This window comes from Eptesicus fuscus, chromosome 22, assembly GCF_027574615.1.
Source record: "Eptesicus fuscus isolate TK198812 chromosome 22, DD_ASM_mEF_20220401, whole genome shotgun sequence".
NCBI classification, from domain to species: domain Eukaryota; kingdom Metazoa; phylum Chordata; class Mammalia; order Chiroptera; family Vespertilionidae; genus Eptesicus; species Eptesicus fuscus.
In genome coordinates this window covers 43,650,419-43,928,501 of record NC_072494.1, presented here as the reverse complement: position 1 = coordinate 43,928,501, position 278,083 = coordinate 43,650,419, and the positions used below count along the sequence as shown (strand labels likewise).

General features: G+C 57.7%; 7 protein-coding genes across 19 annotated transcripts in view; 5 read left to right on the top strand and 2 right to left on the bottom strand.

The window, feature by feature from the left end:
- Positions 1-19,625, bottom strand: part of OLFML2B (olfactomedin like 2B) — a 20,754-nt gene extending 1,129 nt beyond the window's left edge. Inside the window, exons 1-7 of one of the 4 annotated variants that reach the window (XM_054712164.1) lie at positions 19,105-19,625; positions 16,331-16,594; positions 14,922-15,029; positions 9,541-9,723; positions 5,211-5,442; positions 3,549-4,046; positions 369-545 (exon numbers count right to left, since the gene is read on the bottom strand). In XM_054712164.1, the coding sequence (XP_054568139.1) occupies positions 369-545; positions 3,549-4,046; positions 5,211-5,442; positions 9,541-9,723; positions 14,922-15,029; positions 16,331-16,594; positions 19,105-19,275 (1,633 nt within the window). In that variant the 5' untranslated portion in view covers positions 19,276-19,625. The remainder of the gene's footprint in view (positions 1-368; positions 546-3,548; positions 4,047-5,210; positions 5,443-9,540; positions 9,724-14,921; positions 15,030-16,330; positions 16,595-19,104) is intronic. The other 3 variants (XM_054712165.1, XM_054712166.1, XM_054712167.1) reach the window with 3 other exon arrangements.
- A 16,996-nt stretch (positions 19,626-36,621) lies between these two features.
- NOS1AP (nitric oxide synthase 1 adaptor protein) lies at positions 36,622-149,396 on the top strand. Of its 2 annotated transcripts, none has more exons than XM_008153086.3 (10): positions 36,622-36,946; positions 74,146-74,217; positions 115,904-115,993; positions 118,738-118,796; positions 125,828-125,936; positions 135,193-135,334; positions 142,333-142,499; positions 143,381-143,548; positions 147,937-148,102; positions 149,025-149,396. In XM_008153086.3, the coding sequence occupies exons 1-10, from the start codon at positions 36,842-36,844 to the stop codon at positions 149,384-149,386; spliced, it is 1,440 nt and encodes a 479-aa protein (XP_008151308.2). In that variant the 5' UTR covers positions 36,622-36,841; the 3' UTR covers positions 149,387-149,396. The 2 variants fall into 2 exon arrangements, with proteins under 2 accessions (XP_008151308.2, XP_008151307.2); XM_008153085.3 differs by having other exon boundaries at positions 118,723-118,796.
- Positions 149,397-152,509: 3,113 nt separating this feature from the next.
- On the bottom strand, positions 152,510-154,375 carry SPATA46 (spermatogenesis associated 46). 3 transcript variants are annotated; one of them, XM_028127787.2, is made up of 3 exons: positions 154,229-154,375; positions 153,649-153,777; positions 152,510-153,082 (listed from the first exon to the last, which is right to left on the bottom strand). In XM_028127787.2, exons 1-3 carry the CDS (start codon positions 154,329-154,331, stop codon positions 152,583-152,585), a joined length of 732 nt encoding a protein of 243 aa, XP_027983588.2. In that variant the 5' UTR covers positions 154,332-154,375; the 3' UTR covers positions 152,510-152,582. The 3 variants fall into 3 exon arrangements, with proteins under 3 accessions (XP_027983588.2, XP_008151382.2, XP_027983589.1); XM_008153160.3 differs by having other exon boundaries at positions 153,673-153,777; XM_028127788.2 differs by lacking the exon at positions 153,649-153,777.
- Positions 154,376-158,135: 3,760 nt separating this feature from the next.
- On the top strand, positions 158,136-159,106 carry C22H1orf226 (chromosome 22 C1orf226 homolog). The gene is made up of 2 exons (XM_008153161.3): positions 158,136-158,419; positions 158,650-159,106. The coding sequence occupies exons 1-2, from the start codon at positions 158,136-158,138 to the stop codon at positions 159,104-159,106; spliced, it is 741 nt and encodes a 246-aa protein (XP_008151383.2).
- A 49,145-nt stretch (positions 159,107-208,251) lies between these two features.
- UHMK1 (U2AF homology motif kinase 1) lies at positions 208,252-227,714 on the top strand. The gene is made up of 8 exons (XM_054711385.1): positions 208,252-208,683; positions 209,664-209,956; positions 210,518-210,709; positions 213,154-213,248; positions 220,110-220,186; positions 220,318-220,416; positions 222,667-222,755; positions 226,267-227,714. The coding sequence occupies exons 1-8, from the start codon at positions 208,416-208,418 to the stop codon at positions 226,411-226,413; spliced, it is 1,260 nt and encodes a 419-aa protein (XP_054567360.1). The 5' UTR covers positions 208,252-208,415; the 3' UTR covers positions 226,414-227,714.
- A 12,414-nt stretch (positions 227,715-240,128) lies between these two features.
- On the top strand, positions 240,129-243,599 carry LOC129147893 (zinc finger BED domain-containing protein 5-like). Its single transcript, XM_054711636.1, has 2 exons — positions 240,129-240,141; positions 241,690-243,599. The coding sequence occupies exon 2, from the start codon at positions 241,837-241,839 to the stop codon at positions 242,932-242,934; it is 1,098 nt and encodes a 365-aa protein (XP_054567611.1). The 5' UTR covers positions 240,129-240,141; positions 241,690-241,836; the 3' UTR covers positions 242,935-243,599.
- Positions 243,600-254,454: 10,855 nt separating this feature from the next.
- Positions 254,455-278,083, top strand: part of UAP1 (UDP-N-acetylglucosamine pyrophosphorylase 1) — a 29,586-nt gene continuing 5,957 nt past the window's right edge. Inside the window, exons 1-8 of one of the 7 annotated variants that reach the window (XM_054711661.1) lie at positions 254,455-254,607; positions 260,265-260,601; positions 267,126-267,330; positions 269,246-269,421; positions 270,462-270,634; positions 276,275-276,468; positions 277,184-277,324; positions 277,870-278,058. In XM_054711661.1, coding sequence (XP_054567636.1) covers positions 260,322-260,601; positions 267,126-267,330; positions 269,246-269,421; positions 270,462-270,634; positions 276,275-276,468; positions 277,184-277,324; positions 277,870-278,058 — 1,358 coding nt within the window. In that variant the 5' untranslated portion in view covers positions 254,455-254,607; positions 260,265-260,321. Of the gene's footprint in view, positions 254,608-255,680; positions 255,710-256,749; positions 257,151-260,264; positions 260,602-267,125; positions 267,331-269,245; positions 269,422-270,461; positions 270,635-276,274; positions 276,469-277,183; positions 277,325-277,869; positions 278,059-278,083 lie in introns of those variants that run through there. The other 6 variants (XM_054711663.1, XM_054711665.1, XM_054711659.1 and 3 more) reach the window with 6 other exon arrangements.

Here is a 278,083-nt window from a genome sequence, read left to right as displayed (position 1 = left end):
GATGCGACGCCCAGGGTGCAGGGACGAGCGAGGGGTCTGCACCCCGGTTTGTCGTGGCTCCCCCCCCCCCCTACAGGTCACGGCCCAGCAGCCTCATCTGTCCCGTAGAAATGGCTGCGGCCACTCGCCTCACCGTGCTGCTCCCGGAACCCAGGTGCCCTCCCGGGGGAGCGTGGTGGCGAGCTCTCAGGGCCGCGGGAAAGGAGGTCCTGACTCCAGGCTGCCCGTCCGGGGCGTGAGGGAGGGCCGAGTGAGATCTGAGGCCGTGGGGGAGGTGCGGGGAGAAGGCCCCTTCTCGTCCACGGCCACACCCAGGCCGGCCGTGACTGCCGCGGGGACAGAGGGAGAGCGCGGGGCCCAGCACGCACCCTGCCGGAAGTTCTCCAGGTTCCTGAACTCCACCAGGGTGCTGCCGTAGGAGGAGTCGGTCACGTAGATCCGCTCGTCGCTGGCCAGCGGGTCCTTCATCCAGGCCCCTTCGTTCCGCCCGTACGTGTTCTGGGTGGTGGGCCCCGTGATGGTGGACAGCGTGTCCTTGCACCTTCCTGAGGGAGAGGGGTCGGGTGAGGGCAGAAAGCCCCCAAGCCTTTGGCTAGTTCCTCCTGGAGTCTGGACTCCGGGCCGGCTCAGACCCGAGTCCCCAGCCCCGACGCTCTCTGCCTCGCTCCGCCCAGGCTCTGCTGCGCCCGTGCCTCCTGGGCCGCCGTCCCCAGCGCTCGCGGCCCCTGCCTCCGCCTTCTCCCCTCAGCCGTGTCCTTTCCCGATGCCACAGCCTCTCCCACGGCGCTGGGTGCTCCTCTTACAGGCACACCCTGCATCTCGGCAGCCCCCTCTCCCCCCCCCCCCCCCCCGCCCGCAGCACAGGCCTGGGGCTCGGTGAGGACAGGACAGCAGGACGGGGCCCCGAGCGAGGACGCTGTGGTGGCCGGAGCACTGTCCACAGCCCCTGAGCTGCCCCAGAGGCTCGGCCCGGCTGTTTGGGGCCCAGAGACCAGCCCTCCGGGCCCTCATGCCTGTGCCCTCTGCACGGGGCGTGGCAGCGGCCTGCTCAGGGCTGGGCTCCTGCCGAGGTCCGTCTGCCTCAATGGCCAGCAGCTCAGCCACGCCCCGCGCGGGCCCAGTGGAGGCCCCACAGCACGGGGCCATGCTGGCTCTGGGCCGAGTGAAAGCCTGAAAAGCTTGAATGTCCAAGACCACGCGTGATGACAGAGGGCACACGTGACGAGGGCACACGCTCGTCGTGCTGCACCCGTGGTTCTGAGCCGACGGGAAGGCAGCGGGGAGCCAGTGTCCGACGCTGCCAGCCCCGCAGCCAGACCACAGCCACCGCGCTGCCGTCAGGCCGGGCCAGGTGGGCACGTGGGCGGGACAGCTGCTCCCTGACATCCAGCCCCAGGTCCTCACAGTTCCAGGCCCCCCGTTTCCAAGCTGGCCCAGTCTGTTCTGTGGCTCTGCTCCCCGTCAGTGGTCCAGGAAGGAGCCCCGCCGTCAGGAGGGGCAGCCAGGCGCTGCAAGCGGACGGTGGTTGTTCCTGGCGGACCCGCAGTGGGGGGCCGTCGGCAGGGTGCAGGCCGCTGGAGGGGCTCAGGCCCTGGCCGGACAGTGGGGCGGGACCCGGTTCCCGTGAGACCATCAGCAGAACCATCCGCCGAAGCCTCACCCCAACCAGCTCATCTGCTCGACAACAAAATGGACATTCGGTGGGAAACCCCTCCCTCCCGACGCCGGGCCCAGCGGTCGGCGGGGAAGCCGGGTGTCCTGGGCCCTGGGGTGAGCCCCCCCCAGGGAGGGCAAAGCCTGGCTCGAGGGGCCGTGCAGGTGTCCAGGGGAGCCCGGGGCAGGGGAGCTGCTGGGCAGAGGACTTGGGCATCAACTAGGGCCTTTCTAGTCTGGGTGCCCAGCAGGGTCCCTCCCCAGGTTGGTGCTTGGTGGGGAGGCCTTCTCCCCCGGATCATGATCATGGTGTTTCCCGGCCTCGTCGAGACCCAGGCCACCTGCTGTTGTCATGCCGACTGCCCTGCTCCTCCCACCGGGCCCGCCGACCCCGGAGCTGCCAACCCCCGGGCCGCGTGCACAGCCGCTTCCCCCGGCATCGCTCACGCAGCCCCGGCCTGCGGCGGGGAGTGCCTTCCGAGGCGCCGCCCGTCCCAGGGCCTCTGCCCGCCCGGAGCCGGGCTCCCACTGACGCTGTTAAACCACCGGCGTCGGTTCTGACGCGCTTGTTCTGGAATTTCTCGAGTTTCAGTTTCCCTGAGGATGAGGGTCGGCCTTTGAGGGGTCACGGCATCGGATCTGGACACCGTGGGATGGGAGGTTCCTTTCAAAGTCGCCACACGTCTGAGCCCCAGATCACAGCCGCCACCCTCGTCACCCAGCAAGCCACCGTCACGCAGCAGCCAGGGGCCGAGCCACTTCCGCCAGATGGCGGCCACGTGAGAGGCACTGGGCCCGCAGCCCGGGTGGTCGATACAGCCAGGCACAAGCTCGGGGCTGCAGAGAAGGTTCTGGAAAGCGCATGTCACCCACACCAGGTGACAGCGACGGGCAGCGAGCGGTGACTCCGGAAACCAGACCTGCAGGAACGCTGCGCCCGCACAGCGCCCGCCCCTCGGGTTAAAGGAACACGAGATGCACGAAGCGGTCAGGAGCGGCCCTTCACGCCGTCCCTCTGCTCGAACAGGGTGCTGACAACAGGGAGAAGGTCCCCCTCCCTCCGCTCACCGCGGCCCTGGCGCCGGGACACCAGGGGCCTCCGGTCGGGCCTCAGCTCTCAGCCCACCTGCTGGCGGAGCGGAGCCCCAGGACCCGCAGGCGTGTTGGGGTCACACCAGAAAACCCACTAGTGGCAACACCCAGGGAGGGCGGGCAGAGGCCCGGGGGGGCAGGCCGGCGGGTGGCGGAGACAGCGGCGAGGGGAGGGGCCCCACCCTCAGCGGAGGCCCAGGGGCCGGTTCCTGTTTCCTGGCAAACTGTCCCACCCCCTCAGGGTGACCCGGTGGAGAAGGGCCCGGCACGCTCACTGCCATGGCCGAAGGGACTGCGGGCGCTGGGCTCAGGGACTGCCCGGGGCACGGCGAGCTGCCCGGCCGGGTGGCCATGGGCCCCCTCAGATCCGGCACCCTGCAGAAGTCGAGCAGGACACAGCGCCCACCGTCCATGCGGGGACAGCCCAGCTACAGGCACCCCCCCCCCCCCCCCCCCACGGCAGGAAGACGAAAAGGAAGCCAACCCCTGGCGCACCGTGCCCGCCCGTCACCTGGAGGCCTCACCTGTGGGCCTCAGCGAACTCCTCCGGCCCCGAGACCCACTGCCCCACACGCCAGGGCAGGCAGCGCGGGCGCATGTCTGCAGACCTGCGGAGCCAGGCCGTGGCCCCACTGGCTCCGTGCACTTGACCAAGGGCGGCCCTGTGGTCCGTGGCCCGGGGGTGAAGCTGGGCGCAGCCACGGGCTCGGCACAGGCCCGCTCTCTGTGGCTCAGCCCCACCCCCGCCCCCACGCTGCGAGGTCAGCCTGAGCGGACGACCAGGCAGGCGGAAGCGCACTCACCTATGACGTTCCGGATGTCGTCCTCCTCGGGGTGCGGGCTGGGGCTGGCGGCGGTGCCCTCGGCAGGGGCGGCCTTCCCCAGGGCGTCTGTCCCGACCGTGGTGGGGGGCACTGCGGACGAGTGTGTGTTCCCAGGAGCCAGTGGCAGGGAAGCTGGGGCCGGAGGGGGGGGGGTGGCCGTGGGGGCCACGGTGGTGGCTGGGGCCCGAGTGGGAGGTGGGAGGAGCGCCTCCCCCCGGGGGGCTGGAGGGACAGTGGCTGGCCGTGGGGTGGGGACTGGCTCGGAGGAGGCAGCAGGGACATGGGGGGCCGTGGGGGAGGCCTGAGGCCATGGGGAGGACAGGGCGGTGGCCGCGGGGCCCACGTCAGCGGTTGCAGCAGTGCCGTGACGGGCGGCTGCCGGCCTGCGGGGCTCGGTGGGCAGCAGGCTGTTGTGCCTCAGCAGCTGATCCTCAATCAGCAAGTCCACTCCGCTGTCCCCGCTGGAAAACGGGTCCTCTGGGGAGCAAACAGGCTCACGTGACTCGGGAGAATGGGCAGGGCGGGCAGGACCAAGAGCAGATGGCCTGGCGGGTTGGTAAGAGGGTTTCTTCCCCCGAATGGCGCACCGAGTCAGGGATGGGCTCTTAGAGGAGGCGGGGGGCACGGGGCGAAGGCCCTGCCGGACCCATCCGTCCACGCGTCCCGTGTTTATGGCACAGACAACAGTGAGCAGAGGAAGGTCCTTGCCCCCCACAGCCACCTAGTGGGGGACACACTGACAGTAGCCATGGGTGGTGCACATGGCAGTGTACGGAGAGAAGCTGGTGGGCGCGGAGGGTCCGGGGGCGGGGGCAGGGACCTGGGTGATGGGTACAGTGGTCAGCACCTCTCGCTGGAAGGGAGATGAGCAGAGGCCTGAGGACACGAGGGAGCCGAGCAGCCGCAGGGAAGAGTGCTCTGGGGGAAACAGCAGCCGTGCAAAGGCCCTGGGGCCAGAACATGCCTGGGAGGCTGATGCGGACAGAGGAGGGTTCGAGGTGGGGCAGCAGGAGGAGGGCAGAGGGACGTGGGAGCCGGTGGGGGGCTTGGGTGCTGCGTGTGGACTTCAGCCGTGATCCTGAGTGAAGGGCGAGTGCGCAGGGTGTGAGTGGAGAAGGAACGTGGGAGGCAGATTTCCTAGGGACTAGAGGTGTGGCCCACAGGACTAGTGGGTGAGCTGGTGAACCTCTGCTCATCAGGGCACCCAAGGTGCGGGCCGCAGGCGGCAAGACGGCCTCGCAGCGCACGTGACTGACAAGGCTCTTGTTCCCAAAGACGCCACGCCTCCCCCATCAACGATAAAAAGACAGCAGTTAAAAACGGCCAAAGGGTTATGACGGCAACAGGGTGAGCAGGGCTGGGGACGAGCCGGACTGGGCCCTTCGGGGTATGGGGAGGGGGGGGGAGGAGGCGCCCAGAGCTCAGGAAGCAGGAGACCAGGGCAGCCAGGGCTTCTGGGAGTCAGGGGCGTGAGTGCCGCGTGTCCGGCAGGAGGCCAGGCCCGGGAAGGGGCAGGCAGGAGAGCGACTCCTCATGCCACGTGGTCTCTGAACGCCCAGGAGGACACGGCTTCTCGGGACAGGCGGCTCAGACGGCGCAGCCCAGACTGCCGGCCCGGCCCGGCCCGCTGGCCCCACTCACGCTGCTCTTCTATGTCGTTCTCGTCCTCGGGGTCCTGGGCTTTGTAGTAGGTGATGCCCCGGATGACGGCAGGCGTGGAGGCCGGCCGGCCCCGCAGGGACACCTGCCTCTGGACCGGCTGCTGTGGCCGCGCCCGCTCGGGTGGAGCCAGTGGCTGCGTCTGCAGGAGCTCGATGGAGTTGACGTGCTGGGACACGGTCTCCTCCCGCAGGAACTTCTCCTCATACTGCTCCTCAGAGAGACAGAGGGCGGCCAGGCCACCGGTCAGGCTCAGGGCACCGCGGCCAGGCCTCCCGTCAGGCTCAGGGCACCACGGCCAGGCCACCCGTCAGGCTCAGGGCACCGCGGCCAGGCCACCCGTCAGGCTCAGGGCACCACGGCCAGGCCACCCGTCAGGCTCAGGGCACCGCGGCCAGGCCACCCGTCAGGCTCAGGGCACCGCGGCCAGGCCACCCGTCAGGCTCAGGGCACCGCGGCCAGGCCACCCGTCAGGCTCAGGGCACCACGGCCAGGCCACCCGTCAGGCTCAGGGGGCACCGCGGCCAGGCCACCCGTCAGGCTCAGGGGGCACAGCGGCCAGGCCACCCGTCAGGCTCAGGGGCACCACGGCCAGGCCACCCGTCAGGCTCAGGGCACCACGGCCAGGCCACCCGTCAGGCTCAGGGGCACCACGGCCAGGCCACCCGTCAGGCTCAGGGCACCACGGCCAGGCCACCCGTCAGGCTCAGGGCACCACGGCCAGGCCACCCGTCAGGCTCAGGCTCAGGGCACCGCGGCCAGGCCACCCGTCAGGCTCAGGCTCAGGGCACCGCGGCCAGGCCACCCGTCAGGCTCAGGGGCACCGCGGCCAGGCCACCGGTCAGGCTCAGGGCACCGCGGCCAGGCCACCGGTCAGGCTCAGGGCACCGCGGCCAGGCCACCCGTCAGGATCAGGGCACCGCGGCCAGGCCACCCGTCAGGCTCAGGGCACCGCGGCCAGGCCACCCGTCAGGCTCAGGCTCAGGGCACCGCGGCCAGGCCACCCGTCAGGCTCAGGGCACCGCGGCCAGGCCACCCGTCAGGCTCAGGGCACCGCGGCCAGGCCACCCGTCAGGCTCAGGGCACCGCGGCCAGGCCACCCGTCAGGCTCAGGGCACCGCGGCAGGTCAGGTGGGGCAGCACTGGAGCCCAGGCAACAGCAAGGACAGACTCCGCCTTCGTCTCAGAGCCAGGGCTCCTGTCTCCACACCCGTGGCTCCTCCGAGGACGGGACGGGCATCGCCCTCTGCGGGTGAGGAGAAGGCACACAGGCTTCTGAGCAGGGCCTGGGGCCAGTGCGTCAAAATCAGGGCCCCCCAGGGCTCCAGCTCCTGAGGGCAGTGGCCCATCCGGGAGGTGGTGGGCACCTCGGGGGTGCGTCCCAGCCCTGCTCTCATCCACCGAAGCCCCAAAAGGCCCCTCCCGGGAGGAGGCGGCGGGCACGTGCCCCGGGGCCCGTCAGGCTGGGCGGCGGTGAAATCACCAAGAGCAGAGCCACCTGGAAACAGAGCTGGCCTCTCTGCTGACCCTCCCAGCCACAGACACGCACCCTGGCTGCTGGCATGAAGCGGAGACCCAGCGCTGGGAGGCAGGGGTCCCTGGCGGGGGCCTGAGAGGACCCGCACCGCTCCTGCCACCCCCACTTCCTGTTTCTGGCTGTTGAGGTGACCTGGCAGTCAGGACCAGAGGTGCAAGGGCTATCGCTGTATCACTGGGCCCGGTGCCCCCTGTATCGCTGGGCCCTGTACCCCTGTATCGCTGGGCCCGGTGCCCCCTGTATCGCTGGGCCCTGTACCCCCTGTATCGCTGGGCCCTGTACCCCCAGAATCGCTGGGCCCGGTACCCCCTGAATCGCTGGGCCCTGTACCCCCAGAATCGCTGGGCCCGGTACCCCCTGAATCGCTGGGCCCGGTACCCCCTGAATCGCTGGGCCCTGTACCCCCAGAATCGCTGGGCCCGGTACCCCTGAATCGCTGGGCCCTGTACCCCCTGTATCGCTGGGCCCTGTACCCCCAGAATCGCTGGGCCCGGTACCCCCTGAATCGCTGGGCCCTGTACCCCCTGAATCGCTGGGCCCGGTACCCCCTGAATCGCTGGGCCCGGTGCCCCCTGTATCGCTGGGCCCGGTGCCCCCTGTATCGCTGGGCCCGGTGCCCCCTGTATCGATGGGCCCGGTGCCCCCTGTATCATTGGGTCCTGTACCCCTGTATCGCTGGGCCCGGTACCCCCTGTATCATTGGGCCCGGTGCCCCCTTATCGCTGGGCCCGGTGCCCCCTGTATCGATGGGCCCGGTGCCCCCTGTATCGATGGGCCCGGTACCCCCTGTATCATTGGGCCCGGTGCCCCCTGTATTGCTGGGCCCTGTACCCCCTGTATCACTGGGCCCTGTACCCCCTGTATCACTGGGCCTGGTGCCCCCTGTATCGATGGGCCCTGTGCCCCCTGTATCGATGGGCCCTGTGCCCCCTGTATCACTGGGCCCTGCACCCCCTGTATCAATGGGCCCGGTGCCCCCTGTATCGCTGGCCCCGGTGCTCTCTGCATGTCAAAAGCCGCCGTCGCCCCGGGGCAAACCTCAGGGGCTGGCTTTAGTTCCAGGCTCTGAGGGACGGGCAGGGCTGGGCGCCTTCTGGGAGCCACGGGGAAGAGCAGGGCCTCGCACTGGCCCAGCCAGAAAGTGTGTCATTTCCCCGCATTCCTGGCACAGGCTCTCGGGCCGCAGTGGCTCCCTCGTTCCGTTAATCCAAGACTCTGCATGTGATTTCAATTCCTGGCGTCTGGCTGTCCCCTCTCCCGCCCGCGCCCAGAGCCCTCACCACCTCCAGGCCACGACCTTCCTGGCGAGAGGTCTCCCGACTGCCGCCCACGCCCACCGTTCTGAGAAGCCGAGAATCGTCTACAAGAACCTGAGAGTGCCTCGGTCCCTCCGCTGGGCTCGTGGAAGGGGCGGGTGAGAGAGGACGAGCCCAGTGGGCCCCTCGCTGGCCCTGGCTCTGTCCCTGCAGCCGGGCCGGGTGGACTGTGCTGACTGCAGTGTGACGACGGGGCCTCGGAGGGCACAGGCCTCTGCTGAGCCAGGAAGGAGTCTGCCCTCAGGAAACCTGAGCTGGTTCACACCACACCACACCACACCACACCACAGCACACCACACCACACCACAGCACACCACACGGTGCGTCATCGAGACCGCGGCGAGCTCAGCCCGGCCGCCGGGGCAGGGCCAGGGGCAGCAGCAGCCCGCACTGGGCAGCGGGCAGGGAGCCCAGGGCCTCGGAGGTGCCCCCAGGTTCTCTTCCAGCCCAAACGTCTGCCCGGGAGCTTCGAGCTCAGACCTGCTGCAGCGGCCCAGCAGGCAGCCTGGGCACTGCCCGGCAGCACGTGGGACGCCCCGACGTGGGGTGTGTGTGTGTGTGTGTGTGTTTGAAGGGGTGTGATTTCCCCAAAGCCTCAGAGCAGTCATCGTGGGCGCAGCCAGGAGTAGAGGCCCTCCTCACCCCGTTCTCTGGTCTGGAACTGGTTTGGTTCTGGTCACGTGCTGGGCCGGGTGCAGGCGCCATGCTGTCCGCAGGGCTAAGCTGCCTGCTGTCCTGCCCTCGGAGCCCAGTTCCCCAAACCGCGGCACTGCCCGCCCGGCACCCCTCCACGAGCTGCGCTGCCTGCACGTCCCAGGCCCGGGGTGAACGCCCAGGCAGCGGTGCCCCGTGGACAAGGCCGCAGCCCTCCCAGGTGACAGCAGCCGCAGGCCCGCCCCCACGCCCCGCCTGGCTGCTGGGGGCCCCAGAAATGCATGTGAGGCGGCTGTCACGCTGCCTCCCGCCGCGGCCTGGCCCCTGGTGGCGTCTGCACTCGTCACCCGCTGCCCTCTGCTCTCAGGTGAGCTCCGGATTAACGCTGCTTCCCGGTCACCCTCAGGGGACAGCCGGCACGCTGAACGGCACCACGTGTCGCCCAGCACATACACGTGGCACAGCCACGGGAGCCGGAGCAAATGGGAGGAACTTTGTAGCAAGAGGGTCGTTAGGCATCGATCAAATCGATCAAATTGCATCAGCCAGTGTCCATTTCCCGCGGTGACGGCGCGCTGGGACACTTCCCGCCGAGCCAGGGCGCCTGGGAGCTCTCCTGGCTCCGTCTCCTCACCTGCCCGGCCCGTGTGCATCCAACACGGCCCCGCGCCCCCCCCCCCCCCCCCGGGCCTCAGTGCTGAGTCAATGGCTCAGCCCACCCCGAGCCTCAGAGGTGCCGAGGGACGGACAGGAGGGATCAGCTCGGTGCACCTGCCAGGCGCTCTTGCTGGGGGAGGATGGTACCTCGGGGTGGGCGTAGGCGGCTGCCGCGTCCCTCTGCAGGGCCGAGCCCCCCTCCGCCTCCGGGAGCCTGGCTGCCGCGGCCCGGGAGTTCTCCCTGCCTCCTCGCTTGTTCGTCTCCGCGCGGATTCCTTCCGCGTCCTCTTTGATTTGCTCGTTTTCCTTGGTGAGGTTTTTAGAAACTTCCTGAGAGAAAACATTTAAAAAGAGGGTTCATTACTGAGCTGAAGACAAGCAGGAGGCGGCTGCCACCTGCTCAGAGCACAGACCTGGCAGGCAGGCTGCACACTGGCCGAGAAGCCGCTGGGCCCTGAGTGTGTCCAGCCCTGTGCTGAGGAACTGCCAGGTCCCAGGTCTGGGGTCTCAGGTCCCAGATCCCACATCCCAGGTCCCAATCCCAGGCCCCACATCCCAGGCCCTAGGTCCCTCATCCCAGGTCCCAGGAGGGGCATGGACCAGGCAGCAGGGCACTCCCCAGGGGTGGTGCCGCGGGTCTGAGTCACGGGCAGCTGTGGGCAGGCTCCCAGGTGCCCTTTCTCCTCTCAGTTGAGAGCTGTGAGCGGCACTGAGGCCCACTTTGTCCCACTCTGGCCCCTTCTAAGGTTCCCACGAGCCTCTGAACTGCCCAGTGCTCTGTTCTCCTAGGCCGTGTGCGGGAGGCAGCCAGCAGGGGAGGTGGAGCCAGATTTGCTTCCTGTCCTTCTCTGACACACAGGCGCGGCGGCCTGGCCATGCGTCCATGTCCTCGAGGGAAGCCAGGCGCTCAGGGCGAGGCCACAGACACCTGGCGGGCTCCTGCAGGGCCGGCCGCACGGCATGGCAGGGCCCGGGGTCCCCGGGGCGGCCTCTCTGACTGCACGGAACTCACCGTGCGGACAAGAGCCCGTGAGAAAGAGGTTTTGCTTCAGGCCCCGGTGAGCCATCTCACTGGGGGGGTCACTCCTGACAGGGTCGGGGCGGCCAAGGGCCACCACGAGGAGAGCGGGTCCCAGAGGAAATGTGTGGCCAGGCCAGCATCCGCGTGTGAGTGAGAAAGTCCTGGCAGTTTCCCTGTGGCTGGCACGGGGAGTCAGCGAGTTCATGGAGTGGGCACACTGAGTGGCTGTGAGCTTTCATAGAGGTCAGAGCTGGCCTGGACCCCACAGCTCAAGCCTAACCTTTCGTTGCAAGATGAGGACAAGGAGGCCCCAAGCGAGGAGGTGATTTGCCTGAGGATCTTTTAAAACAAGTGTCAGAGGAAGAACCAAGATGGTGGCGTAGGTAAATGCCTGTACTTGCCGCCTCCACAACCACGTCAAAATTACAACTAAAATACAGAACAACCAGCATTCAGAACTGCCTGAAATCTGGCTGAATGGAAGTCCTACAACTGGAAGACTAAAGAAAGCACTGAGACTGGCAGGAGGCACGGAACTGGCTGGACCAGCACCCACGTGGCATTCTTTTAATCAGGAGGGAGACTGTCTCTGCGGAGGCCCAGCCCCACACCAGACCCCAGCCCAGGCTCCCAGAGCTGGGAAGAGAAGTCCCCACCACTTTGGGCTGTACAAGCCAGAGGGGGTTGGGGATCAGTAACAAGGAGGCTGCTGGGGTTCCAGGTGTTCCTCTTAAAGGGCCCATGCATGAACTTACAAGGTCCCACTTGCTCTGAGCTCTGGCACAGAGCAGTGGCTTTGGGGGGCTGGACTGTCTGGCATCAGGGTAGGAACTTGGGGTAGCTTTCTCCCAGATGGAGGGGCTCACAGAGGTCATTGTTGCTGTGCTGGGACCTCTCTGGCTGCAGGGCTGACTGGCAGGGGCAGTATCTGTTTGCTCCATCCTGGTGATTCCCAGAGACCCTGCCCCATCCAATTTGCAGCCCCCGAACCTGTTTGCAGTGGCTTTTGCATATGAATGGCCTGTCCTGGCTCAGGCTTCAGACTTGGCGAAAACCTCTTAAGCAGCAGCTGGTGTCAGTGTGCCCATGCCTCTCAACAAGAGGCCCAAGACCCTGCACGAGTAGGAGCCTGTCTTGCTTCACAGCTGGGCTTCACCTGGGCACCTCCACGCCCAACACCAGTAGTTCCTGCAGGGTGGCCCCCAGGCAGTGGCTGACTTTGCACCTCCCTGGAGGCCTACAGCCAGTGCATCTGGTGGACAGCTTCAACCATAGCCAATTACAACTCCACACATCTGTAAGTGACCACTCAAGGGGCAGACTCAGTGAGCACCAAAGCCCCACTGAAGCAAGTCCTGCTCCATAGAGGTGTCTCCTGCACAGCAGCATTTTCCCACTGTAGTCGCAGCTGGTCCTCACAGCCAATTGGCCTGGAGGTCAATTCCTCCCAGTGATGCCAATAGCATTCAAGGCTCAATTACAACAAGACTGTGCACACAGCCCACACAGGGGTGCACACAGCCCATACAGGGATGCACCTAGAGTGTCCAGCTCAGGTGACTGGGAGGCTGAGCCACTGGGCCCTACAGGACACCTGACTACACAAGGCCACTCTGCCAATTCCAGGAGACATAGCAGCTCTACCTAATACACGGAAACAAACACAAGGAAGCAGCCAAAATGGGGAGACAACAAAACATGCCACAAATGAAAGAAATGGAAGAGAGCAAACTTTTGGATAGAGTTCAAAACCACGGTTAAAAGGTTACTCATGGATCTTTATGAGACTTTCAAGGCTCTTAGTGAAAAAGTCAAAGACATGAAAAAGGACCAGTCAGCAATGAAGCCTACACCAACTGAAATAAATAATAATTTACAGGGATTCAACAGTAGAGTAGAGGATTCTGAGAATCAAATCAACGATGTGGAATATGAGGAAGCAAAAAACACCCAAACAGAAGAGCAAAAAGAAAAAAGAATAAAAAAATATGAAGGTAGTGTAAGGAGCCTCTGGGACAACTTCAAGCATACCAACATGTCCATTATGGGGGTGTCAGAAGGAGAGAGAGAGCAAGATATTGAAAACCTATTTGAAGGAAAAAATGACAGAAAAATTCCCCCACCTGGTGAAAGAAATAGACTTACAAGTCCAGGAAGCACAGAGAGTCCCAAACAAGAGGAACCCAAAAAAGGCCCACACCAAGACACATCATAATTAAAATGCCAAGGGCAAAAGACAAAGAGAGAATATTAAAAGCAGCAAGAGAAATACAGTTAGTTACCTACAAGGGAGTACCCATCTGATTGTCAGCTGATTTCTCAACAGAAACTATGCAGGCCAGACAGGAGTGGCAAGAAATAGTCAAAGTGATGAATAGCAAGAACCTACAACCAAGATTACTCTACCCAGCAAAGCTGACATTCAGAATTGAAGGTCAGATAAAGAGCTTCACAGATAAGAAAAAGCTAAAGGAGTTCATCACCACCAAACCAGTATTATATGAAATGCTGAAGGGTATTCTTTAAGAAGAGGAAGAAGATAAAATATATGAACAATAAAATGGCAATAAATACATATTTACCAACAACTGAATCTAAAAATCAAAATAAATGAGCAAGAAATCTAACGAACAAAATAAACTGGTGAATAAAATAGAATCAGCGATATGGAGACGATTCTCAGGTGACGTGGCCAAGGCCGGTGCTGACCCTCCCACAGTGCATCCTGGGGGCACCGAGGTGTGTCCCTTTCCTGCCCACAGGACCCAGGGCTCCACTGGGCACCCAGTGGCATGGCCTCAGTCGCCTCGTTACCACACAAGGCCCACAATCCTGGCAGCCTGAGGCAGTGTTGCCGTGTGCTGGCGGGCCCCCATCTTGGGTCGCTGGGCCCCTGGAGGCCCCGGCACTGATTTGTAGTCCTCGGTGTCCCTTGGTCCGGCGAGGAGCCGTCTCTGGGTTCACACAGAGCAGGCTGGAGGCAGCCCGGCCCCCAGAGCCCAGAGGGCGGCGGAGGTCACCCCTCACGGGAACGGCAGAGCCCGTCCACCACCTAAATAAATGCCAGGCTGGAGTGGCATCACCCACCAGCCGCCCCCAGGCACCCTTGCCCTGGCCTCCTCCCTGGCTCAGTCCCCTCCTCCCCAGGCCTATGTGGGGCACTTCTCAGGGGCGCTGGGAAGGCCCCCACACCAGGCCCTCTCGGTGCCACCTGGCAGAAGGGAGGACCCCATGACCTCCTCCTCGGGCTCTTCCCTGGCACAGCTGCGACCGTGACGAGTACGGTGTGTGCGGCTGGGCTCACGGGCCCCGCGGCGCTGTGGTGGGAGGGGGCCTATCTGGCGGGACGACCGTTCCCCCGGTCCCTGCGAGGGTCCCTGGGCAGAGCAGTGTGCAAGGGAAGGAGGGCCGACGGGCTGGCAAGGCCATGGGCCTGGAGGCCTGGGAAGTCTGTCCCGAGCCTCGGGGGAGGCCCAGCAGGGGGCAGGGCGGGGTGCCCAGAACAGGGGCCAGGTGCTGGGCAGCACGGGGCACTGCCAGACGGACACGGGGCCTGTGCACAGACCCCCTCGGAGGGGGGAGTGTGAGAATGAGGCAGGGTTGCCGGGCAAGGGGGACTGGGGGACTGGATGTGGTGGCCTTGGGGTCCAGGGCTGGTGGAGCCTGTCTGACCTCGTCCAGCGCGGGACGGGCGTGTGTGCCTGGCTAAGACTAAGCCAAAGGCGCTGGGACCTGGGGAAGGTGCGTGGGCACAGCAGGGACAGGCGGGTGTGCAGGAGGGCTCTTTAGAGACCGGGGTGGTGCCGTTGGGAAAGCAGGGGTGGTGACACCCGCCTTCTCCCAGGCCTGGGCAGGACAACGATGAGGCTGCAGCTTGGCAGCTGTGGGCGAGGCGGAGGGAGGGGCCCTCGGGGCAGGGAGAGGGTGGGGACCCGAGCCCCCTCCGGGAGCGGGTAGGGCCTGAGTGAAGGGAGCAGGCTTCCTTGTGGGAGTGACGGGAGCCAGTGTGGGGCCCCTGGACCCCGGGGGAGGGCTCAGCCTGCTCTCCCCACTCCAAGCCCCCCAGGACCCAGGACCCATCGAGGACCAGGTGGGCAGGGACAGGACAGCCACCCCACTGGCAGCTGTCTCCATCCCCGGAGCGGCGGGTGTTCAGACTGTCGCACAGGCAGGACGAGGCCCCGTCCCTCTGACCACAGCTGAGAGATGGCAGCCGGCCTGGGCGGAGCCGCCAGCTGCCGAGGCCAGCTGCTCCCCAAGCAGACGGCTGACGGGCCAGGTGCTGGTGAGACCGGGACCCTGGTGCGCTGGAGCGCAGGCCCCTGCGATGACTGTCCACGTTAGGGGGACCTACCACATGGGCACATGGTTCTGCATGAAGAAGTGATTGTATGAGCTCGCTGGCTCTCTGGCCACCAGCGATGTGCCCGCTGTCGAAACACTGGGAAGTTGGATACACTTCGGGCTTGCTCAGGAGAAAGACGTGGAGACCCAGGATGCTCCTTACCTCCTCCAGTTTGTCCACTCGCCCCACCAGCTTGGTGGTGACCGAATGCAGCTTCAGGAGGTCCAGGCCGTAGAACGCGCCCTCCAGCATGTCTATGATGGTGGCGAGCTGCGGAACAGGGCGGTTAGTCTCGGGCCAAGGCTCTAGGCCAACAGGGTGAGCCCAGCAGGGAAGCCCCAGGGACTGAGAGGTGGCCTCAGAGGTGGCATTTGTCTTGGCAGCCATGCAGGCAGACGCCATGGGTGAGTGTACCCGCCTGCTGGGACCCTGTTGAATCTCTATCGTCTGTCTTTCTTCCTAGGCTGTCAGTCCTGTCTGTCAGCACAGCATCTGCCTGGGGGGGGGGGGTGGTCTGTGGACACCCAGCGGGGTGGCTTGAGCCTCAGGCCCTGTGCATGCGCCCCTGGCACACTGCCCTGGGGCACCCCCTGGCCTGCTGAGGGCCCTGGAGGCAGCGTGTTTTCTTCTCACTGAGAGCACTGACCCTGGCGTGAAAGAGCCTCATGACCCAACTCTGAGGTGGAAGCTGGCACGGGCGCCGGATTCTCAGGTCCTCCAGGGCTGCCCTTCCTGCCAGCCCAGAGGCCCTGGGGAAGGAGGCCCAGGGCCTGGCACATCCCAGGCTTGGGGGGCAGGCGCGGGAAGAAGGCAGGTGCTGCGCCGCAGCCTCCTGACGAGGCCCCGGCAGCGACCCCTGGGCAAGGCCACGGAGGGGTCGGTTCTGTGCTGTGAGGGTGTTTCGATTCCTGGTAGGAAGTTCTGCCGCCCGTTCCAGGGGCCCCAGCACCCCATCCTATAGCCGGGCGGTGCCTTTGGTTCAGAAACGAGCTTCAGGGCAGAGCTTCAGCCCCGAGGGGTGTGACTGAGTCGGGGTCACTCACTGCCTCTTAAACACCTCTCTGCCTAACGGGCACCGATGAGCACCCACGGCACGTTCCGGGCAGTCACCGGCGCAGACGTGCCCACGCTGTGCCCACTCACTCCATGGCCGTCACCAGCCTCGGACCAACCCACAGGGAAGGCGTGCCCACTGCGCGTTCCGGGGACTCGGCCAGGCAAGTGGGCGGCCTGAGTCGATGATGCAAGTGGTGCCGAGCGATGACGGACCGTCGTCTGACTCCTCCCGCCGCGCACGCGGCCGGGAGCCGGACGGGGCCGCCCAGGTGGGCCTGCGGGCCACGTTCTTTAGGCTGCGGGGCCTGGCAGCTGCCCCCACGGCGGCCGCCCGGCTCCATTGGCAAGATGGCGGACGTGGCTCTCACCAGCTCCCTGGGACGTCGGGGCTGAAAGGCACCCGCTGTGTGAAGGCTGGAGCAGGTCCCTGACTCAAAGGCCTGCGGTCCCCAGGCTGGTGAGGCTCGGAGGTCCCGCAGGCACCCTCACCCATGGCATCGCCCACCGGGCCCCACCTTCAAGTCGCGGCTGTCGGCCTCCCGGAGCTTCTGGAGCCGGAAGTCCCCCTCGCAGGGGTTGAGGGCGGAGGGTGGCGCGACGCAGGCGCACTTGCAGGACGAGCCGGAGGTGATGGTCTCCACGGTGTAGACGTCCTCCTTCCTGGAGGCCCCGGCGTTGACCCTCCTGCAGGCCTCGTGGCCCAGGGGTCTCACGACGCATTTGCACTGGCAGTCGGAGCCCTCGGACACAGCCTTGACCTTGTCATAGTCGCCCAGCAACTGGACAGACAGAGAGAGGATGGCAGCGCGCGTGGACACAGGCCCCCGAGCCAGAGACCTCAGACACCTGACCGCCCCACCGTCGTCGCAAGACCACCTGCTGACCGTGCCGTTTCTTGAGGCTCTTGTCCGAGGAAGCTGTGTGTTCTCGGGGGCCTCGGCCTTTCATCATTTTAAGGAAAGACCAACGAGCCCCAGCACCCTCCCAGCAGGCCTGCCCAGCGGGAGCCCAGGTTTAGAGGGAAGAAGGAAAGGAGGCGGCCTGCTGGACTGGCTGCCCACACTCGGACCTGAAGATGCTCCTTCCCGTCGCCACTTACCCCCTCCGCTCCCGGGACCGCGCCGGGCGGAGTGCAGAGGGAGAGGGCGCACCCAGTGCCCCGTGCCCCGTGCCCAGCGCCCAGCAGGGGGTGAGCTCGCCCTGGGCCACAGCCCACAGCGCAGCAGGAAGACTCCGAGGGGGTGTTTGAGCTGGGCCTCGGCGCATGGGTGAGGTTTGGAGAAAGGGAACTGGGTGGAGAAGCCGGTAAGGATTACTCAGTTTGAGGATTGAGTTGGCTCCTAGAGCGGCTTCTAGACCCAGAGTCCAGGCAAAGCTCAGCGGTCTGGCAGCCTCTCTGCTCCTAGGAGGCGGGCCATCTCCTCAGCCTGCCGGCTCTCGCAGGGCAGCTTCTGGGGCCCCCCTGCTGGGGGACAGGCTTCTCCCAGCTGCTCTCCAGCAGGCCCTGCACCCCCGCACCAGCCTCCCTTTCTGGGCACCGAGAGGGGCTCCTTTTGTCCGGTCCGTGACCGGCTGGCAGGCCAGGAGCTTGTGGGGGAGCCTGGCTGGCTGCTGGCTGGGGAACAGGCTGGTCATGTTTTCCTTGCGAGTCTGGGTTTCTTCTCACACTCATTTTTTTCAGGCTGTTATCAAACGCAGCGGACGACGGCGTCGTAGTTCAAGGTGACGGGTGCGGCTGGGCTGACCGCCAACTGCCTCCTGCCCTCTGAAGCTCGGCTCCGCGCCCTCCCTGACCCGCACGGAGACCCCGCAGCCCTTCCATACAGCTCCTCATGGTGTGGTGACCCCAACTTCCTAACGCCGCGGCCCTCCATACAGCTCCTCGTGGTGTGGTGACCCCACTTCCTAACACCGCGGCCCTTCCATACAGCTCCTCATGGTGTGGTGACCCCAACCTTCCTAACGCCGCGGCCCTTCCATACAGCTCCTCATGGTGTGGTGACCCCAACCATAAAAATACTTTCCTTGCTACTTCACAGGTTGAGAACCGCTAGCAGGGTAGCCTAAGACCATCGGAAACACAGGTATTTACATTACGATTCATAACAGTAGCAAAATTACAGTTATGAAGTAGCAACAAAAACAATTTTATGGCTGGGGGTCACCACACCATGAGGAGCTGTATGGAAGGGCCGCGGCGTTAGGAAGTGGGGTCACCACACCACGAGGAGCTGTATGGAAGGGCCGCGGCGTTAGGAAGTTGGGGTCACCACACCATGAGGAGCTGTATGGAAGGGCCGCGGCGTTAGGAAGGTCGGGGTCACCACACCATGAGGAGTTGTATGGAAGGGCCGCGGCGTTAGGAAGTGGGGTCACCACACCATGAGGAGTTGTATGGAAGGGCCGCGGTGTTAGGAAGTGGGGTCACCACACCACGAGGAGCTGTATGGAAGGGCCGCGGCCTTAGGAAGTTGGGGTCACCACACCATGAGGAGCTGTATGGAAGGGCCGCGGCCTTAGGAAGTTGGGGTCACCACACCATGAGGAGCTGTATGGAAGGGCCGCGGCGTTAGGAAGGTGGAGAACCACTGCTCCAGAGGCTCGGCTCTCAGGAAGCTTTGCCCATGGCCCCACAGGACCCCGATGTCAGGCGCTTCCATCTTTTCAATGTCGGGTCCGAGCGAGGCGTGGTGGGTACGGGCATGCGTTAGCGTAATTGTTGAGGGAAGGCCAGGGGCCCTGAGAGCCCAGTGCGGGCTGTGGAGTGCGGGCAGCGAGCGGCTCGGCCGCCACTGCCACAGGCCATGGAATACACAGCCTGAGAGCCCCGAGAGGGGAGGGTCTGGCTGAGACTCGGCACCCGGCCCTGTCCCCCTCCTCTCCCCCCACTTCTAACCATAGAGCCTGATGGTCTTTAGCTGAAAACTGGGAACAGGGTGTGAGGATTGAGCCCTAAAACAAGGACAGTCCTTTACTGCCCACATTCACCCCGTCTCCTCCGGGCCTCTCGCTCCTGTGGGAGACATCTCCCAGGGGTCCCGCCATCCGCCTCTGCCCAACACGCGCCGTGTCACATTCCGGTTCCCACAAACAGCCTGCAGACCAGGGGTCTCCTCCCGACCCTGAGCCCCGGGTCTCCATTCTTCCCCTCCTCTCCTCCTGGTCCCATCGCCTGGAAGACCCCGACTTCGAGCGGAGGACCCCTGTCCTCCCCTAAGGAAACATTCCGCCATGCGAGACAGGTGCCCTCCTGGCCTTGGCCCACCGGGCGGGGCAGGCAGGCGCCTACCTGAGACAGGACGTTCTCCTGGTTGTCTGCCTCGCTCTGCAGGGTCTCGGCCTCCGTGGGGGCCGCCGGCGGCGCGGTAGGGGGCTCGCTGGTTCCTGCGGGGGCCACACCGACCACGCTGGCGGCCACTCCCAGAGCCAGCCAGAGCGCCAGCAGCAGAGGCCGGGCCATGAGGGCGAGGCGAGGGGGGCTCGGCCCGATCGGCTGGGGATGGGGTCCGGCAGCGACTGCGCGAGAGGGTGACGGGGCTGGAGTCTGAGGCGGGGCTCAGAGCGCCTTCCCCGGCCGGGTGCAGGCGAGCGCGCGTGGCCGAGGCGCCCCCGGGACCCCGGTCATCTCCGTCCGGATGGGTGCGAGCAGCCCTGGGCGCAGGGAAGGGGGAGGTGACCCGGCGTCCTCAGGCGGGAGGAGGGGGTCCGGCAGCCACGGGCGGAGCACCGGGCAGCAGCGGGGAGCCCGAGGTCGCCCAGCGCGGGCTGCCGGGAACCTGGGGCGCAGGGACCGGCCCGACTGCGGGGAGCGGACCGGGCGAGGAGCGCGCCGAGGGAGGGCGGAGCCTCTATTGTGCAGGCCGCGGAGGTGCAGCCAGTGACAGCGGAGGAGGAGGGGGAACGGAGGGGAAGGAGGGGGCCGAGGAGCCGGCGCCCTGACCCGCCCCTGGGCTCCGGCCTTCGCCCCGGGTGGGGTGGCGTCGCGAGGGGGCCCCTGCCCTTCATCTGACCGCAGATGAAGAAGCAGAGAAATGCCCGCGAGCCGCTCTCCAGCTGGGAGCCCCCTGCACCCACCGAGGCGGGAGGGGGGCCTCGCTCCCACCGCTGCCGGGAGGCCGGTGCGCTCCGCCCAGGACGCTGCCCGGGGAACAGCGCTGAACTCCCGCTGCAGGCGGGGGGCCCGGACACTGGCCCCCGGGGGAGCTCCTGCCCGGACGGTTGTGGGAAGGGAGCAGCCTGGTCCTCCCGGACGTCTCGGGGCTTCCGGCACCAGGCGGCCCTGTCAGCACCGCGATCCTCAGCAGCCTCCGGGGACCCCGCACCGGCGCACGGAATAGACACTTTCAGAGGTGACAGGTGTGACTACGCGTCCTGGAGAAATTACAACACCTGCCGCTTTTGTGTTAACCTACGCGAAGGAGACTTCATTTCAAATAAGTGATCACAGTTGACAGAATGAATAACCCAAGAGCTGGGTGTCTGGGCTTATGGAGATGTCATTACCCCCCTCCCACACTCACCCCATGTAAGCTATCAAATCTTTTGTGAAACTGGAGGGGGGTAAACATCTGTAAAATACAGTTTTCGATTCAATTAAGTGGTGAGTGCTGTTGAAGTACAAGTCGACATGCTAGGTTGCCATCTGAGCTAGCTCTTATAAAGGAGTTCCTGGGATTGGACTTTAACCAATAGGGTTGAGTCTTTCCCCGTCTAATTGGAGCTGCACAGTTATAGTGCCATCAGCATCTTCACCAGCCAATCAGAATGGCTCCATTTTGACCAATTAGGATGGCCCCTTTGGACCAATCAAACTGTGAATATTTAGAGTCCTCGTTTGCATGAGGGCAAACCAATCAGGGACCGGGGCGGAGAGTTCTGGCTACATAAGCCGGCTCTCCTCGGCTCCCTTTGGTGATGACTGTTTTCCCTTGGCTGGAGCTGAGACACTGAAGGTCGCTCACCAGAGCAGGGCAACCCAGGGCAGATCACACTAGACCAGACCAGGGCTGTCCAGGGCCGACCAGACCAGACTAGACCAGACCAGGGCCGACCAGACTAGACCAGACCAGGGCTGACCAGACTAGACCAGACCAGGGCAGATCACACTAGACCAGACCAGGGCTGTCCAGGGCCGACCAGACCAGACTAGACCAGACCAGGGCCGACCAGGGCCGACCAGGGCCGACCAGGGCTGACCAGACCAGGGCAGAGCAGAGAGGAGCAGATTGGGCTGCAGAACAGAGCTGTCTGGCCAGAGGCCACCTTGCCGGGGCTGCCTCTCAGCCCTGCTGCTTCCTCCCTGAGCTCTGCACTGAGCTCTGCACAGCCGAGTCACAACTGAGCTGTGTGCACTGAACAACATTTCCTTCTCCGCCGCTCTCCAAGCTGGGTTCCTGTTGGCATTGAATCAGCGCCAAGCACCATTAGTTGACAATGTCAATTAATTTGAGCCTCGTCAGGCGGCCTGGAGCCTGGGGGAGCCGTGGCTTTGGGGTCAGACAGATTGGCTATGGGATCTGGGTTCACCATACTTACTGTTGAACGTGGGTGAGTCACTCAGCTTCTGGGAATCTTGGTCTCTTTGTTCCAACACGGGGACCACACAAATATCCCTGCTGCTGGCTATGTGCTGGCCACGCGTCCTTCCCTTACCCTCACAGCCATGACCCCGACCCCAATCCCAAGGCTAAGAATGGTGAGCACAGGAAGATCACAGAGGCTTAATGAAGCTCACAGGAGAGTTGCAAACTGTCTGGCTGCAGGTGTTCAGTGTGGCAGCACAGCGGTTGTTGGTGATTTCTGAATGTGTGCACACACCTGGCCTCTCCACATATGCCATCCTGGGTCATGCCCAGCCTCAGAAGGCACAAAGGCCGGAGACCCTGGTTTCAGGTCTTACCTTCCCAAGATGAAAGCCCTCCAAGGCCCAGGGCACGGGTCTTGGTGGTGGAACTCAGAGCCCAGAGCTCCCGGGTCGTCAGCCCAGCCGATGTCTTCACACCGGCCTGTTGCGTGTGGGTTTCTGAGCCAGCCCCGCCGTGTGGGGTCAGGACAGGAGGCAGCAAGGAGGCAGCGGCGCTCAGCTTTCCTGGGGCTGGTGCCTCCCCGGCTGCTTGGTGATGTTCAGACAGGGAGGACAGTGACACCTGGTGTCCGGTGTCATCCCTCCAAGCCCGCCAGCCCCAGACTGAGCTCCCCTCTCCATCCACCAGCCTTCCTCTCGGAACGCCCCTGTCCGGGCACAGGCAGCCTGGACCCAGCGTCACCAGGACCCTCTCCCTCCCGCGGCCCCTCTGACTCGTGGTGGTTTTGTGTGTCCTGCCTCCTTTTGGCTCCTAGATCCATCTCTCCTGTGTTCTCGCCCCGAAACGGCCTGGTTAATGTTCCTACCACACGGCTCCACCCGAGCCTCTGCCCGAGGTCGCAGTCCCTCCCCGAGGCCCGTGGCCTCAGCCTGCCCGTGACGGGCCCCAGGCTGCCCTCCTGGCAGGCTTCCTGCGCCTCCTCGCGTGGAGCAGAGAGGAGCAGATTGGTCTGCCTTCCGAGAGAAGGAGAGAAAACGGCTGCCACCATTCTGATGGACAGAGAGGAAGACTGTCCAGCGCGGGGCTAGGGCGGGCAGGGCAGCTGCCAGGGCGGAGGCTTGGCCCTGCTTCACAAGGAGTAACCCCTTTCCGCAGCCACAGTGGGCACCGCTGCTGACCCGCCACAGACAGGGACACTGAGGCCAGAGAGGGCGGAGGAGGGGAGGAAGAGGAGGCCTGAGGCTCAGGGGAGGAAGGAAGGGGGCGTGCTCTGGCTAACAGACCAGGGACAGCACAGGGAGTGTGTCTGTCGGCCATCAAGCTCCTTTTCAGTCTGTCCTACCCCTTCGCAGTTTGTGCCCCGGTCTCGGCTCCATGGTGGGGGTGGCGCCAAGCACAGCTGTCTCGGGTGCTGGGTGGCCCGAGACCCGGGGAACGCCCAGACCTGCACACACTCCCCAGGAGCCAGTCATCTCCTAGACTTTGCAGAATTAAGAATTTGTAAGTCGGACCACAGTTCCTTTTATTTTGTTATCTCTCATAGTAGAAATTCAATGCCTAGACAGAATGGCTGCCATCAACAAATCAGCAAACGACAAGTGCTGGTGAGGATGTGGAGAAAAGGGAGCCTTAATACACTGCTGGTGGGAATGCAGACTGGTGCAGCCACCATGGAAAACAGTATGGAGTTTCCTCAAAAATTTAAATATGGAACTGCCATTTGACCCAGTGATCCCACTTCTAGGAACATATCCCAAGAAACCCGAAACACCCATCAGAGAGAATGTATGCACCCCTATGTTCACAGCAGCACAATGTACAATAGCTGAGATCTGGAAACAGCCCAAGTGCCCATCAGCAGACGAGTGGGTAAAAAGCTGTGGTACATTTACACCAGGGAATACTGTGCAGCAGTAAAAAGACGGAACTCTTACCCTCTGAGACAGCATGGAGGGACCTGGAGAGTACTGTGCTAAGGGAAATAAGCCAGTCAGAGAAAGACAAGTATCACATGATCTCACTCACATGTGGAATCTCATGAACAAAACAAACTGATGAACAAAGTGGATCCAAAGACATGGAAGCGTGGAACAGAGTGCGGAATCTCAGAGGGAGGGAGTGTGGGTGGGAAGACATCAACCAAAGACCTGTGCGCACATAGCATGGCCCATGGCACAGACAATGGGTGGCGAGGGCCTGGGGCAGGGGCGGGTGGCTGGGGGGGTCAGTGGGGAAGAAGGGACACATACAGCACTGTCAGCAATGAGCATGAAGACTGTCCGTGCCTCAGTAGCCTCACGTGCTGTCGGGCAGCGTGGCCGGCCCCGCGCTCGTGCTCCCCTCCGAGGTCAGGCCTCGGCTCCGGAGCGCATGGGCGGGGCCTGGGCCAGGCCTTCCGGAGGCCACGGCAGCGGGGAGGCTGCGCTCGCACGGGCTCTGACCGTCTCCTGGCTGCACACAGCGCCCAGTCGGGGGACAGGAGGAGCCTTCCGAAGACAGCTGCCGGGGTCCGCCTGAGGGGAGCGCCCGCTCCACGTGTGCGTGCGGGGCGGCCTTTATGGTGCTGCTGAGGTTGGGGGTTGTTACAGCGGCTACTCACCTGCGCCGACTCATGCCACCTCCTCCTCAGAGTGAAGTGGGGACGAAAAGGGGCACACGAGGGCAGCCTAGGTCACCTGTGAGAACAACACCCCTAACCAGCAAGCCTCGTGCCCAGAAGTCCAGACCTGATACGGAGGCAGCATCCCTAACGGCCCTGCCCAGCGGCCCTGCTGACCAGGAGCCCTGTGCCGCCGCGGGGAGCTGGAGACGCCGTCTCTCCCAGCGCCTGGCCCTGGAGGCACTGGTCCGTCCAGTCCAAGGGGGAATCGGAGTCTGATCCGCAACAAGCTGCCACATAAGCTAAGTGTGCAGACGCTGGGAACAGATAGCACACAACTCGCCTACGCTGGCGGTCAGCCGAGAAAGGCCACAGTTTTTGGCTGTCACTCACAAGCACAGCCAGGCCCGCAGGTGGAAGGACAGCCCGCAGCCACTGCCGCTCCCGGGACCCCCAGGTCTCCCGAGTCCTCCTCCAGCGGCCCGGGCCGCCCGCCTGCCAGCCACGCACCCTCCTGGCCCCTCTGCCCTCTGTGCCCTGACATGGTCCCCTCCTGTCCTTGACAAGAGGGTGGCACTGGGGTCTCAGGACCAGAGGGAGGACGCCCACATCCCGTCTCCCACAGTCACCTCGCCACGGCCTCCTCTGCTCACATATTTGAAGTTCAGGTTCTGGAGAGGCCCCAGGCGAGCAATAGGGCGGTTTGTGTTCAAACACATCTCGGTATCTGTCAGCATGTTCCTCAGCATTTAAAACGAAGAGGGGAAGTCTGCAGAAGGTGCCGGAGGAGGATGGACGGGGGCTCCTGTCTGTGGGTGGAGCAGTCCGCCACTCCTCAGCTCTGCCAGTGGAGGGCAGCAGAGATCGCTTTTCTGCAGCTGCGCAGGCCAGGCTGGAAACAAACAGGTTTTGGGGGCCGGTGGCGGTGGGCTGTGTGACCCTGAGCAGCCCATGGCTCAGCCCTGGTGAGCTCTGCACAGCGGGTGGAGGGCAGCGTGTCCCTGGCATCGGGACAGGACCTGGAGCCTGAGTTCAAGCTCTAGCTGGGCTCTCAGCTGCTCTGTGGCTTTTCGAAAGTCACTCAACTTCTCTGGGTTTTAGTTTCCTTTTCTGGAAAAGGATGGGGTGGAAGGAGCTGGTCCAGTATGTGTCTTCCTTCAGTGATTCTTAAAACTATATACTTTTATTGACTTTAGAGAGAGGAAGGGAGAGGGACAGAGAGATAGAAACATCCATGAGAGAGGAACATCAATTGACTGCCTCCTGCATACTCCCCATTGGGGATCGAGCCCGCAACCGGGCACGTGCCCTGACCAGGAATCGAACTGTGACCTCCTGGTTCATGAGCCAACGCTCACCACTGAGCCACGCCGGCCGGGCCCTTCAGGGCTTTGAACTGCTCCAAATGCTGAGGGAAACGGAGACACGATAGACTAGAGATCCTTATGTGCTGGAACCTTTGAAAGGGCGCCCGCCTGGCCACAGGCCCCCACAGGACCAGGAGCAAGAATGGCAGGGACGGAGGCAATGTCAGGGCCGTGAACAACCAGGCGGTAAGTGAGGGCCGGGAGGGAAATGGGGAGGGGGTCTCACGGGTCTCCCTAACCCAGGAACCCAGCCACCACGGGGAGCAGGCGCTGGAGGCACCGACAGCCTCTCTGTAGCCGGGAGCAGGCTCTCAGGCCGCCCGCTGTGGATGAAGCCGTGGCTCGGAGCCACAGTGTGACCCAGACGTACCCCGCAGGTGGGCACGGCTCAGCGGCGCGGGGGCGTGGTCTTCTGAGGCACAGGCGCACTTCCTTCACGATCCCCACACCCACATCGGGCGCGATGTTTTGTTTCACACCACTCATTGGCGTGGGACGTGACGTGCATGCAGGAAGCATTGTCCCTGGATGGAGGGATGGACGAATGAAGGACTAGGAGCGAGTTCTGAGTCAGGGCGTCGGGCTGCGAGGACAGGGAAGGCAGCTCTGACTCGCACATGGCTCATCTGGGACTGGTCTCCTCCTGGGCAGGGAGAACGTGGTGGCTGGTCACTGGGGTCCAGTCCACGGGCCCAGGTGCTGCTGGCGGGCCGGCGACACCCAGGGATTGCCGCAAAGATCTCTAAGGAGACCCGTGGGCAGGGGGAGGGTGGTCCCGAGCTGTAAGCCCGGAGGCAGACGGCGGCACAGGAGTGGGATGCTGGAACCCTTGTCCTACTGGGGGCAATGTGGGCACACTCACTCCTGGTCTCGCAGGGCACCCTGCGGGGCCTGGGTGAGTCCGGGCCAGGACGGGGGAGGAGCCTGCTCCCTGAGGACCATCAGGAAGCGAGGCCCTTCCCCAGGCAGTCAGGCCCGGGCTTCCCCTTGCGGAGGGGCGGGGGGGTGGGGGAAGGGGGGACGTGCAGGCTGACTCCTGGGCCTGGCACCATGGTGGAGCCCAGCAGGTCCCAGCCGAGGACGGGCCCCGTGACAGTGCGGTCAGCAGTCTGGCCTGGGGGCTGCCTGGCTGTCCTCTTACGGCCCTGCCCACGGAAGGAAGGGATGCCTACGGCACCACGTCTAAGGGCCTCCTCGGGGAAGCTGCCCTGGCCTCTCCCACCTCCCACCTCCCACCAGGACCCCCTCTTGCGAACAAAGGGGTCCCTCACTCAGAGCCCTCGTCGTGTCAGGCACCTTATCGCTTTTTCTTTTCACGTCTGAATGCCCGTCTTAACCCCCGATAGACCGGCGAGCCCGCACAGGGGCTCTGGTTTCTGCTGCTTAGAGCGGTCGCGGGACCGCAGGCAGCAGCCGGCACCGTGCGCGCAGGCGGGACCTGCGCAGGAGGGCTCCCAGGAGATGCACACCGCGGCGCACACCTGTCCCTGCAGCTGGCACAGGTCAGACACCCACCCCTACCCCATGTTCCGATGGAAATCGATGACCCTCCAGTTCTAGGTGTGGGCCACCCATGGGAACAACTGCAGAATCGGCCCGGGGTCGCTATGAGATGGTCTCAGGGGTCATTTCAAGTATTCTACTGGCCACAGCACGCGTGTCCCCGAGACCCTGACGTCTCCCTAAGCCGAGCACATGTGCCACGTGGGATCGTCCTGCTCCAACATGGGATTAGCCAGACCTTTTCTGACCACCAGCAGAACAATTACTGATAATGTACCAGTGACCCTTTAGTCCCACCAGAAGCAAACACCTTATGTAGCGTGTTGCGATAGCTAGAGAAATATGTTTTCTAAAAACCATGTTATTTTATTTTTCCAATTTTAAATCTTTATTGTTGAGAGTATGACAAATGTCTTCCCCTCCCCTCCCCCCCATTCCTCCCTCCACCTGGCTCCCGCCCCTGACAGGAATCGAACTGTGACCTCCTGGTTCATGAGCCAACGCTCACCACTGAGCCACCCCAGGCCTTCACCATCCTACTGTCTGTATCCATAGGTAATGCATACATGCATGTAAGATCTTTGGTTAATCTCTTCTTATCCACCCCCCTCCTTCCCTCTGAAATTCCTCAGTCTCTGCCATGTTTCTATGTCTCTGGTTCTATTTTATTCATCAGTTTATTTTGTTCAGTAGATTTCTTGTTAGTTTTTTTTTAATCCAATTGTTGATAGATGTGTATTTATTGCCACTTTATTGTTCATGTTTTTTATCTCCTCTTCCTCCTCCTCCTCCTCCTCCTCCTTCTGAAGACTCTTCAGCATTTTATGTAATACTGGTTTGGTGGTGATGAACTCCTTTAGCTTTTTCTTATCTGTGAAGCTCTTTATCTGCCCTTCAATTCTGAATGATAGCTTTGCTGGGTAGAGTAGTCTTGGTTGTAGGTTCTTGTTATTCATCACTTCGAATGTTTCTTGCCATTCCCGTCTGGCCTGCAAGGTTTCTGTTGAGAAATCAGCTGACAGTCGTATGGGTGCTCCCTTGTAGGTAACTAACTGTTTTTCTCTTGCTGCTTGTAAGATTCTCTCTTTGTCTTTTGCCCTTGGCATTTTAATTATGATGTGTCTTGGTGTGGTCCTCTTTGGATTCCTTTTGTTTGGGGTTCTGTGCGCTTCCTGGACTTGTAAGTCTATTTCTTTCACCAGGTGGGGGAAGTTTTCTGTCATTATTTCTTCAAATAGGTTTTCAGCGTCTTGCTCTCTCTCTTCTTCTGGCACCCCCATAATTCAGATGTTGGTACGCTTGAAGTTGTCCCAGAGTCTCCTGACACTATTTTTATATTTTTGGATTCTTTTTTCTTTTTGCTCTTCTGATTAAGTGTGTTTTGCTTCCTCGTATTCCCAATCGCTGATGTGCTTTGTGGTGTCCTCTGCTCTACTGTTGATTCCCCGTAAGTTATTCTTCATTCCAGTCAGTGTACCCTTCACTGCTGACTGGCCTTTTCCTGTCTTTGACTTTCTCACCAAGGTCCTTGAAATGTCACCGAGCCCCTGGAAGCTCTTGTTAAGTTCTCGATTATCTTATAACCATTGTTTTGAATTCTGTTTCTAGTAGTTTGCTTGCTTCCATTTCACTTAGATATTTTTCTGGAGATTTCTTGGGTTCTTTCATTTGTGACAGGCTTCCTTATCACCACATTTTGGCTGCTTCTCGGTGTTTGTTTCTGTGTATTGGGTAGAGCCTCTATGTCTCCTGGAGTTGGGAGAGTGGCCTGTGTAGTAGGTCCTTAGGGCCCAGTGGCCTTGCCTCTCCAGTCACTGAGCTGGGCACTCTAGGTGTGCCCTGTGTGGGCTGTGAGCACAGTCTCTTAGTTGAGCCTTGATTGCTGATGGTGTCACTGGGAGAAATGGACCTCTAGGCCAGTTGGCTGTGAGGACCAGTTGTGGCTACAGTGGAAGAGCTGCTGTGCAAGAGACCCTATGGAGCAGGACTTGCTCCAATAGGGCTTTGGTGCTCACTGGGTCTGCCCCTCAAGTGTGTCACTGGTGGAAGACTTGTAATCTGGTGTGGTCTGACCACCTGGTGCCCTGGCTCTGGGGCCTCCTGGCAGGTGCAAAGTCAGCCACTGCCTGTGCCCTGCCTGCGGCCACCCAGCACAACCTACAGAGTGATCTGCAGATGGCTGCTACTTGTGTTGGGCTTGGAGGTGCCCAGGAGAGGCCAAACTGTGAAGCAAGACAGGCTGCTGCTAGTGCCAGGTCTTAATGCCAGCTGCTACCTATTTGAGAGATTTTAGGAAAGTCTAAAGCCTGAGCCAGGACAGGCCATTCATACGGAAAGACCACTGGAAACAGTTTGGGTGGAACTGCAAATGGAATGGGGCGGGTCTCAGTGAATCACTAGAGCAGGAGGAACAGTGTGAGCCAGGTTGATGGTGACTCAGATTTGGCCCCTGCCATTCAGCTCTGCGATGGGGGAGGTCTCCACAGAGGAATAATGACCTCTGCGAGCACGTTTGTTTGGGAGAAAGCTGCCCCTGAGTTCTTGCCCTGATGCCAGACAATCCAGTTCTTTCCTGTGTGTCCCTGGATCCTTTCAAGCTGCTGCCCCAGCGCTGGAGCTCAGAGGAAGCAGGACCATGGAAGTTTGTGTGCTGGCCCTTTAAGAGGAACTATTTGGGGCTCCAGCAGCCTCCATGTTACTCAGCCACAATCCCTGCTGGTTTTTAGAGCCCGAAGTGATGGGGACTTCTCTTCCCAGCTCTGGAACCCTGGGCTGGGCCTGGTATGTGGCTGGGACCTTTGGCTCCTCACAGGAGGCCTCCGCAGCCAAGATATTCCTCCTGATTAAAAAAAAACAAAACACGCCACTTCTGGCACCTCTGCCCCTCCTACCATTCTCAATATGGCTTCTTCTTTACTTCTCTAGTTGTAGGACTTCCATTCAGCCAGGTTCTGAATGATAGTTGTTCTGTAGTTTAGTTGCAATTTTGATGTGGTCCATTTAAACCATCTAACAATGTACAGTTCATGGCACAAAACATATTCACATTGTTGGTAACAACCGTTACCACCATCCTCTCCAGAACGCTGTCATCCTCCTCACTAAACCCTGAGTCCCCACCTTCCTCCGGCCCGGGGGTCCTAGACAAAGGACCCACAGCATTTGTCCTTTTGTGACTCAGCATGCCGTCCTCGAGGGTCCTCTGCGGTGCGGCCGAGTCAGGATTCCCTGTTTAAGGCTGGGTGATAGCCACCACACGGACGGCCCCGTTTTGTGTATCCGTCACCTGCTGCCGCGAACACGGTGTACACGGACCTGTTCAGCAATAGACTCCATCAGACTCCGCGTTCTCGTTGGCAAACCCTCCATCCACGGTCGCTTCCCGCCGAGCAGGACATCCGGCCGGCGGGACAACTAGCTGGTGTTGAAGGACATTCCTGGAGTGTGTGGTGGGTGCACACTGGTCAGTGCTGGGGACGATGCCCCGGCCCCCAGAGGGACAGGCCAGGGGGCAGCCCAGGACTGGACCCCGGAGCACGGCAGTGACAGGCCAGCACGTTGGGACGGACAGCAGGTTTGGTGAGGAACCCCTCCACCCCCCTCCGTCTGGCTGTGAGACGGCGGCATCCCCACAGGCCCCGGCGGGAAGCTGGTTCTGGGTCTAACGGGGCTGCAGGGACGGTGCTCCTGTGTGGGGCGGGCCTCGGAGCCCGCCGCGGCCTGCAGGAGAGAGGTGCGCTCCTGAGCCCGGCACGTTCCGGAAAAGCGCTCCGAGTGGCACGGAGGGGGCCAGCTGATGCCGAGGGAGTTAGAAGAGCGGCGGCCACACCTTTTCAGGGGGAGACGCAGCTGCTCATGATGGAAACCTCGGGGCGCTGGTGTGGGGAGGCCGGCTTACTCTGCTTGTCATCCTGAAATGCTTGTCACTCTTAAGTGACATTTGTGCCCCTCCCGTGGGTTCAGAGGTCAAGGTCAGAGCCTCGAGAGGATCTGTTCGCTGATTGGAGTCTGGGTAACTGGAGCTCCGCTCCCGGAACTCATAAAGCCCGAGTGGGCGGCCCAGGACCTGGGCGGGAGCCTCGGACCCAAACACACCGGCGCGCGCACGTCTGTGGGTTTCTGTCTTGTTTCTTTCTAAGCCCTCACTCTAGAGGAGGCTGTGTAGAGAGCGTTCCTTTAGAGCAGCCACGAAGCGTTCTGTCTCCAAGGAGAGGTCTGAGAGTGAAACAGGTGCTTAGAGTGCGTTCCCCGCGTCCGCAGTCTTCCCACAGCCTCCGCCTCAGAGCCCTCCGAGCGGAGAGATCTAGCTGAGCAGAGGAGCTCGGCTCCGACCCCGGCTCACTTTGGGCTTTAAATAGACAGGAAATGGGAGCAGTCCCAGGTTTCCGAACAGACATCTAATGTGGAGGCGTAAAGCGAGGGGCCTGACATCAGCTCGGCAAGGAGGTTCCTCACAAGCTCTCCGAGCCCCGAAGGGCCCTGCCCGTGTGCCTCACCCAGGAGAGGGCCCAGGCCGGGGTGGGGGTGGGGGGGAGCAGGGAAGAGCGCGGCGGCGGGCCCTGGGACCATGGACGGCCACTGAGGCTGCCGGTCCCCGTCACCAGTGCTTGTGGGACAGACACAGCGCAGTCAGGGCTGAGCTGTCCTCTCCTCCTGCCGGAGCTCGTCCGCTTCAGAGCGACATTTTTCATTGTCACTTAAATAATCGGGCGTATGTTGTTCTCCTTTTCTGTTTATTCAGGATGGGGGTGGGTGGGTAATCTTCCTGAATCAGCACCGAGTCATCCTCCAAACGCCTCCCACGCAGGGCAGACACGCCTCCCACGCTGGGCAGACACGCCTCCCACACAGGACAGACACGCCTCCCACACAGGACAGACACGCCTCCCACACAGGGCAGACACGCCTCCCACACAGGGCAGACACGCCTCCCACGCAGGGCAGACACGCCTCCCACGCAGGACAGACACGCCTCCCACGCAGGGCAGACACGCCTCCCACGCAGGGCAGACATCTCCCACACAGGACAGACACGCCTCCCACGCAGGGCAGACACGCCTCCCACGCAGGGCAGACATCTCCCACGCAGGACAGACATCTTCCACGCAGGACAGACACGCCTCCCACGCAGGACAGACATCTTCCACGCAGGACAGACATCTCCCACGCAGGACAGACACGCCTCCCACACAGGACAGACACGCCTCCCACGCAGGACAGACACGCCTCCCACGCAGGACAGACATCTTCCACGCAGGACAGACACGCCTCCCACGCAGGGCAGACACGCCTCCCACACAGGACAGACACGCCTCCCACGCAGGACAGACATCTCCCACGCAGGACAGACATCTCCCACGCAGGACAGACATCTCCCACGCAGGACAGACACGCCTCCCACGCAGGACAGACACGCCTCCCACGCAGGGCAGACATCTCCCACGCAGGACAGACATCTTCCACGCAGGACAGACATCTCCCACACAGGACAGACACGCCTCCCACGCAGGGCAGACACGCCTCCCACGCAGGACAGACATCTCCCACGCAGGACAGACATCTTCCACGCAGGACAGACATCTCCCACGCAGGGCAGACACGCCTCCCACGCAGGACAGACACGCCTCCCACGCAGGACAGACACGCCTCCCACGCAGGGCAGACGTCTCGCCGTGTACTTGTCCACTGTCCCCGGCTGCTGGCCCGGCACCACCTGTGCCCAGGACCCTCCATCCTGCCCCCAACCCTGTGTAGCTTCGTGTCTCTACAGACCCTATCTCCACATCTTCTGCCCTCCTGCTACTGTGTTCTTTATTGAAATTAAATTTTAATAAAATTCTGCCTATCAATCATCTATCTATCAGCTATCTACCTATACATCTACCCACCCACCTATTTATCTGTCTGTCTGTCCATATATCTATCATCTATCATTCTATCTATCATCTGTCTATTTACCTATCTACTTATCCATCTACCCGGTCTCTCGATCCATCTAACATCTTTCTATCATTCTATCATCTATCTATCTATCTATCTATCTATCTATCTATCTATTTACCCATCCACCCACCCACCCATCCACCCATCCCCTTGTTTGTCTGTCCATTGTCTGTCTATCATCTACCTACCTATCATTCTTCCTATCTATCTATCTATCTATCTATCTTTCAATCGATATGTGAAAAAGCATGTAGGTCAGCATGAGCGTCAGAATCTGTAATACCTTTTACAGCAATCTTTCTTATGGGGAGGACATCCCAAATTCTTGCGCATGTAATAAAACTCCATGATCAAACAAACGCTGACTAGAGGCCTTTAGTGACAGGGGGTACTCTCTCTACCTGTCTGTCTATCCACCTACCTGCCTATGATTATCTGTTAGTCTGTTGTTCATCTATCTATCTGTCTGTCTATCTATGTATCTATCTATCTATGTATCTATCTATCTATCATCTATCTATCTATCTATCTATCTATCTATCGTCTACCTGCCTATTTTTGCAGAGAAATCACTTAATAGTTTTATTGCCACCTTTTAAAATGGGCTCATGACTCTCACTCTCTGTAACTCAGGTATAAATGCTGCCATGAGATAAAAATTTGAATTTTTGGGGGCTATGTTTTATCTAAGGGGAGGAAATCATTACAGCTTGTTAAAAATTAAAACTACTGTTTATACAAAGATTTTGTGAGTTCTTTCGTGCGTGTGTCTGAGGGGGACCAACAAGCTGACGTACTCTTCGTGCTCTGTTGGCCCTGCTCCTAGCGGGTCCCGCTGGCTGGCTGCTCTGGAACCTCCCCCGTCTCAGGTCCGCGTCTGTGAAGTGGGGGCCTGGTCGTAGCTGCCTCCTGTGGTCCAGAGAGCCTGCACAGGAAGAGCTGGGCCAGCAAAGCAGGGTTCTATGGTAAAAGGCGAAGTCACTCTCTCAGCTCCAAACACGGCTCAGAGTACAGGGAGCTGTTGGAGAATCCAGAGCTCGTCGCTGTGTGACGCCGAGATTCCGAGTGAGGCTCTAGCCCGGAACGACCAGGAAATGACTGAGCGGCTCTGGGTCCTGTCTCTGTCTCTATAATGAAGGCGCTGGGTTAGAGGGCGGCTGAGGAACATCCAGTTGCCATGGTCTGTAATTTAGGATTTTTTAAAATTTTAACAAAATTTAACATAGGAAGTGTTGTGTGCTTTGGCAATTTATATTTTAACCAAATGTCAACTTCAAATAAAATTCGTATTATATGAAGTTTAAAATACAAGAGGAGATGGAAAATGATATACATACTTGTCATTTGCTTTAAGAAATAAAACTTGCCTGGCCAGTGTAGCTCAGTTGGTTGAGCATCGTCCCAAGAACCAGGAGGTCCCGGTTGGGTTCCTGGCCCGGCACATGCCTGAGTTGTGGGCTCGATCCCCAGTGAGGGCGTGCAGGGGGCGCTGACCAATGTTCTCTCCCTTCTCACTCTGAAATCAATAAAAACATATTTAAAAAAGAAATAAAACTTGATTTGTTTTTTATAGATTTGAAAATGCTTTGGGTGAAATTATCAATTACATTTAAAGGTGCAAAAACAAGATTGGAATCACTGCTGGGAAAGGAAATGCCTCCGCATGCACATTGTTCCCAGCAGGGGGCGCTCTGCGCCTGCGCCGTTCCGACTAGTTCCCAGATGTCACCTTCGGCGATTTAGGATATTTTTGAATTTAACACAAAGTTTTAATAAAATTTAGCATAGGAAGTATGGTATGCTTTGGCAGATTAACCCATTTTGATCAAATTAAAATCGTGTTACACCAAGTTTACAACACAGAGGCTATCGCGGCGGACGGAGGCCCAGCAGAGAGCAGCGTCTCCTCGGGAAGGTTCCGTCCAGCTGACGCGGCATGACCGTACTCAGTGCAGCACGCGCCTGGATCACACCGTCCGGAGTCGGGGTGCACCGCGGCTGCAGCAAGAAGCCTCGTGGCACCCTGGGCCTCGGGCAGCCCCTCTAGGCTGAGCTGGGTTCGAATTCCAGTTCATTTCGCTCCCCAAGTGTGTGACCCTGGGCAAGTTATGGAATGCCCCTGGGCCTCAGTTTCTTAAAACAACGGCTCAGCTGCCCTGGCCAATGGCTCAGTGGTTTGATTGCAGTCAGGGCACTTACCTAGATTGTGGGTTTGCTCCCCAGTCAGGGTGCACATGGAGGAAGCTGATTGATGTTTCTCTCTCACATCGATGTTTCTAAACTCTCTCTTCCTCTCTCTCTAAAAATCAGTAAAAACATAGCCTTGGGTAAGGATTAAAAACAATGTAAAAAAGAATGGAGCTAACCTTAGGGTTATTGTGAGTATTAATTGAGATGATACTTGTAAGATGCTAAGAACACAGAGAACCACAGTGACTATCAGCTATTATCATCATTCGGTTCCATTGCCAGTTACTGGGCGTCTACTACGTCGTAGTCTCTGTATGAGACCCTGAAATGCGTTGGGGGCTCAGCTGTTTGTGTCTGGTCTGCAGACTGTGTAACACAGCTTTAGATCAGAAGTCGTGGCAATCCAGTCCAGGGGGACCCACGTTGGTCCAGAAAAAGGCTGTTTGGAGTCAGAGGACACTTTGGGTTCCCGGGGGCGGGTGAGCGGTAAAGGAAGCAGCTCTCAGGGTGTTGCCTCAGCTGCTGGGTTCCCTGGGCCCCGGTGTGGAGAGCGCCTTGTGATGCACATGAAACCCCGTTGACATTCAGAGCCAGCCGTGCCTGACTGGCTCCGGTGCTGCGTCTGTGAAAAGGCTCGGGTGCATTTCCTCCGTGCACATCATTTTTGGCTCCTGTAATACTCAGGAATATAATAAAACCGTACAGCACGACGCGTGGGACCCATCCGCCCCAGCCCCCGCTTGCTTTTATTGAAGGGGTCACCCCAGAAGACGCTGCACCTTGGCCGGTGATTTCCGTAAAGAGGGAGTCGGCAATTTACAGGAAAGGACGGGATGAGAAATGTGATATGGCAGGAGTGCGTTTTCATGCACAGTTATCACGGACACGCGTGGGAAGACGTGCCTTCTGGAAGCAGTTTCTCTGGGAGCTCCCCGGACCGCTCCACAAGCGGCCGGGTTGCGGGTTGCGGCTGCCCGGCCGGCGGGTGCCCAGGCCTCAGAGGCAGGTTTCAGGCGCTGAGCGCCCTGGGGAGCTGACCAGTGACCTCAGTGGACTGGGGCGACGGGTCTCGGTGACTTCGGGGAGCACTCCTCAGCCGTGGAGAGGACAGCGACCTGCCCTGTGCAGGGGCTTTTGACAGATACCGAAGGTCTGGCCCCTAATCCCCCCTCGGGCCCTTCGTTGGCACGTCTTCCGTGGGAGCAAGTCCGTGCACCGGAGGGAAGCGAACAGGCCTCGCCCACAGGCGGACGCGCTCCAGCCCCTGCAGGCGGCGTGAAGGGACGGCCCGAGGGTGTCCACCGGGAAGGGAAAGGCTGTGGGGCCGCTGCTCACAGCAGTCTGGCTCCAGAGCGGGGCCTCGGAATTAATTAACGTTTGGGTGGCATCGGGCCTTCCCGGTAAAACGGGAACAAAACGGAAAACACCGCCCTCCATCCCTGCCAAACCCGACAGCGACCCCACACCGACCCCAAGGCGGGCTGCCGCCGGGCAGTCTCCCCGCCTGGACTCCGAAACAAAGGCCGGCCGGCCGGGGTCCCTGCGCCCTGCGCCCGGCGCCGGCGGGGGAGGCCCGGGTCCGGCCGCAGGGGGCGCTCCTGCTCCGCTGACGCGCGGGGCGTGGCTTCGCGGAGGTGGGCGGGGCCTCGGCGCGGGGCGGGGCCGCGGCGGCCGGAGGAGGAGCGGCCCGCGCTGAGCCGGCGTCTCCGTGACAGGCGCTCTCGCCGCTGCCGCCGCCGCCGCCTTTTGCCTTTTCTTCCCGGTCCCGGCCGCCCGCCCGCCCGCCGCCCGCCCGCTCCCGCCCGGCCTCCTCGCGGCAGGAACTGCGGCCCAGCCCGCCCGGGGCCCGCGGGGCCCGCGCCCAGCCGCCCCTGCGCGGTCCGCAGCGCCGCGGGCACCATGCCCAGCAAGACCAAGTACAACCTTGTGGACGACGGGCACGACCTGCGGATCCCCCTGCACAACGAGGACGCCTTCCAGCACGGCATCTGCTTCGAGGCCAAGGTGAGGGCGGGGCCGCCGGGGCGGGGCCGACCGCCGGACCCTGGGCCAGCCTGGACCTGGGGGCTGCCGGGCCTCTCTGCTGGAGGGGGCCCCTCTCTCTGTGGAATCCGCGGCTCCTGCCCAGGATTGTGGAGCACCCGCAAAGTTTGAGCAGTATTGCTCCCCGCTCCCTGCAGACCCCCGCCCTCCCCCTCCCCTCTGCAGGCCCCGCCCTCCCCTCCCCCTTCCCCTCCCTCCCTCCTCCTCCCCCCTGCAGACCCCCGCCCTCCCCCTCCCCCCTGCAGACCCCTGTCCTCACTGGCCCATAACTGATGAAGTTACTTCCCCGACCCTCATCCTGAGGAGGGCACCCTGGTGGCTGAGCACAGCTGGGCCCTGGTCCTGCCTGGGTTGGGGACGATCTGGGGTTATTTACCTGCCGGATCCGGGGAGAGGGGCTTTCAGGAAGGTCTTCAGAGGACGATCTTGCCTGCGAATGGCAGGTTAGGCGCCCAGGCCCAGCTCTCAGCCACTTCCCAGACGCCTGCTTTGCCGCCGCTTTGAAGGGCCAGCGTTGAAGGGGCAGGGGAACGCGGTTTGCTAGTTTTGTGGCACAATGTGAAGTTTCAGCAGCTGGCGGGGACCCGCGCGGGTGAAGTCAGGGGCAGACTAGAAATCCCAGGCTGGGCCAGAGCCCCAACCTGCCCTTGGGGAGGGGCGGCTGGGAGCCACAGTTCTGGCCCCTGAGCTGTGAATGCCCCACCCCGGCCCGCCCCAGCCTGGCCCGCCATGATGTGCTTCTCAATGAGGAGTCCGGTTTCTGAATCACAGCTGGGGTTCCTTTGCCCTCACCTGGGGAGCACCTCCCTGGACAGCTGGTGTTGTCCATGTGCACCCCTGTGCCCCTCAGGATGTGCAGATGCAGGTGGAGGGTCAGACCGTCAGGTGGCTGCCTCCTTCCACTGGAGAGACTCGCAGAGCGGCTCTGGCCTGTGCAGGCAGCTATGCTGAGTCTCTTGGAGGCCTGTGGATTGGGAATCTGCCTCGTTTTGCCCCTGAGTAACCTTCCCCAAGGTCGTGGCTGTTGCAGGGACCCCGGCCCGACCTCAAGCCCTGCGTGGAAGGCAGAACCGAATCCCTGTGGGGCTGGGCCAGGGCCTTGCTTCTCTCAGAGAAGGTCTGTTTGGTCGGAGGGATGTTTGGGGTAATTTTTGTTGGGCCTGTTGCTTTGGTGAGCAGGTTTTTACATTTTAAAGTCCGAGTTTCCAGCACTGTCTTAGTGACTTAATCTCCTTGGACATGCGTACGCCGGGAACTTGGCTTCGTCTTGTTTGGTTCACTAGCGCTCCATTTTGCAAGAAGGAGGGTAAGAAGAGAGATAAAATTTAAAATGTTTTTAAGCCTTTTTGTTCTTTTCTCGCAGTCTGCATTTGATCTCAAAACCTAACATGTGTAAGAATCACCAGATGAAGGTCTGTTTCTTGGCACCCCCAATTCTAATTTGATGAATCTTGGGGGAGCCCAGGATTGTGGGCGTTAATGAGCACACCACGCGATGTGATGCAGGTGGCTGAGACCAGACTGGGAAGCACTGGGCTTGAGGCTTGCCTCCAACTTGTTGGGCCTTGCCCTCCCTCCCCTGGCGTCTTTTCTGGGGGTGTCTGGGGGTGTGATGTAGTTCCTGTGGCGACTTCCTGGGCTCCCTCCCAGTGGAGCTCCATCAGGGGGGTCAGGGCTGGGCTCCCACACAGACCAGGCAGGGGACATAGCTGCCTCCACAGGATGGGGTGGAGGGGGAAGGACAGGCTGACTTTGAGGGCTGGGTCCTAATTCCCAGCTTCAATCCTTGGTCCTGGCCACCTGCGTATTCAAACCGTGTCAGCCCAGACCCCAGCAGAAGCTGCTGTGTGCCACGTGCCCCTGGCTGTTCCCACCCCTCCCCAGGGCGTCTGCGGAACCACAGTCACCCCGACTCCAGGGTTAAAAGCCTCGCTTGCTTTGGAAAAGCACAAGCTGTAAAATGGAAATGCGTTGCTGCTGCCAGGCCAGGTACCCTTGGTGAGCGCGCCAGGCCCTTCCCCCAGGGCTGGCAGGCTGGCAGGAGCAAGCGGAGGCGTGACTGGCGGGTGCCGCTGACTTCCGGGTGCCGCTGGCTTCCAGGCTCCGCGGGGATGGAGGCCGTGGCCGGGTGAAGGGCATGGGGTCAGGTTCTGCGCAGGTCACTGAACCCCGTGCTTAATGAAGCAGAATCCCAGGTGCTTTGCCTGCAGAACTTCGCGCAGCCCTCGCTGCTTCCCTGGCGCGGGGTCCTCTTGTCCTGTAAACCAGGCTGCGGGCTCGGCGTGCTTCCCCCACGTGCACGGCCACACCAGGATCAAAACCTGGAGCTTTGACTTTGGACTCCCCGCCCATGGCTCGCTGAGATGGGCTGGGCCGGCTGAACACGGCTCTCCAGAGCGGGGCGTCGGGTACTGAGTGCCGGGCTGGGAGCTGCCCCTGAGGGACGCTGCCTGGGCTCGCTGACGGGGGTGGGGTGGGGTGGTGGTGGGGGTGGGGGGGAGGGTGGCCCTCGGTGCCTGCCTCTGCCTCTCCCAGGCCCCTTCCTGGTGGCCATGCCATCAGCCCCCGCTCACCTCGGCGGGACACCCAACGGCCACCACCAGGCTCAGCAGAGTGTCAGCAGCAGCCGTGCCTCCGTCCGGCGTGGGCTGGGTCTGCACGGACTTTCACACGGAAGAGTGTCCGTCAGTGGAAACAGGACTATTCCTGTTATCTGCCTTTTTTAGATGAAAACAACGGGGGTGGGAAAGAGGGACGTGGCTGGAGCCACAGACCTGCTGCGGAGGTGATGGTCACAGCTGGTGCTTGGCGAGCTCTAGCGAGCCCTGTGCTCCTCACGCGTGGCCGGGGGTGCTCCTCACACGGCAGCACTCTGCCCCGGCCTGGTCCTCTGGCCGACCTCGGCACTCAGCGCTCACGGCCAGCCCGCGCTGGCACCCCGCACGCAGGGGACAGGCCGCAGGGTGCAGGTTGTCGGCCTGGAAAGCGCCTTAGCTCACCTCGCACAACCTCCTCGTTGTGCAGGGAGGAAGGTGAGGTCCGAGGGTCGGTCCTGGGCACAAGGTCACATCGCCGCATCGGAACAGGGCAGGGCTCCTCCTGGCTCCCTCACTCAGGCGGGCTGCTCCCTGCTGCTGCTCAGCAAGCGGCCTCCAGACCCAGTGGCCCCCACGGCATCTGTTCCATTTGCCGGTGACTCGTGGTCGGGAATTCCGGCGGGGCGGGTACCGCTGGCGGGGTCATCGGCGGGCCGCGTTCAGCTGCGGCAGGGCTGGGCTGGAGGGCCCGGCCGCCCCAGCTGGTCCACGTGCCGCCCTTGCCCCTGGGCCCTTGGGTTCCTCACAGCACGGTGCCCCTCACCGGCAGCTGCTTTCGGAGGGGTGTTTGGAGCAGTGATGACCTCCAGGCGACCCAGGGTCCTGTGGGCCACAGCAGGCCGTCGGCCAGCTCGGGTTCCAGGGCCGGAGAAGGGGACCACTTCTTGCTTCTTGACGGGAGAGTCAGGCTCCCTCTGCGAGAGCGCACGTGGGTGAGCGGTAGCGCGAAGCTGGCTTTAGTCACACTGCGCCACCGAGTTCATGCTCTGCCCTCTGGTTCCTGCGTCCCGGGAGGACCTGCCTCAGCTCTGAGGGTGACCTCCCATCGGGTCCAGGTGGCCGGAGCCTGAGAGCAGTAGGTGTCGGCGGCGGGAGGCCTCGCCCACAGTGGGTCTGAAAGCACCCACAGCCACTGAGGGGCCGTCACACTGCTGGGGACCTGCTGAAGGCCTCCACTTGATCGTGTACACTTTTCCTGTTAATTTTCCTGAAATAGACTTGTTATTCTCCTACTCAAAACACTGGAAGATCCAAATTCTGAGTGTGGGATTCAGGTCTCTGTTTGAACACCCCCCTCACCACCTGCGCTTCAGGCCAAAGGAGTGCTCAGCGTCCCCCCCCCCCCCCCCCGCCATCTCCCGCTGCCGTCTCAGGCCGTCCACATGTCACGAGGAGGTGATGTCTCTAGTCCCTTCTCTGTGTCGAAGGGACTGACAGACCTGCTATGGCTTAGAGCTGCTTGCCCGTCTGATTTCACCCCCATTGTCATGTCAGGGTCCCTGTCACTTTGCCCCCTCTCTTCTGTGGTGCTGAGTGCTGTTCTTGCATATAGGAAATGTGAATGAATGAATGAATGAATGAGTGAATGAGTGTAACTTCCAAGAGTCTCCCTACAAGGACTGCCAGGGCCCTCCCGTGTTGCCCGGAGTGGGAGGTGCCTCAGCCCCAGGCTCCTCCCCGCGCTTCCCTGGCTTTAGGCCTGCGCTGTTCCGGACCCAGGGGCCTGAGGGACTCCCCTGGGATCCAGGAGGCACCCGCTCCACCTGAATGCCACCTACTTCCCCCAGGCAGAGTTCCAGGAAGACATTCTTCCTGAATATAGATGGAATATCACAGCATGTTGAGCCGTGCAATGCAGTGGCTAGGACCATTTGTGAATGAATGAATGAATGAATGAGTGAATGGCCAATTTCAGGAGTAGATCAATCCTGCCATGTTACCAGTGAAAAACAACGAATGCCACCTTTCACCCCTAATTTATAGCTTCATGTCTTTTATTTGCTGTGTTATAGTTGTTATGGCATGAATATGGTTGACAGCACAGCATAGCATGGATCCGGGAGCTAAACTGTGTCTGGGTTCAAACCCACTGTCCTCATTTGCTGCGTGGCCTTGGCGAGTGACTTACACCCTCCTTAGCATCCCACGTGTGCTGAGAGGACACGCCTGTCACCGCCGCAGCGGCGAGCGAGTCACGCGTGTGCGTACCCAGCACAGGGCCTGGCCAGAGCCGGCTGCGCACATCGTTGTTGTTAGTCCCGCGAATCGCGGTCTACGTTTCCATCCTGGAGCCATGACGCTCTGCTCCTTAGGAGTCAGAGGCCCACGTTACACGCCTGGCTAAAGATCTGGCCGTAGAATTACTCCGATTCCTAAAGTTGCAAATCAGACAGCGTGACTACTTTGTGGGCCTAAAATAGCTGTCAGCCTCCTTGGGAAGGAACAGGGGGTGCCCCAGCCCTCCAGTCCCGTCAGGGTTAACCGCCAGCATCGTAAGCACGTGCGTTGTCGCTCTGCACCCTCTTCCTCGGACTTCGCGGCAGACGTTTCTTTAGGCAGAAGGAGTCTTGCGTCGTGGGATTAATGAAGACTGTGACGCCTGCGTTTCCCTTTCAGTTTTTATATCAGCATCGTGTCTCCTCCTAGGCAGGGCAGCAGCTGGCTCTCAGCACCACGTGCCAGGGCCCTGCCAGCCAGCCCTGCGCCCAGGGAACGCCCCCCCCCCCCGGGAGGGACCAGTGCTTCCTGCTGCGTTCCCCTCGCAGCCCGTCCCGCCGGGAGAACCCGGGACCGTGCGGCTGAGTGAGGGCTCCGCCCTGAGCCTCCCGGATGGGAAGCTGCTGCCTGGGACGGCGGGGTGACTGGCACATTCACGGCCGGACAGGCCCCAGTAGACCTGGCCGTGTGCCGGGCACTCACAGGAACAGCTGGGCAGTGCCTTCTGAGAGCCGGCACTCTCCGCGTGTTAGCGATTTAACCTTGCAGTGGCCATGAGGAGGCGTCGCCCATGTTGCAGAGGAGGAGACTGAGGCCCATCTTTCTAGGTTGTGTGGGATGGGCAAGCGCTCTATCCAAGGCGGTGGACCCAGGCTCTGCCTCCTGTTCTAAGGGGAGCAGCAGCCGGCTGCATCGCGCCGGGCCACCTCGCCGGGCCACCGCGCCGGGCCACTGCGCCGGGCCACCTCGCCGGGCCACCGCGCCGGGCCACCTCGCCGGGCCACCGCGCCGGGCCACCTCGCCGGGCCACCTCGCCGGGCCACCGCGCCGGGCCACCTCGCCGGGCCACCTCGCCGGGCCACCTCGTGGGGATGAGGCATTGGATTCGGCAGCAGGGACTGGGCGGGAGAGACGCTGCTTCCTAACGGGGCTGTTCCTGGCTGGCTCCCTCCCACCCCTCCTGCCCACGCACCCCCGGCCCCTGGCTCAGAGTCCCCCTCCGGAGGGAGGCCATGGTCCACCTTCGTTCCCAGCGCAGCCCTTCCCTGGCAGGCGGGGTCTCTGGGTGGGAAGCGCGCACAGGAGAGCATTTTCTTTTCTGACCGAAGGAGGGTGACTGTCTCCACGGGCTGAGGGACAGTGTGTTCACTCGCCGCCTGCCTTCCCCGCACACACACGGGACCCATGCGCTCCATTCCCGCCGCCCCGGGCCTGCGCCTGGCCTGCCCTTACGCTCGGCAGCCGTCGCACCCCATGCCCTTGGCACCCAGGTCTAAATATGGTCGAAACTTTCATTTTTAACTACGATGGGAACTACCTTTTGCTTCAAGGTCACTTAACGCAGCCTTTTCCTCCTGCAGCCAAGAACCTTGCAGCGCCCTCAGATGAGGGGTCCCCACAACTTCTGTGATCGGCGGAGCCGCTGCTCTTGCACCGGGTCCGTCAGAGCCCTGGGCACTGAAGGGGGCCACCCCCCAGCCGGCCACGGGACGCGGGCCCTGGCCCGGGTTTGAGAGCCGTGGCGGGCGGGCGCGGGGCTCGGGTTGGGCTGCGTCCGGTGCTGTGTTTGGTGAAGGCGGCTTCAGAGGCCTGGCGGCGCTCACGCTGTCGCTCACGGCGTGTGGGTGTCCTTTCTCGTTCAGGGGGCGTTCTCCTGTTCCTGGAAGGGCGGGTGCCTTCACCGTTTGGGTGCTGTGTTGGGAGACTGGATCTTAATTAAGTCTCTGTCCTAGGTAGAGCCTCCCAGTGAGCTGGGCGGGGCCGGGGAGCTGCCCTGCCAGGGGCCGCGGGGGTCTGGATGGTTTGTGGCCTCGGCTGACCCCTCTCGGGGGGCAGGCGTGTGTCCTGTGGCTCATGTGGGCTCTGCCTCGCTGCTGGACCGCCTCTGACACCGCCAGGAGGCGGGCGCCTGTGCCAGGGAGGGAGGCTGCCCCTGCCCCCTCAGCCTGCTGAGACTCCCCAGGAAGGAGGGGGGACCCCCACCGCCTGGCGAGGGCAGCGTCCGGTGGAGCTGGCTGCCCGGGGACGGGCGGGACACGTTGCTTTCTCTGGCTTTGGCTGAAGTGAGAGCTGCCATTTGTGAGTTTTCTGCCCGGCGAGACCGCCCTTCCCCGGCCTTCGGCGGGAAGAAGCAGGCTTTTCTGGAGACGTGTGTGTGTGTGTGTGTATGTGTGTGTGTGTGTGTGTGTGTGTGTGTGTGTCTGCTGGTGTCTCTGGGTCGCGGCTTCTCCAGCAACCAGCCTGGGGTCTGGAGGAAACCCGGGGAACTCAAGGATCATGCTGTCCTTTGGGTGCTGGGGTCCCTGGTGTCTGCCGCCTCCTCTCCGTCTGTCCGTCTTACGCGTGTTCCGTACACAGGGCCTGGAGGTTCTGGTAGCTGCCGCCAGGAGGAATGGGGAGAAGCGTGTCTGCTCCATCTTTCTGCAAACGGTGTTCACGCGTTGCTTATTGTGACCCAGTGATTCCATTTCTGAGAATTTATCTGAAGAAATCCAAACGCTAATTCAAAAGAATGCATGCACCCATGTACATAGCAGCGCAATGTACCACAGTCAAGATCTGGAAGCAGCCCAGTCGACGAGTGGATGAAAATGCTGGGGTCCGTTTACAGCAGGGAATACTGTGCAGCTGTGAAAAAGAAGAAAATGTACCACTTGAGGCAACGGGAGGGACCTGGAGAGCATTCTGCTAAGTGAATAAGTCCGTGAGAGAAGGACAAGTGTCACATGACCTCACTCGTGTGGAATCTAATGGACAAGCTGAACCACCAGCCGACTCAGAGAGCAGGCGGACGGCTCTGGTGGGGGAGGGCGTGGGAGTATGTTGGGCGGGGAGGGAGGTGTTGGGGGTGTGTGAAGGGACTGAGCAAAACAGGAAAGAAAAGAGAGAACTCCTGGGCCTGAACAACAGTGTGGTGATGGGGGGAGGGGGTGGGTGGAAGAGGGCATAGAGGGCATAAATAAACGGTGATGGGAAAAATAAAATAAAAGTGAAAAACATTAGCTGTGTTTTTCCAACTGTGAAAAAACAAACAAAAAATCTCAACTCAAGGAGCAGCGTGAGGGCTCGGGTGGGAACAGGGCCAGGCCAGCCGGTGTCGCTGGGCAGAGCGGGCGGCCTCAGGACCGCACCCCGGGCTCCCTCAGCCGCCACGGCGCTGCCCGCGTCCCTGCCGCGTGCCCCGGAGTCTCCTCTCACCGCTGCCCCGATGCGGCTCCTGTGCGGGCGGAGACGGGCAGAGGGGCTGGAGGAAGGCGGCGAGCTGGGAGACGTGGCTACATTACGTGCTGAGCATCAACTACGTGCGGGCGTTTTTAGACTTCCGTCTCCCGCCACCTCACTGAGGGTGGCACAGCCCAGGAGAAAGGAGGGTCCAAGGCCACTGCGAGCCCACTCCCGGGAGGGGCTGGGACCGGCGGGGCCAGAGCCGGTGTCTCTCTGCGGCGGCCGTGCTCCCCTCTCAGCTGCCTGCGGGCACGGGCTTCTGGGGGCGCGGGCTTCTCGGGGTGCACGCCAGGGGCCGAGCCGGGAGGGGGAGGGGCGTGCGGGCGGAGAGGCTGCTGCTGGCTGTGGTGGGAGGGGGTGTATGGGGCTGTGGTTACTCAGCGTCGGGGGGATCAGAGCCGCAGGAGAAGTGACGCGGGAGGAAGGGACCAGGCTGGAGAGCGGGACGGCTTCCGGGGACAGTGGGAGACACGCGTGTCCAAGGCAGGACATACACGTCTGTAGGAGGTGCACTTACTGTGTGTGCGCACAGGCGTGTTTCAGATAGCCATTAAATGACACGTATGCACAGGGCTCCCGTCCCGGTGCGGGCCCTGAGCCGGACGGCGACGCTGCGTGGAGAGGGCCTGGAGGGGGCGAGGCGGCCCACGCGTGCTCCGGGCGCTGTGGGAGCACAGAGCAGAAAGCCCGGGGACTAGTCTTCTCTTCCAGGAACGCGTGAGGGAGCTGCTGCGGCCACAGACGCAGCGTTAGGCGCCATCCCGCGCCTCAGCGTCTGGGGCGGGGCCGGGGGCGGGGCGGGGGGGGGGCCTGCGCCCCGTGTCTGTCCGGGCTGTGCATCCTTGTGCCCTTTCCGCCCGAGTCCTGATGCCCCGCGGGGAGCAGTCTGAGAGCTCACTCTGCCTCCGCGTGTGGGACGCACATTATCAGGCTGAGGAAACGGGGCAAGTTAAGGTCTGTGTGGCTAAAGGGGTGAGAATGAGGCGCTCGGTGAGGTGAGAACAGGGCCGAGTGGGCGCCATGGGGCGTCCCTGCCTCGGCCCAGCCTCTGCTGGGGAGTCGCCTGGCATGGGCACGCCAGCGGGGTCCTGGCACTGCCACCGCGTGCCGGTCCGCGGCCGGTCGGTCACGTGGGCGATTGGGCAGCACTTCCTCTGCGTCCCTGGGCTCTCCGTCCGTGCTCCCGGCCTCCTGGCAGTGACTGTCCTCACCCCCTGCTGGGCTCTGCCGGGGAGAGCCTCCGGGGCTCGGAATGTGGTGTTGGATGCCTCCGGCTCCCGGCAGCTCCCCCCCAAGATGCCGACGGTTGCCAGGGTGTGGGCTAATTTCCTTCCCTGACAGCGAGCGGCCTGAGGCCCCGCACGCCGAGCCCACCCTGTCTCCGGAGGCTCAGCCCATCCAGACGAGTTTCTCCCCCATCTCCCCACTCTGGCTCTTCTCCCTCGAGCCGCTGGTGTATCTCTCAGCGTCTGTGCGCCTGGCTCGGAGCCGGCCTCGGGGCGGCTGAGCTGTACTTCTGCCGCTCGGCCGCGGCCCGCACAGTGGCTGCTCGTGGGCGCCTGTGGCGCCGGGAGCCCAGGCAGGCGGTCCGCGAGGCCGTCCTCGGGGCCCGGGCGTCAGGTGCCATGCCGATGCCTTTGTGGCTCTTCGTTTCCTCCTTCGTGGCGTTGTCATTACCGACCCTCGAGGCACACGCTGAGGCGCTGAGTCGCCTCTGGAGGGAGAAGGCGGGCAGCATTGCCTGCGCCGGTGGGCAGCGGTCACCCTCACCTCCGGACGGCCTGCGGCTCGGTGCTCCCCGGGAGGCCACCCCAGAGCCTGGAGCGCGGCCGGACGTGCCGTGGTCTCCGCGGGGGGAGGGCGGAGCTGCCAGAGCCCGAACCTCAGGGAACATTCTCCACGGCTCCTGCAGACCAGCCCGCCCCGGGAGCCTCCTCCCGGCTGCTGACGCCCACACTGCTGGCCCGGGCGGGCGAACAGAGGCGCCTGCCTCACGCGTGGGCATGTGGAGGAGGGACTGCTCTTCCTCCCTCAGCCGCTCCTAACGCACAAAAGCAGAACTTAACTCATTACTGTCTTCTGCTCTCAAATATGGACACCTTTTCCTGCTCCGTGGGAATAAAAAGAAAGTTCTGAAAAGTCTGTCATCAATTTGCCCTATTTCAGTGAAAATAAAAAGATGATACCCAAACTCTAGAAAAATGGCAGCAGTATAATTATTGGATCTGTGGCAATTCCTATAAAAAATTAAAAACGCATGGACAACACCTGACAGGATTTGGTGACCAGACACCCGCACAAGCCCCACGCAGCTGGGACCCCAGCACCAGCAGCTGCCGTTTCCATGGAGACACATCGGGCTCAGGGCGGACCTGCAGGAGGAGAGCCAGAGACTACAGGTCCCAGGGAGCGCGGGGAGCAGGGGCCACGAGAGACGGGGTGCGCGGCCTCGGGCTGTCCCGGCCCTGAGAGCTCTCCCCGATGTGCTAGGACTGGAGCCCAAATGCAGCCGGAGAGCCAGCAGGAAGAGCCGGTTCAGGTTCAAGGGGCAGAGGGCACGGCCCATGTTCCTAATTTAGATGAAAACAACGGGGAATGGGGAAGGTGGCAATGCGTCCTTTTACAAACTCAGGGAAACAAGTCCACATAAGAATTGAGAACAAACATCAAGGTCGACTCCACTGGCGTTTCCATGAGAACGAGGACAGAAGCAGAATCCCCTCCCCGGGCGGCGGGTGGCCAGAAACATGTCACAGACAGACCGGCCGCAGATACAATGTAACAGTTCGTAAATGAGCCAAAATATTTAAAATGATGTAAGACATGAAAGAGGAAATTAGGATTATGGAAATTCTGAAACAAAGTAACAGAATTCAGGAAAGACTCTAAAGAAATTATTTTAGAAGTAAAAACTAAACTAGAAGAAATATAGGAAAAATAAACCTAATAGATGCCTGAAAAGTAGGGAACGTTTTAAAATGAAGAAGAAATATAGCCGAGACAAACATCGGGGACTATCCGTCCTCCAGGCGGGAGAGCGCCCACGGGACTGAGGGCTCCGGGCAAACAAACCGCCGGCAGGGCGCCACCACGCACGTGTGGTGGGGCGCTTTGGCTTCCCGGGGCAGCGGTCCCCATGCGGGTGGACGCCCCGCACCTCTGGCCTGTGGCCGTTACACATCCCAACACCCCCCATGGAGCGCCCTCCCTCGCCCTCCCTCTCGGGGGTTTGCATTGAGAGGCCAGGAAAGGGTTCTGAAACCAGGCGTGTCCACCCGGACCTGCTCACGACTGCCCCTGTGCGGGCTCGGCAGCTCTGCTGGCTGCACCCGAGTCACCACCCGGCCCGGGGCTGAACACACTAAATGCTGTGCATTGTGGGCCCTAAATGTAGGCAAGGCCTCCTGAGGAGAAGGCACAGTGCAGGAGGCTCCCCACTGCCCCCCGCCCCCCGTGGGGCCTGGGCCGTGGGTCACAGGGAGACCACGGGAGCGTGCTGCCTCGGGAAAGTGGCTCCTTGAGGCCAGAGGCCACTGTCAGGGCGGCTTTCTTGTCTCGCCTCCCTCACACCCACTGTTTGCTTTTGCAGCTTCTCAGCCGCGTTTAATGACGGTGTGACCTCAGGCCCTTTATTTGAGAGTTATTTTTGTCTCCACGCACAGACAGGGCCGCCGGACCAGACTCAGGGTCACGCCCTCCCTTGGCTGGGGGAAGGTGGTGTCCCTGGACTCCAGAGCCCCACTGGTGCCGGGCCCCTCGGCAGGCGCTCCTGGGTATGTGCTGAGGTGGGGAGGGGGCTGGGAGCCGGTTACCAGGGTGAGCACTCCCTGAGCTCGAGGGCAAGCCCGGCGCCAGGCTGAGCTTCAGGGCTGTGACCTTGGGCAAGACAGCGGCCTGCAAGGTCCTGGGTGCAGGTGTGGGCGGCGCCAGGCGGGGTTCCCTGGGCCCCAGGTGCTGGCCGGCGTGCTGGTGGTGAGGGCGCAGGTCTGCGTGGGCCTGGTCTCCCTTGCGCCGCACGCCGCCGCGTGGAGGAGACACTGGAACCTCCTGATGCGAAGCCGCCGCCTGCACTGGGCAGTGGAGCTGGCCGCCTGGGGTCTCTCGGGACTTGGTTCTGCGGAGGCTGGGAGGCTCCCTCTGCAGCCCAGCTGCTAACGTGCCTGCTGTCCGTCTGCAGCCTCCAGCCTCCTCCCAACCTCCTCCCAGCCGGTGCGTGGTCCTCTGCTGAGAGCAGAAGCTGCGAAAGTGGGCGTGGCTGGGAGTGGCCCTAGTGGCATCCCGGACGCGATGGTCCCCTGAGCCTCCACCTGCTCACAGCTCCTTTGACTCTAACCTCCGCTGGGCTGTTGGTTTCGCAGACTCTGCTGCAGCGAAAGGCTGGCTGTGCGTGCAGGGTCAGACACGGCCTCCTGCTCATCCGTTCTTCCCTGCAGCCCGAGCCGGTGAGAGCCTCGGCGCACCGGCCCAGCCACGCCTGCGGGCTCCCCAGCCAGTCTCGCTGACGGACGGCGGCCTCACGAAGGCCCCTGAGCGTCTGAGCGGAGCTGCGGCCGTCCCTGGCCTGCCTGCGCCAGGAGCCCTGGCAGATCCTTGGACACTTCGAGGCCATCTCTGTCAAATTTCTTTTGGCGTTACACGAGGCTCAGATGTTTGGTAGTTGAATATGATAGATTCAGAGGGGGCACCTGGACCGTGGGCAGGGAGGACAGGCCGTCTGAGGGACACAGTATCGGGGGCCGGTCAGAGGCCCCCGCCCCCAGACCCTTCCTTCCCACAGCTTGCCGTGAGCGGGTCGTCCTGCGGGCTTGGAGGGGAGCGGGTGTGCCGCTTTGGGACAAGGGCAGCCTTTGTCCCAGTGTCTGGGTCCAAGGGACACCGGCTCGTTTTTCAGGTCCGGGCCCGCGTGTGAAGATGGGGCCACGGCCCAGGGAGCGGCGGGGCGGGCGCCCGTGGACAGCACTTGCAGTTCGAGGGCGGAATCCAGGATCAGGAAGCGCTGGCCTGCGCCTCCCGGGCCGGGAGCTGCGTTTTGCTGTCTGCATCGCCGGCCCCGGATCCCGCAGGTCCCACGCGCCCTTGTGATCTGGTGGGTGTGGGCGCGGACTAGATGCGCGTGGGCTGCCGCCGCCGCCTGTGTCTGATGTGGTGCCCGCTCCTGGGTAGCGACTCGTTTTAACGGATGAGTTCTCGCCGGGAAACGCACCGTGACTGCTCTTCCTCTGGCAGGGGGTAGGACTCCGGCCTCGTGCCATCCTTTCCGCTGGAGGGGATGTCGGGGGCCCCTGCTGCCCTCGCCAGGGTGCTGGCCCCTCCTCCTGGCCGCTCAGGCCTGTGGGCCCCTGGAGCGCCTGGACTAGAAGGGGCTGGTGCCTGAACTCACCTTGGAGGCTGCAGTGCGAGGGCCTGTCCTCCTGAGGGGCCTGGGAGCATCCTTCCAGCCCTTCCGGAAGGTTCTGTGCAGGGAAGGCTGCCTGTGGGGCACACGTGTGTGTGTGCATGTGTGTGTGTGAACACGGGCCTTAGCAACCAGGGCCTCTCGCCACCCGAGGACTGACGGCCCACGTGCCTCTGCTTTCTTTCCCCACACCAGCGGGGCACCTTTCTCGTGCCTTCTGGGCCCCGCCCATCCCGCGGTCCTTCTCAGTGTTTGTCCGGAGGACGGATAGCCGTCGCTCAGTGCCTTTGACTTTCAGTTACGACAGCGTGCGCTCCGCCTGCGTGGTTAGCCCGTGCAGGCAGAGCCCTACCTACGAGTGACCGCGCGTCTTGCGTAGATGTGTTAGCCGATGGATGTTTTCCCGTTTGCTCCGTGGATGCTGAGCGTTGCTGCGTGTGGGGAGCGGGGTTAAGCTGGGGGGGGGGGGCGGTGTTCATTGGGACCAGCCAGAGCTCTTGCTGAGCGATGCTACGTTCTTTTGAGTCGTGGACCCAGGAAACCCAGCGCTCTCTCCTCCGCAAGCTGCGCGTGAACAGGCCCTCACAGGTCGCCTCAGGGCCCGTGGGCCTGGGCGGAGGTTCCCGGGGTCCTAGGACCCCAGCTGAGAGCCACTTGTCTGATGTGACAAGTCCCTGAGGAGCTGGCTGGTAACTCGCCGTCAGCGGCATTTGGGGAGGTGGAGATGCTGTAGCTGGACCCGCACGCGGTTCCTTTTTAAGAAAACCTCGGAGCAGGTCATCTCCCCGTGGGAGCAGCCAGAGGAGGCAGCCGGGCCCCAGGGGAGCTAGCGCTTCAGGTCGCTCGGAGGGAGAGCAGTGATGGGTGGGTCCGCCGGGGGGCCCTCGCTCCCCGCCGGCTGCAGCGGGCTTCACCCACACTTTATTTCCGCGGCATCTGGTGTTCTGGGCTCTTATTATTGTTCATGGTCTTTTGGGACATACTCAGTTGACTTGTTAGTCCAGTCCACTCAACTATCTGTTCTTTGATTTCCTTCTAACCATGCAATAGTCATTCCTTGTACATACTTACAAGAAGGTCGCCATACCAGAAAAGAATATTCAGTGTTATCTTAAATATTGACCATCTTCTTCATTACCCAATATCCCTGAATGAAAACTCCTCAGAAAGTGTTTACGTTCCAAACTGAAGTTATTTGTAATCTCCTATCTTTAAAGGGGGTAGATTTTCCCGTTTCCCATTATCTTTTTATTCTTTCTCTTTTCTCTTTAGTTACAGCGTAGAGACTGACTCCTGCTGTTTGTCAGGTGACTTAACAGACGAGCGCAGCCTGCGAGCTGTGCGGGGACAGTTGTGCTCTGCCTTCAGCTCCCACCTCCTGTGTTCTCGGAAGGAACCAGTCACACGGGAGAGCGGCGCTCCGGAGCCAGGGCGGCCGGGCTTCCTGTCAGCTGGTCCGTGCGCTGGCTGCTTAGTCACGGACGGGTGGGTTCTGACGATTTCCCAGTCTCAGGGACTCCTGTTTGGCCTGGTGGCCCGGCTTGCTTTTTCCCTTCCCTCTGCGCAGGGCTCGCCAGAGTGGAAGGAGCCGAAAGTGCCGGCTTTTGTGAATGTTCTCGTCATCTGCGGTGGCGGGTCCCCCGCCGGGCCTTTGTCTGTGCTGTCCCCGTTCCGCAGCGCGCTGGCTGCGTGAAGCGCCGCAGGAGCGGTCACCTGACCATCGCCCTCCGCGTCCCGCCTTTCTCCGCGCCCTGCCGCGGCCGTGACGGCGCGATAGCTGTTTCCCGGGCCGCCTCCCCGCCCCGAGGCCGCGGGCTCCAGCCATGGGCCCTCGTTTTCAGGCGTCCTTGCTGCTCACGGCCCGCAGCACAGACCCCGCCTGCTCAGGCCCCGTCCCTGCCGCAGGCACACGCGTGCCCTCCCGCGCCCGCCTCCTGCCTGCGCGGCCTCTCTTCCCACGTCTGCTTCTGTTTGTCCGGTCGGCGCAGCTCAGACACGCCCTCTGGGCTGTCCCCAGCTCTGCTCCCGGGCAAAGTGCACGGTCCTTCCCGCCGGACGCACACCCCTGCTGGCCCTCACGCGGCCCGGGACGCGGGGTGGGGCGGCGCTGTCATCCACCTGCTCGGTCATTGGCCCGGAGCAGACACTCACTGCCCTGAAAGCAATGCACCCAGCCGCTCCTAGCGGCCAGGGCACCGCCCGGCCCTGCTCCGGCCCCTGCAGCTCCGTCTCCCCCTCATGACCCGCGGGCCCAGGGGCCGCGTGATGCAGCTGGACGGAGGGCCACGCAGGCCCTGCCTGTGGTTTGACGTGTGCTTCCCACAGACATTCCAAATCACCCCAGTAACGAGCGTGCTCCACACGTTCCCTGGGCTTAACAGAGCCGCTCCTTGCCGGCTGCGCTGCGCCAGGGGAGGTGTTCCAGGAAGACGCTGGCTAGACCTGTCTGCCTTCTCGCCGTCGTGGCCTGCAGCACAGAGCAGCCCCTGCTGCGCCCAGGAGGCCTGGCCCGGGCTGCACGTGGCTGCTGGCGGCGGCGCTGAGGGCAGCAGCCTGGAGGCGGCAGGTCTCTTGCTGCAGGTCTGGTCCAGGGTCTCGGCAGGATTCGAACCCAGGTCTTCCTTCCTTCCAGGCCACGCTGCTTTTATCAGATGGGTGTTGAGTGAGTTTTTATTTCTCCAGCGGAATCGTGGGCACTCACTGCTCAGCAGCCGCGCTCCGCCGGTCAGAGGTCCCCCTCCCGCTCTGCTTCTCAGGCGGCGCCCCCTCCCGAGAGCCGGAGGGCGGCCGGCTGGTGTGCCGCTCTCTGGGCTGCGCCGGTGCGGGCGGTGGCCATCAGCGCTCCCCTCTCACCGAGCAGGCGGAGGGCCTTCGCGAGGTGGTCCAGTCCACGTCTGGCCCGGACTCCACGGTCAGCTCCGAGGCCGTGCCACGTGGGCTCCGTGCGTGCGCCCCGCCCCTGCACACGCCCGGCTCGCCAAGGCTCTGCTCAGGGACCAGGGGTTTAAAAGTGACGCTGCTTCTCAGGACGCACGCGGGCCTCGCAGACGAAGCTTTCTTTGATGGGCAGGTTCGCATCTGCACATTGAGCCCCGTCCGTCTTTCTGCAGAGAAAGGGAGTGAGACCCAGGAGGACCCGTGAGCCGTGAGTGAAGCGGAAGTGCCTCCCTAATTTCCGGGTGTTCTGCAGCCGAGGGTTTCTCCTCAGACCGCTGCGGGGTCAGTGGCGATAGGTGTGCGTGCCTTTGTATTTGATTGACTGTCTGATGCTTGCTCTGTGCTCAGTGTGCAGGTGCAAAAGGCCTTGGTCGGAGGGGCGGGCTCTCAGTGCAGGTACCTCCATCACAGGCGCTGATTCTGACAGGGCAGGCCCAGTGGGACGGCGGGTGCCCGGGGAGACCTTAGGGTCTTCATGATGGCACTGCGACTTCTCGTGGCGACAGACTGTAAGCGGGCGGGCCCCGAGGACCGTGTCCCTGGGGGACGCCTCCCTGGGGGTGGATTGAGGTGACTTAGCTGCCGTCCAGCCTCGGGGGCACAGCCCTTTCAGGGGCGCCCGGGCTCCGCGCCAGCCCCGGGGCCGGCCTCAGCTCCTCGCGCTGCCCTGTGCACCTGCGGGCGGCTGGGCGGTGCCCTCGGCCTCACCGGGGAAACGGGCCGCAGTGCTGACGGCTCGTGTTGTGGGATCATTACCGGCACCGGGTGAGGAACGTGGGAAAATACTTTGGAAACGGGCAGCTGCCCCGTGTCGTCCTTCGTGACCACGGAGAAATCGAATTCGGTGGCAGTGGCACGTGTGTGTCCTCACGCTGGCCCCAGGGTGTGCGTGCAGGGCTGGCGGAGTGAAGGAACGTCCCTGCGAGGGCAGGCCGTGCGCCCTGATGGCCGGGTCCCGGGCGCAGCGCCCCGAGGGCTGCTCCTTCAGTGGAAAGTGACGCCTGGGACTCGGGGAAGGTGGAGCGCCCTGGCGAGCGGGGGGACACCCGTGGCTCCAGGCAGGGGTCCTGGGGACAGCCTGAGGGGAGACTGACTTCGGGGAGATCAGGGTGGACGGCGCAGGCAGTCCTCTCCCCGCCTCCATCGGAGCCGAGCCACGTGGCCTTGGTGGAGGGAAGCAGGAGCTCCAGGGTCGGGGACACAGAGACTCGCCTTTGGACAGAACCGTCCGGTGAGGGGCGAGCAGGGCCGTGGTTCTCATTCCAATAGTTGTTCAGCGTCTCAGCTCGTGGGAGCCACGGCGGGGTCTGGTGAGTGAGGTGCTCTGAAGCGGACGCGGGAAGATGCTCTGGAGGACGGGCCTGGACCGGAGCGTCGCGTCCACACCGACGCCCCCGGGCCGGACGCAGGTCCCGGACGCCGTCCCGTGCGGCCTGCTTCCTGGCCAGCTCTCCTCTCGCCGTCCCCGCTCTCCTGCCCGGCGGCTCCTGTTTGCTTTGGCTGTTCTCTCCGCCGGGCCTTTCCTGCGTTTCCTCTGTGGCCGCCTTAGACTCGGCTCCAGGTTGAAACGTTGATGTCAACAAGACCCAGCGATAGGAGTGGCCGGGATGTCATGACGTCACACGCTGGCCGAGACCCGGGTCCCCGGCCTCCGCTCTGAGTTCAGCGCTGGCGCCGTTTGCCTCGACCTTCCCCAGCGTGCTCACTGCTGCCCCTGGCGCTGTGTTCTCGCCGCCTGAGCTCAGACGCTGACGGAACTGGTTGCGAAGGCAGCCTTGCTCCCTGGCGCCCTGCGTTTGTTAATCCTCACGTGCCACATAGACCTCTCGCTCCCGGACCTTGTCAGCCGCAGCCACGCTTCCTCGGAAAGAACCGGTTCTGGCGGGCTCCACCGCCCGCTCCCACTGGGCCAGCGCGGGGGCGGCTGTAGTTTTCCCTGAAAGTCTGACATGGCGTCCTAGCATTCCCTGGGTCATTGTTCTGAAAGTGCGACATTTTGTATGGACTCGATTTTGGAATAATCTCTCCCTTTTTGTAACCTGGCAGCAGTGTAAGTTATTGATGCTTCTTCTATGTCTTTTTGTGAGAGATTAGCCTGTTCAGGCTTAGCTTCTGGTGACGCGTGTTACTAGCATCCTGCTGTGGCTGGTCCTGAGCGTTTGGTTGACACCACGAGGAGTCTGTGGCCTCTGTGCACGGAGGAGGCGCTCCCTCCACGTCCCAGCGTTTCCTCACTGCCCCGTGCTCCTCAGCCACAGGAAGCCCAGGCTGGTGGCTCCTCTCGTCTTACTTCGTGGCTGGGAGTAGATGGCGTCCAGCGAGTGAAGCGGAACAGAGTCAATCTGGTTCCTGCCCCGTGAGCTGAGGTCAGATGAGCGGGACAGAGAGGAGGGAAGGACGGAAAGACATTGTCAGAAAATTGGACTTATTCCAACGGGGAGAGAAAATGAATTCAGTTAGGACGCCTTAGGAATTCAATTAAATGGGATAAAGCACAGGTGACAGCCGTCGAGACTTGCATTTGTGCTAATTAAACAACCCAGGAGTGAGCCATAGCGGCTCAGTGGCCGTGCGAGGGGGGAGGAGTGGGAGGGATGTACGGTCAGAGGAAGTCTCCCTCTGATTGGCTGCATCTGATGACTGCCTCTCAGGTTTTGTGGCTCTGGTTCTGGTCCTTCTCACCTCTCACTGGGCTGGCATCTTGCCCCTCCCCCCCCACCATCCACCAAGCTGCCCTGGAAACCTGGTCACAGTTTGCTCCGCAAACCCTTAGGTCGCAGGCGAGGACGCGCATGTCTGAGCAGCCAGAAGGCCGAGCCTCGCTCTGGCCGCGCTCAGGTGCCAGCCCGGCAGCTGCCCGCCCCATCCGGTCTCCCCGGAGCTGCCACGGAGCTCAGAGTGCCCTGTGCCTCCGCGCCCCTCCCGGGCGTGACCCAGCCCGCCGTGAGCCCAGCACGGATCTCGTTGGAGCGCGGTCTGTCCACGTGTGCGTTAGCTCTCAGACAGCGGGTGGCTCTAGTTTTACGTCCTCGGTGGCAGTGGCCGCGGCCGCCGGCTGAGTGACAGCTGGCGGGGCGGTCAGGCCGCAGGCCCCGGGGACAGTGCGCAGGCCGAGCGTCTGCCAAGGTGTTTGACCTTCCTCTGCGCGGGGAAGGACACGCTCCCAGGGCCGGGAGAGGACGTCCTCGCTCTCTCCCTCGTCCTGGGGGGCTTCCGGGCTGGGGGACGGGAAGAGTGGTCCGCAGCCCGGCCCGTGGCTGTGACCGCGAGGGGGCCCCTGCTCTCTGGGGAGCTGGCGTTTGCCTTCTACCTCCCCCAGGCCCGGCAGGTCTGTGCGGAGGGGCAGGCAGGTTTCTTTGTGCCCGGCAATCACTGTCTCCATCTGCGGCCTGCGCGCAGCACGTGGGTGGCGGGACACACCGACCTCTGTGGGGCTCGGGGAGGGCAGCTGCCTTCCGAGACCAGCGATGACGCAGAGGCAGCCCTGCTTTCTAGATCGGCCAAGGCCTCTTCCCACCCGGACTTGGTGCGTGTCGTGGGCCACGTGCCGTTTGATCTGTCCATGCTGCTTAAATTTTCCCACAAAATGGAATATTATACATTGGTTTCTTTTGAGGTGGGAACGCCCACATTAATAAAATTATTCCCAGACTGTTTCCTCTCGAGCTCCGTGTGTGTGACTGTCGCAGGGCGGGGGCTGTGGAGTGTGACCCGGCGCACAGCACAGTGGGGTCCTGAGGTCGGAGTCCGGGGAAAGCTGCCCTGTGAGCGAGCGGGAGCCCTGCGGCCAGTCGGGCTGTGAGGTGACATCACTGGAGCTGCAGCCTTCGGGGAGTGTCGTGCTGCGGCTGGAGCGAGTGGTCGGGTGCGGCCCAGGCAGGGGGAACGGTCCGAGAGGTGACTCGGGCAGGACACAGCATGCACCATGCCCACCGCGTGGGGCCCTTCATGTGATAGACTTACAGTTTATGGTGCTGATTCTACCAAGTCTTAAATTATGACCCTCCCCCGCGGCACAGCCCTGGGCTGGACACGGAAGAAAGGCGGCCTCGTCCTTACGGAGAGCCTGGCCTGTAACCAGAGGGGCCTGGGTGGGGCCGCCCGCGTGCCGGGGGGCACTGTCGCCCCTGCTCTCGGCCTGGCCCATCCTGTTCTGTGGGCCGAGGCCTGGGGAACGTGATGCCCGGCCATTTGCCAGAGTTGGAGGAGACACGTTGGTGAAAGAACCATAAGAGGACTGTTTTGTGCCTTTTTCTTTAATTACCTCTCAGCTGCCTTTTTAAAATATATATAATTGATTTTTTTATAGAGAGGAAGGGAGAGAGATAGAGAGTTAGAAACATCGATGAGAGAGAAACATCGATCAGCAGCCTCCTGCACACCCCCTACTGGGTATGTGCCTGCAACGAAGGTACATGCCCTTGACTGGAATCAAACCTGAGACCCTTCAGTCCGCAGGCCGACGCTCTGTCCACTGAGCCAAACCGGTTAGGGCTTTTTTTTACTTTAAAAAAATATTTTTTTATTGATTTCAGAGAGGAAGGGAGAGGGAGAGAGAGATAGAAACATCAGTGATGAGAGAGAACCATTGATCGGCTGCCTCCTGCACACCCCCTACTGGGGATCGAGCCCGCAACCTGGGCATGTGCCCCGACTGGAATCGAACCCGGACCCTTCAGTCCGCAGGCTGACTCTCCATCCACTGAGCCAAACCGGCCAGGGCTCAGCTGCCTTTGAGCAGAAGTGCCCTGGGGTCTGGGAAGAGTGAGGACGCCTGCCCGCACCGAGGAGGCTGGCGGGTCGGTGTCCGTGCGGGGCGAGGGTGCTTTCCTGTGGCTCGGTTTGTAAATGTGGGAAGAGCGGCCCAGGAGGATAAGGCTGTGGCGATGGGCACTTGGACTTTAACAGAAACCAGCTGCTGATGTTTCCGTGACGCCGAGCAGACGCCATTCTCCAGCCCGATCTGTCCTGGGCAGTCGGCGGGGAGGAGGTGGTGGCTGAGTGCCCGTGTCCAGTGTGTCCCTGGAACTCTGTCGGGAGGGGCCTGGCTGGGCTTCTGCCTGGGACGTCCCGAGGGGCTAGTCTTGCTCTCCCTCCCTTTGCTGTCACCACAGGGAGCGTGTGCTGCTGGCAGGGCCGCCCACCCCTGCCGCCGGGAAGTCAGGAGTCGCCTGTCGCAGGCGAGGCCACCAGGTGGAGGGAGGGGCATGCACCCAGGGCCACCAGCCGAGGGGCTGGCCCAGGACTGGTTCCCGCGATGTGGAACTTCCTTCCGGGGCTGAGATGGGGATGCTCCAGGCACCGGATAGCTGGTCCTCGAGACCGCATCCACGTGCTTCCTGGCGGTCAGCGGCCCCCCCTGCCCGCTCCCTGCGAGAGCCTGGCGGTCAGGAGCCAGGAGCGTCCCCGTGCGGGCGGCGTGCTTCGCAGCGGCCGCGGCGCAGATGAGTGCCAGCAACCACCCCGCTGCCTCTTGGCCATCCTGGCTGCAGGCGTGACGGGCGGACAGAGGTCCCCGCTGGGACGTGTGCCCTGTGTGGTCGCTGGCTGGGAGCGGACGTGGCCTGGTTGTCTGTTTCCTCCTTGGCTCTGGGGGAGGGGCAGTGCCCCGCCAGCCGTGTGAGGGCCGGAGCAGACAGCCCGTCAGGCTGTGCACGTGGGAGGCACGCGAGGCCTCCTGCTCCAGGGACGGTGCCTGGGGCTCGCTGTGGATTGTGCTTTGGAACGGGGACACAGGGACTGTGGAGAGGGGGCACCACGCAGGGAGCTCCCCGGGACGGCTCCCCGGGACGGCGCTGGGTCTGGGCTGCCGGCTGAACCGTCTGACTCCGTCATCTCGTACCTCAGAGCATTGGCTTGGAAGCACAGCACCCGTGTCGTGGCCTCACCTTCCCCCAGCCGCCGAGCGGCCCTGAGCAGAGGGCGTGCCTTTGCACGGCCGTGTCCTGTCACACTGCAGCCGAGCCGGCCGTGGCCCGAGAGACCGAGGAGGAACCTCCCGGCTCACGCCTGTCCCGTCTCCCCCAGGAACTGGCTCCCTGCTCTCTGCCTCCCTCCCTGGCCACTGCAGGCTCTTCCTGCCGACGGGCCTTTGTCCTTGTGGCTCGTCTGACCCCTTTCCTCCCACCTTTTGGTGACAGAAATTGTTGCTGTGACTTAATTGTCAGACTTCCTGTTCCTTAGCTTCCCCGGTTACTGTGTCTGAAAATCATCGCGATGTCTGCAGTGGAGAGAACGTTAGGGCTGGCCGGGGCCCCTGGTGGGGGTCAGGCAGCTGGTAATGGTGGGGGCGGGAGGCCGGGCTGCCTGGGTGGTAACAGCTGGATAACATCTCCCGGTTCTGGCTGAACCACCGCGGCTCCCCCCACTCTCCCCACGGGCTCCTCCCCCCGCCCGCCCCCCGCTCTCCACGACTCCCCCCGCTCTCCAGGACTCCCCCCGCTCTCCAGGACTCCCCCCGCTCTCCAGGACTCCCCCCGCTCTCCACGACTCCCCCCGCTCTCCACGACTCCCCCCGCTCCCCGTGGCTCCCCCCATTCTCCACGACTCCCCCCGCTCTCCACGACTCCCCCCGCTCCCCGTGGCTCCCCCCATTCTCCACGACTCCCCCCGCTCTCCACGACTCCCCCCGCTCCCCGTGGCTCCCCCCACACCGCACACATGGAAGAGCTGCCACCAGTTAAACATCTGACAGCCCAGGCCTTGCGCTGGGTGCTTGGGTCCAGGCTGCGCCCGGTTAGGGGACACGGAGCCCAGGAATCAGACACACAGCCCACAGCTCTGCGGCGGCGGGAGCCCCAGCGTGTGAGGACCAGAGCGGGAGGAGAAGTCGGTGCCTCCGGTGCAGGCTCTGTGCCACTCCCCCTCACGGTGCCGCTGTGGGCAGAACCAGAACCCAGACCCGGAGCCCAGCCCAGAGGTGACCCAAGCCCAGGTCCTTCCCCTCCACCCGCTCCCTCCCCAAGAGTCTATGGTCCAGGCTCTGACATTCCCACCGCAGGCCCTGGACACAGCGGATGGAGGCGTCCATGCGTGATTGGCAGGCTCTTAAAAGAACCCCTGTCCCCGGGCATCCTGCTACTGATCCGACTCCCAGTGAGGACAACTGGTGGCCAGGGAGCCTCTGAGGACTTTGGGTTTCATGCGACGCCCTGAAGGCTCGTGTGCCATCTGGCCAGCCAGGGAGCGAGGGCTTCTGCTGGCACTCAAGTCCCCTTAGTCAGGCGTGTGGGGAAGGGGGTGAATCCTGTGGGGAGTTCAGGGAACTGTGGGGAGTTCGGGGAGCCGCGGGAGGCTGGGGGGAGCCTCGGGAGGGTGGAGGGAGCCGCGGGAGGCTGGGGGGAGCCGCGGGAGGGTGGAGGGAGCCGCGGGAGGCTGGGGGGAGCCGCGGGGAGGGTGGGGGGAGCCGCGGGAGGCTGGGGGGAGCCGCGGGGAGGGTGGGGGGAGCCGCGGGAAGGGTGGGGGGAGCTGCGGGAGGGTGGGGGGAGCCGCGGGAGCTGCGGGAGGGTGGGGGGAGCCGCGGGGAGTGGGGGGAGCCGCGGGGAGTGACAAGGGGAGGGCTGGGCGCAGTGTGCTGGGAGGCGGGAGGGGACCACTGTGAGTGGGAGGGGCCCCAGAGACCAGCTTGGCCGCCAGGTCTGTTCACAGCCAGTCCGCTTTGTTGCCCTCAGAGAGACAGTGCGCGTTGTGAGAGAGCGCATTGTAAGAGCGCACATTGTGAGAGCGCGCATTGTGAGAGAGCGCATTGTGAGAGCGCGCATTGTGTCAGCGCGCATTGTGAGAGCGCGCATTGTGAGAGCGCGCATTGTGACAGCGCGCATTGTGACAGAGCACATTGTGAGAGCGCGCATTGTGAGAGAGCGCATTGTAAGAGCGCACATTGTGAGAGCGCGCATTGTGAGAGCGCGCATTGTGAGAGCGCGCATTGTGAGAGCGCGCATTGTGAGAGAGCGCATTGTGAGAGCGCGCATTGTGAGAGCGCGCATTGTGAGAGCGCGCATTGTGAGAGAGCGCATTGTGACAGCGCGCATTGTGACAGCGCGCATTGTGAGAGAGCGCATTGTAAGAGCGCGCATTGTGAGAGCGCGCATTGTGAGAGCGCGCATTGTGAGAGCGCGCATTGTGAGAGCGCGCATTGTGACAGAGCGCATTGTGACAGAGCGCATTGTGAGAGCGCGCATTGTGAGAGAGCGCATTGTGAGAGCGCGCATTGTGAGAGCGCGCATTGTGAGAGCGCGCATTGTGAGAGCGCGCATTGTGACAGAGCGCATTGTGAGAGCGCGCATTGTGAGAGCGCGCATTGTGAGAGCGCGCATTGTGACAGAGCGCATTGTGAGAGCGCGCATTGTGAGAGCGCGCATTGTGAGAGCGCGCATTGTGAGAGCGCGCATTGTGACAGAGCGCATTGTGACAGAGCGCATTGTGAGAGCGCGCATTGTGAGAGCGCGCATTGTGACAGAGCGCATTGTGACAGAGCGCATTGTGAGAGCGCGCATTGTGAGAGCGCGCATTGTGAGAGCGCGCATTGTGACAGAGCGCATTGTGAGAGCGCGCATTGTGAGAGCGCGCATTGTGACAGAGCGCATTGTGACAGAGCGCATTGTGAGAGCGCGCATTGTGAGAGCGCGCATTGTGAGAGCGCGCATTGTGACAGAGCGCATTGTGACAGAGCGCATTGTGAGAGCGCGCATTGTGAGAGCGCGCATTGTGACAGCGCGCATTGTGTCAGCGCGCATTGTGAGAGCGCGCATTGTGAGAGCGCGTATTGTGTCAGCGCGCATTGTGAGAGCGCGCATTGTGTCAGCGCGCATTGTGAGAGCGCGCATTGTGAGAGCGCGCATTGTGTCAGCGCGCATTGTGAGAGCGCGCATTGTGAGAGCGCGCATTGTGTCAGTGCGCATGTGACAGCGCGCATTGAGAGCACGCATTGTGAGAGTGCGCATTGTGAGAGCGCGCATTGTGACAGCGCGCATTGTGTCAGCGCGCATTGTGAGAGCGCGCATTGTGAGAGCGCGTATTGTGTCAGCGCGCATTGTGAGAGCGCGCATTGTGTCAGCGCGCATTGTGAGAGCGCGCATTGTGAGAGCGTGCATTGTGTCAGCGCGCATTGTGAGAGCGCGCATTGTGACCGCGCGTTGTGACAGCGCGCGTCGTGTGCGCGCATTGTGAGAGCGCGCATTGTGAGAGCGCGCATTGTGAGAGTGCGCATTGTGTCAGCGCGCATTGTGAGAGCGCATTGTGTCAGCGCGCATTGTGAGAGCGCGTATTGTGTCAGCGCGCAGTGAGAGCGCGCATTGTGACAGCGCGCATTGTGTCAGCGCGCATTGTGAGAGTGCGCATTGTGAGAGCGCGCATTGTGTCAGTGCGCATGTGACAGCGCGCATTGAGAGCACGCATTGTGAGAGTGCGCATTGTGAGCGCGCATTGTGAGAGCGTGCATTGTGTCAGCGCGCATTGTGAGAGCGCGCATTGTGAGAGCGCGCATTGTGAGAGTGCGCATTGTGTCAGCGCGCATTGTGAGAGCGCATTGTGTCAGCGCGCATTGTGAGAGCGCGTATTGTGTCAGCGCGCATTGTGAGAGCGCGCATTGTGACAGCGCGCATTGTGTCAGCGCGCATTGTGAGAGCGCGCATTGTGAGAGCGTGCATTGTGTCAGCGCGCATTGTGAGAGCGCGCATTGTGACCGCGCGTTGTGACAGCGCGCGTCGTGTCAGCGCGCATTGTGTCAGCGCGCATTGTGAAAGCGCGCATTGTGAGAGCGCGCATTGTGACCGCGCGTTGTGACAGCGCGCGTCGTGTCAGCGCGCGTCGTGTCAGCGCGCATTGTGAGAGCGCGCATTGTGTCAGCGCGCATTGTTAGAGCGCGCGTTGTGTCAGCGCGCATTGTGAGAGCGCGCGTTGTGATAGCGCGCGTTGTGACAGCGCACGTTGTGAGAGCGCGCGTTGTGTCAGCGCGCGTTGTGTGAGCGCGCGTTGTGACAGCGCGCATTGTGAGAGCGCGCATTGTGAGAGCGCACATTGTGAGAGCGCGCATTGTGTCAGCGCGCATTGTGAGAGCGCGCATTGTGAGAGCGCGCGTTGTGAGAGCGCGCATTGTGTCATCGCGCGTTGTGTCAGCGCGCATTGTGAGAGCGCGCATACAGCGCGCATTGTGAGAGCGCGCATTGTGAGAGCGCACATTGTGAGAGCGCGCATTGTGTCAGCGCGCATTGTGAGAGCGCGCATTGTGAGAGCGCGCGTTGTGAGAGCGCGCATTGTGTCATCGCGCGTTGTGTCAGCGCGCATTGTGAGAGCGCGCATTGTGAGAGCGCGCATTGTGAGAGCGCGCAGTGTCAGCGCGCATTGTGACAGCGCGCATTGTGTGAGCGCGCATTGTGACAGCGCGCATTGTGTCAGCGCGCATTGTGAGAGCGCGCATTGTGACAGCGCACATTGTGTGAGCGCGCATTGTGAGAGCGCGCATTGTGTCAGCGCGCATTGTGTGAGCGCGCATTGTGAGAGCGCGCATTGTGACAGCGCGCATTGTGTGAGCGCGCATTGTGAGAGCGCGCATTGTGTCAGCGCGCATTGTGTCAGCGCGCATCGTGAGAGCGCGCATGGTGAGAGCGCGCATTGTGAGAGCGCGCATTGTGAGAGCGCGCATTGTGAGAGCGCGCATGGTGAGAGCGCGCATTGTGAGAGCGCGCATTGTGTCAGCGCGCATTGTGAGAGCGCGCATTGTGAGAGCGCGCATTGTGAGAGCGCGCATTGTTTCAGCGCGCATTGTTTCAGCGCGCATTGTGTCAGCGCGCATTGTTTCAGCGCGCATTGTGTCAGCGCGCATTGTGACAGCGCGCATTGTGACAGCGCGCATTGTGACAGAGCGCATTGTGGCAGTGCGCATTGTGACAGCGCGCATGGTGACAAAAGTGCGCATTGTGACAGCGTGCATTGTGAGAGCGCGCATGGTGACAGCGCGCATTGTGACAGCGCGCATTGTGACAGCGCGCATTGTGATAGCGCGCATGGTGACAAAAGTGTGCACCTGCGGTGTCTGCTCCACACAGATTTGCACAGCCCAGCAGCCTGGTGGCCGGCCGAGAGTAATGGCCTCGTGGCTCTGCTTGCTGCTCGGGCCGGCTGGCATCCAGGCGCCGGGCCTGCCTCTCGGGCCCCGGTGCTCAGGGCGCCACTCTTCCTCTCCCCTTGTTTCTCTTTGAGTTGCCCCTTCTGGTGCCAGGGCACTTGGGCAACACTTGGCATAGCTGGTGGCCCTCGAGATGCCTCCGAGGAGAATGGTGAGGCTTTGTCTCGCGTGCCCTTTGACTCTAAAGACGGAAGGGCTGTGTGTGCAGAGAGGCCCACGGGGCCGGGCGGGCCGGGATGGGCGGGCAGTGCCGGGTCTGTGTGTTTGCGGAGAGAGTGGAGTCTGACTCGGGACACAGTGCTCTTGCGAGGGCCTTCCCAACAGCTGTGTCCGAGCGGCCAGCTCGCCGGGGCGGAGGGAAGCCCAGGCGGCGTTGGTCTCAGCGCGCCGGACACCATCCCCGTTCAGTCATCGTCTTTGAATGGGGGAAGTTTTAGTTGGAAATGTGTGTTGTATTATTTTATCCTCCGTGTGTGTGTGTGTGTGTGTGTGTGTGTGTGTGTGTCTGTGTCTGTGTGTGTCTGTGTGTGTGTGTCTGTGTGTGTCTGTGTATGTCTGTGTGTGTGTGTCTGTGTGTGTGTCTGTGTGTGTATGTCTGTGTGTCTGTGTGTGTGTGTGCCTGTGTGTGTGTCTGTGTGTGTCTCTCTGTGTGTCTCTGTGTGTGTCTGTGTGTCTGTGTCTCTATGTGTCTGTCTCCGTGTGTCTGTGTGTGTGTCTGTGTGTGTCTGCGTCTATGTGTCTGTGTGTGTGCGCGCCTGTGTGTGTCTGTGTGTGTGTGTCTGTGTGTGTCTGTGTCTCTATGTGTCTGTCTGTGTGTGTGTGTCCGTGTGTCTCTGTGTGTGTGTCTGCGTCTATGTGTCTGTGTGTGTGTGTGTCTCCGTGTGTCTCTCTGTGTGTCTCCCCATGTCTCTGTGTGTTTGTCTGTGTGTTTGTCTCCCTGTGTGTTTCTGTGTGTGTGTCTCCCTGTGTATCTCCCTGAGTGTCTGTGTGTGTGTCTGTGTGTGTGTCTGTGTGTGTGTGTCTCCATGTGTCTCTCTGTGTGTCTCCCCGTGTCTGTGTGTGTGTCTCTCTGTGGGTCTCCCTGTGTGTCTCCGTGTGTGTCTGTGTGTGTGTCTGTGTGTGTGTGTCTGTGTCTCCATGTGTGTCTGTGTGTGTGTCTCCCCATGTCTCTGTGTGTGTGTCTCCCTGTATCTCCCTGTCTGTGTGTGTGTTTCTGTGTGTGTCTCCGTGTGTGTGTGTGTGTCTGTGTGTGTCTCCGTGTGTGTGTGTGTGTGTCTGTCAGTGTGTGTGTCTCCCTGTGTGTCTCCCTGAGTATCTGTGTGTGTGTCTCCGTGTGTGTGTCTGTGTGTGTGTCTCCCTGAGTGTCTGTGTGTGTGTCTCCGTGTGTGTGTCTGTGTGTGTGTCTCCCTGAGTGTCTGTGTCTCCCTGTGTGTCTCCCTGAGTGTCTGTGTGTGTGTCTCCCTGTGTATCTCCCTGAGTGTCTGTGTGTGTGTCTCCCTGAGTGTCTGTGTGTGTGTCTCCCTGAGTGTCTGTGTGTGTGTCTCCCTGTGTATCTCCCTGAGTGTCTGTGTGTGTGTCTCCCTGAGTGTCTGTGTGTGTGTCTCCCTGTGTATCTCCCTGAGTGTCTGTGTGTGTGTCTTTCTGTGCATGTGTGTACACATCTTTAGAAACTCCGGCCTGGGAGATTGGTGCTGTCTCTGTTTGGGTCACATGTGAGCTTGGCTCCTGGGCCGTCCCAGAGGGAGGGGTGTTTGGACTCTGCTCGGGGCCCACACTCAGGCTGCTGCCTCGGAGAGGGACTCTGAGGGGTGGCCGTGCGGCTACAGCGCGGGGACACGCATGTCTGAGGAGGGACGTGTACCGCTGGAGCCAGCGTGAAGAGTCAGAGCCACAGACCAGCCCCTCCCCCCAGGTTGATCCTCTGGCGAATTCGTGCACCAGTGCAGCCGGCAGCGCAGGAGGCCGTGGCGAGCTGAGCGGCCCGGAGCCGAGACAGCCTCGCCTGGAGGAGGGCGCGGCAGAACCCAGTCTGGTTGCCGTTCTACTGTCTTGTCCGTGGCAAACCACAGGGTATTTAAACGCACAACGACAGGCTACTGAGAGGCAGTGCGCACACCGGAGATCACTGCTCAGCGTGTGCCGTTCGGTGCCTCTCGGCACATGCGCCAGTGGTGCGGCCGTGACCCCGACCGGGGCCAGAGCGTTGCCGTCACCCGTGAGGAGAGCCTGTGCCATTGGCAGTCCCTGCTCTGACCCCGGGACGCCGCCCGTCGCCGCTGTGTCGACGGGTCTGCCTGTGCTGGCTATTGCTGGGCAGTGGGTCCCTCACTCGCAGCCCCTTCCCTCCGCACCGGCCCAGGTCCAGCTCCTTTGCTGCCTGATGTGTGACACCGTGTGACACGCCACCTTTCCTGTCACCATCGCCCTCCGTGGGAGCGGCGGTGTTTCCCTGTGGGGCGGCTACGTGTGCTGCTGCACAAACCTCCGCGCGTCCGTTTGTGTGGCCACGTCTCCACTTCTCGGGGGCGCTTCCGAGCAGCCCCGGCCGACAGAGACACAGCGAACCGGTGCTTGCAAATGGCCCTCCTCCGGGAGGGCTGCGGGGGGTGAGGGCTCCTTCCTCTCCGATCCCAGTAAGTCGAGGCAGCGCGTCAGCTGCGTGTCGAGCCTTTCGGAAGCTTTCGGGGGGGCGGGGGCCTGCCCTGCAGCTGTGGTCGTGCTGCAGTTGGGGGTCAGTCAGGACACTCCTGAGTGTCCACTCAGCCCTTGTAAGTCCCACTGCCCTCCCGCACACGCCCACCGGGGCCCTGCAGCGGGGCCTTCCTGTCACAGCGCGGGCGCGGGCACTAACCGAGGCTGCCCTCCCCGTTCCTCAGCTCTGCCCAGCCCGCTCTCAGGGCGCGGCCGCGGGGCCACAGGCCAGGTGCAGGCTCCAGGCGCCCCAGCTGCCGGCCAGCCTCCCGGTGCTGGGAGGGAACCGGTTGAGAGCCTGGGGTGGGTCCGGACAGGACGGCGAGTACTGGGAGCCCTGGCCAGACAGACGCCCAACTGTCAAGCACGTGCCACATTCTTATGAGTGTTCTGTGACGTCACCTCGGACGTGACTCCTGCCGTTCCCTTCCGCTTGGAGAGCTCTGCTCCGTGACCCAGGGTTTCAGCACCTCTCAAGGCAGCAGGTCGTCAGGGAGTAACAGACGGCCAATCCCGGCTGGTGATTTCGGGTACGCTCAGGGCGCTGGTGTGAGCAGGGTGCTAGCAGGGCGCTAGGTGTGAGCAGGGTGCTAGGTGTGAGCAGGGTGCTAGGTGTGAGCAGGGCGCTAGGTGTGAGCAAGGCGCTAGGTATGAGCAGGGCGCTAGGTGTGAGCAGGGTGGTAGCAGGGTGTTAGGTGCTAGCAGGGCGCTAGGTGTGAGCAGGGTGCTAGGCGTGAGCAGGGTGCTAGGCGTGAGCAGGGCGCTAGGTGTGAGCAGGGCGCTAGGTGTCAGCAGGGTGCTAGCAGGGCGCTAGGTGTGAACAGGGTGCTAGGTGTGAGCAGGGCGCTAGGTGTGAGCAGGGTGCTAGGCGTGAGCAGGGCGCTAGGTGTGAGCAGGGTGCTAGCAGGGCGCTAGGTGTGAGCAGGGCGCTAGGTGTGAGCAGGGTGTTAGGTGTGAGCAGGGTGGTAGCAGGGCGCTAGGTGTGAGCAGGGTACTAGGTGTGAGCAGGGTACTAGGTGTGAGCAGGGTACTAGGTGTGAGCAGGGCGCTAGGTGTGAGCAGGGTGCTAGGCGTGAGCAGGGTGTTAGGTGTGAGCAGGGTGGTAGCAGGGCGCTAGGTGTGAGCAGGGCGCTAGGTGTGAGCAGGGTGTTAGGTGTGAGCAGGGTGGTAGCAGGGTGTTAGGTGCTAGCAGGGCGCTAGGTGTGAGCAGGGTGCTAGGCGTGAGCAGGGTGCTAGGCGTGAGCAGGGCGCTAGGTGTGAGCAGGGCGCTAGGTGTCAGCAGGGTGCTAGCAGGGCGCTAGGTGTGAACAGGGTGCTAGGTGTGAGCAGGGCGCTAGGTGTGAGCAGGGTGCTAGGCGTGAGCAGGGCGCTAGGTGTGAGCAGGGTGCTAGCAGGGCGCTAGGTGTGAGCAGGGTGCTAGGCGTGAGCAGGGCGCTAGGTGTGAGCAGGGTGTTAGGTGTGAGCAGGGTGGTAGCAGGGCGCTAGGTGTGAGCAGGGCGCTAGGTGTGAGCAGGGTGTTAGGTGTGAGCAGGGTGGTAGCAGGGCGCTAGGTGTGAGCAGGGCGCTAGGTGTGAGCAGGGTGGTAGCAGGGCGCTAGGTGTGAGCAGGGCGCTAGGTGTGAGCAGGGTGTTAGGTGTGAGCAGGGTGGTAGCAGGGCGCTAGGTGTGAGCAGGGTGCTAGGTGCGAGCAGGGCGCTAGGTGTGAGCAGGGTGTTAGGTGTGAGCAGGGTGTTAGGTGTGAGCAGGGTGGTAGCAGGGCGCTAGGTGTGAGCAGGGCGCTAGGTGTGAGCAGGGTGTTAGGTGTGAGCAGGGTGGTAGCAGGGCGCTAGGTGTGAGCAGGGTGCTAGGCGTGAGCAGGGCGCTAGGTGTGAGCAGGGTGTTAGGTGTGAGCAGGGTGGTAGCAGGGCGCTAGGTGTGAGCAGGGCGCTAGGTGTGAGCAGGGTGTTAGGTGTGAGCAGGGTGGTAGCAGGGCGCTAGGTGTGAGCAGGGCGCTAGGTGTGAGCAGGGTGTTAGGTGTGAGCAGGGTGGTAGCAGGGCGCTAGGTGTGAGCAGGGTGCTAGGTGTGAGCAGGGTGTTAGGTGTGAGCAGGGTGGTAGCAGGGTGCTGGGTGTGAGCAGGGCGCTAGGTGTGAGCAGGGCACTAGGTGTGAGCAGGGCGCTAGGTGTGAGCAGGGTGCTGGCTTTCTGCCTGCTTGTGTGTGTTTTGGAGGGAGGACCCAGCGTGGAGGAGACCGAGGAATGTGCCGGTCGGCAGGGTGCAGGGCAGAATCCGGCCTGTGAGGCCCTGAAGGGAGAGGCGGTGAGAACGTGGGCGGGCGGGGAGGGCTGGACTGGGAGCCAGGAGCTGGCCTGCCGTCTGCTGAGTGCGGGGCCCTCCTGCATCTGTGCTGTCCGTGGGGCCTCCTGTCTGTGTGCGCGTCCGGCCATCCAAGGGGCTGGGTGGTGTGTACTTCCGGTGGGGCTCCCTCTGTGACACCTCCTGTTGGGACTGCGGCCTCACTTTCACCTCCTCTGGCCATCCCGGCTCTGGGGTCCCCCTCCAGGATCCGGGCGAGCTCTTGGCTGGAGCCCCAGCTGCGGGGGGCGGGGTGGGGGGAGGGGGCGGCGAGGCGGGGACTGCACGTGCGCTGGGCGCCGCCTGTGCCTCGGGGTGTTTTCAGTGAATGGCCTTGTTTTTTAGAGCGACTTTGGGTTATGGAAGGTTGGGTGGCGAGGACAGAGTTCCCACAGACACTCCTCCCGGTCGCCCTGTCACGGCTCTGCTTAGGGTGCTGCGTTCTGACGGCTGAGCCAACACTGACCGTCCCGTGAGCGGGGCCCCTTGGAGTTGTCCGTTCTTTGCAGCTGTTGTGCATGGCCAGACCCGTTTGCTTTGGAGGGAGCCTCGTCTGCCGCTGCAGCTGCGCCCACGTGAGTGGGAAGCCGAGCCACCGGAGCACTGAGCTTCATTCACACTGAGCTCTCTCCTGACCTCTCCCCGCGGCGGGCGCGGGGGCCTGACCCGTCCCGGTGGGGACGATTTTGGTGATGTCACGTGGTGACGCCTGGCTGCTTCCTGCAGTGATTTATGTACCAGGAGACACTACGATTCAGTGTCGTTGTCTCCAGAAGTTACGTCTCCAGAAAACAAGGTGGGAGCAAGAACATGAAGCAGCCCCGCGGGGTCTGGCTCTGGCTGGAGGCCGAGGCCGCCAGGGGCCGACAGTCGTGTGCAGTTAGTGCGGCTCCCCTGGGGAGGGAGCCACAGGTAGACTGACCGGATGGCCTCCCGTGGTCACCAGCACTGCTGCAGCCTCCTCCCAGCCATTCCTTCTAGACGCTGGAGGAAAAGGGCAGCCCCGATGTCCTGCAGCCCTCCCTCCCCCAGAAGCTCTGAGTAGATGTCAATAGAGGCCCTGCAGTACCACCCAGCAGGGCCTCCTGGCGGCAGCGCAGAACCCCACCGCGTCTCACAGGTTCAAAGTCACCAGCAGGAAGCTTTGCTCTGGGTAAGCCAGGAATTGCAGGTACTCCTGCTAGGTCCAGTCCGGCACCTTGATACCAGTCAGATGAGTTTAGGGACTCCATTCGGACTGTGCAGGTGGTAGCCGACTACGCAGGTGGGGGCTGACTGTGCAGGTGGGGGCTGACTGTATAGGTGGGGGATGGCTGTATAGGTGGGATATGGTTGTATTGGTGCGGGATGGCTGTACAGGTGGGGCTGACTGTGCAGGTGGGGGCTGGCTGTATAGGTGGGGGATGGCTGTACAGGTGGGGGATGACTGTATAGGTGGGGGCTGACTATATAGGTGGGGGATGGCTGTATAGGTGGGGGATGGCTGTATAGGTGGGGGATGGCTGTATAGGTGGGGGATGGCTGTATAGGTGGGATATGGTTGTATTGGTGCGGGATGGCTGTACAGGTGGGGGATGACTGTATAGGTGGGGGCTGGCTGTATAGGTGGGGGATGGCTGTATAGGTGGGGGATGGCTGTATAGGTGGGGGATGGCTGTACAGGTGGGGGATGGCTGTATAGGTGGGGGATGGCTGTATAGGTGGGGGATGGCTGTATAGGTGGGGGATGGCTGTATAGGTGGGGGCTGACTGTGCAGGTGGGGGCTGACTGTATAGGTGGGGGATGGCTGTATAGGTGGGATATGGTTGTATTGGTGCGGGATGGCTGTACAGGTGGGGGATGACTGTATAGGTGGGGGCTGGCTGTATAGGTGGGGGATGGCTGTACAGGTGGGGGATGACTGTATAGGTGGGGGCTGACTATATAGGTGGGGGATGGCTGTATAGGTGGGGGATGGTTGTACAGGTGGGGGATGGCTGTACAGGTGGGGGATGGCTGTACAGGTGGGGGATGGCTGTATAGGTGGGGGATGGCTGTACAGGTGGGGGATGGCTGTACAGGTGGGGGATGACTGTATAGGTGGGGGCTGACTGTGCAGGTGGGGGCTGACTGTGCAGGTGGGAGCTTACTGTATAGGTGGGGGATGGCTGTATAGGTGGGGGATGGCTGTATAGGTGGGGGATGACTGTGCAGGTGGGGGCTGACTGTATAGGTGGGGGCTGACTATATAGGTGGGGGATGGTTGTATAGGTGGGGGATGGTTGTATAGGTGGGGGATGGCTGTATAGGTGGGGGATGGCTGTACAGGTGGGGGATGGCTGTATAGGTGGGGGATGGCTGTACAGGTGGGGGATGACTGTATAGGTGGGGGCTGGCTGTATAGGTGGGGGATGGCTGTACAGGTGGGGGATGACTGTATAGGTGGGGGCTGACTATATAGGTGGGGGATGGTTGTATAGGTGGGGGATGGTTGTATAGGTGGGGGATGGCTGTATAGGTGGGGGATGGCTGTACAGGTGGGGGATGGCTGTACAGGTGGGGGATGACTGTATAGGTGGGGGCTGACTGTACAGGTGGGAGCTTACTGTATAGGTGGGGGCTGACTAGGTAGGGGATGGCTGTATAGGTGGGGGCTGACTGTGCAGGTGGGAGCTTACTGTATAGGTGGGGGATGGCTGTATAGGCGGGAGATGGCTGTATAGGTGGGGGATGGCTGTATAGGTGGGGGCTGACTAGGTAGGGGATGGCTGTATAGGTAGGGGATGGCTGTATAGGTGGGGGATTGCTGTACAGGTGGGGGATGGCTGTACAGGTGGGGGATAGCTGTATAGGTGGGGGATGGCTGTATAGGTGGGGGATGGCTGTATAGGCGGGGGATGGCTGTACAGGTGGGGGATGGCTGTACAGGTGGGGGCTGACTGTGCAGGTGGGTGATGGCTGTACAGGTGGGGGCTGACTAGGTAGGGGATGGCTGTATAGGTGGGTGATGGCTGTACAGGTGGGGGCTGACTGTGCAGGTGGCGATGACTGTGGTGCTGGACCCCTGGCAGCACCCGGGCTGCCTCCTGTCCTCCGCAGGCGGGTTCTCCTAGCCACGGTGGGTGGACATGCGCTCATTCTGGGAGGAATCCAGTCAGGTGTGTGCTTGGACCTGTGCAGCATGGCCAGCCAGGGATGATCACACATGTGTTTGGCCATGTTCCTGCCGGGAGGGAGCACCTTCCCTGGGCGCCGCGTGTAACGTGACCTTGCTGGGTCCTGAGGTCCTGGCACACGCGTGACGGGTGAGGGAACAGGAGTGGAAGGCCCGGTTGCCCAGCTAGTCCTGACTGCTCCGGTTCAGGAAGGACCAGCCGGCGAGCGTCCAGGAGCAGTATGCAGGTGCCTGGCGGGAAGGCCTTTGAGGTCGCGCAGTCATGAGCCCAGACTCGTCCTTCCTGGCTGTGCTGACACTGCGGGGCCCCGGCAGAGCTCAGCGGGGCAGTGCCCCCACAGTTCGCTCTGACCGCACTCTGAGACCTGGGGCTTCGTGTACCGGAGCGGTCGCCAGCTGCTCACTCCCCGCAGACCCAGTGTGCTCACTGCTCCCCGGGCCGCTTGGCCCTGCACCCCGTGTTAGCACAGCTGTGGGCAGTGCCCGGGAGATCTTGTGCAGAGTTTAGGATTTGAAACCCTGCTCGCTAGGGCCAGCCGGAGCTCCAAATTCCAGGGAGAGCCGCTGCTCCCGTGACCACAGCACGGGGCCTCTTGGCCGCAGGGGCTGGAGTTACTCAGGCCGAGTTCAGAGGACCGTGTGGGAGGCACAGCCCAGGGCCGCTGGGCGCCCCCCTGTGCCCTGCGTGCAGCCCGGCTGTGTGGGCCTTCCCTGCAGCGAACCTCGCCCTGCGTGTGTCTGTCCGCCAGCTCAGAGCTGTGCGTCAGGCTGGGACTGGGACTGTTCTCCTGCTCCACATAGTGCACAGTGAGGACTTGTTCTGATAGTGAACACCAGCCTGGATAATCAGGTAAAAATCTTAATAAAATATTAGTCCATTCCTTCCCTCCAGTTTCTTCCCCCGGGGCGCACTCAGGGATCTGCCATTCACTGAGAAAACAGGCCCTGCCTTCCTTTTCGTTGTGAGGCTTTAATGTGTGCGGGCAGGTCTGTGAGGGAGACACCGCCTCGCTTGACGCGGTCCCGGCTCCCTGGTGAGGCGGTCGACGCGCAGAAAGGCCACCTGGCCGGCGCTGCACGGCCACACCCACTCGCATCTCTCTGGTGACAATGTGCTCATTTCCTCTTGTGCATGTAGCTAGACGAGGGGTGCCTTCGACTCTTGTGAAATGGGGAGATGCACTGGGTCACCTCGCTGGCCGCCCGCCGCTCGCAGGCTGTGACGGGACACGCACATCCGTTCTCACATCCCTCTTCTCCCCACAGTACGTCGGGAGCCTGGACGTGCCGCGGCCCAACAGCAGAGTGGAGATCGTGGCTGCCATGCGCCGGATCCGGGTGAGCGCGGGGTGCAGAGGGGCCAGGACCCTCCCCCTCCGAGGGAAGCTGTTCCGAGTTGGGTGGTTGACCTTGGCTAGGCCAAGGTTGAAGTGGTGGGGGGCTGCGGGGCTGCCACCTCCTGTCTCCCGACCTGCTGCTTCCAAGTTGAGACCTGCCCCGGGGTGGCCCCCGGAGCGAGATAGCTCCGAGCGGTGAACACATACAGTCCTTTACTGTGGCAGCGTGTAAGATCAGGTTTACTTGGAATTTTAAGAACAAATATGGATTTCAAAAAAATGTCCTTGGCCGGTTGCTGTAGGCTCTGGAGCAGGCGTCCTCAAACTACGGCCCGCGGGCCACGCGCGGGTGTTTTTGCCGTTTTGTTTTTTTACTTCAAAATAAGATATGTGCAGTGTGCATAGGAATTTGTTCATAGTTTTTTTTAAACTATAGTCCGGCCCTCCAACGGTCTGAGGGACAGTGAACTGGCCCCCGTTTAAAAGGTTTGAGGACCCTTGCTCTGGAGTGTGTGTGTCCTCCTGCCACGGGTCTGGAGTCTGAGAACCGTTCCCTGGGATGCGGCGGCAGAGCGGGAACGAGGAGGAGGTGTCCCCGGCGTAGAGTCCGCCAGGGCTCTCGCAGAAACGGGAGTCCCACAGGCTGTGCGTTTCACGGCAGGTGGGGTTGGGCAGGCGAATCACACCCGTTTGTGACTTTTTGGAGCAAACGGGTGTGGGTGGCCCCTGTCCTGGACGCAGCCTGTGTGGGCTCTGCTTTGGGAGGAACCCACCTCCCCGTCACCTGTCAGCCGCGTGGCTGCAGCCAGGAGCTCCGTCCCTGGGAGCAGCTCATGGAATTAGAGGGAGAATTAGTGGCAGTCGCTGTAGACTGCCACCCCGCAGCGCGGACCCCCGTGTGTGCCGTCCACCTGCCGCCGCGGCGCAGCGCCTGCCCTCCTCTCCTCTCCTCTCCTCTCCTCTCGGAGGCCGTCGGCTGAGAGCCCGCTGCGAAGAAGCAGGCCTGGTTCTGGGGAAAGGACTGCTCCTGGCTCGTCCTCTTCGGTTGAGCGGCTCGAGGCCCAGTCTGGACAGGACAGGGCGGGGTGGGCTGCTGGCGCTCTTAGGGACTCACAGGCTGCGGCCCCAGCCCGGCCAGGGAGTGGCCCGTGCCCGGGGCACAGAGGTCGGGACGGGTCCCAGCGCTTTCATCCGTGCCAGGTGCTGTGCCCTGCCTGCCCTGTAGGGCCATCTCCCGGACCCCGTCTGCACTCGGCACGGGCCGTGACGGGGCAGGGCAGGGTGCAGCCGCCCGAGAGAGGCGCTGGACGCCCCGTCTGCGTGGGCTCCCACAGCGCGGCCCTGCCTCCCAGCTCACACTGCAGGGTCCACGTGGAGCTCACTGCGCAGCCGTGGGCACCACCACTCCCCTCGTCCGAGGTCGGTGCTCCCCACAGCTGTCTAGCTGTCCTGCAGCTCGGGGCGCTCCAGGCTCTGGGCTCCGGCAGAATCTCACACGCGTGTGTTTGCCTTGGACCCCAGGGGCCCAGGGAAGGGAGCCTGTTCCGCCCGTGGGAAGGGCCCTCTGCCGAGCTGCCCGCTGCGTCTCCGCCCACAGCGTGTGCCGCCGTGTGGGAGGCGGGTGCCCTTTCTAGACAGGAAGGGGTTCGTGGGGTGTCTGTGCTGAGTCCCCGCTGCAGATGAGGTGGACTTTTAGCTGCACGTGGGATGCGGGCAGGGCTCCGGTGCCGCCTGCCCCGGCGGCTGTGGGCTGCGTGTGTCTGGTGTTGGTTCGGATTTTGGTCCAGCAGCTCCTCGGAATTGCTGTCACCTGGGCCGTCCTGGCTGTCAGCGGTCTGAGCGTCGCCCTGCGTGTGCGGCGCGGGACCCAAGGACCCGGTGCCATGAGCCGTTCCCCGCGGTGAGCAGTGACACAAGTTGTGAAGTGACATCTTCGCTGACATGAGCACCTGCCTTTGAATTGGTTGCTTATATAACTGGTGCTTAATTTATGAATTTGTGTAAGACCTGTGTGCATAGGAGCTTCTGTCTAGTTCTGTCTCGTGTACTGAAGGGTGTTGTAACAGACCACTGGCTACCACTTTTCTTGGTAACGGCTTTAATAAGACGCTTCGCAGAGCGTGCACTCCGCCATCTCCCAGACGCGGCGTCCGCGGTCCCTCCCACAGCGCCAGCCTCCAGCGCCCATGGACGTGGGCATCAGCCACAGACACTCTGCCCGCGGCCGGCACCCCGGCCCCGCCAGGCGCACTCCGTGCCTGTCGCTCGCATCTGCCTGTTCTGGACGTCGCAGACACCCGGCCTCAGACAGCCCTGACCTCGGCGTCCGGCTCCTTCCACGGGGCACCGTGTGGCCGAGGCTCAGCCGTCAGGCTTCCATCCGTGCCTCGCGCGGCTTGTTACTGAGGAGTAGCCCACAGTGTGGACACGGCACGTGTTTCCTCATTCAAACAATAAGTGTCGGCAAAATTATCTTCTTTAAAAGAGGCTCAGACTTTAGGTTTTAGGAGGCACTTGCCGTGGATGGAGCCACGTGTGAGCGAGGGTCCCAGCTGCCTCTCAGCCGCGGGAGCCGCGGGAGCCGGCGCTGCCTCTCCTCTGCGGGACCGCGGGCTTTCTTTGACGAGCAGGTCCCGTTCCGGGCCGGGCGTGCTGTCTGCGTGCAGCTCGTGTGCTGGCGGTCGGAGTGGAGGTCGGGGAGGGACAGCAGGGTGACTGAAGTGTCACGGGGCGTCTGCAGGGCAGACCGCCCGGGGCGGGGCGGGCGCTACTTTATACGATGGCTGGACAGGCCTCTGGCTCCGGTGCCATCTGAGTCTCTAGAGATGCGAATATGGGGGAGAGAGAGAGAGGGAGGGAGGGAGGGAGAGAGAGAGAGAGAGAGAGAGAGAGAGGGCCACCAGGCAGAGAGAGCAGTGGTGCAGGGTCCGGGGCAGGAGTGGGCTGTGCCGGCCAGGACAGAGTGGTCACCGTGGCTGCGGACGCAGGAGGAAGCGGGACCGTGGTGATTATTTCTTCGAGTTCACGCCCAGGGTCACACCGCAGGCACAGCGCCCGGTGCCCGGCCACCGCGAGGAGGGCCTCTGTCCTCCCGGGCCTGCGCTGGGCGGGCAGCCAGCAGGAGCAGCCTGTTCTGCCCTCGCTGAGCGAGGCGGGACCGGTGTCCACACCGGGCAGAGCTGCCGAGGGCTCTGTCGCCACAGAGAAGACGGAGCAAGAATTGGTTGTTACAGAAGCCAAACAGGCGCTTGCTCTTACAGAAGGTGCCTTCCTGTCCTACAGCCACTTAGCGCGAGGGGAACAGGGCAGTGACGTGTCCCGGCCGGCCCTGCCCCGCTCCGTGCGCTGGCCCGCAACGCCTGGTCCTGGACGCAGCCCCGCTGACCTGCCCCACGCTCGTCACTGCGGCTCGGCCCGCCCGCTCACATCCCTGCACCGGCGACAGGCTGCCCCTGCCCACACACTGCGTGGCTGACTTCTGTGGATGGAAGCTCTAACAGGGTGTCCCCAAAATGTGCGCACACTTTAACAGCTGGTAACTCACTTCAGTTCCACTCCTTTTGAGGTTTAACTGATGTGGAATAATGGGTGAAGCCAGACTAAGCTTTGACAAAGAAATTCGTCCTAAAGGGCCACTAGACTGTTTTATGGGGGTGCGTAACCGGTGAAGTGGGCGGCACAAAACCAGCAGCGGTCGCACTGAGGGCCCACAGATACGGAACGGAATGATTCTTGATGTTGTGATTCCATTGCTTCGTGTTATCAGGAGTGTCTGGGCCAGAACGGTCATCAGATTGAAAACAGGCATTGACCAAAAAAGTATTCATTTTTGTAGATTTGGAAATTAACTGTATGTCAGTAAACATTGACTTTAAAATCATTCCAAGTGTGTCTACATTTTGGGGCGCCCCGTGTATATACACATACACACTGTTTACTCCTCACAGCCCGTACCCATCACTCCGGTCTGTGCCCACGCCATCCCTCACCCGACATAAACCTGTTAAACGAGAATCGCCCCCGCCGGTCCCGGCGACTCCTGGCGGCTCTGACTGTGGTGGCGCCTCACGCCGTGCTGTCGGTGCCGGGCGCACTCAGGAAGCGGGTGTCCTCCAAGGCCGCGCTTGGAGCCGCGCCAGCTCGCGTTCCGTCTGGGCCGGACAGTCCTGTGACGTTCGGCACACGGCACATCACTTGGACATGGGTGTGTGGCTGCTACTTCCGGGGACAAAAGCAGCGTATTATTTTTTTTAATTATTTAACTTATTTATTTTTAAAAGGTTTTATTGTTGAAAGTGTTACATATGCCTCCCCTTCCCCCCAAAAAAGCAGCGTGCTATATAGGCAGGGACGCGCAGCCGGGAGGGAGGCCGAGTGCCCGGCTGCCGGGCGACAGCCTCGGACCGTGGACAGTGGCCACTCCTGTGGTGCCCACAGCTGAGCCAGCTTCCTGTCACTGCCACCCAGTTCTAGTCTCCAGGGTCCCCGCGAGCAGGCGAGGCTCCCCACAGGCGGTGGGAGAGCCGACCTCAGTCCTCACAGAGCTGCTGGGGCCTCGCCCACCGTGCCAGCTCCGTGCACAGTGCCCCCACGCGTGACCGTCAGCCCACCTCACAGATGAGGAGACAGGCACAGACAGGCCGGTGACTCGCCCCGGATCACGGAGCTGGGAGTGGGACCCGGCGAGGCCGCAGTCGTGTGCTCCGGCTGAGGTCCTGCGCAGGCGTGCTGCCGGCCTGTTACAGCGGCGCCCAGCCCTTGTCTGTGTCCCCGACGGTGCCTTCTCCGGTCTGGGAACACTGCCAGACGGTGCCCAGCGCTGGATGTAAATAAGGCCTTTATAGGGTTTTTATAAACTTCTCTGTAGACTCTTAGGCTCATCTGTCCTGAGAGACACCCGTTAGGATGCCCAGAGGCCCCTCCATTCAGTGTCCGCAGCAGAACCCACATTTCTGCAGCCGCCTCTCTGCTCTGAGCCTCTCCCCTGGCGCTTCTTATTTTTTCTGATCTCGTCGGAAGGCAGTGATCCATCAGGATCTCTGGAAACTCAGGGCACCTCCACGCCTCTCTCAGCAGCCCCCACGCCAGTCGCCTCACTGCCTCCCACGTATTCCTCAGGCACGTCTCCCTCGACCCCGCTGGGCAGGCCCGGTCTGGGCGCTGCCGGCCTCAGGGGCCCTGCAGACGGCTGCTGTGCGGAGCTTTCCCACCCTCCTCCTCGCGGCCGCCTGCGTCAGGTGGAGGAGGTTCGTCACCTGCAGCCCGTGGCGCCCCACGTGCCCGGGCGCCTCTGCTGGAAGCAGCCCTTCCCACGGTGGCGCGAGTCTGTCATCAGGTGTCCTCACAAGCCTTTGAGCTTCCCTCCCTTCTAGAAGCTTCCCTCTAGAGCCCTCTGTCTTGGCATTTTCCCAGTTGGTACAGGCGATAGGGGGAGAGGCTCAGCCCCACACCCGGCCTCTGGGGGGTGGGGAAAGTGGCTGCTCGACAAGCGGCTTCCAGGGCTGAGGCCGTGCGGGTTGAAGGCGCGTCTGGTACGTTCAGGCTGCGTGCCCAGGTCCGCCTCCGTGGGCCGGGCTGTCCCCCCCCCCCGGCGTGAGATCCCCCCACTGGGGCGTGGGCTGGCAGCTCTAAGCATGGACAACCTGGGCTCTCCTGCTGGGGGTCTGACGGGGCAGCCGCGCCGGGGCAGGCGCCACCTCCAGGCGAGGGCCCGTGCCGCCCACCCACAGGTCCTGGGGCCCAGGGAGCGGAGCCGCTCTGCCCTTCCTCCTCAGCACCTGCCCCTCTGGCAGCCCCGGCTCTCTCTGCCCATAATCCCTTCCTCAGCCCGGAGGCCGTTTCCTGCTTGGCCTGCACGTCTGGTCTTCATTTAGCAGGATGCCGCTGGAGTAAGAGTGTCTGCCTTTAAACCTCACGGCCACGCCTTGCTGGGCTGGGGTCAGCAGCCAGGTTGTCCGAGAGCTGTTGTTTATGGTTTTCACCGACTCCATTCCCAACACCCTGCATCTAATCGCACGGCCGAGCCTCCGCGCCTGGTCCCTGTGCACACGGGGCCGTGTGTGCCCGTGGGAGTGTCCCTCTGACCTCACGGAGCACACGGAGCGGCAGCACTCAGCTCGGGGCCAGCACGAGGCCCGTCCTGTCTCTGGAACCTCCAGTGGCTCCCCAGTGTCTGAGAATGAAGTCCGGTCCGAGTTCTGAGGGCGGCAGGGCCTCCCAGGCTGGCCATTTCCCATCATGGCATGATTCTCGGAATGTTTCCTTCCTTTTTGTTTTTCTTCCTCCTCTTTTAAAAAAGAAGCTTTTTAACAGCCGTAGGCTTTCACCTCCGCTGAGGGCGCGCAGGCGTTCCTGCCCCCAGCCCTTCCCCTCTGGCTGACGCTGTGCAGACGTGGGTGCGTCCGTTACAAGGGAGGCGGCCGTGTGGACGGCTGACTGAGTAAATCCGTCCTGTAGCTCCTTAGCTTTTCCTTCGTGTCCCTGTTCGGTCCCGGGCCCCTGACACCACACACGTTGGCCATCACACCTCCTGGGCCCCTCTCGCTGTGCCGCTGGTCGGTCTTCTCGTGCGTCAGCTGACCTCGCAGCACCGAGGAGTTCCTGCCACGTCAGACTGTGCTCGGCGGGGTCCGCCTGCTGCTTTTCTCACGTAGAGCGAGGTGATATGTTTGGAGAAGGTGAGGGCCCTTCTCACATCGGGCCCACACCGTCCGCGTGCCTGGCCCTGGTGATGCTGACCTGGAGCCTGACCTGAGGCACGTCTGCCAGGCGGTGCTCGTTCCTGCCCTTCACACCGTGCTCTGTGCTCCTCTGCAGCGGGTGGTGGTAGAGCCAGGATCTGGGTGCTGGTGTGCGGGGGTCTGACAGCTGTGTATGCACGTGGCTTCCAGTGTTTCTGTATGTAACCATCTGTAGCCAAGCCAAGTGAGTGAGTTCCCACCCACACGTCCAATCCCAATCCATCACACGTGAGTCAGTCTAGCCTCCTCCCCTTGCTGCCTGTCACTTCCTGTTCCAACGGTGAGAAGCTCCCACCACCCACCTCCACGCACGCACCTGCTCAGCCGCAGCGCAGTGCCCGACGCACGGGAGCCCTGCCGCCCTGCGGGGAGCCTGCGCGCAGGCCGCGTGCACAGGGCTCGGGGTGGGCCTTTGCCTGAAAGGGTCTGAGCGACTCACTCGTGTCCACGGTTCCTCAGCTGAGCTGCATCGTGACGTGGACTTGTGGCGGTCCAGCGGCTGTAGATTCTAAGGCTTTGGGCACGAATGCTGCCCCATTGCCCCTCCCCTCCCACATGCGGAGGTGTGTGCAGACCTGCGCAGGCAGCGGACAGCGGACGCGGGGTCACCAATGTGAGGGCCCGTTCCTGCTGAGCTGGGCCTGGTTCTGGCCTTGTCGCTGCGGTGGGCCCCGGCCCACGCCTGCTGCCCCGACGTGGGCTTCCCAGGTCTGAGCTGCGGCGTGGTGTGGGCGTAGAAGCCGCTGCGAGCACGGCCACCTCAGGCACCTCAGGGGCCAGAAGCGAGAACGTGTTTGTTCGAGGGGCCATGGGCTGTGATGGTGTGACGTCTTGTCAGCGTCCCTGCTCTGCCGCTACACGCAGAGGATGCCCGCGTGAGCGTCGCACACTTTGCACTTCTCTGTGGCCTGCTGGGAAGCTGGACGGTATTCCGTCCAGACTGGTCATAATGAGAGGCCCTCGGTGTTGCTGGGCTGGGGCCGGGCCTGTGCCGTCTCTGGGCCGTTCCACAGAGCTCGTCCGCGGAAGTTCCGGGTCACTCGCCAGTCGCAGTGGGGTTTGGAGGGTGCCGGGCAGCGCTCACGCTCCACAGGCCTGAGATGCGACTCTGGCAAACACGGAGAATGGCTGAGTTTTTCCGGCTTTGGCACAGACAGCCATCTGGTTGACCAGGTCATATTGGGAACAGCGGCAGAGGGGCTGCACTCGGCCGCACGTGTGTGTCGTGTGCGTCCTCGAGGGCAGTGAGTGGGAGACTCTCTCTGTCACGTGTCGAGCCGTTGCTGGGACTGAGACTGAGTGTCTTCCACAAACACCAGTTTGGGTTTGCATCGCAGTGCGTGTGTTGGGAGATGTCCTGTCACTTGGCCGGACCGCGGGAGGTCTCAGACTGGGCTCTGCACGGTCAGCATCCCAGTGACGAGCTGCCCAGATCTATCGCTCGGAGCTGCCGTGTAGAAGGTCAGACTAGCATCCCAGCCAGACAGGCCTCACCCGATTGAAACCAGGAGAGAGGTTAAGACCCGCTTTGTTCTGCTAGTGGTTTATCTTATTTTATTTATTTTTAAATCTTTATTGTTTAAAATAGTGTATATCTCTTTCTAGCAGTAGTTACCGATTATGGGAAGACTGGCATGTTTTTGGCAGTGGTCTGTGATTCTTTCAGAAGCAAACCACTGTTCTATAATTCAGCTGCAAACGAGCGCACAGATCCAGCTCCCTCGTGCTTGGGGCAGTGCATGGTGCTGGCGTCCAAGTACCCCTTCAGCCAGCAGATGTTTGAGCGTCACTGTCCGACTTAGCTGGTGCCGGGCGCCGGGGGTGAGGTCTCTCCTCAGGACTTGTGTTCCGGTGGGAAGACCAGTTACAGTGGCAAGTCTTGTGAGGACATGAAGGGCGTGTGGCCGAGGGATGCGGGGCGGCCGCCTCCCTGGTCTGGGAAGGCCTTTTGGAGGGGTGTGGTGGGAGCTGAGCAAGGGTGTGGGCGCTGCCGGCTGGCCGAGCTCTGCTCATGGCTGAGGGGCTGTCGAGGACTCGAGGGAGGCAGGGCTGAGCTTGGCCTCTTCCAGCGGCAGGAGGGACGCCTGTGTGGGTGCCGCGGGCGGAGGGACTGGCGTGGGGTTGGAAAGTGGGCAGGCCCAGGTGCTGGAGGGCTGTCACGACTCAGGACCCTGGCCCAGAAATTGGCACTTGATGGGATTCTGTGAAGTTTGACCTTTCGTGGTTGGTATGACAACAGTCACATGACTTTCCCGTTCCTACCGGCCTTCCTGCCCTCTGGCCAGTGCCCACTGAGCACACCTGTCTCTTTCCCATGGAGCCCGCCCGCCTCTCCTCCTGGCACCTGCTCTCGCCTCCTTTCCTGCGGGGACCCTGCAGCCCAGGCCCCTCTTCTCGGACGCATTGTCGTCGTCATCGGCTGAGACCTCAGGATGGGCACCTCGGGGTGGGACCGAGGAGGTGGTGCTGGCCCAGGGCGGCAGGGCCCACCTGCGTAGCACTTCTGGGTCCACAGTGAGGAGGGGCCGCACTGGGCCCCCAGCTGACAGGATCTGAGCTGCCCCGGCCACGAGCATCCGCCCCGAGCGGGACCTGCCGGACCAGGGGGTTTAAGGCAGCTGTGAGCGGCCTGCTTCATTTCCTTTCAGTGTTTCCGTGTCCCCACTGACCCTGCTCCCCCGCAGCGTTCAGCTGGGATGGCCCCTGACCCCTCACCTGGCGGGCAGGGGGCACTGCTCTGGGCTCCCGCCCCAGCTCCTCTGCTCACTGCCGCCTCCTTCCTGGGAGCATCTCCTCTGCTCCTCTCCCAGCATCCTGTCCTGGCCGTCATTCCTGCTGGGAGTGCCTTCTGTGCCGCCTCCTTCCTGGGAGCATCTCCTCTGCTCTCCCAGCATCCTGTCCTGGCCGTCATTCCTGCTGGGAGTGCCTTCTGTGCCGCTCTCCAGGGCGGAGGGAGGCGGGCCCAGCTTGTTCCCTGGTGTCTTCTCCACGGCCCAAGTTTGTGCCTGCTCCTGCTTCAGGCCCCCCGGGGGTGCACAGGAGAGGGCCCTCGCCCCCAGGGCCCCCACTGTTACTCCTGGATTTGCTGAGTTTCTTGAGGATCAGTGTTTGGGCTGCAGGGGAAGATAAGGGATTCCAGAAATTCTTGCTGCTCTGGCCCAGATAGCTGGCGGACCCCTCGTCCCCTCCCCCTCTCAAGAGGCCAGGACAAGCGGGGTTGAATGCAGGTCGATCCTGTAACTGACGTCTGCATCTGTCACTGACTTTTCATCTTCTGATCAAGATAATTTATTGGCCTATTAATTTTAATAATGATCATCATTATTTTTGTCTTTGTAATTACACTGTTCCTTTAGCCTGGCTGCCCTGTTCATTTAGAATGAGGCAGCGGAGGCCAAGTGCTTGCCTGTGTCCTGGCGTCTGGCTGGTGCCCAGCTAACTGCCCCTCGGACAGGAGGGGCGCCCCTTGAAGTTAAGGGACTTGATTGGGGTGTTCGGTCAGCAGCCGCCGCCGGTCTCCTGTTTCCTGGATGACCCAGCCCCGTGGTTCTCAGTGCGGCCCGACCACTCTCTGGGACCTTGTCAGGAACGCAGTCTCAGGCCCACCCGAGGCCTGACCCTGACGCTCGGGGTCGGGCGCAGCACCTGGGTGTGTTCGCCCCGGGTGACTGTTGAACGGCCAGCTTGGGAACTGCTGGTCTGGGCCATCCACCTAACTTCTGAGATTTTCCGGGACGTGTCTCGGGCCCCGTGTGGCAGTTCCCGCTCTTCACATGGACCTGTTGTGCGGGACAGGCCTCAGGAGAGGGTCTCGGGTTCTGTGGGCGGATGGGCAGGAAGGCCTCGGGGCGTAAGACCCCCTGGCTGAGGGTGGGGCTGACGTGGGTGATTAGCAAAGGGCCAGTGGGATTGCATGGGGGCCAGGCTAGGAGGCCGTGGCCGCTTCCCCCACGGACAGGAGCCGCGGGGTGCGCCCGCAGGTGTCGGGCGTCTGGCAGGCGCCACTGTGGGCGCTCTGCTCCTCCGTGTGCCACCACGGCCCCTGCTGATGTGTGTGGATGGAGGCAGGTTTTAAAGGACTTCATCTGGTGAGCGTCAGGTCTGCCGGCCCGGGCCCGTTTCCTGCGGCTCCGTGTCTCCGCGTGGTGGGCACGTGGCAGCAGGAGACCGACACCTGCGGCCCTTCTGCAGGCAGGACGCGTCCGCGCCTTCCTGCAGAGCAGAGAGGCCTGGGAGGTGCTCGTCCACCCTCCTGTGCGGCCAGACCCCACCCGCCTCTGACCCCTGGGCCGTGGCTGGCCTGCGCCCTGCGCCAGGAGCCCACAGCCTCTGCCCGGCGCTCGAGGGAGCGGCAGGGCCTCGGGAGACCAGGGGCTGCGGGAGGTCCCAACAGCCGAGGCTTCCTGGCCTGTTTGTGGAGCGGCCCCGCCTCGGCGCACCCGCGGGCTGTGCCGGCCTCCATCTCGGGCCCTTTCTGAGCGAGGAGTGTCCAGGGCTGCAGGAAGTGGTGCTGGTGCGCCGAGGCGGCTGGGTGGGAGCCGGGGTCTCAGGACGGCGGCCCAGGTCCTGTCAGGGTGGGTTTAACAGGCTGTCTCTCTGCCCGAAACCTCTTTAGGTGACTCCAGGCGCCCTCAGCCTGGAGCGGAGGCCTGGGCTGATGGGAGAGGAGATTCTGGGCCAGCTCCGCGCTCGGGGCTCCTGGTGGACGGGCGGTGGGCTGCCGCCAGCCTCCGGGGAGAGCAGGCCGCCCGGTGGAGGGGAGAGGCGCCGCCAGGCTGGCAGAGGCAGGAGGGTGCTCCTGGGCAGTACATGGGCCTCCCCTCTCCACCGTTGGCTGAGTCCTGGTCTGCTCTGCTGAATGGCGGCCAGAGGACTGCGCTCTCTCGGCTTCTGGGTTGCCTGTTCCTGCCCCTGACGATTCCGAACACTCTCCGGTGGGACTGACTGATGGAGCTGGAGGCACTGCCTCAGGGCTACCGAGCGGGTTCATGCCTCCGTCGGTGGGGTGCCCGTGCTGAGGCTGAGGTCTGAGCACTGCGTCCTCCCCTGTTTGGAGGCCGGAGGCTAGTGGAGAGGTGATGTTCCGGGCGGGGGGCGGGGGGGGGCAGCCCCGCAGTGAGCGCTGCCAGGGAACGGGGGAGGGGATCGCAGGAGGCGGCTCAGCGCTTGGTCCCTGTTTTCTTCCTCACAGGCAGCAGCTTCTCACTGTCCAGCTGAAACCCACTGAGAAGTCGCGAAGAGTGGTCCATTCGTGGTCCTCATCGTCTCGCCCTGTTGTGGGTGACAAGGCCACGCAGTGCGTGTGCGCGTACGGCGAGTGCGTGCGACACAGTGTGAGGCAGCGCCCGTGGCTCTGCGTGGTGCTGAGCTCCGGGCTGCCGTGGGGCTGTGGACACTGAGAGCAGAGCTCTGTGCGTGAGACTCCAGGCCGTGAGAGCTCGCACAGGCGACCCCGAAAGTGGGGTTTGGACCCAACGCAAGTGGGAACGAGGAGGGGACCCCCGCTTTGTCTGGAGTTTAACTGCGGATGGGGCCACTTCCATTGGCTGTCCTCCTGCCGGCGGAGGGGAGGGCGGGCGGCGGCGGGAGGAGTGGCGGCGGCTCGGCAGCCTGGGTGCCCTGCCGCTGGGCTTCGCCTGGAGCCGGGTTTCCTGGGCCGGTTGCAGGCTGAGCCTGGTCTGTCCTGAGAAATGTCCCTGAGAACGAAGTGACGCGCTTTTCAGCGGGAGCCTGGGAGGAAGCCTGGGGAGCGGCCTGAGAGGAAACCGGTTTCCGCCTCTGGCCTGTGCAGCGCCCGGGGGTGGGGGGTGGGGGGCGTGACTGTCAGGGCCATTCCCGGCCCTGGAGGCGGGCTGTGGGCCCTTTCTGAGCGAGGAAGCGGGGATGCCTGGCCGGGGAGTGTCCAGGGCTGCAGCGTCCTGTCTGCCTGTGCCACACTGTCCCAGGTTAAGGTGTGTCCCTGGGGCTGCTGTCAGGCTCGGAAGGGGAGACCCTCGGGTGCCTGAGGGGAGGGCCACCACATCTTCCCCCGCAGGGGCAGGCGGTGGGAGCTGCCCGCGCTGCCTGCCGTCTGAGGGCGCGGGGCCACCTGTTCTGGCCTTGACCTGGAAAGTGGGACTCGAGGCTGGTGAGCGAGGGATGAGCAAAGGGTATAGGAGAGGGGGGACGGCTCCGCTGCTCAGTCCGCGGTGTGGACGGGACCAGCCAGAGATGGAGGCTCATTGCAGACCCGGTGCCGGCTGTAGCCTCCCTCTGGGGCTCCTCATTCCGGGGTTCAGACTCGTCCGTGTACGCGTCGGAGGGGCTGAGGCCTGACGTGTCTGATCTTTGTGACTCTCTCTAACCTTAGCCCTTGGCGATGGCGGGCAGGGGACGGCTGGTTACAGTCCCGGAAGCGTGCCTGTGGTGGCGGCAGGGGGAGAGCCAGGCTCAGGTGCTTTAGGATGTTTTTAAGAAACTTGAGGCCAGAAGCTGATGTGAGGCCCTCGTGCCTGGGAGGACGTGGGGACCGCTCACAAGGGGGGGACTTCCCACGGTCTTTGTGGGAGCTGATGCCACACACCTACTGTGACCCCGTGGCTGCGGCTCGCGCCCAGGCCACTCCCTGTCACTAGCGTCGTGGAGCCTTACCTGCGCGTCTGCCCGCGCTGGCTGCAGCGGCAGCTGGACACCCGGCACCTGCCGAGCGCTCGGGCTGCAGAGGCTGCAGGAGGCTCCGAGGCCAGAGAGGCGGGTGTCTCCCCGGCCCAGGGTTTGGGGCCTTGCTCCACCGTGAGGTAGTGAGGACAGGATCAGTGTCCTTCAGCATCTGCCCTGCGACACAGAGCCACTCAGCAAGCGGGGCCGACGTGACGCATGGCAGAGACCTCCCCACAGCTTCTCCAGGGCCCCTGCCTCACCTGCAGGTTCCAGCCCCACTTCCGGGGTGGGGTGGGCATGGCGACTCACCTTCGTCCCATCCCACCGGAGAGCGTGTGGCCACCAGATCTTCTGGCGTCGGCTTCTGGGCGCTGCGGGACCTGCGGCAGGAGGAGACGGGACCTGCGGCAGGAGGAGACGGGACCTGCGGCAGGAGGAGACGGGACCTGCGGCAGGAGGAGACGGGACCTGCGGCAGGAGGAGACGGGACCTGCGGCAGGAGGAGACGGGACCTGCGGCAGGAGGAGACGGGACCTACGGCAGGAAATGGGCAGAGCTGCGCACTGCTCTCAGTCTTGCGAAGACAGCCCTTCAGGCAGATGGAGAGCACAGCTCTGCATGGACTTCCTGTCTGCTGCTGAGTGCTGGCTGTTCGTCTTGGGGGACCAGGACACGGTGATCCCCGGTGGAGCTGGGGGGGGACCAGGACACGGTGACCCCCGGTGGAGCTGCCGGGGGACCAGGACACGGTGACCCCCGGTGGAGCTGCCGGGGGACCAGGACACGGTGACCCCCGGTGGAGCTGTCGGGGGACCAGGACACGGTGACCCCCGGTGGAGCTGCTGGGAGACCAGGACACGGTGATCCCTGATGAAACTGCTGGAGCTTGTCTCCCTGCAGGGTCCATCGAGTCTCTCCGTCCTCTTGGGAGGTGGACAGGGGTGAAGTCAGGGGCTTTGAGTGGCTTTGTGCTTCCTCTAAACCAGAGCTGTGGGGAGACTGGACCTCCTGAAATCCCTGGGTAGCCCCGCAGAGCAGAGCAGGGGGGGCGTGGGCGGGTGAGCCCCTCGTTGCCCCTTCTCCTGCCCCTGCAGTGAGTGTGATACCCCCCAAGCGCGGCCCCCAGGCGCTCCAATGCTGGGGTGTAGTTGAATGGACCCCTTTTAACCTCTAAGGGTTTGTGGTGAAACCCATAATTCTGGTTTCAGGATGGTTTGCAGCATACTAGCCTAATTGCTTGGTTTACCCACTTGGAATTAAGAACTGTGACTTCTGTGTGCAAATGCTGATTAAGTGGAAGCAAATGACGGCTCTGGCCCTGGATCCCAGGGGCAGCTGGCGCACCTGGCTCGGGAGGCAGAGCTGAGGTGGGGCCAAGGGCTGGAGTGGAAGCGCTGGGCACAGGGACATCACGATGCCAGACCTCAGGAGACCTGGTTCACCCTCGGCCTCGGTTTCTCCATCCGTGAACCAGGGGGACGGGGGGATGGGGGGGCTGGCTCATGCCGTCCCCTCCCAGCGCCTGATCCAGATGCGGTGCTCTGGAAGGAGCCGCCGGCTGTGCTGACGGGAAAGCCTGCCTATGCATGTGTGTGCATGTGTGTGCGCACAGGTGTGTGCGCGTGGAGCTTACAGGTGGCTCTTGTGATTCATGCCATCAGGCCTAGGATTCAGCATTTTATGTCTTTCCCTGAACTTCCTTCTGTGTGATGGCACAGAAATAACACCCAGCGAGGAATGGTACAGACACCGCCAAGGTCCCCTGTGTGCGTCTCGCCTGACAGTTAGGATAGAGATACCGTGGGGGACTCGGTCACTCCGGCTGTGCGCTGCCCTGGCCTCGATGACAGGTGAACGTCCCGTCACTCCATCTGCTCACTCCCTTCCTGGTGGGTGTCCTCCTGCTGAGGGGGAGGAGTGTCACACGTCCCACACCGCTAAGCGGCCCCCACGCCAGGCCTGAGTGTCCTCACTTCCGAGTCTGCAACTGAGCCTCCTGGGAGCACCTCTCATTCCGGCAGAACTGGGCTCTGTGCTCACTGTCTCACTTGCGCACACACACACATACTCACATACATGCACACATGCTCACACACGTGCACACACACACTTGTGAGCATCACATGTGCTTCCACCTCCTTGGTTCCATTGGCTTTTCCCGCCGACCCGGGCCTAGAGCCCTCCGAACGCAGCGCAGCAGGGAAATGCGGCCACACCCCCATTCAGATTTGCTTTGAAAGCAATGGGTTCCTAGAATAGACTCATGGGTAATTTTTTCTCTTTGAGAATCTCACTTATGGTCTTAAACTCCATGCGGCTTTCATGTTTGCAATTTTGGCACAAGCTGGTGTTTAATTAGCTTAGGGACAGCTTCTAGAAGTGCTTGCTGTGCCCTCCAGGGCTGGACACTGGTGTGGGACCCAGGTGTTCCTGGGACTCGGGCTGACCTGCGAGCTTGTACCTGGGCAGCCACAGGTGTAAGCTTCAAGTTGGGAGCAGTGCTGAAGTGTGTGTTTGCACGCGTGCATGTGTGCATGTAGGTGAGCATGTATACATGTGTATGCATGTATGTGAGTGTGTGTGTGTGTGTGTGTGTGTGTGCACAAGTGAGACAGTGAGCACAGAGCCCAGCTCTGCCGGAATGAGAGGTGCTCCCAGGAGGCTCAGTTGCAGACCCGGAAGTGAGGACGCTCAGGCCTGGCGTGGGGGCCGCTTAGCGGCGTGGGACGTGCGCAGGCGGTTTCCCCTCGGCCTGGGTTTCACCTGTGAAGGAAGAGGGATAAACGAATGGTCTTCACCATGCTTTCCACCTCCAAACCCTCTGTGGCTGAACACCCCCAGCCCACGTCTCCCTCTCGCTGGCCAGGACGCGCTAGTGTGCGGACAGCTGAGCTTCCGGGAGGCGGCCTGGAGCCGAGCTTCTCGGGCCGGGAGCGGAGCCACGTGTTGCACGGAATGTCTGCCAACAGCGTGCTGGGCGGCGGGGCGCCTGAGGGAAGGGGCTCTGCACCGGTTCCCGGCCGTGGCCTCCGCCGGTGAGAAGCGCCAACGAGGCGGCTTGAAGTCCTCCCCGACGTGTGCATTTCAAACCCCCACTTGGTTGACTTCCTTGTCTTGATGCCTGAGAAGGGGAGTGGGGAGGGACCGCCGGAGCTGCCGCTGGAGATGAGGGCCTCGGTGGGGGTGGGACGGCGTGACCTGAGGGGAGAACAGCGGAGGCACGCTGCTCTGAGCCTGGTCTGCGGGCGGGTGTGCGGAGGGGTGCGGGGCGCCGTGAGGATCTGAGCTGCGGGGGTGCTGGGCCCGGCTGCTTCGGGGCCAGTGCGGCCCCGGCTGCACCTGCCACCACCCCACCCTCCCCACCCCCCGCCCAGGGGGCTGCTGGCTGGCAGAGCAGCAGCGACAGCCGCGGCATACCTGCCTCCCCCCGGCGGGCTGGGCTGGCAGAGCCGCCGCCGAGGCTGAGAACCCGTCCCCCCCGCTGCCCGGCGCCGGCCGCTCCCCAGGCCGCGCGTGCTGTGGCGTGCTTCCTCTCTACAGGGACATGGTGGTGGGGCTCCATGGGGTGCCCGCTCCGCTCTGCCACTGATGGGGCCTGTGCACGGTGATCCACGCGGCACCCTGCCCAGCATCGCCCCACGCTTCCTGCCACGGATGGGGGTCAGTTTATCTCTGGGGGTAGGATGAGGGTGATGGCCCCAAACTGTCCCAGGACCCTGCCTCCTCTTCCCACTGAGCGCCTTCATGTCCTCATCTCCGCTGCTGTGGACTGCGGGGCTCCGCGTGGGGCCGGCCTGCCCCGCGCTGCAGGCTCCGCCCCCCTGAGGAAGCTGTTGGGGGTGCCCGCCCGCCCTGTGTGCTCACTGCTGTCACCCGCTCTCGTCCTGCAATGAGGGGAGGGAGCCCGATGGGCCCTGGTTCTGGAGGGCGGGGCGGGGGGCCTGCAGGCGACTTGGACCTCTGCTGTCTCCGTCAGCTAGGCTGTCCCACAGAACCCCACAGAACCCACAGACCCATCACCCACAGCATTTTCAAAAGACGTTTTTATTGATTTCGGAGAGGAAGGGAGAAGGAGAGAGAGAGAAACATCAATGAGGAGAGAGGATCATTGATCGGCGCCTCCTGCACGCTGCCCCTGGGGATCAAGCACGCAACCTGGGCCTGTGCTCTGACTGGGAATTGCACTGTGACTCACAGGCTGACACTTAAACACCGAGCCATGCCGGCCCGGTGACCGGCGTTGCCGCGGTCCCGGAGGCTGCAAGTCCAGGTCAGGAGTCAGCAGGGCTGCCATGTGGGAGGCCTCTGGGGTGCAGACGCCACCTTCTCTGTGTCACCTTCCCCGGCACCCATGGGGCAAAGGCGCTCTCTTCCTCCTCTTAGAGGCCATCCGCCCTGTCAGGGTGGGCCCACTCTTACAACCGCATTTAGCCCTCAGTGCTCCCGAGCCCTGTCTCCAGGTGTGAGCACTTGGAGAGGCGGGGCTTCGCCACATGAGCTTCGGGGACTGTCCAATCCACACACTCACCTATTGGCGGTTCTTTTCCAACCTCTGAAGGCCAGGCGGCCCTGCTTCCAGGAGTGAGCGTGCAGGGCCGGGGGCTCTGCAGACGCACGCCTTTCTGCTTTCTCTGCATCTTCCTCGTGACTGCTTGAGACCAGGGGAAGCCACACTCTCTCCGCTCCAGGCCATTCCCTCGTCCACAGATAGCTGTTTCCTGGTTCAAGGGCAAAGTCTGGGTTTCTAGACGCCTGGCTTTGAGAGTGCTGGGCCCGCTCCGCCTGGGCCCGGAGTGGCCTCTGTAGGCTGAGCATGTGCCCCTCTGCAGACACCGAGGACTCCGCAGGTTGTTATTCAGGCGGCTTAGTGCAGAGGCAGGAGCACGGCCCGAGTGCGGTCCCGGGTGGGTGTGGCGGCTCTGGGCTCCCTGGGAGGCTGTCGGGGGAGCAGCTGGGCCTGTCGTCGTGTAGCCTGACCCTCCCTGGCCTTGCTCCCTGGGGGCTCTTTGTTTCACACTCGAAGGGACAGGAGAGGGGGAGGTCGCTCACCAGGCTGCGTGGGTGTCTGTGGCTGGTGGTCAGAGCAGGCCTCTGTAGACCCACCTCCTGCCCCGGCCTGGCCTCTGGAACGGGCATGTGGACACGGCCGGTGCTGCGATTTAACGGCGGCGTGATGAGCACCCGAAACCAACTCTTCCAGCCCATCTCCAGTATTCCATACGGCACTAACCGTAGTCATCAGCAAGACACGAGATCGCTAGACTCGGTCGTCTGCGTGAATGCACACTTCGCTCAGCGTTCCCTCATGCCCGCCCCTCCCCGATAGCAGCACTGCTTGCTGCTTCTGCGTGAGGCTCGCCGGGGCCCACGCAGACCGTCGCGCGGGCTGCCTCCCTCAGCGCAGTGTCCTCGGGTCCGTCTGTGTCGCTGCCAATGGCAGGTCTCCTTTTGCAAAGCTAATGTGTGCCCCCGTGTTTCCACACGGCTGCTGCTCCACAGACACGCGGGCTGTTCCCACGTGGTCTATTGAGAGTAGTGCTCAGTGAGCCTGGAGCCCGGCACCTCTTCAAGGCCCTGATTTCATTTCCTTTGGACAGATACCCAGAAGAGGGACAGAGAGGTCGTTTGGAAGCTTTATTTTTAGTTTTTTTAAAAAATAGACTTTTATTTATTTCAGAGAGGAAGGGCGAGGGAGAGAGAGAGAGAGAAACAGCAATGATGAGAGAGAATCATTTATTGGCTGCTTCCTGCACGCCCCCCTGCAGGGGATCGAGCCTGCAACCTGGGCATGGGCCCTGACTGGGATTCGAACAGTGACCTCCTGGTTCCTAGGTTGATGCTCAACCACTGAGCTACGCCGGCCGGATTATTTTTAGTTTTTTGAAGAAACTTCATAGTGTTTTCCACAAGAGCTGAACCAACTTCCATCCCCAGCCACAGTCTCTAGGTGCCCTTTTCCACGTCCTTGCCAACTCTTAGCTGTTTGGCGATAGCCGTCCTGTCGGGGCAAGGCTTTCTCTCATTGTGGTTTGATTGTGTTTCCCTGACAACGGGCGATGCCGAGCGCCTCCTGTGTGCCGCGGCCGTTGGTCTGCCTTCTTTGGAGAAACCTCTGGTCAGGCTCTTTGCCCGTTTTTTCCACTGGGTGAGGCGCTTTTTTGCTATTGAGTTAGAGGAGTTTCTTATATAACCCTTAGCAGGTACATGGTTTGCAAATGTCTGCTTCCAACTCACAAGTTGCCTTTTCATGTCTGTTGGCTTTATTGCTGTGCAGAAGCTTTTTAGTTTGATGGAGTCTTACTTTTCATTTTTTGTTTTTGTTGCCTAAGCTTTTAATGTCGTATCCCCAAAAATCATCACCAAGGCCAATATTAAGGATTCCCCCCCCCCCCTTAATGTTTTCCTCTAGGAATTTTATGGTTTCAGGTCTTTAAGCCTTTACTGTATTTTCAGTTGATTTTTTTGAGTATGGGGAATATAAGAGCCCAGTTTGCACGCGGCTGTCCAGTTTTCCTGACACCATGTATAATAGACTATCTTTTCCCCATTGCATGTTCTTGACACTGTTGTTGAGCATCAGTTGACCATATATGCCTGGGTTTATTTCTCGGCTCTCCATTCTGTGCCATTTGTCTGTTTTTATGCCATTATCATGCTGTCTTGGCTGCTATAGCCTTGTAATAGAGTTTGAAACCGGGAAGTGTGATACCTCCAGCTTTATTCTTCTTTCTCAAGATTGTTTTGACTATTTGGGGTTATTTGAGGCTCCAAATGAATTCTAGAACTTTCCCCCTTTGCTGCTCATGTCTAGCTCTGAGCTCTCCGAGGAGCACTCCAGCCCAGGGCGGTGTGGGCAAGACCAGCCATGTGCGGCAGTGCCAGTCACCGGGTGAGCCCGGAAACGTCCCCTGCAAGTCTGTTCCACGACTGCTTTGAGCTCAGGGACGTTTCTGACCCCTGAGCAGTGTGGGTGGAGCAGGCCCAGTGTCCGGGCGGAGCAGGTGTGAGGGTGCCGCGCCTGCCCACCGCCCTGCCCTGAGGATCTGGTACAGCTGGGGAGTTGGAGTGCCCTGTTTCCTTAGAAAGGACGTGAGTCTGTGCTCAGGGCCCCTTGTTCTGTTCCACACACACGGGCACACCTGCGGCTGCCCACACCGCGTGCGTTTCCTGTGCCGGCGTGGCGTCGCCCCTCTCTGGCACTCAGCTCCTCCGTCCTGCCTTCAACCTCCGGCAGTTACCCCGGGAGCCGCCGCTCAGGAATTTCTGCATTAAGGGAGGAGACTCCCACTGGCCCTGTGCAGGCATTTTTGCTGACAGGTTGCTATGGCTGGAGCTGCCGAATCCAAGAAGCTGACCTTTCACCCTCACCTGGGCCACACACTTTGTGGAAGGGGGGAGGGCCAGTGAGGACGCCCCGGTTCCTGTCCTCACGGTTGACATTCAACTGCCCAATGTGCCGTCACACCTGACTAATTGGGTTGCTTTAAATCCTCTGGATGGATTGTGAGCTTTCTTCACTCTGGTCAGGCTGCCTGGAGTCGGTCCCGGCTGGCAGTGTGGTGCCAGCTTCCCTGGCCGGTGGCCGTGCCCGTGTGCTTTGCTGCTGACCCCCAGTGCTCCCTGGAAATGCCAGGCCAGAGCCCTGGAGAGGGCAGCCGCTCGCTGTGCGGAAAGGCCGCTTTGTGCTGGGAACGCTGCTGGGGATCAGAGTGACCGGACACAGCACGTCCTCCCGCTCCGCCGCTCTGTTCAGAGCCGACACCAGCCTGAGCCGCACCGGAAGGGCTGGGTCAGAGGTTGTGGTCCTTTCCCTGTGGAACCCGAGGCTCCTGGCGGGCACAGACGTGGGCCCTGACGCCCCTGGGGAAGTCAGCCGGCTCCCGGGGCGCCGGTGCGAGCCCCCTGCAGCTCACCGGCTCGTTCAACAGGCAGCAGCTCGTCCTGCTCTCCCAGGCTGGGTGCGGCCCGCAGCGGAGGCGGGCACAGGCCCGGCACCACCTTTCGCGGGGGGAGGAGCAGGCGACGCCGGCATGGGGCTGGCACTGTGCTCCCGGGGAGATGCGGTCACAGCTCGGGAGCGACAGGCAGAGCGGCTCCAGGGTCGCCTTCTGTTTGGAAGGAGGCTGAGTCCCTGTCCAGCTCTCACGCCGATGGCCTCCCTGCCCTCCCAGCCGCTCACCTCCTCGGCTGGGAAACCCCGCCTCCTCCTCACCGACATGCTGCTCTACCGCGTGCTGGGCCTCCGGGCCCGGGGGTGCTGGGCGCCCGCCCCGCCTGGCACTGAGCTCTCCTCCGGGAGCCTGGCCGCCGGCTGCTGGCGCCGCTCCCGGGTCTTTGTTAGTCACAGCCCCGCACGCCTCCCGCCCCGCCAGCGCCTGCGGTGCCGGATTCACCCGGTTCCTCTGAATCCCTGAAGAGGTTGGGGAATGTCAGTTTCCCCTCCGGTCCACATGAGCGCGAGGGTGAAAACCAGACAACTTTAAAGTCCAGACCCCGCATTCCTCACCAGTCCTGCTCTCCGCTCCTGGCTCTCCAAGCACCTCTGCCCCCTCCCCCCGGGGAGGGCCCCCCGGGGACGCTGGCCTCCAGCAGGCCCTCGGCCCCTGGAGCAGGGTCTACTGGCAGGACCGCCCCGGCCTGAGCCCAGGCCTGGTATGCCCGACTTCTGGGCCTCAAAGGTCCTCAGGGACCTTTGCAATAATTAAATGATAAAATGACTAAGATTATAAAATATGTTCTTATTGAAAACTTGGAAAAAAGAGGAAAAATAACTCATGGCCTCACCATCAGTGTTTGGTTAGCATGTGGGGTATTCTCACCAAGTTCCTCTCTCACTTGTGTTCTTTTTTTAAAAAATAGATTTTTTTTTTTTTATTTTAGAGAGGAAGGGAGAGGGAGAGAGAGAAACCTCAATGATGAGAGAGAATCATTGATTGGCTGCCTCCTGCACACCCCGTACTGGGGATCAAGCCCACAACCTGGGCATATGCTCTGGGCATGGGAATTGAACCATGACCTCTTGGGTCATAGGTTGATGCTCAACCAACCACAAGCCAGGCTCACGTGTGTGTGGTTTTTTGTTAAAATAAATCTTTATTGTTCAGATTATTACAATTGTTCCTCTTTTTTCCCCCCATAGCTCCCCTCTACCTGGTTCCCACGCCACCCTCTTCCCTTACCCCCCCCCCCCCACTGTCCTCATCCATAGGTGTACGATTTTTGTCCAGTCTCTTCCCACACCCCCCACATCCCTTTCCTCCGGGAATTGTCAGTCCACTCCCTTTCTATGCCCCTGATTCTATTATATTCACCAGTTTATTCTGCTCATCAGATTTTTTATTCACTTGATTTTTAGATTCACTTCTGATAGATATGTATTTGTTGTTCATAATTTTTATCTTTACCTTTTTCTTCTTCTTCCTCTTCTTAAAGAATACCTTTCAGCAGTTCATATAATACTGGTTTGGTGCTGAACTCCTTTAGCTTTTTCTTATCTGTGAAGCTCTTTATCTGCCCTTCAATTCTGAATGATAGCTTTGCTGGGTAGAGTAATCTTGGTTGTAGGTTCTTGCTGTTCATCACTTTGAATATTTCTTGCCACTCCCATCTGGCCTGCATAGTTTCTGTTGAGAAATCAGCTGACAATCGTATGGGTGCTCCCTTGTAGGTAACTAACTGTTTTTCTCTTGCTGCTTTTAATATTCTCTCTTTGTCTTTTGCTCTTGGCAGTTTAATTATAATGTGTCTTGGTGTGGTCCTCTTTGGATTCCTTTTGTTTGGGGTTCTGTGCACTTCCTGGACTTGTAAGTCTATTTCTTTCATCAGGTGGGGAAAGTTTTCTGTCATTATTTCTTCAAACAGGTTTTCAGTATCTTGCTCTCTCTCTTCTTCTGGCACCCCCATAATTCTGATGTTGGTACGCTTGAAGTTGTCCCAGAGGCTCCTTACACTATCTTCATATTTTTGGATTCTTTTTTCTTTTTGCTTTTCCGGTTGTGTGTTTTTGCTTCTTTGTATTTCAAACCTTTGACTTGATCCTTGAGATCCTCTAGTCTGCTGTTGGATCTCTGTATATTATTTTTTATTTCAGTCAGTATATGCTTAATTTCTAGTTGGTTCTTTTTCATATCCTCGAGGGTCTCACTAAATTTATCGGCCTTTTCTAGAAAATTCTTGAAAAACCTTATAACCATGGTGTTGAACTCTATATCCAGTAGTTTGCTTTCCTCCATTTCTCATTTGTGACCTGTTTCTTTGTCTCCACATTTTAGCTGCTTCACTGAGTTGATAGAGTGGCTTTGTGTGCTAGGTGTCCTATAGGGCCCAGGGGCTCAGCCTCCCCAATTACCTGAGGTGGACACTCTTGGTGCACCCCTTTGTGGGCTGTGTGCACAGTCTTGTTGTAGCTAAGCCTTGATTGTTGTTGGTATCACTGGGAGGAATTGATCTCCAGGCCAATTGGCTGTGAGGATCAGCTGTGTCTGTGCTGGAGACACCCTTATGATGCAAGACTTGCTTCATTGGGGCTTTGGTGCTCACTGAGTCTGCCCCCTGAGTGTGTCCCTTATGGGTCTGAGGAGTTGTAATCTGGATGGTCCTACTCTGACCCCTGGGTACACTGGCTCTTGGATCTCCAAAGAGGTGCTAATTTAGCCTCTGCCTGAGGCTACCCAGCAGGAGCTACGGAGAGAACTGCAGATTCCTCTTCTTTGTTTGGGTTTTGGAGGTGCCCAGATGAGGCCCAGCTGTGAAGCAATGCAAGCTGCTGTGGGGCCTTGGGCCTTCTTTTGGATGTTCTGGGTCTCTCTGACTCAGCTGCAGTTTGTTAGGTAAGTTTAGATTTAAGGACTAGGCCATTCATATGCAAAAGCCACTGCGCACAGCTTGGATGGGGCAGAGTCTCAGGACGGAGCAAACAGCAATGGCTTCCTGTCAGCCCTGCCCTAAGAGGCCCCAGATCTCAGTGTCCCTTGGTAATCACTGCAAGCACCTCTGAGAGAAAGCCACCCTCAAGTTCCGCCCACTGCCAGACAGTCCAGTTTCTCCCCATATGAGTCTGGGTCCTCAGAGTCTCTCCCAGAACTAGAATTCAGAGCAGTTGGGAGTTTGTGTCTACCTCCTGATTGAGAAAGACAACCGTGTACTCAGTTGTCAGCCCTCTCTGCACGCGCGCCTCTGTACCTCTGCCTTCCGCACCTCCTCTGAGTCTCAGTGTGTTTTTCTCTTCCCTTCTAGTTGTAGAATTTCCACTCAGCCAGCCTTCCTGTGGTTCTGGATGATGTCCGTTTTGTCTTTTAGTTGTAGTTTTGAAGTGGTTGTGCGAGGCAGCAGTTCAGGTGTTTACCTATGCCACCATCTTGGTTTCTCCTTCCTTGTGTCTTTACCTGGTTGTCACTTGTTCTTCTGCTGCCCTCCTGTCTGGGTCAGTGTCAGCGTGTCCGCCCTCCTTGGGGCAGCAGGGGCAGCCAGGGAGGCCCCCCGCACTCCTCCTCCTCCTCCAGTCCGCACTGCTCAGAGCCCATCGACCCAGTGCACCCCGCCCCTGCACTCCCCGGCGCTTGCCCCTCTGCTCTCCACGTCCCTTTCTCATCCTTCCTCACTGCTTTGAGCCACAGTGTCCATGTTCTCTCTCCTGCTGGGGAAGGGGTATGGCCTGGGTCAGCTCCTGCCCTTCACCAGGCCCGCCTCCCGCCATGGAGCTGGTCACAGTGCCTGGATCTGAGCCGACAGGCAGCCGCCTGAGAACCTGCACACAGTTGGCAGTCGTGACCACTGAAGAAAATGTTCCGTAGAATTAAAATTGACACGCAGAAAAGTGGCAAGAATTTTGAGAAAAGGCTTATGTTAAGTCAAATAGCATTTAGAACCGTGTATAAATAGACTATCAATTTTGTAATAACCACAAAACACTTACTAAAAATGTAGAAAGGAAATACACCCAAATATTCACAGTGGCTCCCTGCGGGGCGTGGCCCTGGGCATTTGGTCCTCAGTGGGGCCTTTCACCCGGGAAAGAGATGCTGTATAGAGAGGGCCACTCGTCCTATTAAATATTTAAAAACATTTCACCCTCCCAGCCTCTGCGCCTCCCGCTGCCCCCTCCCAGCCTCTGCGCCTCCCGCTGCCCCCTCCCAGCCTCTGCGCCTCCCGCTGCCCCCTCCCAGCCTCTGCGCCTCCCGCTGCCCCCTCCCAGCCTCTGCACTTTTGGGCCCACCGGGAGCTCCGTCAAGGCCGGACTGTCAAGAGCCCCTGGTTGGTCTTCAGGCTCGTGGTGCCTGGCAGCAGCGGCGCGCACAGCGGCCCGGGCGCTGGGTAGAAGAGACCTGCTCCACTGCATTAAAGCCAGGCCTGTGTGTGTGGCTGTGACTAAAGGGAAAGAGGCCGTTGCTAAAAGGTGGTGGCGGTTAACTCCTAGGCCCCCGTCTCCTGGGCCACTGGGGTGCGTGTGCAGGAGGGCTCGCCTGTCACCCCTGCTGACAAGAGTGTCTCCATGTGCACACACGGCCACACGGTCAGCTCAGCTGAGTGGAGAGTGGAAATGGGGCTGTGGGAGGTGGATGGGGCATTCGGTGCTGCTCGCTCCTCTGTGGAAAGCAGGGGAGAGCCTGCGGCAGGGGGAGGGTCGGGGCAAAGCCGCGGACATTCTATCTCTATGGGAAGCTGTAGACATTCTTGTCTAAAGGACTTGTGTCCAGAATACATACAAGACTCAACACATAATGGTAAGGAAACAGACAACACAGTTAAGAACTGGGCAGCGATTTGAACAGACACTTCAGCAAAGAGGAGACGCAGATGGCAAAAGGCACACGACAGGGTGTTAGGGCCTCAGTCATGGGAAAAGGCACATTGAAAGCTCAGGGAGCTGCACCAGGAGCTGCAGGGAAGGCTCAGAGGAAGCCTGCCATGCAGGTGTCTGAGGATTCGGGCTCTAGACTCACGCGTGGGTGTGAGATGCACAGCCACTTTAGGGAACAGCTTGGCAGCTTCTTAACCCTTTGCACTCGCTTTTTTCTCGATTCCTTTATTCTAATGCTAACCGTGTCGAGTCACACTCGACATCCGAGTGCAAAAGGTTAAAATGCTGAACGCACACCTACCGTGTGATCCAACCACTGCTCCCGGGTATTTTACCGAAGAGAAGCGAGGTGGTGCGCCCTCCCCGAGGCCTGTGCACGTCATGGCGGCTTCCGCTTAACAGGCCACCTGGAAGCAGCCGGGTCCATGAGCAATTGCTTTAGACATGGCTGTGTGAAGGAGGCGCTCTCAATCCTGCGCACTACGTGAGCTGGGCAGAGAAACGGACAGCCTCTGTTTAGGCCCAAATATTGACAGCTGCAAAAAAAGTTTTTATTGATTTTAAGGGAGAGGAGGGGGAGAGAAAACATCCAACGGCTGCCTCCTGCACGCCCCCTGCTGGGGACCCAGCCCACAACCTGCGTGTGTGCCCTGACCCTGACCGGGAATCGAACCAGTGACCTTTTGGTGCACGGGACGAAGCTCAACCAACTGAGCCACACCGGCCGGGGCCCGGGCCTCCTTGTGAGAGTGTCAGTGTCGTTGGAGTGCGTGCCGAGTGGCGAGTGGTGACCCTTCTCTCTCAGCCGGGCAGGCTGCCTCAGTGACGACAGTGGTGCTGGGTTCCTCAGACCCTGCACCAGCTCCGCGGAGCGCTGTTTACACCGGCATTGAAACATCTGGGGCAGCGATGTCATTGGCCCTGGGAGCTCTCCACGACCACAGCCACAGGCCCTGTGGCTACAGTTCTTCCCGCAGAGTCCAGGGTGGAGTAGGACAGGGTGGCTTCCAGCGGGTGGGTGCTCAGCTCCTGCCCAGAAACAGCCGGGCTCTGTGACAGGCGGGTGGTTGAGACTTGCTTTGGAATTCATTTTAAATGTATAATCTTTTTTAAAAAGGTTATTTTTATTGATTTCAAAGAGGAAGGGAGAGGGAGAGAGAGAAACCTCAATGATGAGAGAGAATCATTGATCGGCTGCCTCCTGCACACCCCACACTGGGGATAGAGCCCGCAACCCGGACATGTGCCCTGACCGGGAATCAGACCGTGACCTCCTGGTCCATAGGTGGGCACTCAACCACTGAGCCACACCGGCTGGGCTTAATTTATCATCGCTTTTGAGCTACTGACAGGTGTTAGGCCTTGGGATCCACATGAGGAAGAAGACAGTCTAGTCCTGTCTTTCAAGATCTCACCGTCACAACATGTAAATGCACAGGGACATGGGAGGGCGGGCGGCGTGCAGGGCGGAGCGGCGGAGATGGTCACGGTGCTGCTGGCGGAGCTCAGGGCCGGGCCTTGTGAAGAGCCAGACGCTGTGGGTCCTCCCTCGATGCCTTGGCCGGGCAGGGCGCCCGGCACATGTGCCCAGGTTCCTAGGAAGCTGCCATCTTGCTGCACAGCGAGTGCAGGGCCGAGTGCAGGGCCGAGATGCCCACGATTTGATAGTCAAGAGGGTCAAGAGCAACGGTTTGTGGCGGGATCTCTCCGACTCGGCGCTTGACCCTGGACAGGTCATTACTGGGTCTCTTGGCCTCCATCTCCCAACTCTGACGTGAGAGGCCGGAGCCTGTCGGTGGTCTATGGTAGGCCGGGGGCTGTGTGTCATGGGAGGGCCGGAGCCTGTCGGTGGTCGGTGGGGGGCCGGGGGCTGCGTGTCACGGGAGGGCCGGAGCCTGTCGGTGGTCGGTGGGAGGCCGGGGCTGCGTGTCACGGGAGGGCCGGAGCCTGTCGGTGGTCGGTGGGAGGCCGGGGCTGCGTGTCACGGGAGGGCCGGAGCCTGTCGGTGGTCGGTGGGAGGCCGGGGCTGCGTGTCACGGGAGGGCTGGAGCCTGTCGGTGGTCGGTGGGAGGCCAGGGCTGTGTGTCACGGGAGGGCCGGAGCCGGTCGGTGGGAGGCCGGGGCTGCGTGTCACGGGAGGGCCGGAGCCGGTCGGTGGGAGGCCAGGGCTGTGTGTCACGGGAGGGCCGGAGCCGGTCGGTGGGAGGCCGGGGCTGTGTGTCACGGGAGGGCCGGAGCCGGTCGGTGGGAGGCCGGGGCTGCGTGTCACGGGAGGGCCGGAGCCGGTCGGTGGGAGGCTGGGGCTGCGTGTCACGGGAGGGCCGGAGCCGGTCGGTGGTCGGTGGGAGGCCGGGGCTGCGTGTCACGGGAGGGCTGGAGCCTGTCGGGGGTCAGTGGGAGGCCGGGGCTGCGTGTCACGGGAGGGCCGGAGCCGGTCGGTGGTCGGTGGGAGGCCGGGGCTGCGTGTCACGGGAGGGCTGGAGCCTGTCGGTGGTCGGTGGGAGGCCGGGGGCTGTGTGTCACGGGAGGGCCGGAGCCGGTCGGTGGTCGGTGGGAGGCCGGGGCTGCGTGTCACGGGAGGGCCGGAGCCTGTCGGGGGTCTATGGGAGGCCGGGGCTGCGTGTCACGGGAGGGCTGGCAGCACGGGGATGGCCAGCGCCCCCGCGGGAGAGACCTGTCTCAGTGAGGCAGCCGGACGGTGTGGGCAGCGTGTGGGGTCAGGGGTGTCCGAGGCTCTGAGGCCGCTTCCTGGGAACGGGTTTAATGCGAAAGCAAACGTGAGTCCTCCGCGCCGGGACGGTCCGGTGGCGTGCTCTTGGTCGGCGCTAAGTTCCCGGAGCTCATCAGGAGCGGCCTCCACAGGAGCCCGGGGCCTGGCCCGAGGTCAGCGGCACCGCCGTCCGCGACAGGAGGGGCACTGCTGTCCTGCCCCCTGCCCGACGCACCAGGATCGAGGGGTCCCCGTGCACAGAGGCGCCGTGGGAACCTGTCAGGAGCTGAACCGCAGTTTCTCCTCCCCGTCCATCGCACCGGACGCCTCCTAGTCTGCCTGGGCCCCTCTCCGGAGGGTGTGGGGACAGGTCCTGCGGCAGCTTTGCGGGTGCGCATTCCGTGAGACGTGCTCCAGACGTTTTCTTCCTCAGGTCGTGAGCAGCGTGGGACTTTCTGGGCCGGTCGCAGGGAAGGTCGTTTCTCCTCTCTGGGTCTCCCCGGCTCCCGTTCTCCACCCCGGAGATGCCGGCTGTGGTACCGGGCCTGCGGGCCGTTCCTTCCCCCCATCCCCACCGCCCCCACCACCCACTGACCTCCTCCGCGACGGCAGCGTCTTGTTCCCCAGGAAACACAATCCCGGACGACTGCGGCGGGGACGGGTCTGGTCCCGCCCGGATCCTGCCCGCGGCCTCCGAGTCCATCTTGCCACCCGGACTCTTCGCGTCGCAGCGATTGTTGGGTTCCAGCTGTTTTCCGAACAGAAAGTTGGTGACAAGGGATTCGTCATCGAAGTCAAACCTTCGCTAATATGGTGTGCGTTTTAGGTAGCCGACACCGTGTGCCTGGCGTGGGCAGAGTCCTTGGTGCAGCTTACCCATGTGGAGCGGCAGGCAGTCCCTGTCCCCACGGAATGGAAGAGGCCATGGAGACTGAAGCTGCACATGCTCAGTTCCGAGGCTGACCTTCATATCTGACCTTCAGACTTGATGCTGAGCGGCCTGTGTGCGTTTCTGTGTTATTTATGGACTTTTCTGCTCACCTGCGAGCTGCTCTCGCTGGAGTCCGAGGTGAGCTGTGGACGGTGGGTGCTCCGAGGCCGCCGCAGCCACAGGGCCTCCCGGGCCTCCCACCTGGAGTCTCAGCAGGGAGGGGGCGGGCCACCGGCGTGGGTTTCCCGTGGCCCCGCAGCATCACCGTGGCTCGGGCCACGTGGAGACCCACACACCTGTCTCTGGAGAGCCTGGGACCAGCAGACGGGGAGGTGATTGTGGGTGCCACTCAACGAACTCACCCCAATTCCACCAACACAAACGGCAGGCGGGCAGCACTCACCTCGCTCCCTCGCCATGGAGGCCGAGGCCTCCTCACACACGCCAGACTCGTCCTCAGGGCATCCCATAATGCGTCTTCTCTGTCCGGACTTAAATTCAACTCTGGTTCCTTCTCCATCAACACTCCCCCACCCCCCGCCTTCCATCACGGGGTGATGGACAATGGACGTAGCAACAGTTCCTATGGTAACGGCGTCGGAGCCGGCTCCGTGGAGAGCTGCATAAAGGCCTCCATCTCCGGACCAGCCGTGCAGCTGGAGGCCGCGCAGGCTGTCCGGGCGTGGCCTCCGGTTCCCTTTGGCTCCCCGGGGCCGTGGCGCTTTGGGTAGAGCCTTGGATTCCACTCAGCGTGGGGGTTGGTGGGCGTGGGGGTGCGTTTCTCAGCCCAGCCCGTGGCCAGGTCACTGTCTCGGTCCAGCAGCGGAAGCCCAGCCGATCCCGCCAGGCTCCTACCGCGAGCGCAGACCCGGAGCTGGCCACGCTGCCATGCCTGAGGAGAAGCCGGGACAGGACCCTGGGCAGCTGCTGGCCGCTCTGCCTGTGCCCTGCGGACGCACCGGTTCCTCAGACGAGGCAGGCGGCTCCGGCAGCCAAGACGACGAGCCTCTGGTCGGTCCGGAAGGCACGGGGTTCCACGGGCCCCGTGGCCGCAGGCATCTTCACACACAGGCCGTCGCCGTTCTCTTGCTGTTCCCATAGGAGCTTCTGGTCAAATATTTGCATTCTAGTCTCCCATTTTTTAAAGTCAGGGCCTCACGGGCTGGGACTTCCAGTGACCAGTGGTTGGGAATGATCCCGGTCGTCCTGGTGTGAATGGGTGAACAGGCCCTTCCATGTGGCTAACAGCCCTCCAGCGTACACCAGGCTGACCCTACAAGTGTTGACACTTTTCACCCGGAAATACTCTGAATGTTGTCGCCGATGGGCCAGAACCCACCAGGCGCCCGAGCTGCTCCAGGAGCGCAGGCAGCTCCCAGCGTGGCTCGGTGCGGGTGTGGGGCCGGGGGCGGGGGGGGGGGGTCACCTTTGCGGCTTGCTAATAGGACTCACCGGGACGATGCACTGAACGCAGTGGCCGAAGGATTTGAAGTGAGCTCCAGGGCAGTGCGTGTGGAGGAGCAGGGAGGGAGCTGAGCGTGTGTCCGGGGGGTGGGGGTGGGGGCAGAGCTCTCCTTGCTGCCAGGAAGGGGCAAGCATGTTGGTCATTTGCAGGCAGGATCTGAGGCCTGCGGTGGCCGTGAAGGCGTTCCCCGCAGAGGCTGGTCCCTGAGTGGCTACAGGAGAGGCTGAGGAGCAGCATAGTTCATTGTGCACGCAGGTCACGACCAGAGACCTCGGTGCCCCGGGACCTGGTGCCAACACCGTCTGCAGAGGGGCGCTGGTGTCGCCTCCTGCAGGGAGAAGCCGAGGCGGATGAGTCCCCGGCTCCTGCTGCTGGCACCCCGGTGCGGGGTTTGGATCCAGATCTTGCTCCAGCCCTTGTTCTGCCCGCTCTTCTTGCTTCCTCTCAGGGAGGCTCTCTGTGGTCCATTTCCATTGGACATTCCGAGCTGGTGCCAAACGCTCTTCCTCTGGCGCCTGTAGAAGTGGTCAGAGCTCCGGACTCCCGAGTGCTCCCCCGATAACACTCCTCCCCCCACGTGCTCCCCAGATAACACTCCTCCCCCCACGTGCTCCCCCGATAACACTCCTCCCCCCACGTGCTCCCCAGATAACACTCCTCCCCCCACGTGCTCCCCAGATAACACTCCTCCCCCCACGTGCTCCCCAGATAACACTCCTCCCCCCACGTGCTCCCCTGATAACACTCCTCCCCCCACGTGCTCCCCCGATAACACTCCTCCCCCCACGTGCTCCCCAGATAACACTCCTCCCCCCACGTGCTCCCCCGATAACACTCCTCCCCCACGTGCTCCCCAGATAACACTCCTCCCCCGACGTGCTCCCCCAATAACACTCCTCCCCCACGTGCTCCCCCGATAACACTCCTCCCCCCACGTGCTCCCCCAGATAACACTCCTCCCCCCACGTGCTCCCCAGATAACACTCCTCCCCCCACGTGCTCCCCCGATAACACTCCTCCCCCCACGTGCTCCCCAGATAACACTCCTCCCCCCACGTGCTCCCCCGATAACACTCCTCCCCTGACGTGCTCCCCCGATAACACTCCTCCCCTGACGTGCTTTCCAGATAACACTCCTCCCCCACGTGCTCCCCCGATAACACTCCTCCCTCCACGTGCTCCCCAGATAACACTCTTCCCCGACATCTCCCCCGATAGCACCCCTCCTCTGAGGGGCCGCCAGAGCTGCAAGGTTTAGCTCTGTCAGGTCCTGGTGACCTTCCGGAGCATTCTGCGGCGGCCCCTGCTCTCCTGTCGGGAGCCTGTCAGTGCAGTGGGCGCTGGGGTCCGCACCACCCTGTGCGCGCCTGGTGCCGCGGGCCCTGGTCCAGCCGAGTCACACCCTCCCCAACACGCGTCTCCTCCCTCAGCCCTCTACTGGTTCATGCAGGAGAAGGATTTCAGATGAGGTCATTAGCTGATGAAGCCTGTATTTAAAAAAAATATATTTTATTGATTTTAAAGAGGAAGAGAGAGGGAGAAAGAGAGAGAGAAACATCAATGATGAGAGAGAATCACTGATTGGCAGCTTCCTGAACACCTCCTTCTGGGAATCGAGCCCACAACCTGGGCATGTGCCCTGACCTCCTGGTTCATAGGGCCACACTCAAACCCCGAGCCCGCTGGCTGGTGGGTGAAGCCTTTTTCTCGGGAGAGGCGATGCGTTGCTCTGAGGTACCCACGCTCTTGGATCTCCTGTGTCGTGATCCCGGCTGCTGTGCGCAGGTGCTGGTCAGGGCAGGAGTCCCAGCTGCGGTGAGACTGGGGTCAGGCCTCGGGTGGCGAGCAGATCAGGTGGCCCTGAGGAGAATGACCTCTGCAGCGTCCAGGTCACTGCGTGGATGTCACCTCATAAACGGACGCAAACCGTGCCAGCACTTCCTTCCTGTGGGGGCCCCTGGGCAGATGTCAGGGTGAGACCAGGGAGGCGGAGCACGGAGTGGACCGGGACAGAGGTGAGGACGGGCCAGTGTGAGCGTCGGGATGTGCGGCTCTGCTGTCCTGAGGGGGCGCATCGCAGCTCCTCCTACCTGGCTTCCGGATGACCTTAACCCAGTGGTTCCCACCTTCCTAACGCCGCGGCCCTTCCATACAGCTCCTCATGGTGTGGTGACCCCAACTTCCTAACGCCGCGGCCCTTTAATACAGCTCCTCATGGTGTGGTGACCCCGACCTTCCTAACGCCGCGGCTCTTTAATACAGCTCCTCATGGTGTGGTGACCCCAACCTTCCTAACGCCGCGGCCCTTCCATACAGCTCTTCATGGTGTGGTGACCCCAACCTTCCTAACGCCGCGGCCCTTCCATACAGCTCCTCATGGTGTGGTGACCCCGACCTTCCTAACGCCGCGGCTCTTTAATACAGCTCCTCATGGTGTGGTGACCCCAACCTTCCTAACGCCGCGGCCCTTCCATACAGCTCCTCATGGTGTGGTGACCCCAACCTTCCTAACGCCGCGGCCCTTCCATACAGCTCTTCATGGTGTGGTGACCCCAACCTTCCTAACGCCGCGGCCCTTCCATACAGCTCCTCATGGTGCGGTGACCCCCAGCCATAAAATTGTTTTTGTTGCTACTTCATAACTGTCATTTTGCTACTGTTATGAATCGTAATGTAAATACCTGTGTTTTCTGATGGTCTTAGGCGACCCTGCTAGCGGTTCTCAACCCATGGGTTGTGAAAATTAGTTATGAAGTAGCAACAAAAACAATTTTATGGCTGGGGGTCACCACACCACGAGGAGCTGTATGGAAGGGCCGCGGCGTTAGGAAGGTTGGGGTCACCACCACATGAGGAGCTGTATGGAAGGGCCGCGGCGTTAGGAAGGTTGGGGTCACCACACCATGAGGAGCTGTATGGAAGGGCCGCGGCGTTAGGAAGGTTGGGGTCACCACACCATGAGGAGCTGTATGGAAGGGCCGCGGCGTTAGGAAGGTTGGGGTCACCACACCACGAGGAGCTGTATGGAAGGGCCGCGGCGTTAGGAAGGTTGGGGTCACCACACCACGAGGAGCTGTATGGAAGGGCCGCGGCGTTAGGAAGTTGGGGTCACCACCACATGAGGAGCTGTATGGAAGGGCCGCGGCGTTAGGAAGTTGGGGTCACCACCACATGAGGAGCTGTATGGAAGGGCCGCGGCGTTAGGAAGTTGGGGTCACCACCACATGAGGAGCTGTATGGAAGGGCCGCGGCGTTAGGAAGTTGGGGTCACCACCACATGAGGAGCTGTATGGAAGGGCCGCGGCGTTAGGAAGTTGGGGTCACCACCACATGAGGAGCTGTATGGAAGGGCCCCGGCGTTAGGAAGTTGGGGTCACCACCACATGAGGAGCTGTATGGAAGGGCCCCGGCGTTAGGAAGTTGGGGTCACCACACCATGGGGAGCTGTATGGAAGGGCCGCGGCGTTAGGAAGGTTGGGGTCACCACACCATGAGGAGCTGTATTAAAGGGCCGCGGCGTTAGGAAGGTTGGGGTCACCACACCACGAGGAGCTGTATGGAAGGGCCGCGGTGTTAGGAAGGTTGGGGTCACCACACCATGAGGAGCTGTATTAAAGGGCCGCGGCGTTAGGAAGGTTGGGGTCACCACACCACGAGGAGCTGTATGGAAGGGCCGCGGCGTTAGGAAGTTGGGGTCACCACCACATGAGGAGCTGTATGGAAGGGCCGCGGCGTTAGGAAGGTCGGGGTCACCACACCATGGGGAGCTGTATGGAAGGGCCGATGCGTTAGGAAGTTGGGGTCACCACACCCGCAGCGTTAGGAAGGTTGGGGTCACCACACCATGAGGAGCTGTATGGAAGGGCCGCGGCGTTAGGAAGGTTGGGGTCACCACACCATGAGGAGCTGTATGGAAGGGCCGCGGCGTTAGGAAGGTTGGGGTCACCACACCACGAGGAGCTGTATGGAAGGGCCGCGGTGTTAGGAAGGTTGGGGTCACCACACCATGAGGAGCTGTATGGAAGGGCCGCGGCGTTAGGAAGTTGGGGTCACCACACCATGAGGAGCTGTATGGAAGGGCCGCGGCGTTAGGAAGGTTGGGGTCACCACACCATGAGGAGCTGTATGGAAGGGCCGCGGCATTGGGAAGGTCGGGGTCACCACACCATGAGGAGCTGTATGGAAGGGCCGCGGCGTTAGGAAGGTTGGGGTCACCACACCATGAGGAGCTGTATGGAAGGGCCGCGGCGTTAGGAAGTTGGGGTCACCACACCATGAGGAGCTGTATGGAAGGGCCGCGGTGTTAGGAAGTTGGGGTCACCACACCATGAGGAGCTGTATGGAAGGGCCGCGGTGTTAGGAAGTTGGGGTCACCACACCATGAGGAGCTGTATGGAAGGGCCGCGGTGTTAGGAAGTTGGGGTCACCACACCATGAGGAGCTGTATGGAAGGGCCGCGGCGTTAGGAAGGTTGGGGTCACCACACCATGGGGAGCTGTATGGAAGGGCGCGGCGTTAGGAAGGTTGAGAACCACTGCCGTGGTCGTGTCCTCCTTCCCAAAGGTCTTCGTTCCACTCGCGCTCCTGGGAGCCTCGGGGTGCTGGCGGCTGGCCAGACGACCATGCTGATGGGGGGGGGGCGCAGCTGACTCACTGCTCTCTGACCAGAGCGTGTGACGCGACCCTCTCTCAGGGCCACGTGGTTCGCCCCACACTGCCAGGTGGCCCTCACCTCTGTGGGCCCACCCTCCTCTCAGACACACGGAGACCAACGTGTGGCTTTTTCGTGGAATGACAGTGTCTCTCGTCTCTGAAGAGCAGAGCCATCTCTCCTGGGGTCTTGGGTCCCTTGTGCATTGGCCTGCGCTGAGGACTTGGCTGTGTCACCTGTCGCCTCGTGCCAGGCGAAGCTGCTTGTGGCTGTGCCTGACGTGGGAGCCCTCTCTCCATGGTCCTTCCTCCATCCACTTCTCTTCTTGCTCCAGAGCCCGTGACGGTGCAGTTGGCTCTTGTTCAGCCTTTCCCGGCAATCGGTCAGGAATGTTGGGTCCCAGGGCTGAAGGGCCCCACTGGAGGGGCAGGGAGCATCGAGATGATACAAACTCGGCTCAGGCCTCAGCCACGACAGCTGCCACAGAGCCTCTGGTTGGAGGAGAGTTTCGGAGGGAGCTGACGGGAGCTGGCCCAAAGCCGGGGGCCGGGAGGGCAGTGGCGTGGCTTCTCTGTGGGGATCTTCCTGTGAGCTCAGCCGGAGGAGGCGCAGGGGCAGGCAGAAGCACAGGTTGCTGTCTGGCGCAGGTGTGGCGGGTGGTGGGACCCGGAGCCGCCGTGCTGCCGTGGTCTCCGTGGCTGACGTCCTGACGCTGTCGTCGCTCCACGTCTGCTCCTGGCCGTGCCGCCTCTTTTGTCTGAATTTCAGACAGGACAGTTGTCCGTTCTGTCCAGGTCGATTGCCTTGTTTGGTTACTTCAGAGCTGGCTGTGCACTGCCCCTGGCTGCCTCCCAGCCTCATTTCTGACCTCACCCGTGCCCGTTTCCTGCGGAGGATGCGGGCTTTTTGCACTCGTGAGCTCTGCAGGTGGGTCTGGGGGCCACTGCGCCCAGCCTCCCAGCCCTCGGCACCCCCTTCCTGGTCTCCCTGCCAATCCCTGCCCCCCCGTCCCCTTCATCACAGTGTTTATGACGCTGGGCCAGGATGGCCACACACCTGTCTTTCTCGCGTGTCTGTGGCCTGTGAGATCAGGGACCACATCTCCCTGCTTTTCGCATGCTCTGTGGTAAAGAATGACTCCCTGTCTCCCTCCTGGACCGTGTGGGGTGCGGGTGCTGCTGGGAGAGTTGATTCAGTGCAGCCCTGTCGCTGGAGGCATCCAGTGCTATCTGGTCTACCCTCTCCCCACTGAGTGCACCTCTGCTCCTCTCAGAGCTCCTTTCCTACCTTGGTTTGTCTCCAGGTGGACACCTCAGTGGTCCCATGTCTCATATCCACCACTCACTCGCAGCTCGAGGCGTGTCTGCCCCCAGGCCAGGCCCACGAGGTCTGCACAGAGAGCCTGCAGGTGGTGCCTGCCTGACCTGTTGCAGGGCCGGCTGACGTTCTGATGTTGGCGCTCCTCCCGCCATCTCTATTTCTTACCTGCTTCCTGAGTGTGAGGTGGTGGTGGTGGGTGCCCTCGAACAAGTCTGCCATGTGCTGAGTCGGGTGGAAAGCCTGCCGGGTTTGGCACAGGTCAGTGACGAAGGAAGAATCCAGGGGGTGGGTGTGTAGGTGACGCAGGTCCCCTGGGACCTTCCCTCCGCCTGGGAGCCTTGTGGTTTCGGTCTCCCCAGGGCTCAAGGCGGGAAGGGACAACCGGCAGCCCGAGGGTCTCTGCCTGGGACGGGCTCTGGGTGTGCCCACGTGGCCGAGCACACACGCGTGGACGCTCACCATTCCTGAGCTGGGTGTGCGTGACTGCCTTGAGCTGTGTCCAGTCTTTGGAGAGAATCTCTCACATCCAGAAAGGCACCCGAGCTGGTTCGGAGTTGCCGCCGGACTGAGAATGATAAGCACGTGGAGGCCTGTGTGGACGTCTCCGTGAGACAAGGTGGTTCAGGCTCTGGGACGGGGACCGAGGAGGACCAGTGTCCGCGTCCGTCTCCGGAGCTTTTGCTTCCGTGGCTCTGAACGTGTCTTGTTCCAGTTCTACCTGAGCTGTGTCCAACTTCAAAAATATGGTTCCCTCGTCCCGTAGCCACACGCACGGCTTGTTCTTTCGTTTTCTTGTGGAATTTGACTGCATCTGAGATTGTTTTTCTTTCTTAGCCGAATACCAAAAGCCATTAACACTTACTTGCAATTATGTTAAGTTCTCAGCATATAAACACGTGAAGTCAAAGGCTTTTATTTTTTATTTTTTTACTGATTTTTTACAGAGAGGAAGAGAGAGGGATAGAGAGCCAGAAACTGGCTTGATGAGAAAGAAACATCGATCAGCTGCCTCTTGCACACCCCCTACTGGGGATGTGCCCACAACCAAGGTACATGACTTGACCGGAATCGAACCCGGGACCCTTGAGTCCGCAGGCCGACGCTCTATCCACTGAGCCAAACCGGTTTCGGCGAAGTCAAAGGCTTTTAAAGGGTTTTAGAAAGCGTTAGACATGGACGTGCTTGCGGACTGGGCGCAGTGATTTTCCGGAGCGCGGCCGGCGGCACAAGCAGAGGGGTCACGCTCAGAAAGAAACGGCACGCTTGCCTTTATTCCCACCTGTCTGTGATTTCTGCACTTGTGACTGTGTTTTCCCGCTAAGAAATGAAGGCCCCCAAACTCAGCCTGTGGGTCCCCAGTCCCCACCGTGCGTGGCCCAGCGGCCTCGTGCAGGTCTGTCCCTCGGGGTCCCTGTGGCTACTCCCTTTGAAAATGTGGCGATTTGGTTTCCATGGAAGCAGTGGTGGGAGGTGTGAATGGGGCTCAGTGACCACGAAAGTCTTTCCCGGCCAGCGAGGGCCTGGCCTTCCCTGTGAAGTTACCACTGGGCTGTGTCCCAGCACTGGCTGGGCGGAGACACCAGGGCTGGGAGGCGGCCGGGAGGTGGGGACGAGGAGCTGGGGAGCTGGGAGACGCTGGCGTCCAGCCACGTTCTCACTGTCGCTCGCGCGCATGTGTGCGCTCCTGGCACCTCCCCTCGTGGCCTCGCTCGGCAGTTCCAGGGCAGCCCCGGGCACCGCTCAGACCAGGCCCTGGGCCTTGGTCTTCCTGGTCGTTGTTCCAGGACTTGCTGGCTTTGTCCCCGCAGGTTGGGCCCTGCGGGCTTTATCTGTCCTTGCTGTGGGGCTCGGGCTGGCAAAGTGGGCGCATGAGGTCGGCCTGGCCGCGCTGGGGAGAGAGCAGACTGTTGGCACAGACTCCAGGGCGAGGCTGCCTGAGCCGCCGAGCGTGGCACCCGCCTGTTTGTTCCTCAGCCCCAGAAAGCCCGAGCCGACCCGGCTCCTCTCCTGCGGGACACAGGTGCTTCCTCCCAGCACACCTGCCCCTCGAGCAGCAAGGCTGGGAAGAGGGAGGCCTAGTCCCGAGAACCTGGCTCTGCTCCCCTCTCTCCATCTCTGGTCCCTTCCCCTCGGGGCAGAGGGCACGCTTACCGGGGAGGCGTGATGGCTGTAATACACGGGCATTTCAGAAACCCATTTCCTTCCACTCTGTGGTTTGCAACTTGGTTGGAGAGGGTTGGTGACACCTGGCCTCCAGGCAGGTAGGGTAGATGCTGAGTGTCCGGCTGGAGAGCCCAGGCTGCTTGGGCCTCCTGTGGCCCCTCCACTCGAAGGCTGTGCCTAGCACCCCGGCTGCGAGGAGGGGACTCCTGTGCGGCTCTGTCCCTGGGCCTCGGGTGTGTCCTCCCGTCGTGCTTCTCCATGGGGTCCCTGCTTCCCACAGACCCGGCGTGCGCACAGTCACCTTCCAGCTGCTTCCAGTTCCGAAAGGAACTTTAGTTGCATTTTGAGTGTTTAAGATGCGGGTATTTAAACACTTGGCCAAGTTGTCAAAATGCAAGCTGTAGAAATAGTTAAGGTTTCAGGCACACAGGTGAGGAGCTGGCAGGGTCCAGCCTCTTGCTAGCCGTGGGTGAGGGATCTTGGTTTACAAAGGGTCCTAGAGACAATGGAACTGGCGGGGAGGTGGCCAAAGAGTTGGTTACCACAGGGCTTCTAGAAACCGAGATGGGCGAGGGCCTGGTTCATGGGCACCTGCTTCTAAGACCAGGAAGGTGGCGCGATGCCTGCAGTATTGCACTTCTGTCTGCTGCTGGGCTTTGTTGCCCCGGAAGGGGAAGAAGAGGATGGAGAGGAGACGATGGCACAGCCGAGCACTGGCCCGTTCAGCGGAGACGGGTGGATGGGAGAGACTGGAGCCAGGGTTAAGCTGAGCTCGTAAAGCCACAGCAGTAAGAGTCACAGCCCAGGGCGGCCAGGGCTTCTCATGAGATTATCTCGGTGGGGGCATTAGGTCCATTCCCATCAACACACTAACGAGAAATTGTTAGTCTTAGAAGCACGGGCGACAAGCCGGAGGCCCCTTACCAACTTGGGTGCTGGCAATTGGGGAGGGCTGGGGAGGAGGGCCTGCGGGCTGCAGCGCAGGTCTCGGCTCTGGGACCCATTTTATTATTTTTAGATAAGGGAGTTTGGCAGGTGAGTTTGTTAGGTAGACACACCAAGGTGGGGACCAGGTTAAAATGGGTAGGTGCTCAGAATGAGGTGCAGGGAGGAGGATGTAGAATTATGCCACCATTGTGAGTGTGTGCACAGCACAGAAAGTGGGCCACTGTGACAGAACTGTGGACAGAGTGGGGCCGCGCTGTCTGCAGTGTGGGCGCTGGGCTGTGCTTAGAGGGGCTCAGAGGGTGGGATTGAGGCAGGACCGTCGCTGGTCAGGTTTCTGAAGACTCTCCGCCCAGGCCTTTAGCTGACAGGCTGTGGGTGACAGGCTGTGGGTGACGGGCTGTGGGTGACGGGCTGTGGGAGACGGGCTGTGGGTGACGGGCTGTGGGTGACGGGCTGTGGGAGACGGGCTGTGGGTGACGGGCTGTGGGAGACGGGCTGTGGGAGACGGGCTGTGGGTGACGGGCTGTGGGTGACAGGCTGTGGGTGACAGGCTGTGGGTGACGGGCTGTGGGTGACGGGCTGTGGGAGACGGGCTGTGGGTGACGGGATGTGGGAGACGGGCTGTGGGTGACGGGATGTGGGTGACGGGCTGTGGGTGACGGGCTGTGGGAGACGGGCTGTGGGTGACGGGATGTGGGAGACGGGCTGTGGGTGACGGGCTGTGGGAGACGGGCTGTGGGTGACGGGCTGTGGGTGACGGGCTGTGGGTGACGGGCTGTGGGAGACGGGCTGTGGGTGACGGGATGTGGGAGACGGGCTGTGGGTGACGGGATGTGGGAGACGGGCTGTGGGTGACGGGCTGTGGGAGACAGGCTGTGGGAGACGGGCTGTGGGTGACGGGCTGTGGGTGACGGGCTGTGGGTGACAGGCTGTGGGAGACGGGCTATGGGTGACGGGCTGTGGGAGACCCACCTGCAGAGGGAGGACTTGGGAGTGGGACTGCAGAGAGTGACGGAATTCATGACCTTCCGTGTGTGCAGCCCAAGGGAAGGTGGTCCACGCCGGGTCTTCCCGAGGCCCGAGTCGCCCGGCTGACAGTGGACGTAAAATCGCTGGTGGAGTCGCTGAGGGACGGCTCTGGGTGCCCGAGGAGAGTGTCCACGTGGGCAGGATGATTAGGTCCACCCCTGGTCCTGCCTGAGGGCTGAGCAGTGAGCCGGTGACCGTTCAGGGTCCCTGTTTGACCCAGAGTGTCCGAGTCCCGGGGCCTCTGTCCGGTCAGAGTCTGATTGTCTGCATTGCTGTTCCTTCTCTCCCGCAGTACGAGTTCAAAGCCAAGAACATTAAGAAGAAGAAAGTGAGCATCATGGTTTCAGTGGACGGAGTGAAAGTGCTTCTGAAGAAGAAAAAGGTAGGACCTCTGAGCCGGAGCTGTGCGGGTGGGTGGGGCCGGCCCTTCCAGTGGGTCCGCTCTGAGCAGCCTCGGTGTGGCCCGGCCCGCGGAGCAGGTCAGGCAGGCGGCGGCAGGTCAGCGGTGTCGTGGTGGCCGGGGTGCTCTCCTGTCATCCTCGCGCCCCCAGCACACACCGACACCTTCGCCGTTGCGCCTGGGTCTTGGGAGGGAGCGAGTCCTCCTGAGGTCAGGCCGGCTCGGTGGGAGAGCGAGGGGCTGCGATCCCCCGACACAGCCACGGCTTCAGCCCCCTCTGAGGTGGCCCCTGGGGTCCTCCGACTCAGCGTGTGGGAGGCAGGCGCCGCCGCAGGGCAGGGGTGTGGCCTGAGCAGGCTCTCCATGTGGTGACATGCGTGTGGGCGTGTGGTCCCACCACGGCTGTCTTGTGTGTGGCTGTGGGAGGAGGACCGGCGTGGGGGTGGGACAGGCTGGGTTGCTGGGGGGCGAGGGAGGGTGTGCGTTTCTAAAAGGCGCGGGAAGGCTTGGCTGTGAGGCCTGGGAGAGGTCTTTCCGTCTCCACTCCCGGAGGCCTCGGTGCGGTACGTGACGCCAGAGGGCCATCGCTCAGTCCCGCGGGCCTCCGGAGCCGTCTGCGTCCTGACTGTGTCTGCGTTCAGATGGGACTCGGGCCCCTGCGCGGATCCCGCCGGGGGCAGCATAGGCCTGGGCGGCCGGGGCCGAGGGGTGCTCCAGGGTGGCCGTCTCAGCCCAAGGACTCGTCTCCTCCGCCCTCCTCCGTGGCCGTTCCTGCGCCGAGGGGCCGGTCGCCCGGACAGCGGGCGTTGAGAGGGTCCCCCGTACAGGAAGCCAAGCCTGCTCTCTCGCACCCCTTCACATTCCTAGGGCTTCTAGGAAGAGTTTCGGGCTGCGAGCTGGGAAGTGAATAGGAGAGACGTAGGACACGCCTCACTGTTTATGGAGAACGAAGCCCTTCAACGCACAGGCTGCAGGGCGTGTGCCCGCTCATTACGTATCGGACTGTGGGACCGAGGCCCCCCTGGTTCTTACGTGGGGACACCTTTCCTGCCCCGCGCATGCACACAGCACCTGCACGGGTGCCACGTCCCCAGGTGGATGAAGGCGGAGCCGGGAGGCAGGGCTGAGACTCACCGTGAAACTCCATCCCGCTGCCTCCCGGGGCTCCACCTCCACTGGCCGGAGCCGGTGATCCAACAGGTCTGCCCGGATCCGTCTGGACGCCAGGCTGGGGAGGGGCCTCGGGGAGCGTGGCTGGGCAGGCGGGAGCCGCTCGCAGCAGTCAGCCCCCGTCCTCTGCCTCCCGGTGACAGCCTGGGACCTGAGCATCCCGCGCCGCCTGTGTTTATAGGACGAGAGGCCAGGAGGGGCGGGGCCATCGGCGTGTCCCTGTTCCCTGGGGTGAGACCCAGTGACCCCGTCAGGGTGCAGTCAGAGAGCCAGGCTGTGGGGGTGCAGCCTGGTGTGGAGGCGGTCTGGGCGGCTGTACACATGCATCTGGAGGGTCTCTCTTAGAAAATGGTTTAGTTTCCTCATTTCCACATTTGCTCCCTGTGGGTCCAAACCTTTCAGGCCCTGGCTGGTGTGGCTCAGTGGATAGAGCGTCAGCCTGCGGGCTGAAGGGTCCTAGGTTCGATTCTGGCCAAGGCATGTACCTCGGTGGCAGGCTCGATCCCCAGCCCAGCAGTCGATGTGTCTCTCTCACATCGATGTCTCTCTGTCACCCCCTCCCTTCCACTCTCTAAAAATCAGTGGAAAAACACCCTCCGTGAGGATGGACCGGAAGCAGAAAAAGCCTGTCCCAGGGCAGCTTCGGGGCCAACCGCCCTCTCAGCTGAGCTGAGTCTCGGTGTCTGTGGAACTGGGCTTGATGCCGAAGGCGCACGTAACCCTCGGGGCTGGGCTGGTACGGCGTCCACGTTCAGGGATGCAGTGGCATGTGCGCGCATATGTGCGTGTCTGCGTGTGCGCCTCTCTGTGTGTGGGTCTGTGCCAGGCGTGGGCAGCATCGTGTGTGAGTGAATCTGCTGCGAGTGGTTCTTCCTGGTGCCCGGGTGCCTGGCCGGCCCAGTCTGCACAGGCCTGAGCGGCGCCCGTGCACGGCCTCGGACCCGGGGGTGACCACGTGCTGACTGCGTCAGGGCAGATGCTCTGGCCTCGAGGCCTCGCCTCCCTCCTCGCTCTCATCCGTGTTCCTCCCAGCTGCCTGGATGACACTGCCTCTGAGGCGGGGCGGGGCTCGGTCCCTGCGTGGGGGTGGCAGCCATTGCTTCCCCAACACATCGGGTGCTCCCCACACATCAAGCACCTGGGGTGTCCCTGCCCCCGACCCCACTCCTGGGCTGCTCCCCAGCAGCTCAGGGCCCCCTGTGTTCACGGCGCAGTGAGCACCTCTGCGGGGGCTGCAGGCTCCCTCCCCGCCCGTGTCCAGCTCCCCCACCCGCCTTTGAGAGAGGAGGGAGGGTCTGCGTCTCCGGCCACTCAACAGCCTCACTCGCCCCTGCCTCTCCGTGACGTCTTGACTGAGAGTCGCCCCTGCACCTGGAGAGACTCCCGAAGGGCCTGATGGGGCGGGTGAGACAGGCCTGGACCTCACGTGTCCTTGGGAGCCGGCAACTCTGGCTTTTGAGCACATGTGGTCCGTGAGCATCTGTGGCCCGATGTGGGCCCTGGTCTGTGGCTGAGGACAAGCCTGGCTTATTCATTTACAGTTTCTCTTGTTGCAGAAGAAGGAGTGGACGTGGGACGAGACCAAGATGCTGGTGATGCAGGACCCCATCTACAGGTAGGCGCCTCCTTGTGGCGCGGGGGGCGGGCGGACACAGTGTACACACACCCACTGAGCCGTGGCCGTGTCTGCAGACAGCACAGAGGCAGGTGCCGGCGGCGTGAGGGGAGTCTTTCTGCTCAGGTGCGCTCAGGGCTGATTCGAGCCTTGGGGGTCCGGTGGGACCTTGTCCTCGTGTGTCCGTTTGTCTTCCCTGGAATGTCATAATCCAGCGCACGAGGGTCAGAGGAGAGAACCGGGTCCCATAGCGCTCGCTGCTCCCAGCGCCCTCAGGCTCAGCACAGGGGGCTTTGGGGTCGCTGGAAAGCAGGTCGCATGCGGATCCCCAGAAACGGTGTCCACAGTGAGGATGGTGGTTCCCACAGATCAGGTGACCACCCCGTGAGTCCCCGCCCGGGAGCGGGTGCCCAGGAGGGAAGCACCCCGAGTGCCTGGCTCTCCCGGGGACCTTCCTGTCGTCTTCCCCGGGGGTGGGCGTCAGCTGTCCTGCAGGATTCGTGGGCGGAGCGGGTCAGAGCTGGGCCTCGACCGAGACGCTGCGGCAGGTGGCCCAGCCTCCGGTCGGTCGGTCGGTCCGTCGGTCAGCGAGGAGAGTCTCAGCCTGCGGGGCAGGGAGGGCGGGAGCGGGGGTGGGCTGGCCGTCACTGCAGGGGCAGAGCCCCCCGCGTCCCTGGGGTTAAAAGTTGCTGAAATGTTACTTTGCCACCGACTAGGAGGCTCTTCTGGGGAGTGCCCAGCTCTTGTGCTTCTAGCTCCCGCCCGGGCCTGGCCGCAGGGCACATCCACTCAGTGTGGGGGGGGGGCGGGGAGGGGGCGGGGGCGCGCAGGGTAAGGCTTTGCGTGAGTGTCTGGAAAATAGCGCCCGTGCCGGAGACGCGCAGGAGGGTGAGGAGGCACTGAGCGGCCTGGGGGTTGAGGGGGCGAGCCGTCCTGGGCATGGGGAGAAGAGGGGGGGGGGCCGTCCTGGGCCTGGGGAGAAGAAGGGGGGGCGAGCCGTCCTGGGCGTGGGGAGAAGGGGGGGCGAGCCATCCTGGGCCTGGGGGTTGGGGGGGCGAGTCGTCCTGGGCGTGGGGAGAAGAGGGGGGGGGCCGTCCTGGGCGTGGGGAGAAGAAGGGGGGGCGAGCCGTCCTGGGCCTGGGGGTTGGGGGGGCGAGTCGTCCTGGGCGTGGGGAGAAGAGGGGGGGGGGGCGAGCCGTCCTGGGCGTGGGGAGAAGAGGGGGGGGGGCGAGCCGTCCTGGGCGTGGGGAGAAGAGTGGGGGGCGAGCCGTCCTGGGCGTGGGGAGAAGAGGGGGGGGGGCGAGCCGTCCTGGGCGTGGGGAGAAGAGTGGGGGGCGAGCCGTCCTGGGCGTGGGGAGAAGAGTGGGGGGCGAGTCGTCCTGGGCGTGGGGAGAAGAGGGGGGGGGCGAGCCGTCCTGGGCGTGGGGAGAAGAGTGGGGGGCGAGCCGTCCTGGGCGTGGGGAGAAGAGTGGGGGGCGAGTCGTCCTGGGCGTGGGGAGAAGAGGGGGGGGGCGAGCCGTCCTGGGCGTGGGGAGAAGAGGGGGGGGGCGAGCCGTCCTGGGCGTGGGGAGAAGAGTGGGGGGCGAGCCGTCCTAGGCGTGGGGAGAAGAGTGGGGGGCGAGTCGTCCTGGGCGTGGGGAGAAGAGGGGGGGGGGCGAGCCGTCCTGGGCGTGGGGAGAAGAGGGGGGGGGGCGAGCCGTCCTGGGCGTGGGGAGAAGAGTGGGGGGCGAGCCGTCCTGGGCGTGGGGAGAAGAGGGGGGGGCGAGCCGTCCTGGGCGTGGGGAGAAGAGGGGGGGGCGAGCCGTCCTGGGCGTGGGGAGAAGAGGGGGGGGCGAGCCGTCCTGGGCGTGGGGAGAAGAGGGGGGGGCGAGCCGTCCTGGGCGTGGGGAGAAGAGGGGGGGGCGAGCCGTCCTGGGCGTGGGGAGAAGAGGGGGGGGCGAGCCGTCCTGGGCGTGGGGAGAAGAGGGGGGCGCGAGCCGTCCTGGGCGTGGGGAGAAGAGGGGGGCGCGAGCCGTCCTGGGCGTGGGGAGAAGAGGGGGGCCGTCCTGGGCGTGGGGAGAAGGGGGCTGTCTGTTGTCCTGTTTGGTTTGGGCGGTGGTGCCCCCCGCACATGGAGGTGACTCCCGGGGACACGGGTAGGAGCCGGTCTATGCAGTGGGCTGGAGGGGGCGTTTCCGCGAAGGAGGGCGGGGAGCTCCCTCCGGGGAAGGTGCAGGCGGTTACTTGTGGGACCTGGAACCAGACCTGTTGTACCGGGGTGTCGGGAGGGAGCACAGGGACCCTCGGTTTCCCGAGCCCGCCTCCCGCGTTCTGAAAGGTGCCACTGCCCGCCCCCCCGGGGCCTCCCGGAGACAGACGCCCTCCCCCCACCCTCCTGCGACCCCACGCCCAGCCCAACTCAGCTCTGCTCCCTTGTCACTGGCTTTGGGGGCTGGGGGGGGGGGGGGCCGGGGGGGGCCAGGGGGCAAAGGTCGAGAAGGATCCAGAAGCGCCAGCCTGTGCCTGTCTCATTCCCGCTCGGTGACGTGGAAGGCGCCCCGGCCCGCACCCCTCACTTCCGTGCCCTGGGCCAGCCCACCCAGAGGAGCACCCCTCCCTCCGGAGGAGCCACGCCCCCAGCTCCGCCTGGAGAACCCTCCAGCCGAGGCGGGGAGGAGCCTCCACTGCGCCCACGGCTGCTCCACGACCTCTGACCCGTCCTGTCCCTGTCTGTGCCCCTCAGGAGCCCCTGCCACCTGGGAGAGCCCTCAGCTGCCCTCCCGTCACGTCTTGGTGGCCCTCCCTCTGTGTTCTGGCCCCGCCTTCACTTGTCCTCCTCCCTCGCTCGCTCCCCACAGACTGTCCCGTCCCCCACAGCCGAGTCCTCCCCCTCTCCTGAGACCCCTCCTCACCCCTGCCACCACTCGGGGCACCTCCTCGCAGCCTGCCTGCTGCCCAGCACTTGGCAGGAACCATGCCCCGTTCTTACCTCCAGACTCACTTCCACACCCTCTGCGGAGCCCGCTCTTCTGCCCGTTCCTCTCTCACCCACCTGAGTGGCACGTGTGAGCTCCCTCTTTCCTGAACTGCCCTCTGCGCCGGCTCTGGGCCTCCTGCCGGGGCACAGGGTCTCCAGTCAGTACACGGTCCCCTCCTTCCTCCTCCCATCCCCCTCACACAGCACCATTCGCCGCCGAGTCCAGAGCGCAGAGACCGGGCGTGGCCCCTGCTCGTGGTCCTCACGGCGCCTCCTGCTGCCTCTGAGGGGCCTCAGGGGAGTGTCCGGGGCGTGTGGCCGAGGACAAGGCGGAAAATGGCCAAGTGATCAGGCTCGTTACTGAAAATGAGGCAGCGGAGAGGCTCCTGAGGGAAAGGTCAGACGCCCTTCCTCCTCGTCCCCCTCCACACGCCAGCGCACAGCCGCTCGGAGGGACCACGGCGCTCTGCACAGACCCGTCGGGGCTGCCTCCAGCATCGCGGGGTCCCCTGCAGCCGGAGCCTGAGGCTCCGAGGGGAGGTGGTTGGCCGGGAGCAAGCGCGCCCCGAGTGACGGGGAGAGGCTGCGTCACCTCGGGAGGCACAGGAGGGTCGGTGACAGTCTGACCACAGAGAGGGGGTGTGGGAGAGCCATCTTGTCTGGGAGGGGGACAGAAACGTGTGGCCTCAGTCCTGCCACAGGAGCAGACACTTGTCCTGGGAGCTCTGAGCACAACTCCACCAAAGCGGGACACACGTGTTTTGAGCACTGCAGTGCCCGAGGCCTGGACAGGCCTGTAGCACATAGTAGGTGCTTCATAAGCTGCCTGACACACTGGGCGCATGAGCCTCCTGTTGGCTGCACTGACCCGCTCACGGCACTGAGCCTGCCCCTGCCTTCGGAGCCAAAAGCACAGCCGAGGGAGACGTGAGCCAGCTGGGCCGCAGGCGGAGCCCTCGGCGCCAAGCGGACCTGTCCGAGAGGCCCCGTGGCCCCGGCGGCCTCAGGGCGCCACTGCCCTGACAGGGCGAGACCAGCCAGCGCCACACAGAGAGCCTTCTGTAGCTGCCTCCGGAGGGCGCTGCGGGCACGGTCGGGCTGCCCCTCCACTCGGCCCGCGCTTGCAGGTGTCTCACTCTGAGCTGCGTCGTTGTCTTGAATGAACAAAGGGAATCGATGTGGAATTTGGGCAAAGCCCTGCAGAGTCTCGGATGGGACCGTGTGCAGAGGCGAATGCTGTCCTGCCCTGGCCACTCTCCCCACCGCCAGGGGCACTGGCCTGGCGTCGGCAGGTGGCCCTGACCGGCCTCTGAAGACCTGGGAGAGCCCAGAACAGAACAATTCATTGCTGTAATACTTCCAAAATGTTGGGTGTTAGGACAGTTTATGGGCCCATGGAGGGTCATCAAGTCCAGGGAAGACGGGGGCCGTCTGGGGTGTCGCATCTTGAGGGGCGGGCCTGCCACCTGTCCTGCTGCAGGAGGGAGACAGCTCACCTTCCTGATGTCGCGCTGGGACGCATGGGGACATGCGTCAGCATCTTGTGAGGGGTGCTCCTATCCACGCAAACCCCCTCGCATGGTGGGTGCAGGTCACAGAAGGGGACAGGCCCGTGGGGGAGAAGCCTTTACGGCCCGGGTGTCCCTGGAACCACATGGGTGTGGGGCTTGGCACAGGGCCTGGTCTCGCCCTGGTGTAAGGACCACGGAATACCCAGAGGAGTGCCACTGTGTGACCAGCGTCAGCCCCAAGGGCAGCGAGGGAAGGTTGCTCTGGGTCTGGAGCTGCAGCCCTGTCAGTAGGATTGGGTAGGACAGTGTCTCAGCGTCCCCCACGGCACGCGGGCACCGGGCATCCCGCCCCGCCCAGTGCAGGCGCTGTGTCTCGGGCAGGGTGGTGGGCCCACCTCTGAGACCCCTCCATGGGGCTTCCCTCTGCTCAGACAGGCCGCAGCTGTGCACAGGGGATGGCGGAGGGCTGAGGTCATGCGTGGAATTCAGGAAAAAGTGGGAAAGCTGATGGGATGCGGTCCTCACACCTCGGCCCGGAGGCCCCGAGCAGCACTGTGGCACCGGGTGAAACCGGATGCGTGGGGCCTAGTGGCCGGTGCGCCAGTCATCGCCCCACGTCCACTTTAAGCCCCACGTCCCTGACTCTGCCCCTCCCCACAGGGTCCGCTTCGGCTTCTGTGGAGCCCAGGGCTGCCGGTCACCCTGTGTCTTCCGTGCTGACCCAGTGGGAACAGCCTCAGTCCTCGGTCTCCTTGCCCTCCGTCCGGCACACAGGTGTGCTCAATGCGCATTTGGTCGATTGAATTCATTTCTTAACTCTTGGCCGAATTCCCAGGTGGAACATTCATTCTGTAGACGTTTACCTGGAACTGAGCGGATGGATGAGTAGGCCAGCCGGCCAGTCTACACACACACCTCTGCTGAGCCCTAGCGCAGCCCGCAGGCATTTGGGGAGGCGACAGAGGAGGCTCGCTAGAACGGCAAGGATGGGTGTGCGACTAGGTGGTGGCAGACAGCACACAGGGACTGTTAAAGGGCAGCGTGACCCCTGGGACAGGGGCGAGAAGTGAGGTGACCTTGTTCCACTGTGCGGGGAGGGAGCCAGGCGGTTGGTGCGGTGGGCCCCAGCAGGGCTGCCTCGGGAGGTGCCCGGCGCTCTGGGCGAGAGGAAGGAACTGCCTGGAGCTCGGTGCCCGGGAGGCATGGGGGTGCAGTTGGTCCAGGGGAGCAGGGGAGATGCCAGTGGGACGTGCGGGAGAACCTGTCACCGCTGTGAGCTTAGCCCCTGAGGGGCCGGCGGGCTGCGGCCAGGCTGCCGAGGACAAGGGAGGGTTGGGTTGCCGGGTCTCACTAGACTTGGAACCAGTCGGTGGCTTACTCCTCACGCCGGCACAGCAGGAAGTGTAATCAGCGGGACGTCTGGGTGGCCTTCCCCGAGGAGCCGCGTGACCGCTCCAGCGCCCGCCTTCTCGCCGCAGCCTGTCCCGGGTCGCTCCGCCCAGAGCCCAGGCTCTTCCCAGCCCCATGCGGGGTCTGCGCAGCGCAGCCTGAGGAGTGAGCGGCAGCCCCAGGGGACTCCCCGCTGTGAAGTGAGGACGCGACGGTCAGAGTGAAGGCGGGGCCTGGAGGAGTGGGGTCGGCAGCCGCTGGCGCTGGGCTGCTGGGCACCGCGCCGTGGGCCTCGTCCTCTGGGGCTGCATGTAAACCTCGCGGTCAGGTGTGCGCCAGGCACCGGCGGGCCCACCACCCTCGGGCGGCCTCTGTGTGAGTCCCAGGCTGCGGGGGCGTCACGGTGCCACGGAGGCAGGAAGCGGGACGTGGCCCGTCTGAAGGGCGTGCCGCTGGCACTCTGGGGAGAGACGGGAAGGACTCTGAGTGGCTTTTAGAGGGAGATCCTGTCGTCTGTGTTTTTAAAACACCCCTGTGCCGGCAGCAGGAGAGCGACTCGGTGGGGTGAGCTGGGAGCAGAGACGGAGGCTGGAAAGACCCAGGCGCGAGCTAAGGGGCTGGACACAGGCAGCGGCGCGGCCCTGGGAGCGGAGACGGGTGCGCTGCAGAGATGAGCGCCGGGCCCTGGGGACGGAGTTGGGGCCAGGGGTCTTGCCCAGGACCCGGCCCGTCAGCGCACGCTCAGGAGAAGGAAGACACATCTGCTGGCGCACAGGGAGCTGGGAGGCAGGCAGGAGGGCATGCTGGGAGGATGGGCCGGCCTGGAGCCTGGCCGTCTGTGACCAGAATAGCTGTCACCAGAGACCATGTGGCGCTGGACCGAGAGGTGACTGCGTTTGGGACAGGGGTCTGTCCCCCTGAGGGGAGAACGCGAGCCGGGACCAGGCCCACCCCCTCTCTGGCTCCGCGGGCTGATTGCTCCCATGGGGGCGGAACGGTTTCCGGGCAGCACGGGAGCCGGATGGGCGCTGCTGGTGACTGCGGGGCCCTGTCCGGCGCCCCTGCCCGGTATCATGTCTGGAGCTGTCTCTGCTCGCAGGGCACCTGGCGCAGAGCGTTCCTCACGGACGTTGGCACCGAGCGCGTTCTCAGTGGTTTCCTGTGCTTTTCCGCAGGATCTTCTACGTCTCTCACGACTCCCAGGACTTGAAGATCTTCAGCTACATCGCACGAGACGGTGCCAGCAACATCTTCAGGTGCAACGTCTTCAAGTCCAAGAAGAAGGTAAAGGCAGTCCCCGCCCCTGTGGTTTTCCTGACGGGCCTGGAGCCCAGCACTGACGTCTCCCTGTGCAGACAGGAGCTGGGGGCCGCTGCCGTGGGGACAACTAGGGTGTGCCACTACCCTGGTGTCGTGCTCTTCAGTCTCTTACGTGCGGATACTGGCAGGTTCCCGTCGGGTCAGCCTCTGGAGGGCCTGGGCTGAGCAGGGGTGGCAGCTCTTCGCCCTTCCTCTCCACGCTGTCCACCGGTGAGGCTGCGAGGCGACACGTGGCACGTGGTTTAGGCTGGGGGTGACCGTGGTCCTGGTGGCTGCCTTTGCTCAGTAACCTTGATCTGGAGGAAGGAACTTGGGCAGCTATGGGCCTTGCTTCCTCTTGCCCCCTCCAGCCCCACACACCCGTCTCGCCACGCCCTCTGCCACCTGCACGGTGCTCGGTGGGCCACTGTCCCCACGGCTCAGCGTCCCCGGCTATAAAGCCGGGAGGAGGTTACCCAGACGTCCATGAGGCACTGGCGCTGAGTGCCCGTCTCAGTCTGCCAGCAGCTCCGGAGTTGGCGAAACCCACGTGACTGGTTTAACCCAGCGTTTCTCAAACCGATGTGGCTGTGGAATCGTGCCTCCCATGGGATGTGTCAGCACAGACGTTCTGCAGGAGGGGTGTCGGGAGGACTGTGTGCCTGGAAGGTCCGTCCACCAAGCCTGGCCGTGTCCACCACAGGCCCTCCGCGCCCTCCTTCGATGCGGTGACATCTTATGCGTCAGGCATCTAAGTAGGTCTGCAGGCACCTGGTCAGGTTGGGGTGGTAGGAGTCACAGGCGACAGGCAGGGTCTGGGCCCTGGGCCATCCCACCCGCTCCACAGAGACTGCACTTTGCTGAGGCAGCTGAGCTCCTGTCCCAGGCGTCCTGCTTGATTGTGGGCCTGGACGGAAGGGAAGAGGGAGGCAGGCAGTGGAGACTGCGTGGCCGGGGCCCCGAGAGAAAGTGGGGGCTGTGGCAGCTGCGTGTCACAGGCCATGGTGAGGGTCGGGGGGAGGAGCAGAGCCCGCACGGCAGGTCGGTGCTGTCCGACAGGTGCCGCAGACAGGGAGTGTCCTCTGAGCTACTCTGGGCTCGGCCCACGTCTGACGTGGTTTTGTCAGAGACTGGGCCCGGGCCTTGGAGTTTATCAGAGCGACAAGTAGCAGGTTATAGTTACAGAGTGCTTCAACATTAATTGTACTTGATCCTTGTAATGCCTACTGAGGAAGACACAGATCCTCACCTGCCGTTTGCAGTGAGTAAACCGAGGCTCCGAGAGATTGAAGGGCCTGCCCAGCCTCTCGGGAAGAAGCGCAGGTTTGGGTCAGAGAGCCACGGAAACCGACTGAGCAGGAGCCTGCGGAAGGGACCTTTTGCCCTTGGCTTTGCCTGCCATCTCCTTAGTGATGCGGGCAGTGGGGTCAGTCCTGTTCCTGCCAGGACGGATTAACCCAATGAGAGTCCTGCCACCCAGTGACAAAAAGTGGTCATTGTTCCCTGTCACTCCCAGCTCTCAGCTAATTCTGACCTCTGCCTGGTCTCCTGTTCCTGTGCCCTCAGCGGTGAGGCTGGGCGGCCAGGAGCAGCTTCCAGGCCCTGGGCTGCCATCAGAGGTCCTGGGCTGGGAGCCCCTCACTGAGCTATAGCTGGAGGGGCGGTGTCCATGCCCAGAAGGAGAAGGGACTTGTTTAGCAAAGGAAGCAGGGTGGGGAGGCAGGGGTCTGCCGGGCGTGCTTACCTTTCAGTCAGAGAGATAGCAGGTTGGGAAGGAGTTGTAATGGCAGGTCACAGGAGTGCTTGAGGGGTGTGTCTCAGGCATGCCTCTAGGTTGTGGGAGGTCAACAGGGAGAGCTCTCGCCTGGAGCCTCATGCTGTTGGTGGCATGGGAGATGCTTGCTGACCGTGGTGTGGGAGATCCTCGCTGACCGTGGTGTGGGAGATCCTCACATGAGCTCCTCACTGCTGGGCGTTGCGGTCCCCGTCACATCCATGCCCCGTGCAGGTACCCATGGCAGCTTCTCATGTGGGGTTGCCCTCACCTCACAGCTCCCCATGGGGACAGATTTGTCTCTTGCTGGTTGAGAATGTGGGTCAGGTGTCAACCTTCCTGGCAGAGGGTCGCCCTGTGCCTGGAGGTCAGACCCACTTTAAAACTGACCCCTGTATTGAGCAACATTCTGGTGTTGCATTAATCAAATGATATGATCAAGGCCATTAAGAACCTGCCTGGCAGATGGGGCCCACCTCCCATCCTGGAGCCAAGGACCCTGGCTGCTCCTCTGTGTCGAAGCCATGCACCCTTTCTTGCTTCAGGATCGCAAGTTTGCAATCACGATAGACATAGGCCTCTGTCTTTACTAAGGCTGACCGTGCATCCTGCCTGTTGATCCTGTGGGAGTTGGGGCCCAGGTTGGGGTGGAGCTTATTGCTGTGACAGGATGGCCCACAGCTGCTCCCAGGCTCCATGCCTGGAACTCGAGCACCCGCGGAGAGTCCTCACTGTTCAGCGACGGGAGTAGACCCAGTGAGCCTGGAGGGCGTATAGACACTCACTTGTGAGACCTGCCCAATCTCCTTGCTCCTCCCACCCTTGTCACCACCATCGTCCTCATCTTCCCAGGCACCTGCATTTTCGGCTGCCAATTATGCCGGGGCCATCAGGGTCCACGTGAAGTCAGCTGTGGAATAAGGCTGATGACTACCCTCCTTCCATGTACACAGGGCTCAGATCCCCAGAGTTTGCAGGACCAGCTGACAACATGGTCACTTAAGATGAGAACAGAAAACAGATTCACGAAAACTGGAATTACAACTAAAATACAACAAACTTCCTAAATAATCAATGGAAAACTCACAGGAGAGAACCGTGATACCCGAGGACTGAAAGTGGAGACTGAATAGAGACTGGTAAGGGGGCAAAGGCCTGAAAGGGCTGGCTGGATGCCCACAGACAGCAAATGAAGTCCTGGAGAGATATCCCAGCTGTGGGGGGTTGCCACTGAGAACTCTGGGATCTAATCCCCAAGCTGGGCCTCCCAGCAGCGAGCATCACACCTGAGGAGGGTACCCACATAACATCTGGCTGTGAAAAGCAGCAGGGTTGCTGTCTGCCAAGGAGTGACAACTGAAAATTCAGGCACTCTCTTAAAGAGCCAACACACAAAATTCCCTGTGGAGCCACCCACCTTGTGCTCTGGCAGAGGGAGGATGAAGTGGACTGGAGCTGTGAGAACAGAAGCCATGATTGTGGACTCGGGGGTTAGAGCTCAGAAGGCAGGCATCCCAAGTTTCCTGGGCTAAGTCATTCCCTCATGCAGTGGAGGACATCTTTCCCACATAGACATTTGCCTTGCTTGAGGGGAATACAGTAAACACACCCTATTGGAAAACACCTTGCCCTGAGGTCACTTAAGAGACTAAAAATAACAATTAGCCTCCAGGCAAAAGGAGTTGCCCCACCCTGTTGAAAAAAACTCTCACCATACCTAAGGACGATTGCCTGGGGGTGCAATTCAAGTGGGAGTCCTATCAGTCTGTAGGTAGAGGCCATCTCTGGAGGCTTTGAGTCTTTGCCTGATCTAATTGAGAGGCGTAAAGGATCTACCAAATACAAGCATGTCAAACTCACGGCTCGTGAGCCACATGCAGCCCACAATGAATGTTTTTGCACCCAGCCAAAATAACGGTATGTAAGAAATGTTTCAATAAAAACTTTACTTAATTTTTACAATATCCTGTTATACATAATCTATATATATAAAAGGTAATATGCTAAGTGTCCATCCAGGTAATGACGTCACGTAGCAACGCCTGCTTCCTCTCCCTCACAACTAGCCTCCTTGCAGTTTCTTCAGCCCAGGAACACTACTTTTCATAGCCAGGTGGAAACATTTCACACTTTAACCAAATGTCTGTGAAGCATTTTCCCGTGCCTCATCTCATTTGATCCTCACAGAAGTCCTGGAATAGGTAGATAGGAGACTCAGGGGAATCCTATTTCCTTTTCATTAGCCAGAAAATGGAGATTTAGAAAAATTAGAAACTTGACCTGACTGAAAAGAAGTAAGAAATGGTGGACCTTGAAAATGACTTCAGGTTTTTTCACCATGCAGAATATAGTCAAACACTGCTGCAGTTAAATATTTTACCCTTTGTTCTCCCTGCGTGACCTATAATAATAATCTGCTTTGTGTTGATATTTACTGCTGTGTTGCTGACAATTACCTGAAAGAGAAGTTGGGGTGCTTCACTGGCTGGGAAAAGTTTAGCTAAATCAAAAAGCAGGTCTAATTAAGCAAGTTTATTCTATATCTGTAAAAGGCTAAGTTGACTCACGCATGCGAGATACATATAAAGCTCTCACTGGCGCCAATTGCACCCATGTGTTTCCATCTGTCATTGTTGATCATGAATTTGGTTGACATTTCTATTATAGAGAAAGGGTGAATAGTGATATTAAAATATTTCTTCTAATTAATTTCCTTTCAATGGCAGGAATTCGTGCACTGGGCCACTAATTATTAATAACGAACTACAATGTTCACTAATGACTGATTACTATAATCATGTTGCATTCATTTCCCTTACGCACCTAATACACAGGCGCACCATTTCTCTCCACTAATACTAGCAGCGAATATTTTAGCCCATTTCCACATCATTAGTCTTGGACTGACTTGTTTGGTGTGCGCAACAGGAAATTTTTGCTTTTGGAGAACAAGAAAAATAGGTTTATTTGCATTACGCTTATTAATTTGTGCAGTTATTTAGTGTCTGATAAGTTAATGTTCAAGAAAAAATATTGATTTTTTATTAAAATGTTCTATTATTTTATGTTAATGATGACTCATTTATTTCAGCCCTTTGTATTCAGCATGTTTCTATGAAAATTGAAGCTTTTGTTTTTTTTTGCAGCCCACATAAACTTAAACCTTGTTTATTTGACCTGTGTTAGCCTTTGAGTTTGACCTGCTTGACCTAATACATAGTCACAAACCCAAATAGACAGCTAAAATGAGGAGACAAAGAAATAATCCCCAAATGAAAGAACTAAATTCTCCAGAAGAAGAGATAAATGAAGCAGAGATAAGAAATTTATCTTAAACAGAGTCCAGAGTAATGATTTTAAAGATGCTCAACAGCATGAAAACAGATATAGTAACTATGAGAAAGAACAGTCTAAAGAATGACATAACACAAATAACACTTTGGAAGGAATACACAACACATTAGGGGAAGCTGAGGATTGAATCAGTGAATTAGAAGATAGGATTGAAAATATCAGGCAATCAGAGAACCAAAAAGAAAAAAAAAACAATTATAAAACAGGAGGACAACTAAGGGAGCTGTGGGACAACATAAAACATAAAAACATTCAAATAGCAGATGTGCCAGAAGAGGCAGAAAGGGAGAAAGGGACAGAGAACATGTTTGAAGAAATAATGGCAGAAAACTTCCCTAACCTGGAGAAGGAAAAAGTCACACAAGTTCAGGAGGCACAGAGAACCCCAAGCAAGAAGACCCCAAACAGCCCACACCCAGACACATCGTAATTAAATACCAACAATTAAGGACAAAGAGAGAATCTTAAAGGCAGCAAGAGAAAAGCAAACTGTTACCTAAAAAGGAGCTCCCATAAGGCTGACACCTGATTTCTCATCAGAAACTCCACAGGCCAGAAGGGAATGGCAGGAAGTACTCAAGGTAATGGAAAGCAAGGATCTGAGACCAAGATTACTATACCCACCAAGGCTATCATTTAAAATAGACGGTCGAATAAAGAGCTTCCTGTACAAAAAAAAAAGGCTAAAGGAGTACATCACCACCAAGCCAGCATTACAAGAACTGCTAAAGAAACTGGTATAATGAGAAAAAGAAATAGAGAGAGCATACAGAAATAACATGGCAATAAATAAGTACCTATCAATAATAACCCTAAATGTAAATGGAATAAATGCTCCAATCAAAAGGTATAGGGTAGCTGAATGGATACAAAACTATATAAAACTATGACACAACTATATGCTGTCTACAAGAGACCCACCTCAGAACAAAAGACACACACAGGATGAGAGTGAAGGAAGGGATGGAAAAAATTTTCCATGCAAATGGAAATGAAGAAAAAAAAAAAGCTGGAGTAGCAATACTCATATCCAACAAAAGAATCTCTCGTAGCAATATGTTTGCAGATACCTCTCCTAGGGCAAAGGAAACTAAGGAGAAAATAAGCAAATGGGACTACATCAAAATAAAAAGTGTCTGCACAGCAAAAGAAACCATCAACAAAACGAAAAGGGGGCCCACTATATGGGAGAACATATTTGGCAAGGATACATCTGATAAAGGGTTAATATCCACAATATATAAGGAACTCATGCAACTTAACAAAAGGAAGACAATCTAAAAGTGGCCAAGAGACAAAGGAAAAAATGCTCAAGTCACTAATCATCCAAGCGATACAAATCAAAACAACAATGAGGTACCACCTCACACCTGTCAGAATGGCTACCATGAACAAATCAACAAATGACAAGCGCTGGCGAGGATGTGGAGAAAAGGGAACCCTAGTGCTCTGCTGGTGGGAATGCAGACTGGTGCAGCCACCATGGAAAACAGTGTAGAGTTTCCTCAAAAAATTAAATGTGGAACTTCCAGTTGACCCAGTGATCCCACTTCTAGGAATATATCCTAAGAAACCAGAAACACCAATCAGAAAGAATGTATGCGCCCCTATGTTCATAGCAGCACAGTGTACAATAGCTGAGATCTGGAAACAGCCCAAGTGCCCATCAGCAGACGAGTGGGTAAAAAGCTGTGGTACATTTACACCAGGGAATACTATGCAGCTGTAAAAAGAAGGATCTCTTACCCTTTGAGACAGCATGGAGGGACCTGGAGAGTACTATGCTAAGTGAAATAAGTCAGAGAAAGACATATATCACATGATCTCACTCACATGTGGAATCTAATGAACAGAATAAACGGATGAACGGAGTGGTTCCAGAGGCTGGAAGCAGGGAACAGAGTGCGGAATCTCAGAGGGAAGGCGGGGGAGGGTCATCAACCAAAGACCTGTGTGCACACATGCATGGCCCATGGACACGGACAATGGGGCGGTGAGGGCCTGGCATGGGGAGGGAGAGGACGGTGGCGGGCTGGAGGGGGTCAATGCAGGGAAAAGGGGGACTATGTAATACTTCCAACAATGAAGAATTACTTTTTAAAAACACACAACAGATTCATGATTGACTAATTTCTCTTGGACCAGGAGTGCCGGAAGCAGCCTTTGACCTGCACTGTCCGGTCTGCCCGGGCGCCCCCTCACTCAGGACAGACACCTGCCAGGAGGAGGCCCAGAGGCAGTGCTGCTGCGCCTGTCTGTGTCTGTCGGGACTTCAGGGCTGGTGGAGGGGGCCTGGGGGCTTTGTCAACATGAGTCAGTAGGTGGTCTGTGTGTCCCGAGGGCAAGTGGTACAAGGTCAGTCTCCAAAGTCACCAGCCTCCGTGCTCCCTGAGCTCTGGCGTCTCCGCGGCTGCTGGGAGCCGCCCTGTGGTCTGCGCGCCCCGCCGGCTCTGAAGACCCAGGCAGCCCTAGCGGCCTGGCCCACAGCGGGGAGCCCGCGCTGCTCGGGGGTTGCTGAGAGAAAGTGGGTTTTGGACAGAAGACTTGATCCAGTGGCCAAGTGCTTCCCAGGCCCATGTAAAACCAACCTGGACTGTACAGAAATGGCGCTTTCGGAGAACATCCGGTGAATTCCAGACAACGGCGGACCCTGGAGCTGCAAAGGCTGTCTGCCCCCCTCCCGTTTGCTCTGCATCGTGCTGGCTGCCTCGCACCAGGCCTGTCACGAGGGGTGAGCGCAGCTGCGGGGCGGCCAGGGGATGTGGAAGCTCCTACAAGGCCTCTCTTTGTCCGTCCCCGAGGCTCACTAACTACGCAGGCCCAGGGCGCAGGCAGCCAGTGGCCCGGGGACCGCCCGCCCCGTCCGCAGCAGGTTGGCCCTCTTGCCACCTTCAAGTATCTTCCCCCCAAAAAGGTTCTGACACAGACTCCTGCGCCGTTTCTGAGACTGGCGTGCTCCAGCCTCGATGCAAAGAGGCCTCCGGGCCCCCAGGCTTGGAAGCAGCTGGGAGCCTCAGGTCACACCCAGAGCGCGGCCTGGAGTGCTGCTCCGTGTGAGGATCCGGGTACAGGGCGTCCTGCGGACAACGCCAGAGAGCAGAGCAGAATCCAGGGTGAGAAGCACAGGGTTCACGGTCACCCCGCGGGGCTCCCGGCCTCTCAGCCTGGGCGCTGCTCAGCTATCACTCACCAGCTGTCACTCTTCGGCTGTCACTCATTGGCCGTCACTCATTGGCTGGTGAGGGGACTGCCGTGTCGCCACGGGGGTTGAAGGTGGGGTCACCAGGTGGTCGCAGCTGACCCGAAGCTAGATCACCCAAGTGCGACTAGTCTGAGACTCAGGTGTAGAGTGACGGCCACAATTAAGGTAAAGGAACGGCAGTCCAAGGTGGTGCGTGTTGGGGGCGGGGTCAGAGGAGCGTGTGCTGAGCCCCCGCCTGAGCCCGGACTCCCTCTATCTGAGAGGCAGAGAGCAGACTCCCCCGTTACAGTGTGGGATCCGCCTTCCCCACGCCTGCGTGCGTCCCCCAGGCTCGGCACTGGCTCCTCTGGGTCCCTCCTCTCCGGGCCATCCCTGGTCCCGCCTCTTCGGGCATTTCCAGGAAGAGGTTAAATAGAAAACAAAGGAGAAGGCGGCCGGGGACAGCCGGGTGCAGGCTCCCCAAAGACTGAGCGCTGGGGTGTGCTCCGGGGTCTGGGGTCTGGGGCCCCGGCTTCCGCTGCTTCTCAGCTCGCTGGCACCGCAGCCTGGCAGCGGGCTCGGGGCCCCACGTCTCCAGCAGAGAGTGTGGTCAGCAAAGGGCTCCCGAGGGCGGACCGACCCTTCTGCTCCCTGGAGGAGGCGCTGGTGCTGGCTGAGGCCGAGCGGGGTGTTGGCTCTGCCCTTCCGCTGGCCGGCTGGGGTGGCACGTGTGCTGTCGGAGCGTCCCAGGCAGGGGCGGCCCGCGCTTCCCTGTGAGTGTGTGCACGTCCGAGCGCCTTAGGTTTCGTCTCTCTCCCCGGCTGGCCCAGCTGCTGGCCACCTGCCCCTTGGACATCCTGCTCCTACCCGACCCCCTGTGTCCCCGCCGAGGGCCCCTGCATCCTGCGCCCACATCTCCTCTCCCCCCCCAGAGCCAAGCCATGCGGATCGTCCGGACGGTGGGGCAGGCCTTCGAGGTGTGCCACAAGCTGAGCCTGCAGCACACGCAGCAGAGCGCGGACGGCCAGGAGGACGGGGACGGCGAGTGGCACAGCCACAGCTCCGGGGACCCAGGTAGGCCGCCGCCACCGGGACGTGGCAAGCAGGCAGCCCGACGTCTCGGCACCTAAAAATGCTCATCTTCCCTGCTTCTCTCTAGATTCCAAGTTTTCTTTAAGGGGCGTGTACTCTCATAGCAGACGGTGGATGTGTTTAAACTGTCCAACAAGGGAGCCTTTAAGCGCGACATCAGGAACCACCTTTTAAGGGCAGGGCCGCTGCTGCCAAACCTGACTCCCGGGACCATTCTGTCCCTATCGGAGGGCAGAGCTCACCACGCCACGTGGCTTCTGCTCCTTTCTGACTTCCATCATCCTGTGACCTTCCATCATCCTGCGGACACTTTTCTGATAGCTTCCATTTTCTATCTGGAAAGCTCAAGAAGAGAAACTGAAACAATTAGAAACAATAACTCCTTTTGGTGGTAATTTTCTCCAATCACAGGCCTGTACGTGAGACTCAGCTACACGGCATTTCCTGAATCCCACCGCCGTGGAGAATGTCCGATTTTCTCCGTGTAGACACTTCCTGTCCGTTCTAGGAAGCCCGTCAGGCCGGTGCGGTGCCTTCAGAGTTTAGGATGAGAAGCAAAGCACTGAGCGGGGCTCTCCCGGGAGGCAGGCGGGGAAGGCGGGCTGGCCGGGGCAGGCGGGGGCAGGCGGGGGCAGGCGGGGCAGGCGGGGGGCAGGCGGGGGGCAGGCGGGGAAGGCGGGCTGGCGGGGGCAGGCGGGGGCAGGCGGGGGCAGGTGGGGGCAGGCGGGGAAGGCGGGCTGGCGGGGGCAGGCGGGGGCAGGCGGGGAAGGCGGGCTGGCCGGGGCAGGCGGGGGCAGGCGGGGGCAGGTGGGGGGCAGGCGGGGCAGGCGGGGGCAGGCGGGGCAGGCGGGGGGCAGGCGGGGGCAGGCAGGGGCAGGCGGGGCTGGCGGGGGCAGGCGGGGGCAGGCAGGGGGCAGGCGGGGGCAGGCAGGGCTGGCGGGGGCAGGCGGGGGGCAGGCGGGGGCAGGCGGGGCAGGCGGGGCAGGCGGGGCAGGCGGGGGGCAGGCGGGGGCAGGCAGGGGCAGGCGGGGCTGGCGGGGGCAGGCGGGGGCAGGCAGGGGGCAGGCGGGGGCAGGCAGGGCTGGCGGGGGCAGGCGGGGGGCAGGCGGGGGCAGGCGGGGCTGGCGGGGGCAGGTGGGGGGCAGGCGGGGGCAGGTGGGGGACAGGCGGGGGCAGGCGGGGGGCAGGCGGGGGGCAGGCGGGGGGCAGGCGGGCTGGCGGTGCTCCCTGCGTGGCACGTGGGCTTCTGCAGACGACAGGAAGCGGCGGGGCCCTCCATCCCTGTGCAGGTGGGGATGGGCCTGTGGAGCGATCTCAGTGTATCAGGGCAACACACAGGTTCATGTCGAGGCTGGGCAGGTGGCTGAGGTGTGGAGAGCCCAGTCCAAAGGTGGTCTCCCTCCTGCTCTGGGGCGGTGGTAGGCTTTGTTCTCCTGAGACCTTCCCCTGATTGGGTGAGACCCACCCACACCAAATGGGTAAACGGCTTTACTCAGAGTCCGCTGACTTACATGTTAACCTCTCCCGAAAAACACCTTCTCAGCAACATCCAGCATGATGCTTGTTTAATGCCATGGCACACATCACTAACCGTCACAGAAATGACCCGGCGATGGTGTGGGGGGTGCTGGCTGGCAGCCCACAGGGGCAGCTGAGCCTGGGCTCTGGCACTTCTCGGTGGGCGGCCACGTCAACTTCCCTAGTCTCTCTGGGTCTTCCCTTCCTCATCGGCCAGGAGTCGTGAGGGATGCGTGTAGGTCAGCATCGTGCCAGCAAATAACAGTGAAGCGCGTGCCAGCTGTTGGCCAGCTCCCCGGTCTGAGTGCGAACTGCGGGACCGGCTCTGCAGGGGTGCCCTGGCCCTGGGCGGCTGCCTGGTGCTTAACCGGCCGGGAGCCGCCTGCTTCCAGTGCAGTGCTGGGGTACGGCCTGTCGGGGCGGGGCGTTTCCTTGGCGAGGAGGGCGGCCTCCTGCCTCCCGGTCACACATTTTGCAGCCGCCCTTGCCTTCTTCCTGCCCACAGCCGTCGGGGACACCTTTCCTCTCTGAGCGCCTTCCCAGCGCGTTGCCGACTCCGCCGGGTCCTCTGTGCCGTGGGCACTTGACACGCCAGAGCTGACCTGTTGGCGGATCGAGCAGGCTTGTTTTTGTTAAGGAATCTCCCGCCCACGTCAGGGAGCTTTCCATTCAGTGGTGTCCCTTCCTGAGAGGCCCACGGCCGACGCCCCCCTGCAGAGGAGAGCCGCCGTGGGAGCGGGCAGCGCGGCTCCGCGGTCGGGGCCTGTGGGCGGCCCCTCGGGGCCTCAGCGGTGCTTGGGGAGGTGTCCTCGGTCACTGTGTGTCCTCTCCTCCCCATCCCCCCCCCGTCCCGACCTGGGGGCCGATAGCCTTCTGTCTGTCTTGGCAGCAGCTGCCCTGGCCGGTCCCGGGGCTGTGGGACAGGGGCCGCTCTGCCTGCAGGTTTCCTTGACTCCCAAGAGGGTTCCTGGGAGAGGCCCCGTTCCCTGGGAGGCAGCCCGCCGTGGGGAAGAGGCTTCTGAGATAACCCTCCCCATATAGACGGCTCTTTACTGTGTGCCTGTCACCTCTGCTGGACCTGGGCGTCCTGCTCACCTGTGCCCCCTGTCACCGTGCCCCAAGACCTGTGCCCCTCTCACACACCTGTTCGTCCCCCACACCTGTGCCCCATATCTGCTCCTCTCCCCACACACCTGTTCCTCTCCCCACACACCTGCTCCTCCCACACACACCTGTTCCTCCCACACACACCTGTTCCTCCCCCACACACCTGTTCCTCCCACACATACCTGTTCCTCTCCTCACACACCTGTTCCTCTCCCCACACACCTGTTCCTCCCCCACACACCTGTTCCTCCCACACATACCTGCTCCTCTCCTCACACACCTGTTCCTCTCCCCACACACCTGTTCCTCCCCCACACACCTGTTCCTCCCACACATACCTGCTCCTCTCCCCACACCCCTGTTCCTCTCCCCACACACCTGCTCCTCCCACACACACTTGTTCCTCCCACACACACCTGTTCCTCCCCCACACACCTGTTCCTCCCCCACACACCTGTTCCTCCCACACACACCTGTTCCTCCCCCCACACACCTGTTCCTCTCCCCACACACCTGTTCCTCCCCACACACCTGTTCCTCTCCCCACACACCTGTTCCTCCCCACACACCTGTTCCTCTCCCCACACACCTGTTCCTCCCCACACACCTGTTCCTCTCCCCACACACCTGTTCCTCCCCACACACACCTGTTCCTCCCCACACACCTGTTCCTCTCCCCACACACCTGTTCCTCCCACACACACCTGTTCCTCCCACACACACCTGTTCCTCCCACACACACCTTTTCCTCTCCCCACACACCTGTTCCTCTCCCCACACACCTGTTCCTCTCCCCACACACCTGTTCCTCCCCCACACACCTGTTCCTCCAACACACACCTATTCCTCTCCCCACACACCTGTTCCTCCCACACACACCTGTTCCTCTCCCCACACACCTTTTCCTCTCCCCACACACCTGTTCCTCGCCCCACACACCTGTTCCTCTCCCCACACACCTGTTCCTCCCACACACACCTGTTCCTCTCCCCACACACCTGTTCCTCTCCCCACACACCTGTTCCTCCCACACACACCTATTCCTCTCCCCACACACCTGTTCCTCCCACACACACCTGTTCCTCCCACACATACCTGTTCCTCTCCCCACACACCTGTTCCTCTCCCCACACACCTGTTCCTCTCCCCACACACCTGTTCCTCCCACACACACCTATTCCTCTCCCCACACACCTGTTCCTCCCACACACACCTGTTCCTCTCCCCACACACCTGTTCCTCCCACACACACCTATTCCTCTCCCCACACACCTGTTCCTCCCACACACACCTGTTCCTCCCACACACACCTATTCCTCTCCCCACACATCTGTTCCTCCCACACACACCTGTTCCTCTCCCCACACACCTTTTCCTCTCCCCACACACCTGTTCCTCTCTCCACACACCTGTTCCTCTCCCCACACACCTGTTCCTCCCACACACACCTGTTCCTCTCCCCACACACCTGTTCCTCTCCCCACACACCTGTTCCTCCCACACACACCTATTCCTCTCCCCACACACCTGTTCCTCCCACACACACCTGTTCCTCTCCCCACACACCTGTTCCTCCCACACACACCTATTCCTCTCCCCACACACCTGTTCCTCCCACACACACCTGTTCCTCCCACACACACCTATTCCTCTCCCCACACACCTGTTCCTCCCACACACACCTGTTCCTCCCACACACACCTGTTCCTCTCACACACACCTGTTCCTCCCACACACACCTGCTCCTCTACTCTACACACCTGCTCCTTTCCCCCCACACACCTTTTCTTCCTCCACACCTGTGCCTCATATCTGCTCCTCTCCCCAACACTTGTTCCTCTCCCCACACACCATTTCCTCTCCCCACACACCTGTTCCTCCCACACACACCTGTTCCTCCCACACACACCTGTTCCTCTCCCCACACACCTGTTCCTCCCACACACACCTGTTCCTCTCCCCACACACCTGTTCCTCCCACACACACCTATTCCTCTCCCCACACACCTGTTCCTCCCCCACACACCTGTTCCTCCCACACACACCTGTTCCTCTCACACATACCTGTTCCTCCCACACACACCTGCTCCTCTACTCTACACACCTGCTCCTTTCCCCCCACACACCTTTTCTTCCTCCACACCTGTGCCCCATATCTGCTCCTCTCCCCAGCACTTGTTCCTCTGCCCACACACCATTTCCTCTCCCCACACACCTGTTCCTCCCACACACACCTGTTCCTCCCACACACACCTGTTCCTCCCACACACACCTGTTCCTCCCACACACACCTGTTCCTCCCACACACACCTATTCCTCTCCACATACACCTGTTCCTCCCACACACACCTGTTCCTCCCACACACACCTATTCCTCTCTGCACACACCTGTTCCTCCCACACACACTTGTTCCTCTCCCCACACACCTGTTCCTCTCCCCACACACCTGTTCCTCTCCCCACACACCTGTTCCTCTCCCCACACACCTCTTCCTCTCCCCACACACCTGTTCCTCTCCCCACACACCTGTTCCTCTCTCCACACACCTGTTCCTCTCCCCACACACCTCTTCCTCTCCCCACACACCTCTTCCTCTCCCCACACACCTCTTCCTCTCCCCACACACCTGTTCCTCTCTCCACACACCTCTTCCTCTCCCCACACACCTCTTCCTCTCCCCACACACCTGTTCCTCTCCCCACACACCTCTTCCTCTCCCCACACACCTCTTCCTCTCCCCACACACCTCTTCCTCTCCCCACACACCTGTTCCTCTCCCCACACACCTCTTCCTCTCCCCACACACCTGCTCCTCTCCCCACACATCTGCTCCTCTACCCACACACCTCTTCCTCTCCCCACACACCTGCTCCCCTCCCCACACACATACCTGTTCTTCCCCCACACCTGTGCCTCTCCTCACACACCTGTGCCCCCACACTTATCCCTCTCTCCCACACCTGTGCCTCCCCCTACCCCTGCTCTCCCACACCTGCACCCCATCTCATCAGACCACCACTGCCTCATCATTGGTTTCTCCTTATTCCAGTTCCTTCCTTCATTGGACAGATGTTGTCCAGTCCCCTGACGAGGGACTGGCTCGATTCTGGGGACACTGTAAGCGAGACAATAGGCCCTGCTGGCGAGGAACTCAGAGTCAGAGCTGGGTGGGGACGCAAACCAGTGAGCGATCAACTCGATGGTTTTGGAGAGTGCAGACAAGCGGGCGAGGTGGGGCAGGACTCCGGGCGGGAGGCAGGTGGGGCCCTAGTTCAAGGCACCGAGCCTGGAGCCAGACCGGCGGCTTTGAGCCCAGCCTTAGCAGCTGTGTGCCTCCATTTCTTTATCTGTCAAATGGGGGTAATGACAGTGTTTGCCTCTTAGGTTGGTTATGAGGGTAAATAAATTAATACATGTAATACCTTAAATTTAGTACATAGAACATAGTACGTGCCATTTAAGCAGTAATACTGCAATTTTGAGGCAAAAAGTAGCCCTTTCAAGCCCTTTTGGACTGAGCTGATCACGTCTTGTTTGTGCGATGTGAAAGAACGGGTGTTGCTGCGTGCTTCGGTCCCTCATGAAGACCCCGCCCTTGCTGGGCCCCCCCCCCCCACAGGCCGTTTGCATGCAGTCCTGCGTGCCATGCCACCCAAGCCCCTTCCCCGCTCATCACCTGAGCCGCTGGCTCTCCCCGCAGGGGTGCTGCCCTCTGCCCTCTGCCCTCTGCTCCGCCCACACCTCTTCTGTCTCACGGGTGACAGCCTCCTGCGGGCTCTGGCTTGTGTCTGCCGCTCCGTCCGGCGCAGTGAGAGCTCGGACTTGGCTTCCTCGTTTGTGCCATAGGCTCTGTCAGAGCCGTCCAGGCTGCTTCCTGAGTCCTGGCTGATGGGTGACTGAACGCAGCCTGCCTCACCGTCTCTCCTGCCCTGCGGGGCCTCTGCCCTGGGGCAAGGTCAGAGCAGGCTCGGGGGGCGGGCCTCGAGCCTCCTTGTCCCATTCTGCAGTCACACAGCCCCTCCGTCCACCTGGGCCCGACAGCCCCGGCGAGGCTGGGAGGCCCACCTGAGCCGATGCCCTCCCGAGCTGGAATGAGGCGGAGAGGACTCACCCCTCTCCCAGGGTCCCCACCCCCTGTCAGCAGAGACGTCACGTCCAGGACAGAGGAAATGCCGTCTTTGTTCCTAGACTTAAAAATAGACTCTGTCTTGCTGGGTTGGGAGCGGATGGACTTCCTGGGAACAGGTGAGGGTGCTGGGCAGCGGTGTTTCCTGGCGTGACACAGCGACTGACGTGTCAGGTGGGACGCGTTCTTGGCATCCCATCCCTTCCCGCCGTCTCTGTTGCCCTGCAGGCCGGCAGCTCCCTGGAGCCGAGAGGGCCTCCCCCGCTACTGCGGAGGAGACCGACATCGACGCCGTGGAGGTCCCCCTCCCGGGCAGCGACGGCCTTGACTTCAGCCGCGGGGTGACCGACCTGGATGCCGTGAGGAAGGACGGCGCCTCCCACGCAGACTCCACGGTAGGCAGAGGCGCCCGCTCGCGGCAAGGTGACCGGGTCCCCGGGCTCCTGACATAACCAAGTCCACCCTGAGACACAGCCAGCCAGTCGGTGTCGCGGCCCCCGCCCTCAGCGCCCGGGGGTTGGCGGCCAGTTCGCCAGGGCAGAGCCTGTACCCCGTCCTCTGCCTGTCTTCCCGGCGCCCTTCGCCCTGCGAGTGGAGTGGCTCCGCCGGGTGCCCCTCACCTGCCTGAGGGCCAGCAGCAGGGGTTGGGGACAGCCTCTCCCGCAGCGACATCTCTGCTCAGGGCTGTCTTAGTGGAAGTGGCCACCTGCCGGGCGGCCGGAAGGGACAGGAAGTGCTTTCCACGGACGGGGAGGGCCTCCCAGCCCTTGGCTGCATCGGGGTCGACTTCCGTCCCTGGCGGCTGTCGCTCCGAGCAGGCAGGGCTGCAGCAGCCTTGGCCACGGGCTTCCTGGGGCCACGCCCTCGGTACAAGCAGGCCCTGGGGGTGAGCCCAAGGACGCAGCAGAGGAAAGGGGCGCTGCCTCCGTCTGTCCGTCCCACGCTGGGCAGTGGGAGCTGTGCTGCGTAGAAATAGCCCCCCATGTCCGGAAGCTGAAGGAACTCAGCCATGTGGCACAGTCAGAGGTGGGGCAGGTGAGGGGACGTGTCATCTTCTGGGTAGCATCACTGCGGAGCCGGTGGGTGCCGAGTGTCCGAGCGGGACTTCCTGCCCGCAGCCCCGCCCGGCGCCACACCAGCTGCCCGGCCGTCCACTCCACCCGGCCACATTCCTGAGCCTTGGTGATAGGTGAGACCCCGCAGGTGCCCCCACATTAGAGTGAGGGCCCCAGGAAGCCCTGCCCAGGGTCACACACAGTCTCCTCTGCTCCTGCAGGTGCCGCCCCAGGAGCCTGTGCCCACAGCCTCGCCCCGGATGCCGCTGCCCCCGCCCCGTGCACAGGCCCCGGGCGCGGGCACGCCGCTGTCCTCGCAGCACCAGCTGCAGCTCCTGCACCAGCTTCTCCAGCAGCAGCAGCAGCAGACGCAAGTGGCCGTGGCCCAGGTCCTGCTCAGCCTCCTCCCCGCCGCCCGGCTCCGCTCGCACGGGCTGGATGTGCCCCCCCGCGAGGGCCCGGGGCAGGTTTAAGTCAGAGCCTGTGGATCGCTCGGCCGGACCCATGCTTTTGGGGCTGGGGGCGCGGGCGGGAGGTAGGGCGCAGGGACAGTGGTTTCTGCGTATCCCGCTGAGCTGGGTTTGGCTGCTTGGCTGGATGGGGGGGCGGGGGCGTGAGTTGAGGTGACTGGGGAGGCAGGTGCTCCAGCCCCTCTGCTCCGCCTTGCTCCCTGCCGGGGGTGGGAGGGGGCTCTGCCGTCAGGCCGTGACCCTAAGGCCCCCTTCCAGGAGCTTAGTGTGGATTTGTGCTAGACGCCTTGGCAGAGACCTCTCCCTGCGCCCAGCGCTTGTCCACGCGGTCCCCATGCCTCCGTCAGCGCCCTGGCTGTCCCAGTGGGTCTGGCACCTGACGGGCCCGGAGGTCACGCTGGTGGGAGCTCAGCTGTAGTGTCAGAGTCACAGCGCGAGGCGCTGGCTGAGGTCTGCAAGCAGAGTTGGTGGAGCCGGAGGCTTGTCTGGGGCCACTGGCTTGCAGAGGAGGGGAGCGAGTCCCCGCGCTTCCTGCTTCCTCTGCTGAGGGAGGGCTCCCGCGTCCACGTGGCCCTGGGTGCCGGGCGCCATGGGAGGAGACCATTCGTCCCTTTTATGCCGACTGACTCCGAGGCTGAGGCCCGCAGTCAGGAGGGCAGAAGCGGTGGGAGGTCCTGGGGCTGGGAGGTGGGCTTGCTGAGGGGCGGGTGCCGCAGCTCGGGCCTGAGCGGATCTGTGACAGCCACCCTGATGGGCCTGAGGCACAGGCCCCGGGCGCCCTGGGCAGCCAGGCTTTGAGACGGGCATCAGTGGGCACGGCTCCCACGTGGTGCGGCCTGAAACGCCCACAGGAAGAGGCTGCTGCCCAGGCTCGGGGTTGTGGGTGCGCAGAGCAGGGCCACGCGTGCATCCGAGGACACAGCGCGCACTGCCGGCGACAGAAGCCTTCGCTGGGAGTGCCCGTGCCAACGGCAGCACAAAGCCTGGGCTCGGGTCGCCCACCACTCACCCGTCCCAGAAGCTCCCGGCGAACACGAATCTTTCAGCACATCAGTTGCCAAGTGATGGTTATTTACCAAGCGTGGGCTTGGGCACGTTCCCGTGCGTGTCATCAGATGTGCCCGATCCGCAGTCACTGCTGAGGCTGACGAGGAGCCATTTCAAACGCACCATCGACACAGCAGTGTGCAGTGTCCGTGGGCACAGCCCGCGGCCTGTGGCTTCCCACGGCTCACCGCCACCAGGATGCACCCTGCGTGCCAGCGAGGCCTCACGCCGGTCCTCCCCTCTGACGCTGGGCCGGGACCACCTTCCGCTGCAGGTCTCTGCACCTTCTTCCCCTGGGAGAGCGTCTCCGGGGCTCTGCCAGGCCCCGGCTTTGGGTAAAGCTATTGTGTGAGGCATGTGGGTTAATAGACGGCCTCCTGGCACCCCCGCACCTTCAAGCAGATGGACCCGCTGCACCGGGTCTGCACCGGCAGCCTGCTTGGCCGCCACTGCTGCCACCGCGCTGGGGTCTTGTCATTGAGCGCCAGCGGTCCCAGGGCCGAGGAGGGTGTGCCGTGGCCGCCCACCTCAGATGGCGCATCCGGGCCGCGAGACCCTGAAGAGCCTGCGATAAAGACACTTTCTTGCAAACATGTGCCCCCCCCGCCCCCCCCGGGGCCCTTGTTAGTTACACCCCCACCCACTCACCCTCAAGGCAAGCCCAGCTCCGCTCTTGTCGCTGCCGGTGACCTCCTCCCACTGGTCACAACTCGGTCTCAGACCTCAGCCTCGGCCACTCCCGGAATTGGCCTGAGCTGGGTCAGAAGGCTGCCTGGCCGTGAGGCACTGGGCACAGGTGGCGCGCCTGTCACCTTTCCAGGTCAGACCTGTGTCCCTCAGGGACACAAGCCCCTCTGTCCACCTTCCCCACCCAGCATGAGGCTCGCCTGGCTGCCCTAGCTCCTGCTTTTCAATGTACCAGTCGGGCAAGGCTGTGACCGGGGGTGGGGCGCAGGGGGCACCTGCATGGCCATGGGCTGGGCCCGCCTGCTCCGGTGCTCTGGGCCGGGCCGCCTGGCTGCAGAGAGGTCAGCCGCCGCCTTCCTGGGGAGAAGGCCGTCCTACTCAGTGTTGCTGCCTAAGACCCGCCCCCCCCCCCCCCTGCCCCGCGCCCTGCGCTTGGTGGAACCGAGTGTGGTCCCGAGGCTCCGTGGAGGCCTGCGCTGTAGTCAGTCAGAGAGATGGTGCCGAGCCCCTCCGCACCGGCCTGTAGTCAGCGTCTGTGCGTGGCTGCTCCCGTCCCAGCGCCCGTGCCTGCCCCCTTGCATGCTGAGACGCCGGCCTCTGCCTGTTTGTCTGGGGTGGGGGCCAACAGCCATTCCCAGGCCTGTGCTCCCCGACTCCAGCCTGGCCCTGCCCCCACTTCTGACGGAGGAGCTGGAGTCCAGGCAAGTGGGCAGTGGTCTGGCGCTGGGTGGGCTGAGGGTGGGAGCCAGTTTCGGGAGCAGCACGGAGGGGGGCCGAGCCCAGAGCTGGGCTGCATCAGGGGACCGCTCAGTGGTCTGTGCCAGAGCCGTCGCCACCGGAGGCCCGCGGCCTGGCCGGGAGACGCGCACGTTTGTGCCAGGGCTCAGCCTTCTGAAAGGAGAGGGCTGGACGCAAGTGCAGGGCGGGGTGTGGGGACCGCACACCCGGGGTCAGAGTGCGGGCCATGGCGGCGGCCCCGGAGCCTGGCCCCGTGTGCTGGTGGGCAGCGGCTCCGCTCCGGTTCCAGACAGGCAGCTGCGTGTTCGTGCCCCAGGGCTGGGGACCCCTGGGTGTCCCCGCGTTTGCAGAGCCGCGGTGCTCACTTCACCCTGTGCGCTGTGCCCGCCGGAGCTCGGCCACCTGCAGAAGAAGCTGCTTTTTTCCGTGCCGGGCACTGGCCACGACCACCTGGGGGTGGGGTCAGAGGCCGGCTGAACCGCTAGGCAGCCCTCTGGGCGGGGAGATGGAGATGGAGACTGAGGTGCAGGGGGAAGTGAGTCGCCTGCGGGAGCAGAGGGAGCCAGCGGGCCGCTGCTGGCCGGCTCTCCGTGCTGGGATGTCCAGGTGCAGGGAGCCCCCGGTGCGGGCTCGGTGTGCAGGATTATCTGCTCTGGGCACTGGAAGTTGAGTCTCACGCTTCCGTTTCCTCCTGAAGAGCCTAGAGACTGTCTGCTCAGCAGGCCCCTCTGTAAGCCACTTGCAGGTGGAGTCCTCCTGTCCCTCCCGCAGCCCGTCCTGTTCCTCAGGACCAGCAGGTTTGGGGACTTGGGCGAAATACCTCTGTGCCTCCATTGGCGAGGGAGACAAAGCCTTACAGGCCCCGCCCAGTGTCCGCCCTGACCCGGCTCACGGGCGTCAGCGGAGGCCTTGGGGACGGCAGGTTTGCTTCAGAGGCCCCGGCCTCCCACTTGCCCCAGCCCCTCCTGGGACAGAGGCCCCTTGTGGGAGCCATGAATGGAAAGTGGCTGCTGATGTCCTTAGTGGCTCCACTTAGAAGCAAGGTCAACCGCAAGGTCATGGCTGAAATCTGCAGGAGCGAGGGCGGCCACCCACTCAGAAAGGGTCTGCGTGCTGCCCTGGGGACAGGCCGTGGCTGCTGGCCCTCGTTCAGATTGGATGACGGGGGTGGGGGGTGGGGGTAGGGGGGCTTCTGTCTTTACTCTTGGAGAAACGTGGGTTTTTCTGGCTCAAACTACTCTTCAGAAACGCAGAGCCTTCCCGCCGCTCCTCCGACCCCTTCCCACTGCCCTCGCGCCCCGCCCCCCGTGCGGGTCTTCCTCTGCACCCTGCCCACGGCTGCCACGTCCACGAGCCCCCGCAGCGACCCCTTCATGCCCTTCTCGGCACAAGGTCACCTGTGTGAGCACCCTCCTGCCTGGGCTCCATTTCCTCGGGGTCCTTCGCTCAGGGTGTCCCACCCCGAGCTCTCCAAGAGCCACCCGGGACTCGCAGGAGCCGGCCCGGTCCTGGGGCCATAGACATAGAAGGGATGGGCGGTCAGGGGACGGAGCTGACACCACAGACGTGAAGACACACTTGGTTGGGGCACCTCACAGTTTCGAAAGGGCCGCGGGGGCTTCAGTTTCTCGGTGTGTTTGGGTGTGACTGCTGTGAGCTGGAGGTCAGTGTGTTGGTTCTTGGAAACATCCGGATTACAAGCCCAGATGCCGCTTCATCTTGGGTCGAATGTGGAGGTCATGTCTGGTCCCTGCGAGCGCCCCGAGTTTGCATTCACGTCTTGTCTTCTCAGCCCCTCTCTTCTCCACCCCTCTCTTCTCTGCTTCCTGCTGCAGGTTCACTTGCTGAAGGACCAGCTGGCGGCGGAGGCAGCGGCGAGGCTGGAGGCGCAGGCCCGCGTGCACCAGCTCCTGCTGCAGAACAGGGACGCCCTGCAGCACGTGTCCCTGCTGGTCAGGCAGGTGCAGGAGCTGGAGCTGAAGCTGTCAGGACAGAGCACCAGTAAGTCAGGGCCCGTCTGCGGCCCCTCGCCGCCCTGGGCTGGGGCACCACACGCTCTTTCCCAAAAGCTCTTGGCGGTGCCGAGAGCTTGGCATTCCAGCAGAAACCCGAGGTCCACACGGGACCGGCACGCGCAGGGCCCGACGGGTCCCGGCTGCTCCAGCCCAGTGCCCAGGCTGTCCGTCACCATCACCAGCACGATCCCTGCCTCCCGGGCCCTCGGCGCGCCACCCAGGCTTCCCCCCGACACACCGCCGACACACACGCTCGGTGGACAGGCCTGGCTGGGCGCGGCTCGCTGGTCTGCCTGGCTTTCCCTCGCGAGCACCGAGAGAGGCGGAGGCGCCGCTGGGCGGTGCTGTGCTGCTGGGCGGCAGGTGCCTGGCACCTGGCCTCTGTGCCCAGCTGTCTCCAGGCCAGACCGGGAGGCGCGGCTCCACGCCGCCCTTGAGCCCCTGGGGCTGACTGTGCTCCGTGTGTGTGCAACTCGGAGATGAGGAGGTGGCTCCGGCAGTTTGAGGACGAGAGGTGTGGAACCAGGGTCAAACCCGGGTCTAATTACAAAACTAGTGCTTTTCCTGTGACCCCAAGGTTCCCCCGACTGCCCGTGGCTTCCCTGGAAACATGCCTCCCAGGCCCCGCCTGCGATGGGGCCGCAGGGGCCGAGGGCTGGGCTGTTTGTGCAGCCCAGAGCCCTGGACAGGCTCCCCTGCACGTCCCCACCTGGGAGCCTCGGGATTTTTACTTTTGTCCCTTGAGTCCCCCACCCCCCACGGTGGTTAGTCTGATCCCAGCCCTCCCCCCGTTCCCCGTCACCTACCCCCGTCTGCACCACATCCCAGGGCTCCTCCCCTGCAGCCTGGCGTTGGCTGTGGGTGGGACGGGCTGGGGACGTGCCCTGACCCTCCCCCTCTGTCCGCAGCGGGCTCCCAGGACAGCCTGCTGGAGATCACCTTCCGCCCCGGAGCCCTGCCCGTGCTCTGCGACCCCGCGACCCCCACTCCAGAGGACCTGCCTTCGCCGCCCCTGGGCGCCGGCCCGGCCCTGCCTGCGGGCAGCCCCTTAGGTAGGCGCGACTGCTTGGTGAAGCTGGAGTGCTTCCGGCTCCCCGGGGTGCGGGGCCCCCCGCTGGGCGGCCTGGAGCTGCTCCGCTTCCGGGAGTCGGGCATCGCCTCCGAGTACGAGTCCACCACGGACGAGAGCGAGGAGGAGCCGCCGCGCCTGCTGCACGTGCGGCAGCGCCGGGAGCCGGGCGACAGCCTGGAGGACACGGTCGCCGTGTAGGGACGGCGGTGGGCCCGGGCCAGTAGCCGGTGTGCTCTGTTTCAGAGCATTGGTTTTGCTCCAGAGGGTGAAGCGGAAGCCATTGGAGTCCCCGAGGGGAGCGGCTACCCTCCCAGGGCGGCTGCGGGCTTTGGGACGGTCCCGAGGGCCCGCAGGCTCCTCGCCGTGTCTGTGAGGCCCGAGACGAGCTGGCCTCCACGTGATCCGATGGGAGGGAGGCGCGCACCCTAGGGCCGTGAGTCTGGGCGCCAGGGATGCCGCTGCCTCACGGCCTCGGGGAGCAGGTCCCCTGCAGACGGTGGCGGCTGAGCTTGGGCGTGACGGCGGGAGAGTCGGAGGGCTGCTCCCGGACGCTGTTCTCTGCGCCAGCGTGTTTCCCAGCAGACAGTGTGGCCTCGGTCAGGCCCTGCCGTGGGGGCAGGGGACAGCCTCCGCTGCCACATCCCCCTTCTGCCCACGCCCCCCAAGTGAGCCGTCCACCAGAGCCCTCGCCCACCCCCCGCTGTCCCTCCACTGGGCAGTGGTGGGCGGTTCTCACTGCAGAATGCCCACCAAAGGCTGGTAGCTGACATGCTACGTCCAGGGTCCGGAATCACTGCCACTTGTCAAGACCCTGCCTCGTGTCCGTGGGCCGGGCCTCGAGCGCCCCCAGCAGTCCTCTCGCCTGAGCCGCCTGGGCCTCGCCCGCGCGGGACTGCTGGCCGCCGGGCAGGGGGACAGGCTCCTGTGCTGCCCGAGGGCCGGTCAGTGCGGATGGGGTCCTGAACCCTGACGTGTCAGAGGCGGCTGGACCATCCAGGCGAGATGCACCTGTCAGCCTGTGGGGCACCGCCTGTCGGCAGGGTGTGCGTGTGCGTGTGCGTGTGCAGTGTGCACGTGTGGGAGGGAGGGGTGCGTGTCGGCGTGTGAGAGTGACAGACAGGAGAGGACAGATGTCCAGCGTGTGCACCGGTCGAGAGGGTGGCCTGTGTGTTTGCTTCCTCTTCCGGTTCACAGTTCACCACTGGAGGTGGTGCGGACCTCGAGGGAGGCAGGGAGCAGGGGTGTGAGACCTGGCACCCGCGGGAGGACGGGGGCCACGGGGGCTCCGGGAGCGGGTCCTCTTCCGTCCCAGAGCTGAGCTCGGGGCAGGCCTGGCTCTGAGGCCAGGGGCGGGGTGACGAGGTGGCCGTTGGACGTGATGGGTGAGGAGGGGACAGTTTGTAAGAGGGCCCTGAGGAGCCGTGGAAGGGACAGCATTGGGGACACGGCTCCCTGGCCGCTGCTGGACCACCCACCCCTGCCCTCCGAATGCCTCTGGGACCCGAGGCCGCCCCGCCCTCCCCAGGATGAGGCGGCAGCACCGGGTGGAGCTGGGACCTGGGCGATCGAGGGCCGGGCCTGTCCTCCTCCCGCCCTGCCTCTCGCTCTGAGCCCGGCCTGCTCTCCATCCTGCTCTGCCCCGCGTGGAGGACGAGTGGACACGGGCACCGGCCTTGGCGTCCAGCCCACGAGGCCTGCAGTGCGGACAGACGGACAGCACCGCCCCGCAGGGCCCCACCAGCCCTCGCCGCCTGCTTCTCCCCGCTGGTCCCGTGCGGGGCTTCTCTTGCCACTCCTCCTGGCCCCCGCCCCCACGGCTGTGTGGGTGGCTGGGCCCGCGCTCCACACGTTTCTTCCTGTAAGTGCACTTACTCCGGGCCGCTGCGCACCTGCGGCTCCGCTAATAAACCTTCTTCCTTCTCAACGCTCTCCTGTCGTCCTCTGGCTCTGCTCCCGCCCTGCCCTGGCCTGTGACACTCCCCTGGCCGAGGTTCGAGGGGGAATTCACGTGACTCACAGTTGTGTGGACACGGACCGGCCTGCGTGCTCGCCCAGGTCAGCTTTGCTTCCCCAGGGGACCCGTGTCCCTGCCGGGCATGTCTGTCAGCGCGGGAGGGGTGTTGGCAGGTGGTGGGTGGCGCCGGGGACACGGTGTCTCACCTTTTCTGACTCAGCGTGGGGTGGAGGCAGCAGCCAGTTTGAGTGCTGGGGAAAGCGTGACGTCGGCTTTTGGAGGTAACACTAAGACCACCAGGCGACAGAAGCCCACTGGGTCCCTGACTAGATGTCTCGTGTGGGGTCGGGTGGGTTCTGAGTGGGTGCATCTTAGAGAGTCTGCTCCCTGGTCACGCCGGCTGCCCAGCGAGGACTGTGGAGGGCGGGCGGGCGGGAGGGGACAGCCGGCGGGAGGGACAGCGGGCGGGAGGGACAGCGGGACGAGACAGCGGGAAGGGACAGCGGGCGGGAGGGACAGCGGGAAGGGACAGCGGAAGGGACAGCGGGAAGGGACAGCGGAAGGGACAGCGGGCGGGAGGGACAGCCGGCGGGAGGGACAGTGGGCGGGAAGGGACAGCGGGAAGGGACAGCGGGCGGGAGGGACAGCGGGCGGGACAGTGGGTGGGAAGGGACAGCGGGAGTGACAGTGGGTGGGACAGCGGGCGGGAGGGACAGTGGGTGGGAAGGGACAGTGGGTGGGAGGGACAGCGGGAGGGACAGCGGGAGGGACAGTGGGTGGGAGGGACAGCGGGAGGGACAGTGGGTGGGAAGGGACAGCGGGAAGGGACAGCGGGAGGGACAGCGGGAGGGACAGCGGGCGGGAGGGACAGCGGGAGGGACAGCGGGCGGGCAAGTCGGCAGCCGAGAAGCCAGGCTTTAGTCGGCACTCGCAGCTGCGTGGAGGGCAGAGGCTTGTGGGGGGACTTGGTGGGGCCCAGGCCTGCAGGGAAGTCAGAGGCTCAGGGCGGCGGGTGGCCTGTGACGGGATCAAGCGCACCCCGTGGCGGGCACGGTGTGAGGAATGGGGACACTTCATTCTGAGACGCCCTGCAGAGCGGAGCGGCCGGGTGGGGCTCGCTGGGCACACCTTCTGCGTCCCAGGTCCCAGGAGGCCACACAGTGCGACCGCGGGGAGCCCCTGTCCTTAGGCCGAAACCCTGGACGGGCACCTCACTGAGAACTGCCATCTTAGCGGCTCTCCCCAAACCCGCGGTGGTGTCGAGTCGGGGTGTGGGCCTGGGGTTGCTAGGCAACTGGTAGCCAAACGGGATGGAACATGGATGGGACTGGACGGACAGCGGGCCGTGCCGGTGACCCAGACTCCACGGAGCTGTGCTAACGGGTTTATTGGCCTCTCCCTGGAGAGCAATGCGGCTCTGCTGCGGGCCGGGCCGCCCGGCTACTTGCGGGCCTGGCCGCCGCCCAACGGCAGCCTGTCTGCGGGCCGGGCCCAGAGCGCCTTGAGCTTGCTGTAGAAGACGCGGCAGCTGAAGCCCTCCCTGAAGCCGCACTTGATGTGGCTCTTGAGGGAGCACAGGGTGGGGTACATGCGGCAGCAGGCCGCGCACTTGAAGCCGTTGTGCTGGGCCGGCAGCCCCCGGGAGGCCCTCAGGATGTCCTGGGAGCTGATGTGGTCGGCGTCCCCGTGCCGGGCCTTGGCCTCGCGGGGGCTGGGGTTGTCGGGGGAGGAAGAGGACGAGCGCAGGCTGTCGGCCGCGTCCTCGGGGAGGCAGCTGTCGCCCCGGCCCTCGTCCCGCGGCAGCTCGGGGAAGCCGTGGGCCTCCCGGGGGCTCTCCTTGTCCACGCACACGAAGTAGCTGTAAGGGGAGAACCACGGCCGGTAGATGGTGCAGCTCCGCCTCGGCTGCTCCCCATTCTGGGGGTCCCCCAGCATGCAGTCTGCAAAGGAAAGAGCCGGGTCTGAGCCTGGGCGCAGGGCGGAGGCATGGGCAGCAGCAGGCGGGCGGGGGCCGCCCCATCTCCTGCTGGGAAGGGCGGTGTGATCGGTGGGTGGAGGCCTCCATCACCGCCCGGCAGCTCCCAGGTGCTCCTCTAGGGACAGACGGACGGACGGCGCAGCAGCCAGCCCTGGACCTCCAAAGGCCCTGTCTGCCACCAGGGTGAGACACCGCGGTCCCTGCCACAGCCCCGCAGGCAGCCCTGGGGAGGGGAGGAGAGGCCGGAGCCTGCACAGCCTGCATCTCTGGGAGGGAAGACCAGAGAGGAGACTGCATGGGGAAGGCAGCACCCGACCTGTCCCGGGGCTCACCTGGCGCCTGTCCCGGGGGCTTACCTGGCGCCCATGTCCGGGGGCTTACCTGGCGCCCATGTCCGGGGGCTCACCTGGCGCCCATCTCGGGGGCTCACCTGGCGCCCATCTCGGGGACTCACCTGGCGCCCACCCCAGGGGGCTCACCTGGCGCCCGTCCCGGGGGCTCACCTGGCGCCCACCCCAGGGGGCTCACCTGGCGCCCGTCCCAGGGGCTCACCTGGCGAGAGCACCACCCCTTGCCGCAGAGCGCTGCTTGGGTGCTGGGGCAGCGGGGCCTGCGCTGGGCTGGGTGCCTCCGGGGGGAACGCGGTCTTGGCAATGTCTGGGGACAGAGGAGATGCTCTTGGAGCTGAGCGAGAGTGGGCGTCCTCCTGGACCCACCGTGCCATATCTCCAGGCCCCCCTCGGGGCGCCGGCACCAAGTGGCAATGAAACAGTGGCCTCCTCTCCTGCCCTAGCGGGGTCTGGCCATGGGCCGTGTGGCTGTGGCGTGGCCCCTCCTGAGGACAGGAGGCGGCGGCTTCTATGGAAACATCTCCCCCACAGCAGAGGGTGCAGGGGACCCGCTGTCCATCACCTGGGTGGCACTGGGGCTTAGATCAGAAGCTCCCAGGACAGGGGCCCTGCTCCGTCTAGCCCAGGTGTCTCGGTGCCTGAGCCGGGGCCGCGGGTGTGGGGAGCGTGCCCTGTGCAGGTCCTATAGCTGACCTGGCAGAACCCTCCACTGAAGGCCTCAAACCCTGCATTTCTGTGGCCATCCTGGCAGGACCCACCTGGCAAGCTGGGACCTCGTGGGGACATGAGGTCAGGAAAGGTGCTCAGGGCCGAGGAGGAGACCCGGGGCCCCGAGATGCTGAGGAGCGAGAAGCTCTCCATACTCTGACTGTCGCCGGGCACGCGGTCACACGCCTGCCCCAGGAGGCTCCTGGGTTGTCCGGGCGACAAGCATTCTGAGCTCAGGTGACCTCACAAGCAGGCCCCAGCATTCCACCCGCGGCCGGCTCACCGCTCAGGGCCTGCGGCAAGGAGGACTAACCTTTCCAGAGACGTCCCGCCTGTGGCTCCTCGCAGCCGCCTTCATGGAGCGTCCCAGCGCCAGGGCCCGGCCCTCCGTGGGGCTGTCTGCGGGCCACTCTGCTCCTTCGTTCCGTGTGTGTCATGTCGCCCCAGCTCTGGGAGCCCCTGTCCTCTGAGATCCTCCCGGCTCTCCTCCGTCACCTGCTCCATCTCGGCCCGACCTCTGCCAGTGCTGTTCTGTTGTTTCAGTGTCTGGGTTTTCCCCAGTTTGGGTACATTTTCCCCATGTTCTTTGGAAATAATTCCAAACTTATAAAAAGTTGCAAAAGTAAAACTAGTACAAAGAACAAGCATAGGCCCTGTCCCCAGATTCTCCTATCGGTACCGGTCCCCCTGTTCTGTGGGTCCCCCGCCCGCCCTCTGTGTGCATAGCGCGCTCTCCTGAGCTGCTGGAAGGCGCTCGCCCACACAAAGCCGCTTTATGCGCTAATGCTCAGTGCCGTCTCCTCGGGAAGGGAGGGGTGGGTAAGTGGTGGTCCGTCTGTTTTTAGCCAACGGCTGGCTTACTCCACGCTGCTTGTTGCCAGCAGCCTGGTCCGTGGGGGCTGTGGAGGAGGGTCGGGGGGGCAGGGCCTCTTGCAGGTCAGCTGGAGACACCCCATTCTAGACAACTGTGAAGGGTGGCAACTCAGTGCGTACCGCGTTTCAGATCTCAAACGGGACACGTTTGTGCCAAGGAAGCTCGCCCACTCGGGGAGCAGCAGAGAGTGTGGGCGTGCCCGGGCCTCTGGCTGCCCGAGCTGCCATCCTGTCTGTGGTCGTGCTCGGAACCAACCGTCTGCAGGACTGTGCGCTTCTGTGAGCCTCACCAGGGCCTGGGAGCTGGTGGGATTGGAACTGGTGCCTGCACCGTGGCCGTGGCACCTGGGCCTGGGAGCCAGCCTGTCATCCCACTCCACCCTCAGCCTCGTGTGCTGGGCAAGCACCTGCCCTGGCTCCCCGCCCGCGTGTTAAGTCAGACAGCTGGCACAGACAGCCCTCCTGGTCTGGAATCTAGCAATTGCGTGTGGAAAAGAGACGGCCCGGTAATGAGCGATGCGCACGTGGCCGTAGGACGTGGCGGTTGACCTGCTGCCGCCGGCTGGGATCTGACCCTGGGTGCGAAGCAGCTGTGGGGCGGGCCAGCGCCTGCTGCTCGGGGGTTAAACACGGCTGTTCTGTTTCGTTGTTGAGGAGCTGGTGGGGAGCTGGCCCCAAGGTCTGCGATAGCTGTGGGGTCTCTGTCTCCTTACTCCGCCTCGGGGTGGCCCTGCTGGTGGCCCAGGCCAGAGGGGACACGCTCAGGTGGTCCGTCTGCATAAACTGTCTCTCTCTTGTTTGCTCCCCACCTGCTTTCTGAGCCCTTTCTCGGTCGCACAGGTAAGAGACCGTCTTTCTTATGAATCGCTGTCCCCGGACATAATGTGCATGTTGGGTGTTGGGAGGGCCACGGGGTCCCCTCGCCACCGTTTTCTGAACCACCAGCCTCTGCGAGGATGGGACAGAGTGAGGTCATCAGTGAGCCGGAGGGGGGGCCGTGCTTGCCCCTCACAGGTGTGGGGGGGAGCCCCAGGCCGAGCCCACGTTGGGGAGAAGGGCAGCTTCTCCAGCGGGACCCCAGGACCCCGCAGACACCCCGGGAGGTGCGGGCTTTGTAAGCTGAGAAAGGCTCGGAAACGTTCTGCATGTGTCTCAGCCCGCAGTGCAGCAGTTCTGAGTGGCATGTGAAAGCCCCATTCGGTGACACTAACGGCTGCCGTTTGCCAGGGCCTGTGCTGGGCATCACAGACAGTGAACCGCGCCAGGAGCTTGTCCCCGTGAGGAGTAGTGCGATCAGACAGGCTCCGAGGCTGTGGAGGGGCGTGCGGGGCAGTCTCAGTTCCCTGAGAGGGAGTCGTACAGGGAGGCAGGGCGCCTGGCCAAGGTCACTTCATGTTCCTGGGAGAGGGTTTTGAAAGGGGAACAACAGGCCCGCAGGCTGCAGAGCACTGCCGTGCTGTTAGCTGGTTGCTCGGCAACGCGCCGTCGGCAGCGGGGAGGGGAGGCCAGGAGCCAGGGGGCTCGCCCTCCCACGCTTGTGGCCCAGACACCTCCTCATTTGTGGAAGCAGTCTAATGCCTAGCCTCCCGGCCTTCTCTGCTAGTTTGCAGATTCCATGATTACGGAAAGTGACGGGGACGTGGGACGTGATAGGCAAATTACGCAAAAGAAAACAAGCCCCCCTCCTCAGGGAGGTCCGGAGGGGGAGGCCCTGTTTGGGCTGAGCTGGGAGCTCCTGACGGGGTCTCCACCCCACGCTCCCAGGGACGCCCTCATTGAGTCCCCACATGTCCCCACAGGTGCTTCTCCTGCACAGGGGTCAGGGGACGTTTCAGAGGTCAAGACTGTGCAGTCCATCCTGGAGGGAGGTCTCCACGCCTCTTCCCACAGGCGCCTCCTGCCGCCCAAAGACCCTTAAAATGCAGCTTCCCAGGTCACTGGTCAGGAGGGGTTGCTCGCTCAGAGTGCTCCCCACAGGACCCAGCAGCGCAGGCGGGGAGCGCTCAGCCCGAAGCCCAGCAGAGAAAAGTGCGCCCTCACCTCAGCCTGTCTGAGGACGGCCTGGCAAGGGCAGGCGGGTCGCAGGGGTGCTGACCCGACAGGAGCCTGGGCCAACCAGACCTCTCCGCCCCAGACTGAAGAACCCACGTCTGGCCGCCTGCAGTGTGAGCTGGGTGTGCAGGGGGCGAGGATGCCGCAGGCGTGTGGACAGCATGGCATGGAGGTCTAGCCACTCTCGTTACAAACTCGAGCTACATGCTTGGCCTCCACACTTTTCCATCTGCAAAATGGGTTCAGAATTAAACTCAACGTATTTATTGAGCACCTACTGTGTGCAAGACCCAGGCCCGCTGTTGAATACAGAGGTGAATGAGGCGTGGCCCCTGCCCTCTGAGTGGACTGCTAGCCAGAGGCCCTGAGGGAGGGACAGCACCGGGCAGGCGTGGGAGCTGGCAAAGCATCCTCCGAGAAAGCCCAGTTCTGGTTCCACCTCGGCTGTCACGGGCCGGGCGCCTCGGGCAGACAGCTCCTTACCTCGCCGGCTCTCCGGGGGATGCGTGAGGACGCGGTGAGCTGAGGCGCCTCCTCGCCCGCTTCGGGGAGCCTCTGCGGGGCTGGCCCACTGTCCCAGGTTCCACGCAGGGGGTCGGGGTCAGTGCTGACCTCCCGGGAAGTGTCCACGCCTGCCGCCTGCCCGTGCTGTCCGGGCCCGAGGCACGCGGCTCACACGTGCTCTCGGCAAGGAAAGAGCGCCTGCTCCGTGGCCTCATCCTGTTTCCTTCACTCCCAGGGGCTCGTGGCCCTGGCGAGGGGACAGCCGTGAGTCTGGGAGGCGGCTTCAAGGGGTGGGTTAGCCTTTTCCCGCTCCAGCCGTCACCGCTCACCTGGGCGGGGAGACCAGACTTTCCGGTCCCACGTCCCATCCAGGACCCGCACGGGGAGGTCCGGGGGTCTTGCTGGCCCTGTTTTGGATGTCCCTACATCCTTACACAGCCCCGGGCGTGGCGCGGGGCGGGACACGCCGACGCGGGGGTGCACGGCTCCGCTCACTCCCGCCTCTGTCTGTTCCCAGTGGGCCACAGCATGTTTGAGAATCCGAACGCGTCCCTCCCACCGAAGCCGCAGTCCAGCCACCCTGGGCCCCAGGTGTCCCGGTCGGGGCCCCTGGGGTCCGTGGAGCCGGGCGGGCCGGGCCTCTGGGTGGGCAGCAGCCAGCACCTCCGGAACCTGGGCAAAGCCATGGGAGCCAAGGTGAACGACCTCCTGCGGAGGAGGGAGCCCTGGGGCCTGGGCAGCGTGGGCGCCATGGAGGTCAACTGGACGGCCGAGGCCCAGCTGGCCGGCGCGCCCGGCGCGGAGGACGACGGGTGAGTGCCTCCCTCCCACCCCAGGGTCCTCACTGCACCGCTCTGACCTCTGACCTCTGAGCGAGGATGTCGTAGCCCGAAGCCGCTGTGCTGGAGCCGCTGAGCCCCACGCTGCGACAGGAGGGAGAGCGGGCGTGGTCCGGGCACGGGTGCTGCAGGGGGGCGGAGGGGGGCGAGCACACAGCCGGGCGGGGGCTCATCGGGCAGGTGCGTCACTGTCACCCCTGCAGGTCGGCCCTGCCAGAAGCCGTCCCTCGGCTGGACCCGCCGCCACCCACAACCCGGAAGCGAACGCCCCGGGCGCTGAAGACCACACAGGACATGCTGATCTCTGCCCAGCCCGTGCTGAGCAGCCTGGAGCGCTCCCCGCCCCCTGCGCAGCCCGGCCCGGCGGGGCCTCCACCGCCAGAGGCCACTGTGGATGGCGCCCTGCCCAACGGCGACGGCCAGGCGTCCCTGTCGGTGCCTGACCTGATCCACCCGGATGGCTCGGGCGAGCCCAGGCTGAAGGGCGCCCCGTGCAGGAGGGTCTCCCCGCCCGGCCCCACCGAGAGCAGCAGCCTCCAGCTTAGCCTCAGCCCTGGCCGCCCGGCTGAGCTGCCGCAGGACAGCAGCCCCTGCCCCGGGCCGCGGACCTGCAGCCTGGACAGCGAGGGGCCGCACCCCGACCTGCTGTCCTTTGAGTAGAGCCCCCTGCGGTCTCCTCCACCCTCACCCCAGCTCCACGGCCCCCCACCCGCTGCCCCCCACATCCCCAGCAGAGCCCCCAGGCAGGTGCAGGGCCTGGCCCCACATCCTAGGAAAAGGGCAGAGACGGGCCGGCCCTCACCTCATTCCTGTGGGCCCTGTGCTGCTGGCTGAGCCGGTGGACATAGCCGCTGGCCCCGGGGGGAGGACTGGGGGGTTCTCCCTGTCTGTGCCACACACACGTTGACCCCCATGTCCCACTCTCCTGCCTCGGGAATGGGGCTGGGTCAGGAACAATGGGTTTGGCTTGATGATGGACCAAGACCCGGAGACCCAGCCTCTGACCGCAGCTCTGCCAGGTCACTCCTGGTCCCAAGTCAGTGCAGGCTCCTGCTGTCCTGTCTCGGAGGAGGAAGCTTGCAGAGCTGTCCTGGGAATTTTCTAGAGATTTTATATTTATACTAGAGGCCCGGCGCATGAATTCGTGCACGGGTGGGGTCCCTCAGCCTGGCCGGTGATCGGGGCTGTTGGGGCCGTCTTGCCCAGTCCAGATTGGGGCAGCTGGCTGGGGGAGAGGCCGCAGGAGGTTGGCTGTGGGAGTGCACTGACCACCAGGGGGCAGCTCCTGTGTTGAGCATCTGCCCCCCTGGTGGTCAGTGCACGTCATAGCTACCGGCCGGTCATCCGGTCGTCAGGTCGTAATGGTCACTTAGGCTTTTATATAGAGATGTTTAGTAATTTTTCTGGTAGAGGACGATGATAATAAAATGATCTGTTTGGTTTTGCTGGTTTGGTCTTTCCTCCCAGGGAGCAGGGAGCAGTTGGTTTTCTGAATCTGAGGTGTCACCGAAAGCTTGGGATCCGTGTGCCTGAACAGGGGCACAAGGGGACCGAAGCCAGAGGCGGCGGCAGTGAGACCGCCAGCCTGGGGCCCAGAGAGGTGGTCCCCTAACTGGTCGCTGAGTGCGTGTCCCTCTCCCTGTCCTGTTTCAGGGTGTCAGCGTGACGTGCAGTAAGACCTGGGGAGGAGGGAGGAAGCAGGAGGCGGGGAGTGGCGGCGGGTTGTCCCAGCCGGCCAGTGACTCTCTTTAAATTGAACGTATTGGGTGACATTGGTGAATGACAAGTTCAGGAACGAGGTCATAATGTGACACCTGTCGACCATGTGCTCCTACCCACAGTCTAGTCTCCATCACCGTGTACTTGACCCTTCACCCTCTAGTCCTCCCCTCCCTCCCCTCCGTCCCCTCCCTCTCCTCCTCCCCCCTCCCTCTGGTGACCTCCCCGTCACGGTGCCTGAGTCGCCACCTGCAGTTTCATGTTTCACGTGTGAGTGAGGTCGCTTGGTTTTCGTCCTTTTCCGTCTGACCTCATTTATCGTGACGTTCTCGAGCTCCATCCATGCCGTCACAAATGACAGCCTCCCCCTTTCTCGTGGCTGCCAGGGTCCCTGTGGGCATGACCCTTCTCTGTCAGTCCTCCATCCAAGGACACTCGGGGTCTCCATGTCTTGGCCACTGTGAAGAATGCTGCAATGACCATGGGGGTGCACATATCTTTATGAATAAATGTTTTTCTATTTTTTGAGCAAACACCCAGAAGTGGGGTTGCTGGATCATGTGGTAGCTCTCTTCTTTTTCTTCTTGTTTTGTTAATCCTCACCTGAGGACATTTTCCCATTGATTTTAGATGGAGTGGAAGGGAAGGAGGGGAAGAGAGAGGGAGAAACAGCGATGTGAGAGAGACACATTGATTGGCTGCCTCCCGCACACACTCCTGACCGTGGCTGGAGATCAAAGCTGCAGCCCAGGTACATGCCCTTGACCAGGAATTGAACCCAAGACCCTGTGTTGCACATGCTGACGCTCTGACCCCTGAGCGCACCGGCCAGGGCGATAGCTCTAGTCTTCATTTTTGAGGAAACTCCACACAGTTTCCCGCCAGCAGTGCCGAGGGCACCTGCCCGCCCGCGGCTCGCCAGCTCGTGCTGTGGGATGCCAGCCATTCTGGCAGGTGCGATGCAGCTGTGATCGGCACCTCCCTGACTCCCTGCCCTCTCCCACCCAGGAGGGCTCTGTGCGCCAGGCAGACACTCTGCAGGGAGGGGCAGAGCGGCCAGGACGCTCGGTCGTCATCAGCGTGTCAGTGGGACCCAGAACTCACCTGGTGTGCCCTCACCCAGCGAGCCTGGCACGGGGCAGAGCTGGCCTGAGGGACTCCCAGCTGAGAACTGACCAGGCCTTTTGCCTACTCTACAGGAGAAAGGCGGGGAGCAGCAGAATGGGGGCGTGGGCTCTGCCACTGAGTCCCAGGGGTCCCTGGCTCCACCCAGAAGCGTCTCAGCACCATCACTGACCGCACAGCAGGGGCCTCCAGCACTGACCGCACAGCAGGGGCCTCCAGCACTGACCGCACAGCAGGGGGGGCCTCCAGCACTGACCACACAGCAGGGGGGGCCTCCAGCACTGACCACACAGCAGGGGGGGCCTCCAGCACTGACCGCACAGCAGGGGGGGCCTCCAGCACTGACCACACAGCAGGGGGGGCCTCCAGCACTGACCACACAGCAGGGGGGGCCTCCAGCACTGACCACACAGCAGGGGGGGCCTCCAGCACTGACCACACAGCAGGGGGGGCCTCCAGCACTGACCACACAGCAGGGGCCTCCAGCACTGACCACACAGCAGGGGGGGCCTCCAGCACTGACCGCACAGCAGGGGGGGCCTCCAGCACTGACCACACAGCAGGGGCCTCCAGCACTGACCACACAGCAGGGGCCTCCAGCACTGACCACACAGCAGGGGGGCCTCCAGCACTGACCACACAGCAGGGGGGGCCTCCAGCACTGACCGCACAGCAGGGGGGGCCTCCAGCACTGACCGAACAGCAGGGGGGCCTCCAGCACTGACCGCACAGCAGGGGCCTCCAGCACTGACCGCACAGCAGGGGGGGCCTCCAGCACTGACCGCACAGCAGGGGGGGCCTCCAGCACTGACCGCACAGCAGGGGGGGCCTCCAGCACTGACCACACAGCAGGGGGGGCCTCCAGCACTGACCGCACAGCAGGGGGGGCCTCCAGCACTGACCACACAGCAGGGGGCCCGGGTCGCTGACCGTGTGATGGAATGTCAGGTCACGGAGACGTTAGGGACCTGAGGGGACTCAGCGGCTCCTCTCCCTTATGGGAGGGGCCTGTGGAATGGAATCTGTCGGTTAAAATAGGAAACACCGGGCTGGCTTGACCTTGAAAAAGAGCAGAAAACATCCCACACAAAGTCCCTGCAGCACCCTGCAGCGGCTGTTTGGCTTTGTGTAACCGGCCCGGGTCTGAGCCCAGCCTGCAGCACGCCCCGTCCCTCCAGGTCGTGACGGGGCCTTCCCTGGCCTGCCCCTCCCAGAGTGAGGTCCCGCCCATCCCCAGCACAGGATGGATGGGCCCACTGGCCGAACTCGGAACCAGTCCCAACGGACCACCTTGTGCGGCCTTCCCTGCGTCTGCCCCCTTCCTTGCTCGGTGAAAATCCTGGGCCCTCTGTGTCCGCAGCGGTCCGAGGCCTTTGCAGCCACCTGGTGACTCCCGGGGCCTGGCCGTGGCAGGCAGGACGTTTCTGGGAGCTGAGTCTGGGAAGCGACCTCGAGGGTCACGGAGCTGAAGGATGAGACTGTGGTCATGGTCACCTGCCTGCCCAGGGTCTGCCCGAGACCCCGTCCTCGTCCACCAGCAGCTACAAGTGTGTGGCTGTGCCTGGCCGGGGGCTTTGAGCACCTGAACCGGGTTCCTGCACCGCCCGTAGCCCTGCCTGGCGCTCACCAGTGTCATCTGAGCTGCAGCCTCTGGGCTCAGGCCTGGTGCCCGCTCTGCCTGAGCCCCGCCACGCCTTCGTCACGCTGCCCACCTGCCCTCTGCCCCCTTCCTCTGGCGTTGCCGAGCTGAGTTCATTCATCCTCCAGACTCCAGCCCAGCGCCCCTTCCTCCAGAACCCTGTCCTGGACCCCCAGCTCGCCTGCTCCCGAAATACCCAGTGATGTGGGTGTAGCTGCCTCCAGTGTCTCTCCCAGGAGTCGCTGAGCTCCTTGAGGGACAGCCATGTTGCCTCCATCTCTAGCTCCTCAGTCCCAGCCCCCGCCCCCCCCCGCCGTTCCCCCTCCCCTCTCCGTCACGGAAATCACAGGAGCTTTGATTGTGTGCTTTGAATGGAACTCAAGGAACTTGTCATTTAACTTTGACGATTCTGTGAAGATGCACACACACACACACACACACGCACACACACACACACACACATGCATGCACACACGCACACACGCACACGCACGCACACGCTGCACGGCGTGGAGGAGCTGCACTCGGCCCTTCCTGGGTCCCTGCACTGGAGCGGGGAGCGGAGAGGGCCTGAGGGAAGCCACTTGCAAAGTGGGAAATGGCTGTGAGCCGTGGGCCTTCATCTCTGTCCAGCCAGAGCCTTCGCAGCCCCAATCCCTCGTGGGCACTTCGCTTGTGGCTGGCAGGAGTGGGCACCGATGCCCACCTAATGTGCAGAGGCCACAATCAGGTGCCAGGCACCCGGCCTCCCAGTCACCGCTCCTCCGGCTGCTCTGAACCCCAGTTCTCATCTGGGGCTTTGCTGTCATTGGGCTTTGCTGCTACTTGTCGAAGGCTCCGCTCGCCAGGGCGGCCCGTCTCCAGGTGCCCGCACTGCTCTCCTCCATGACCGGGAGGCGAGCCCGCAAGCCCTCCCTTCAGATGCAGACGCCTCCCTGTGTTCAGAGACACAGGGCCTTGCCACGCCATTTCATAGATGGGTAAAACGGAGGCTGGAATAATGACTGAGCCAGCTGCCTGACCACTGACCGAAGGCAGAAACCGGAAGGCCTGGGTTTCAAAGACTTGGGGCCAGGTGTTCCCCCGTCACGCCAGCCAGAAAGTTCCGGGAGGTGTTTGTGGCCCCGAAGCATTTCGTTCAACGGGACCATCGTCAGAGGTGCGTGCAATTCCACGAAACCCTGTAAGTCCATGGAGGAGGGGATTTAGAGACCCAGCCCCAGCCCCGCCCCTGACAGCAGAGGGAACAGGGCAGATGTTGTTTATTCCACGCTCACCCATGCTCACCCGTGCTCACCCGTGCTCACCTGTGTCACACGTGCTCACCCATGCTCAACTGTGCTCACCTGTGTCACTCGTGCTCACCTGTGTCACTCGTGCTCACCCATGCTCATCCGTGCTCACCTGTGTCGCCCGTGCTCACCTGTGTCACCCGTGCTCACCCATGCTCATCTGTGCTCACCTGTGTCACCCATGTTCACCTGTGCTCACCCGTGCTCACCTGAGCTCTGTTCCCAGCAACAGCCCCTTGCAGTCAGAGTCACGATCCCCTTTTCTCGGCGAGGTTGACAGAGGCTTAGGGAGTTTCAGCACCTTGTCCAGTCGCTCCACCAGTAAGGGACACACTGACCCAGGGCCCCTTGGGAACATTTGCTCTTAAGGTATGAGTGTGAATCTGCTCGGTGAACTGCAGGGATGTAGCCCAACAGCATCATGGGAAGATTTCTATTCACCTCAAACCGCAGACTCTGCAACATGGGCTGGTGTCACCCTGGAGGTAAGGCCCTCCTGCGAGGTGAGCATGTTCTGTGGACACGGTGGTTCCCACGGGGTGAGCATGTTCTGTGGACACGGTGGTTCCCACGGGGTGAGCATGTTCTGTGGACACGGTGGTTCCCATGGGTGAACACTGTTCTGTGAACACGGTGGTTCCCACGTGGTGAGCATGTTCTGTGGACACGGTGGTTCCCACGGGGTGAGCATGTTCTGTGGACACGGTGGTTCCCACGTGGTGAGCACTGTTCTGTGGTCACGGTGGTTCCCACGTGGTGAGCATGTTCTGTGGTCACGGTGGTTCCCACGTGGTGAGCATGTTCTGTGGTCACGGTGGTTCTCACGTGGTGAGCATGTTCTGTGGTCACGGTGGTTCCCACGGGGTGAGCACTGTTCTGTGGTCACGGTGGTTCCCACGTGGTGAGCATGTTCTGTGGTCACGGTGGTTCCCACGGGGTGAGCACTGTTCTGTGGTCACGGTGGTTCCCAAGGGGTGAACACTGTTCTGTGGTCACGGTGGTTCCCACGTGGTGAGCACTGTTCTGTGGTCACGGTGGTTCCCACGGGGTGAGCATGTTCTGTGGTCACGGTGGTTCCCATGGGTGAACACTGTTCTGTGGTCACGGTGGTTCCCACGTGGTGAGCACTGTTCTGTGGTCACGGTGGTTCCCACGGGGTGAGCATGTTCTGTGGACACGGTGGTTCCCACGTGGTGAGCATGTTCTGTGGTCACGGTGGTTCCCACGTGGTGAGCATGTTCTGTGGACACGGTGGTTCCCACGTGGTGAGCACTGTTCTGTGGTCACGGTGGTTCCCACGTGGTGAGCATGTTCTGTGGTCACGGTGGTTCTCACGTGGTGAGCATGTTCTGTGGTCACGGTGGTTCCCACGGGGTGAGCACTGTTCTGTGGTCACGGTGGTTCCCACGTGGTGAGCATGTTCTGTGGTCACGGTGGTTCCCACGGGGTGAGCACTGTTCTGTGGTCACGGTGGTTCCCACGGGGTGAGCATGTTCTGTGGTCACGGTGGTTCCCACGTGGTGAGCATGTTCTGTGGTCACGGTGGTTCCCACGGGGTGAGCACTGTTCTGTGGACACGGTGGTTCCCACGTGGTGAGCATGTTCTGTGGTCACGGTGGTTCCCATGGGTGAACACTGTTCTGTGGTTACGGTGGTTCCCACGGGTGAGCATGTTCTGTGGTCACGGTGGTTCCCACGGGGTGAGCACTGTTCTGTGGTCACGGTGGTTCCCACGGGGTGAGCATGTTCTGTGGTCACGGTGGTTCCCACGTGGTGAGCATGTTCTGTGGTCACGGTGGTTCCCACGGGTGAGCATGTTCTGTGGACACAGTGGTTCCCACCCAGTGAGCATGTTCTGTGGTCACGGTGGTTCCTTGCTGTGCTAAAAAGAAGCTTCATACTTGCTTTCTTCGTGGTTGTCTGACCTCGTGTGGCTGGCTTGAAGCATTGTCGTCTCTGATAACTGATGTCTGCAAAAGGCAGCTTCTCGTGATGTATTAGTGGATAAGCACTCTCTCCCTGTCTCAGAGGCTGTGGTTTTCCTAAGATCATCCCACAAACAGTACGTGGAAGAAAAAAATCAAAGACACAGCACCTCTCAGCAGGAATTTCAGCGGGGAGTGTGTGGGGGGGTCTAGAACAAGGAAACTTCCCAGGATGCAGAAGGATGGAAGCCCTAGACTGAGGCGACATACAGACTCCCAAATAGGAGGGAGAGGGAGACACTCGCATTTAGACACGTGGCAGCAAGATGTGAGGTGGTAAAGATAGACCATTGTCAACGCTTCCAGAAAAGAAACTTCCTGGGATCAGACTGACATTAGACATCTCAACAAGAATCCAGACACAAACACTGCCGATACTTTTATATTATTGAAAGAAAAGAATTTCAAACCTATATTTTATATTCAGTTCAACTATGGTTTAAATGAGCATAAAGGCCCTAACCGGTTTGGCTCAGTTGATAGAGCATCGGTCTATGGACTGAAGGGTCCCAGATTCTATTCTGGTCAAGGGCATGTACCTTGGTTGCGGGCACATCCCCAGTAGGGAGTGTGCAAGAGGCAGCTGAATCAATGTTTCTCTCTCTTTGATGTTTCTAACTCTCTATCCCTCTCCTTTCCTCTCTGTAAAAAAAATCAATAAAATGTTAAAAAATAATAAGAAATAAATAAATGAGCATAAAGGCCCTAGCTGGTGTGGCTCAGTGGATAGAGTGTCGGCCTGTGAACAGAAGGGTCCCAGGTTCGATTCCAGTCAAGGACATATGTTTGACTGCAGCTTAATCCCCTGTAAGGGGCGTGCAGGAGGCAGCCAATCAATGATTCTCTCTCATCATTGACGTTTCTCCCTCCCCCTTCCTCTCTGAAATCAATAAAAAATATATTTAAAAAGTAATAAAGAAGTATAAAGTAAAGGTATTATAAGGCATACAAGACATCAAAAGGTTCATTATTCAAGACCATCTTGAAAATATGTGTTTGAAAACTATGTGTTTGAAGTTCAATTTTTCTTGATTTCCCAAGGACAGAGTGAAGGGATCTTTTTGGTCTTGTGAGTATAGAATATTTAAAGTTTCAGTTGTTTTCTCTCCTCTGTCATTGTTTTAATTCTTTTTGTGTCTTTTCTTCCTGGTGTCTGAAGACTTTGGCGCCTGGATCGCTACAGGAACCTGCTGTGTGGCAGGCCGGCTGTGCCGCAGCGGTGCGGGTGCTGCCGGGCCACCTGCGGACAGCCTCTCGGTTTATTTTTGTTGTTTCTTGGGCCTCAAGGGTAGTCCTTGGCGCCTCCTGGACTGCTGCTGGTGAAGGCAGAGCGCTCTGGACATACCCAGAGGCGCTTCCATTAAAGGCGGCATCCATCTTTATGTCGGCCAGATTTTAAAACAGTGAGCCTTTCCCAATTCTATTGTTTTAAGAGCAAGCAATACGAGCTGTGGTGATTTCAGTATTTGGGGTTGGGGGAGAGCTGAGATTTCTGAGCCTCTTTTACACCAGTGTAGGTGTAATTGTCTGCTGTTCTCCACATGGCAATTTAGCAAAACCTTTAAAAAAGGGGGGAGGTTGGAGACAAAGCGTGGTGACCCTCCTCATTCAGGTTGTTTCAGGTGGTTTGGAGTTTAGCTAGCCCTTCCTTCCACCTCTGGGAAGTCCTTAGCAGGCAAAGCATCTTTTTGAGAAAAAAACTGCCTCTTCCAGATCCATGAAACAAACGTTTACAGTGAAATTGAAAATAAACAGAGGTCAGAGGGAGCAGGGGTGTAATCAGATGTGTTTTTTGTTGTAGGAATTCTGTGTTGTTTTTTCTTTGTTAATCCTTACCAAAGGACATTTTCCCCCATTGATTTCTAGAGAGAGTGGAAGGGAGAGAGGGAGAGGGAGAGAGAGAGAGAAACATTGATGTGAGAGAGACCCATCGATTGGTTGCCTCCCACATGCACCCCAACTGGGGCTGGGGATTGAACCTGGAACCGAGGTCGTGCCCTTGACCGGGAATCAAGCCTGATGACCCTTCGGTGTGAGGGCCGAGGCTCTAACCCCAGAGACACCGACCGGGGCTGTTGTAGGAACTCCTGATTTGGGATTTATGTTTTATTTCCAGTGTGTTTCACATCTACAAAATGCTAAAACATCGGTGGCAATTTAAAAGCAAAATTGCCAGCATCCTTTTGCTACGGCGCCAGCTCATATGTGTAGGTTCTTGTGAAACAAGTGCAGCGAGAACCCCAGCTGGAGAGGAGGTCTCGGGGGGGGCGGGGGGGGGGGGCAGAACAGGCTCTGGGGAGCTCCGGCCCACGCAGCCGGGCGCCCGGCCTCGGGCCTGGCTTGCTGGGCTCCTGACATCAAATAACTTTCTCTAGCCAGTAGCTTGTTTTGCTTTTTGGTTTCAGAAATAATCATGTTTCAAAAAATACACAAAAGCAAAGGGAAGGCTGCTGCACTGCTGACCAGAAGGAAAGCCGGTGTGTTCTGGTGTTTTCCACACACGCCTGGACTTTTCATCAAAAGCGGAACCCTCTCCCGTGGCTGGTGACCGGCTTGTTTCATAACCTGCTTGTTTTCCCGCGTCATTAAGTAATTACATTAAAAAGGAAATATAAGGGAGAGTGAGGATGAGTGACAGTCAGCGAATTTACTGCTGTTTCAATAACAAGGGTGCAAAGGGGGACCCTCGTAATTCAGATGTGCTGTCAGAAGACAGGGGCCGAGGGCGGCGGAGGGAGAGCAGTGTGCTCACTTATAACAACTGAGACATTTTAAATATTTCAGAGAAAAATACACAAAGTCACAGCAAGCCTGAGGTGCCGGTGCCAGTGCCGGCAGAGCCGGCGTCCTGTCGCTTCCCCGGCACAGCCGCCGCCGCCCCGCCTTCCTCAGCGCTCCTGGGCGGTGCTTCCTGTGGCTGCGACTCTGCCCGTGGCTGCATCAGAAGCCGATCTTCTCCAAACACCATCACACTGTGGGGCAGAGCATCAACATATGGTTTTGGGGGGACACAGGGCCAGCCTGTCACAAGGCAGAAGGAAGTTTCAATAAAACAAGTTACAGTAAATGTAAGTGCACCGAGCTCACCAAAGAGAGCACCATCAACTGGAAAAGTGAGGCCCAGCAGGACTGGGTCCACAGAGGACAGTTAACACAAAAGATTTTAACAACGGAAACCGGTGTGGAAGACTCCTCAGCCTGGAAAGAAGGAATTGGAAGAGAGCTGGGACATGATGTGAAACACAACCAAAGGCAAAACATCCAAAGCGGCCAAGAGAAACGCTCCCTCAGCTGCAGGAGCAGACAGGCGATGAAGGAGCTCTGAAAAGACGTCCGCTGCAGGACAGCAGGAGAACTGTGGGAGCCAGTCAGTCACTGCTATTACTGACGGCTAACCTCCATTACATAACGGGCTAAAATGAGAAACATAGTTCTCTTTGACTCTGATAGAGCAAATAGATGACAAATCAGAAAATCGACAAAAATGCTTGTTTCACATGATCTAAAAGTTTGACTACAGTGAGGAGTGAGAAGACAATGAGCTTTAAAATGGACAGAAAAAACAAATGAAATGGTCACAGGATATTCACACACCGGGCAGCATGGAGCCCCAGGTATCAAGTCAAACCACGTTCTCTCGCCTTCGTGCCACGTGGTGTGAAACCGCCCTGATGAAAACAAAGCCGACCCTGGAAAACCACTGCAAGCGACTAGGCAGTCCTGGGCTGAGGGGCACACTGTTGTGGGCTTTAAAAGTCCTTCAACCTGAACAGCAATGAACAATATATACTTATTATCAAACAACACATATGGACAAGCCAGATGAGCTCAAACAGTGAAAATGAGTATCTACGAAATAGAAAACAATCTAAAAACAATACTAAAAAGAGAAAGTAACAAAACAAAAAACAGGCTTTGAAAAGACTGCTGGACAGAATTGGTTAACTTTAAAAAAGTGAGATGCAAATGAGATACAGAGCAAAGGAGATACGACTGTAGTCACAGCACAGCTTTCAAATATTAGGATAAAATTATGAACTGTAGGCCAATGATTGAGAAAACAGACAAAATGGGTACACTCCTGGAAAAACCAAGAATGGCAAAATTGGCAAAATCATTGACTAAACTTATGAGAATTAAAGATATTTACATAGTTATGAGACAACCCATCCCTCTTCCCCAGACCTCAAGCTCAGTTTTACACGAATCCTAATGAGCTTTCCAGGGACAGCTGTCCTTCCCTTACCCGGTGGTCGCAGGAGATAAAGCAAGGACAAAGACACGGGATTCGCTTGTGTGGTTAGTGTATCTCGATTCAGTGAGAGTTCCATTTGGCTTGTGAGTTTTAACGCAGAAATCTTTTTTTAAAAATATATTTTTATTGATTTCAGAGAGGAAGGGAGAGGGAGAGATAGAAACATCCATGATGAGAGAGAATCACTGATCAGCTGCCTCCTGCATGCCCCCTGCTGGGGATGGAGCCTGCAACCCAGGCATGTGCTCTGACCGGAATCAAACCTGGGACCCTTCAGTCCACAGGCTGCCGCTCTATCCACTGAGCCACACCAGCTAGGGCAATGCAGACATCTTAATGAAATACTGGCCTCCTCTATTCACCAGTGTATTGAAGGCCACAAACACGATGCAGCTAAGCAACGCAACGCCAGTGGCTTTATTAGTGTGACTAACACCCATAACGCAGTGACGGAGGGACAGGCCAGCACTCGGACGCTTGAAGCAGCTGTCGGAGGATAAGTCCTTGCTCCCCAGTCCCATGTGCCCGGACCTTGAGTTGTTCAGTCTTCTAAACAATCTCAAGGGCACCCAGCGTGACACCCCCCAGCTATGCACCACTGGCCCGCTGGAGAAGCGGCCCCATGGGGACTGCCATGGGTGCTCGGGGAAAGGAGCTCGTGACCACGGAGCTGTCGTTGAAAGATCGTGAACTACGTCTTGTTCTCCTGGATTTTGAAATGTGTGAAGCTCAGACTCATCCCTGCCTCCAGGACTGACCACACTGCTCAGTCGTCCGTTCTCGAGACTTCCACCGAGCACACTGTCTGTGCCAGGATGCTCAGGCGCTGAGCCCGGACAGCCTCCTGGCACTCACAGAGCGCCAAGGCCCAGGCTGCCCGGCCCGGCCTCTGAACGTGGCCGACCCACGCTTCCATCTTCTCCGCTCGGTGGCAGCTAGAGGCGCTGCGCCCCAAGAACTCGGCGTGGCGCCCACTCCAGCTCCAGCCTCAGGTCTGCTCCCGTGGCTGGGACGGCGTCTCCCCGAGGCCGCTGAGAGAGGGCCTGGGGTAGAATGAGTCACTGGTTGCAGGTGAGGCAGAATGTGCGACGGGCACACCCACCTCGTCGGGGCTCAATCGAAAGTCCGAAGCAGCAGAGAAACGCAGGGGCCCCAGCAGCAGCTCCTCGAACCCTGCAGGAGCACACGTTTCCACGCAGAGGACACGGGACACGCTTTGGTGGCCCTTCAAACCTGGCTGGGGTCAGGAACCACACAGCCTCCTAAACCCCACACATGCCACTGAGCCCTGCCCCTCCGTGCTGCCAGGTGAAGGGGGTGACATGAGGCAAACCAGGGAGCAGGTGTGGCCAGGGCCACGCTGGGCAGGAAGGCCAAGCGTAGAAAGAAGCAGGAAGGCGAGTGGCCCGGGCTGGGAGGGTAGGCGGGGCCGTGACCAAGACAGTGCGGGCAGCTGCAGAGGATGGTGGCTGGGGAGGCCGCGTCCCGGTGGCTGGCTGATGGGCCTGTCGTCACTCCAGGCCCCAAGTCCACCCGACTCGACCCGGTTCAGCGGAGAGGCTGGGCCAGTGCACGTCATCCATCCAGACCTGGAGGGGGAGCTCCGTGCAAAGGGCGGCCGGCGAGCACCCTGGTCGGTGGGGAGCTGCCTGCCTGCCCGGGGGAAGGAGGCGGCCAGGGCGCCTCTCACAGGCCCGGAGACGCCCTGGAGCCCTGTGCCGGGTGGTGACCGCGTGGAGGCTGGTGGACAGGACCTCTGCAGTCACCAGACCGGGACCGGCTGACTGTCCCCCAGGTTTCGACTCCCCGACGCGCCTGTGCCGGAGCAGCAGGCCTGTGAGAATGGCCAGCACGTCTTTCCAACAGCTGGGCCCTTGTCTCGTGGCAAGGCCTCCGCACTCTGCCAGTTCTCGGGGACCAGCATGAGCCCGGCCCCGGAGCCACACTGACAGGAGAAGCCGGGAGGGGCTGAAGCAACCCTCCCATTGGAATGTCTGCCTGTGTCCCTCTGTCCCGGAGCCTGGGGCAGGCTGGTGTGGCTGTGGCTGCCCTGGGCCACCTCAGGGGCTCGAAGGACGGCCCCCAACCAGCTGGGACAAGCTCCACCGGGAGGCGGGCTTCGGAGCCGACCGGCAGGAAAGGCGGCTCTGTGGGGGGGACTAAGGCTCCTGACCCACATGAGTGCTTTCCCCACAAATGTCTTCCAAGCCACCCTCGCTGTCTCCCCCTCCGCCTCGCAGGGCTGCTCCTGATCGGGTTTAGAAGAGGGAACACCAGTCCTCGGCTTCTCGAACTGGGAGACCAGTTCCTTTAGGTTGGGAAAGACCTGTGTGGGGCGCCTTCTGCCGTCTGCACACACAGGAAGGGCCCGGCTGGCGTGGCTCTGTGATTAGAGCAGTGATGGCGAACCTATGACATGCATGTCAGCCCTGACACGTGTAGCCATTTCTGATGACACGTAGCCACTGAGGCGGCTGCATGCCGAGGATGAAACATTTGCTGCTCCTGAGGATGAAACATTTGCGAAATAATGTTTTTTCCTCAAAGTGACACACTATCCGAAAAATTGCTGTTATGCTCAGTTTTTTTGCGAAGTTTGACACACCGAGCTCAAAAGGTTGCCCATCACTGGATTAGAGCATCAGCCCCAGCACCAAAGGGTCTCGGGTTTGATTCCCGGTCCAGGGCAAGGACCTGAGTTGCTGGTTCGATCCCCAGCCCATGTCAGGCACCTGCAGGAGGCAACCAATTGATGTCTCTCTTCCCCTCTCCCCTTCCTTCTACTCTCTCTAAAAATCAATGGAAAAAATAGCCCCAGGTGAGGATTAACAACAACAACCAAAGGCACAGGAAGGAAATCACTATCACGTCATCATCGCACAGTTGCGTGTGACACGGGACACTCCTCACAGCAGTGGCTCTCGGAGCCGCCCCTGCGCTGGCCGGCAGACTGCACAGTCAGCCTGGGCAGAGCCACCACGTCGGAGCTCTGACCACCTGCGAGGCTCTCTGTGTGGTTCAGACAAGAGACCAGCAGGGGTAGGAGGTGCCCGGAACTTCCCCAGCATGAACAAGGAAATGAACATTTCAAGATAAGTTGCTTTCACACAGCCGGTGTGGCTCAACTGATTGAGCATCAACCTATTCGGCAAAATGTCACCAGTTCAATTCCTGGTCAGGGCCCGTGCCCGGGTTGTGGGCTTGATCCCCACTAGGGGGGTGTTCCTCTTTTATTCCCCACCCCCCGTAGCTCCCCTCCACCTGATTCCCCACCCCACCCCATGCCCTTACCCCCCGCCACTGTCTTCATCCATAGGTGTAAGATTTTTGTCCAATCTCTTCCCGCACCCCTCAGACTCCCTTCCCCCTGAGAATTGTCAGTCCACTCCCTTTCTATGTCCCTGATTCTATTATATTCACTAGTCCATTCTGTTCTTCAGATTTTTTATTCACTTGATTTTTAGATTCACTTGTTGGTAGGTATGTATTTGATGTCCTTTTGTTGTTCATAATTTTTTTAAATATATTTTATTGATTTTTTACAGAGAGGAAGAGAGAGGGATAGAGAGTTAGAAACATCGATGAGAGAGAAACATCGATCAGCTGCCTCTTGCACACCCTCTACTGGGGATGTGCCTGCAACCAAGGTATATGCCCTTGACCGGAATTGAACCTGGGACCCTTGAGTCCACAGGCCAATGCTCTATCCACTGAGCCAAACCAGTTTCGGCTGTTGTTCATAATTTTTACCTTTACCTTTTTCTTCTTCTTCCTCTTCTTAAAGAATACCCTTCAGCATTTCATGTAATCCTGGTTTGGTGGTGATGAACTCCTTTAGCTTTTTCTTGTCTGTGAAGCTCTTTATCTGGCCTTCAATTCTGAATGATAGCTTTGCTGGGTAGAGTAATCTTGGTTGTAGGTTCTTGCTGTTCAACACTTTGAATATTTCTTGCCACTCCCGTCTGGCCTGCATAGTTTCTGTTGAGAAATCAGCTGACAATCGTATGGGTGCTCCCTTGTAGTTAACTAACTGTTTTTCTCGTGCTGCTTTCAAGATCCTCTCTTTGTCTTTTGTCCTTGGCATTTTAATTATGATGTGTCTTGGTGTGGTCCTCTTTGGATTCCTTTTGTTTGGGGTTCTGTGCGCTTCCTGAACTTGTAAGTCTATTTCTTTCACCAGGTAGGGAAAGTTTTCTGTCATTATTTCTTCCAGTAGGCCTTCAATATCCTGCTCTCTCTCTTTTTCTGGCACCCCAAAAATCCGGATGTTGGTACGCTTAAAGCCGTCCCAGAGGCTCCTTACACTATCCTCACACTTTTGGATTCTTCTTTCTTTCTGCCTCTCTGATTGGATGTTTTTTGCTTCCTCATATTCCAGATCTTTTGTTTGACTCTTGGGGTACGTTGATCTACAGTTGAGTTTCTGTATATTCTTTATTTCAGACAGTGTATGCTTAATTTCTGACTGGTCCTTTTCTGTTTTTTTGGCATTCTCATTAAGGTCCTTGAAGGTCTCTTCAAGTTTCTCAGCAGTTTTTAGAAGATTCTTGAGTAACCTTATAAATGTGGTTCTGAACACTGTGTCTTCCGTTACTTTACTTTCCTCCATCTCTTCTATTCGTGACCTGCTTCGGTGTCTCCACATTTTGGCTGCCTCCCTGTGTTGATGGAGTGGCTTTGTGTGGTAGGTGACCTATAGGGGCCAGTAGCTCAGCTTCCCCAATCACCCAAGGTGGTCGCTCTTGGTACACCCCTTTGTGGGCTGAGTGCAAAGTGTTGGTGTAGTTAAGCCTTGATTGCTGTTGGTACACTGGGAGGAATTGACCTCCAGGCCAATTGGCTATGAGGACCCGATGTGTCTATAATGGAGGAACTGCTGCGCTGGAGACATGCTTATGGTGCAGGCCTATTTCAGAGGGGATTTGGTGCTCACTGAGTCCTCCTCCTGAATGTGTCACTTATGGATGTGAGGAGTTGAAATCTGGTGTCTCACACTGACCACTAGGTACACTGGCTTCTGGATCTCCAATGGGGTGCAGTTCAGCTACTGTCTGAGGCCACCCTGCAGGAGCTACCGAGAGAACCACAGTCCTCTCCTTCCTGCTTGGAGCTTGGAGGCTTTGGAGCTGTCTGCACTGGGTTGCAAGTTTACTATGTTAAACTGCAACACAGAAGGCCATTCATATGCAAAAGCCGCTGCGTGGAGCTTGGGTGTGTTTTTAGATTGCGATGGCTGGCAGTGAGCCGTCTCTGCCTCTCCGACCGTGTCCCCATGTCTCGTGCCCCAGCACAGCAAACAATTATTCTTGCACGCAGCTCTGCAAGCAAGCCACCCTCACCAGCTTTCTCCCCAGAAACTGGATTTCAGAGAGATTGGGAGCTTCTATCTCTTCAGGTTGAAGAAAGCAACACCCACCGCCAGCCAGGATCCGCCGCCAGCCATACCGCGCGCGCGCCCCCATACCTCAGTTTTTCAGTGCCTATGCCCTGAAGGCACCTCCTTCTTTCCATCTAGTTGTAGAACTTCCACTCAGCCAGCTTTCCCATGGTTCTGGGTGATAGACGTTTTGTCCTTTAGTTATTGTTTTGAAATTGTTGTGCGAGGCAGTAGTTTAGATGTTTACCTACGCCGCCATCTTGGATCTCCTCACATTGATATTTCTATCTCTCTCTCCCTCTCCCTTTCTCTCAAAAATCAATAAAAATATATTTTTAAAAAAGATAAGTTGCTTTGTAGAAAGCATTGTATTTAGAAATAATTTCAAACTGGAAGAAAATTTGTAAAAATACTTTTTCAATTTTCATCTATATCCCTCACTCACACCTCAAACATTAACATTTTACTATATCTGATTTTTATTCTCTCTTTATAAAAATATATACATATACAAGAAACCAAGATGGCGGCATAAGGTGAACACCTGATTGTTGCCTACCACAACAATTTTGAAACTACAACTGGAAAACAGAGCAGACATCGTCCAGAACCACCGGAAGGCTGGCTGAATTGATGTTCTACAACTAGAATAGAAGAGAAAAGGACACTGAGCTTCAGGAGCTGTGGAGGTGCGGAGATCTGTGAGCGCGGAGAGGGCGGGCGGCTGAATGCGCGACTGCCTTACTCGTGGTGCTTGGAGAGGGCGGGAACCAAATGTGCAGCTAGCTTTCTCGTTTGGGAGGAAAACAAAACCTCCCTATTGCACTGATATCCAGCTTTGGTCGGGGAGAAACCGGCCTGTCTGGCAACAGGTGAAACTCGAGAGCAGCCTTCTCTCAGAGGGGCACAGCCATTGTTGCAGGACACTGAGAAAAAGGCCCTCTTAGGGCGGGGTTGACGGGAAACCAAAGCTTGTCTGCGCCACCCTGAGACTCCACCCCATCCAAGCCTAGCACAGAAGCCCTTCCAGTGGCTAGCTTTCTCGTTCGGGAGGAAAACAAAACCTCCCAACTGCACTGATATCCAGCTTTGGTCGGGGAGAAACCGACCTGTCTGGCAACAGGCGAAACTCGAGAGCAGCCTTCTCTCAGAGATGTGCAGCCATTGTTGCAGGACACGGAGAAAAAGGCCCTCTTATGGCGGAGCTGACGGGAAACCAAAGCTTGTCTGCACCAACCTGATACTCCGCCCCATCCAAGCTGAGCACAGAAGCCCTCCCAGCGGAGACACTTATAATCCTCACAGCCAATTGGCTTGGAGATCAACTCCCCCCAGTGATACCAACAACAATCAAGACTTAACTACAACAAGACTGTGCATACAGCCCACAAAGGGGTGCACCAAGAGTGTCCACCACAGGTAACTGGGGAGGCTGAGCTACTGTGCTCTGCTAGGACACCTAACACACAAAGCAACTGTCTATGTGTATGTCTTCGTGTGTCTGTGTCCTTGTGTGTGTCTTTGTGTGTGTGTGTCTGTCTTTTTAAAAATATATTTTATTGATTTTTACAGAGAGTTAGAAACATCGATGAGGGAGAAACATCTATCAGCTGCCTCCTGCACACCCCCTACTGGGAATGTGCCCGCAACCAAGGTACATGCCCTTGACTGGAATCGAACCTGGGACCCTTCAGTCCGCAGGCCGATGCTCTATCCGCTGAGCCAAACTGGTTAGGGCTGTCTGTGTGTCTTGTGTGTGTGTCTGTGTGTCTCTGTCTTTGTGTGTCTTTGGGGATCATGGTCGATTCTAGAACCACACCATGAACATGGGCATTTCAGGTTTGGAAAAATCCTGCAGTCAAACATCTGCACGCAAATGTCCAGAAGGGGGACTACCAGGTTCTCTGTTGGTAATTAAAGATTCAATGATGTCCATGTCACTCTCTCCCAGACCCAGGGAAGCAAATTAAAAAGAAGCAAACGCGGTACCTGCTGAGCTCCGTGAGCCAGGAAAAGGAAAGAAATCCCCGAGGCAGCCAACTGACTGCTCTCGTTCACCACGGAGCCACCCGACTCCTGGCCTCCCACCCCCACCCTTCCCACTCACCGCTGCGTCCTCTCACTGGCAGTGCTGGACTGGAGCCCAGAGTGCAATGACCCGAGGAACCAGGGTGTGTCTCTCTCTTGAGAAACAGCCCTGGCTATTCAAACTGGGGCGCACTGGCGCCTGCCGCTCCTGTCCCTTTGGACAGCCAGTCTCAGGTCCCGGGGCTCCCAGTCGGCCTCCCCTGCCTTTAGCTTTTCCAGGAGTTAACAATGTTCATGCCTCTAAGTGGTGATGTCCGTGTTTCTCCATGAAGATGTGCTAAGTGCAGCCAAAGCTTTTAAACCTGTGGGAAGGGGGCGTGTGAGTCGGAATGTTCTTCCGTGCAAGCCCCGGTCACACCTACCATTACAGCTCGTGGGCAGACAGCATTAATCATGGGTCCTGGAGAAATCAAGATGGCGGCATAGGTTAAGCACCTAACCTGCAGCCTGGCACAACAATTTCAAGAATACAACTAAAGGTCAAAACGGACACCATCCAGAACCACAGAAAAGCTGGCTGACTGAAATGCCCACAACTGGAAGGAAAGAGAAAAACACAAGGAAAATCAGAGGAGCTGTAAGAGCCTGAGGTATGGAGACACGGGCGGAGACACGGGCGTGCGACCGAGCGAGGAGGACGGAGCCGCAGAAGACAGGGCAGCTGATGGCCTGGCTGGCGTTCTCTAGCAGGAAGGAGATAAAAGATCCAGATTGCGCTGAACTCCAGCTCTGCCTGCACTGAATCCCAGTCCCGGGCGAGACCCTGGGAAGCCAGGCGCATGCTGGGGGAATCTGGGCTGTGGGGTGGAAACACAGAGGAGCGGTGAAAGGCAGAGCTCCGGAGACACGCACGTGCATGTGCGCAGAGGAGGGACTGTTGCCTGTGTCGCTGAATTGCCCTGGCGGGGAGAAGACAGGGGCTCCGGACCCTGCTGAACCCCAGTTCCAGCTGCGCTGGGCCCCGGTTATGGGCGAGACCCTGGGAAGCCAGGCTCATGATGGGGGAACCTGGGCTGTGAGGCAGAGATGCAGGAGAGCGGCAAAGGGCAGAGCACCAGAGGTGCGCACGGGAATGCGTGCAGAGGACTGACTGTTGCCTGTGCCGCTGAATTGCCCTGGTGGGGAGGAGACAGGGGCTCCGGACCCTGCTGAACCCCAGTTCTGGCTGCACCAGTCCCTGGCACCGGGCGAGACCCTGGGAAGCCAGGCTCATGCTGGGGGAACCTGGGCTGTGAGGAAGAGACACAGGGGAGTGGCGAAGGGCAGAGCACCAGAGGCGCGCACGGGAATGCGCGCAGAGGATGGTCTGTTGACTGTGCTGCTGGATTGCCCTGGCGGGGCGGAGACAAAGGAGCCAGACTGCGCTGAGCCCCAGTTCCAACTACACTGAAACCCAGTTCCGGGCGAGAATCTGGGAGTCCAGATTCATTAGGGGAGAGACTAGACTGTTTGGCGGCGGGCGAAGCTCCAGGGCGCTTTTCTCTCAGAGGTGTTTGCAGGGAGTACAGAGGGACACTGAGACCCAGGAACCTCATAGGGCGGGGCTGATGGGAAGCCAAGGCTGTAGGCTCCACCCTGAAACTCCGCCCCATCCAAGCTGAGCACAGAGGCTTTTACAATTTTGCAAGTCTAGTTGAATAAGGCTGTCTCCTGGCATAGACACAGCTGATCCTCACAGCCAATTGGACTGGAGGTCAAATCCTCCCAGTGTACCAACAACAATCAAGGCTTAACAACACCAAGACTTTGCACTCAGCCCACAAAGTGGGGTACCAAGAGCGACCACCTAGGGAGATTGGGGAAGCTGAGCTACCGGCCCCTATAGGTCACTGACCACACAAAGCCACTCCATCAACACAGGGAGGCAGCCAAAAGGTGAAGACACCGAAGCAGGTCACGAATAGAAGGGATGAAGGAAAGTAAACTAATGGACGACACAGTGTTCAGAACCACATTTATAAGGTTACTTAAGAATCTTCTGGAGGACCGAGATGGGGCATAGGGCAGATGCCTGATTGTTGCCTACCACAACAATTTTGAGACTGCAACTGGAGGGCAGAGCAGACACCATCCGGAACAATGGCCGGAGGAGGTGCTGGGAGGGGGTTGATCGATGGGAGTTGGGATCGGGAAGACGGGGCCCCACTGGGTCCCGGATCCGGGTGCGCTCGGCCGGCGACTGGTCACCGCTGCAGGCCCGAGTGCCACCGCAGCGACCTTAGACTGGCCCGCCTCCATGCATCGGGTGCACCAGAGCTTCGCCGAGCCTGCCGCCTGGCGAGTTCCACGGCGGCCGCCCCGGAGCTCTGAGAGGATGGCCGAAGGAATTGCTGAGAGTGAAATGACTGACAGGAATTGGGATGGAAAAGACAAGGCCCCGCTGGGTCCCGGGTCCGGGTGAGGCCGCGCGTCCCTGGGTCCGGGCGAGGCCACGCGCCCCTGGATCCGGGTGAGGCTGGGTCCCGGGTCCAGGCGAGGCTGCGTGCCCCTGGGTCCAGGTGAGGCCATGAGCCCCTGGGTCCGGGGGAGGCCACGCGCCCCTGGGCCCGGGTGAGGCTGGGTCCCCGGTCCGGATGAGACCGTACCCTTAGGTCCAGGTGAGGCTGGGTCCCAGGTCCGGGTGAGGCCGCGCCCCTGGATTCGGGTGAGGTTGGGTCCCAAGTCTGGTTGAGACCGCGCCCCTGGGCCCAGGAGAGGCCACGCGCCCCTGGATCCGGGTGAGGCCACGCACCCCTGGGTCCGGGAGAGGCTGGGTCCCGGGTCCAGGTGAGGCCGCGTGCCCCTAGATCCGGGTGAGGCTGGGTCCCAGGTCCGGGTGAGGCCGCACGCCCCTGGGTCCGGGAGAGGCTGGGTCCCGGGTACGGGTGAGGCCGCACCCCAGGATCCGGGAGAGGCCATGCGCCCCTGGGTCCGGGTGTAGCTGGATCCCGGGTCCGGGTGAGGCCGTGTGCCCCTGGATCCGGGTGAGGCCGCGCGCCCCTGGGTCCGGGCCAGGCCGCGCGTCCCTGGGTCTGGGTGAAGCTGGATCCTGGGTCCGGGTGAGGCCGTGCGCCCCTGGATCCGGGAGAGGCTGGGTCCCGGGTGAGGCCGCGCCACTGGGTCCGGGTGAGGCCACGCACCTCTGGGTCCAGGTGAAGTTGGATCCCAGGTCCGGGTGAGGCTGTGCACCCCTGGATCCAGGAGAGGCTGGGTCCCGGGTCTGGGTGAGGCTGCACCCCTGGGTCCGGGTGAGGCCACGCACCTCTGGGTCCAGGTGAGGCCACGCGCCCCTGGGTCTGGGTATAGCTGAATCCCGGATCCGGGTGAAGCCGTGCGCCCCTGGATCCTGGTGAGGCTAGGTCCTGGGTCCAGTCGAGACCTCGAGCCCCTGGGTCCAGGTGAAGCTGGATCCCGGGTCCAGGTGAGGCCGTGTGCCCCTGGATCCGGGTGAGGCTGGGTCCTGGGTCTGGGTGAGGCCATGCCCCTGGTCTGGGAGAGGCCACGCACCCCTGAGTCCAGGTGAAGCTGCGCCCCTGGGTCTGGGCGAGACCAAATCAGAGGGAGTCAGACCTGCATTACCACCATTGGTCCACCACCCAGAGCTGAAAAGTCAGTGCTGACATGTACACATAAGGAACTGGTGGACACTGAAAATGGGTCTCAAAAGAACTGTTGGTCCAGAAAGAACCTTACTACAGACTGATTCATTTGCCTGTCAGCATAACTATTATTGCTCGTCTCACATTCGGTTCTTATAAGTATATCTCTAGGGACACATGATCTCACTCATCTAGGGGAAATGATGAACAACATAGACTGATGAACAAGAACAGATCCAGAAACAAGGAGGCATCTATCAGACTGTCGGGCCTCAGAGGGAGGGTAGGGGAGGGTGGGGGTAGCGGGGAGAGATCAACCAAAGGACTTGTGTGCATGCATATAAGCCTAACCAATGGTTAAGGACAACAGGGGGGTGGGGTGTGGGATGGGAATGGGGTGATGAGGACAAATATGTGACACCTTAATCAATAAAGAAATAAAAAATGTAAAAAAAAAAAAAGAAAAAAAATCATGGGTCCCAAAGGGGACTGCCTGACTTCTTGTCTGTAGCAACTGGAAAGAGACTGAGATTTTGAAATGGGAACCTAGTTCGGGCATGGAGGTCCGGGCTGGAGCCGGGGCCGGGAGGGAACTCACAGCTTCCAGGGGCCCGGCTGTCTCCTGGGCCTCCCGCGCTCAGTGGGTGTGACTGACAGCGCGCCTGGCCTCCCGCGCTGCTCGGGAGGCGCCGCTGCCCACGGAGGCCGCAGTGCACTGTGATCCGGAGACGAGGGGGCTTGTATTGTGTCCCGGTTCCTCGTTGGAACAGGAGCTGCTGGCTACGTAATTCAACCAGAATTTAGGTAACAGGCCAACCGAGCAACTTGCACAACAAGAAATCGCCTGCATTACCGATGTTGCTCCCTATTCCACAGCGCCGGCCATTAGGAGACACGGGTCCGCTGAGTGAGAGCGCTCCAGCAGAAAAAGGCGCCGAGGAATCTCGGTCAGCCATTACACAGGCTCCGATGCCACAGAGATATGAAAATGTAAAACAGGACATTCAAAGACTCTGCTCTGAGGTTTGGCTTATCGGACGGACCCTCATACCTGCGTCGGTGCCAAAGGATCAAATGGCCAGTCTTGGCAGAATTGAAAAGCCAGACACCCACGTGCTGCCCGGCCGACAGGAGGCCTCGTCGCTGACTATCTGGAGGCTTCAGGCTCCAGTCCTGTTTGTGGGGTTTCCTGAGGCCAGAATAAACCAGTGGGTGTCCCCAGATCACAGAGCCAGCAACAGAAGGTTCACACGGTTCTTGTCCACTTGTGGCCCCTTGAAGTCCCCGGAGTCTGAGAAGAGGCCTCAGGGACGCCCCCTCACGGGAGTGTTGTTCAAATCGGGGCCCGAACCAGGTTCCTATGTGGCATTTGGCTGATCGAGTGGTTTTTGAAACCACCTGTCACACAGCCTATGTTAAATTCGTCAGTGAGTTTATTGACGCATGGTAACGCCATCATTACCCCAGACACAGAAATAAAAGCAGAACGTGGCACGTAAAACTGTAACCCTCCAGGAGAAAGCTGGGAGAAAGTCTTTGTGAAGTGAGTTAGGCAAGAATGTATTAGATACGGTATTAGATACGAAGAATTGGTCTTCATTAAAACTGAGAACCTCTGTTCTTTGAAATACACTGTGAAGAGGATGAAAAGACAAGTCACAAAATGGGAGAAAATATTTATGAATCACTTACCTCATAAAGAATTTGCATCTAAAATAGGTAAAGAATCATCAAGACCCAACAAGAAAATAACACAAAAATAACTTAAATTGGGTAAAATATTCGAACGGACAATTTATCGCAGGAGACACATGGGTGGCAAACAAGCATGTGAACAAATGTCAGTCTCATGAGTCACGAGTGAAACACAACTAAAACCACAGGGAAGCGCCGCTGCGCCTCGCGGATGGCCGGGAATGGAAAAGGTGGGGCAGAGCGTGTGTGAGCACAGTGGTCAGAGCTCACCTTGCCAGCGGGAATGCGGTCACTGTAGAGAACAGCTTGGTCATTTTTAAAAAATATTAAACCTGCCCCGAACACATGACTCAGTCGCCCCCACTTTTTCCTGTGGGAGAAGGGGACGCGTGTCCACAGAGGGGGCCACAGCCATCCACGCGACTTCCGCTGTGCAGGCCAAGAGAGAAAACTGCCTCGGAGGGCGGGCTCCGGACCCGTGCTGTGCACCTGGACCTCACGCAGAACAAGGCTGAGTGACGACTGTGGGTGAACACGCAACTATGCACGTTAGAAAGCGGTGGCCTGCCTGGAGGGAGCCCCGCGCAGCGAGGAGAAAGGACGCCTGCTGCGTGGACCACAGGGTGAAGTCAGAAAGAAGGGCCAGAAAGCAGCGCCGGGCTGGGTGGGGCCTGGCCCTCTGTGACTGGGCTGGTGAAGTGTCGTGGGCCCATACCAATGCAGACGCATCAGACCGTACCGTTTTTATTTTGTGTCACCGATACCTCAATAAAGCGGTGAAGATCATTCGTGAATGAAATGTATTTTTGCTTTAATATCAAATCGCATGTAAGTTCTTTTGGCTCTTGCTGTTTTCATGGTTGGTCTTGCCATCAGATAGAACATGTCCCCGCACCTGCTGCTGGACCGGTGGAGCGCGGCCACGTGGGGACAGCGCCGGCTGCGGGCACCTGGCAGTCACCGCGTTAAGGCTCCTGACGCTTGGTGCACTGAATGCCTGCTTTCAGGTTACGCTGCGAATCTCCGCCCACTAAGATGTGAGGAACACGGGCTTCCAAGGGCCACTTAACCATCGTTGCATGACGTCTCCATTTGAGATTGGAAAGGTGGAAAAGAGGACTCCTCGGAGTCCCTCTCCGATGGGCGTGGAGGGTCCCTGGTGGTCACGGGAGGCGCTGTCCCTGGCCCACACATGGCCATTGGTCTCACGCTGTGGCCAGGGTTGTAGGGAAATGTGTTCATGGTCAAGTTTCATTTTTATTTTAACGAAACTTTACAGATGGAGGCAATGGAGCGTCTACTCCATGCCATGGCGGTATGTCTGGATGTTTCTGAGACATTGGCCTCTGGCGTGTCATGAGTTTGACGGCAGCAGTACAAGATTTTGCGGTAATTGCGCAGTGCGTGAACAGTAATCAGCTCGGGTTTTATCCTAAGGACAGGGATGAGCAACCTTGCAAAGACGTAAATGCAAAGTGCTAACAGTCTCCATCACAGTGGTCCATTGGACTAAACTGGAAGTAACCTAAGCGTATGGTTACGCATAAATTATGATGTATCCAATCAGTGACATGCTGAGCGATCCTGAAGGCCTGAGGCGGGGGTCTGGGGTGGGCTGGAGGGGGTCAATGGGGGGGAAAAGCGGACATATGTAATACTTTCAACAATAAAGAATTATTAAAAATACTAAATTAATTAATTAATAAATAGTTGGTGAACAAGTGGAGTTGGAGGGTCTTCCTGATCCATGTGACAATGGAGGCAGCCATTGGACAGGATGCTGGCCTGACACTTGAGCCTGAGGGACTGCAACTTCGAATGCCTGTCAGTGATGTGCTGGTGGGGGTGGGGGGCGGTGCTGAGGCCGTCCAACAAGTATCTGTCCCTGCCTGTCCCCTTGGTAACAAGTATGTGTGTCTGCCTATCCCCTTGGTCACAAGTATCTGACCCTGCCTGTCCCCTTGGTAATGAGTATGTGTGTCTGCCTGTCCCCTTGGTCACAAGTATGTGTGTCTGCCTGTCCCCTTGGTAACAAGTATATGTCTCTGCCTGTCCCCTTGGTAACAAGTATCTGTCCCTGCCTGTCCCCTTGGTAACAAGTATGTGTGTCTGCCTATCCCCTTGGTCACAAGTATCTGACCCTGCCTGTCCCCTTGGTAATGAGTATGTGTGTCTGCCTGTCCCCTTGGTCACAAGTATGTGTGTCTGCCTGTCCCCTTGGTAACAAGTATATGTCTCTGCCTGTCCCCTTGGTAACAAGTATCTGACCCTGCCTGTCCCCTTGGTAATGAGTATGTGTGTCTGCCTGTCCCCTTGGTAACAAGTATGTGTGTCTGCCTGTCCTTTTGATTTATTATGTCTACCTTTCTTAGTGACTTTCTCTTCAGCAGGATACAAGTGCGGTCAGCATACCACAGAAGAGTTCAGAATAATGTCAGTTTCTAAGAAGAATCCCAGTACAGACTCACTTTCCTGAATCCGGGCCGGGGTCTGTCCTGCCTCTATCACATTCCTGCAGCGTCTCTTTTTTCTGTCCACTCTGCTTGCTCACCACAGCCAGCTGGTCACCCCACCCATCCCTCAAAAATGAATCTCCATACCTCATGCCTTTTATTATCATAACCATAAATTTCTTCCAACTTAACTTGAACTTTTAACTCTTAGAGCCTCAATATCCAGTGATAATCAAAAAAGTAAACAACCAGCATTCCTTAGATTGACGTTTATGAACACATTTTAAACACACTCTCACTTTTAAGAAATACTCCAATAAAGCACAAGACATTACATCAACAGTTCCAAATCCACTTTACAGAATTTAGGCAATAAAAAGACAAAAGCAGGCAAACTTAAGACTTGTCTTAGAATCAATGTTTCAGTATTTCATGTTATTTCAGTATTTCATGTTATCTATATATTCAATAACTTTCATTAAAATTAACTAAAATTGAAAGGAATAGTTGAAATAAATTAAAGTGATTTGCTTAGGTGGCTATGGTTTTTTCTATTTTGATAAGATTTACCTTCCAGAGACTTGTATTTTTTCAAAAAAATGGCCCACACAAGAGTTCTTGGAATTTGCATTTCAAAGGTCCTGGGACTTTGGTTTCAGGAAGCCAATCTACACTAATAAAAGAGAAAGATGCAAATTGACCGTACCTCTGCAACGCCCACCAGCCAATCAGGAGTTAGTATGCAAATTAACCCAACAAAGATGATGGGTTAATTTGCATATGCAGGCACCAAGCAGCCGGGGGTAGGGTGGAACCAAGTGACCTGGGTCCTGGGGACAGGTGCCAAGCCCGCAGCCTCCCAGGACCATCACTGCCCCGGGAGGTGAGAGTGACTGCACCAAGCTATGCCCGCAGGCTTCCGGGACCATCGCCAGCCCCAGGAGGCAAGGGTGACTGCGCAGCTTGACAGCAGACAGCAGAGCCTGCTTGGCCGTCGCCATGCTGTGGAGCAGGCAGGCCCCTCAGAGAGCAGAGAACCATGGGAAGTGGACCTAAGCCATCATTAGGACATTCCCTGAGGGCTCCCAGATTAGAGAGGGTGCAGGTCAGGCTGAGGGACCTCCCCCGCCCCCATGCATGAATTTTGTGCACTGGGCCTCTAGTTATCTATAAGCCTCTTGACATGTATAGGAGAGGTTTAGGGAAAGTAAAAGGACCTGGTGGGTGTAAGTATTTTTCTCTTTTCCACGTCCAGCGCGGCTAGAGAGCAGTCTGGTTCCTGAGTAGGGGCTGCTGGGGATTGAGAAAATGAAAGAAATTGACAGACACAGAGATGGAAGGAAAAAGCTGGGGCCAGGTTGGGACCACTGTCCTCTGATCGGGACAGGGACCCAGAGCCAATACAGCGCGTTTATTTTATACAGCAAAAACCAGGAAGTTTTACTAATGGTCAAGACAAAGGAGATTATGTGCATTCTTGGTCGTATTCATTCCTGGTGCTTGGCTGGATTTAGATAAATAAACCCACCCCCTGGCACCTGGGCTGAAGGTCAAGCTGACAACACTCCTGCCTCTGGCAAAGTGTGTTTCCAGTACGTGGCTCTGCCAATGCCACTGAATTCAGCTGACAATAATTAAAGAAATGCTCATGTGCCTTCCCAGGCACTCTCTACAGGTGGGCTTTGAATTACTTCTGGAGCCACACCTCCGGCCCTGTAAAGACTGCACTGTAAAGCAAGGACAGTAGAAAAAAGGCAGCAGAGTAAGTGGGTGCTGCACAGACACGCTCCCAGGACCAAACTGGAATTACAACTAAAATACTGAGAAACTTCCTGAATAATCAACAGAAAATTCACCGGAGAGAACCCCAATACTCAAAGACAGAAAGTGGAGACCACACAGAGACTGGTAGGAAGGGCGGAGGTGCAAAGAGCTCCCACAGATGGCAGCTGAAGTTCCTCAGAGATAGCTCAGCTGGGAGAGGGAGGTGTCACTGAGAACTGTGTGGTCTAATCCCCAAGCTGGGCCCCCCAGCAGAGAGCACCAGAACTGAGAAGAGTACCCACATAACAACTGGCTGTGAAAAGCATCAGGGTTGCTGTCTGCCAGGGAGAGATGGCTGGAAATTCAGGCACCCTCTTAAAGGTCCAACATAAAATTCCCAGTGCAGCCACCCACTTTGTGCTCCTGCAGAGGGAGGGCAGAGTGGACTGGAGCTGTCTGAGCAGAAGCCAGGATCAGGGGCTCTGGAGTTAGAGCTAGGAAAGCAAACACCCTGTTTTCCTGTGCTGAGTCATTCCCTCACACTGCGGAGGTCATCTTTCTCACAAAGATATTTGCTATACAGGTGACCTTGGCTGGGGGGAAGACAGTTGACCCACCCTATTGGAAAGCACCTTGTCCCACTTTGCGGAGTTGCTCGGGTCCATTAAGAGACTGAGAATTACCATTAGCCTCCAGGCAGAAGCAACTGCCCTACCCTGTTGAAAAAAAAAACTCTTGCCACACCTGTGGATGACTGTCTGAGGACAATTCAAGACAAAATCCTACCAGTCTGTAGACAAGCAGTCTCTGGAGGCTTTGAGTCTTTGCCTGATCTAATTATTCAGAAACAGCATTTGACACTGTCCTACACTAGAGATTGAGAGGCATAGCAGATCTACCTAATACATAGTCATAAACCTAATCAGGCAGCCAAAAAGAGGAGGCAAAGAAACAAATGAAAGAACAAGAGAATTCTCCAGAAGAAGAGATAAATGAAATGGAGATAAGAAATGTTTCTGATACAGAGTTCAGAATAATGGTGGTAAAGATGCTCAACTGCATGAGAAAAGATGTAGTAACTATGAAAACAGAAATAAATAATGACATAGCACAAATAAAGAACACATTAGAAGGAATACTCAGCAGATTAGGGGAAACCAAGAATTGAATCAGTGAATTAGAAGATAGGATTGAAAAAAATCACTCAATCAGAGAACCAACGGGAAAAAAAAAACAATTATAAAACAGGAGGACAGCTTAAGGGAGCTGTGGGACAACATGAAACATAAAAATATTCAAATAGCAGGTGTGCCAGAAGAGGCAGAAAGGGAGAAAGGGACAGAGAACATGTTTGAAGAAATAATGGCAGAAAACTTCCCTAACCTGGTGAAGGAAAAAGTCACACAAGTTCAGGAGGCACAAAGGACCCCAAGCAAGAAGCACACAAACAGGCCCACACCCAGACACATCATAATGAAATGCCAATAATTAAAGACCAAGAGAGAATCTTAAAGAGAAAAGCAAACTGTTACCTAAAAAGAAGCTCCTATAAGGCCAAAACTGACTTCTCATCAGAAACCTTACAGGCTAGAAGAGAATGGCATGAAGTATTCAAGGTAATGAAAAGTAAGGATCTAAAACCAAGATTACTATACCCAGCAAGACTATCATTCAAGATGGTCAAATAAAGAGATTCCTGGACAAAAAAAAAAAAAAAAAAAAAAAGCTAAAGGAGTACATCACCACCAAGCCCCATTACAAGAAATGCTAAAGGGACTGGTGTAATAAGAATAAGACATAGTGAGAGAAACCTAAGCATACAGAATTACAATGGCAATAAATAAGTACCTATCAATAACCTTAAATGTGAATGGCTTAAATGCTCCAATCAAAAGGCATAGGGGAGCTGAATGGATACAAAACTACACAAAACTATGACCCAACTATATTCTGTCTACAAGAGACCCACCTCAGAACAAAAGTCACACACAAAGGTTGAGAGTGAAGGGATGAAAAAAGAAATTTTCCATGCAAATGGAAAAGAAAACAAAGCTGGGCCAGCAATACTCATATCCGACAAAATAGACTTCAAAATGAAGGCCATGACAAGCGACAACAAAGGTCACTACATGATGCTAAAGGAATTGATCCAACAAGAGGATATAACCCTGGTAACAGATATGCACCCATATAGGAGCACCTAAATATATAACTTCTAGAGGACATTAAGGGAAAGATCAATAACAATACAGTCATAGTAGGGGACTTTAACACCCCATTGACTTCACTGGATAGATCTTCCAGATAAAAACTTAACAAGGAAACAGTGACCCTAAAGAACACACTGGATCAAATGGCTTTAATCCTATCTAATAAAGAGGGAATATGCTAATTGACCGTCATGCGATCACAAAGATGGTGGACCCACAGGCAATAAGGAGGGAATATGCTAATTGACTGCCATGCCCTCAAAGATGGCGCTGCCTGCCCACAGCCACAAGATGGCGGCGCCCAGTCCCCTTAGGCCTGCCAGGGCAGCAGGCATGCAGCATGGCCAGGCCCATGTCCAGGTGGGTCTGGCCACTCTGTGCGCTCGCCTCTAGAGTCCCCCAGTCCTCTCAGCCACCCAGCTGCCCAGGGTCGGCTCAAGGTGCAAGCAAGCCTCATATGGCGGCTGCCCAGTTGCCCAGGGCCGCCCGAGGCTCAGGTAACCAGGGCCAGCCGAAGCTTGTGCTGCTGGCAGTGGCAGCAGCAGAGGTGTGATGGGGCGTCGCCTTCCCCTGATCACCGGGTCGCCTCCCGCCCCTGAGGGTTCCCAGACTGTAAGAGGGGGCAGGCCGGGCTGAGGGACCCCCGCCCCTCCAGTGCATGAATTTTCATGCACCGGGCCTCTAGTTGACATATAAAGAACATTTCATTTAAAGTTGCAGAATATACATTCTTCTCAAGAGCACATGAACCATTCACAAAGATATCCCACATGGTAGGACACAAAAAATGTTTCTACAAGTTCAAGAAGATTGAAATCATATCAAAACACCTTCTAAGATCACAGTGGAATGAAATTAGAAATCAACTACAGTAAAAACACCCATAAACATTCAAACCATGAAGATTAAGTAACATGTTACTAAACAATGAATGGGTTACCAATGAGACCAAGAAAGAAATCAAAAACTTCCTGGAAATAAATGAAAAAAACAACAACCCACAATAACAACCAAAAATCTCTTGGACACAGCAAAAGCAGTCCTGAGAGGGAAGTTCATAGCACGACAAGCCTACCTCAAAAAACAAGAAAAATCGCCGAAACCAGTTTGGCTCAGTGGATAGAGCGTCGGCCTGCGGACTGAGAGGTCCCAGGTTCGATTCCGGTCAAGGGCATGTACCTCGGTTGCGGGCACGTCCCCGGTGGGGGGTGTGCAGGAGGCAGCTGGTCGATGTTTCTGGCTCTCTATCCCTCTCCCTTCCTCTCTGTAAAAAATCAATAAAATATATTTTAAAAAAAACAAAAACAAGAAAAATCGAGCATTCTTTCTCCCTCTCCACATGGGAGTCTGTACTTGTTTTTTTGCTATAAAAAAGTGCTATAAAAATTTCCACCTTTGCTACAAGAAAAATCAACAATAAATTATTTAACCCTACAACTTAAAGAACTAGAAAGTAAACAACAAGAAAAGTCCAGACAGAGTAGAAGGAAGGAAATAATAAAGATTAAAGCAGAGTAGATAGAACATCAGCCTGAGGACAGAAGGGCATGTGGAGGAGGCAACCAATTGATGTGTTTCTCTCACATCGATATTTCTCTGTCTTTCCCTCTCTCTTCCACTCTCTCTAAAAATCAATGGAGAAATATCCTCAGGTGAGGATTTAAGATAAAAAAATAAAATCAATAAAAACCTACATATAAAGATTAGAGCAGAAATAAATGACATAGAAACTAAAAAACAAACAAACAAATCAATGAAACCAAGAACTGGTTCTTTGTAAGGATAAAATTGATGAACCATTAGACAGACTCATCAAGAAACAAAGAGAGCCGGGGCCGGTTTGGCTCAGTGGATGGAGCGTCGGCCTGCGGACTCAAGGGTCCCGGGTTCGATTCCGGTCAGGGGCATGTACCTTGGTTGCGGGCACATCCCCAGTGGGGGTTTGTGCAGGAGGCAGCTGATCGATGTTTCTCTCTCGTTGATGTTTCTAACTCTCTATCCCTCTCTGTAAAAAATCAATAAGATATATTTAAAAAAAAAAAAAAAAAAAAGAAACAAAGAGAGTGGAACCAAATAAAGTCAGAAAGGAAAGCAAAGAAGTAACCACTGACACCACAGAAGTACAAAAGATTGTAAGGAAATATTATGAACAACTGTATGCCAACAAGCTGGACAATGTGGATGAAATGGACACATTCCTAGTAAAATACAATCTCCCAGAACTGAATCAGGATGAATCAGAAAACTTGAATTGGCCAATAACAAGTGAGGAAACAGAAGCAGTTATCAAAACACTCCCAGCGAACAAAAGCCCAGGTCCGGACGGCTTCACAGGGGAGTTTGACCAAACTTTCAAAGAACTAATACTTATCCTCCTCAAACTATTCCAAAAAATTCAAGATGAAGGAACACTTCCAGCTCTTTTTATGAGGCCAGCATTATCCTGATTCCAAAACCAGATGAAGACTCTACAAAGAGAGAGAATTACAGGCCTATATCCCTGATGAACACAGATGCTAAAATCCTCAACAAAATATTAGCAAATCGGACCCAGCAATATATTAAAAAGATCATACACTATAACCAAATGGAATTCATTCCAGGAATGCAAGGATGGTACAATATTAGCAAATCAATAAACTTGATACATCACATAAACAAATTTAAAGACAAAAATCACATGATCATGGCAATAGATGCAGAAAAAGCATTCGACAAAATCTAGTACCCATTTTTTATTTAAAAAAAAAAACTCTCAGCAAAGTGGGAATAGAGGGAGCATGTCTCAACATGATAAAGGCCATATATGACAAACCTACAGCGAACATCACACTCAATGGGCAAACACTAAACTCATTTCCCCTAAGAACAGGAACAAGACAGGGATGTCCACTTTCACCACTCGTATTCAACACTAGTGTCCCAATGCATGGATTTGTGCACCCTTAAAAGAAATTAATTAGAAGAAATATTTTAATATCACTATTCACCCTTTCTCTATAATAGAGGTGTCAACCAAATTCATGATCGACAATGATATATCAAAACACACACATGCGATTGGCACCAGCGAGAGCTTTATATGCTATATAATAAAAGGCTAATATGCAAATCAACCGAACGATGGAACAACTGGTCGCTATGGCATGTACTGACCACCAGGGGGCAGAAGCTCAATGCCAGAAGCCCTGAGCCAGGATCACAGCTGGTGAGCGCAGTGGCAGTGGCAGGAGCCTCTCCCACCTCTGTGGCAGTGCTAAGGATGTCTGACTGCCACGGGGAGCAGGCCTAAGCCGTCAGTTGGATATCCCCTGAGGGCTCCCGGACTGCAAGAGGGCACAGGCCAGGCTGAGGGACCCCCCCCCACACACACACACACACAAGTGCACAAATTTCATGCACTGGGCCTCTAGTATATAGATAAACTTGCTTAATTAGACTTTCTTTCTGATTTAGCTAAGCTTTTTCCAGCCCAGTAAAGCACCCCAACTTCCCTTTCAGGTAATTGTCAACAACACAGCAGTAAATATCAACATGAAGCAGGTTATTATTGTAGATCACTCAGGGAGAACAAAGGGTAAAATATTTAACTGCAGCAGTGTTTGACTATATTCTGCACGGTGAGAAAACCTGAAGTCATTTTCAAGGTCCACCATTTTTTATTTCTTTTCAGTTGGGTCAAGTTTTTAAATTTTCTAAATCTCCATTTTCTGGCTAATGAAAAGAAAATAGGATTCTACCAAGTCTCCTATCTACCTACTTCAGGACTTCTGTGAAGATCAAATGAGATGAGGCATGGAGAAATGATTCACAAACATTTGGTTAAATTGTAAAATGTTTGCACCTTGCTATAAAGCGAGTTGGGTTCCTGGGCTGAAGAACTCCAAGGAGGCTAGTCATCGCTAGGGAGAGGAAGCTGGGCATTGCTATGTGACATCATTACCTGGTGCCCAGAGCAACCGTTTCTGGGCTGTGCTGGGCGTGGGCCGCATTTTGCACTTTGGGGTCTTGGCATCGTTGGCTGCGATTTGGTGGGGTGTTACTCCAGAGTGGTGGCGGGAACTGTGTCCCATTTGGGGCAAGCCGAATATTGGTTTGTGGCTCCAGATCCGTGGTGCCGTTTATTTTTAAATGGCCAGTGCACATCATGGAAGCTCCTGCATTGAGCGTCTGCCCCCTGGTGGTCAGTGCATGTCATAGCGACATTTAGCCTTTTATATATATAGACTAGAGGCCTGATGCACAAAATTCTTGCAAGGGTAGGCCCTCGCAGCCCCGGCTGCCTCTTGGCTTCACAGCCCTGTCCCCTGCATGCACCCGCCTTGGCCTGGCACTGCCTGCATCTGCTGCCACACATCCCTGGTTCCCTGGTTCCAAAAAGGTCCCCTATCAATTGCCCCACAGAGGGTGGCCTGGGCCTCTCTCTTTGGGGTGATTGCGGAGGACCCCTCCCCGACTGGTCGCCCCTGGCTGGTGGCCTGGGCCTCACTCTGCAGGGCAATTCATCACAGAGAACCCCCCCACATCGATCGCTCCACCGAGGGTGGACTGGGCCTTCATCTTAGGGGCAATCATGGAGTGCCCTGATTGATCACCCCACTGGCCGATGGTCTGGGCCTCCCTCTGCGGGGTGATCATGAGGCAATGGCCAGGCCCCCGACCAATCGCATCACACCCACCTTGGCTGGCCCAGTCAGTGTCATAGCGGTAGACCAGATGGTCATTCCACTGTTCGGCTGTTCATTTGATTTGAACATTACACTTTTATTATTATAGACTAGAGGCCCAGAACGCACGAAATCGTGAGTGGTTAGGGTCCCTAGGCCTAGCCTGGCCTCCATTGCTGGCCTCTGCCGCCCTGTGACACTATGGGAAGCTCCCTGCACCGGGACACTCCACAATGCTCACGGACCCTTGACTGCTCCGCCCACCCCGCCACTGCTCTGCAAGGCTCCTCCCGACCCACCATGCTCCACGAAATTCCTCCCGCCCTGCCACTGCTCCACGAACCGCCCCCCACCCCGCCACTGCTCTGCAAGGCTCCTCCCGACCCACCATGCTCCACGAAATTCCTCCCGCCCTGCCACTGCTCCACGAACCGCCCCCCACCCCGCCACTGCTCTGCAAGGCTCCCCCACCCCTCGACTGCTACACGGAACTCACTGCCGCTGCCACCACTGCTCAACAGTCCCCAGTCCCGCCTACCGCCACCCACCTCCCCCCATGGCAAGTAGCTTGGGGATGGGGGGAGGGACCAGTCATCCATTCGGTCATGACGACACCTAGCTCTTTTATATATTAGGACTAGTAGCCCGTTTGCACGAAGATTCGTGCAATAGACCTTCATTCACCTGGCTGCCTGCACCAGTTTTCTGCCGGCACTGGGGACCCAGGCCTTGGCTGTGGCCACTGCCCTCTACCTTCTTTCAGGGTCCGGGCTTGGCCCTGGGCGGTGGCCTTGGGCTCAGCTGCACCCAGCGTCCCTGCGACCCGATTGCAGGAGCAGACCCCCAGGTCGGCTCGCTCCTGCCATCGGAGCAGGCACCCGGCTGGCGCCCAAGGCCCGGAAAGCCCCGGGCGGCTTTCCAGTCCATGGACTCCGCCACACCGCACCCCAGCCGGGTTCCTGCGATTGGAGCAGGCACCTGGCTGGTGCCCAAGGCCCGGAAAGCCCTTGGGCTCCGCCGCACCCCAGCCGGGTCCCTGCGATCGTGCCCAAGGCCCGGAAAGCCCCTGGCGGCTTTCCGGTCCATGGGCTCGGCCGCACCGCACCCCAGCCGGGTCCCTGCTCCGATCGCAGCAGGCACCCGGCTGGCGCCCAAGGCCCAGAAAGCCCCGGGCGGCTTTCCGGTCCTTGGGCTCGGCCGCACCGCACCCCAGCCGGGTCCCTGCTCCGATCGGAGCACGCACCCGGCTGGCGCCCAAGGCCCGGAAAGCCCCGGGCGGCTTTCCGGTCCTTGGGCTCCGCCGAACCGACCGCACCCCAGCCGGGTCCCTGCTCCGATCGGAGCACGCACCCGGCTGGCGCCCAAGGCCCGGAAAGCCCCGGGCGGCTTTCCGGTCCTTGGGCTCCGCCGCACCGCACCCCAGCCGGGTCCCTGCGATGGGAGCAGGCGCCCGGAAAGCCACCGGCCCCAGCGTCCCTGTAACGGTTTCCTGGTGGGCGTGGTTGATGGGCGTGGCTTGGTTGGTGGGCGTGGCTTGGGCGTAGCGAAGGTGCGGTCAATTTGCATATTTGTCTATTATAAGGTAAGATAATACTGGAAGTCCTAGCTACAGCAATCAGACAAAAAGAAGAAATGAAAGGCATCCAAATTGGAAAGGATGAAGTAAAACTACTTATTTGGAGATGACATGATACTGAACATAGAAATCTCTATAAACTCCACCAAAAAATTATTAGACTTAATAAATGAATTTGGCAATGTAGCAGGATACAAAATCAACACCCAAAAATCAATGGCTTTTAATACACCAATAATGAATTCTCAGAAAGAGAAACTAAACAAACAATCCCATGTACCATAGCAAAAAAAAAAAAAATTAAAATACTTAGGAATAAACTTAACCAAGGAGGCAAAAGACTTGTACTTGGAAAACTACAGAATGTTTAAAAAAAGAAGATAGGGGAAGATATAAAGAAGTGGAAGAATATACCGTGTTCATGGATTGGTAGAATCAATATCATTAAAATGTCCAAACTACCCAAGGCAATCTACAGATTCAATGCAATCCCGATTAAAATACCAACAGCATATTTCAAATATCTAGAACAAATACTCCAAAAATTTATATGGAAGCAAAAAAGACCCCGAGGAAATCAAGATGGCGGCATAGGTTAAGCACCTAACCTGCAGCCTGGCACAACAATTTCAAGAATACAACTAAAGGTCAAAACGGACATCATCCAGAACCACAGGAAAGCTGGCTGACTGAAATGCCCACAACTAGAAGGAAAGAGAAAACCACAGGGAAAATCAGAGGAGCCATAGGAGCCTGAGGTATGGAGACACGGGCGGAGACACAGGCGTGCGAGCGAGCGAGGTGGACGGAGCTGCAGAAGACAGGGCAGCTGACGGCCTGGCTGGCGTTCTCTAGCAGGAAGGAGATAAAAGATCCAGATTGTGCTGAACTCCAGCTCTGCCTGCACTGAATCCCAGTCCCGGGTGAGACCCTGGGAAGCCAGGCTCATGCTGGGGGAATCTGGGCTGTGGGGTGGAAACACAGAGGAGCGGCGAAAGGCAGAGCTCCGGAGATGCGCACGTGCATGTGCGCAGAGGAGGGACTGTTGCCTGTGTCGCTGAATTGCCCTGGCGGGGAGGAGACAGGGGCTCCGGACCCTGCTGAACCCCAGTTCCGGCTGCGCTGGGTCCCGGTTATGGGTGAGACCCTGGGAAGCCAGGCTCATGATGGGGGAACCTGGGCTGTGAGGTGGAGACACAGGAGAGCGGCGAAGGGCAGAGCACCAGAGGTGCGCACGGGAATGCGTGCAGAGGACTGACTGTTGCCTGTGCCGCTGAATTGCCCTGGTGGGGAGGAGACATGGGCTCCGGACCGTGCTGAACCCCAGTTCCGGCTACACTGGGCCCCGGCACCGGGCGAGACCCTGGGGAGCCAGGCTCATGCTGGGGGAACCTGGGCTGTGAGGAAGAGACACAGGGGAGTGGCGAAGGGCAGAGCACCAGAGGCGCGCACGGGAATGCGCGCAGAGGATGGTCTGTTGACTGTGCTGCTGGATTGCCCTGGCGGGGCGGAGACAAAGGAGCCAGACTGCGCTGAGCCCCAGTTCAGACTGCACTGAACCCCAGTTCCGGGCGAGAATCTGGGAGTCCAGATTCATTGGGGGAGAGACTAGACTGTTTGGCGGCGGGCGAAGCTCCAGGGCGCTTTTCTCTCAGAGGTGTTTGCAGGGAGTACAGAGGGACACTGAGACCCAGGAACCTCATAGGGCGGGGCTGATGGGAAGCCAAGGCTGTAGGCTCCACCCTGAAACTCCGCCCCATCCAAGCTGAGCACAGAGGCTTTTACAATTTTGCAAGTCTAGTTGAATAAGGCTGTCTCCTGGCATAGACACAGCTGATCCTCACAGCCAGTTGGACTGGAGGTCAAATCCTCCTAGTGTACCATCAACAATCAAGGCTTAACAACACCAAGACTTTGCACTCAGCCCACAAAGGGGGGTACCAAGAGCGACCACCTAGGGAGATTGGGGAAGCTGAGCTACCGGCCCCTATAGGTCACTGACCACACAAAGCCACTCCATCAACACAGGGAGGCAGCCAAAAGATGGAGACACCGAAGGAGGTCACGAATAGAAGGGATGAAGGAAAGTAAACTAATGGACGACACAGTGTTCAGAACCACATTTATAAGGTTACTTAAGAATCTTCTGGAGGACCGAGATGGGGCATAGGGCAGATGCCTGATTGTTGCCTACCACAACAATTTTGAGACTGCAACTGGAGGGCAGAGCAGACACCATCTGGAACAATGGCCGGAGGAGGTGCTGGGAGGGGGTTGATCGATGGGAGTTGGGATCGGGAAGACGGGGCCCCACTGGGTCCCGGATCCGGGTGCGCTCGGCCGGCGACTGGTCACCGCTGCAGGCCCGAGTGCCACCGCAGCGACCTTAGACTGGCCCGCCGCCGTGCATCGGGCGCACTGGAGCTTTGCCAAGCCCGCCACCTGGCGAGTTCCGCGGCGGCCACCCCGGAGCTCTGAGAGGATGGCCAAAGGAATTGCTGAGAGGGAATTGACCGACAGGAATTGGGATCGAGAAGACAAGGCCCCACTGGGTCCCGGGTCCAGGTGAGGCCGTGAGTCCCTGGGTCCAGGCGAAGCCACGTGCCCCTGGGCCCGGGTGAGGCTGGGTCCCGGGTCCGGGTGAGGCCGTGCCCCTGGGTTCAGGTGAGGCTGGGTCCCGGGTCTGGGCAAGGCTGCGTGCCCCTGGGTCCAGGTGAGGCCATGAGCCCCTGGGTCCGGGGGAGGCCATGCGCCCCTGGGTCCGGGTATAGCTGAATCCCAGATCCAGGTGAGGCTGTGAGCCCCTGGATCCTGGTGAAGCCGCACCCCTGGTTCCGGGCGAGACCAAACCAGAGGGAGTTGGACCTGCATTACCACCATTGGTCCACCACCCAGAGCTGAAAAGTCAGTGCCGACATGTACACATAAGGAACTGGTGGACACTGAAAATGGGTCTCAAAAGAACTGTTGGTCCAGAAAGAACCTTACTACAGACTGATTCATTTGCCTGTCAGCATAACTATTATTGCTCATCTCACATTCGGTTCTTCTAAGTATATTTCTAGTAACACATGATCTCACTCATCCAGGAGAAATGATGAACAACATAGACTGATGAAGAAGAACAGACCCAGAAACAAGGAGGCATCGATTGGACTACCATCGAGGGAGGGTAGAGGAGGGTGGGGGTAGCGGGGAGAGATCAACCAAAGGACTTGTGTGCATGCATACAAGCCTAACCAATGGTTAAGAACAACAGGGGGGTGGGTGTGGGATGGGAATGGGGGGATGAGGACAAATATGTGACACCTTAATCAATAAAGAAAAGAAAAAAAAAGACCTCGAATAGCTGTAGCAATCTTGAGAAAGATGAACAAAGTTGGAGGAATCACAAGGTCAGATTTCAAGTTATACTACAAATCCACCATAATCAAAACAGCCTGGTACTGGCACAAGAACAGGCATATAGGTCAATGGAACAGAACAGAGAACCCAGAAATCTATCCAAGCCATTATGCCCAATTAATATTTGACAAAGGAGGCCAGAGCATAAAATGGAGTCAAGACAGTCTCTTCAATAAACGGTGTTGGGAAAATTGGACAGATACATGCAAAAAAATGAAACTAGATCACAAACTTACACCATACACAAGAATAAACTCAAAGTGGATAAAAGACTTAAATGTAAGTCATAAAACCATAAAAATCCTAGAAGAAACCATTGGCGACATCTCTTGTAGCAATGTGTTTATGGATATATCTCCTAGGGCAAAGAAAACAAACAAATTAACAAATGGTAAAATAAACAAATGAGACTACATCAAAATAAAAAGCTTCTGCACAGCAAAATCACCATCAACAAAACAAAAAGGGAGCCCCCTGTATGGGAGAACATATTTGGCAATGATACATCTGATAAAGGGTTAATATCCAAAATATATAAAGAACTCATACAACTTAACAAAAGGAAGACAAATAATCCAATTAAAAATGGGCAATGGACCTAAATAGACACTTCTCCAAGAAGGACATATAGATGGCCAAAAGACATATGAAAAAATGCTCAAAGTCCCTGATCATCAGAGAGTTACAAATGAAAACAATAATGAGGTATCACATCACACTGTCAGAATAGCTACCATCAACAAATCAACAAATGACAAGCGCTGGCGAGGATGTGGAGAAAAGGGAACCCTAGTGCACTGCTGGTAGGAATGCAGACTGGTGCAGCCACCATGGAAAACAGTGTGGAGTTTCCTCAAAAAATTAAATATGGAGCTGCCATTTGACCCAGTGATCCCACTTCTAGGAATATATCCTAAGAAACCTGAAACACCCATCAGAAAGAATGTATGCACCCCTATGTTCATAGCAGCACAGTGTACAATAGCTGAGATCTGAAAACAGCCCAAGTGCCCATCAGTAGATGAGGGGATACAAAAGCTGTGGTACATTTATACCATGGGATACTATGCAGCAGAAGAAAAAAAAAGAATCTCTTACCCTTTGAGACAGCATGGAGGGACCTGGAGAGTATTATGCTAAGAGAAGTAAGACAGTCAGAGAAAGACAAGTATCACATGATCTCACTGATATGTGAAGTCTAAGTAACAAAATAAACTGATGATGGGAGTGGATCCAGAGACATGGACGCATGAAACAGAGTTCAGAATCTCGGAGGAAAGTCCAGGGAAGGTGGGTGGGTAGGAGGAAATCATCCAAGGACCTTGTATGCATATATGCATGGCCCATGGACACAGACAATGGGGTGGTGAGGGCCTGGGGCTGTGGGAGGAGCGGGCTGGAAGGGGTTAATGGTGAAAAAAGGGGACATATTTAATACTTTGAACAATAAAGAATTATTTAAAAATAATTAAATAAGCAAGGACAGTTTATTTATTTACTAGAGGCCCAGTGCATGAAAATTCATGCACTGGAGGTGCGGGGGTCCCTCAGCCCAGCCTGCCCCCTCTCACAGTCCGGGAGCCCTCAGGGGTGGGAGGCAACCGGGCGATCAGGGGAAGGCGACACCCCCATCACACCTCTGCTGCTGCCACTGCCAACAGCGCAAGCCTAGGCTGGCCCTGGTTACCTGAGCCTCAGGTGGCACTAGGCGGCTGGGCAACTGACATCAGAGGCTTGCCTGTGACTCAGGCCGGCCCTGGGAGGCTGGGGGGCTGAGGGCGGGTCTGGCTGCACCGTGTGCCTGCCACCCCCTGGCTGGGCTGAAAGGACTGGGGGACTCCGGTGGGGCTGAGGGGCCTGTGTGCTGCCATCTTGTGGCTATGGGCGCCACTAGCTTTGTGATGGTGTGACAGTCAATTTGCATATTCCCTCTTTATTATGTAAGATTGTTTGTTTGTTTGTTTATCTATCTATCTCAACAATGGACTGACAAGTCCATTCACCCATTGTTGGAATGTTTTTCTAGTTTACAGAAAACAGAGAGCTTAGGGTAGCTCTGAGGGCCATGAAAGCTTTCACATATGTGGAACCTCTGCCCATTTTCCTTGGGAATGATAAAACAGGTCCCAGCTGCAAGAAAGAAAAAATTACTGGTGCCAGTAACTGGCCACACCTCTCCATTGTCTGCTTTATATTGGGACCAGGCCATGTGACAAAAGAAGATTAGCCTTTTTCTTGAGGGAACCAGAGTCAATTTTTTCTAAGTTGGCAGAGTATGTAACCCCAAAGGGAACTCTGAAGGCCCTGTGGCCAGGTTCCCATCCACAGAGGCATGTGCAGCAAGCCGAGGGTTAGGCATCTCTGCACGTCTCTGGGCTGTTTGGGCCATTCTGAGGGGCGGGCCCCCTGTTAAGCCTTCTCTCAGGCTCTCATGGAAGTTAATCATGAAGAAAGGTGGTTAGCAAACGTCAGTCAGTCTCAAGGTTAGTTTCCTCTTGGGAGGTTCTTTTAAAATCATCGTTTTCCCTTTTGGTTCAGCATCTGGTTCATTTAGTTCTAAATACTTATTGCCCTTCTGCGAAAAGCATACGGACATCACTCATTAAAAAACAAAACACAAAAACTCGCCCTATCTGATCAATTGGGACAGATCTGACCAGTAAAATATATGTGGTCCCTTAACGTGCCCTAGTTGAAAGGGGACCGGTTCTGATTTTAAAACAGCTGTTGGTTGCTTAGGTACCCCGACCACTTGTACAGAAGCCTTACTCCGAGGCAGAGGGAAACTACATGGGCAGGGTTATAACAGATAAAGTAGCCCCAGTATCTACAAGGCCCTTAGTGACTTCCCCTTTTATGGTAATTTCAATTTCTCCTAAAGAGTTAGTAAGGAGAAGGGGGAATACCCCCTCATCGTCCTGGAGCAGCCCAATGCTCGCTTCTATTTTCTCTTAGTAAATCGCCCTTCAGGTTTTCTTTTCAATCTTTCTTATGGTGACCTGGCTTCTTACAGCAAAGCCTCCCTCTACAGTTTCACAGGAGACCTGACTGAGGAACTGTGGCCTTGCCCTCAGAAACCCATAGGTCAAGCGTGTCAGACTCAAAGGCTAGCACGGGCCCAGTAAACAAGGTGTGAGTGGATGTGGCCACAAAAAAACAAAAGCTTCCATTTTCATAGAAACGCAGGCTTATTTCGATAGAGACATGCTGAATACAAAGGGCTGAAATAAATGAGTCATCGTTCACATAAAATAATAGAACATTTTAATAAAAATTAATATTTTTCTTGAACATTAACTGACCAGACACTGAATAACTGCACAAATTAATAAGCATAACGCAAATAAACCTATTTTTCTTGTTCTCCGAAAGCGAAATATCTCCTGTTGCGCACACCAAACAAGTCAGTCCAAGACTAAGGATGTGGAAATGGGCTAAAATATTTGCTGCTGGTGTTAGTGGAGAGAAATGGCACGCCTGCGCATAAGTTGCATAAAGGAAATGAATGCAACACGATTATAGGCATCAGTCATTAGTGAATGCTGCAGTTCCTTATTAATAACTATGCATAACAGGATATTGTAAAAGTTAAGTTACAAAGTCTTTATTAAAACGTTTCTTACACACCGTTATACTGGCTGGGCCGCAAAAACATTCGTTGTGGCCACATGAGGCCCGCAGGCCGCACTCTGACCTGCTTGCTGTAGGTGCATTAACTGGAATGGGTCAGAATAGCCAGGATAACATGTTCTAACAATTAAATTTCTCTGTGAACCCATCAAGGTTCTGGATAATGTTGGGAACAATTGCTGGCTCCTCTCTAGCTGAGACCAGCTTTTTTCCAACGGGAGCTGCTAGAATTCCTATCTGGCGTTCCCTTAAGTCAGTGGTAGTAGAAGAGACAAAGGGGGAGGAAGAAGGGAGGGGAAAGGAGGAGTCTGGACAAGGAAGCGCAGAAAGCAGAGGATATGGTGGAGGAGCTACAGAAGGGAAAAGAATGGGGTGTATGTGTTTATTAGCTTCAGAATAGTTCATAGATGTCTCTAAAATTCCTTATTAATTTTCTTAAAAGGAATTTATCTGTGCTTCTCCTTTGAAGCTTCTAATTTCCAAATCAAGACATGCCTTCCATTTATTCATTTGTTTATTCTAGGGCTGGCATTTTTCTAATTTTTGCATTCAAAATATTAATTTGGGTACCCAAGGACAACTGCATTTTGGCCATTTTTAAGTTGATATTTTCTAGTTAAATTTTCCCATTTCTGTAAGCACTTGCAAGTAAAGGCTTCCTATCACGAGTATTAATGAGGGCTGGGATCTGGGAGTTTCTGGCCTTTGAGGGAGGCACAATTTCCCATGTTAATTTTAGTTTGTTTGCTTGTTTGTTTTGTTTTGTTTTGTTTTGTTTTTTTAGATATCTGCAGAGTCTGAACAAATTTTCTAGGGATATTATATAGTGGGTCGAAGTGGGCTGCTTATGGGTTGAGCTCAATGAGACTCTCCCCCCTCGAGTCACATTAAACCCTCTTACGCTTCTCTCCTGGACATCCAACACAACCCAAGGGCTTGGCAGATGGAGCCCATGAGCACTCCCCCAGAGCAGCCCGCTCGTTCACTTACAGTGGGGTTGGAAGAGAGAGTGCTCTGTACTTCATGAGGAAGGACCTCTGACACAGCCACAAAGATTCTTAGTCACCTAAGAACACCTGAGCGGGGTGCCTGCAGGGAGGCTGTGCCCATTCATCTTCGGAGCTGAAGGAGTTCAGCTCTCATTTACACCGCAAATTTTTTTGCTCAGACTCTCAGAAAGCAATTCTAATTGAAAAGCCAAAGTGAAAAACCAGCCACCCATTTTTCCTCCTGTCTTAGCCTGGGTTCTTCCTTATTTCCACCTCAAGGATTTAAAAATACAGCTCAAGGAGAAACCAAGATGGCAGCAAAGGTAAACAACTAGACTGCCGCCTCACACAATTTCAAAACTACAACTAAAGGACAAAACGTCTATCACACAGAACCATGGGAAAGCTCGCTGAGTGGAAGTTTTATAACTAGAAGGAAAGAGAAAGGAGCACAAACGCTGAAAAGCTGAGGTATGGAGGCACGTGAATTGGGCTGGTGGCGGGCGACTGGGCGCACGGCTTTTTTTCAACCCGAAGGGAGAAAAGCTCCCAATTACTCTGAAATCCAGTTTCTGGGGACACACGAGGGACCCAGACACCTACGGGGAGAAGCTGGACTGTCGGCCATCGGGTCGGAAAGGGAGGGTGACTGTTTTGCAGAGGTGTGCCCAGCAATCATTGTTTACTGCGCTGGAGTGCGGGACATGGGAACTTGGAAATGTAGAAAGGCAGAGAAGGCAGACTAGCAGCCATTGCTATTTGCCACGCCCTAGCCTAGTGACGCCCTGAGACCCCACCCCACATAATCTACAAACCTGACCAGGCTCCACACAGTGGCTTTTGCATATAAATGGCCTGCCCTGTCAAAGCTTAACCAAATAAACTGCAGCTCCAGTCAGACTGCTCCAAAACTGCCAAATCCCAAATAAAGAGGGAAAACTGTAGTTCTTGTGGTAGCTCCTGCTGGGTGGCCTCAGACAGTAGCTGACCTGCACCCTATTGGAGATCCAACAGCTAGTGTATTTAGTGGTCAGTGTGAGACGACACCAGATTTCAACTACTCTCATAAGGGACACATTCAAGAGGCAGACTCAGTGAGCACCAAAGCCCTACTGGAACAAGTCCTGCCCCATAAACGTGTCTCCAGCACAGCAATTCTTCCATTATAGACACAGTGGGTTCTCACAGCCAATTGGCCTGGAGGTCAATTCCTCCCAGTGACACCAACAACAATCAAGACTTAACTACAACAAGGCTGTACACACAGTCCACAAAGGGGTGCACCAAAAGTGTCCACCTCAGGTAACTGGGAGGCTGACCCATTGAACCATATAGGACACCTAGCACACAAAGCTACCCTACCAACTCAGGGAAGCAGTGAAAATGAGGAGACAAGGAAACAGATCACAAATGAAAGAAATGGAGGAGAACAAATGACTGGACAGAGTTCAAAACCACAGTTATAAGGTTTCTCAAGAATTTCCTAGAAAAGGCCGATAAATTTAACGAGACCCTCGAGGATATGAAAAAGGACCAACTAGAAATTAAACATACACTGACAGCAGACTAGAGGAACGCAAGAATCAAGACAAAGATTTGGAATACAAGGAGGCAAAGGACACGCCTCCAGAAAAGCAAGAAGAGAAGAGAATCCAGAAAGTTGAAGATAGTGTAAGAAGCCTCTAGGACAACTTCAAGTGTACCAACATCAGAATTATGGGGGTGCCAGAAGAAGAGAGAGAGCAAGACACTGAAAACCTATTTGAAGAAATAATGACCGAAAACTTCCCCCATCTGGTGAAAGAAATAGACTTACAAGTTCAGGAAGCGCACAGAACCCCAAACAAAAGGAATCCAAAGAGGACCACACCAAGACACATCATAATTAAAATGCCAAGGGCAAAAGACAAAGAGAGAATCTTACAAGCAGCAAGAGAAAAACAGTTAGTTACCTACAAGGGAGCACCCATACGATTATCAGCTGATTTCTCAACAGAAACTATGCAGGCCAGAAGGGAGTGGCAAGAAATATTCAAAGTGATGAATAGCAAGAACCTACAACCAAGATTACTCTACCCAGCAAAGTTATCATTCAGAATTGAAGGGTAGATAAAGAGCTTCACAGATAAGAAAAAGCTAAAGGAGTTCATCACCACCAAACCAGTATTATATGAACTGCTGAAAGGTATTCTTTAAAAGGAGGAAAAAGAAGAAAAAAGTAAAGATAAAAATTATGAACAACAAATACATATCTATCAACAAGTGAATCTAAAACTCAAGTGAATTAAAAATCTGAGGAACAGAATAAACTGGTGAATATAATAGAATCAGGGGCATAGAATGGGAGTGGATTGATAATTCTCAGGGGTAAAGGGGTGTTTGTGTAGGGGGTACGGGAAGAGACTGGAGAAAAATCATACTCTTATGGATGAGGACAGTGCAGGGGAGGTAAGGACAGAGGGTGGGGTGGGAACCGGGGTGGAGGGGAGCTATGGGGGGAAAAAAGGAGAAACAATTGTAATAATCTGAACAATAAAGATTTATTAAATTAAAAAAACAAAAAAATAAATAAAAATACAGCTCAAATAAATCAGACCCTCTACCAAAAGCAAGGGAAGGTCCTGGAACCAAGAGACAACTCACCCAAGTTCACCCAATGGGCCCTTTGCTGGATCCTAGCACTGAGTCTGGATCTGAGGAGTGGTTCAGGGTGAGCTTCTTTGGAATTCTTCCACACTGCGTCAAGTAATATTAATGTAAGAAACATTCAAACCTGTGAAGAATTTTTGTGTTTATTTGAGCCAAACTATTGACAATTCCTGGGAAGCAGAATCTCAACATATTTAGATAATGCTCTGAAGAAGGGCAATTTTGCACATTGTTTCATAAATTACAATAGAAGGAGGAGACGTAAGTGGTGATGGATTAGGGAGGTGGGAGAAAGCAAAGTGGGGGGTACTCTCTGGGATTGGATAAAAAGTAAAGTGATACACACTTCTTTACTTAGGTGGGTGCAGGATAGTCAGCAATTAACTCAGTTACAATGAGGGGATTTGTGCTTTGAGGGGTCCAGGAAAAGGAACATTACTTTCACATTCCAAGGATATGTTACCATAAATACAAAAAGACAACAGGCTCAGCTTTGTCAGGGAAGATACCAGCCTAGGAGGTGACTGCCCACCATCACTGCTTTTAGTTACAGTTTTAATTTCAGACCATCCTCTGTGGTTACTTTAGGTCTCCTGAGTTTGCAAGGCTGCCAGGCAGGCCTTCCCTGAGCTGGTCAGGTTAGATGTGGCCCCTTTTCCATCCACACAGGCAACCAGACACGGTGAGGAGTGACGATACTGAGAAGCAGATGGCTCCTGACCTCTGCACTTTGCACTACATAAGCACCCCCTGCCTGGGATCTGTGGAGGAAAGAACGTCCAGCCTTTAGAAATGTCTATAAGAGTTTGAGCAGATTTTTGAGGATGTGCTCCGAAGTAAAATCTCAAGGGATTGAGGAAATGCTCTGCAAAATGGCAGTTTTGTAGCTTATTTTATACTAGAGGCCCGGTGCACGAATTTGTGCATGGGTGGGGTCCCTTGGCCTGGCCGGCAATTGAGGCCTATGGGTGGGGGAGTAGGCCAGCGGGGGGGGGGGGTGGGGGGGGTGGGGGTGGGGGGGGGGCCGAGGGAGGTTGGCTGTGGGAGCGCACTGACCACCAGGGGGCGGCTCCTGCGTTGAGCATCTTCCCCCAGGTGGTCAGTGCGCCTCATAGTGACTGGTCAACTGGTCGTTCAGGTGGTTGGATACTAATGGTTGCTTAGGCTTTTATTTATATATATAGATAGATGTGAGAATCAAAGGAGAAGGTGTACGGAGGATTACATGAAACACTCCATTTTTGGTAAATAATGGGGCAGGAGAAAGCAAAATGGGGAAATTTCAAGGATTGGGTGAAAAGCAAAATGAGGAGACACATACTTCTTCCACATGGGCGGGTAAGAATAGTGAACATCTACAGCTCAAGGAGACAGTATGTGGGGACCAGTAACCAGGGGACGGGGGCGGGCTGTGGTCCCCAGCTCTGGAGCCTGCAGTTGTGCCTTCCAGGGACCCGGAAAATGACTCTCACCTCTCAAAGGCGGGTTACCCGAGATGCACAGGCCGTGGAGGGGTCACTCAAGGTAAAGACTGACCATTTTCAAGGAAGGTGCAGCGTAGGACCTGAGGACCTACTGTGACCTGCTTAGTTAGAAACTTACATCCAGAGCCTCAGACCTCCACCCTGGGAACCAGGCCCGCCCAAGCGCCGGCTTCCTGCCGGCTTCCTTCCGGGCGGGCGCAGGCTCGACCTGGTCTCCGCTTCCGGCTTCCGGCGGGCGGGCGGGCGCGCTTCCGGCTTCATGGCGACCTGAGCCGGGCGGCGCGCGGCGGGCCCCTCCCTGCGAGCGGCTGGAGGCGGCGGCGATGTGACCCGCGGGCGGCCTGCTGCCGGGCGTCGCGTCAGCTCCGTGTCGCCCTCGGTCCGCGCGGATGGCGGCGTCCGGCTGCGCGTGGGGCGCCGAGCCTCCGCGGTTCCTGGAGGCCTTCGGGCGGCTGTGGCAGGTGCAGAGCCGCCTGGGCAGCGGGTCGTCGGCGTCGGTGTACCGGGTGCGCTGCTGCGGCACCCCAGGCTCGCCCCCCGGCGCGCTCAAGCAGTTCCTGCCGCCCGGCGCCTCCGGGGCCGCCGCCTCGGCCGCCGAGTACGGCTTCCGCAAGGAGCGCGCGGCGCTGGAGCAGCTGCAGGGCCACCGCAACATCGGTAATGGCGCTGCGCCGGCCGCGGCCGCTGGGCGGGGGCGCAGAGGTCCCTTCCCTGGGACGGCGGCCGCGTCTTTGCTGGACCGTCCTGTGTTGCAAGGAAAGTTTTCCGCCATTGCATAGCGGTGAAAAACGGGAAGTGCTTCTAGGGCTTGGGGCATCCCTGCTAACACCCGTAGGTGCCCTCGGTCCTATTGAGTCCGCGGGGAGAAATGACTCAGTGTTTCCCGGCGTCCTGTGAAGTGTGAGAGGTGCACTCCGTGCTTTTACGTCTGTGGTTCGGACACCGAGTGGGAGATCTGAACCGATCCCTGACGCTCGGCCTGTGAGAACGGCCCCGGCTGTCACTGCCCCCACAGAGCCTGAGCAGTTAGGGCTTTGCCTCCTCCGTGTTTACTTCCTGCTGAGCATCGTTTGAAGACTGGCCTTCTTTGTATTACCTCTTTGGAGGAGAATTTAACATTAGTGCGTGTGTTTTTAAGGCTGCATCTTGTTCATGCCCATGGTCTTTAAGAGTGAATTTTTTATTTTATTTTTTTTGCAGTTTGTACAAACCTAAGGACTTGTTGAATCTGAAAGATTAGGTGCAAATGTCATCTTTAAAAGTCTCTTCTTTTAACATTGAGGTAATAGAGTGCTATTTTGGATCAAGAGTCAATCTTCAAATTTTGTTTTTTCACACTGCAACATTCATCTTAAGAGTAGTACTTAATATTTGGATTTGTACTTAAAATTTTTTAATTTTTTTTTTTTTTACTTTCGATAATTTTTGCTTGGTACCTTCAGTATTCACTGAGTTCTTAGTGATATACAACTTGAATTATTGTGCCACATTTAATATCTTTGAATAGTAATCAGCTGCTGAAAGTAGTATTATCTTATTTTATTAAAATAACCCAATTACCCAAAAATCTTATTACAGTAGAAGCTTCCTTGCCAGAGTCTGATTTGTAAAGCATTACAATTTGTCTCTTTTCGTAGTCACGTTGTATGGAGTCTTTACAATCCATTTCTCTCCAAACGTGCCATCTCGCTGCCTGCTGCTTGAGCTCCTGGACGTCAGCGTTTCAGAATTGCTCTTGTACTCCAGTCAGCAGGGCTGCTCCCTGTGGATGATACAGCACTGTGCCCGCGACGTGCTGGAGGCCCTCGCTTTCCTTCATCGGGAGGGTTATGTCCATGCAGACCTCAAACCGCGTAACATACTGTGGAGTGCAGAGAACGAATGTTTTAAACTCATTGACTTTGGACTTAGCTTCAAAGAAGGCAATCAAGTAAGAAATATGTTCTGTCTGCCCCCCCCCCCCCCATCAGAGTCTAAGCTAAATGTCTTTAAATAGCAGAGGTGGTTTAGTAGAGGCTTAAAGGGTAATTTCTAACTTCAGTGATGAAATTCCTGGGGATGAAGCAAATAAAATTTCCATTGCCAGCGTGGAAGAAAGGCCATATGTTTGGGTCAGGTCGGGGGAACTAGCATTAGGAGTAATTCACCTGTAAAGTGCTATTTTATTCTTTGAGCATTTGGTTACTTGCTGAATTATTGGTGTCTGCAGTGTTGGGGCTCCTGGGAGAACACATGTGTGGGTTCTGGCAACCCCCATTCATCTTGGTTTGTCAGCTCTTTGCACAGTGCCCTTATTTGTTAGCAGTACCTAGCGGGCAGGAGACTACAGAAACCAGTAGCTGTCTGGAATGCAGCTTGCCACCTATGAACTGAAGAATCAGGGCAGCCAAGGGTGATTGTTTGGCATTCAGTTGCCAGCAAATACAGTGTTAGGTGGGTGGGTGGGTGGAAAGGGAGCAGCTTGTTCCAGGCTGTAATGTTTACTCTCTAGGATGTGAAGTATATTCAGACGGACGGGTATCGGGCTCCAGAAGCGGAACTTCAGAATTGCATGGCCCAGGCTGGCCTGCAGAGCGACACAGAGTGCACCTCGGCCGTTGACCTGTGGAGCCTCGGCATCATTTTACTGGAAATGTTCTCAGGCGTGAAACTGAAACACACCATCAGGTCTCAGGAGTGGAAGGTAACCAGCGCCAGTGCTTGTGCTCGGGGTCCCTGGTCCCAGTTTCAGACTCCGAGGCTTACAGTGATTCTTGGTGGGACTCTGCCTCGCGCCCTCCATCCCCCACTTGCTGCGCTGTGGCTCCTGACAGCTGCTGCTCCTCCCGCAGCGGCCGGCGCTGCTCAGCGTGTGCTCACTGTGCCTGGGAACCACGGCCTTTTCCTGAAGAAGCAAAAGGGATTTCTTTGTTTAGTAACTTCGTTATACTGCAGTATACAGCAGTATGTTATCAGTTAAATGCTATTCTTTGCATTATGTTTACAGTTAATGCAGTTGAAGTATTTTAATGCACAGCCTCATTGAATTCTGACAATTCTGTGAGGATGGTCAGAGAGATGTTGGCTACTCTGTTCAATGAACCAGAGACTCGGATGTGAAAAACCTCTGGCTTTGGGTCATACGATTGTCCTCCCACCTCGGGCTTTGTCCACTGTCCTACACACCTTCCTACTTGTCCATCATGTGTGCACTTTCCTGGTAATGTGACTGCTGCTGACAGCATTCTTACTGTGGGAACAGGGACTGAGTTCCAAACCTCTGACACAGGAGTGAATTTTCTGTGTGTTCACAAGTTAAGAATTAACCTCAATATGTCTTTAAACACATTCTGGGGCTTTAATGTTGTGATGATGTTAGTATCCTTCAGGCTAGAGGTTTGGTAAATAGTACAATGTTTAGGAATTACTGGTTTTGATATTAAACATCTGATACTGAGTGTGTGGTTGTTGGGCCGTTGGGAGTAGCAGCTCTTGGAAGGAATGTTTTAACCATCTAGTGGGTGTACCAACTGCTTACTTTTGGCCAGAAACATGCTGCCAGGCGAGTCAAGCCAGTATCACTCTTTGTCATTGGTGCTCCCCGCAGCCGGAGGCCAGATACCTTCCCTGGTGTCAGTGCAGGTCAGTCCTCCCAGGGCTTCCACTGTCTGAGCCTTTGGACTGGTTCTACTTGGGTCAGAACCAGTCAGAACTGGGCCCCAGTCGGGCATTTTGTGGTGAAATTTGGAGGCATGGTTTGTACTTAATGGAATCCCCAGTATTCACTTCCTGGATAAAAATATCATTACATATTTCATCACTTTCTCTGAAGGCAAAATTGCCAAGTGAGTGTGAGCATAGTCTCTGAAGTGGTACGATGAGGTTCAGATCTTGCCTCTAGCTCTTACTAAGCTAGTTATTTAGGTTCACGAGACCATGGTTTACTTCCTGTAAAATGAAGGTAATCCTGTATAATAAAAGGCTAATATGTAAATAGACCGAATGGCGGAATGACCAGTTGCTATGATGTGCACTGACCACCAGGGGGCAGACGCTCAACACAGGAGCTGCCCCGTGGTGGTCAGTGCACTCCAACAGGGGGAGCACCACTCAGCCAAAAGGTGGTGGTGGGAGCCTCTCCCGCCTCCATGGCAGCGCTAAGGATGTCTGACTAAGCCATCAGTTGGACATTCCCCGAGGGCTCCTGGACTGCGAGAGGGTGCAGGCCAGGCTGAGGGACACCCCCCCCCAGTACACGAATTTTGTGCACTGGGCCTCTAGTCCTATATAATAAAAGGCTAATATGCTAAGTGTCTGACTGTTCCACCAGTCGCTATGATGCGCACTGACCACCAGGGGGCAGACACTCTGTCTGGTAGGTTAGCTTGCTGCTGGGGTCCGGCTGATCGGGACTGGGCAAGACGGGCTGGGCACGCCCTGGAGCCCTCCTGCGGTCCCTCTCCAGCCCCGATTGTGCACCAGTGGAGTCCCTGGGCTGGCCTGCGCCCTCTAGCAAACCGGGACCCTTTGGGGGATGTCGGAGAGTTGGTTTTGACCTGATCCCCATAGGCCAGGCATATGAGTATTGGGGTTAAAAAAGAAATGCCTAGTTCTCGACATGTGTGTGCCTATGGGACATTTAGAAACTTTAGTGAACATGATGCTGTAAGGTCTTTTTACTCATGTATATACTTCCACGGTACTCAGAGAAATAGTATGCCCCACAAGGATTTAGAATGTGAATAATATGACAAATGCAGTTTTTAAATCGTGCCTTATTCTCCTGGATAATTTATTTTATTTCTATCTGAAACCAACTGCAGACACTCGTCACTGAGACACGGGCTCACCCAGTACACCTGCATTTTCTCACTTTGCGTTGAGCTGCATTCTCATGTGGTTACTTTGGTGTTTCTTTGCTTACTCACCCATTGGTTGGTGCTGGTAGCAGGCCAGGTGCTGAGGCTAGGACACGAGTAATTCTGTACAAAATCTCTTAAGATCAGGAGCTCGAGGAAGAGGGAGATTAATTAGAGGAAATTAATTGCCCCGTTTCTGTTGTGTTTGACTTAGCAGCTAGTGCCTGGTACGTCAGGAAATATTGACTGGATTAAATAACCAAAGGAAGACTCTTCTCCCTCGTTTCAGGCAAACAGTTCTGCTATCGTCGATCACATATTTGCCAGGAAAGCAGTGGTGAATGCTGCAATCCCAGCCTATCACCTGAGAGACCTTATCAAAAGGTGCGTCACTTTTACTTCAACTTTGCTATTCACTGAAGAAATTTAGTTATTATTTCTGGTTTGCTTGATCATGTAGTGTGCCGTGCTCAGCACGGCCAGGGGTGAACCTGAGGGGGAGCAGTGAAAGATTAACCTTTTGCACTCGGATGTGTGGGACCTCAGGCTGCTCCCCCTACCCCAGCGCCAGGCCAGGGGACCTCAGGCCACACCCCCACACCCCCGTGAGTGTGACTCGACACGGTTAGCATTGAGATTAAAATTACTCTTTGAATGTATCAATAATTTGAAATATAAAAAAATCCAAATAAATAAGTTTGTATGAAAAGAAACTCCAGTTTTTTATTCTACTGCTGCGCTTTGTAAAATCTGGGGTATTTAAAAAATTAAATCCCGAGTAGAATAAAGGAATCGAGAAAAAAGCAAGTGAGTGCAAAGGGTTAAAGAAGACAGACAAGAGAATAAAGGTGGGGCTAGGTGGGATGCTGCTCTCAGATGGAGAGACAGTGCCACAGCCTGCAAGCTGAGTCTTTATTTTATAGCCAGACTAGTGACCCGGTGCACGAAATTCATGCATGTTAAAAGGGGATTAATTAGAGGAAATAATTTAATATTGCTATTTGCCCTTTCTCTATAATAGAAGTGTCAGAGATGAAAGAAATTTAGTAAAATGTATATGAAAACCTTCCTCCTGTCAGAGTCTGGGGCTCACCGTGGGACCCAGAGTCAAGTCCCCGCCTACCCACATGCACCTCAAAATTGCATGAGACCCAGACTCGGCCAGCCACCCCCACCATTCGGCTAGATCCAGACCCGGCTAGTCCCACCCTTGTCAAGCCCTGCCGGGCAGGGGACATAGCTTCAGGTCCCCCAGACCGGGGCGGGGGTGTGCCTTGAGGTCCTCCATCAAGCCCTGCCAGGTGGGGAACATGGCCTGAGATCCCCTGTCAAGCCCCGCTGAGTGGGGGGCATGGCCTGAGGTCCCTTGTCAAGCCCCGCCAGGCAGGGGGACGCAGCCTCAGGTCCCCTGGCCTGGTGCTAGGGCGGGAGGCGTGGCCTGAGGTCCCCTGTCAAGCCTCGCTGGGTGGGGGGTGTGGCCTGAGGTCCCCCGGCCTGGCGCTGGGGTAGGGGGAGCAGCCTGAGGTCCCCTAGCCCAGCATCAGATTGGGAAGCGCACCTTGAGATCCCCCGTCAAGCCCCGCCGGGTGGGGGGCATGGCCTCAGATCCCCTGGCCTGGCACTGGGGCGGGGGGAGGGGGGAAGGTGTGGCCTGAGATCCCCCAGCCTCACCCCAGGGTGGGGGGTGCGGCCTGAGGTCCCCTGTCAAGCCCTGCTGGGTGGGGGAGGGCGTAGCCTCAGGTCCCTGCTGATTGCTCACTAAGGCTCCTTATGGGAACTTGGCCTCACCTGTGGGTGCAGCCATCTTTGTGACGGAGTGATGGTTAATTAGCATATTCCCTCTTTATTAGATAGGATTCCATGAGGCAAAGTAAGGGCATGGTCAAGATGTTTACAATGTTCTCACAGGTTTGGAATCTACTCAATTACATGCACCTCATCAAGCTTTGTTTACTTGCTGCACCTCCTGCAGCCTACATCACTCAGCCACCTGGGACCACAGGTTCGGACCATAAGGTCAAGCTTACAGCCATAGCCTTTGGCTATAATTGTGCTGGGAGGGCTTTGCCCTCCAAGTTGGGACCTGCACGTGGCTTTGCCATGAGAGGACCATGCCCTCTCATTAGTCCGAGGCTTGAACCTGTCCAAACGCTGTAGTCGCTCTCCACGATGTAGAGGGTTTTCTCCCTTAGAAGTAAAACCTACTTGAAACCTTCTGTACAGGCCAGCTTCTTATGAGAAACCTAAGTGATCAAGTCTTTTACTAACTTGATTTTCAGAGGCACATTCTTTTGATCATGAGGGGTCCTAGGGAGAAGGCCTTCCTGCAGCAGAAACGGGTGATGGGCTGAGTGTCTTTGGCCTCTTACAGCCCTGGCTGTTGTATGTACTTAAAGAGAGTCTTTATAAACTTGAAGACTAAGTTTGTTTTGGACTACCAAAAAGAGGGTTCAGGTGAGGTCATTTTGTATTATACTTTAAACATTACCATTGAAAACTGTGGAATAGAACAGTGTTTCTGATTCCTGAGTAGATCCAATCACAATAGATATATTAAAATAAGAAATAATGTGTATTATCAAATCGTTGATTTTTCATAGTTCTAGCATTTATGTCCAGAAATGAATAAAATAGTATGCTGCAAAAGGGTGGGTCTCCTGATCAAGTCATCGTATTATTGTTTGGAATATTGACCCTATAAATCTTCCAATTAGGTGTTTGTGGATTTTGTTTGTTTGTTTGTTTGTTTTTACTTTGTAATAATTATAGATTCACAGGAACTTGAGGTCTGCCCTTCAGCTAGTTTCCCCCAGTGGTAACTTCTTTCATACCTGTCATGAAGGATCAGACCAGAAATGGATGTTATAATCCATGGACTTGCTTCCATGTACCAGCTTTTCTTGTGAGACAAATTAAGTTTAAATAGCAGTTAGTAGATTAGTATCTGATGTCTGACATCATATGTTGCATTTTACCTTGAAAAGATGCAAAACCAGCTAATGCCCTAGCTGGTTTGGCTCAGTGGATAGAGCGTTGGCCTGCGGACTGAAGTGTCTCAGGTTCGATTCCAGTCAAGGGCACATGCCTGGGTTGCGGGCTCGATCCCCAGTAAGGAGCATGCAGGAAGAAGCCAATCTCGGATTCTCATCATTAATGTTTCTCTCTCTCCCTCTCTATTTCTCTCTGAAATCAAAAATATATATGTGTATGTGTGTGTGTGTATGTATGTATGTATATATATATAAAGAAGCAGTATAAGATTATAGTATAATGGATGGATTCTGTACTGCTGAAACTGATATAATATTGTACACCAACTATAATTTTTTTTAAAATGGAAAGATTACATAATGGACTAGAGGCCCCGTGCACAAAATTCGTGCAACGGGGGTGGGGGGGTGTCCTTCAGCCCGGCCTGAACCCTCTCCAGTTTGGGACCCCTTGGGGGCAGTCGGACATCCCTCTCACAATCTGGGACTGCTGGCTCCTAACCACTCGCCTGCTTGCCTGCCTGATTGCCCCCTAACCGCTCCCCTGCCAGCCTGATTGACGCCTAACTGCTCCCCTGCCGGCCTGATCACCTCCAGCTTCCCTCCCCTGCCGGCCCGATTGCCCCCCAACTGCCCTCCCCTGGCAGCCCAATAGCCCGCAACTGCCCTCCCCTGGTGGCCCAATGGCCCCCAACTGCCTTCCCTTGCCAGCCTCATGGCCCCCAACTGCCATCCCCTGCCGCCCTGATCTCCCACAACTGCCCTCCCCTGCCGGCCATCTTGTGGTGGCCATCTTGTGACGACGTGAGGGCGGCCATCTTATGGCGGCGTCGCATGAGGACATGATGCCACCTAGGCTTTTATTATATAGGATAGGACTAGAGGCCCATTGCATGAAAATTCATGCACTGGAGGGGGTGTCCCTCAGCCCGGCTTGCCCCCTCTCACAGTCCGGGAGCCCTCAGGGGCTGGAGGCAACCTGGCGATCAGAGGAAGGTGACGTCCCCATCACACCTCTGTTGCTGCCACTGCCGGCAGTACAAGCCTCAGCCGGCCCTGGTTACCTGACCCTCAGCCGGCCGTGGTTACCTGAGCCTTGGGTGGCTCTGGGCGGCTGGGCAGCCACCATCCGAGGCTTGCCTGCCCTTCGGGCCGGCCTTGGGGGGCTGAGTGTGGGTCTGGCTGCACTGTGAACCTGCCACTGCTGCCCCCTCCCCTCACCTCCCCGGACGGGGCTGAAAGGACTGGGGTAATCCGATGGGGCTGAGGAGACTGGACGCCGCCATCTTGTGGCTATGGGTGCCACCATCTTAGTGACGGAACGATGGTCAATTTGCATATTCCCTGTTTATTAGATAGGATTCTTGCTTGTAAGTCAGATCATCTAAGTTCTAGTATTGACTGCGTTTTTTTAAATTATACAACTAATACTAAATTTGGAAGCTACAGAAAATTGTGACGAGGAAAATAAAATTGTACACCCCTCTAGTGTTAGCAGTTGGGGCATTTCTTCGCAGTGTTTTCTTGTGTACTTGGTTATGTGTCCAGGTGTGGTTATTTGAACTTCTCTGTGGAATTACACAGACACAGAACAAACGTGCAGCTCAGTGGGTCCCTAGGAATCACTTTGTTCACCGTTTAGGTCAAGAAACAGCTTCGAGGTCACTCGCAAGTCCCGGTCTCCATCCAAGCCTCTTCCTCTCCCCCAAAGTAACCACTGCCCTGACTTCATGCTAATTACCTCCTCATTTCATTGCCATTAATAACCAAAGTGTGCATCCTTAAACCCTGTGGTTAGAGTTCTTCTAAGAAGCAGTCCCTTTAAAATGTGACTGAATCTAAGAAGTCTGTTTCTATCTCCTGCCCCCGCCTGTGATTCTGTTGAACAGCTCGGGCTGTTGGCTCAGTGCAGGTGCCCACAGTCTGAACTTGCAGGTTGTGTTGTGTGGTGTAGTTTAGCACAGTTCTCTGTTTGTTTCTTGTAAATTGGTGGTTGTATCTAGAGGGTTTGAATTTTAAAGTAATTTTTGGTGGGACTGTAGTTGGCATGGTGCTCTTTACAGGGAGGCACCTGGTCACCTGTCAGTTCTCATTGTCTAGATCTTTGTTAGGGGGTGTTCTCATCTGTCATCTGTTCTTCCCATGGCTAACCAAACAACAGGGAAATGCTTGATTCTCTTGTTTTCATAATGTGGCAATGCCCTGTCATCCTCCAAAGGGATCATGCCTTCTTTGGAACTTAAAAGTATCATTATTACTGAGTGGGTTTAAATACAGCTGATGTGTATTTGCAGTCTTCTCCTCATCGGAGCTGTGTCCTGTCTGAGGGACGGGAGCCTCTGCAGGTGGGCTCTGGCGTACCTTGTTATCATGTTCTGACAACTTCCTTGCTGTGACAGGCTGTTCCCAGTCACCTCTTACATGTCCTGCCCTGATCTGGAAGTAGCCATTTCTCCAGGAAGCATGGTTTCTTTAAATAGGGAGTGGTATTTTAAAATCACATTCTGGGTATTAGGTATACTCATTGGTACTGGGTGGTGTTGTGTCTAGGCCTTTTAAGGGGACAGAGGTCACACTGATAGTTACGTTCAAATGCAGGACAACCAATGATGTCTTTGTTTTACATCTCTATCTCCTTTCTTCTGGGTCAACAGTTCTGGCTCTAAGCACAGAGGGGATGCAGAATTAGAATGTTTCTTAACCACTCATTTGCTTTGTGTACTAATGGAATCACTCAAACAGCCTCGGCACAGGGACAGCCATTATTCTCGGAGCGTTTGCTGGAAGCGCTCTGTGTGCCGGGCTTTCCCGTCCTTCCCCCATGGCAGCAGCAGTTGTATCTGCACCAGCAGGTCACATGGCCACTGTGTCCTGTCCTCTATGCTCTGACACTGGCCTCTGGGAATTGTTGGCTCTGTTGGGTTAGTCTTTTCTCTGGTTCGCCAGGTCAGCTGGTGCTTTTCTGTGCTGCCTTCCACAAAGGTGCCAGCGGTGGGAGTCTCGCCACGGGAAGTTTTGCCCCTTGCCTCTGTATTTTGGTGTTTATCGAGGTCACCTAGTTTTGTTGTAGAAGTTGTCCATCAAGTTGCTCTATATTGTCATTGCTATCAAGTTGCTCAATTTTTGACAACATTCAAAAACCACCTCACCACTATCCTTTTTATTTGTATTATTCAACCTGTTTAGCTTGCCTTTCACTTAACGTTATAAAGTGTGGATCACTTTCTCGTGTATTTATTAACCTAAACAAAAACATTTTAAGTTGAAACATATTGTGCCCTAGGTTTGTATCATGATTTATTGAACCATCCTATCTAATAAAGAGGGAATATGCTAATTGACCATCACTCCATCACAAAGATGGCTGCACTCACAGCTGAGGCCAAGTTCCCATAAGGAGCCTTAACGAGCAATCAGCAGGGACCTGAGGCTACGCCCTCCCCCACCCCCGTGGGGCTTGACAGGGGACCTCAGGCCATGCCCCCCACCCAGCGGGGCTTGACGGGGGACCTCAAGGTGCACCCCCAGTGCTGGGTCAGGAGAACTCAGGCCATGCCCCCGCCCAGCAGGGCTTGATGGGGGACCTGAGGCTGCCCCCCCCCCCCCCCCGTCTGACGGGACTTGATGGGAGACCTCAGGCCATATCCCCAACCCAGTGGGGCTTGACAGGGGATCTCAGGTCGTGTCCCCACCTGGTGGGGCTTGATGGAGGACCTCAAGGCACACTCCCCGCCCCAGTCTGGGCTGGGGGACCTCAGGCTGTGCCCCCCCCCCCCCCCATCCTGGCGCTAGGCCAGGGGACCTGAGGCTACATCCCCTGCCCGGCAGGGCTTGACAAGGGTGGGACTGACCGGGTCTGGATCTAGCCCAATATGGCGGGGGGCGGAGGGCGGGCGTGGGCCGGGTCTGGGTCTCACGTGATTTTGAGGTGCATGTGGGTGGGCAGGGACTTGACTCTGAGTCCCGTGGTGTGCCCCAAGGAGGAAGGTTTTCATATTTTTCTAATTTTCTTTCATCTCTGACACTTACATTATAGAGAAGGGGAAAAGAGCAATATTAAATTATTTCCTCTAATTAATCCCCTTTTAATGTGCATGAATTTCGTGCACCGGGTCACTAGTTTGTTTATAAATAGCATCTCCGTTTTCACAGAGGAAGGATTCAGTAGTCACACTCGGGATCAGTGCTGTGGTGCACTATTTTGTCATCTTCAGTGTTAGCATTTCCAGGAGACCGATGATGCTCTGTGTTTCAGCATGCTGCACGAGGACCCGGGCCAGAGGGCGCCTGCTGACGTGGCTCTGTGCAGCCCCTTCTTCAGCATTCCCTTTGGTAAGTTGTGCATGGCTTTATTCCTTTCTGGGGTTGTTGGAACTAATGTATATTTCCAAGCTCCCCTGCCTGGTGTTCATCGGTTTATTTGGGGAGCTTACATCTGACAATGTCTTAACAAACCCCAACAGCCCCTCACATCGAAGACCTGGTGATGCTCCCCACCCCGGTGCTGAGGCTGCTCAATGTGCTGGACGGTGACTACCTCGAGAGCGAGGAGGGGTACGAAGGTCAGTGCTACCTCCGCTGGGTGTTCACATCTTCCTTAAGCGGTCTGCCGGGGACACCTCTCCCCAGGGTTCTCCGAGCTTCCGCGTCTGTCCAGTGAGGATATTGAATTCTGTGACTTAAAATGCTCTTATCTTCTGATTCCTGTTATACAGTATGTCCCCCCGAGAGTTCATGTAGCAAAGCCCTCTTCCCCAATGTGATAATATTTGGAATTGGAGCCAGTTTTGGTAAATCTGAAGGCAGGTGGCATGCAGAGGGCAGAGCATGAGTGACTGTGGGCGTCTCGGCAGAGCTGCACCTGAGCCCGTCAGGAGTTGGCTGAGGCCGAGGGTGAGAAGCAGCAGGAGACCTGGCTAAGGGCAGGTGTGGCTGCATCGTAGGATATTTATTGGGGAGCAGTCAGTTTGCTGTGTTGAAGGACTTGAATTTTATCCCCAAGGTCGCGGCCTTGGAACATAAGCTTGCACAGAGCTTTGGGTCAGGCCCAGAGTGCTCCCTGTTCATTGGTGAACGAGGTAGGAGCCATTACAGAAGTCAAGGAGGAGGGACTCAGACTTACGCTTCCGTACAAGCATTCTGGAAGCACAGTGGTGAGGGGGCTAACCAGAGCCAGACTCAAAATGTCATTTTCTTTGTGGACAGCCAGACCATTGCAGGCAGGGCTAAGTTACCACCTGTTTCCTGGAAAGTGATCATTTGACAACCCTGGGCTTTGCTTAGTTATCTGACGAATGAAACAAAGATAATTTATTTGAACCTGTGACGGTTGTTAGTACCTGTAGCCTCGACTTTTCAGGACGCCTCCTCATCTGAAAGGATGGCCGTGCCCTCAGCTTTGCTTTAGTCAGGCCCTTAGGGTGCCCTGGTTCTGAAGCGTTAATGTTTGAATGTAGATACTGAGTCTTAGTGTTTAAGAGTCTCTCCTGAACGCCTTTGTTTTGATTAGAAGGTCATCGTTAGATTACATTAAATTAGTTTTAGGTGAGTTTGCTTAGTGATCGTGTGTGGGAATAGTCTTGTCATCTTGGTGTGGTTGGTTAAGGAAGTGAGGTTCAAATCTTCCTCTTTAGACCAAAATAAATTCTCAATCAAGTGAAGACTAAAATATTAAAAAGCAAAACAAAACATAAGACAAAGTAAGGGAAGGAATAGAACAGGGCTGGAAGGAAAAGGAGGGGGGAAGGAAGACAGGTGGGAATAAAAGCAAAAATTTAAAAGTTACGGGAGATTTTTGAAAATAATACTCCTGGAGCAGGAAAGGCCTCTTACAAGTTGATTACAAAACTCAGAAACAGTGAAATGGTGATGCAACAGATTTACCCTGACAAACCACCATGAGAAAGGTTAAGACAAGTACAATCTAAGAAAAAGAGGCCCTGTGAACCCACCCAGGGCACAGTGGGCGGAGGACACAGACGGTCTCCAGGAAAGCATGTGCCAGGGCATCTCACCCATAGGTTTGTTCTCGGTTACTGAAACGCTCATTAAAGCCATACTGTGGGGTCTGTGACCATCCTCTTAACAGTGGGAATGCATTTGATGACCCTCTGTGGGGTAAGTACGGAGGTCACTGCAGAGTGTTCACGTCGGGAAACTTTGAAATGTGATGCTAACAGAATCAATTAATTCAGACCACGTGACCTAGCAGTTCCATTTCTAGGAAGGCAACTTAGAAATACACAAATGAAATGAGACCTGTGCCAGCTTATCTATTATAGATTGTTTGAATGTTGTTTGAATGTAGATATTAATCTGCTTTGAGCAGTAGGAGGTATATTAGAGACTTGATCAACCATTCAGGAGGTGAAATATCACACAGTACAAAAACGAGAAATTTCATGTAATGGTTTTGAAAGATCTTGAAGATTCAGTGTTTTAATAAAGGGCAAGACTGGAATTTTTCACTTAAAGACATGATCATATTTGCTTGTATGAGCTTATGTTTATGGAAGAGATGGTCATGCTTGTTGACTTCAGGGAGGGGCCGGGATGGAAGTTGGGAAGGAGGAGGAGGACTGCTATTTCCAGATTTTGGATTTTGAATCATTCGGATGTATTAGCTATTCAAGTGTTAAAATATAAAAAGAAAACTTTTAAATGTATTGAATTTATATACTTAAGCTTAATTTTCAAAGCTATAGAAAGCGATCTTACTACTTAAATACGGATTCCTGAGTTCTTTGATGGTTACATGTTTTGAATAATGGGCCTTGTTAATTGCATGGCGTGGGCTGTGCTTGGGCACACAGATGCTGTGGAGGACGTGCGGGAGGAGTGCCAGAAGTACGGGCCGGTGGTGTCGCTGCTGGTTCCCAAGGAGAGCCCCGGCCGGGGACAGGTGAGCGGCGCCCCCCTCTCTCGTCAGTGAGAGGCGACTGAGTTCGCTCCAGGTGTTTTATTTCTGTAGAAAATGGAGACAAAAAACGTTGCTAGAGGTTATGAAGTTTTCATTAAAGTATTAATCTGCTTTTGAGCCATTGTAAATGGTGACACCAACAGAATCATGTGCAACTCTGGGTCAGGTTCAGTACAAAAATATTTTGGCCCGGTTTTGTTCTCATTAAGTAGAGTTAGAAAACCATTTAGGTTATGTTCTGATTATAACAGAATTACCATCCATCTGAGTTCCAGTCTCAGTGTGACTAGCTTTGTGGCAATTCTTAGTTTTTTGTATCTATAAAATGTATGGGCTAAACCTAGGATCACAGAGTTTTCTTTAGAAACTGTGGTTTTAAGTTAAATTATATGGCAAAGAAGATAGGAGAATTCTTCCTTCTGTCTGTAGTATTGTTATTTTCTGGAAAACAGAATATTGTTTTACTATCTCGTTTTCCAGCCTTGACACCTTTGAAAACATGCTCTGGGTAGTTCCTGTTGGGGCTGCCTAGTGCATGGGGCTGCCTAGTGCATGGGGGCTGCCTAGTGCATGGGGGGTGCCTAGTGCATGGGGCTGCCTAGTGCATGGGGGCTGCCTAGTGCATGGGGGGTGCCTAGTGCATGGGGCTGCCTAGTGCATGGGGGCTGCCTAGTGCATGGGGGGTGCCTAGTGCATGGGGGCTGCCTAGTGCATGGGGCTGCCTAGTGCATGGGGGCTGCCTAGTGCATGGGGGGTACCTAGTGCATGGGGGGTGTCTAGTGCATGGGGGGTGCCTAGTGCATGGGGGGTGCCTAGTGCATGGGGGGTGCCTAGTGCATGGGGCTGCCTAGTGCATGGGGGCTGCCTAGTGCATGGGGGCTGCCTAGTGCATGGAGGGTGTCTAGTGCATGGAGGGTGTCTAGTGCATGGAGGGTGTCTAGTGCGCGGGGGCTGTTTTGGACACTGGGCTATCTCGGTGGGTGTGGAAGGAGTCAGACTGGGAAAGTGAGTTCCGGTGGAGGGCACTGGCAGGTGTGAGGGTCAGTGCGACCTCAGAGTGGGAGTGGGGAGAGCAGGTGTGATCACAGAGGTGTGGGTTGGCAGGCTGAGGAGGGAGGGCTGAAGGTTTGAATTGAGGACCAGTGTGGTCCACCTCCACATTAGCCTCTGGTCAGGAGGACACGAGCCTGACCAGGGAAGCAGGAGGAGCGTTTCCAGGTGGGTGTCCAGCATCAAGGTGATAGGAAAGAGGAAGTCTCCCGTGACTTTGAGACGCTTCCCTGGAATTCCCGTGGGGAGGAGTGACAGTCACTCGTTAGCCTGGAATCCCAGGTCTTCACTCCTTTCGTTTTTTTGAGAATGTTTGTTATCTGGTCACTCATCCCCTGACCTGGTTCAGCACAGAGGAGCCTGTCCCCCAGACGGACAGACTCCCAGGTGCTGCAGCCCTCTCCGCGGGGTCCACACACCCTGCACAAGGACCGGCCCAGGAGCGCCTCACCCACTGCCACCTTAGTACACGCTTCTGTGGTCGTGCGGAGCCAGCCTGTCCCTGGACTTGGGAACCCTTTCAGGTTGTGATGATGTCAACTGTGCACCCATTTTACTTCTGCCATCGATTCAGTGCTGGAGAGAAGGCTTGTGCCAGAGTAGGGTCAAGGACCCAAACAAGTCAGAATGTTGAGTCCTCCATCCTCCACCCTCTTCAGGTTTTTATGAACACAGAGTTCCTTCATGTGGCACGGTTTCAGCACGCAGTCACCAGACACCTCGCACGGCAGTGCCGGGGTCCTTCACCTCCATCCTTGTTTATGTTTTAATTTTTAAAAAATCCTCCTCTGAGGATATGTTTTTATTGATTTTTAGAGAGCGAAAGGGAGGGCGGGAGAGAAAGGAGAGAGAGAGAGAAAAGAAACAGTGATGTGAGATGAAACATTGATCGGCTGCCTCCTGAACGTACCCTGACCAGAGATCAAACCCGTAACCTTTTGGTGTATGAAGTAACGCTCCAACGAACTGAGCCACCTGACCAGGGCTCCATCCCGATTTCTTTCTTTTTTTAAAATACGTTTTTATTCATTTCAGAGAGATGAAGGGAGAGGGAGGGAGAGATAGAAACATCAGTGTGAGAGAATAATCGATTGGCTGCCTCCTGCTCGCCCCCTACTGGGGATCGAGCCTGAAACCCGGGCATGGGCCCTGACAGGGAATTGAACTGTGACCCCCTGGTTCATAGGTCGATGCTCTACCACTGAGCCACAGTGGCCCAGCTCTATCTTGATTTCTTATTCCTACTGACTCAGGCCACCTCTCCCTTCCTCCGGACAGTCCCTTTGAAGGTGATGTATGCCCACCCAGCCAGTTCCTGCGATATTTCCAGTTATTCCAGGCCACACCCCTGCGCATGAACACCTTCTATGTTCTCGTTCTGACCATGGGGGAAGGAGGCGGGGCGGGGGGAGGCTTGTGGGACAGTGTTTATAAAGTCCACAGCAGTGGACAGTGATGTCCTCGGCCTTCACATTCACTCACTCCACTCATCACTCACCCAGAGCAGCTTCCAGTCCTGCAGGCTGGCGCGTGCTCAGTGCCTGCTCAGGTGCGCCACCTCCACTGAACTTGAACTGACCTTTCCTGTGCACAGAGGTGTTTAGGTGCCGAACACTTACACTGGCACAGGTGCCTGCAGTGCCCACGCGGTCCCCGCCGTGCAGGCTGCAGCCCGGGGGCAGGCTGTGCCATCCCGGTGTGCGGAAGGGCCTGTGCTGTTTGCACGAGGAAGTCGCTCACAGCTCACTTAGCACGTGCCCTCACGAGGCAGAGCAGCGCTGTGTGTGGAGTGGCCTCCTCTTTTCGTGCCTGGAGGCGGCTGCGCCCTGCGGAGGTGACTGCTCTGTCCAGGTAGAAGGGCGCCTGCGAGATGGAAGTGGCTGCCGCCTGAACTTCTGGGTAGACCTGATTTTAGGAAAAGGAGCAGGTGACGTTGAGAACCTAGAAGCTGATTTCCTTCCACTGTCGTTTGGAAAGTCTGTGCCGCGCTGGTGCTATGATAGGGCTGGTCCTGGTCTCCTGGCGACTGAGGACACGCCATTTCAGGTTGTTTCTTCTCCCTGGGACGTCGCTTTAGATCAGACAGCACTTGGGAGCTATTACGCTGTGTCCTCCACCAGGTTTAGGTGGGTTCAGGTGCTCTGGGAAAGGAAATGACCTTCCTACAGCTCTGGCGTCCGCACATCTTGCGTATTTCCCCTGAAAGTGTGGCCGCCTGGGGCGTGCTGAGGAGCGCTCGGCCCTGCGCTGCCCAGCACTGCTCTGTGGACTGGGCAAGAGGCTGCATCTGTCACCCGACTGGTCTTTGTTGGATTTTCTGAATTGACTGAGATCTAAGGGAGCATCCTGAATCTTGCTGCTCAGAACCTGGTGGCCACGTGGGGCCTCGGTGCAGTGCCCCCGAGACCTGGTGGGCACGAGGCCATGTGTTCTGTCTCCACAGGTCTTCGTCGAGTACGCGAACGCTGGGGACTCCAAAGCCGCTCAGAAGCTGCTGACGGGAAGGAGGTTCGATGGGAAGTTCGTCGTGGCTACGTTCTACCCGCTGAGTGCCTACAAGAGGGGGTACCTGTACCAAACCTTGCTTTAATCAGCAACCTTGGGGGATGCCTGTGTCTCCTCTTCCCCTCCCTGGGTCATTATATTCCACCCAAATGCAGGAGCACCCCTTCCCATGGGGAGGGGACACCTTGTACATTTGTTTCACCTGCTCATGGGCGGCTGTTGCTCAAGCACTGACTGCACTGCAGACACGGGCCCCGCGCAGGACGGGCCTCTCCCCATCCCAGGAGGGGCCCTGCTGCGTGCAGCCCGACACTCACTACTGCATGTGATCCTGAGTCAGGAGGGACGGGCCTCTCCCCATCCCAGGAGGGGCCCTGCTGCGTGCAGCCCGACACTCACTACTGCATGTGGTCCTGAGTCAGGAGGGACGGGCCGTGCCCGGGGAGCACGGACACGCCGTTGGAGAGGTGACGTCTCCTGCACAGCACTCCTGAGTCGTCCACGTCCTTGGCGGCGCTGGGAGCGCCGTGACGTTACCTCCTTGTCCACACTGAGTTACCATCGGTCCAGAAGTCCTGTAGCGCGAATATTCCTTTAAGGAGCCTGCAGTGAGCCTGGCTACAGGCTTTTAAATTAAGGCTTTTAAGCTGGAAAGCTGAGGCTTGATGTTGCACAACCTGACGTCTGGCGTGTGCTCGCGTGAGTGCAAGTGGGAGAGTGAGAGAAAACCTGGGTTGGTCCTTTTCCTGTGAGTCCTGTGAGCTGATCCCGTCCACACCAACCCATTCCCTACACGTCATACCTGTAACGTTCAGGATGTCAGCTTTTTTGAGAGTTGGCCTGTCTGATAGAAGGTAAATGAGAAACATTCCTGGGAGGCTCAGAACAAGTGAGTCTAGTTTGGGTTCCATTGAAATCTCTTAATTTAATGGTTGGATCAGAAGGGAAGTTCTGCCTCGAGCGGCTGCCTCATTCCATCTGCGTTAGACCCGGGTGAGCCCATCTCTGCTGAATCTCGTGATCACTGCCAGCTCCCTCAGAGTGTTCTCCCTGCACGGCGGGAAAGTGCAGTGGTCAGAAAGAAAAAACTCCATGTTCAGTGAAAGGAGAAGAAGAAACAGCAGGCACAGGGTGGGTGACGGGCCGTCTGTCCTGCTGCTCCTCATTCCCTGCTCCCTCCTTCCCTGGTGTAGTCAGAGCCGCGCCCACGGGGTCTGGTCTGGGAGTCAGGAGAGGGAAGAAAGGGGAGGCTGCCCAGGTGGGGTTGGGAACGAAGGACAACTGCACTGAGATCGGGGACACGGGGTCACGGGCTTCCTGTCACTAGATTGTCTTTAAGGATTTAAACTTAGGAAACCTTATAAAGCACTGATTATACAAATAGTAGTGTACAGAGTATGACTTTTTTTGTTTCTTTCCTAAATGAAATTGCTATTTATTTATTTTCCCTAAGGAACGTTCTTGTGTATCTTTCCCACTGGAGCTGTGCAGGCCACCGAGAGCCCCAGTGCAGCTCAAACTTCAGAGGGGGCGTTGTGTGATCCTGTGCAGCAGTGACTGCCACATAGTTCAGTTACTTAGTTACAGTGGTCTAGACTCTTTCTTGGTGTGCGCTCTGGAGCCCAGTTTCCTTAGTGTGCGCTCTGGAGCCCAGCTGTCTTAGTGTGCGCTCTGGAGCCCAGCTGTCTTAGTGTGCGCTCTGGAGCCCAGCTGTCTTAGTGTGCGCTCTGGAGCCCAGCTGTCTTAGTGTGCGCTCTGGAGCCCAGCTGTCTTAGTGTGCGCTCTGGAGCCCAGCTGTCTTAGTGTGCGCTCTGGAGCCCAGCTGTCTTAGTGTGCGCTCTGGAGCCCAGTTTCCTTAGTGTGCGCTCTGGAGCCCAGCTGTCTTAGTGTGCGCTCTGGAGCCCAGTTGTCTTAGTGTGCGCTCTGGAGCCCAGCTGTCTTAGTGTGCGCTCTGGAGCCCAGTTTCCTTAGTGTGCGCTCTGGAGCCCAGCTGTCTTAGTGTGCGCTCTGGAGCCCAGCTGTCTTAGTGTGCGCTCTGGTGCAGAATCGCAAAGCCTGCGGCCTGGTCCCAGGGGAAGTCAGCAGGTCAGCACGGCCCTTCCCTTGGGAGGAGGAACTCTTCCCTGTACCCTTGCAGAGGCCAACTAACGGTTTGATTTCAAATACTAATTCAAGAGAATGAAACCCGTATGGTGGGGACCTAAGCGGCCCTAAGACATCGATGTTTGTGCGGGTGGTAGCTTCCCTGGTGATGAAAAGCCTGGTCCTTCTGTATGTGCTGATGAACACAGTACAAGTGAATTCTTTTCGAGGGCAAGCATTCTAGGTGAGCACTGAACCTCGCATTCCCCGGTCCCGACCACAAAACCCAAATCCTTAGAATCAACGCTGCAGCGGCTTCAGGCAGTGGCTGCTGATTCCGCACTGCGCCCACAGCGCTCCTCAGTTCTTGTCTCAGTGCTGTGCATGCAAACATGTATGTGGTGGTTAACACGCGTGTCACTACAGAAGATGCTGGCTGGGTTATAAGAGAGCTGAGGGAGTACTTGGTGAGCCTAAGTACCATTTATTGAATTAAATATTTTGTATTAAAGCCACAAAATTGAAAAAAGATGCCTCCTATGCTTTAAGTTATTTCCTAGCCCTTAGCCCATTACTACCAAAGACATTTGTATTCTTCTCTTCTCACAGGATCAGAAATTCAGTCTTAGTATCTTCTTAAATCGCAACCAAATATTTTCAAAGATGCCCTTTTCATGATTCTTTTAGGGTGAAATATATGCACAAATTTAGATCCTTTGAAATTATTAAAAACCTAGAAATTTTCTTTTTGAAAGGTGCGAGGTCATGTCACTTAACCCCGGCCCTTTTGGGAAAATTTGATCTCAGGTAGTTTTTCTTTGCTGAATTAGCATCTGTGCTTCCTTCCTTCTCCACGCCCCCCCCCCACCCTCCAGTTGCTTCTTCACTGTTCATGGTTTCGAGGTGCATTTTTGCCCAAAGACCTGTAACTTGGTTCCTCTATGGCGTTGTTTGGCGAGAGGTGTTGGAGGTTGGCAGGTAGCGCTTTCCCAGCTTTGAAGCTTGAAGCGTCTGTAAGAAGAGGAGAACCAGGCTGCGCTCCCTGAAGGAGACTAGAGACTCCTGCAGTGGAGGCTGCCTGTGGGCCTGGTGTCCCCTTGAGTCTGTCCTCCCCGCAGCCCTGAGAGCTCCCTCTGCTGGGCCCCAATCGAAGCTGCGCCCTACCCCTTGGTCCTGGAGCACACACTGCCAGCTGCGGGCATGCTGGCTTTCATTCATTGTAAAGGTCCATTGTGCTGGGTTTATATTTGACCTTGGAGCAAGTTTACTTTAAGGAATGCTGCCAGGAACATTGCTTCGAGTGGAGGAGACCGCCTGCCCGAGGCGGTTTCCTCTGATACCCGGCTTTCACCTGCTAGCACTGGCCACCTCTCCGGAGGCACGGCCGCCCCGGCTCAGGGCTGGAGTTACTGACCACATGCAGGCCCCTGACCCTTGGGCATCAGACTCTGTAGGTCTTCCTTTTCACTTCCAGTGGTAGGCCCGTCTTACATAATTTCTGCTACCAGTTACACCTGGCAGGGGGACGTTGTTTTGGGTAATTTAATGAAAACCAACACCATTGTAACTGATAGTAACTGTAACCGTTTGTTTCCGGGTGAGAGAGTGGGGGAGATTCTTACTCAGGAACCGAGGCTGGCATGCTGGATACGGCTGTGGCTGTTCGGCGGGGTGCGGGGGGAGGGAGGGGAGGGCACAGGTGGGATCACTTAGTCTGCAGGTGAGCAGATGTCAGAGGGTTAAGCAAGTGCCTTGTTCCTGGAAACACTGACACGAATTGGGCCGGAAGCTCCCCACGTGGTGACAGTGAGTGGCACCCCTGGCTTTTCCCTGGAATAACCTTTGGGTGGAGTCACAGTAAAAAGTCCACAATTCCCCTGGTTTACCTTTTTGTGTGTGTGTAACCCTATTCATGTTTAATTCCCCCCATATTACACTTGCTAGAAAGCCAGAGCTCCCGGGTGGAATCTGATTCTTCCTTGGGTCTAGTTCCATGTCTCCATTAGGCTCCCCAGTCCGGCCCCTCTGGCTCTGATGCAGTTCATGTAGCTCTTGTCAAGGGGCACCTCCAGACCAGCCTGGAAGGCATCTTTCTCAGGGTGCTCAGGGACCCCCTTCGCCTCCAGAGGATCGTCTTACCATGTGAGTCTGACCCGCTGGCTTTCTCAGTGATCTCCTCATGGAGCCCGCTGAGCCTCACAGCGTCGGGACAGCAGCATTTCTCGGCAGCAAGGACACACGGAATCTCAGTCTCTGCAGCACCAGCGCTCCAGCGAGGGCTTTGCCGGTGGGTCAGCTCCACTCCCCTGCCAGGTGCCCCCGTCTGTTATCTCCTGTTTTATCTTTTGACTTGTTTAAATTGCACAGTGACCAGTAGATTCACTCACAACAGTGGTGCACGGTGGACAAGTGCTGTGAATATTTAAAAAGGCAGAGCAGTTTAACTGTTTCTGCTGCAAGTTCACAGGAGCAGTGGTCTAAAGAAAACGGCCATGTGAGCCAGAGCCCGAGGCTCTCTGTTCTGCAGGGGACAGGCACGGCCTGTGCGCGCTCACAGGAAGCTGGCACCGTCTTCCTGCAGCTCATGGCTTTGGCTGTCCCGGCACTGCTGCGATGACTGGTGTTAGAGAGTTGTCCGAGTCGTGACAGGTGTGTGCGTGGCACCGTGAATGCTGGCATTCCTGGGGAACTTCTGCCTGCGTGGTCCTCCCACCGGTGCAGCGGCTGGACGGCGCGTGTCCTAGGGGCCCCGGAGCGCCCCAGCCACACGTGCTTGAGGAGGGGGTTCAGCACTTTCACTTCAAGGCAAAGGGAAGCATTCTGTCTTACTTGCCTTATGACCATTAATCCTCGTGCAGGAAAGAGCTTATTTTGTTAATGAAAATAAGTCACATTTGGAATAAAAAGAAAAACCCAAACTGAACAGTTAATTCTTCTGTTCCTTTTTGGGAAACCTGTGTAAACACTAGAGCCGTTTGTTATCAGAAACTTGGATTGTCGGCAAGAGAATTATTTGTAGGCACTTTCGTGCCCCAGTTTGGAATTGTCGTCTGCTGCTAGGTGATCCCCAAAATAGTGCGCTGTCAGGACGGCAGAGCTGGCGGGGCCGGTCTGGTGCGCTCTGCAGCGGTTACTGTGCTGCGTGGGCTCCAGAGCCGCCGTGGAAGAGCAAGGTAAGAGGCAGCAACAGTGACGAGGGCACAGCTGCTTCCTGGCCGGCGTCAGACCTTCCATGGAATGTGTGACAGAGGTGTCTTCTTTCGGGTCCCGGTTTGGGACCTGTAGCATAGCCCGTTACCTTTCTGCACATTCCTCTATGGTTCACCCAGAACATTCTTTTACGTGTGTGTGGAACCAGGTTGGCTGCCTTGTTCAGTTTGTCCTCATTTTTAAAATAAATATTTGGAGTCCAGCTCTTGTAAGCCAGGGATAGACTGCCCCGGGGCGGCCAGTCCCACGCTCCCCTGCTGGTGGCGGGAGGGAGCAGTGTTTGCTCATCAGGAGAAAGCTGAGCCGCACACCGCACACCTGCTTGCAGGGCCGAGCGCCCACCTTCCCGCGGGGCCACGCCCCATTCTGCGCTCTTGGGGAAATCGGAGGTCCCCTGACCGTCCTTCTGTGCTCTCCACGGCATGCCGTCAGGGTGGGAGGGCTTCCCCAGCGAGGCCATGGGTCATCCTCGGCCACTCGGGAAGCGGTGCTCGCGGTGTGTGCTGCTGCAGCGGCCTGCTGTGCTCCCTCGACGCCGTCGTCGCTGGGAATTGGATGACAAGGCCTGGCTGGGAAACAGGCGACATCCTGGAAGCTTGTGGAGGGCCCTCGCCGAGAGCTGCCGAAAACGGCGCGGTGCTTCCGGGCCGGGTCTCTGTTCCTGGCGACGCCTGTCTGTGAGTTGTTTTTCATGACGGAGTGGGACTGAATGTCGCTGGGATCGGTGCCGAGAAGTTACTCTCTCAGATCCTACATCGAGTTCTACTCGAGTCTTTTAACCTGTTTTCTTGCTGAACAGCAAAGAGCCTTCCTTTCCCACTTCCCTGCGGACCGGAGGACGGGCTGTGTGGCCGTTGAGTGTATTGTGTGTAGTTTTTGCTGACAGCTTTGTGAACACAATTGCCTTGTTCAGTTTTGTTGTAAACTGACGCACCATGAGATGCACTGTTGAAATGCTTCCTGATGTTTGTTTGATGAGGGTGATGAAATAAAGCTTAAAAATAAAGGAATGGCTTCGTTATTCAACTCTTTCTGTATTTAGTGTAAGTGTTCACGTTAGGTTCTTTCTTTGGACTCTAAAGATACAGCACATTGTTTCTGTGAAAGATTGTGTGGCCTTCAAGTAAAGAAATTGGTTTTTTAATTCCTTCTCCTGCGTAATATTGTGACTTGAAGAACCGCAGTCCTCGGTCCCTTCGCAGCGTGAGCGCCCTGCCCTGCACCTGCTGAGCGGACACCGGGTCACACGGGCTGGGACCTGCTCTCTTCTCAGTACCACAGCAGGTGGAGACGGGCGGGGCTGCAGCGCGTGGCCGCTCAGTGCTTCCATGGCGTGTCCCATAGCTGCATGTGTACTTTATAATGTGTGGGATGTAACATATGATGTCCATGTGTTCGGTACCTCCATTTACATGCGAAATAGCAATACTGCTCGGATCAGTTCACAGGACACTGGTCATGGAAGGGTGTGCATTTAAGTATGAGCTGAAGGGAGTGTGGCCGGAGGGGGGCCCTGGGAGTCTGGGCGGGGGCTCTGCGCCCCTGTGCTGAGATTGATGATAAAGTGGGAGCATTGCTGTGCTCCTGCTGGAAAATACCCACCGGACAGAACAGCGGTTACCCCTGCAAGATTGCAACCTCGGAGAGAGCTCGGTGATAGATGACGGAGACTAGAGTGGAGTTTTTGCCTTCTGAAGGAAGCTCACGAAAAGGACACTGACTTTTAGGTGGGAACGAGCCATTTACAAAGGTCTCGGCCACGTCGGGTCACCTGAGGGGCCCAGCCTGTGCAATTGGCAGTCGGGAGACTAATCTGTAGTTGCTTTCGTTTAGGAAGGCAAACCGTATGTTTAACTGTGTTACAGCTGTTACAGAAGATGTTTGGAGAGAAAGGATCGAGCATGTAAAGGCTGATCTTTAAGAATGAAAGTAAAAGTTTAGTTAAGCAGCGATCGAACAAGTTGGAATTGAAGGCGTGTGCTGGCCTGCAGTGCTGAGAGAGGCTTTGGGGCAGGCGGGTGGGAATTCTGCTCCCCGGGGGTGCTGTGCCTGTTCTCCGAGAAGCCTGAATGGAAGCCCGCTTACAGGAGGGATGGGAGGGCCCGGCTGGCGGCAGCACGCTGGCCCCTGACTCCACCTGGCATCAGTGCGGCCTCACTCACACTTCACCTCTTGCTCCCTCTGCCTGACGAACATAAATCAACGTAAGCTTTTCCTGAGCCATGGACAGTTGCAGATACCGGCAGATGTCGGTGGGACTCTCCTGGGAGCAGTGTCCTGTCCCCACCTTGTCACAGCCTGGAGTTTGGCACCGACACAGAGCTCCCAGCATAGACACAGGCGGCTCTTCTCACTTGTCTCGATGGCTGTGACCTTGCCCCGCAGGACTTGTACCTAAAGTATCTGCGAATGTGAGATGCTAGTGTTCACAGAACACAGTTTGGGAAAAACTAGCGTAGGTTGTGTATTTAAATGTGTCCCTATCAAAATAAAAAGCTTTTTACAGCAGAAGAAACAATCAACAAAACAACAAGAAAGCCCACTGCATGGGAGAACATATTTGCAGATGCTATCACTGATAAAGGTTTAATCTCCAACATCTACAGGCAGCTTATGCAACTTAATAAAAGGAAGATAAATGATCCAATAAAAAAATGGGCAACAGACCTAAACAGAATATTTTCAAAAGAAGACAGAAGGAAGGCCAAGAGACACATGAAAACATGTTCAAAGTCACTTATTATCCAAGAGATGCAAATCAAAACAACAATGAGGTACCATCTCACACCTGTCAGAATGGCTATCATCAACAAATCAACAAACGACAAGTGTTGGCGAGGATGCGGAGAAAAAGGAACCCTCGTGCACTGCTGGTGGGAATGCAGACTGGTGCAGCCACTGTGGAGAACAGTATGGAGTTTCCTCAAAAAAACTGAAAATGGAACTCCCATTTGACCCAGTAATCCCACTCCTGGGAATATATCCGAAAAAACTAGAAACACCAATCAGAAAGGATATATGCACCACTATGTTCATAGCAGCACAATTTACAATAGCTAAGATTTGGAAACAGCCTAGGTGCCCGTCAGCAGATGACTGGATCAGAAAACTGTGGTACATCTACACAATGGAATACTATGCTGCCATAAAAAAGAAGGAATTCTCATCATTTGCGGCAACCTGGATGGAACTGGAGAATATTATGCTAAGTGAAATAAGCCAGTCAATGAAAGAAAAATACCACATGATCTCACTCATTTATGGGTAGTAAAGAACATTATAAACTGACTAGAGGCCCGGTGCACGAAATTCGTGCACGGAGGGGGGTTGTCCCTCAGCCCAGCCTGTACCCTCCCCAATCTGGGACCCCTCAACGGATGTCCGACTGCCCGTTTAGGCCCTGGCCTAAACGGGCAGTCGGACATCCCTCTCACAATCCAGGACTGCTGGCTCCCAACTGCTTGCCTGCCTGCCTTCCTGATTGCCCCTAACCGCTTCTGCCTGCCTCTCACAATCCAGAACTGCTGGCTCCCAACAGCTTGCCTGCCTGCCTTCCTGATTGCCCCTAACCGCTTCTGCCTGCCAGCCTGATCACCCCCTAACCACTCTGCTACCAGCCTGTTTGCCCCCAACTTCCCTCCTCTGCCGGCCTGGTCACCCCTAACTGCCCTCTCCTGAAGGGTTGATCACCTCCAACTGCCCTTCCTTGCAGGCTTGGTCCCTCTCAACTTCCCTCCCTTGCAGGCCTGGTCCTTCTCAACTGCCCTCTCTTGCAGGCCAGGTGCCTCCCAACTGCCCTTTTCTGCTGGCCATCTTGTGGTGGCCATCTTGTGTCCACATGGGGGCAGGATCTTTGACCACATGGGGGCAGCTATATTGTGTGTTGCAGTGATGATCAATCTGCATAGTAGTCTTTTATTAGATAGGATAGAGGCCTGGTACAGGGGTGGGGGCCAGCTGGTTTGCCCTGAAGGGTGTCCCTGATCAGGGTGGGGTTCCCTTGGGGCGTGGGGCGGCCTGAGCGAGGGGCCTGTGGTGGTTTGCAGGCCAGCCACGCCCCCTGGCAACGCAAGCGGAGGCCCTGGTATCTGGAATTTATTTTCCTTCTACAATTGAAACTTTGTAGCCTGGAGCAGAGCCAAGCCTGGGGCTCCCTCTGAGGCCCGCAGCCATTTGTGTTGGGGTTATAATTGAAACTTTGTTGCCTTAAGCGGGTGGGCCCGGCCAGGGTGTGTGGAAAGCTTTGCTTCCCCTGTTGCCGGCGGCAACCCTGGCCTGCTCTCTCAAGCTCCATTCTGCCGCCATTTGTTTGAATTTGTTTACCTTCTATAATTGAAACTTTGTAGCTTGAGTGGAGGCTTAGGCCTGCAATGGCTGGCAGAAAGCTTGGCTTCCTCTGTTACCTAGGAAACCTTGCTCTCTGTGGCTGTAGCCATCTTGGTTTGGGTTAATTTGCATGCTCGCTCTGATTGGATGGTGGGCGTGGCTTGTGGGCATGGCTTGTGGGTGTGTTGGAGGTATGGTCAATTTGCATATTTGTCTATTATTAGATTAGGTGAACGAAAAGATAGATACAGAAACAGTAAAGCATCAAACAGACTTTCAAATTACAGGGGGAAAGTTAGGGAGAGGTGGGGGAGTTATGAAATCAAACGAAGGACTTGTATGCATGCATATAAGCATAAACAATGGACGCAAAACTCTGGGGGGTGAGGGCATGTATGGGTGTGGGGTGGGGGGGTAATGGTAAGATATGTACACATATAATACCTCAGTAAAATAAAATAAAATAAAAACGTGTCCCTTTTTTGGTCGTGTAGCCATTGTGAGCACTTGGTTAAGCGGGTTTCCTTAGGGAGCAGTGCTGGCTGCATGTCATCCTGCGCCGGTCGCCGGGAGCCTGTGCGTGCCAGCCAGGCAGCTGGGGGCGGGGGGGCCTCACTGCTCAGGGTGAGCCTGGGAAAAGGAACCCCTGTCACTTGCTAACAATGAACAGACAGACGTAGTAGATTCTTAAAATTTTCCATTTCTAATTACATCTTTTCCTATAAATTCCATGCTCAATGAAAATTTGCAAAAACAGCATGTTCCCTCCCCTCTGTTTTTATGTCACTGGGTGCGGAGGGAGGAGAGGAATGGCATGCTGAAATGGCATAGGTATCAGGGCCGGAACTTGAAGAAACTGTTTTGATGGAATGTCTGACTTTAAGAGGAAAAGGAAGGGCAAGTAGGATCCAAAGAACCATCATAATTGACAGATGTCCTGGTGGTTCTTTGATAAAAAATAAAGTTTATTACCCGAAGTTCCGTGACCAATAATGCTTATTAGCACATGCCTGGGAGGGTCCCAGACGGGTCCCAGGCCGCCACTGACTCCGTGAGGCGCTGCGCCCGTTTGTGAGGCCGATCCAGGAAGTGTGTCCTGAGCAGAGGTGTTGGCTGCGTCCTGGATTCTGCTGTCAGAGCAGGGGTGTGGCCACCCCAGGCCCCTGGCTGTCGGTGAGTATTCCTTGTCAAATGCTGTCCAGTTTGCATGTGGAGGTCTCACTAACAGTCCCCATCACTCATTATGTGTCATTAGGGTAATTATGATGTTTATAGACCTTAATCATACCTTGTAATTTTGGAGGTGGGGAAAATTCTGTTTTATGTTTTAGCCAAAAGCAAAGGATCATTTCTACTCCCTCAGAAATAACAAGTCTAATTCCCTTCAGAATCATTTTAGTGTTGTGATCTTATATTTCTATGTCCTTTCTCATGATCCAAGTGACAGCCATTCCAACCTGTATGCCCAACATGGGCAAGTATTTCATTCTAGCTGGGCCTGTGTGCACCGTAATAACCTGATGTGGCTCAGTGTCGGTGGTTGAGCGTCGACCTATGAACCAGGAAGTCATGGTGTGATTCTGGTCAGGGCATGTGCCCAGGTTGCGGGCTCGATCCCAGTGGGTGGCCAATCAGTGGTTCTCTCGATCCCAGTGGTGGCCAATGCTGGGGTGGCCAATCAGTGGTTCTCTCTCGTCATTGGTATTTCTAACTCTCATCTCCCTACCTCTCTAAAAGCAATAAAAAAAATTCAAAACAAAACAAAGAAAAAATCTCACGCCTGGCCAGCTTGGCTCAGTGGTTGAGCATCACCTATGAATCAGGAGGTTAAAGTTGGATTCCCGGTTAAGGGCATATGCCCAGGTTGTGGGCTTGATCCCCAGTAAGGGGCATGCAGGAGGCAGCTGATCAATGATTCTCTCTCATCATCGATGTTTCTATCTCTCCCTCTCCCTCACTCAGAAATCAATAAAAACATATAAAACAGCACCTCTCAAACTTCCTGCTGGATGTCCCACTCTCCTGCGGGCGCCTCAGCCTCATGCCCAGGCCCCGTCTGCTGCCGGCCCTGCCTGCAGAGGACAGCAGTCTGGCCGGAGGGGCAGCCAGGGCCGCCGGGCAGGCGGGCACAGGTGGGGCGCGCTGTGTAGCCAGCTTTCCACACGAGAGGATCCGGGGATCGGGAAGCCGCCTGCCCTCGGATCCTTTCTGAGTCTGATGCCGTGGGCACACCTGCTGTCATTGCTGTCGGCCCCCTTCCTGCGCTGCTGTTCCCGTCGCTACCTCTGCACCACAGTGAAGGGCGCGGGCTCCTGCGGCCCCGAAGTTCCTCTGTGCTCTCGGCGGTGATAGCGGTGAGGGTGCCGCGCAGATCGCCGTGGCCTCTTCCTCTGGGGAGGGCAGAGCTTACCGAGGCGACCCCGAGGAGGCGCCTCAGCAGTGACCACGCACGTCCCGCCCGCCCCCTCCCCCGGCACCGCTGTGTCAAACGTGCCGGCGCTCCCGCATGGCCAGCCACGTATTTGGGAGCATCTTGGTCTCCCTCCTGCTTAAAGGATCGCAGTGATCTCCCTGCCTCCAGGCCCCACTCTGCCCACCGGGGTAAACATGTCCTCCACTTCTGGAAGCTTCAGTGGCTCCCCAGGTGAAGGCGGTGCCCCCAAACTTCCCTGATCAGAAATCACCTGGGCTGCTGAATAAAGGTAGATTCCCAGCTTCCTCTTCCCTTCGGGGCAGTGCATTGTGGGAAGACCTGGACATCCGGGTTTTTAAACAAGCATTCCGGTCGCTTCCAGCATTTACCAGACTCTTCTTCAAGGGCCCTGCCCTGCCCTCCCCTCCCAGCTCCGGCCTGGACTGGGACCCAGGGCCCTCACCTCCATCCCGCACCGCTGCGTGGCCGGCCACTGCTCTACCTGCCCGTCTCTAAGCCTGTGCCCTGGCTGACGCAGGTCCCTCAGCACATGGGGCCTCGAAGAGCGACTGGCTTATCCTCCAGCTAAATGGACGCGTGTTAGGAACACGACATCATTTCTGCCCAGGGAGGAGGAAGCTGCACACTCCTCTCTGTCTCCCATCCTGCTTGTGAGGTAAAGTCGTCAGGTGGAGCTCAGGTGTGGACTGTCCACAGACGAGACAGCCAGAGAGTGCAGTTCAGTGCCCAGCGGCGACACGCTTCCTGACTGCAGCACAGGAGAGGGGACCGTGACACCTCCCGTGAGTGCAGGCGTCACGGCCCAGCTCACCGGTGCCTGGTCACTCCGGTGTGACCGGTCAGTTCTGATCCTCTGGAGATGAATGAGCAGGGGAGGGTGGGGGCCAGAGGGGGCTGTGTCCCCTAACACTGAGTCCCAGGGCTCCCAGCAGTCAGCGCGGGACGCGGGGCCTGTGCTCCCGTGACAGCAGCCAGGGGCTGGAGCTCTGGCCCAGGTGCCGCCCTTTGTGTTCTTGGCGAAAGGAATTCTGCTCAGAATGGCATCCGTGCACTGTTCGTGCCTGTGACACAGTATTTCCTTCTTCCTGTCCAAGAAAGGGCAGGGAGTCGGCTGGTTGGCTGAGCCCAAGGCCACGGGAGACCTGCCGGCCTGGTCTCGCAGCCTTGCTTGGTGTCCCGGGGACAGTGTCCGGGCGAGGGAACGAGGGTCTTTTCCTTTCCCTGCCGCTTCTTGTTAATGCTTTTCCCCAGACCATCGGGGCCTCTGCCAGCTTACAGAAGGCCACGGCACTGGGGTCAAAGACAGACGGTCAGATGCCACCTGTGTGTGAGAGAGACAGAGGGGACCTTGGGGCAGAGGTGGCCGTGACCTAAGCTGAGTGAGTGGCAAAGGGTCATATGACTTCATTGCCACCCTTACGTGACTTTCGCAAGCTGCTCAGCTCCGCACGCGTGGGTTCCCCATTTGCAGCAGTAGTTGCATTTGCATCATAGAGGGTGACTGAGCTCGGCAGGGGGATCACGGGAAGGAGGCCTCCTGTCCCCTGGCTGTCGAGTCAGGGGTGAGGGCGGCTTTCCAGCCGGGCCCTCAGCTTGCCTTTACTTTGACCCCGTGTGCTGCTGCAGCTCATCCTGACTGTGCTCCGTGGGAAGACCGTCCTGAACAGGGTTTTTCTGGAAAATCCATAGTTTTTCTTTCTAATGAGTGCACATCTGGAAAACTCACTTCTACTTGCAAGAGGGGGAAGCCACCAGCTACAGGTGTGGACTCAAACGTGCGTGAAGGCTTTTGTCTCCCTTCGTGTTATTCCTGTGTTGTCCTGAACTCACACCTGTCGAGAAGTGATGAAACAGAAACAGTTTTTTCTTTGCCTTTTGCTGTTGTGGCAAAAAGGAAGTACTCAGCCCCCAACCTGGTCTCCTAAGAAGTTATTCCGGATTGGCGTTCCCTCCCGTGCAGCTTCACCTCAAGCCCAAGGGAAGAATTGGGCGGGATTTTTGTTTGGGACGAGAGAGCCCTCGTTGTGCTTATAGCTTATAGCTGTGTGACCAGACGGGTTATTGCTGGAGGGTGAGAGCCCAGTGCGGGGCTGTGTCTGTTAACGGGGTGTGGCCCGTTCCGGAGGCTGTTTCACGTGCCAGGTGTAGTTCGGGGCCTGATCCACACAGCCTGACCCAGTGTAGCCAGAATTCCAGGCCATGCTTCACATTTGGCTTCAACAAGGCGGCATCCATTCCTAGGTGGGCCCCGTGTACACGCTCCGCACAGAGACTTCGCCCAGCTGGTGCCCGCAGCACGGCTGGGAAAATGAAAGTACATGCAGAGGCTAGAAAGCTGGTCTCAGGGGACATGAATAGAATCTGAGAACCGCATTGAACCCCCAGCTGCCCAAGTTCAAAGGCCTTTTCCTGGTTCTGTCCCACCCCACAGCCAGCCCACCACAGTGTAGGGAAAGCTCCAGCTGAGGGAGGGACAGTGACCGTCTCCAGGCCCCCGGGCAGGGGCCAGGTGCTGACCACACAGCAGCAGCCGAGCCTGCTGGGTAACTAGCCTCGTTCCAGCAGAGTGAATTGCATTCCATATGTAATTACACTTCCCTGACCAAAGGCATCGCTCCTAATAAAATGGGCACCACATGAAAAACATTCTAGAAGGGACCGTTAGGGTCTAGATCAGCGGTTCTCAACCTGTGGGTCGCGACCCCTTTGAGGGTCGAACGACCCTTTCACAGGGGTCGCCTAAGACCATGGGAAAACACATATTTCCGATGGTCTTAGGAACCGAGACACCGCTCCTCTATCCGTCTCCAGGCGGGTCCGCCCACATGCAGATACGCCCACATACGAGTACCCGGCGTGATGACATCATCGCGCCAACCCCATCACATACACCCCGTACAAATACAGGTGTATGTGACAGGGTTGGTGCCATAATGTACTTATGCGGACCAGTCACACATGTGTAGAGAGCAGCCACTGTGTAGAAAGCAGCTGCTGTGTTGAAAGCAGCAGTATTGGAGGTAAAATGACACTTCATGAATTATAATTACTGGGTAAATGTGAAATCATCAACTACTGCAAAAAAAATAAAAATCTGTACCATGGGAACTTAATCTGAATGCTGATGGGTCTTTTTATATTCAGCTGTGGTTGATGTGAATACTGCCCCCTTGTGATAGTAACAGGTATGTAAAAACAGCAACACAGAATGGTAAATCATAGGAAACTTGAATGAACTGTATTGACTGAACTATGCCATGTGTCATCTTTTGTATTATTAAAGCTATTGTTATGTATTATTTTCATTAGCAAACCATTCCATGACAATGGATCTGGATCGTTAAGAAAAGAAAATATAGTAAGGATTTTTTACAGTATGGTTTTACCTCAATAATTACAGCAGGAATTGAGAGACTGCAATGTGTTATTTGTTGTGAAGTTCTATCAGCCGAATCTATGAAGCCGAACAAACTAAAACGCCATTTTGATAGCAAGCATCCGAGCTTTGCCGGCAAGGATACCAACTATTTTAGAAGCAAAGCTGGTGGACTCAAGAAAGCCAGACTTGACACTGGTGGCAAGTACCACAAACAAAATGTAGCAGCTGTTGAAGCTTCATATTTGGTGGCTCTCAGAATCGCCAGAGCTATGAAACCTCACACCATTGCTGAGGATTTACTGTTGCCAGCGGCGAAAGACATTGTTCGAGTTATGATCGGAGACGAATTTGTTACGAAACTGAGTGCAATTTCCTTATCTAACGACACTGTCCGCAGAAGAATAGATGACATGTCCGCTGATATTCTTGATCAGGTAATCCAGGAAATTAAATCTGCTCCACTTCCAATATTTAGTATCCAGCTTGATGAATCTACAGACGTTGCAAACTGTTCACAGTTACTGGTTTACGTGAGGTATATTAATGATGGCTACTTTAAAGATGAGTTTCTTTTTTGCAAACCTCTTGAAACGACAACTACTGCACGTGATGTATTTGACACAGTTGGTTCATTTCTGAAAGAGCATAAGATCTCTTGGGAAAGGGTTTGTGGTGTTTGCACAGATGGTGCTCCTGCTATGCTAGGATGTCGATCTGGATTTCAACGTTTGGTACTGAATGAGTCACCAAAAGTCATCGGAACTCACTGTATGATTCATCGGCAAATATTAGCAACAAAGACGCTGCCACAAGAGTTACAAGAAGTAATGAAAAGCATCATAAGTTCTGTCGATTTTGTAAAGGCGAGCACTTTAAACAGTCGACTGTTTTCGCAACTGTGCAACGAGTTGGATGCGCCGAACAATGCTCTGCTGTTTCACACTGAAGTGAGATGGTTGTCGAGAGGAAAAGTTTTATGTGTTTTTGAGCTTCGTGATGAACTCAAAACGTTTTTTAATCAGAAAGCAAGACCGCAGTTCGAAGCACTTTTCAGCGATAAAAGTGAACTGCAGAAAATAGCTTACTTGGTTGACATCTTTGCCATCTTGAATGAGTTAAATTTATCACTGAAAGGACCAAATGCAACATGCCTCTATTTGTCTGAAAAGATCTGATCATTGCAAAGGAAACTTCAGCTTTGGCAAAAAAAATTGGATGAAAATAAAATTTACATGTTGCCTACCTTATCTGCTTTCTTTGAGGAACATGACATTGAACCAGACAAAAGGATTATGATGATAATTTCTGTGAAAGAACACTTGCACATGCCTAACACCCCATTTGCACTTGCCAGAAGCCCATTCACAGTCAAAGTTGAAGATGTTCCTGAGACAGCACAAGAGGAGTTCATTGACCTTATTAACAGCGATGCAGCGAGAACTGATTTCTCTACAATGCCAGTTACAAAGTTCTGGATCAAGTGTTTGCAGTCATATCCTGTTCTGTCTGAGACTGTGTTGCGCCTTCTTCTTCCATTTCCAACAACATACCTTTGTGACACAGGGTTTTCCAGCTTGTTGGTTACCAAGTCTAAATACAGAAGTAGACTTGTCGTGGAAGATGATCTTCGTTGTGCTCTTGCAAAGACTGCCCTGAGAATTTCTGATCTGGTGAGAAAGAGGCAATCTCAGCCTTCGCACTGACGTTGGCTTTTTGCGCATACTGTCGCAAAATGTAGCAATGTAGTTTACTGTTGTTTTATTAAGACTGTTACCCATGCTACACCATGCTTCAAGACAAAATTTCATTTATTTGTAATTAGAAATAAATATTTCACAATATATAATTACGTATTGTTTTTGTGATTAATCACTATGCTTTAATTATGTTGTTTGTAACAATGAAAATACATCCTGCATATCAGATATTTACATTACGATTCATAACAGTAGCAAAATGACAGTTATGAAGTAGCAACGAAAATAATTTTATGGTTGGGGGTCACCACCACATGAGGAACTGTATTAAAGGGTCGCGGCGTTAGAAAGGTTGAGAACCACTGGTCTAGATGGAAACTCTGAACAAGAAACCAGGGAACCCAATCAGTTGAGTTTTGGGGTGTCCAGTTTTAAAGCCGCCTCTTGTAGCTCTAGATGGAACCATCTTTGGAGGGAGGCAGTGTGGCCCTTTGGGTAAAGTGAGTGCTCACGTGATTTGATGAGGGGTTCTGGCGAGAGAGAGAGTTGGTATGCCCATCTCAATGAAGAGGATTGTTCTAACCTGGTGGCTCTTATGTTACCACCTCCATCATAACTGCTGCGGAGACATCCAACTGCTTACTCTGTTTCTCTCCAGAGAAGATTCCAGAATCTCTTAAAAAGTATGGCCAAGATGAACTCAGCCAAGTCTGGGTAAAACGCCAGAAGGTCCCCAGAATGCCTTGTCTGAAGCTGTGGGTGTGGCGTGACCTCAGCCAGGGCTGGTCTGGTGAGTCAGGATCACCAAGAAGGTTGCTCCCACTCCCTGGGGTGGTTTAAAGGCACTTAGAACTCAAGGATTCATGGGAGCGGTTTGCGTGGCAGCCCTCGGGGTGACTTCCTTTCTCTGCCTTCTGCCTTCCTACCTGCCTTTCCGTCACCCTCTCGTCCCCTTCCTTCCTGCTCTCTTTTGTACATTCCAATTTTAATATTTATAGTATAATAAAAAAACTAAGACAAAACTTTAAAAGAACGGAAGTTTTTGGTTTTTGAATTTTAATCTTCCATCACAGACAGGAAGGTAAGAAAGGAGGCTGGGGCACCACCAACCGCGACGGACCTCCTGTGCTGTCACCGGCAGCAGCCCTCACGCGAGCTTGCAAGGGGTGCAGCTGTGGCGCCGTCTGGGGCCGTCACAGTGGGCGGGGTGGGAAGGCTCCAATGCTCTCCGCAAGCTCAGAGCTCCGGGGTGGCTGGGCCTGAGGACAGGGCAGGGTGTGGAGAACATGAGGGGGAGTTAAGAAGGAATGTGGGGGGCGAGGGGGGTCCTGTAGGACCTCGTTTTCACTCTGAGGTAAGAGCCAGGAGAGTGTTGAGCAGATGGCTGATGGAATCCCACAGATTCTTGAAGCTGCCACTGCCCTGAGAATGGCCTGTTGGGCCGGGGTGGAGGCAGGGGGCCTGATGGGGTAGGGCAGAGGCAGGGGGCCTGATGGGAGGCTGCTGCTGTCCCCCAGGTAAGAGGTGGTGATGGGTGTGTGAAGGAGGGTGTGGGCGTGTTTGGAAGACAGCCCATGGGATTTATTATAGACTAGAGGCCTGGTGCATGAAAATTCATGCACTGGAAGAGGGGACCCTCAGCCCGGCCTGCCCCCTCTCACAGTCTGAGAGACCTCAGGGGTGGGAGGTGACCCGGTGATCAGGGAAAGCCGACGCCCTCATCACACCTTTGCTGCTGCCACTGCCGGCAGCACAAGCCTCAGCCAGCCCTGGTTACCTGAGCCTAGGGCAGCCCTGGGCAGCTGGGCAGCTGCCATCTGAGGCTTGCCTGCACCTCGAGCTGGCCCTTGATGGCTGGGCAGCCACCATCAGTGGCTTATCTGTGCCTTGGGCCGGCCCTGGGTAGCTGGGCAGCTGACATCCAAGGCTTGTCTGTACCTCAGGCCAGCCCTGGGTGGCTGGGCAGCTGACATCCGAGGCTGGCCTGTGCCTGGGCTGGCCTGCACGGCTGGGGGGCTGAGGGAACTGGGGGGCTCCGGAGGCAGGTGCATGGAGCGGCCGGGCCCACCTGGGGGCAGGCCCGGCCGTGCTGCGCAACTGCCAACCCAACGGGGCTGAGGGGACTGGGTGCTGCCATCTTGTGGCTGTGGGCGCCGCCATCTTTGAGGGTGTGGCAGTCAATTAGCATATCCCCTCCTTATTGACTGTGGGTGCCACCATCTTTGTGAGGGTGTGATGGTCAATTAGCATACTTCCTCTTTATTAGATAGGATTGGATCTGGCAAGAAAGGTGATGAGAGGTGTCTCCAACAGCAAGCCTGTGTGTGGCATTCCGGCTGAATTGGGCACAGGGCATAAATGCACATTAAACTCAAACGTGGCCCTTGCAGGAGTGCTGAGGCCATGCTGTGGCTGATCACAGCCAGGCAGGCAGGCGAGGAGGTGTACGTGTGCTACCGTTTGGGCTCGGTTTCCGAGGAGCTGCCCTGCAGATGGCACCACTGGGCCTTAGAGAGTCTGCACTAGGCCTGTACAGCGCAGGGCTGGCGTCGGCTCTGGCCATGCGTCTTAGACACCTGTTCTGTCCTTAGGCAAACCCCTTCATTTTGGGGAGATACTGTTTTCTTACCTGAATTAAGGGAGGTGGACCAGATGACCACTAGCCTATGGCCGGGGAATGGAATTTAAAGTCCACTCTCCCTCACCATAAAGGCATACTCAGCCGGGAGCGTGGAGGCGGTTTATCTCTAACTGTTGCACACCAACACACTTCCCTACTTTCTCCCGGTCCATTCCATTCTGTTCTGTATGTTCTTCCTAAATCCCAGTGGACCCCCGGGTCCGTTGGCGATACGCTCCCAGACCCCGGTGGGTGCCTGGACCTGCGGGTAGAACGGAGCCCTGTACTGACTGTTCCCCGGCACAGACCTCTCACCGAGACGAGGCACTGTGGCTCCAGTGGCACACCGGGATGGCCGTCACCACTCTTGCCCTGCGGGGCCTTTATTAAGTCAGTGACTTGAACACAAGCACCAAGATGCTAAGACAGTTGACCGTACGGCCAAGGCGGTTACGAAGGGGCTAGCAGGCGAGGAGCATGTGCAGCGTGCGTGTTGGACAAAAGATGAGTCACGTCCTGGGCGGCCGAGCAGGACAGCTCCAGACTTCATCACCTCTGAGAACAGCACACGACGTAGAACTACAAATTGTTCATTTCTGGAATTTTCCATTTAATATTTTTGACAGTGGGTAACTGTGGAAATCCAAACTGCGTATAAGGAGGGACTACTGGATAGTCAGTTTCAAGGGGCTGTACTTTAGTGAAAGAAAAATCATCTCGCAGGGTGTATTCGTTATTTCACAATATTTCAGAACACACCCTGAGCTACAGAAACTTGGTGTGTGGGAGGAGTGGGGAGCTGTAAGTCAGGGCCATCCCCTGGGAGAATGAGGTACTCATACCCTCAGTCCAGCCCAGGCCCTCCACCCATGTGTCTCCGGGAAACGGTGACCTCATGAGAGCTCAGGCCTGGCCGTGACCCCAGCTGGAGCTGGGCAGACTCCGCTCAGTAGCACCTCTGGCCCTCCCTGAAGTTTAGGGGCTACCGAGGTGCCTGGTTCATCCTTTTGTCCCCCTCCCCCACCCCGCCACCAGACAGAAGCAGATGAAAGCATCCTTTTCTTCTCTCCCTGTCTTTCATTTATGAATACTCGCTTGCTCTTTGTTTCCTTTAACAATATTTCCTGAAAGTCGCTCCATGTGAGTTCATTTCAGTCTCCTTTCTGTTGGCAGGTATATAGTATCCGGTTTTCTTCCAGTACTTGTGTGATTCCAGGTTTCACACTAGATCTGTTTTTTATTTGAAGTTGTTCTTGTGGGTGGTGTGAAATATGGGTCTAGCTTTATCTTGTTCCAAGTGGCTACCCACTTGTCTCCATTTATTAAAGAGTTGAATTTTTGGTCTGAGATGCCTCCTTTAATGACACAGCCCTTGGGTCTGTTTTGGGCCATCTAGTCTATTCCACTGGTTTGTCTGTCCATGTGCGGTCCCAAGTTGTTTTAGTTATAGAAGCTGTATAGCATATTTTAATATCTTATCGTAGCTTCTCTTTTTCAGTGCTTTCCTAGCCATTCTTTCATGTTTCTTTTTCCATAACCACATTAGTATCAACGTGTGACTAATTTATAGTTTAACCAGGAGTGTAATTCATAAATCAACTAGGGTGGTTTCTAGTGTAGGAGAGTTTCACAGTTTTCCTCACATGGGTTTTGCACATTTTGTGTTAGATTTATACCTATTATGTAATTTTTTTGTTGCTGCTGTAAGTGGGATTTTCTCTACCATCGTATCTTCTCTGAGTAGTTATTGCTCCTGTGTATGAAAACTACGGCCTTCTGTCTAGTTAGCATATACCTGCAGCCCTGCCGATGTCTTCGATGGAGATTTATCACTGATCCTCATACAGGAGTTCGTCTCATTGATTCTCTAGAGTTTTCCAGGGACATGCTTGTGGCCTTGGAAAGGCGGGGTAGTTCTACTTACTCTTTCCGATTGCATTCGTTGGTATCTTCGTGGCCTGAGGGAGCATCGGGCTGTGCTCCCTGCCATTAGGCTCCTAAATGGCCGCATGGATAACAAACACTTTTAAAGGCGGGAAAAGTCTCCCTGCGAGAAGAATCTGGGTATTTTTCTGGCAAGATGAGATTAAGGCCTTTCTTAGGCTTCGGTACTAGTGTGGACAGAAGGGGCCACATGCTGACCTGACCGCTCAGGGGAGGCCTGCATGGCGGTCTTGCAAACGCAGAGACCTAGAGTCACCACAAAGGGTCTGAAATTAACCTTTAACTAAAGCAGTGATGGTGGGCAGTCACATCCTAGGCTGGCAAGGTCAGCCTTTACCTTAACGGAGCCTATCTGTCTTTTTGCATCTATGATAACATCCTTGAAATGTCTGGGTCACTTGTAACTTGCCTTTTTCTGGACCCCCTGGGGCACAACCTAATGTGCTGGGCGCCAGGACAGAGACCACAGATTCCTTCATTGTTACTGTTATCATGTTAATTGTTGACTGCTAACTGCCCTGCACCCACCTAAGTATGTATCTATCATTTTACTTTTTATACAATCCCAGGGGCTCCTCCCCGCTCCCGCCCCCCACTCCGCTTTGCTTTTCCTGCCTCTCTAATCTATCACCAGTGGATTTCATGTGTTAATATAAAATAAAAAAATTCAAACCTGTAAAGAATTTTTGTGAGTTTATTTGATCCAAACTGTCCACAATTGCCGGGAAGCAGAACCTCAAGGGATTGAGATGATGCTCCGGAGAATGGCGGGTTACATCTGTATTTATACATTGCAATCAAAAGAGGGACGAAAGCAAAGTGGAGGGAGGGGGGGAGGAGGGTTGGGGAACCCTTGGGATTGGATAAAAAGTAAAATGATGGACACATCCTTAGGTGGGTGCAGGAACAATTAACATAACAATGAAGGAATCTGTGGTCTCTGTCCTGGCGCCCAGGCACATTAGGTTGTGCCCCGAGGGGTCCAGAAAAGGGAAGTTACAAGTTACCCAAACATTTCAAGGATGTTATCATAGATGCAAAAAGACGGATAGGCTCAGTGAAGGTAAAGATTGACCTTGTCAGTGAAGATACCGGCCTAGGATGTGACTGCCCACCATCACTGCTTTAGTTAAAGGTTAGTTTCAGACCATCCTTTGTGGTGACTTTAGGTCTGAGTTTGCAAGACCGCCATGCAGGCCTCCCCTGAGCTTGTCAGGTCAGCATGTGGCCCCTTTTGTCCACACATATAACCCACCAGATCCCTTCCTTTGATGGCAATGCATAACAATAGATGAGAAACCGCCATTCTCTGAAGCATTATCCCAGCCCCTTGAGATACTGCTTCCTGGCAATTGTCAACAGTTTGGCTCAAATAAACTCACAGAAATTCCGGGGGGGGAAGGGGGGGGCACCAAGATGGCGGCATAGGTTAAACACCTAACCTACAGCCTGGCACAACAATTTCAAAAATACAACTAAAAGTCAAAGCGGACATCATCCAGATCCACAGGAAAGCTGGCTGACTGAAATGCCCACAACTAGAAGGAAAGAGAAAACTACAAGGAAAATCAGAGGAGCCGTAAAAGCCTGAAGTATGGAGACACGGGCGGAGACACGAGCACGCACGCGTGCGGGGAGGACGGACGGAGCCGGAGAGGAAGGGGCGGCTGATGGCCTGGCCGGCATTCTCTAGCAGGAAGGAGATAAAAGCTCCAGATTGCACTGAACCCCAGCTCCAACTGCAATGAACCCCAGTTCCGGGCGAGACCCTGGGAAGCCAGGCTCATGCTGGGGGAATCTGGGCTGTGGGGCGGAAACACAGAGGAGCAGCGAAAGGCAGAGCACTGGAGGCGCGCACGGCAATGCGAGCAGAGGATGGTGTGTTGACTGTAAACTCACAGAAATTCTTTACGGGTTTGAATGTTTTTACATTAACACTAGAAAAAAAGGGTAAAAGTAAAAACTTGATTTTATAATCGTTTGTTGAAAATACTTGTGCTGGGCCCCAGTTCTACCTTTTTTTCTTTAAAAAGCTCTGTAATAATGATTCTGCTCTTTATTTGTGTTAGAGTTGGCCGGTGACATGGGCTGTGGAAGAATTCACAGCTGAAAGGAGAGATGCTGAGAGGAGGTTTATTTTCCTTTCCAAGAAAGGGAAGGGCCAAGGACCGCCAGTCACCTCAGGACAGGAAACAAAAACGACTTCCACTTTTAAACCATTTCCACTGTTACTAGGTGACCAGGAAAGAAGGAGGGTTTGGCCTAAAATTGAACAAACACCAGAGGATGTCTTAAAAAGGTGTAGTTTGTTTGCTTTCTAGGAGACAGATGTTCTAGGGCGGTATCTTATCAGTGTTTTTCTCAAGTCTGTAAAACATGCTTAGAGTAAAAGTTATAAAGAGTTCAAAAGAGGCTTGCTTGAAGGGGTGGGGGAAAGGGTACTTTCTACTAACTAGAGATTCCTTGGTGCAAATTATCCCTAAGTTGTGAGAAGAGCAGGGAGGAGGGGGATACAAGAATGTAGCCCTGAGAGGAGCTTATCTTGTCCTGCCCAATGGTTTGAATCGGAGGAGCCAACAATCTTGTGGTTGGATTACCAGGTGCTTCTCATCTATATATATATAAAGAGGCAATATGCTAATTGGTCCTAATGGTGTCTGGTGTCCTGAGCTGGTGGCGGGGACGGGGGGGGTGGGGGGTTGGGGTGTTGGGGGGGGTGGGGGGTGGTGACTTCTGCCCGCCCCCAGCGGAGGCTCTCGCAGGCCTGCCCAGTGCTAAGGTGCGTCCCGTCCGGCCTGAGGTGAAGCTGCCTTTCAGACTATAACTTCAGCCATCGAAGATCAAACTGTACACCCCAAATGCTTTTCCTTGGATGGTCCAGGCGGTAGTGGAAAAACATACCTTTATAAAGTTTTAATTCATTATATTAGAGGTCGTGGTGGTACTGTTTTACCCACAGCGTCTACAGGAATTGCTGAAAATTTACTTCTCAGTGGAAGAACCTTTCATTCCCAATATAAATGACCAATTCCATTAAATTGAAACTTCAAATTCTTCTAGACTCGATATATGGAGTGAAGTTGCTAAAACCATTAAAAAGGCCCAACTTCTCATTATTGATGAATGCACCATGGCATCCAGTCATGCTGTAAACGCCATAGACAGATTACTAAGAGAAATTATGAATTTGAATGTTGCATTTGGTGGGAAAGTCCTTCTCGGAGGGGATTTTCGACAATGTCTCAGTATTGTGCCGCATGCTATGCGATCGGCCATAGTACAAACAAGTTTAAAGTACTGTGATGTTTGGGGATGTTTCAGAAAGTTGTCTCTTACAACAAATATGAGATCAGAGGATTCTGCTTATAGAAAATGGTTAGTAAAACTTAGAGATGGCAAACTGGATAGCAGTTTCCATTTAGGAATGGATATTATTGAAATCCCCTGTGAAATAATTTGTGATGGATCTATTATTGAAGCTACATTTGGAAATACTATATCTATAGATAATATTACAAATATATTTAAACGTGCAATTCTTTGTCCAAAAAATGAGCACGTTCAAAAATTAAATGAAGAAATATTGGATATACTTGATGGAGATTTTCACACATATCTGATTCCATCGATTCGACGGATGATGCCAAAAAGGAAAATTTTCCCATCGAGTTTCTTAACCCTTTGCACTCACTTGCTTTTTTCTCGATTCCTTTATTCTACTCGGGATTTATTTTTTTAAATACCCCAGATTTTACAAAGCGCGGCAGTAGAATAAAAAACTGGAGTTTCTTTTAATACAAACTTATTTATTTGGATTTTTTTATATTTCAAATTATTGATACATTCAAAGAGTAATTTTAATCTCGACATCCGAGTGCAAAAGGTTAATAGTATTACTCCTTCGGGAATGCTGTGTCATAAAGTAAAATTGTAAGTGGGTGCAATCATCATGCTACTGAGAAATCTTAATAGTAAATGGGGTCTTTGTAATGGTACTAAAGTTTTTATCAAAAGATTGTGACCTAATATTATCGAAGCAGAAGTATTAACAGGATCTGCAGAGGGAGAGGTTCTGATTCCAAGAATTGATTTGTCCCCATCTGACACTGGCCTCCCATTTAAATTAATTCGATGACAGTTTCCCGTGATGCCAGCATTTGTGATGACTATTAATAAACCACAAGGACAAACTCTAGACAGAGTAGGAATATTCCTACCTGAACCCGTTTCTGGACATGGTCAGCTATATGTTGCTTTCTCTCGAGTTCGAAGAGCATGTGAAGTTAAAGTTGTAAATACTTCATCACAAAGGAAATTAGTCAAGCACTCTGCAAGTGTTTTCACTCTTAATGTGGTATACAGGGAGATATTAGAGTAAGTTTAATCACTTTATCAGTCATTGTTCGCATCCCTGTGGTTTTTATATTATGTTTTTGTTGTTTTAATATCATGTTTTGTTTTCATATCATGTTTTTGTTTTTATATCATGTCTTTGTTGTTGTTATATCATTTCATTACTGTTTATTAATAAATTTATATATTATTTTCATATACATTTTACTAATTTCCTTTCATCTCTGACACTTCTATTATAGAGAAAGGGCAAATAGCAATATTAAATTATTTCCTCTAATTAATTCCCTTTTAATGTGCATGAATTTCGTGCACTGGGCCACTAGTAAATTATAGAAAAGGCTTTCTCCTGTCTTTACAATTTTTTTTTTTAGGATTTATAGAATGCCTATAGCACTGCAGACACTACCACCAATTCCTTCTCATTAAACCTTTACTACACCCACATGAAGTAGACATTATCCTCACTTTATAGAGGAGGCAATTGTGGTTTAACAAGGTTAAGTGACACTCCTTATAAGGGTTGAACTGTGATTTCGAATGTTTCCCAGTTTTCATTTTTCTAAGCCGTCATGCATATCTTTCTCAAGGAGTAGGAAGAGTAACAATCAGCATATTTTTAAGAAAGTGACAATGGTCAGTGACATTGTGGGCAGGCTTCTAGGTCTCTCTGCATGGTACCTGGGCATCCTTCACAGCGTGGTTCTTTCTTCCCAGTTATCCTGGGAGATTTGAGAGAAGTGTTGCTCGTGGGATCCAGGATCCAGATAATGCTGAGGGTATCAGGGTCCAGGAGCTAGAACGGTGCCTGACACAAGAGGAAGCACTCAAACATCAAAACTTAAGATTTATTTAGTATTTATTCTGTTCTATATTCATTACTTGTGTTTCCTGGTGTAATCCTCACAATTTAGTTTTGCTTGTATTTTATAGATGAGAATATTGATGCACAAGAGTTAGTTAACTTGCCAGGGATCACAGCAGTAAGGAGGCTGCAACTCTGCAGATCCTGCTCTCAACCCCTCCATTTGTGAGAATAATGGATCAAGGGCAGGGATCGTGACAGATGAGCGTGTTCAACTTCCTGAGTATAAACTCACCAGCCCTACTCACCCAGTGTCAATTTTTCTGTTTGTTTTTTAAAAAAATCCAAGGATATGTTTTTATTGATTTTGAGAGAGAGGAAGGGAGAGAGAAACATTGATTGGTTGCTTCCTGTATGCCCCTCATGAGGAATCCAACCCATCACCTAGGTATGTGCCCTGACTAGGAATCCATCCAGCAATCTTTGGTCGGAGGGAGGACCCTCCAACCAACTGACCCACCAGGCCAGGGCGAATTTTCCTGCTTCTTGATGCAGTGGGTGGTTTTACAATCGACAATGAATACAGGCCTGCTTCCGCTAAGAATTCCCGAATGCCTGGGATTCTTTGTGTGGTATTAAATCCACCGGTGTTTCCGCCTAATGGTCCCGGACTTCTTGCAAAACTGTACGAAGTGCAACCCAACTCCCAAGGTAACCGGCGCTCCTGAGGGCCCAGTCCTGAGCCAGCAGCCGGCGCCTGCCCCGCACACGGGCTGTGACAGGCCCACGGTGCACCAGTTATACACTCGGGCCCGCGAGGACCTCGGGGTCACCCAGCCCAGGAGGGGAAGGCCACAGGCGCAGAGCCTACCCTGGCGCCCGCTCACTGCCTCAGTTTACCTAATCTCTATGCCTGCCTGTTTGTGCAAAGGTGAACGGGCCTGCCTCACGCGCTTAGGACCTAAAACCACCAGAGAGGCCCTCAGGGCGCGGCAGGCACCCGGCGGAGGGGAGCCCGCGGCGCCAGGCCCGCCCGCCCGCGGGAATCCACGTGGAGAAGCCGGGGCTTTCGCAATCGCGGCGCGGGCGGCGGACGCTCGGGGCCGCGGGGCGGGGCGTGCAGGGGGCGGGGCCGTGTGGGGCGGGGGGCGGGGCGTGCAGGGGGCGGGGCCGTGTGGGGCGGACGCATTGGCTCGGAGCGGGAGTGACGCACAGGCCCCGCCCCGCGCTCGCGGCGCTGACGTGTCTTCGGGCGCTTCCTCCTCCGCGGGCCGCGTTGGCGCCTGCGGGGCGGGCAGGCGGGCGGCTCCCCCGCCCGGCCCCGGCCCGGCCCCCGCTCCCGCCCCCCGGCCCCCCGTCCCCCGCCCCGGGCGGCTATAAAGGCGGAGCGGCGGGCTGCGGAGCCAGCCGGGGACGCCGTCGTGCGGAGGTCGGTCGCCGAAAGGCCCCGCCGCCAGGAGGGACGAGTGGGCCGGCGTGGGGCGGGCCGGGCCGGCGCGGGGTGGAGCCGGTGCCCCACGTGGACCGGGACGGGCTGGGCGGCCGTGACGCCGGCCGCGGCTGGGACAGGGGTGGCGGCGCCGCGAGCGGGTCCTGAGCGGGTGACAGCGGTTCCGAGGGCGCCGCCCGGGGACGCGTGGCCGGAGGCGTGTGACCTCGGGTCGCAGGGGCCGCGGGTCAGGCCGCGCTGCGCTGGCTGGAGTGAGGCCGGGGTCGGCGGGCTGGGCGGGGGGCCGGGCAGCGAGGCCGGGGGCCGGGCAGCGAGGCCGGGGGCCGGGCAGCGAGGCCGGGGGGCCGGGCAGCGAGGCGGGGGGGGGGCCGGGCAGCGAGGCCGGTGCCCGGTGCCCGGTGGCGGTGGCGGTGGCGCTGGCCCAGGCCCCAGCCCCCAGCCCCGGGGAGGCGCAGGCGCTGGCCGTGCCTCCCACCGGGGCTCAGCGGTGCGCTGTGGGGTGAGAGCAGAGGCGCCCGCCGTCAGAACGGGCGGGAAGGGAGGTACGTGGCCCGGTCCTGCTGGTGAAGAAACCCGGGAGCCCGGCGGCTGGGCTCCGCGGGGCGGCGGCCCGCTGACTGGAGGGTCCCGGGTTGATTCGGTCAAGGGCCGACCTGGACCTGGTTTGTAGGCTCCAGCCCTGGTCTGGGCCGAGGCAGCCGATCCATGTGTCTCTTTTTCTGTCCCCCCTTCCCTTCCACTCTCCAAAAATCAATGGAAAAATGCCCTTGGGTAAAAGTCATAGATACAGGCTGACCCCGGGTATGTAGGACTCGATGTGCTGGTGGTTACGTCGCCATCTCCCATATATTTATATAAAAAAAAGTTCCGTCATTTCGACGTTTGTTCATATGTGCTTTATGTTTTTTATTATTTATTTACCACAAGTAAAGGTCAGGCATTGTTATCTTTCTTTTAAATGTTTTTTACAGTTTCACTTCATTACTGTGTGTGCTCCACCTGAGTGACGTAGGTGCTTACGTAGGTGGGTTCCGTCGGGCCTTCGGAAGGGATCTCCGAAGTGACCCAGGACCTGCTGTGCGTTAGTCTTGTCGGCGCCTCAGGGATGCTTGTCACCTTGGGGAGCTTTACCTTCTGGGCTTCGCAGGCACGGAGGTCTAGGCCCAGGATCAGAGTTGTCTTATTTGCGAGGATTCATTTTCTCAAGCATTGGAAGGTGGGGAGGTATCTAAGGGCTTTTTGGAAAAGTTTGGCATATCTTAAAATGTCGTAAATCTGTGCGCATTGAGTAGGCAGAGCCCTCCACTGTGAACTGTCACTGGGGGCGGGGGTGGGGACAAGGGCTGGTGTTGTCTGGAAGTGTGTGCACAGGGAGGGAAGGGACTTGCAAGGGTCCAGGAGTGGGGAGGGGCTGAGGTGAGGACCTCCTGGTCTCCTGGCTCCCTGCTGAGCTTGCCCAGCCTTAGGAAAGACTGCATGGCTTGGAAAATAGTTTAATAGGAACCTGTCTCTGAGCTGTCTTTTTTATATGGTAATCTTAAAGTTAAGTAATGGCACCCTAGCTCCTGAAACCTGGGTATATCCATAGAAAGGCCTCTAAAACCTGAGTCCCAGTCTCCGTCTGTCCGTCTGCTGCCCCTGCTCTAGTTTCCACCTGCCCTCCCTGGGGGCTCATGGAGCCCGGAGCTCGTGTCCTGTGCGCTGGTGACCTCTGAACTCCCATCTCAGACCGACCATGGTCCGAAGTGGAGGTCGATTCTCACTCTGAACACATCCCTGTGCCTGTGTGTCCCCACTCAGGACCTGGGACACCACCTGCAGTCGTCGCTGCTGGGCGCCTGTGGGCCTCTAGGCCCGCCCAGAACCGCCTTCGCCTTCGCGCCGAGCCCCGGCCATCTCTCCTCTAGATGACTCGGTGCTTCCCTGACAATCTGCTGGCCACTTTCCCCCGCACAGCAGCCGAGTGACCCTTTAAAACCCGAAGCAGACCAAGACACTGCCCTGCTGCAAGTCCCCCACTGGCTGCCAGACCCCGGCACCCCGGGCCTAGTGAACCGGCTCCAGCTTCATCAACCTTTGCGCTGACCTTGAACAGCCAATCAGGTGCCTGTGCTGCGGCTGTACACCTGGAGCGCCGCAGCTGGAGGCTCCCCCCTGGTGCTGGTCATTCAGGGGTCTTGGCAGAAGTCTCAGCGAGGCCCTGCTGACCACACCGGCTGCGCACCGGCCGCAGCCCCTGCTCTTTAGCCCCATTCCGCTCTATTGCTATCCTGCTTTTCTTTTCTTCGTAGCACTTGCCTCATCACACTCCTGACACTGCGTCTGTCCGTCTCCCTCACTGGGGTGTGGGCGTGCAGAGTTGCTTCTCCCACTGCTGTGTCCATCACCTGGCTGACCGTGGGGCTCACGATATCTTTGTTGAATGAACTAATGGCAATGAAAGTCCATCGTTTTTCCTCTGAAAGGCTCCCGATGTATCTGCATATTCCAGGAAACGGAGAGGAAGCTGCTCATGCACGTAGGTGAGAGGTGGCTGGGCCCTCGTCTGTCCTCCACGCAGCGCAGCGCGGGGAGCAGCAGCCGTCCTCAGCCCTGCGCCCGCGCCTGGAATGCGTTTATTCACTGGGTTATCTTCATGCTCTTCTCACTGACTGGACTTCTCTCTCAGCTCTTGCGTCCTTGACAAACTTCATCCTCCAAAGCCGCACTCCGACAGCGGCCCTCCTCACGTTCAGGAGGCCGTGACTGGTCTGGGCACACCGTGCTTTACGAGAGCGTGGAGGGAGGGCGTCCAGGTGCCTGTGCAGGCTGAGTGCTCAGCATTGTCTGGCACGTTGATCCTCTGCACCTTACAGCTGAGGACTCGCATCCTTATTGTGTAGGTGAGGAAAATGGAGGCACAGGAAGATCAAGTCACTTGCTCAAGGTCACAGAGTTAGAAGATAGTGGAGCTGGGGCATGACCCCAGAGCTCACTCTGGTTAGTACCCACAACTGCACATGAGATCTTCAGCTGAGCCGTTAGTATTTCCTCGCTTTTATGAGAGACTAGAGGCCCGGTGCGTGAAATTCTTGCAGGAGGGGAGGGGTGGTCTTTCAGCCTGGCCTGCACCCTCTCCAATCGGGGACCTCTCAGGGGATGTCTGACTGCCAGTTTAGGCCCGATCTCACAATCCAGAACCACTGGCTCCTAACCGCTCACCTTCCTGCCTGCCTGATCGATCCTAACCACTCTACCTGCCTGCTTGATGCCCCTAACTGCTCCCCTGCCTGCCTGATCGCCCCTAACTGCCTCTGCCTGCCTGCCTGATCACCCCTAAATGCCTCTGCCTGCCTGATTGCCCCTAACCTCTCTGCCTGCCTGCCTGATTGCCCCTAACCGCTTCCTCCTGCCTGCCTGATCACCCCTAACCGCCTCTGCCTGCCAGCCTGATCACCCCTAACTGCCCTCCCCTGCTGGCCTGGTTGCCTCTAACTGCCCTCCCCTGCCGGCCTGGTTGCCCCTAACTGCCTCTGCCTTGGCCCCTGCCACCATGGCTTTGTTCGGAAGGATGTTTGGATGGATGTCTGGTGTAATTAGCATATTACCCTTTTATTAGTATAGATGCTGCCAATTGTGGAAAGATCTTAAGCATTAGGGTCAGGGTTAAAATTCTGGGTTAGAATTCCTATTCTGTCTGCGAGGTAAGTAGCCTTGGGTAGAGTACTTAGCCTCTTTGAGCCTCATTTTCTCATCAGTTATAAAGATTACTTTATTTATGCCTTTGAACTTTTGCGAGGGAAATTTCATTGTTCCCATTTTACAAATGAAGGTACCAGAGTTGAATGTATCTACTCCTTGGCCCAAGCAAGAGAGTCAGGAATAAAAGTAGGTTCTGTTTGGTTCCCAAACCCATAAAGACTTTCTTCAGGCTAGAGTGTGTGAGGGGCCTCTGAGGCCGGCTGGTCCAGGCAGATGGAGACTGAAGGGAGGAAGTGGAGGGTGGTTAGGGTCTCAGGGCACAGCGTGGTAGAGCTGCGTCTAATGGCAATCAGCAAGCCTTCGTTTTCATTTCCCGGTCAAGCCTCAGTGTGGTCGCAAATCAGCGGTAACTTGGAAAGTGTGTTTCACAGCAGGTATCATTCCTTCACACTGTCCCATCAAGTTCCTCACCCATGTGTCCTGAGCCTTCTCTTCCTTTCTCCGTTTCACTGACATTTTTGCAAAATAAGTCAGCTACAAGAACATCAATTATGTCTGTATTTCTGAATAAATGCCATATGAATAACGTGTTTCTCTTGCCACCTTTCTCTTACACACACACGTACACACACATACACACGCACACAGATAGTCTTTTTTTGCCTGACAGGCAGTGTAGTTAGACGGTGAAGAGCATGGATTGAGAGCTGTCTGTGAGGTTGGGATCCCAGCTTTCACAGGTGGGGGCCCTGGGCATGATATCTCTGTGGCTGTTTCTTCCTGCAAAGTAGTCCCGTAGCAGTGTCTGCGGTCGTCTGTGGACAGAGCACCGTGTCTGCAGAGCAGTTAGGGTGTGCTCCCCGTGAGTGCACATGGTGTCTGATGTGCGGGTGCTGCTCGCACTGTGGGGATGGCGTGGACGCCGCCTCTCGCTGTTCTCACGGTGGGTACGCGGGCTGTGTCCTTGGTGCCTTCCCTTCCAGCTGAGCAGCCGCTGCCCAGGGAGGACTTCACAGTGAGCACCGTGCGTCCTTGGCGCTGGCTGCCCGGTCCCCTGTGCGGCCTTCCCTTGTGGCCCTGCTCCTCGGTTCTCAGCAGCAGGCGCCGCCGCCTGTTCAGAAAGCTGCTGTTGGCTTCCAGGTACTCTGGTTACTTAGTTTTCAGGGCTCTTTGCATTTACTGGTAGCCCAACCCCCGTCCCTCCCATCATCCACATAAGACGCCCACTTTTTACTGCTCCCAGTGGCCCCCAGCTGTGCCTGCTCCTGCTCTCAGCTGTGTGGTCTGCTCAGCCCTCCGGCACAGCTGTGTGCCCTCCGCTGTTAGGTGAGGAGGCCACCTCCCTCCTCGTTCTCTAGTGCTGTGCTGGCTAACATTTTGCTGTGTCATCACGGAATGCTCTCAAGAACATGTACCCATTGGTGGTTCCGGTGTATTGCTTGTCCCCTTAGGGTTCAATTATTAGTAAAGATAATGCACATGTTTTTATCTCTTTTTTGCAGAAGTTATGATTGATATAAAATTGATTATATGTGGCCCTGTCTTGGATTTTGTTGTATTCTGAATACAACAGAGTTATTGCCATCACTAGAGAGAAAAGGAGGACACGAGATATTAGGCTGTCAGGCATTCTTTCAGTGGTGGCTGAGTGGTCAGAGGAACCATACAGAGGAGAGCTAACTGCGGGGTAGCGTGTGCGCCGAGAGTCAGTCAGTCTGGGCTCCTGTCCCAGCTCCGCCACCTGAGTGATCCACGTGGGTGAAGTGTATAGTGCAGTGCCCGGCATGCGACGCTCAGTGTTGTCTTACCACTTTGGGGCCTTACAGGTATTGGGAGGCAAAGGCCCAAGGTCATGTCTTCCCATCAGGTTTGTTTAATGCGCTTGTTTATCATAGGGAAAACCTACCAGGTTCATGGCTGGACTTTGACCTGCTGTTGATTTCTTTTCTCTTCAGGTTTCTAGGTGCAGAAATCACACCCCTGTTTCCACAAAGCTTGGCACCCAGGGCGCCATGAACGTCAGTGAGCTCAGACTCCGGTTGTCCCGCGCTGGGCAGGCGCACCTGCTGCAGTTCTGGGATGAGCTGGAGGAAGCCCAGCAGGTTGAGCTCTATGCGGAGCTCCAGGCCATGAACTTTGAGGAGCTGAACGTCTTTTTCCGGAAGGCCACTGAAGGGTTCAACCAGTCCTCCCAGCAAGAGAAGGTGGATGCCCGGATGGAGCCTGTCCCCCGGGAGGTGCTGGGCAGTGCCACCAGAGATCAAGACCAGCTCCAGGCCTGGGAGAGCGAAGGTACTGGCGCGATGGTTTGCTCTGAGGTGTAGGTGAGCTCCGCTGCTTGTTAAAGTCGAGCGCTCTAACACTGCGACTCTCAGACGACCCTCCACCAGGCGACCTCAGAAAGGGACGGATTCTCCCATTGTGGGTCCCTGCAGTCTCTGTTCATTTCTGGTGCCGAATCCGAGCCTCTTCTCATTCAAGTCTTCCATGCCTCTGGCCTCCTCCTCAGCTTTCATACTTCTAGATTTCCCTTCCTGAAGCTCAAGTTACATGTTCATGCCGCTTGAACGAAACACCGTCCCCCACTGCCTGGTGGTCACTTGCAACCCTGTCTCCGCTTGTCCTCCACTGCTGCTGCCGCACATGTCAGCCAGGCCAGGTAGTTAGTTCTCCGAGCCTCTGCTCACGCGGTCCTGCCTGAGGTGCCGCCTTCGGGCCATGAGGCCATCCCTGGAGCGCTGCCCGGGGAGCTCACGCCCCTCTCTGCGCCTCAGCTCGCCTTCTCTCAGCCGCCTGTGGTGGGGGTCGTTCTCGTCGCCGTCACTGCTTTGGGCTCCTGTAGAGCAGCGGGTCCTGCCCTGCTCGGCAGGACACAGCACTTAGGACAGGGTTTTGAGCAGTGGGCTGGTTGGGAATGTCTGTTGAGTTGCCCAGTGCTTTTCTTCTAAAGCAGATCATGAAATCCGTCCCTATAACTAGTACTAGTTAATGCTTTCGAGAAGAACCAAGTAAAGTAGCTCAGATGTTGCCTTTTTGGTGGAGTTGAGAGCTGTGCTTTTTATGAGCTTCTCTGTAAGGAAAGGATGGCTGAGCCCTGCAGCCCAGGCCTGAGAGTTGCATGTGCTCCGTCAGATCCGGGCCTCGTTTCCTCATTGAACAGACTGGCCTGGGTCTGTTCCTTCCTTTCTAATAAACATTACTTTACTGCAAACGTCACATCAAAATAACAGGGATACTATAGAGAAAGGGCCTGTGACCTCAGCAGATCTGTTTTTACTCCCTCCCACCACCATCCTGTGCTTGATGATATCCATGTTTACTTTTCTCGGGGTGCAATAATATTATAGATACAACCTTACAGTCCATATGTGTACCACACTGCCTGTTTTTCTTTCCCATTCTTTGGCACACACACACACAAAAGGTAACTGCTGCTATCCACCTTCTGTGTAGCTCTCGTATCTTTCTCTGGGCTTACAGATTACCTGATTTTCAAACTGTGTTCCAAAGGGCCCCAGGGGTTCCACACCCAGGAAACTCTCCTGTCTCGTGTAGGGTGGGAAGCAGAGTCTAAACAGCTGCGTCTCCAGCGCCTTCACCTCCCACTACCAGAGCAGTTCTGCTTGACCTGTTCCATGTGTCTGGTCTTTGCGTGAGTTTTATTTAAAAGGAGTTAGAGATGAAAAAACATTGACAATAGTCAGGCAAGCTGCAAGGAATGCTTGGCTGCGACTAACCTCGCTTCGTGCCGAGGGAGTGGCGTCCATACGGGCCCTCGGCACAGAGATCCGGGAACCAGAGTGGCACCGGGACCCCTGCTGGCTTGGACTTGCCAGCGCTTCCTGCTTCCCTGTGTCCTAAAGGCTGGCTGCTCCAACCAGAAGCCTCTTGTGCCCGCGAGTACCCCAGCGGCCATGTTTCTCTTGGTGGTTTTATGGGGTGAAATCTTCGAATGAACTCTTAGGGAAGTCCAGAGCTGTGACCCTGTAAAATGGGACCATGAGCACCTGTCAGGGCTTCTTGTAATTTGAGTCTTCTTTGACAACCTTGTTGGAATCTGTAAAACTAGTCTACATTGATGACGTTTCCTTTAAATTAGACTGAACTCTGACAACCTAGCCTAGTATAAGAAGGTACAAAGCAAACTTCCTTTTGGCTTAATGTCAGGGAGCAATGTTTACTTGTGGTTTAAACAGGAGGGGTGGAGAAGGAGACGCTTAACTGACCTTATATCCTTTGCCCTCAGCCACAAATTTCCACGTATGCGAATCATGCCACGTGAGGCTCCGCAGGCAGTTGTCACGGGAAGAGATCTCCATTGTGAAGAGGGTGATGCTATGTTTCGGAAAATAGGGGGTCCTGGCAGTGTCCGGAGGACCCTTGTTACCCCAGGAATGGGGCGGGTGGAGGCAGGTGCAGTGGTCCCACAGAGCCTGCTCTCTGCCGTGGTGCTGGGCGTGCCGCACGGGGAGGATGGCCTCTGCAGCGCTGTGCGTGCCGCCCGTGCCGCGGGGCCGGCGGGGCCGGAAGGGAGGCCGCGTGGAGGAGCAGCCCAGAGGCTGTCTCACGGCGGAGCCTTACGGAGGGGCGGCGGCTTCAACCTGAATCGCTGGCAAAGGATATTTGCTTAGTAAACCGCCCCCTTCATTTTTACATAAACCCCTGCTTATCCTAAGCACAACAGAAGCTTCCGTTGTTATATTATAATGGCAAGTTAGCCTTTGGTATCAGCTCTTTTTGCCTGTGAGACATTTGGAAAATTCATCTTAAGGGTGGCTCTCTGCCACGCGTGGTAGCAAGTGGGCGTGTTGTCTGGAAACGTGTGGTCAGAAGGTGGCCCCTCAACAGTTTCTGGGATTTAGTGCAGAGGGTGACCTTCAGGGGTTAGTCCTAAAGTGCTGACTTTTAGAGGGAGGGGACAGGAGAGAGAGAGAAACTTCGATGTGAGAGAGAACATCAATCAGTTGCCTTCTGTACGTGCCCAGACCGGGCGGGGCGTGGGGGTCAGGGGGGAGTTTGAACCTGCAACCTTTCGGTATACGGGACAACGTTCCAACCAACTGAGCCACACCGGCCAGGGCTTCAGTGACATTTTTAACACATTTGTTTTACTTTAAAAGTAGCACATACCTATTTTAGAGAAGTTGGAAAATAACTAAGTTACAGAGAAATTTCTACCATCCCATAGCCCAGAGATAAATATTCAGTGGTAATATTTTATAGTACTTTTTGCACACCCACACAATTATGGTTTTGTGTATAATTTTGTAGCCTGCTCTAAGAATTTGTTATGAAAAATTTCAAGCATTTTTTGAAACATATTTAGAGAGAAAAACAGTATCATGAACTCCCACACTCACATCACCTTGATTAAATAATTATCAAACATTTTCGACTTTTGCTTTATCCTCTTTTTCTTTTTTGGTGCTGAAGTATTTTAAGATGTACCTCCAACATCATGGTATTTTACCCTCATAGAGTTCAGCAGCATCACTGCTCACAGTGTCACTTTTAAACCTAATGAAATTCACACTAATCCCCCAGAAACTAAAACTAGTTCAAATAGAGATTTCCTTCATTAGTCTGTATAATGTGCTCAAAAATAGGCTTAACGTTTTAGGGGAAATGGTTAACCTATAAAATCCTAGTTTCAGCTGTGATTAAAAATTAGAGACGTAAAGTATCTGTTCTGACTCACCTGCACTCTCTCCTGGCGGAGTTGCCTTCCTCCCCCACCCCGTGCTGTTGGAGTGTCAGTCTCCACCTTCGCACCTGGCGTCCTCCAGGTCAGGCAGGTGCCCAAGTCAAGGTGTATGAGAGGAGCTCCGCCAAGCCGGATGTTACCCAGGAAGTGGTAGAGCTGTGGCACGTCACTGTGAACCCTCCCGTTTCCTGGAAATGTTGCCAACTTTACTTTAAGTTCTCAATGTACTAGTATATAAAAATACATATAAAAACCCAGCCGGTGTGGCTCGGTGGTTGAGCGTGGCCCTATGAACCAGGAGATCAAGGTTTGATTCCCACTCCGGCACATGCTTGGGTTGTGGGCTTGATCCCCAGTGGGGAACGTGTAGGAATTGCCCAATGAATGATTCTCTCTCATCACTGATGTTTCTATCTCTTTCCCTCTCCCTCTCTGAAATCAATAAAAATATATTTTAAAAAATGCATAAAGCACAAAATTGGTAAGTTAGGTGGACCCACATTACCTAAGGATCCTATATAATAAAAGGGTAATGTGCAGATTGACTCTGACAGTGGAACAACCAGGAATGACCGGTCGCTATGACGTGCACTGACCACCAGGGAGCAGATGCTCAACGGAGGAACTGCCTCCTGATGGTGAGTGTGCTTCCATGGGAAGCGCCGCTCAGCCGGAAGCCGGCTCATGGCTGGCCAGCGCAGCGGCGGTGGCGGGAGCCTCTCCTGCCTCTGCAGCAGCACTGAGGATGTCCTACTAACGGCAGGGAGCGGGCCTAACCCGTTAGTCAGACATCCCTCCAGGGCTCCTGGGCTCCCAGAGGGATGTCTGACTGCCAGCTTAGGCCTGATCCCCGGGGAGCGCCCCAAGCTGTTAGTCAGACATTTCTCCAGGGCTCCTGGGCTGCCAGAGGGATGTCTGACTGCCAGCTTAGGCCTGACCCCCCTAAGCTGGCAGGTGGACATCCCCCGAGGAGTCCCGGACTGTGAGAGCGTGCAGGCCAGGCTGAGGGACACCTCCAAGTGCATAAATTTTCATGCACCGGGCCTCTAGTATGAAAATAAACAATAATTGATACCACTGCTTCATTTATTTAATGAAGTTTCTGAGAACTATGTGGGTTTTTTTAATCCTTTCCTGAAGATAGGATATTTTCTCATTGATTTTTTTTTTAGAGAGAGTAGAGGGGAGAGAGGGGTGGGGGAGAAAGAGAGAGAAAAGAAAAACCAAATTGATGTGAGAGAGACACATGGATTGGTTGCCTCCCGCATGTCAAGCTTGCAACTGAGGCACATGCCCTTAACTGGCCGACACTAACCACTGAGCAACAACAACCAGGGCAGTTTCTGAGAACTTTAATGAAAGTATGAAATTCAGGGAAGAAGAAAAGCCACCCCTCACTTCTTTCTCTCATCTGACACTTCCCAGCTCTTCCCAGCACCCACTCTGCCTCTTCTGTCCAGTCACTACCTGGTGCTGAGGTGTCACCTTACCGTGATGATGGGGTGGCTCTGAGACATGGTAGGCAGAGAGGTTTGGGTGGTTTAAAAATCCAAGCTGAGATCCTCTGTGGTTTAATAACAGTTTTGTTTGTTTGCATTTGGATCTTAAATCAATCTTGAATTTATTTTTATTTGAATAATAGTTTTTATTCAAGCATTATGGTTGGTTATTATTAGAGGCCCAGTGCCTGAATTCGTTTACCAGTGGGTGCGGGATCGGGCTGAGATGGGCTCTCCGACATCCCCTGAGGGGTCCCAGATTGTGAGAGGGTGCAGGCCAGGCTGAGGGACCCCACCAGTGCACGATCAGGGCCGGGGAGGGACATGGGAGGTTGGCCAGCCAGGGAGGGACCGCGGGAGGGCTCCAGGGAATGTCTGGTCCTTCTCACTCAGTCCTGATCTGCTGGACCCCAGCAGCAAGATAACCTACCAGTCAGAGCATCTACCCCCTGGTGGTCAGTGCACGTCATGTTGACTGCCCCCTGGTGGTCAGTGCACATCACAGCAAGCGGTTGAGCGGCCTTAGAATATCATTAGCATATTACACTTTGATTAGTTGGACGGACGACCAGATGACCGGACACTTAGCATATTAGGCTTTTATTACATAGGATTGCTGAACATTCAACTAGTGGAAATGGACAAGCTTCCAGCAGCAGAAATAAATCAGGAGCAAAGACTCCGTTTCACGTTCTGCTGCTGTGGACGGCCCATTACAAAGGCAGCTTCATCCATTTTACTGAAGTAAAAGTTAGACACTAACATACTAGTGTTAGGAGTTTTAACAAACTTTTACACCCACGTAACCTCCACTCTGTCCAAAGATAGAACATGGCCATCCCCCAGCCTCCAGGCGTTCGCTGGCACGCCCTGGGCTCATCCAGTCGGCTTAGGGCATGCTTCAGAGCCTGGCTTCCAACCGCTGCGCTGCACACGCCTTCCTAACAGGCTGCTTCCTGCACATGTACTGCATGGTAGCTTGCCTAGGGTATTAGCATGCTCATTGATGAACTAATTACTTAATACTGATTCATTTATTTATGCGCTGGCGGTCATTGAAGAGCATCGCCATTCACCCTGGAGCCTAGACACCTCCCGTCCTGGCCTTTTCTCCACTTGCCAAGTAGTCAGTACTTGTGAAACGTTCGTGACATCTCTTGGTTGTCACCTTCCAATGACCAGAAAGACGACCAATGGTTCATTGAAGCATATTACTTCGTGTTTGGTCTTTGGTTGGGTGTCTGTATAAATTAATTTTTAAAATATATTTTATTGCTTTTTTACAGAGAGGAAGGGAGAGGGATAGAGAGTTAGAAACATCGGTCAGCTGCCTCCTGCACACCCCCTGCTGGGGATGTGCCCGCAACCAAGGTACATGCCTTTGACCGGAATCGAACCTGGGACCTTTCAGTCCGCAGGCCGATGCTCTTTCCACTGAGCCAAACTGGTTAGGGCTGTATAAATTAATTTTTTACTAATAAAAATGTTTTTATTACAAGAGAGCCACCATGATTAGTGTGGAGTCCTCGTTGGTTATGCAGAGGGCGACCTCAGGGTTGGCCCTGAAGTGCTGATGGTTAGAGGTTTCCTGACACCAGCGTTTTCTCTCCTAGGACTTCTCCACATCTCTCAGAACAGAGTGGCGGTTCTTCTTCTAGCTGGTGGGCAGGGGACGCGGCTGGGTGTCACATACCCCAAGGGGATGTATGATGTTGGCTTGCCATCCCATAAGACCCTTTTCCAGCTTCAAGCAGAGCGAATCCTGAAGCTTCAGCAGCTAGCTGAGAAGTGCCATGGCAACAGATGCACCATCCCCTGGTAAGAGGCTCACTGGGGGCCCCAGCATGTGCTGGTTTAAGATACTCGGAATGCATGAGAGCTGCATTCCTAAGCAGACATAGTGCCGTTTCTGCTGGTTTTACTGCGAGTTGTCATCGCCACAGGTGTTACAGGTACACGCAGTGCAGCCAGGGAGGTGCGCACTGCAGCCCGAAGAGCACTGTGCTCTCCGCCAGCTTCTGCATCCTCACCCGAGTCCCTTTGATGCAGTGGGTTCTCTCCGTCTGGAAATTTCCTCCTCATTGGTGGTTCGTGTGTAGAATGTCTGAACGTTTGAGTCTTCGGAATTCGGAGGCGGCTCTGGTTCCCAGTGCCATTCTGCTTTCCAGTCTCCCCCTCTCAGAGCACTTAGGGTCTCCTTATCTTCAGTATCTGAAATTTCTCGGCATGGTGTGGATCTATTTTCACTGGGCTCTCTTAGTCTAGGAACTCGTGTTCTCAAGTACTAGGTTATCTAGCCTTTCCGAACCCCCTCCCCCCGCACCTGCCCCCTCCCCTGGCTGAAAGCTCCACGGACTTCTCTGCTGTGGGCCAGCCTCTGGGCTGGGCCGGGCACCAGGTCTGCCCGCCGGGCTCCTTGAGCACCGCCATTGTGGAGCTTCTCTCTGCTCGTTAGGAGGTGCTGGCTTAGCTCCTCCGTCTTTCTCCTCAGCTTTGGAATTAGCACGTTTTGTGGGTGACCCGCAGTGGGGTGTGCGTGTCCTCAGGTCCCTAACCCTGTAACAGCCCATGTGACCAGCAGAGGCGCTGCTGGCTTCTCTGCTCCTCTGCCCGGCCCGCGGCCGCCCGGGAGGAGGCCCCTGAAAGACCCTCCAGTCCTGCGGTTGAGTCTGGCCAGTGTTGCTTCCCACCGGCTCTGTGATTCTCCCAGACCCCCCAGGTCTTCCCGCACAACTGCCGCTTCATGCGGGTCCCTGTGGGGACTTTGGAGGGACATCGTGTCCTAAGCAGCCAGCAGGACTCCCAGCCCAGGCCCTGCGGTCATGTTGGCTTCCTTCGCTCCGCACAGCTGAAGTTGTGTTTCTCTTTGTCACCTTCTAGATCACACCCAAGCCCTTGTGCCCGAGTTCAAAATGTTAAAGAGACAGATACCTACTGCGGTGGGAATGATACCATGGTCTTCATTGATTCACTCAACAGGTGTCACTTAGTTGAGTGTGTCCTCTAGGTGCTGGTTTCAGATTTTCCTCCTCTGCCACCTGGGCTGGGGGGTTCCTGTGGCAACAAAGAGGAGACCTGTACTTCTCTGATTTCACATGAAGGCGACAGAGCCCACATGCCATTTCAGAATTTTAGCAGGAAACCACCAGAGGTCATTGGAATGTATCATAGATACCCTTTTCTACTTAGTTAAAATATGAGTTTGTGAACGTAAGAACATTCAAACCTGTAAAGAGTTTTTGTGAGTTTATTTGAGCCAAACTGTCGACAGTTGCCGGAAGCAGAACCTCACAGATTGGGATAATGCTCCAGAGAATGGTGGTTTTTCACCTGTTTTTATACGCTACAACCAAAGGAGGGGACGTAGGCGGGTTACATGAAATCCGTTGCTGATAGACTAGGGAGGCGGGAGAAAGCAAAGCGGCGGTGGCGGCGGGTGTGGGGGGGGGGGGGGCTTCTTCCCCGAGCTTGTCAGGTTAGCATGTGGCCCCTTTCCCACAGGTTTTTAACTTAAAATGTACTTTTCACAGTTCCCAGCTCTTTCCTTGGGCTGGCTGCAGGCTCTGTTGCCGGGGCTGTGGAGAGGCATGTCCTACCCGAGGGGGCAGGGGGTGGCAGAGGCTCCCCTGAGGGAGGCCACGTGCTCTCAAGATGTCCTTCAGCCCGGGGCCCGGACCAGGCTTTCTGTGCCCTGACCCGATGGCGCGGTCTCAGAAGACACTTCCTGCTGCAGGTACATAATGACCAGCGGCAGGACGATGCAGTCCACGGAGGAGTTCTTCGCCAAGCACAGGTACTTCGGGCTGCAGAAGGAGAGCGTCATCTTCTTCCAGCAGGGGATGCTGCCCGCCATGAGCTTTGACGGCAAGATCATTTTGGAGGAGAAGAGCAAGGTGTCCATGGCTCCAGGTCTGCGCCCTTCTTGTGGATGGTGACGGGGAATGGCAGTGACATAGTGATTGAATTTTAATTTCCTTTTTATATGGTGATCCTTTTTGCGAGCGTCTGTCCTGAGAGAGCCTGCATGCACCCAGAGCGCATGGTCCCTCTGCAGCCGCGCCCTCCGCCGGGGCTTATCCGAGCGAAAAATTGTGAACCCCCCAGTTTAAGAAGTCAGAGGCTGAGTTAGGGTTTTCTGTACTATTGCTTCTTAAAGAGCATTGGAATACGTGTTCGGAGACATTAAATGGCCAGGAGAGAGGGCCAGAGAACGAGAAACACACAGCTGCACACACAGGGCGCTCGGAGCCTCCGCCTCGCACAGACCCGGGCTGCACACACAGGGCGCTCGGTGGCGGCGGCAGCCGGAGCCAGGACCTGGGGTGACTCTGGTAGCAGGAGGCCAGGCTGCCGGTTCCTGTCTGATCTGTGGGGGGCGGGGAGGCTGAAGGAGACAGCAGTGTCCACAGGGTGCTTTTGGCTTCTTTTTCCTTCTTAATTCTTTTCAGTCAGGGAAGGACTGGCTGTTCTGAGCCCCCTGTGCTGTCTAATTTCGCATCATGAAGTCCGCTGTGGCTGAGGGTGCTGACAGGACACGAGGCAGCAGGAGGCAGAGGGAGGGGCTTTCCTAGCACCGAGCTTAGGTCACCACTGACCTTCATGTGAGTCTGGCTTTAAACCAGTGACTTGACATGAAGTTTCCACGTGATTTTCTCTCCGACATGGATGACGTTGTCAGGCTGCACATGCAGAGTCAGCGCCAATCATACAGACAGTAATAACACGTGGCAGATGTGGGTCGTCATGGTGTGATGGATGGTTTTGTATTTCACCGTGTGTTTCTGGCTAGATTGTTACAGGCAGGCTGAAAGGAAAGCGTGGCCTCTGGGGTGGCCTTGTTCGTGCACCGTGACTCTCCTTGAACAGCTCTTTCCTTGCCCACACTAAGCGACCTTCAGGTGACCTTCAGAATGGGTCTGCTGTGCTCTAAGGGCTGTCTCATTTCCCAGATGGGAACGGGGGCCTGTACCGGGCTCTGGCCGCCTGGGACATCGTGGGGGACATGGAGCGCAGGGGCGTCGGCAGCGTTCACGTCTACTGCGTTGACAACATCCTGGTGAGAGTGGCAGACCCACGGTTCATTGGATTCTGCGTTCAGCAGGGAGCAGACTGTGGCGCCAAGGTAAGGCCCTTCTCCACAGGTGAGGCTCCGGGGCTCCCTGCCAGCACTGCACGCAGGAGTCCGACCAGAGTTACTGGGGATCGGAATGTTGTAGAACCATTCATCTCTCCAGGGCGCTTAACCACCCACACCCACTTCTTTTCTTAACGTGGCTTCGTTTGGTTCCAGAGGTCAGGTCCGTCAGAAGTGAGTTTGCAGTTTGGGAGGGTGGGTCTCCCCAGGCCCGAGCATCCACGGGGCTCTGAGCCGGCTGTGGGGCTGTGGGGACAGAGCCACAGACAGCGGTCTTGGACGTGGGCGAGGCGCTCCTGGTAGTCTCTGGAATAAGACGGGGCATGCAGAGTGGGGGTGAGGACAGTTGGGATTAGTGATGGCTCCGCTGGCCACACACACGCAGGGACTAAGTGGGAGGGAGGGTACCGCCTTGGGTTGGGGCGGTGCTGTGGGAGCCATGCCTTCAGGGAGGCAGACAGGCCCTGGAGCGTATCTTGGAATCGGATGGACATGTTGGAAGGTTTGAAAAGACGGATGTAAATATTTTTCCTGGGAATCTGTAAAGGTATCAACTCTCACAAATTAAAGTATCACACCATCCTGATCAAAGTTCCAGTGACTCTCTTCTGGGGCCAAGACAGTGATGAAGCTTAGAATAAACATGGAAAGGCAGCCAGGAAATACTGAAGGGTGGAGAGGAGGAGGGGAGAGGTTTGGAGACACTGTCAGACATTCAGGGGGCTGCGAATACTGCACATGAGGCCTGCGGAGCTGACCCCAGGGAAGGCGGCAGATGGACGGCCAGACGCCGCCGGTGCACGGAGGAGTCGCTGTGCGACTCCCATCTCAGGTTTGGGGGGTGAATGAGGTCGCTGGCTGAGAATAAAGGAAGGTCTCTCCCTCAGTTCATACCACAATCGATTTCAAATGTATTACAGAGTCAAATATTAAACACTCCATAAAGATGTTAGAAGAAAAGGTAGAATAATTTTATTTATTTAAATTCTTTATTGTTTAAAGCATTACATAAGTCTCCTTTTCCCCCATTGACCTCTCCCCAGCCTCCCCCACCCCCCAGCACAGGCCCTTCCTCCTCCTCCCATTCCCGCCCCCCCTCCATGTGTGTCCATTGGTTATGCTCATATGCATGCAGGCAAGTCCTTTGGTTGATCTCTTACCCCCCACTCCCACCCTCCCCTGCCTTCCCTTTGAAGATTGACGGCCTGTTTGATGCTTCTCTGTCTCTGGCTCTATTTTTGTTCATCAGTTTATGTTGTTCATTAGATTCCACATATGAGTGAGATCATGTGATAGTTATCTTTCTCCAACTGGCTTATTTCGCTTAATATAATGCTCTCCAGGTCCATCCATGGTGTTGCAAATGGTAAGAGTTCCTTCTTTTTTATAGCAGCGTAGTATTCCATTGTGTAGATGTACCACAGTTTTCTAATCCACTCATCTGCTGATGGGCACTTAGGCTGTTTCCAAATCTTAGCTATTGCAAATTGTGCTGCTATGAACAAAGGAGTAAGAGGGTTCCTTTTTCTTCACATCCTCTCCAGCACTTGTTGTTTGTTGATTTGTTGATTAGAATCTATACTGATAAAAGGGTAATATGCTAATTAGGGTGGATGTCTTCTGGACGTCCTTCTGGACAAAGCAGCAGTGGCTGCGAGGGCCGAGGCTCAGGCAGCCATGGGGCTGTGAAAGGGCTGAGGCACGGCTGCGAAGGGCCCACGCTCAGGCCAGCAGTGGCAGCAGCAGCGGGGTAATGGGGGCGGTGCCTTTCCCTGATCCACCAGGTTGCCTCCTGCAGAGGGAGGCCAGACTGCGGCTTAGGCCAAGGGCTGAGGTGGTTAAGGTCAATCAGGCCAGCAGGGGAGCAAGTTAAGGGTCATCAGGCCGGCAGGCAGAGGCAGTTAGGGACGATCAGGCAGGCAGGCAGAGGGGTTAGGGGCGATCAGGCAGACAGGTGAGTGGTTAGGATCCAGAGGTCCTAGAGCGAGAGGGATATCCGACTGCTGGTTTAGGCCTGATCCCATAGGGGATGTCCTAAACTGGCAGTCGGACATCCCCCGAGGGGTCCCAGATTGGAGAGAGGGTGCAGGCTGGTCTGAGGGACCCCCCTCCCGTGCATGAATTTTGTGCACCGGGCCTCTAGTAATTTTATAATATTGACATGAAGGGAAGGTCTTTCTGACAAAAACAAATTAGATGGCATAAGTTTAGAAAGAAGGCTTGCCACAGAGACATGCCAGATCCCTGGTTGGAGATTTTCTGTTATAAAGATGTCCTTTCTCTCAAAATCTATCTACAGTGTGAACCTGGAAGGGGTGTCAGTCCGTTTGACCTCAGAAATGAGCACCCGAGCTCCAGGCCTCAGTCAGTTCCAGGCCTGAGGGCTTCATCACCACTTCTCGTTTTAGTATCATGTCACATTATATATATACTAGTAGCCCTGCACACGAATCCTTGCACCAGTAGCTTGCTGCCGCCCTCCAGTAGCTCTCCGCCTGCTGCCCTGCCCTCCTGTAGCTCCCTCCACCCCCCGCCCCCTCCCCTCATAGCCTGCTGCCCTGCCCCCTCCTGTAGCTCTCCACCACCCACTTGTAGCTTGCTGCCTCACCCTCCTGCTGATCCATGATCCGGTCATTACACGGTCGTTACGCTTCAAGGCGTAAATACCATTTGCATATTAAATCTTTATTATATAGGATTTTTAATATACATATTTTTTATTGATTTCAGAGAGGAAGGGAGAAGGAAAGAGCGAGAGAAACATCCATGAGGATAGAGAATCATGGATCGGCTGCCTCTTGCACGCGCCGCCCCCCCCCCCCCCCCCCCCCACTGGGTATTGAGCCCACAACCCGGGCATGTGCCCTGACTGGGAATCAAACCATGACCTCCTGGTTCATAGATCAACGCTCAACCACTGGGCCCTGCCAGCCGGGCTCATGTCACATTATAAAAGCAAACCCCTTACAGTAGTTACGTGTGCTGGTAGCTAGGAGCTGTGATTGGTGCCCTGACTTCATGAGTGTGCTGGTCTCACAGTCACTCTTCTCCACGCCCCCAGGTCTGTGTCTGGAACCAAATGGGACTGGACTGCTGTGTGTCCAGTTCCTAGAGGCATCAGAAACCACTTACTAATCTGTCCTCCCACCCTTTTCATTGTAGTAAAATCAAGACATGGTTTTAAAAGCCTCCTGCGTTAGGGAGAGTCACATTGCAGCAGTAGCATTCTTTGCAATACTTTCTCACCAGGCTCCTGTCTTGTGAGTTAAGCTTTTTAAGGAATGAGAGCCTTGAGAATAGACTGGAGCAGTGGTCGGCAAACTCATTAGTCAACAGAGCCAAATATCCACAGTACAACGATTGAAATTTCTTTTGAGAGCCAAATTTTTTAAACTTAAACTTCTTCTAACGCCACTTCTTCAAAATAGACTCGCCCAGGCCGTGGTATTTTGTGGAAGAGCCACACTCAAGGGGCCAAAGAGCCGCATGTGGCTCGCGAGCCGCAGTTTGCCAACCCGGCACTATAGGGTGGTGTGGTTTGCACAAAGCTGAAAGGGCAGGACCGTTGTGAGTTAAAGATCACTTTCCAGCACAAGCCTGCACCTCCCCCTGCCCCAGGCACCCATCTCCTACCCTTTAAGGGACCCCACGAGACTTGCAACCAGGGGAGCAACAGGCAGCAACAGCTTGTCCTGGGCCAGCTCCCCGAACCTGTCCCCAAGGCCCTTTTTCTCTCACTCTCAGCGAGCCAGAGCCGCCCGCCCGCCCGGGCTCTCCTGTGGCGGTTTCCCTGTCCCGGCTGTCACACACGCCCTCGGACTCCCACTCATTTTCTAAAGCGGCGCAGGGACTTTGAGGCTGATGGGTTGTAGCTCAGCTTTCAGGGTTTGGCTTGTGACAGCAGAGCAAGCTCTGAATTCCGCGCTGTCGTTTCTGAATAATGCCAGCTGCCCTCGCCCTGCGTGCAGTGCACAGATGCGTTCTTTGTCATTTAGACTTCCAGTCCTTGGAGGTTAGTCATTGTCATGGAGGTCAACCCTTCACCCTGAGATGAACACTTGGCACGTGTGCAGTGTGCAGGCTTCCTGCTGTTGCCAGGCGGTGGGAGTAGGGGGCACAGAGGGGATTGGGAAACAAACCTGTGCAAGTTTGTTTTTCTCACGGGATGAGAGGAGTCGATTCAAACTCCCAGATAGGGAGATGCCCGCTGTGGGCAGGGAGCGGGAGGCAGGGCTGGTGGAGGGGGCGCCTCCGAGAGGCCGTGCCTGGCCGTGCAGTCCCCTCCAGCTCCAGCCCTTCCTTGGTAGGAGGTTCCTTTTCACCGAATCCTGTGCTCCTTTCAGGGCAAATAGTGCAAGGACACAGCGGGCAGCCCGCAGCGCGGCCTCCGGCCTCCGGCTGTGGGAACCGAGCTCTCGCTCCTGCCTTTGCCGCTGGCAGGTCGGCGCTGGCTGTGCTGACTAAGGAAATCAGTTGCTGGAGAAAAGTTGTAACTTGACTGATTTGGTTTCATCTATACTTAGCAGAGACTTTTCAAACCCGGGACACACTTTTCAGAATGCTTGGAAGCGGCTGGCACTTGGGTGAACAGGCAGAGCCCGCAGGCCCTTCAGCTACTCTTTACTGTGACCCTCCCGTGGCTCTTCGTGCCATCGGGTCCTGCCTTCAAAGCAGTTCGCTCACAGTTGTCTCCTGAACAAGTTAGACGTTTAGATGAGTTGTGTGGGGTTGGGGTGGCGGGTGTCAGAAGTACCTGTGAGGTGTTTTTAATGAAATACTCCTACATCTCCCTCTGATTTCCACACACCCTTTCTCTCAGCTCCCCCGCCTGGAGCCATTCACAGAAGGCCCATAGCTGGTTTGCAAACTTTTTTAAAGCGTAGAACCTCTGCAGACAAAGCCTAGAGGGACACAGATCAGTGGGATGGACCTTTCCACCTGCCTGCTGCCCTGCCTCCCAGTGACATCCCTCAAAGCAAGGAATATGCTGTTTCCGTGAATGAAAATGGGGGGGAAAAAGCCTTTTCAAATGAAATAGTGATTTGGGCAATATAAAACGAGAGGCAGAAGGCCTTACTTTTTGTCTTGTGAATCTCAGAGAAATTTCATTCCATTTATTCTCCAAGTAGCTGAGTGTGGTTAAGGATACATTAAATAATAAACGTAAAGGTATTTGGGGGACATAGGTTTCTCATTCAGTTATTCCCAGTTCCGGAGATTCCTGAAATGTGTCCCCGGTTTGAAAAGTCTCTGCTAAGTATAGATGAAACCAAATCAGTCAAGTTACAACTTTTCTCCAGCAACTGATTTCCTTAGTCAGCACAGCCAGCGCCGACCTGCCAGCGGCTGAGGCAGGAGCGAGGGCTCGGTTCCCACAGCCAGACGCCGAGGCCAGAGGCCCTGAGCTGCGGGCCGCCTGCTGTGTCGGGGACTTGCTGCTCCCGGGCAGTTAGCGATGAGCCTCCCGTCCAGTTGGAAGGGAGTCTGTCAGAGACTGTGCAGGGGCCGGGACGGCCTGCAGCCAGCGACTCCCCCTGCCTGGTACGTGCAGGTGCACCGGGGCTGTGGAAGTGGCCGAGGGGCACGTCGCGAGTGCGTGTCTTCCTGTGCTGTTGTCTGCCTGGGCAGGTGGTGGAGAAGACGAACCCGACAGAGCCCGTGGGCGTGGTGTGCCGCGTGGATGGGGTGTACCAGGTGGTGGAGTACAGCGAGATCTCCCTGGCCACGGCGCAGCGGCGGGGCCCGGACGGGCGGCTGCTGTTCAACGCGGGGAACATCGCCAACCATTTCTTCACCGTGCCCTTTCTGAGAGACATTGTCAGGTACGGCCGCGTGGGCGTTGGGATGTGGGTTGCGTGAGAAGTCGGGAGATAACCCCAAGTCCAGTCCTGCAGAATTCGTCCACTTCCTGGGGTCACCTCTGCCCAGTGAAGTGTCCCTGGCACTGGCGGTCAGTGAGCTGGGTCATAGGAGCCCCTCCCGGGGCGTAAGCTGAGGGCACAGTCGCCCCTTTTCTTCTCTTCCCTCCTGCCGGCGTGCTAGGCCTTGGTGAAGCGAAGGACAGACACGCACCCCGTCTCTCCCACAGCCGGACACTTTGGAGACGCATTTGTCCCACAGCTGCTGAGCCAGCGTCCGGGACGTGCAGAGGGGGTGCCAGTCTGCGGGAGCTGGTGCCTTGGAGAGTGAGGGCAGCCGGGCCCGGGCGGAGCGTCTGCCCTGCCTGCCCGCCCGGGTTGTAGAGTGAAGGGCACAGGGTGGCTGCTCAGTCAGCCTGGCCCTGGGCGTCCACTCAGTTCCCAGCGAGTCCCAGGCCCCGTGCTGCCGTGGCCTCGCTCCTTCACCGCAGTGACTGTTGGTGCTCCACTGCCCCCAGGCTTGGAGGCCCCCGGGGAGGGATGGGGCAAAGCAGAAGGTTTATGAACGATGGGGTCCCGGGGAGGCGTTGGTGTGACGGGTGTGGTGTGTGAGGCCGCACTTGGGCGCGCGGGCCTCGGAGCGCCTCCCTCTCGCAGTGACCGTCTCTCTCCTGCCTAGTGTTCACGAGCCGCAGCTGCAGCACCACGTGGCTCAGAAGAAGATTCCGTACGTGGACTCCCAGGGGCAGCGCATGGAGCCCGACAAGCCAAACGGAATAAAGATGGAAAAGTTCGTTTTCGACATCTTCCAGTTTGCAAAGTAGGTTTAACACAGCCAGTAGGATGGACCGAGTGTCTCGAACCTGCCTCCCCCTCCCAGGCAGGACGCGGCCTCTGCACACTTGAGGCCGGTGCCGGGTGTTGTGACGGCATCAGAGCCCCGTCCACGAGTGCCGAGTTGCCCGGAGGCTGTTCCTCTGTCGGTGGTCTCAGCGACTACCAGGCCCGCCAGAGAGTTGGCCCTGGACTCAGGTGTCTCCCTGCCTGAGAGTAAGTGTCACAGAGAGTGTGCTTAGATCCCGTAGCTCGCCAGAAGTCTCCGAACTGACCAGTATGAAAACGCAGGAGCAAATTAGCTAAGAGTCGTCTCACCAAATACATTCCTAAGTCATCCCTTCTCCCCCAGAACAGACACTACTGGGATCCTTTTGCACCCAGATTTCTAGTCTCTGTGACTAGTTATTTCTTGGAGCCTTTGTCTGGGCTGCGTGGAGACCCGCGGGGGGCGCGGAGGCGGGGCCCTGGGGGCCGTGCTGGGAGCAGCTCTATTTTGTAGCCAGGCTTCTCCGTTCGCTTCCCCTGCAGGAAGTTTGTGGTGTACGAGGTGCTGCGGGAAGACGAGTTCTCCCCTCTGAAGAACGCCGACAGTCAGAACGGCAAGGACAACCCCACCACGGCCCGGCACGCGCTCATGTCCCTGCACCACTGCTGGGTGCTCAACGCCGGGGGCCACTTCATCGACGAGAACGGCTGCCGCCTGCCCGCCATTCCCCGGTGAGTGTGTGCCCTGGCCCTCGCT

Excerpts from the sequence above, each read along its gene's own strand:
- NOS1AP (XM_008153085.3), top strand. The coding sequence starts at position 36,842 with ATGCCCAGCAAGACCAAGTACAACCTTGTGGACGACGGGCACGACCTG. Across the intron at positions 36,947-74,145 it reads GCATCTGCTTCGAGGCCAAG|TACGTCGGGAGCCTGGACGT; the intron begins GTGAGGGCGGGG and ends TTCTCCCCACAG. Across the intron at positions 142,500-143,380 it reads CCTCCCACGCAGACTCCACG|GTGCCGCCCCAGGAGCCTGT; the intron begins GTAGGCAGAGGC and ends CTGCTCCTGCAG.
- SPATA46 (XM_028127787.2), bottom strand. The coding sequence starts at position 154,331 with ATGGAGAGCTTCTCGCTCCTCAGCATCTCGGGGCCCCGGGTCTCCTCC. Across the intron at positions 153,778-154,228 it reads ACGAGGTCCCAGCTTGCCAG|ACATTGCCAAGACCGCGTTC; the intron begins GTGGGTCCTGCC and ends CTCTGTCCCCAG. Across the intron at positions 153,083-153,648 it reads GCCCCTGGGACGGGCGCCAG|ACTGCATGCTGGGGGACCCC; the intron begins GTGAGCCCCCTG and ends TTTCCTTTGCAG.
- C22H1orf226 (XM_008153161.3), top strand. The coding sequence starts at position 158,136 with ATGTTTGAGAATCCGAACGCGTCCCTCCCACCGAAGCCGCAGTCCAGC. Across the intron at positions 158,420-158,649 it reads CCCGGCGCGGAGGACGACGG|GTCGGCCCTGCCAGAAGCCG; the intron begins GTGAGTGCCTCC and ends TCACCCCTGCAG.
- UHMK1 (XM_054711385.1), top strand. The coding sequence starts at position 208,416 with ATGGCGGCGTCCGGCTGCGCGTGGGGCGCCGAGCCTCCGCGGTTCCTG. Across the intron at positions 209,957-210,517 it reads GCTTCAAAGAAGGCAATCAA|GATGTGAAGTATATTCAGAC; the intron begins GTAAGAAATATG and ends TTTACTCTCTAG. Across the intron at positions 210,710-213,153 it reads TCAGGTCTCAGGAGTGGAAG|GCAAACAGTTCTGCTATCGT; the intron begins GTAACCAGCGCC and ends CCCTCGTTTCAG.
- LOC129147893 (XM_054711636.1), top strand. The coding sequence starts at position 241,837 with ATGAAGCCGAACAAACTAAAACGCCATTTTGATAGCAAGCATCCGAGC.